Below are 234,742 nucleotides of genomic sequence, written 5' to 3'. Positions count from 1 at the left end.
ACAGAACCTTCAGCGTTATTTGGTAGGGCCGAATGCGGCTCTACGAATGGTGAGGCCAGAACAAGTACAGGCAATAGTAGATTGGGTGGCTGACAGTGCCTCCAGTTCCTTCACATTGTCTCCCACCCAGTCTCCTGCTGAAAGATCAGAGTTGGCACCTGCAGCCCATGTCCATCAGTCTTTCACCTCACCCCCTCGCAAATCAGCCAAGCAGTCTGAGCCCCAAGTCATGCAGCAGTCTCTTCTGCTTTTTGATGACTCTGCTAGCAGGGTTTCCCAGCGCCATCCACATAGCCCTGCCCTAGAAGTGGAGACTGCTGGTATCCAGGGAAACAGGGGAGGGGGTACCACCTTTAACTCACCCTTGGCCCCTTTACCCAACCTTGACCCATAACAAAAGACACCGACAACTGTATAATTTTATTTCTGGGTGGTGATCGGCCACAGCTTCTTTATTAAAGCGGCAAACCTTAATAAGCCATAATATCGGAGCGGTATGCCAAAGGCTGGACTCCCAGCAGGCAAGTTAAACCGTAATCATCAGAGCGGTCTGCCAACCGCTGGACTCCCAGCGGGCAGTTACGCCATCTGCTACCACCATATCTCCGCTGTACTCAAATGCCGCCAGCTGTGACTTCATAAACTCGACCAGAATTCACAGCCCTCAAAAGCCATAACTATCGGAGCGATATCCAAAACCGCTGGACTCCCAGTGGGGGCTCTTAAGAATAGAAAAAACAAAACAGAATAACCAAGTATCCATTACTGATCATAACGTGCACCTCGACCCGCCTCCCAAGAAAAACCGCAAAGGGAAGGAGGGCCAATCTGCTTCCACTTGCAAGAGGAAGTGACCAGAACAGAGAGGAGGTATATGTGACCTTCAGGATTTCCTGCACCGCCCCCATCCTGTCTAAGGAGGATCCCCAGTGAATTAACCCTTAATGACCCTAATCTGCAACCTACTTAACCATTACTGAGACGGGGACAGCTCCCTAAACACCCCTAAGGGGAAAAGGGGGGAGGGGGGAGGACCATCAGTCCCTGAGCACCCTCCCTATACAGTCGGGCGCTTGCCACCGATGCCCAACCACTTATGTTTCAGGATGAGTACATGGGAGGACCACCGCAGCACGTCTTGGATGATGACGAAACACAGGTGCCAACTGCTCTGGTTTTCTGCAGTGTGCAGACCGACAAGGAGGGCAGGGGCAAAGGCTGGGTGGAAGATGATGTGGAGGATGATGAGGTCCTCTACCCCACATGGAATCAAGGTCATGCTAGTAACCTGTCTAGTTCGGAGGAAGAGGCACAGAGGAGGTGGTCGCACAGAGCCACCAGCACAGCAGAAGAGGGAGCAGGGTGCAAAAGCGGAGCGGCCGTCCCATAGACAGTACGCCTGCTACTGCCCACCGCACCAAGGGACCGAGCACACCAAAGCCAGCTCCAAGGAGTTCCCTCGCGTGGCAGTTCTTCGGACAATGTGCTGACGACAAGACACGAGTGGTTTGCACGCTGTGCAATCAGAGCCTGAAGCGAGGCATAAACGTTCTAAACCTGAGCACAACCTGCATGACCAGGCATCTAAGTGCAAAGCAAGAGCTTCAGTGGAAAAGACACCTCAAAAACCAAGAAAGGTCTCTGGCTCCTCCTGCTTCCTCTTCTGCTGCAGTCTCGGTCTCTTCATCCCCCTCTGGAGTGACAGTGGCACCTGCCACCCCGCAAACAGTGGATGTGCCAGCAACACCACCACCTGGGTCACCAAGCATCTCCACAATGTCCCATGGAAGCGTTCAGCTGTGTATCTCCCAAACACTGGAGCGAAAGAGGAAGTACCCCCCTACCCACCCGCGATCCCTGGCCCTGAATGCCAGCATTTAAAAATTACTGGCCTTTGAAATGCTGGCATTCTGTCTGGTGGAGACAGAGAGTTTTAAAAGCCTTATGGGGGTGGCGGTCCCACTGTATGTCGTGCCGAGCCGCCACTACTTTTCCAGGCAAGCCATCCCTTCCCTGCACAACAAAGTGGGGGACAAAATGAGGTGTGCACTGCGCAATGCTATCTGTGGAAAGGTCCACCTAATTACGGATACGTGGACCAGTAAGCACGGTCAGGGACATTATATCTCCCTAACAGCACACTGGGTAAATGCAGTTGCGGCTGGGCCTGAGGCGGATAGCAGTTTGGCGCATGTCCTTCCACCACCGAGGATTGCAGGGCGCATCTCTTTGCCTCCTGTTGCTTCCTCCTCCTACTCCGCTTATTCATCCTCTACCACCTTCTCATCCGGTCAGCGTAACACCTTCACCACCAACTTCAGCACAGCCAGGGGTAAACGACAGCAGGCAGTTTTAAAACGTATCTGTTTGGGGGACAAACCCCACACCACGCAGGAGCTGTGGACGGGCATGGAACAACAGACCGATGAGTGGTTGGTGCCAGTCAGCCTCAAGCTCGACCTGGTGGTGTGCGATAATAGGCGAAATCTCGTAGCAGCTCTGGGCCTAGCCGGTTTGACGCACATCCCTTAACGGGCACATGTGCTGAATTTGGTGGTGCAGAAATTCCTTAAAAATTACCCCGATATGCCAGAGTCTGTGAGCGCTTTCGGCGTTCTCACCCTGCTGCTGCTCGCCTCTCAGCACTGCAGCGTAACTTCGGCCTTCCCGCTCACCGCCTCATATGTGACGTGCCCACAAGGTGGAACTTCACCTTGCACATGCTGGCCAGACTGTGCGAGCAGCAACAGGCGATAGTGGAGTTTCAGCTGCAGCACACACGGGTCAGTCGCACTGCTGATCAGACCCACTTCACCACCAATGACTGGACCTCCATGCGAGACCTGGTTGCCCTATTGCGCTGTTTTGAGTACTCCACCAACATGGCCAGTGCCGATGACGCCATTCTCAGCCTTACTATCCCACCTCTATGCCTCCTTGAAAAAACACTTCAGGCGATGATGGAAGAGTATGTGGCACAGGAGGAGGAGGAGGAGGAAGAGGGATCATTTTCAAGGGTTTCAGGCCAGTCATTCACAAGTGGCTCCGAGGGTGGATTCCTGCACCAACATACGCCAGGTACACAATTGTCCAGCCAGGGCACAGTTCTGGAGGATGAGGAGGTGGAGGATGAGGAGGAAAAGATGGAGGAGGAGGAACCGTGTTCACAGCAGGGTGGCACACAAACCAGCTCATGGCCATCACTGTTGCATGGCTGGGGAGATAGAGAGGACACAGACGATACACCTTCCACAGAGGACAGCTTGTTGTTGCCTCTGGGCAGCCTGGCACACATGAGCGATTACATGCTGCAGTGTCTCCGCAACGAACGCCGAGTTGGCCACATTCTAACTTGTGCTGATTACTGGGTGGCCACGCTGCTGGATCCCCGTTACAAGAACTATGTACCATCCTTAATTCCGTTACTGGAGCGTGTTCATAAGATGCGCAAGTACAAACGGTACGCTGGTAGACGCGCTGCTGGTGGCATTCCCACCTGACAGCGGGGGCACAGTGGAAGCACAAGGCGAAGGCAGAGGAGGAGGAAGAGGTCGCCAACGCAGCTGGGGCACCGCCAGCACCTCAGAAGGCAGGGTTAGCATGGCCGGAATGTGGAAAAGCTTTGGCAGCTCGCCACAACAACCAGCACCACCAGCTGATATGGAACGTCTTAGCAGGAGGCAGCATTTCAGCAACATGGTGGAGCAGTATGTGTGCACACACCTACACCTACTGAATGATGGGTCTGCCCCCTTCAACTTCTGGGTCTCCAAATTGGGCACATGGCCTGAGCTTGCCCTTTACGCCTTGGAGGTGCTGGCCTGCCCTGCAGCCAGTGTATTGTCTGAATGTGTGTTTAGCACGGCAGGGGGCGTTATCACAGACAATCGCAGCCACCTGTCCACAGCCAATGTGGACAAGCTCATGTTCATTAAAATGAACCAGGCATGGATCCCACAGGACTTGTCCATACCTTGTGCAGAATAGACATGTATACCGGCCTTACCCAGCCATTGTTATACTCTAGCGCACTTTCTCATTGTTGTATTTTTGATATTTCCCACTGTTTTGGGGTGTACCCTAATTTAAACAAAAAAATAAAATAAAACTAAAAACCAGTGTTTGCTACCTCCTCCTCCTCCACTGCCGCTTCCACCTACAATGCTACGTCCACCGCCTCCTCAACCTCCTACTCCATATGGACCTCCACCTCCTAGGTCAAGATTATAATTTTTTATTTTTAAGTATTTTATGTTATTTTAAGTCATTTCACTAATTTGTCTGTTACATTGTCGGGTGAAATTCCCTAATTTTTGGCTGTGATATACATAGTGGACAGGGAAATACATTTCACTAATTAGTCTGTTACAATATCGGGTGATATTCCCCAATTTTTGGCTGTGATATACCCCTGCTCTACATAGTGGACATGGAAATACATTTCACTAATTTGTCTGTTACATTGTCGGGTGAAATTCTCAAATTTTTGGCTGTGATATACCCCTGCTCTACATAGTGAACAGGGAAATACATTTCACTAATTCGTCTGTTACAATATTGGGTGATATTCCCCAATTTTTGGCTGTGATATACCCCTGCTCTACATAGTGGACATGGAAATACATTTCACTAATTTGTCTGTTACATTGTCGGGTGAAATTCTCAACAACAACAAAAAAGATAAAGTGAAGTCTCAAAGGAAGCAGATGTTGCTGGGTGATTCAATCATAAGAAGTGTGGAGCTTAAAGAAAATGGTTTTGTGAGATGTCTCCCTGGGGCTACTGCTAGAAGAGATAGAAGACGTATTATTAATTTTGTTAAGCAAGCAAAGCAGGAAGGGGACGTGGATGTTCTTGTCCATCTAGGGACAAATGACCTGGCTTGCAATGAAGTGTCAGAGATGAAAAAATCTTTTATCACACTTGGTAATGACGTACAGGATTTTGCATCCACCATTTCATTTTCTGAAGTTCTGCCTGTGCATAATGTTCGGAAGGATAGGCAGAGGCGCATAAAGGAGTTCAACATATGGCTTGGTAAATGGTGTCAAGAGCAAGGATTTGGCTTTGTTTCTCATGATAGCTCTACTTGGAATAGAAAGGAACTGTACAAAAAAGATGGTTTGCATCTTTCTCTCAAAGGAACAAATGTACTTAGTGAACAACTCCAAGAATTTGCGGAAGAGTATTTAAACTAGGAAGGGGGGGGCAAAAGAGTGAAAATAAAAGAGTCCAATTGCACCCCGAAACAATGCCAGAACAGGTCAGAAGCACAGAGGTTAAGAAATGATAAGCTCAGAGTCCTGTCTACAAATGCTCGCAGTTTAGGTAAAAAAATCAATGAACTTGGGTCAATAATGGCATCTGAGAATGTAGATTTAGTGGCTGTTACGGAGACATGGTTTAATGAAAGAAATGACTGGGACATAACCATACCAGGGTACTCTTTATACAGAAGAGACAGAGAAGGCAAGAAAGGAGGAGGAGTGGCCCTGTATGTGAAAGATAGCATTAAATCTAACCTAATACAAGTTGGTGAGGCCAACATAGAGTCAGTTTGTGTTACGTTGCAGTTTGCTAACCATGCAGTAACTCGTGTAGGTGTGATATATAGACCACCTGGTCAAGTTAAAGAACTAGATGATCTACTAGTTGAAGAAATAGCTAAAATGACAATGAAAGGAGAAGTTATCATTATGGGAGATTTCAATCTTCCAGATATAAACTGGAAAACCAAAATAGCAAGTTCTACCAGGAGTACAGATATTCTAAATTCCCTACTGGGGTTATCTCTACAACAAGTGGTTGAGGAGCCAACCCGGAGGGAGGCCATTTTGGATTTGGTATTCACAAATGGGGATTCGGTATATGATGTCATTGTATGCGAAATCTTGGGATCTAGTGATCACCAGTCAGTGTGGTTTAATATAAGAACTGTGAAAGAGTCCCACCACACAAAAACAAAAGTTTTAGATTTTAGAAAAACAGACTTTTCAAAAATGAAATTAGTCATAAATGAGTCCTTATCAGACTGGAACGGATTACATGGAGTCCAGGAGAAATGGGACTACTTAAAAGGTGCATTATTGAAGGCAACAGAAAATTGCATTAGACTTGTCAGTAAAAGCAAAAAAAGGAAGAGACCACTGTGGTACTCAGCAGAAGTGGCCCAAATCATTAAAAATAAAAAGCTAGCATTTTGTAATTATAAAAAAACCCAGAGCAATGAAGATAAGGAAATCTACAAGATTAGGCAGAGAGAGGCCAAGCAAGTTATAAGAACTTCTAAAGCGCAGGCAGAAGAAAAACTAGCTCAGTCTATGAAAAAAGGGGATAAGACATTCTTCAGATATATAAATGAAAAAAGGAAATTAAAACAAGGAATAACTAAATTAAAAACAAAGGACGGAAGGTATGTAGAAGAGAATAAAGGGCTAGCCGACTGCCTTAATGAATACTTCTGTTCAGTTTTTACAAAAGAAAAAGGAGAAGGACCTCCACTAGAAAGGATGACTAATAAATCATTTGATGCATGTATCTTTACAGAGGAAGATGTTCTAAGTTTGCTGTCTAAGGTGAAGACAAATAAGTCACAGGGGCCTGATGAGATACACCCAAAATTATTAAAAGAGCTTAGTGGTGAGCTGGCAAAACCGCTAACAGATTTATTTAACCAATCATTAGTAACAGGAGTCGTCCCGGAAGATTGGAAATTGGCAAATGTCGTGCCCATTCACAAGAAAGGTAGTAGGGAGGAATCGAGCAACTATAGACCAGTGAGTCTGACATCAATAGTAGGCAAATTAATGGAAACCCTATTAAAGGATAGGATTGTGGAACATCTAAAATCCCATGGATTGCAAGATGAAAAACAACATGGGTTTACTTCAGGGAGATCATGTCAAACAAATCTTATAGATTTTTTTGACTGGGTGACTAAAATAATAGACGGTGGAGGTGCAGTAGACATCGCATATCTAGATTTTAGTAAGGCTTTTGACACTGTCCCACATAGAAGACTTATCAATAAACTGCAGTCATTGAGCATGGACTCCCATATTGTTGAGTGGATTAGGCAGTGGCTGAGTGACAGACAACAGAGGGTTGTAGTCAATGGAGAACATTCAAAACAAGGTCATGTTACCAGTGGGGTTCCACAGGGATCTGTACTGGGACCAATTTTGTTTAATATCTTCATAAGTGATATTGCAAAAGGCCTCGATGGGAAGGTGTGTCTTTTTGCTGATGACACAAAGATATGTAACAGGGTTGATGTTCCTGGAGGGAAACGCCAAATGGAAAAGGATTTAGGAAAACTAGAAGAATGGTCAGAACTCTGGCAACTGAAATTTAATGTGGATAAGTGCAAGATAATGCACCTGGGGCGTAAAAACCCAAGGGCAGAATATAGAATATTTGACACAGTCCTGACCTCAGTATCTGAGGAAAGGGATTTAGGAGTAATTATTTCAGAAGACTTAAAGGTGGGAAGACAATGTAATAGGGCAGCACGAAATGCCAGCAGAATGCTTGGATGTATAGGGAGAGGTATAAGCAGTAGAAAGAGTGAAGTGCTTATGCCGCTGTACAGAACACTGGTGAGACCTCACTTGGAGTATTGTGCGCAGTACTGGAGGCCATATCTCCAGAAGGATATAGATACTCTAGAGAGAGTTCAGAGAAGAGCTACTAAACTAGTACATGGATTGCAGGATAAAACTTACCAGGAAAGGTTAAAGGACCTTAACATGTATAGCTTGGAAGAAAGAAGAGACAGAGGGGATATGATAGAAACTTTTAAATACATAAAGGGAATCAACTCGGTAAAGGAAGAGAGCATATTTAAAAGAAGAAAAACTACCACAAGAGGACACAGTTTTAAATTAGAGGGGCAAAGGTTTAAAAGTAATATAAGGAAGTATTACTTTACTGAGAGAGTAGTGGATGCATGGAATAGCCTTCCTGCAGAAGTGGTAGCTGCAAATACAGTAAAGGGGTTTAAGCGTGCATGGGATAGGCATATGGCTATCCTTCATATAAGATAGGGCCAGGGGCTATCCATAGTATTCAGATATATTGGGCAGACTAGATGGGCCAAATGGTTCTTATCTGCCGACACATTCTATGTTTCTATGTTTCTATGTTTCTATGTGATATACCCCTGCTCTACATAGTAGACAGGGAAATACATTTCACTAATTCGTCTGTTACATTGTTGGGTAACAAATGCTAATCTTTTGCGCTAGAAAGTACATTTGTGGCCTACACTGCATTTAAGACAGTACGAATGGTGAGGCCAGAACAAGTACAGGTGATAGTAGATTGGGTGGCTGACAGTGCCTCCAGTTCCTTCACATTGTCTCCCACCCAGTCCCCTGCTGAAAGATCAGAGTTCACACCTACAGCCCATGGCCGTCTGTCTTTCAACTCACCCCCTTGCAAATCTGGCAAGTATTCTGAGCCCCAAGTCATGCAACAGTCTCTTATGCTTTTTCATGACTCTGCTGGCAGGGTTTCTGTGGGAAATCCACATAGCCCTGCCCCAGAAGTGGAAGAGATTGAGTGCACTGATGCCCAACCACTTATGTTTCAGGATGAAGAGATGGGAAGACCACCGCAGCACGTCTCTGATGATGACGAAACATAGGTGCCAACTGCTGCGGCTTTCTGCAGTCTGCAGACTGACAAGGAGTACAGGGGTGGTTAAGATTGGGTGGAAGATAATGTGAAGGATGATGAGGTACTAGACCCCACATGGAATCAAGGTCATGCGAGTGACCTGTCTAGTTTGGAGGAAGAGGTGGTGGTCACACAGAGGCACCAGCACAGCAAAAGAGGGAGCAGGGTGCAAAAGCGTCTGTTACATTCTTGGGTGACATTTATTTTTTTTTGCCATGAATGAACCCCTGCTCTGCATAGGTGACAGTGAACAAATTTTTGTAAAATCGTCTGTTCAATTGGTGGGTGACATAAACCCAGTTTTGCCGTGAATAAATCACTGCTCTGCATAGTTGACAGGGACCGAAATTTTTTAAAATCGTCTGTTCCATTGGTGGCTGACATTAACCCATTTTTGCCGATGAAAAACCCCTGCTCTGCATAGGTGACAGGGACTTACATCTTTTTAATTCATCTTTAATGGATGCACGCCCCCTGTCATGGATGGTGTTGCAGAAAACTAGAAGTCACAAATAAAGATCCAACTGACTTGATCCAAAAACTAAGGAACATATGGGTGAGCCCTACAAAAGCCCTAGAGCTCTCCCTGACTGCTCAGCCCATGCAAAGATCTTAATGATAGAAAGTTGCATGCCCCCGTACCTAGACTGAGTAACACCTGAAAACTCTATAATAGTGAGGGGACACGACCACCGGCTCCCTGCACTGAATACGGAGGGAGTCAGGGTCACCTAGAATCAAGCCAACAGGAAAACACAAATAAAGGAATAGACTTATCTGAGGAACCAGCAGTTGCAGCATCTAGCAGTGAGCACAATCCAGGAAGTGATATATACCGCAAAGTGAAGCAGTATGAGAGGGGATATAAAGGGAGGCGATCACTGTTAATAGATGACAGCTGGGAGAGGGAGGAGAGATAACAAAACGAAACCAAAACAAAATAACATCATGCAAGAGGTACTGAAGAACGTCTGTCAGAACTTCTCAGAGATCTGGCGGTGACAGTACCCCTCCCTCTACGAGTGGACTCCGGACACTCAGAGCCCACCTTCTCAGGATGGGACCTATGGAAAGATGAGTGGCCTTAATGTCCGCCACTGGGACCCACATCCTCTCCTCAGGACCATAACCCTCCCAATGAACGAGGTACTGGAGAGAACCGCGGATAATACGAGAATCCACAATCCTAGAGACCTGAAATTCAAGATTACCATCAACCAAAATCGGAGGAGGAGGCAAAGAGGAGGGTACAGTGGGTTGGACATAAGGTTTTAATAGGGACTTGTGAAAAACATTATGGATCTTCCAAGTCTGAGGAAGATCAAGACGGAAAGCAACGGGATTGATGACGGACAAGATCTTGTAAGGCCCAACAAACTTAGGACCCAACTTCCAGGAGGGAACCTTCAATTTGATATTCTTAGTAGACAACCACACCAGATCACCCACATTCAGGTCCGGACCAGGCACACGTCTCTTATTCGCCACACGCTTATATCTCTCACTCATGCTCTTTAGATTACCCTGAATCTTTTGCCAAATAAATGACAAAGACGAGGAAAATCTCTCCTCATCATGTAAACCAGAAGACCCCTCTCCAGAGAATGTCCCAAACTGCGGATGAAACCCATATGCACCAAAAAATGGTGACTTATCAGAGGACTCCTGGCGACGGTTATTTAAAGCAAACTCAGCAAGGGACAAAAAAGAACACCAATCCTCCTGATTCTCTGTCACAAAACAGCACAGATATGTCTCCAGATTCTGATTGACACGCTCGGTCTGGCCATTCGACTGCGGGTGAAAAGCAGAAGAGAACGACAACCGAACCCCTAAGCGAGAACAGAAAGCCTTCCAGAATCTGGAAACAAACTGCGTGCCTCTATCAGGGACTATGTCTGAAGGAATGCCATGCAATTTGACAATGTGGTCAACAAATGCTTGCGCCAGCGTTTTAGCATTGGGTAACCCAGGAAAAGGAATGAAATGTGCCGAGGAACGAGGCAGGTCCGTAATGAAGTCCATGGACAAATGTGTCCAAGGACGGGAAGGAATGGGTTACGGGAGGAGAGGACCCGATGGCCGTGAATGAGGGACCTTGGCACGAGCGCAGGTCTCGCAGGCTGCCACAAAACCCTCAACCGTCTTACGAAGAGCCAGCCACCAGAATCTCCGAGCAATGAGATCCACTGTGGCTCTACCCCCCGGGTGCCCAGCAAGGACAGTATCATGGTGCTCCTTAAAAACCTAGTGTTGTAAAGCGAGAGGCACAAACAACCTCCCAGGAGGACAAAGATCGGGAGCCTCTGCCTGGGCTGCCTGAACCTCTGCCTCCAATTCAGGATAAAGAGCAGAGACGACCACCCCTTCAGCCAAAATGGTACCTGGGTCTTCAAAGTTCCGCCCTCCCGGAAAACAACGTGACAGGGCATCAGACTTCACATTCTTAACCCCAGGGCGGAACGTGACAACAAAATTAAACCTTGAAAAAAACAAAGACCATCTGGCCTGTCTCGGGTTCAGACGCTTGGCTGACTCCAAGTAGGCCAGATTCTTATGGTCGGTAAACACGGTAATAGGGTGTCTGGCTCCCTCTAGCCAATGGCGCCATTCCTCAAAAGCTAACTTGATGGCCAACAACTGCCTTTCTCCCACATCGTAATTTCTCTCTGCCGAGGAGAGTTTCTTTGAGAAATAGGCACACGGTCGCCATTTGGCAGGAGAGGGACCCTGAGACAAGACCGCACCCACACCCACCTCAGAAGCGTCCACCTCAACAATGAAGGGCAGAGAGACATCAGTTTGTACCAAGATGGGAGCGGAAGCAAAACTCTCTTTGATACTAGAAAAGGCCATACGCGCATCTACCGACCAGGAGGAAAAATCTACCCCCTTTTTAGTCATGTCAGTGAGTGGCTTAACAACAGAGGAATAATTCAAAATGAACTTCCTGTAATAATTGCCAAAACCCAAGAAACGCATCAGCGCCTTCTGATTCTCAGGAAGCTCCCAATCAAGCACAGCGCGGACCTTCTCAGGGTCCATGCGAAAACCAGAAGCGGAGAGAAGAAAACCCAGACATTGAATTTCTGGAACCGCAAACACACATTTTTCCAGTTTAGCGTATAATTTATTCTCCCGCAGAATGAGCAAGACCTGACGTAGGTGGTCCCTATGAGTTTTGAAATCAGGAGAAAAAATCAAAATGTCCTCTAGATACACTAGTACGAATTTCCCCATTAAATGATAAAAAATGCTGTTCACAAAATGTTGGAAGACGGCTGGAGCATTCATCAAACCAAAAGGCATAACCAAATTCTCGAAATGGCCCTCAGGGGTATTGAAAGCCGTCTTCCATTCGCCCCCTTCCCTGACCCTGACCAGGTTGTATGCCCCTCTCAAATCCAACTTAGAAAAAACTTTAGCCCCAACAATCTGGTTAAACAGGTCCGGGATCAGAGGAAGCGCATAAGGGTCACGAATTGTGATACTGTTCAGCTCCCTGAAATCCAGACATGGTCTTAAAGAACCATCTTTTTTCTTAACAAAAAAAAAAAAAACAGCGGCAACAGGTGACTTCGAGGGTCGGATGTGTCCCTTTCTCAGGCTCTCAGAGATATAAGTACGCATAGCGACCCTTTCAGGTTGGGAGAGATTGTATAAACGAGATTTAGGCAGCTTGGCACCTGGGATGAGATTAATAGGGCAATCGTACTCCCGGTGAGGGGGCAGCTCCTGGACACCACTCTCTGAAAACACATCCAAAAATTCAGAGAGAAAAGATGGTACAGTCTTAGTAGAAACCTCTGAAAGAGACGCCGAGAGGCAATTCTCTCTACAAAAGTCACTCCAACCATTTATTTTCTTTGCTTGCCAATCAATGGTGGGGTTATGTTTAGTGAGCATGGGTAGCACCAACACTAGAGGAGTAGGTAATCCGCTTAGGACGAAACATGACACATCCTAAACATGAGCATCACCCACAGTCAAACGGATATTGTGAACTATGCCCTTTAACGATTTTTGAGAAAGTGGAGCGGAATCGATAGCAAAAACAGGCATATCCTTTCCCAAAGTGCATACCTGGAAACCATGTGTTATAGCAAATTGATTATCAATGAGATTGACAGCTGCTCCACTATCTACAAAAATCGCACAAACAATGTTCTTGCTCTCCAGCGCCACCCTGGCAGGTAGGACAAAACGGGAACTACAAGCAAACGGAAAACCTTCAATTTCCGCATCAACCTTGCCAATAGTAACAGATTTTTAGAGGAGTTTTTTCTTTTTGTTTCTTTATTATTCTCAAAAAACTCCCTGAATCTCCTAGAGGGGCAAACATTTGCCAAATGATTTATACCTCCACAACAGAAATAAACCCTCCTCTGAGAGCTGAATCCTTTATTTTTAGAGGCAAGCAAACCCAGCTGCATGGGCTCCGGCTCAGAGGGGATTGAGAGAGACTGAGGCCCCTGCGCAGTGAATGAGACTGGCCCACTGTCCTTGGACTGAATATGACAGGAGAGAGTGATCTCTCCTCTCTCTGTAAGACGCCTGTCAATACGAACAGCCCGAGACATGGCAGACTCCAAGGAGGCAGGTCTCTCATGAAAGGCAAATGCATCTTTCAATCCCTCCGAAAGACCATGGCAAAATTGACTTCGGAGTGCAGCATCATTCCAAACAGAATCAGCTGCCCATCTCCGAAATTCTGAACAGTATATCTCTGCAGACAGTATAGATTCAGCCAGAGCAATACGATCCGGATCATCATATATCTGACCCAGGGCTACAAAAAATTCATCCACCGATCGGAGGGGCCGTGCCCCCACCGGTAGCGAAAAAGCCCAAGACTGAGCAGCGAGATGATGATCCCCACCCTCTGCTCCTCATCACCAGAGGAATGGGGAAGTAGGCGAAAATGGAGTTTGCAAGCCTCTCTAAAAACGAACAAAATTCTCACTACCCCCGCAGGAACGTATCCGGAAGCGAGATCTTAGGCTTAGAACAAACTCCATGAACGCAAGCAGAATCGGTCACCTGAAACTGAGAGACAGTTTTACGGAGATCTGCTACCTCCAGTGAAAGACCTTGTACGCGGTCAATCAAGGCTGAAACCGGATCCATGCTTTAAAACGGTGATGGCGGTTTATAATGTCACGGATGGTGTTGCAGAAAACTAGAAGTCACAAATAAAGATCCAACTGACTTGATCCCAAACTAAGGAACATATGGGTAAGCCCTACAAATGCCCTAGAGCTCTCCCTGACTGCTCAGCCCATGCAAAGATCTTAATGATAGAAAGTTGCATGCCCCCGTACCTAGACTGAGTAACACCTGAAAACCCTATAATAGTGAGGGGACACGACCACCGGCTCCCTGCACTGAATACGGAGGGAGTCAGGGTCACCTAGAATCAAGCCAACAGGAAAACACAAATAAAGGAATAGACTTATCTGAGGAACCAGCAGTTGCAGCATCTAGCAGTGAGCACAATCCAGGACAATCCAGGAAGTGGTATAAACCGCAAAGTGAAGCAGTATGGGAGGGGATATAAAGGGAGGCGATCACTGCTAATAGATGACAGCTGGGAGAGGGAGGAGAGATGACAAAACGAAACCAAAACAAAAGAACATCATGCAAGAGGTACTGAAGAACGTCTGTCAGAACTTCTCAGAGATCTGGCGGTGACACCCCCTCCTTTCATTCGATCCTTCCGCTTTAACAACTTGTCCCACATTTCCGATCGATCACATTTCAGCCATTGACTTCCCTTGGATGTGGTATCCCTTTCTCACGCTCCCTCTCCGGCGTGGAACCCTGATTCCCCGCTACCCGTGATCACCATGGTAGACGCAGAAAAGAGCATCGAAAGTTGATAGGGAAGATATTCAATTGGATCAAGGCCGTCACGGCGACGTGAGACAAGGTTGAGTAGTATGTGTGCACACGCCTACACGTACTGACTGATTGGGCACATGGCCTGAGCTTGCCCTTTATGCCTTGGAGGTGCTGGCCTGCCCTGCAGCCAGTGTATTGTATGAACGTTTTTTTAGCACGGCAGGAGGGGGTTATCACAGACAAGCACAGCCGCCTGTCCACACCCAATGTGGACAAGCTCACTTTCATTAAAATGAACCAGGCAGGGTCCCACAGGACTTGTCCATACCTTGTGCAGAATAGACATGTATACCGGCCTCATCCAGCCATTGTTGTACTTCAGCGCACTTTCTCTTTGTTTTATTTTTTTCTATTTCCCAATGTTTTGGGGTCTACCAAAATTTGAACAAAAAAAAAAAAATAATAATAAAAAAATTAAAAAAAAGTGTTGGCTACCTCCTCCTCCTCCACCGCTGCTTCTACCTACACCGTCACATAAATTGCCTCCTCAACCTCCTACTCCATATGGTCCTCCTCCTCCTAGATCAAGATTATTATTTTTTATTTTTACGTTTTTTATGTTATTTGAAGTCATTTTCCTATCCACATTTGTTTCCAGAACCACTTGCCATGCTCTTAACCACATTTTGCAGCCCTCTAGCCCTTTCCATGACTTTTTTAGAGCCATTTTAGTGCTCCAAAGTTCGGGTCCCCATTGACTTCAATGGGGTTCGGGGTCAAGTTCGGGTCCCCGAACTCGAACTTTTTTGTGAAGTTCGGCTGAACCCGTCGAACCAGAACATTCAGGTGTCCGCTCACCTCTACTAGCAAGCCTTTTTTTCCGTTAATACCCCCCAAAAAAGGCTGCAATTTTGTCACTTCACCTCACAACGGCTAACAAGCATTTTTTTCCACTAATACACCCCAAAAAAGGCTGTAATTTTTCCACTTCACTGCAAAACGGCTAAGACTTTTTTTCCCCACTAGTACACTCCAAAAAAGGCTTCAATTTTGTTACTTCACGTCACAACGGCAAATAAGACCTTTTTTCCCACTAATACACCACAAAAAAGGCTTTAGAACATATAACTGCACCACTGAACAGCTAATATGACTTTTTCTTTCTATAAATACACCCCAAAAAAGGCAGTAATTTTGTCACTTCACCGCACAACGGCTAATAAGCCCTTTTTTTCCCTCTAATACACCCAAAAAAAAGGCTTCAGAACATATAACTGCATCTCTGAATGGCTAATAACATTTTTTCCCCACTAATACACCCCAAAAAAGGCTGTCATTTTGTCACTTCACCACACAACAGCAAATAAACCCTTTCTTTTTTCCCCACTAATACACCGCAAAAAAGGCTTTAGAACCTATAACTGCACTGCTGAACGGCTAATAAGACTATTTTTTTTTCCACTAATACACCCCAAAAAAGGCTTTAAAACATATAACTGCACTGCTGAACGGCTAATAAGACTATTTTTTTTCCACTAATACACCCCAAAAAAGGCTTTAAAACATATAACTGCGCCGCTGAACGACTAATAAGACTATTTTTTTCCACTAATACACCCCAAAAAAGGCTTTAAAACATATAACTGCGCCGCTGAACGACTAATAAGACTATTTTTTTCCACTAATACACCCCAAAAAAGGCAGTAATTTTGTCATTTCACCGCACAACAGCTAACAAGCCTTTTTTCCACTAATAAACCACAAAAAAGGATTTAGAAAATATAACTGCACCCCTGAACAGCTAATAAGTAGAGTTGAGCGAACACCTAGATGTTCGGGTTCGGGGAGTTCGGCCGAACTTTAAAAAAAAGTTGGGGTTCGGGACCCGAACTTGATCCGAACTTGGACCCGAACCCTATTGAAGTCAATGGGGACCCGAACTTCACTTTATTATTTTCCGTTATAACATGGTTATAACGGAAAATAATAGTATTAGCTTTTTCAGATCTGAGTTTTCGCGATCGTGAAAACTCAGATCCGACAGTATATTCTAACACAGAGGCGTTGGGGACGCTTCAAGTTAGACTATACTAAGAACTGTGTACATAACGGCCCCCTGCTGCCTGGCAGCAGCCGATCTCTTACAGGGGGCTGTGAAAGGCACAATTAACCCCTCAGGTGCCGCTTTTTTTTCCACTAATACACCCCAAAAAAAGCTGTGATTTTGTCACTTCACCACACAACGGTTAAAGGGAATCTGTCACTAGCATATTAGCAATTTTTTTTTTTTATGAATCCATATGTAATAAAGTACCTTATTTCCATATGTCTTGTTCTTTTTATTCTGTGTCTTGTCATTTCTTCAAAAAAATGCTTTTTATAATATTCAAATGAAGCTGTAAGGAGCCCAGAGGGGCGTTATTCTTTGTCCACAGTGCCCAGGAACGCCCCTCTGAAGTGCCGTGCCCGCCTAAATTTGAAAACTAAGAACTCCTCCAAGATCGCCTAAATCACCTCCCAGAGGCGAGGCTAAGTGCTCCCCCCCAGTGCCGCGCTCTGCGGCAAACACCCCCGATCCTCCTCTCGCCCGCAGCCGAAATCCCACACAGGCGCAGTGCCGGCGATTGCCTGCACCTGCGCGATGATAAGATGACTGAGGGCAACAGCTTCAACAGCGTCACTGGGCATGCGCCGATCCCAGCTGGCTGAGGAAATGGTGAACACGTCACTGGGGATCGGCGCATGCCCAGTGACGCTGTTGAAGCTGTTGCCCTCAGTCGTCTTATCATCGCGCAGGCGCAGGCAATCGCCGGCACTGCGCCTGCGTGGGATTTCGGCTGCGGGCGAGAGGAGGATTGGGGGTGTTTGCCGCAGACCGCGGCGCTGGGGGGGAGCACTTAGCCTCGCCTCTGGGAGGCGATTTAGGCGATCTTGGAGGAGTTCTTAGTTTTCAAATTTAGGCGGGCACGGCACTTCAGAGGGGCATTCCTGGGCACCGTGGACAAAGAATAACGCCCCTCTGAACTCCTTACAGCTTCATTTGAATATCATAAAAAGCGTTTTTTTGAAGAAATGACAAGACACAGAATAAAAAGAACAAGACATATGGAAATAAGGTACTTTATTACACATGGATTCATAAAAAAATTTTTTGCTAATATGCTAGTGACAGATTCCCTTTAACAGGCCTTTTTTTTCCACTAAAACACCACAGAAAAGGCTTTAGAACATATAACTGCACTGCTGAACGGCTAATAATACTTTTTTTCCCATTAATACACTACAAAAAAGGCTTTAAAACATATAACTGTACCGCTGAACGGCTAATAAGCCCTTTTTTTCCACTAATACTCCCCAAAAAAGGCTGTAATTTTGTCACTTTACCACACAACCGCTAACAAGCCTTTTCTTTCCACTAATACACCACAAAAAAGGCTTTAGAAAATATAACTGCACCGCTGAATGGCTAATAAGACATTTTTTCCACTAATACACCCAAAAAAAATGCTGTAATTTTGTCAATTTACTGCAAAACGGCTAATAAGACTTTTTTTTCTTTCACTAATACACCCCTAAAAAGGCTTCAGAACATATACCTGCACCGCTGAACGGCTAATAAGACTTTTTTTCCACTAATTCACCCCAAAAAAAGGTGTAATTTTGTCACTTCACCGGACCAAGGCTAATATGCCCTTTTTTTTCCCACTAATACATCCCAAAAAAGGCTTTAGAACATATAACTGCACCGCTGAACGGCTAATAACACTTTTTTTCCACTAATACTCCCCCAAAAAGGCTGTAATTTTGTCACTTCACCGTACAACAGCAAATAAGCCTATTTCCCACTAATACACCCCAAAAAAGCTGTGATTTTGTCACTTCACACAACGGTTAACAAGCCTTTTTTTTCCCCACTAATACTCCACAAAAAAGGCTTTAGAACATATAACTGCACTGCTGAACGGCAAATAAGCCATTTTTTCCACTAACACCCCAAAAAAAGCTTCAGAACATATAACTGCACTGCTGAACGGCTAATAATACTTTTTTTTTCTGGTAATACACCCCAAAAAAGGATGTAATTTTGTCAATTCACTGCAGAACGTCAAATAAGCCCTTTTTTTCCATTAATACACCACAAAAAAGGCTTTAAAAAACATAACTGTACCGCTGAACGGCTAATAAGCCCTTTTTATCACTAATACTCCCCAAAAAAGGCTGTAATTTTGTCACTTCACCGAACAACAGCAAATAAGCCCTTTTTTCCCCCACTAATACACCCAAAAAAAAGCTGTAATGTTGTCACTTTACCACTAAACGGCTAACAAGCCTTTTTTTTCTACTAATACACCACAAAAAAAGGCTTTAGAACATATAACTGCACCGCTGAATGGCTAATAAGACATTTTTTCTACTAATACACCCAAAAAAATGCTGTAATTTTGTCAATTTACTGCAAAACGGCTAATAAGACTTTTTTTTCTTTCACTAATACACCCCAAAAAAGGCTTCAGAACATATACCTGCACCGCTGAACGGCTAATAAGACTTTTTTTCCACTAATTCACCCCAAAAAAAGGTGTCATTTTGTCACTTCACCGGACCAAGGCTAATAAGCCCTTTTCTTTCCACTAATACATCCCAAAAAGGCTTTAGAACATATAACTGCACCGCTGAAAGGCTAATAACACTTTTTTTTCCACTAATACTCCCCCAAAAAGGCTGTAATTTTGTCACTTCACCGTACAACAGCAAATAAGCCCATTTCCCACTAATACACTCCAAAAAAAGCTGTGATTTTGTCACTTCACCACACAACGGTTAACAAGCCTTTTTTTTCCCCACTAATACTCCACAAAAAAGGCTTTAGAACATATAACTGCACTGCTGAACGGCAAATAAGCCATTTTTTCCACTAACACCCCAAAAAAGGCTTCAGAACATATAACTGCACCGCTGAACGGCTAATAATACTTTTTTTTTCTGGTAATACACCCCAAAAAAGGATGTAATTTTGTCAATTCACTGCAGAACGTCAAATAAGCCCTTTTTTTTCCATTAATACACCACAAAAAAGGCTTTAAAACACATAACTGTACCGCTGAACGGCTAATAAGCCCTTTTTATCACTAATACTCCCCAAAAAAGGCTGTAATTTTGTCACTTCACCGAACAACAGCAAATAAGCCCTTTTTCCCCCCACTAATACACCCAAAAAAAAGCTGTAATGTTGTCACTTTACCACACAACGGCTAACAAGCCTTTTTTTTCCACTAATACACCACAAAAAAAGGCTTTAGAACATATAACTGCACCGCTGAATACCTAATAAGACTTTTTTTCCACTAATACACCCAAAAAAATGCTGTAATTTTGTCAATTTACTGCATGACGGCTAACAAGCCTTTTTTTTTTCTCACTAATACACCCCAAAAAAGGCTTCAGAACATATAACTGCACCGCTGAACGGCTAATAAGACTTTTTTTCCACTAATGCACCCCAAAAAAGGCTGTAATTTTGTCACTTCACCGGACCAAGGCTAATAAGCCCTTTTTCCACTAATACACCCCAAAAAAAGCTGTGATTTTGTCACTTCACCACACGACGGTTAACAAGCCTTTTTTTCCCACTAATACTCCACAAAAAAGGCTTTAGAACATATAACTGCACTGCTGAACGGCAAATAAGCCATTTTTTCCACTAACACACCAAAAAAGGCTTCAGAACATATAACTGCACCGCTGAACGGCTAATAATACTTTTTTTTTCCGGTAATACACCCCAAAAAAGGATGTAATTTTGTCAATTCACTGCAGAACGTCAAATAAGCCCTTTTTTCCCATTAATACACCACAAAAAAGGCTTTAAAACACATAACTGTACCGCTGAACGGCTAATAAGCCCTTTTTTTCACTAATACTCCCCAAAAAAGGCTGTAATTTTGTCACTTCACCGAACAACAGCAAATAAGCCCTTTTTTCCCCCACTAATACACTCCAAAAAAAGCTGTAATTTTGTCACTTTACCACACAACGGATAACAAGCCTTTTTTTCCCCACTAATACACCACAAAAAAAGGCTAGAACATATAACTGCACCGCTGAATAGCTAATAATACTTTTTTTTTCTGGTAATACACCCCAAAAAAGGATATAATTTTGTCAATTCACTGCACGACGGCTAACAAGCCTTTTTTTTTTCCCACTAATACACCCCAAAAAAGGCTTCAGAACATATACCTGCACCGCTGAACGGCTAATAAGACTTTTTATCACTAATACTCCCCAAAAAAGGCTTCAGAACATATAACTGCACCGCTGAAAGGCTAATAACACTTTTCTTTCCCCTAATACTCCCCTAAAAAGGCTGTAATCTTGTCACTTCACCGTACAACAGCAAATAAGCCCATTTTCCACTAATACACCCCAAAAAAAGCTGTGATTTTGTCACTTCATCACACAACGGTTAACAAGCCTTTTTTGTCCCACTAATACTCCACAAAAAAGGCTTTAGAACATATAACTGCACTGCTGAACGGCAAATAAGCCATTTTTTCCACTAACACCCCAAAAAAGGCTTCAGAACATATAACTGCACCGCTGAACGGCTAATAATACTTTTTTTTTCTGGTAATACACCCCAAAAAAGGATGTAATTTTGTCAATTCACTGCAGAACGTCAAATAAGCCCTTTTTTCCCATTAATACACCACAAAAAAGGCTTTAAAACACATAACTGTACCGCTGAACGGCTAATAAGCCCTTTTTTTCACTAATACTCCCCAAAAAAGGCTGTAATTTTGTCACTTCACCGAACAACAGCAAATAAGCCCTTTTTTCCCCCACTAATACACCCCAAAAAAAGCTGTAATTTTGTCACTTTACCACACAACGGATAACAAGCCTTTTTTTCCCACTAATACACCACAAAAAAAGGCTTTAGAACATATAACTGCACCGCTGAATAGCTAATAAGACTTTTTTTCCACTAGTACACCCAAAAAAATGCAGTCATTTTGTCAATTTACTGCATGACGGCTAACAAGCCTTATTTTTTCACTAATACACCCCAAAAAAGGCTTCAGAACATATACCTGCACCGCTGAACAGCTAATAAGACTTTTTTTCCACTAATACACCCCAAAAAAGGCTGTAATTTTGTCACTTCACTGCAGAACGTCAAATAAGCCCTTAATACACCACAAAAAAGGCTTTAAAACATATAACTGCACCACTGAATGGCTAATAAGCCCTTTTTCCCACTAATACATCCCAAAAAATGCTTTAGAACTGCACAGCACAGCGGCTAATAAGACGTACAAATATTTCATAGTAATACACCCTGTTAATGGCTGTATCACACAGCACTTGTACCCAATAACAAGTAAGGTTTGCTGGAATTACAGAGCTATGATCTATTGCAAATATAAAAGCAGCAGTATAATGGCAATTTGGATCCCCAGTCAGGGCAGCAAGGTGTAATAGAATTGCTTCTATTACCCAGGCTGTACACTTCCCTATTGGACCCTGTTCTCCTTTTATAGTGTGGAATAATTCCTCCCTTTCCTTTCACTTTTAATGATCTTTCCCTGAACTTCTATTCAGCCAAAATAAAGTTTTAAAGTATTTTCTACCACTTTCTGGAACGGTTTGCTGGAATTACAGAGCTGTATAATGGCAATTTGGATCCCCAGTCAGTGCAGCAAGGTGTAATCGGATTGTTATTATTACCCAGTCTGTAACCTTCCCTACTGAACCCTGTTCAACATATATGCTGTGGAATGATTCCTCCCTTCCTTTCCCTACACCTTGAATAATCTTTCCCTGAACTTGTAAATCATTTTTTTTAACACAATTAACTTTTTTCTAGCACTGTCCCTAGCACCTGCTGATGTCTTTCCCTGCACTAATCACACTTGAAAATGGCTGAATCCAAGATGGCTGAGGCTATTTATAGGGCTGTGACATCACAGGGGCTGGCTGACGGCTGATTGGCTGCATGCATGGCATTGTGGGTGATCCCTTGTTCCCAGAGTTCTTTGCTCCATGTCCTAACATGTGCAGCAGCCATTTTAATGTGCTTCGCTACCACAAATGTGATTCGTTAACACGAAGCGTGAGGAAATTCGGATTCGGTGCAAATTGAATTTTTGTTGAAGTTCGGATCGAATTCCACTTCATCAACTTCGATTCGCTCATCTCTAGTCACAATCAAGCTTTTATTCTAGTGTCAGGGACAGTGAAGAGAAAAACTAGAAAGAAGGATAATTGTGTAGAATAGGGAAGGGCAGGGAAAGCTTTCAGCCAGGGAGCGAGGAGCTGAGGCTGGGTGTGCCTGGCACAGGCAGGGCCTTCTAGCTGTAGTTACTGCCTTATTATACAGCTGCAGAACCTCAAAAGCAGCTACCTACAAGAATTTATTTTTTTTCTCATTTGACCACAAAGACAGAAACTATGGGTTTTTTTTCCAAACCTGAAGTTTCTCTCGGCTTATTGCCAGCTTATTCCCAGTACAATTAGCTTTATGCTGCAGTGCTGACTGCGGAACAAATAGTGTACATTTTTTCAGTGCATCATATCCATCCATTCTAAATGTGTTGCTTTGTAGCAGAAGCATTTTACGCCATCTGCTGCTGTTAAGCTATTGTTATATTTTATCTCTGAGTTAAAACACTTTTAAGTTCATTTTCCGACAAATCAAGGGCTGAGGGGGCGGAAGGGAGGAGATTAACTGCATTCCAAGTGTATAGCACATGTTTTACAATCCAGAAGGTACTGTTTTAAATCTATAAATGAAAATATCTCAAATAATAGGCCAAAATCTGTGACAGGGCATCTCCAGACAGTTCAAGCATTGGTGTGGGGTACAAAAATAGCAATATAAGTGTACTGTGTTAAATCTCTGAGTGAAAACACCTTAATCAGTAGTCCAGAATCTGTAAAAGTGCATCTTCAGACAATTTAGGTGTTGGTTTGGAAAGGAATAATCTCATAGTAGCTTGACAATTTGTGTTTTAAACTAGAGAAAGCTTTTCTTCTGAATGCATATTTGAACACATATAAGACACTAGGCCCAAATCTGTTACTGGTGCCAATACTGCATTGTTCCCAAAGTAAATTGTCAAAAGCAGTGTCTTCAGTGGGTTTGTAGAAAGGGAAGGATATTTAAAGAGTAACTAAACCTTTACATAAAGTTTTAATATGTTGTCCCTAATGTCCTAATTGAACTATCTCTAATATACTTTATTAATCAATTTTCTATTTTGACTACACTTTTCCCTGCCTAAAGCGCACCATTCCCTTTGCTTAAAACTCTGTTTTCTGTACACTGCCGACAGATCAGCGGTACATGGAGTACGGAGTACATTTTATCAATGGGGTCGCAGCAGTGCTGTGAGTATCATGCTCCCTGGACGATTACTAACTCTTGGCATAGCACATGGGTACTCTGTCCCTATGGAGAGCCAGGTACATCACCGGATCTCCGAAAAATGCCTTTGCCTTGCACAATTCAGACCAGGGCAAAGGAGAGCATTGGAGCATGAAAAAGGAGAGCATTGGAGCATGAAAATTCATTAAAAAAAAATCCTAAAATATTCTAAAAGACTATAGGATGTTATACACCAATTTTCAGGGCAATTGGAGCAACTTTGGTTGTGGTACATGTACAGTCAAGTCCATAAATATTGGGACATCGACACACTTCTATCTTTTTTAGCTCTATACACCACCACAATGGATTTGAAATTAAACGAATAAGATGTGCTTTAACTGCAGACTGCCAGCTTTAATTTGAGGGTATTTACATCCAAATCAGGTCAATGGTGTAGGAATTACAACAGTTTGCATATGTGCCTCCCACTTGTTAAGGGGCCAAAAGTAATGGGACAGAATAATAATCATAAATCAAACTTTCACTTTTTAATACTTGGTTGCAAATCCTTTGCAGTCAATTACAGCCTGAAGTCTGGAACGCATAGACATCACCATATGCTGGGTTTCATCCCTGGTGATGCTCTGCCAGGCCTCTTGTCACGAGGGTATCGAGAACCACGCATATTTAAGATAGGGCTGTTTTCCTTATGGTAGCTTTCTGGGTTTGCTTTGCAAACCCTTTTGGCTCACTCAGGGATCCGTAGCTCCTTCTCCTCAGCTGTTCCTTGTCCAGCACTCCCAAACCTCCTTATATTCCTCTCTCACACTTCTCTGGTTGCCAAAGATAGAACTTCCTGCCTGGACATCTATTCTGACCTTCTGGAGCTGTGTTGCTGCGTTCTCTGGTAGTTGGTCCAGAACGCTACCCTCCGGATCCCTGTTGGACCTTTGTGGTCTATTGTGATCGCCCACCTGGGTATATGTGTTTGTCTGTTTTGTCTGTCCTCTCCCTGGTGTTTCCCTCTTAGTGATAGTGGTGCGGACTAGCGATCCCACCGGCCTGTTCACTCTCTAGGGCTCATTTTAGGGAAAGCCAGGGTTTAGGCACGTGATCGCCGCACGGGTGAGGAACCCGTCTAGGGACGTCAGGGCAGTCAGGTGCCAGCCGCAAGGTGAGTTAGGGGTCACCACCTTTCCCTCTCCCTTGGGCAGGGCTTTCCCTTTTATCCTCCCTGTGCGTGACGTCGGTCATTACACCTCTACTGCAATTGTCTTCAGTTCCTGCTTGTTCTTGGGGCATTTTCCCTTCAGTTTTGTCTTCAGCAAGTGAAATGCATGCTCAATCAAATTCAGGTCAGGTGATTGACTTGGCCATTGCATAACATTCCACTTCTTTCCCTTAAAAAACTCTTTGGTTGCTTTTGCAGTATGCTTTGGGTCATTGTCCATCTGCACTGTGAAGCACCGTCCAATGAGTTCTGAAGCATTTGGCTGAATATGAGCAGATAATATTGCCCGAAACACTTCAGAATTCATCCTGCTGCTTTTGTCAGTAGTCACATCATCAATAAATACAAGCAAACCAGTTCCATTGGCAGCCATACATGCCCACGCCATGACACTACCTCCACCATGCTTCACTGATGAGGTGGTATGCTTAGGATCATGAGCAGTTCCTTTCCTTCTCCATACTCTTCTCTTCCCATCACTCTGGTATAAGTTGATCTTGGTCTCATCTGTCCATAGGATGTTTTTCCAGAACTATGAAGGCTTTTTTAGATGTCGTTTGGCAAACTCTAATCTGGCCTTCCTGTTTTTGAGGCTCACCAATGGTTTACATCTTGTGGTGAACCCTCTGTATTCACTTTGGTGAAGTCTTCTCTTGATTGTTGACTTTGACTCACATACACCTACCTCCTGGCGAGTGTTCTTGATCTGGCCAACTGTTGTGAAGGGTGTTTTCTTAACCTGGGAAAGAATTCTTCAGTCATCCACCACAGTTGTTTTCCATGGTCTACCGGGTCTTTTGGTGTTGCTGAGCTCACTGGTGTGTTCCTTCTTTTTAAGAATGTTCCAAACAGTTGTTTTGCCCACGCCTAATGTTTTTGCTATCTCTCTAATCGGTTTGTTTTGCTTTTTCAGCCTATTGATGGCTTGCTTCACTAACAGTGACAGCTCTTTGGATCTCATCTTGAGAGTTGACAGCAACAGATTCCAAATGCAAATAGCACACTTGAAATGAACTCTGGACCTTTTATCTGCCCATTGTAATTGGGATAATGAGGGAATAACACACAGCTGGCACTGGAACAGCTGAGAAGCCAATTGTCCCATTACTTTTGGTCCCTTAACAAGTGGGAGGCACATATGCAAACTGTTGTAATTCCTACACCGTTCACCTGATTTGGATGTAAATACCCTAAAATTAAAGCTGACAGTCTGCAGATAAAGCACATCTTGTTCGTTTCATTTCAAATCCATTGTGGTGGTGTATAGAGCCAAAAATGTTAGAATCGTGTCGATGTACCAATATTTATGGACCTGACTGTATAACCGAACCAATTGGAACCGAAACAAATATTGAAAGGTTTGCTCATCTCTAATCAATATTTCCTGTGATCAACCTATCAATGTGATCCATTTCTGAATTGAGTTTTTTTCCTGGATTATACAGGAAATAATTCTTATTACTATTTTATATTACTGATCAGTGGGCACCCAGAATAGTCATCATTACTGTCGGAGCAGTCACCTAAAGGTCACTTACAGTAGATTTTTTCTCATCTGAAACAATTTGTGACCAATGACAGAACACCAAGCACTTCACTTGTGTGGTTATTGGAGAGCTCAGAGCCACAATCACAACGTGCAGCTTGAGCTGTGAATGAGACTCTGAGCACCTACACAGCAGCAATCTTCCATTGTGATAGCAGCCTAGTTTCCATAGGAACTGAGGGAGGGAGATTGCAGTTCCAGGCTCCATGAGCTCATTCTCTGTCTGCCTCCCTAGAAGAAGGAGGGAGGGGCGGATGCCTACCCATCCAGCCGTCCTCAGCATCATCACAGCTGCTGATGTGTGGCTTATACAGCAGCAGGAGCAAAATGGATTCAGCATTGAGACAGCTCAGCTTTTCTCTCTGCCAGCCCTCAACATGGTGAGTCCCATCATTACATATTTTCTTAGGGTGTAAGGCTGCGTTGTCATTGTCATCATTAGGAACCAGCGTAGTGGCCATGTACAAGAAAGATTGAATTTAAGGATGCAGAATTATACTGACAGCTTGATGCATCAGAGCATTTTCCATATAAGATTGATGCTTGCAGCCATGTATTATTTACTATCCACATTAGCACTGGTATAGCATTTGAAGGGTAACGGTGGCAGCAATGGTAGTAATCGGGTTGGGCCTCACCTTCATCTCCATCTGGAAGACACAATATCCCCGGGGAGATGATATTAATATATTATTCCGACATGTCCAACAATTTTTTATCTAGCCTGTATTATATTCTGTGCTGTCCTGCCAAATGGATACGCCTGATCTAATTCTACTTTATAATAAAAATATCACAGCATTCAAGCGATTATATTTTAGAAGCATGACTGGTATTTAATATGGTAGAAGGAAATCCTAGGTATGGTGGGATGCTGAGGCAGTGTAATGGTATTGCTTGCTACAATGTCATCCATTTGTTAATGGGCAACCATCATACATACATGAAATGCTACATGACTGTTATGAGATGCCATCATTATATATTTTATATTTACTGTAAATCAGATACATGTATAGTAGTGTTGTAGTAATAACCTAGCTAAAATATAATCTGCACTGGTAAAAATATTCAATGTTTGGTTTGTGGTTGTAGGTTTGTATATCACGTGCCTGTTTTTTACTGTAGCCTATTGATTTTTGCTGATAATATTGGCACTGTGCAGTGAATGTCGAGGAGAGCACACAAAGCCTTTATACTATTGGAAGAGCATATACAGCCCTTGTGTATTGGGTTGAGTTTTCCAGGCCTCGGTTCCTACTTCTAGCCTACTGCCTCATGCGGCAATAAATCTGGCATTTAGTGTTCTTTATGATATGTAATCATTGGCTCTTCTGTTCATTCTTTTTATTTAGTAGCCTGAGATACAATAAGAAATGCTAGATTTCTACATTATATATTTTCCATGAACTGGAGGCCTCTACACAATGTGTGTTTGTTCACCAGCTTTAATTATAATCCTATTGTAAGGGTATTTGCCCATGCTTACTGCATACCTTTCCAGAACATGCAGTTTGGTACCAGGTCACACGGACATCCGATCACATTGTGTATTGTGACTGACCTAAATAGGAATCACATTGGCTGAAGTACGGTAAATGAAGGATATTTTATGTATATGATGTGAGTCTTTAGTAGGCCAAATATATGACAAATTTCCACTTTTTGGGAGAGAGTCACAAGTTGCAATCAGCGATTCTGGAAATAAGTAGGTATCACATTGCCATCAGCTCTGATACCCTATCTTCATCTTTAGTGGTGGCTCATGTTATTTCCATGGAGATGAGTGGCTGGCAACGATGGAGTGAAACGATCCTATTAGATCCAAGTTTCTCCTAAAGGCAGTCCACAAGTGGCAGTCTACCTGCCCCAATAGAGAGTAGGTTGTTGGGATCTGCTCACAAAAATCTATACACAGCTTTCACCAGAAACAGAACAGAGGGTAGGAAATATGTGACTTGTGGTCCTTAAGCTGTTCAGATTGTATGTTAAAATAATTGCTGAGGAAAAGTGGAGAATTTTCTATAGCAGCCAATCCTAAGGAGGCAAAAAAGTACTGCTTCATAAACGGTGGCAGGCCTCACTTTGTTATGAGGTGGCCTCACTCCCTTCCCTCCAGTTCTTGATTGTCTGACAGGCATCCCAAATACAGTAGGGCAGACTAATTGCCCCTGCACAGACCACTTCACCCAGGAAGACATTCTCAGGACGAGATTGGCACAGGAACAGGAAGTTACCCAGTTAACTTCCTTCTTGTGACAAAAGCAAAGGGAGAAAAAAATCATGTGCTAATGGAGTGGGACAGTGACTGTGACTTTGGTAAGATAGCTGGAGGCTACTACAGCTGTTACTGGGGACTTGTCACTGTTACTGCAGGCACTGGGACCAGCACTGGTAACCTACGCGTATGTCCCGTTTTGTCATGCATATTAACAGTGAGTGATGCCAAGGTACCACCATAGTTTGGCTGTAAAGGATATTGAGAAAATGTTTGAGAGGACCTGTAACAGAAGATTTCTACTGAATCAAGATCCTGACTATTATCCAGAGCAGAGTGCTACTATCAGCAACATTTAACAAATCAGAGGCAGAAACACAACTATATACGGTTCAGGGAATGCAGCTGTACCTAGGCCCAGGAGACAGATGGGGGAACCATAAGGTACTTCTTCCCCATATAAGGAGACCAGTACTGTACATAAAGCATTATAGATGGGGTCTTGTTAATGATTTTGCATTTAGGCCCAGGAGCACAAGCTACGCTTCTGATCAGAGGGGTCCGAGAAGCACTCCTCCGGCAATCAGCAAATTACTGAAAGAAAATTTGATTAGAAACTATGAACAACCCTGACACTTTTCTTCTGCCCATTTTCTGTAAGGCAATATTGTACAGCCTTTGTCATGACCAGGAAATTTGGCTGCTGTGATCTTTTAATAGGGCTTGTTTGCGAGAAAAAAAATCTCAGCAGACCTGCTCTGCTTTAAATTACGCTTTGTCGTTTCTCGGCCCATCCTGCTTGAATGTCCATCAGTTCAAAAATGGCTGCACACATTATTCATTGGAATAGCACTGTGGAATGGTTTTTGGGCACAAACTTCCAACTTTTTGTAATTTTATGCAATTTCTAGGCATTTTTAAAAACTTGATAGGAAAGCGGGCATGGCTATTAAGGTAAAAAAAAAAATGGAGCAATCTCATTCCAGTAGTGGGGTGGTGTAAAAACTGGGGAAACGTCTGTAGGTAAAAGTGTTATTCTTAGGGTACTTTCACACTAGCGTTTTTCTTTTCTGGCATTGAGTTCCATCCTAGGGGCTCAATACCGGAAAAAAACGGATTAGTTTTATTCTAATACATTCTGAATGGAGAGCAATCCGTTCAGGATGCATCAGGATGTCTTCAGTTCAGTCACTGTACGGTTTTTGGACGGAGAAAATACCCCAGCATGCTGCGGTATTTTCTCCATCCAAAATTCCAGAACACTTGCTGTCATAATTTTACATTGAAATGCATTAATGCCGGATCCGGCACTAAGTGTTCCAGAAAAATGGATCCGGTTTTGCAGACTGCGCATGCGTAGATCTTTAAAAATGTGAAAAAGATAAATACCGGATCTGTTTTTCCAGATGACAACCGGAGAGACGGATCCGGTATTGCAATATATTTGTGAGACAGATCCGGATCCATCTACAAATGGTATCCGTTTGCATACAGATTGCCGGATCTGTTGCAGGCAGTTCTGGCGACGGAGCTGTTCTATTGAGATGAATCGGACAGCAGTGCGGTAATTAGACCTGCTCGCCACTACAGTTGTGACAGTGATCAGGCAAATAGTGAAGAGAAGGCAGCACTCTTACGAGCGTTGCGGTCTCTTCAAACAGCTGATCGGCAGGGGTGCCTGGAGTTGGATCCCCGCCGATCTGATATAGATGAGCTATCCTGAGGGTAAGGGCTCATTCACACTAAAGTATGTTTTCCGTTGCGGACCGCAGTTTGTGGTCTGCAATGCACAGAGAACGTTCGTGAGGCCCCCGGGATGGATCCAGACTCATTCAACTTGAAGGGTCCGCATATCTCCGTTCCGCAAAAAGAGAGGACATGTTCTATCTTTGTGCGTAACGGAAGTACGGAACGGAACCCCACAGAAGCACTCCGTATTGCTTCTGTGGGTTTCCGTTCCGTGCTTCCGCTCCAACCGCTCCGCATCTCCGGATTTGTGGACCCATTCAAGTGAATGGGTCCGCATCTGTGATGTGGAAGGCACACGGAACGGTGTCCGTTTATTGCGGACCCGCATATACGGTCCGCAATACGGAAACGGAACCCATACGTTCGTGTGAACAAGCCCTAAGTCATCAATATGAAAAAAAGGACAACCCCTTTAAGTGTCTCAGATGACACTTTTTGTGCTTTGCTCAACAACAGGTGTGGCTTAGTTGAAAAGATGTGCCAAAATTGTGCTGCAAAAGAGTGGTGCAAAGTTAAACAAAGGTTTATAACTGGAGATGAGCGAATTTCTCAAAAATTCGATTCGGCCGGTTCGACAAATTTTTCCAAAAAATTGGGTTCGATCGTAATTTATTTGTGGCTAATCGCGTTAAAAACGGCTATTTCCTGGCTGCAGAGAGCCTTTATTGTGTAGAACACTGTAAGATTGTGTTGACGTCTCAGATTATTTTGCTCTTCCTCTGATCCGTCAGAACAATAGCCCCCCAAAAACTGATCCTGTCTGTTAAGCATTCGCCTTCACTTGGTCAGTAATCCATCAGTATTGCTAATGCCCAAAAAAACAGGAGTGGATCCAAAACAGCTTGGGACTCTCCACCTCGGCTCGGCACAAGCCATCAGTTCTTTGAAAGGTGCAGAGTCTACCACTTGGAAAGGGAGGGACTGCAGCACCAGCAACTTGGACAGGAGCATATTCAGCTTCTGCGCCGTTGGATGAGTGCACGCATACTGTTGTCTCTAGGTAATCGCTTCGGTGATCGATTGCTGACTAAATGACTGATGAGGAATAAGAGGAGCAGAAGCATCAGGACCAGCAGATGATGGGAAGGACAGACAGCTCCCTTCGGGTGAGGTGGTGGAGCCTTGACTGCCTGAAACCAGGTGCGTGCCACTGGGTGATGCAGTGCTGGGCTGGACCACCACATCGGAGCCACAGTTCTCCCAGGCCACTTTATGGTGATGCTGCATATGTTTATGCAGGGCTGTGGTGCCAACATTGGCACCCTAGCCACGCTTCACCTTCTGCCCACAGATTCTACATATGGCCATGTTCACCTCCTCCGGCGGCTTAAAAAAAACTGCCACACCGCTGAGTAGGTGATTTTACCCCCAACACTCTGCACTGACTGACTGCTACCACCGCTGCTTCTGTGAACCCACGCACCACTATTTTCTGGGCAGGTAGGCTCCTGCGACGCAGGTGGTCTACTCCGGGAACATTTGGCTACCCACCTCCCACTGCTGCCACCCTGCTGACTCCCGGTCACGCTAGCTACTTGCTGGCTCCACCGCTGCCTCACGGGCTAGCTGCAAACCCTCTTCTCCCGATGATGATGAAGCCCGTAATTCACCCGGCTCCCAAGTGCGTTCAGCTACATCATCATCATCATTGAGTACTGCCTGCACATCACTGATGTCCTCCTCAATGGTCTCTGGGTCAGTAGCCCTACTGCTCGCAACACCAGCTCCCATGCCACTCTCTGCATCACTACTTGCCTGCCTAGCGGAGGAAGTGTCTCCTCCACATCTTGGCTGGCCAGTAGTGTCACAGACATTCCTGTGGCAGGTACCAGGAGATCAGAGAGACTGGCAACACGTGGGTTAAATTGATAAGTTCCTTGTGGATATTATTGTGTCTGTGTTTTGGTGAATGCCACACCCCTTGCTTCAGGTGTTGCTTGTTGGTAATTTACCTTCCCCATAAGTAGCCGCTTCTCACTCTTGGAGGTGCGGTTTATAGATTTTCTTTCTGTCTTCTTACTTGCTGGTCGGTTGTACTCTGTGGTGCTTCTGGGGTTGCCAGTTTTCTACTTTAAGCTAAGTCTTGTCTTTTCTTGTTGTATTGTGTTTGTTTTATTCCATGTTGTTTGTATCTGGGCTTGAGACAGAGACTTCCATTCGTCCATCTGAGGAGGAATGTGTTTTCTCTGGTCCTTACCTTATTCCAGGGCCTTATAGGGAAATAAGGGCCTAGGTATCCTGCATATGAATATTCCTACCTTCAAGGTCTATTCATATTGATAAGTAGTTAGGGCCCAGATTAGGGGTGTTTAGCAGGTGACCTGTTCCTCCCTAGTTTCCAGGCCCAGTTACTGTTCCCCTTCCCTCCTGTGTTCAGTGTGGAGTTTTCCCCCCACATTGATCGTGACAAGTAGCTGCTGACTGTCCTCTAGTAGCTAGTCCTTGCTGTATAGTAGGGCTGAGCCCAGAGCATATACTACTTCTCTGGCTGAGGGAACAGAAAAGGACAGAGGCAGGTTGAGGACAGGTGAGGGCACAGGGCCTGCTCCCAAAGTGGATGGCCGAGTCAACAATTCAAGAACCGCTGGGTTGCTGGTCAAGACACGACCGCTAGATGACACCTGGAGCTCAGACCACTCACTGCGACTCCTGCTGCCAAGCCCCCTTACTCTGCTGAATGGCAATTTTTTCTTTTTCCACTAATAGACGACAAAAAGAGCTTTAGAAGATATAACTGCACTGCTGAATGGCAAATATACATTTCTTTTTTCCACTTATACACTCCACAAAAAGCTTTAGAACATATAACTGCACCTCTGAACGGCAAATATATTTTTCTTTTGACACTAATACATGACAAAAAGGGCTTTAGAACATATAACTGCACTGCTGAACGGCAAATATATTTTTCTTTTGCCACTAATACACGACAAAAAGAGCTTTAGAACGTATAACTACACCGCTGAACGGCAAATAGGCCCTTATGTTTTTGCACTTATACACTCCACAAAAGGCTTTAGAACATATAACTGCACCGCTGAACTGCAAATATATATTTCTTTGTTCCACTAATACACTCCACAAAAGGCTTTAGAACATATAACTGCACCGCTGAGCGGCAAGTATATTTTTCTTTTGCCACTAATACACGACAAAAAGGGCTTTAGAACATATAACTGCACCTCTGAACGGCAAATATATTTTTCTTTTGCCACTAATTCACAACGAAAAGGTCTTTAGAACAGGCATGCTCAACCTGCGGCCCTCCAGCTGTTGCAAAACTACAACTCCCATGATTCCCTGACAGCCTACAGCTATCATCCTACAGAAGGGCATCGTGGGATTTGTAGTTTTACAACAGCTGGAGGGCCGCAGGTTGAGCATCCCTGCTTTAGAACATATAACTACATCCGCTGAACGGCAAATAGGCCTTTATGTTTTTGCACTTATACACTCCACAAAAGGCTTTAGAACATATAACTGCACCGCTGAATGGCAAATATATTTTTCTTTTTTCCACTTATACACTCCACAAAAGGCTTGAGAACATATAACTGCACCGCTGAACGGCAAGTATATTTTTCTTTTGCCACTAATACATGACAAAAAGGGCTATAGAACATATAACTGCACCGCTAAATGGAAAATAGCCCCTCATTTTTTTCCACTTATACACTGCACAAAAGACTTTAGAACATATAACTGCACCGCTGAACTGCAATGCTGACAGGCAATGTCATCCTCATCTCAACAAGTCAACACCAAAAAGCTTCTGTTCAGGAAAACAAGTAGTTACAGTAGGCCAAAACCTTTGTTTTAATTTAGTTCAAAGATGCACAGACAATTGGATATGGATATACCCCATAATTGAAAAAAGTGTTTCACTCTCTTTTCCTTGCATAGGGAATATTCTGTCTAGTCCATCCGAAACACGAAGGACAGCTCTTCTAAAAGGAGATGGATTATGGGGGGAGAGGAGAAGATCCAATTATGTAAATGGTTTTTCTGGCTGCCACTGAAATATAAAAAATAATTTTTTTACCTTAGTGTACAACTAAATAGAAGTGTTTGCAGGCAAAAGAACAAACGGGACCCATAATGGGGTACCTGGACATTCTGTTAGTGGGTGGTAGTGAAGTTTCTCACCTGAGTCCAAAAATGTTGTATTGATGCAAGGACCACAAACAATGAAAAAGAATTGCATGAAGTAAATTATATTTTGGGCAAGAATTGTCAGGGGATCTATAGAGTCCTGTTAAAGGTCAATCAGCTCTGCAGTATAATCCAGTAATATTTCTATGGTTTGCATATAGACCTTTTAGCAATGATTATGGTTCAAATGCCCAAACCATCTACATACAGGGAGTGCAGAATTATTAGGCAAGTTGTATTTTTGAGGATTAATTTTATTATTGAACAACAACCATGTTCTCAATGAACCCAAAAAACTCATTAATATCAAAGCTGAATATTTTTGGAAGTAGTTTTTAGTTTGTTTTTAGTTTTAGCTATTTTAGGGGGATATCTGTGTGTGCAGGTGACTATTACTGTGCATAATTATTAGGCAACGTAACAAAAAACAAATATATACCCATTTCAATTATTTATTTTTACCAGTGAAACCAATATAACATCTCAACATTCACAAATATACATTTCTGACATTCAAAAACAAAACAAAAACAAATCAGTGACCAATATAGCCACCTTTCTTTGCAAGGACACTCAAAAGCCTGCCATCCATGGATTCTGTCAGTGTTTTGATCTGTTCACCATCAACATTGCGTGCAGCAGCAACCACAGCCTCCCAGACACTGTTCAGAGAGGTGTACTGTTTTCCCTCCTTGTAAATCTCACATTTGATGATGGACCACAGGTTCTCAATGGGGTTCAGATCAGGTGAACAAGGAGGCCATGTCATTAGATTTTCTTCTTTTATACCCTTTCTTGCCAGCCACGCTGTGGAGTACTTGGACGCGTGTTATGGAGCATTGTCCTGCATGAAAATCATGTTTTTCTTGAAGGATGCAGACTTCTTCCTGTACCACTGCTTGAAGAAGGTGTCTTCCAGAAACTGGCAGTAGGACTGGGAGTTGAGCTTGACTCCATCCTCAACCCGAAAAGGCCCCACAAGCTCATCTTTGATGATACCAGCCCAAACCAGTACTCCACCTCCACCTTGCTGGCGTATGAGTCGGACTGGAGCTCTCTGCCCTTTACCAATCCAGCCACGGGCCCATCCATCTGGCCCATCAAGACTCACTCTCATTTCATCAGTCCAGAAAACCTTAGAAAAATCAGTCTTGAGATATTTCTTGGCCCAGTCTTGACGTTTCAGCTTGTGTGTCTTGTTCAGTGGTGGTCGTCTTTCAGCCTTTCTTACCTTGGCCATGTCTCTGAGTATTGCACACCTTGTGCTTTTGGGCACTCCAGTGATGTTGCAGCTCTGAAATATGGCCAAACTGGTGGCAAGTGGCATCTTGGCAGCTGCACGCTTGACTTTTCTCAGTTCATGGGCAGTTATTTTGCGCCTTGGTTTTTCCACACGCTTCTTGCGACCCTGTTGACTATTTTGAATGAAACGCTTGATTGTTCGATGATCACGCTTCAGTAGCTTTGCAATTTTAAGAGTGCTGCATCCCTCTGCAAGATATCTCACTATTTTTGACTTTTCTGAGCCTGTCAAGTCCTTCTTTTGACCCATTTTGCCAAAGGAAAGGATAATAATTATGCACACCTAATATAGGGTGTTGATGTCATTAGACCACACCCCTTCTCATTACAGAGATGCACATCACCTAATATGCTTAATTGGTAGTAGGCTTTCGAGCCTATACAGCTTGGAGTAAGACAACATGCATAAAGAGGATGATGTGGTCAAAATACTCATTTGCCTAATAATTCTGCACTCCCTGTATCTTTAGTCATATAATGTATTTTATTCACAAAACTGATCGCACAGTCTCAATATATTTGCTTTTTATTTTAGAATAAACTACCAAACCTATGAATTGTGTTAATCACTTCTTGAGTAAAATCAAGTTATTATTTCATAATTTATACATTCGTAAGTTCCCTGCTACTGCCCTATGAGTGCTATAAGCACTTGTATTCCATAAATGAAAAATGTGATAACTCCTATATTCTGGGAGTGGCACCTCAACCACTCCAGCTTGTAAAGGGAGAGAGTTTGAACTTTAAAAGGCTTGAAGTCTAATATATACAGCTCCAAAGCTATGTTAACACTTCTCCTGGTGTATACACCAAACATACCCATTGGTGTCCAGACCGTCCTTTTTGCATATGTGTGGGTAGTGTGTATAAATAACTATTTGCTTTTGAATGCAAGGACATTCCATAAAAATGTATATCACACAGTATACTTTTTTATTTTTTACAATGAGAGGCCATATAATCGGTGTATAGATTGGGAGATTGTCTACTGCATATGCCAAACATGCACTGTAAGCACAATGTGAACACAGCCTAAGCTTCATCTACTATGTGAAAGCCCAATACAATTCATATAATTCCTAGAGACAAATATTACTACACATTCTTTAATATTGTATTATGTTTAACTTTGATAGCATTGCATTTGCTTTGAGTACAGGCCTACAGTAATCTGCATGCTTCCTCTGAATTTTCCTAGCTGAATACTCATTAAATCATTATGACCTTCATGGTGCATTGATCTCTCTGTCTCAATAGTTCTAATATGTAAAATGAATCCCCTACTTCTCCTGGCACGCATTACAGCGGATATGCCTTTCATCTGTTCCATATATCCCTTCTTACAGATAAGCCTAGACTCCCTGCAGATATCCTAAGCTTTTTTGATTGTCTGGTCAGAGCTAATAAACCATTACATGATAAATGCTGCTGTGTCGCAGCCTGTGGTATACGTAGCCCCTGGCAGGTAGAAGGATATTCCCGTTCTTAAACTAAATCAACAGTGTAATGCAAAATGATAAGAAAAATCTATATCCAAAATTACTTTTTTAACACTTGTGCATAGTAGGGGATACTTACATCCTCCAACTGCTCCAAATTACAGTGTACATTAGGCCCAAGTTCAGGATGGATCAACTCTCATTCCCTCAAGGGCTATGTGTACAGGACACCTTCTCTCCACAGCCTCTGTAATATTAGTAGATTAGAAATGTGTGGGTCACACAGCCCTATGGAAAGAGGGCATCGGCAAAGAACACCATGGTGGCTGAATACCAGTGAGGAAAAGAGTGTAGTTTTTTTTGTGGGTGGATTTTTGGTACTGTATCTAGCCCCCTCACTAAGCCCTAATAGTTCAACTCAATAAAAAACACAACCATAGTCTCAAGAAGCCTTATTTTGGACTGGTCGCAAGCTTTTGCATTGCTGATGTAGTTGTATAGGGGGCAGAAGTTGCAGATTGGTTCCTTAGGAGCCCTAAATATCCATCTATTACAAATCAGATCAACATTAGTAATAATTGTAACATAGTAACATAGTTTATAAGGCTGAAAAAAGGCATTTGTCCATCCAGTTCGGCCTGTCATCCTGCAAGTTGATCCAGAGGAAGGCAATAAACCCCTGTGAGGTAGGAGACAATTTTCTTCACTTTAGGGGAGAATAACTCCCTGGATCAACGACCCCTCTCTAGTAGCTATAGCCTGTAATATTATTACGCTCCAGAAATACATCCAGGCCCCTCTTGAATTCCTTTATTGTACTCACCATCACTACCTCCTCAGGCAGAGAGTTCCATAGTCTCACTGCTCTTACCGTAAAGAATCCTTTTCTATGTTTGTGTACAAACCTTCTTTCCTCCAGACGCAGAGGATGTCCCCTCATCACAGTCACATTCCTTGGGATAAATAGATGATGGGAGAGATCTCTATACTGCTCCCTGATATATTTATACATAGTAATTAGATCTCCCCTCAGTCGTCTTTTTTCTAAAGTGAATAACCCTAATGTTGATAATCTTTCAGGGTACTGTAGTTGCCCCATTCCAGTTATTACTTTAGTTGCCCTCCTCTGTACCCTCTCCAGCTCTGCTATGTCTGCCTTGTTCACAGGAGCCCAGAACTGTACACAGTACTCCATGTGTGGTCTGACTAGTGATTTGTAAAGTGGTACGACAATGTTCTTATCACGGGCATCTATGCCCCTTCTGATGCAACCCATTATCTTATTGGCCTTGGCAGCAGCTGCCTGACACTGGTTTTTACAGTTAAGATTGCTGTCTGCTAAAATTCCTAGGTCCTTTTCCATGTCAGTGTTATTCAGTGTTTTGTATAATTGAAGAACATTTTAGAGTAAGTTTTACTCTTTTTGGCAATGAATCTCTCTGTCTCTAGTTTGGCTGCTTTTATTTGTCTTTTACATATTCAATTTTTTTTTTTATGGCCGGTGTATTGATGTCACCACGTCACATCGCAATATTTTGCGCGCTGTCTTCAATCAAGATGACTGCGGTGGCCTCTACGCAATCAAATGGATACTTTTTTTTTTTTTTTTTTACTGGATTAATCCCTGAAAGCCCTCAATGTTATTCTCAGATGCCGTGATCAGCGATCAACGCGGCATCTGAGGGGTTCAATATCGGGCGGCGGCTCGATCGTCGTTCCCCATCATTGCACCCGATACATGCAAAGAAATGCGCTTCGTGTATAAGTAATTTGTCACAAAGTGAATTTCTTTGTGAAGCAGCTGAATCGAATTTTTCATAACTTCGCTCATCTCCATTGATATGCATCAGGTCTTCTATAGGTATGTTGTACCATGGCTCTGGATGTATGGAGTTGTGAGAACCAGCTCAGGAAGGATTTCTACAGAATGGTGCTGATAGTGAATAGTATTAAAGAAAGGAGAACCTCTACTTGCTTTATTGGAAATGAAATTAATTCTAATAGAGTCATTTCCTCTGTCTTCCAATGTTGCTTTTTTCTCTGCGTGACATCCCATCTTCTCCACCACCTGCAGGCTTTCTACCACGTTTGAGAAATAAGGTCACTGCTATGTGATCTTTTTTGACCCCAAGGCACATCTTATGTGGGACGCTGGATGCAAGTGCACTGCTCCAGGAAGATTTCTAATTGTTACTATTGTAATTGAAGCTGGAAAGTGGAAAGCTGATATCTCTGGAGAGTTTTGGGAGCATTGCTAGCTCTGTTTTTATGAAACTGTCTTACAGGAAATATTACAGAGTGCATTGTCATGGTCTTCCCCATTCCTTGTTTGTATGTTTGATGATACTAGATAATTTAGATTCCTGAGGAACCTAGAAAGTCACATGTAGGTCAGGGATACGTCTACAGCCTACTGTATCACTGTGACTTGAAGTATTTGGTACCACTGTACATATACAAAAAAGAAATCCAGCTGCTATGCTTTGATCTCTTCCCTGCATATATTAAAACAATAATTTCTCAGTAATATGGCCACATATGAACATGGGACCAACACAGATGTCTTCAGCTGCCAAGTGCACATGGAACAGGTCAGCCGGTGTCATAGGTACAAGTCTGCTGACAGATGCCCTTTAAACAAGTGCCATTCACCATTGCTGTATTGTCTATCAGCTCTCTTTATGGGCTCTCTGTATAAATGTACCCTCAGCCAGTAGCAATTTATAAGTCATTTATTTGCATTTTCAATTTTCATTATTTTCTAACTACAATCAGTAATTTCTCTATGTGACTGGGTACATTTCATACATTGGACAGTATACAAACGACATTGTTCTCTGCCTTTCAACTGAATTAATTATTGAAAACCATTATTTGCACTCATAAGGCTCCTCTCTATTAAAATTCATTGCCCAAAGCAGTCTATGTAAGAGTATTACTGAAAATTAATTATTTGGGAATAGGATCTGTGTTGCATTCCAGTGCATGCTCCCAGTCATGTTCTTTGGACTTATCTGTCTAGTGTTGTAATTAATGCTAATATGAATTTTCAGGTCAGTGATACGGCAAAGCACTGAATAGGCAATTTCTTTTCTTATTGGTTAGTTTTCCATTGGGACTGCTTTTAAATAGGCAATTGTAGATAGAATAACATAATATGGGGATAGTGTGCCTATATTTATATAATGGATATCACCATCTATCAAATATCATGTCTTGAGGATATGCCTAAAATGTCTATATGTGGGGTAACCCAAAAGGTTTATTTTGGGGGAACAATTTTTTTGTAAAATTGGCCATGGATGGGTTAAAAATATAAAATAATACTTACACACTGATTCCATACCACTTCCATTTTAACAGTGGTCTGGTCCCCACTGCCCTCCACTTCATAGTTCTGGTGAAACTCTCAGGAAATGGTTGAAAATGCCAATCACTGACTGAGGTGGGTCTCCACTGCAGCCAGTGATTGGTTGAGTGGGCATTTCCAACTATTTCCAGTGTGGCATGCTGGGACCAGGATATGGAGAACTGATTGGACCGAAAAACATCCCCAGGGGGTCAATGAAAAAAAATGTTGTTCCCCTGGACAACTCCTTTAGGACCCCTGTCGACTTTACATATAAGCTGCATTTTCCTAGAAAGCCAGCTGCATCAATGTCACATGTTGTACCCCAACCATTGAGATTAGTGTCATTATTTCAGTAATGGGCATACATGTGTCTGGAGGCGACACTAGAGCAAATCTGGTCCAGTTTACTGCATATTCATGGTGTATAGTGCTGATAGGAATATCAGTGTATGGTATATGATGGAATTTCTACTGCAAATATTCTCACTTTGCTCTCCCTACTCAGAATGCTAGGGAGTGTAACAATGAATTTACTGTATCAGTTCCTAACAATAGCAGAGCGGGAGCTGCACGCTACTATATCCCTAGGCAGTAAAATGCAGATTGTCCTTTAAAATTTCATCTCAGTTTAATGAACTAGGCACATTCTGAACTTATCACATCTTCTCAGTACTTCCCTGGTGGAGTCTAAGCTATGGAAATCCTCAGCCATTTGACAGTAACTTGGGCATAGCAGAAGTGATTAAGTGTTGTGAGGGAAGCCATGGGGCTTTATTCACAGATCATAGACATCCTTTTTGAAAAGTCTTTCTTCTTTAGTTCTATTTTTGGGCAATAGGTATGGCCAAAAGCTGCTATGTAGCCATGTTTAAGCACTTGGCTGAATGTAAGATTATTTGCATGCTATTTTTTCTTCTTGCATAGTGTAGATCACTAAGGACAGTGTTACAATAATGAAAACATGGATTTCTGCTAAATTGACTGACTCTAGGGTAGAAATTGCCTACCAGATGATCATTTGGTGGACCCAGTTTCTGACCATGTAACAGGAACCATCCTAGCCAAGATTGCTTTCTGCTAGAGTTTATCACTTTCTTGGCAGTTCCACAAGTCCATGTTATGATGTGATTAAGTGGTGAATCAGTGTTTTATTTCCCCGGCTTACAGTGGTCCATCTACACCCTGTAATCTGGTATTACTTTGGTCCTGCCTACTGATTATTGAATGCAATCTGCACTTGCTTTGGATGAGGTGGATGAGTATCAATGTGTGTTCAAGGGCACCTAGTGATTATGAGAGAACACACGACCCAGTTGCTATATTCAAAGCCCAATGAATTAGCGGTAACAATATTGAAAAACCAAATTCACATAAGAAATTCACTGCAATTAAAGGGGTTGTCTGGGATCAAACTCATTTTTTTAAAAGTAGCTTACTCACCATTAGTAGCCAAGTTTATGTTCCCAATATGTTTTTAGGTAGCTTTGACACTGCTGCATTGCTCCTACAGTCCCCAACAGACTGTTTACATATCTGTTTATGTATGACATCACTTCCTGCTGCAAAGCATTGTGTGTCCCAGTGCAGCTCAGCCGCAGGTGGTTTCTACAGTGTAAGATCACCTCCCTGCATCCACCCCCTCATACATATTCAGCCTCTTGCACATTATTCACTCCTCCATAGATCCGCCCCCCTCTTACATATTCAGCCTCCTGCACATTATTCACTCCTCCATAGATCCACCCCCCTCATACATATTCAGCCTCTTGCACATTATTCACTCCTCCATAGATCCGCCCTCTTACATATTCAGCCTCCTGCACATTATTCACTCCTCCATAGATCCACCCCCCTCATACATATTCAGCCTCTTGCACATTATTCATTCCTCCATAGATCCGCCCCCCTCTTACATATTCAGCCTCCTGCACATTATTCACTCCTCCATAGATCCGCCACCCTCTTACATATTCATCCTCCTGCACATTATTCACTCCTCCATAGATCCGCCCCCTCGTACATATTCAGCCTCCTGCACATTATTCACTCCTCCATAGATCCGCCCTCATACATATTCAGCCTCCTGCACATTATTCACTCCTCCCCCATAGATCCGCCCCCTCATACATATTCATCCTTCTGCACATTATTCACTCCTCCATAGATCCGCCCCCTCATACATATTCATCCTCCAGCCTCATATTCCTCCCCCATAAACTCCTCCTTGCAAATGGTAACCAGGACGCTGTTGCGAAAGTCCAGATGGAAGAGAGAGGGAGCTCCCTCCCTCTCAACCCTGTGGATGCTGCGGGCGGCTGCTGACCGCGGCATCTACGGGGTTAAACACCAACTGGGTCGTTGGAGACGAGTGTTAGCTGTAAATTACAGCTAACACACTCTCTCTGCAGATGTCAGCGGCTCCAGGGCAGCAGGAGCGGAGGAACATCGGATCGAGGACAATGGGGGTCCATACATGAGGGGGGATTTATTTGATGACCGGCACTGGGGCACATATGAGGGGGCTTTTTATTTTATAAAGGGAACTGGGGGCACTTACTCGCTTTCAGGCAGCGATCTCCACTCTGTGAGAGCCAGGGGACCCGTGCAATACTTAGACTTGGCCGCCGTAAAAAAGCGGTGGCCCAGTCTAAGACCCCATAGTAACCGCCGTAAAAAGGCGTATGGGTGGTCACTAAGGGGTTAAAGAATTAGTGTATATTTCACTTCTTTTTCTCTGTGGGAAATATTTTACAAGACCACAAAACAAATGTGCTGAAACAAGATGACGGAGTACAGGTTATCATTTACAGTTGCATACAATGTGGTGGGAAGCAGGAAAAAAAATTCAATTGGGTGGAATTGTAAAAAAAAAACACCATTCCGCTACAGCTTTAGTATTTTTTTTATATATATATATATATATATATATATATATACACACAATTTCCTATGTGTTAAAACTAACCTGTTACTTTTATTCTCTGGGTCATTATGATTACAACTATATCCCATTTGTATAGTTTTCTTGCGTTTGTAAAAACTTTGGAAAAAAACTAATTTTTCTTTTGCATTGCCATATTCTAACCCCCATAACTTTTTTTATTTTTATCTATACGGAGCTGTATGAGGGCTCATTTTTTGCGGGACGATCATTAGCATTGGAGTCTATTAGAATTACACTGTTTTCCTGTGGAGTCCGGCTGCAGGCAGGCTTTCCATAGGAACTAGTGTATGGCAGCCCAGTCACTAACTATTCAGATGCTGTGGTCACATGTGACCACAGCATCTGAGGGGTTAAATGTATGAGATTGATGTTCTCGTTGATCGCATACATTAGTCCAGGGTTTAAAATGTTTTAATGACTGACCGCCGACGTACATTTGCATTGGGTGGCCAGAAAGAGGTTAAAGGTGTTCAGTTGGTTAATGGTGGCTTGAGACAGGGGCATAGCTAAGAGAGGATTGGCATTTGTCCTGGGAGCTGGATGGGTCCCAAACAAGCAAGTCTGGCTATGGCTGATGGAAAGACTAGTAATGACTCTGCCTGAAGGGCATATATGGGGGATGAATGCCTAGGAGTCCAAAATGACCCCAAATGTAAAGGGAGCTATCCTGTTTACATGTAATATTGGTGAATTAGTAGTTGCGGAATACCCTGAATTACAGTATCTAAAAAGGCTCAGAATGTGTTACCAGGAAATTCTGTTAATCCAAGCACATTGCCTTATAGGTCTAGGTCAGCTGAATGTAATGATGCCTTTCACTTAGCAATCCGCTACTTTATTTTGGAGAAAAAGTACTTTTAATCCGTATGCAAATGAGCATTTAAGTGTAATGGGGCAGGCCCAAGCCACTCTGTGCACCTTTGCTCCTCCTGCTTCCTCTGCCAGCTAGTACCTGCATAGTCATCTCGCTTGGCCCTGGTCCATTTACATATAAATGTATTTCTTCACCAGAATGTAGCATTGGATCGCTAAATGTCAGGTATCATCATTACATTCGCTGATCTAGACCGACAAGGCAGCCTATCTGGTTTATCTGTGAATTTCCTGGTGAAGACTTCCTTTAAAGTCGTTGCCTGGTTTACAAAACCCAACCTTAAACGCATAAATATTCAAAGGGTTTTTCCGAGACTTTACTACTGATGACCTATCCTCTGACATCTGTGTCATCAGTATCTGATCAGTGGGGGTCTGACACCCAGGACCCCCATAATCAGATGTTTGAGGAGGCAGTGGCACTCGCAGTAGCAGCCTCCACTCTGTTTTTCTTTAGGCCATTGATGACACATGCATTGGTCACATGACCTAGGCGCATCTCAGCCCCATTGAAGTGAATGGGGCTAAGCATGATACCAAGCACGGCTGCTATACAATGTATGGCATTGTGCTTGGTAAGCATGGAGAAGGCCGTGGTGCTCACAAGAGTGCCAGTGCCTTCTCAAACAGCTGATCGCCAGGGGTCCTGAGTGTCAGACCCCCACCAATCAGATACTAATGACCTATCCAGAGGAGTATAAAATTCTTGGAAAACCATTTTAAATATTAGATACATACAAATTATTAATAGGGATTAGGAACTGTTATTCTGTCTCCAGACTCTAATGTTCTTTCTTTATACACCAAAGAGCTAATGCAAAGCCACCTCTGGATATCCATCATATGCTTATGTCAGCAATTCTAGTTTCAATTTAACAAAGTGGTGTGATTCCCGGCATTCCTGCCCTGACTCTTCTGGGATTCCATCTAAATGCTTGCTTGTCATATGTGGCTTTTACTTGTAGAATCACATATCCTTACTGACTCTGATGCTTTGTACTTGCATTGGTGCCTCATTTATTCACTTAACATTGACCGTAGTTACACAAGTCTGTGTCCTCTCATAACCCTGCATCCTGCTCAATTATGGCCTTACTATTTCAGCATTATTTAAAGGGCATCTGTCAGCATGATCAACCCTATTAAACCAGACATATTGCCTTGTAGGATTCATCATGCCGATTAAATTGATACCTTTTTTTTAAAATCTTTATCTATTTTCAAATTTGTTATTTTGAGCACCTAGCCGCTGGCTGTATGGCTCAGTTGTTGATGTTATATTCTATATTTGTATACAATAATATTAGCATTAGATTTTTTTATCTGCTCTATCCAAGATGAATTTGTTCTTGCACGTATGAATGCAAAAATGTGATTATATAAGGTATATATGTGTATAAATGACACCTGTATCCCTAATAAATATGAGGTGCCCTGTGGCGGACTTGTACCAGCCAGAAATCATTAAAGGGGCCCTAAAAATTTGCTGAAACCACAAAGGTTCAGCAGTGTTTCTCAGACAACTGTGCACCTTCGGGTTCATCAGCCTGCTTGGTTTTTCCAATATACTGCCAATGGATCCATACTCTGTACGCTGGAGAAGCCAAGCAAAGCTAGTGAAACCAAAAGGGTATGACCACATGATCAGCTTTCCTGATGCAGTTTTGGAAGCCAAAATCAGGAGTGGATCATAAAAAGGAGAAAAAGTATAAAGGATAGGTGCAACTTCTCTTTTAAATTCACAACTGGTTTTGGCTACCAAAACTGCATCAGGAAACCTAAAGGTGTTGCTGTACCCTAAAGATGCTGAGCACTCTGGGAAGCGCTGCAGCACCTTTGTGGTTTCAGCAAATGTTTAGGTCCTGTGAGACAGTGACAGATCTCACACAGGTTAGAGGCAAGGAAGGGGTGGATAGTGCGGTCCACACCCGTATTCCACCACAGGTGAGACCAGCTGGAGGTACTCAGGCTGGCAAAAAGCACCTCCCAGGGTGTCAGTAAAAGGGGGGAGTGTGTTACCTGTGGACAGAGGCCTGGAGGCTCTGGGAGTGTGGTCTCAGCCGGGCAAGGCTGAGGGGCCACGAGGCTGGGTGGTTGCCTGGAGTTGGGGGACGCAGCGACGCCTGGGAGGGACCCAGGGCCATAGTCAGGCGGACTACTGAGCCTTAATCCCCCACAAGAGACATTGGATTTGAGACAGTGGGTGTACTGTGCTCTGTACAGCCAGGAGGCTGTGGGACATTGGCTGGGAAAGCCGCATCGGTTCACAGGGTGTGAACTGTACCTAATAGGTGAGTCAGGGACGTTGATGTATTAGTTAGAGCCTGGACGGGCGAGTGTTTATTGTTTTGTTGTTCTGCTTTTGCTGGTGTGCCACAATAAATGCACTGTTTGGACCTTAAACCTGGTGTTCTGAAGCCGTATCTGTGAGGATGATCCCCTGAAAGAAAGCTACCCCTCACAGTCCCTTTTAAATGATATTCCACAGCACACAAGAATCAGCATTACTTATACATATGACGACTGTGTGCCATCATTTACTGATATGAGCTAATAGACATACAGGCCTCATAGTTTGAATTACACAGGGCAGACATGCAGTAGAATATACCTTTTTTCAGAAGGGTCTAATTTCTAGAATTTGGGTATGTTATTTGTGAAAACAGAGTTCATGCATCATGTATACACATGGCACTGGAATATAAGGTACAATAGATACTGCCTCTCTATACAGGAATAGCAATCAAGGAATATACAGACTCGCACAAGGGTCATAGTGCCCTCTTCTAGCACAAAAACCGCACCCTCCTATATTAGGTCTCAAGTTTATTTGTGGCAGGAGTTCCCTTGTTCTCTCTATTTTCTCTCCTGAGTTTAGTACCCTAGTTTATATGTTAACAGGGGTGGCCATAAACTCTACAGGGAAATTTCCCGATGGGCGGATGCCCATGGGGCCGCCTGAGCCCTCCTCATGGCCGCCAGCCAGCTAAGTAATGATCTGTCACTCCCATAGTTAATTAATGCCGGGGGGGGCAAGTAGTTATGTACCTGGCCAGCAATCACAGGTGCCCTCCTGATTCCTGAATTCAGCTGTATTGCTACTACACCAGTTTATTGTGTTGCACTTAGGTACTTGGCTCCGCTGGGACGGTATTTTGTGCTACAATATGGTATTTTTGGCCCTGCCTTTTGTTAATTTGGACCCCACTATTATTTTTTTTCCAAGGCCACTTAAAGTTCCCAGTCCGCCCCTGTATTTTAACATGTGAAAATAAATTAGGCACGGATTAATACTACATGGAAATCTCAGCCTTCAATGACCTAAACACAGTCATATTCATATAGAACCAGTTGAGCAGAATGAAGCCTTCACGAACAGTCAGACTTATAAGGAAGAATCTCTAGGAAGAACGACAATACCCTTCACATGAAAGCTTTTATTGGAAAATGTACCGCGGAGAGCACTGCAGCATTATCTCAATATTCTTTCTCCGTCTCATGTCTAGCATGCCATGCATTATAGAGTCAATGATAAAAATAAACTTGCCTCAGGTCGTTACGCCATGTTATATAGATTGATCCATAGAAAGTGCTTTTGCAAGCTTCCTTTTTCATCAGAAAAAAATTAGTGCACACACAAACAGCAACACATTTGTCCATGGCTTGTGTCTGGTATTGTCCTTCAGTGCCATTGGAATGAATAGGGTTGCCATGCCACAGACAAGCTATGGACAAGTGTGGCAATATTTTAACAACCCCTTTTAATAATCAAATTCAACCTATCTAAAGCTGTCTCTAGGGGGACCTTACTTCATGGTGTTATACACCAACTGGCCTTTACATTCAAAGGGTTGTCTCATCTGGGACATTTATGGCATATCAATGACAAAGCATCCCTGTGGCGATGCATGGCTTGCTCTCTGTTCATTTCAGGGCCCCGTTTTGGACATAGGAGTGGTTCAAAGAGATGGGACACAGACCTGTCAGACAATTATGACACATCCTATTAATATACCAGAAATCAGTGATGGACGAACATTGGCCGGGATGGTTCGCGAACGCGAACGCGTGTTCGCGCTTAAATGTTAGCGAACTATGTGTTCACGGCGGGCCCCATAGACTTGAATGGCAGGCGAACCTGAAAAACCTTCAAGTCATATTTGCAGCCACCAAATAATTACTAGAAGTGCACAAATAGTCCCACAACATGTACAGTGACATAACAGATGTATTATGCGAATTTGCGATCTCCATTCATAATTTTTTTCATTGCGAAATATCGGCAATGTAATTTCCGCGTATGCGCATGCGTGAAATAGGCGTGACCTACTACAGCAACTGGTTTCCACCGACCCGAAGTTGGATGCGATCAGAAAAGATGGCTGGCAGCAATTTTTGCGACGTTGAGGAAGAACTCCTGATCACTGTAAGTAATTTGACATTAAAGCAGTGTATTTGATTACATTTCACATGCATGTCAGAACAATCGCTTTATATGCAGATAGAGTGTTTAAAAAAATGCGCCATTGTGAAAATCCCTAATGATGCGATTTTTTTTCCGCTGTACGCACAACTTCACATTTTATAAGGTCTCATTAGATATTAGTGATTGGTGCAATTATTGTTGTAACATCACAGTACTATTGTCTGTAGCATGTATGTATGGACAGCAGAGAAATATCTCTCACATGCACATTGCACATCCATTTTCCTGCTGCACACTATATACACACACACACTCACACAGTCTATAGATTATAGTTTGTGTCCTGTTGGTCAGGACTCAGGAGAAGCTCAGACCGCCAGTATTTACTGGTTCATTTAGAGTTACCCAGGGTGCACCACAGGGAGGCGAACCAGCAGTACACCCCATACCGTACCGCCACTTCACTAGACAGGTACATCTCTGCTCATGCTAATGAAATGTATTAGTGCCGGATCCGGCATTAAAATTGCCACATTGACGGATCCGTACTTCCGCATGCGCAGACCTTTATAAATGTGCAAATAATAAATACCAGATCCGTTTTTCTGGATAACACTGGAGAGACGGATCCGGTATTGCAATGCATTTATGAGTTGGATCCGTCTACAAATGGGATCCGTTTGCATACAGATTGCCGGATCCGGCAGGCAGTTATGGCGACGGAACTGCCTGCCGGAATCCAGCAACGCAAGTGTGAAAGTACCCTTAGCCATTTACATCATACATCTCTACCTCGCCATGAGTATATATATATATATATATATATATATATATATATACAGTGCTGCCCATAATTATTCGTACCCCTGGCAAATTTTGACTTAAAGTTACTTTTATTCAACCAGCAAGTAATTTTTTGACGGGAAATGACATAGGTGTCTCCCAAAAGATAATAAGACGATGTACAAGAGGCATTATTGTGGAAAAAAAACATTTCTCAGCTTTTATTTACATTTGAGCAAAAAGTGTCCAGTCCAAAATTATTCGTACCCTTCTCAATAATCAATAGAAAAGCCTTTATTGGCTATTACAGCGATCAAACGCTTCCTATAATTGCAGACCAGCTTTTTGCATGTCTCCACAGTGATTTTTGCCCATTCATCTTTAGCAATGAGCTCCAAATCTTTCAGGTTGCAGGGTCTTCTTGCCATCACCCTGATCTTTAGCTCCCTCCACAGATTCTCAATTGGATTCAAGTCTGGACTCTGGCTGGGCCACTCCAAAACGTTAATGTTGTTGTCTGCTAACCATTTCTTCACCACTTTTGCTGTGTGTTTTGGGTCATTGTCATGCTGAAATGTCCACTGGTGCCCAAGGCCAAGTTTCTCTGCAGACTGCCTGATGTTGTCGTTGAGAATCCTCATGTATTGCTTTTTTTTCATGGTGCCATTTACTGTGATTAGGTTCCCTGGTCCATTGGCTGAAAAACACCCCCAAAGCATTAGGTTCCCACCACCACGTTTGACAGTCGGGATGGTGTTCTTTGGGTTGAAGGCTTCTGCTTTTTTACGCCAAATGAATGAAACCAATTCAAGTCTTCTTCTTTGTCCAGATGAGCTTTTGCAAAGGCCAAGCGAGCTTTTGTGTGCCTTATCTGGAGAAGTGGAACCCAGCAGTGTGCATTGTCCGTTGGATTGTCTGCCTTGAGACATTGCCACCAGCAGAGCTCAGATTCACCAGGATGGCCTTGGTGGTGATCCTTGGATTCTTTTTCACCTCTCTAACTATCCTCCTGGCCAGCACAGGTGTCACTTTTGGCTTCCGACCACGTCCTCTGAGATTTTCCACAGTGCGGAACATCTTGTATTTTTTGCTCAAATGTAAATAAAAGCTGAGAAATGTTTTTTTTTCCACAATAATGCCTCTTGTACATCGTCTTATTATCTTTTGGGAGACACCTATGTCATTTCCCATCAAAAAATTACTTGCTGGTTGAATAAAAGTAACTTTAAGTCAAAATTTGCCTGGGGTATGAATAATTATGGTCAGCACTGTATATATACATATTTATACACACAGCGAGTTAGAGATTTATGATGTAACCGGATGATTTCATACATACCCCACTTAATTTGCATGGGATTATAGATTATATATAACTTAACCCTAATAAACCAATAATAAAATAAGAAACATGGACACAGAATATAAATGGAAAAATTAGGCCACGGCCAACGTTATTAAAGAATAGTTAAACAAATGAATAAATTCCATAAGACATATTAACCACTGAATAGACCAGCTATAAGCTTTGAAAAAATACCATAAAAACATCTAGTCTGCTCGCCACCTATCGCCGCCCCTCCTTCTAATAAAGTGACGGTGACAAAAAAATCAACTGGGAGGGTGGGCGGGCAGCAGATCTTCAAAATGCGGCTTGGCAAACAGCATAACGCTGGCAGCCACTGCAATTATATACCCACCATAACACCACCCAATAACCCCTTGTCCTAATTGTTGCTGGGGTCCCCTAAACTTCAATAACCCAGCAACAGTACACTATAGGACACCTTCCTAACCAATCCCCTGCTACCTTACCTAGTAACAGGCCATTTTTAGCCATCTTTACCACTTGTTTTGGTAGGTAATTTATCGCAAAAACCAGCCTAAGCGCCCATTGGGATAATCCTAATCTCTTGCAGATCCCTCCATATTGTAATTTCTGGATATTTAAAGTTGTTATGATTTCTGAGTTATTTGTATAAATTCTGAACATTGTGTGATTACAGATGTTCCCATTCCCTTAGTCCGCCGCAGGCCTTCCAGCGAGGATTTGGAGGTGGTGGAGGTCTCCGCGGAGGAGGAGGAGAGGGGAGAGGAGGCCAGACCCTCCCATCATGTGGATGCGCCACCCCCACCAGAGCTTGGCGAAGTGGTGGAGATGGAGGTGGAAACTGGGGGACCCTCCAGCACCGCCCCAGCTTAGGATGAGGAGGAGGAGGTCACCAGCCCCCGCCAGGAGGGCAATGTACATAAACATTAAACGGGCCAACAATGAGGGGACAACATAAAAAATACTACACACAATATACTAATTTGCTCTTAATCTGAATTGCAAGTAATTTTTATATATTTTTTTTATTCTAACAGTGATTAAGAAAATAAATGTGAAACAAAAAAACCTGCATCAGGAGCACCAAAAAGCAATCAAGGAGCTACGGGAGAAGCAGGACCTGAAAATTAAGGAGCTGCAGTGCAAGATGCGGGCGCAGCACATGACATTTGTGCACAAGGTGCAAAAGTTGGATAAGCAGCACCGCACTGGGATGCAGGAGGTGCTAGACCTGCTGGACCAACTTAAAAAATTGCCATAAAAGCATGTTATTTTTGTACAATTGTTAATAAATAGTTTTTTCATTTATAACGTGTGCTTTCGTTTTTTAAATATTGTTATGTTTTGGTGTAATTTTGAATGATAAGGTTACAGTAAGGCCCCTTTAGTCCAGGGCAAACTCATCAGGATCAGGACAGACAGCAGCATCAGCAGGTAAAGGTAACGGTTGAGTATAAGTCCTACACCTAACTCCACAAAACTCAGCAGGAACAGACAGCAGCAGGTTCTTAGCAGGAATGTGTTCCCAGGAATGGTCCACTACCAGACCGGGGCAACACCTAAAATAAACTTAAACACCTCTGACAGCAGCAGGTAAATGGTAGAGCTGTAGTATAAGGCCGACACATGACAGCAGGTAAATGGAGGTACATTAGGCGGTCACAGGATAAAAATTTAACTGTCGGCCAGTACAGGCCCCCAAAATTAGCCAATAGGCATACACCTGACAGCAAAGAACTTTGGATTCTGTGGCTGGAGGGACATTAGGCGGTCAGAGGATCAAAAAATTTAACTGTCGGCCAGTACAGGCCCCAAAAATTAGCCAACAGGCATTCACCTGACAGCAAACAACTTTGTAGGATTCTGTGGCTGGAGGTGCATTAGGTACATTAGGCAGTCACAGTTGTCCAGTACAGGCCCCAAAAATTAGCTAATAGGCATTTACCTGACAGCAAAGAACTTAGGATTCTGTGGCTGGAGGGACATTAGGCGGTCACAGGATAAAAATGGAACTGTCGGTCAGTACAGGCCACAAAAATTAGGCATTCATCTGACATAAAAGACCTTTTATGCTGCTGTATAAACATAAGGCAAGGACCATTCTTTGTTCTGTGTGATGGAGAATATGTGTGGGCTGCCATGAGGAAATTACACGTGGTCATCACAGGTGTTGAATTCCTACGATATCCATGCCTTTATTAATTTTTATAAATTTGAGGTAGTCCACACTGTCGTGAGCTAGGCGAGTGCGCTTATCAGTCACGATCCCTCTTGCTGCGCTGAATGTCCTTTTGGACAGGACACTCGACGAGGGGCAAGCCAAGAGTTCTATGGCAAATTGTGCCAGCTCTGGCCACAGGTCAAGCCTGCACACCAAGTAGTCAAGGGGTTCCTCACTTCTCAGAGCGTCCACATCAGTCTTTTTTTGAAAGGCTTCCACATCAGTCTTTAACCCAATGTAGTCGGACACCTGTCGGTCTAAGCGTTCCCTGAGGGTGGACAGGAGGGCGGCTGTAGATGGGTTTGCTGCAAGAATGATATGTGAAGTGACCAACACATCTTCAAACTGCACTCTTTATGCAGGCACGGTAGGATTGGTACCCGCACTTGTTTCGCTGTGGGTGGAAATTCCTCTACCATTGACCGCAACAGCAGAATGCAGCATCTCTCACAGCAAGGCCTAGAAATGCTGCATTCTGACAGCCCTCTGTGATGCTGGTAACATGTCTGCCATTTTGTACTGGGAGTCTAAGTACGTTGTCACCCAGTACAGGTCCTTGACCTTTATACTTTTTATACGGGGGTCCCTCTTCAAACACTGGAGCATGAAGGCCTCCATTTGCACTAAATTGGAAGCGGTGGAGTGCCCTTGTTCCTGCTCATCGTCCAGGAGAATGTCGTCTTCGGTCTCCATCCTCCAACGACGGAAAACACCAGGGATCCCCGAAAAGTTGAAATTCTGATCTTCTTGCTCCTCCTCCTCCCCCCAGCCACCATCCTCCTCTGATTCCTCTTCAGACTCCTGCTGACTTGTCTCAGATGGATTAGCCTGCACTGGGAATTCATTCAGCATTGCGACTTCCTCATCTTTCAGCTCCTGCTCCTTGACGGCTTGATTAATGACACGACGCAATGCGCGCTCCAAAAAGAAGGCGTAAGATACAATGTCACTGATAGCGCCCTGGCTGTGACTGACCAGTTTCGTGATCTCATCAAATGGCCGCAGAAGTCTGCATGCGTTGCAAATGAGCAGCCACTGGCGCGTGAAAAGAAACCAAGCTCCCCAGAAACTGTCCTGCCGCAAAGTTCGTACAGGTAGTCGTTAACTGCACTTTTCTGCTGGAGCAGCCTATCAAGCATATACAAGGTGGAGTTCCAGCGCGTCGGGCAGTCACAAATCAGCAGTCACAAATTAAGCAGGGTTAGCCACTGATCGGCCTGTGACCACAGAGCTGAAATAAAAGCAGGACCGGTGTGGCTCTTGGCTTCCAGGCACAACAGCCGCAGCACAGCATGGCAGCGTCTCACCTGGCACGTCGAATAGGTTCTGGGGAGTTTGGGGGGTGCAGCGGAAGAGGTGGTAGCAGTGGAAAAGCAGGAGTCAGCCGAGGAGGAGACGAAGGATGAAGGAGGAGAAGAAGAGGCCGGCCTGCATGCAATCCATGGCAGTAACACCAAATCCACATGGGTGCCACAGTTTACATGCTTGATGGCCATCAGAAGGTTCACCCAGTGGGCAGTAAAAGTTATGTACCTTCCCTGCCCGTGTTTGCTAGACCATGTGTCTGTGGTCAGATGTATCTTGGCACCAACACTGTGTGCCAGAGATATATTAACATGCCGCTGAACGCGGCCATATAGCTCTGGGATGCCCTTCTGGGAGAAATATTTCCTTCTGGAGACCTTCCATTGCGGTGTGCCAATGGCCACAAATTTTCTAAAGGCATCCGAGTCCACCAATTTATATGACAGTAGTTGGAGGGCTAGAAGCCAGCGGTCAGCCGCTGGGCAAGAGGATCATCCGCCGTCATCATTTTTTTATGCTGAAACATTTGTGCCATGGAAGCCTGCCTTGTGCCAGATGAACGCGACGACGGCACAGTGGAAGGTAAAGTGGAGGATAAATGGGAGGAGAGAGGAGAAGAGACAGGACGTGGAGTGCTGGTAGTGTGACTTTCTGGTTTCTGACGGCGTAGCTTCCACTGGGCTCGGTGATAGGAGACCAGGTGCCTTCTTAACACGGTCATCCCTAGGTGAGTGTTGGGCTTACTGTCCCTTCTGCGTTCACAGCACAGGCTGCAGATGGCAACACTATTGTCAGCAGCTGACATGTTAAAAAAAAAGCCAACACTGCGGAGCCATGTGCCAGCATCCTGGGAGCACAAGATGCCTTCTCCTCTCTATCTGCTGCTCCGTCTCTCCCTCTGAACTCCCCTCCTCTTCCTCTCTTGTGGGCACCCACGTGACGTCCATCATCATGTCATCATTGTCACCTTCAGCACCACTGACATTAGAGATCACGGAGTAGGCAGCAACAGCGGGGACCACCCTTCTTGGGCTGATCTGGGTGCTGTCGTCAGACCGCTGGGTGGCGAGCGTTGCTACCTCCTCTTCCTCATCCAATGCCAAGAATGGCTGTGCATCGGTAAGGTCTTGGAATGGATGGGAAAATAATTCCTCTGACTCGAGTGGAGGGGCTATGGTGGCTATGGTGGTTGTGGTGGTGGTGGTGTCTTTGGGGGTGTACACAGCAGAGAGTGAGGAGGGTGCAGATACAGAGGATGAAGAGGGTGCAGAAGGGGAAGGCTAAGTGAGCCACTCAATCAACTCTGGTGCGCCCTTTGAAGTTATCGCAGGCGCCCTCTCCAACTTCCCACTTAGGGTCCGGCCTGGTGCACCAGCCCGACTCCTACCATCCCTGTGGAACGGTCTGCTTCTTCCTCTGCCTGTCATTTTCTAAATGACCCTCTGCCTAAGTCCGTAAAGAAGAGCAGTATTTGTGGAAGAAGGTATATCACAGCCCTTAATCAGTATTTGGCGGAAACAGGTATATGGCACCCCTCAATCAGTATTTGGCAAAAACAGGTATATAGCACCCCTCAATCAATATTTGGCGGAAACAGGTATATGGCACCCCTCAATCAGTATTTTGTGGAAGTAGGTGTATTGCACCCCTCAATCAGTATTTGGCGGAAACAGGTATATGGCAACCCTCAATCAGTATTTTGCAGAAGCAGGTGTATTGCACCACTCAATCAGTATTTGATGGAAGAAGGTATATAGCAATAGCACCCCTCAATGAGTATTTGGTGGAAGAAGGTACATGGCACCCCTCAATCAGTATTTGGCAGAAACAGGTATATATCACCCCTCAATCAGTATTTTGTGGAAGTAGGTGTATTGCACCCCTCAATCAGTATTTGGTGGAAGAAGGTATATCGCAATAGCACCCATCAATCAGTATTTAGTGGAAGAAGGTATATGACACCCCTCAATTAGTATTTGGCAGAAAATAGTGCATTGCCCACATCAATCAGTATTTGGTGGAAGAAGGTATATAGCAATAGCACCCCTCAATTCAAATTAGTATTTGGCGGAAATAGGTATATAGTACCCCTCAATAAGTATTTGGTAGAAACAGGTATATGGCACCGCTCAATCAGTATTTGGCGGAAGCAGGTATAAAGCACCCCTCAATCAGTATTTGGCGGAAACAGGTATATAGCACCCCTCAATCAGTATTTGGAAGAAACAGGTATAAAGCACCCCTCAATCAGTATTTGGCAGAAACAGGTATATGGCACCCCTCAATCAGTATTTTCTGGAAGCAGGTGTATCGCAGCCCTCAATCAGTATTTGGTGGAAGAAGATATATAGCAATAGCACCCGTCAATCAGTATTTTCTGGAAGAAGGTATATAGCACCCCTCAATCAGTATTTGGCGGAAACTGGTATATAGCACCCCTTAATCAGTATTTGGCGGAAACAGGTATATAGCACCCCTCAATCAGGATTTTGTGGAAGAAGGTATATGGCACCCCTCAATCAGTATTTGGCGGAAACAGGTATATAGCACCCCTCAATAAGGATTTTGTGGAAGAAGGTATATCGCACCCCTCAATCAGTTTTTTGGGGGGCAACAGGTATATCACACGCGTTGCAATTAGTTACTCCAATAGCGTTTGCCCCTCTGTATAGCTGCAGTATCGCAGCAGAACCGCACACAACTGCTACACAATACAAATACACTATAATATAATTTCTATGTTAGAAAGTATATTATAAGTACAAACCGGATTCCAAAAAAGTTGGGACACTAAACAAATTGTGAATAAAAACTGAATGCAGTGATGTGGAGATGGCAAATGTCAATATTTTATTTGTAATAGAACGTAGATGACAGATCAAATGTTTAATCCAAGTAAATGTATCATTTTAAAGGAAAAATACGTTGATTCCAATTTTCATGGTGTCAACAAATCCCCAAAAAGTTGGGACAAGTAGCAATAAGAGGCTGAAAAAAGTAAATTTGAGCATAACGAAGAGCTGGAAGACCAATTAACACTAATTAGGTCAATTGGCAACATGATTGGGTATAAAAAGAGCTTCTCAGAGTGGCAGTATCTCTCAGAAGCCAAGATGGGTAGAGGATCACCAATTCCCACAATGTTGCGCAGAAAGATAGTGGAGCAATATCAGAAAGGTGTTACCCAGAGAAAAATTGCAAAGACTTTGCATTTATCATCATCAACTGTGCATAACATCATCCGAAGATTCAGAGAATCTGGAACAATCTCTGTGCATAAGGGTCAAGGCCGTAAAACCATACTGGATGCCCGTGATCTCCGGGCCCTTAAACGACACTGCACCACAAACAGGAATGCTACTGTAAAGGAAATCACAGTATGGGCTCAGGAATACTTCCAGAAACCATTGTCAGTGAACACAAGCCACCTTGCCATCCGCCGTTGCCAGCTGAAACTCTACAGTGCAAAGAAGAATCATTTCTAAGCAAGATCCACAAGCTCAGGCGTTTTCACTGGGCCAGGGATCATTTAAAATGGAGTGTGGCAAAATGGAAGACTGTTCTCTGGTCAGACGAGTCACGATTCGAAGTTCTTTTTGGAAATCTGGGACGCCATGTCATCCGGACCAAAGAGGACAAGGACGGCGTGGCCGAGCCAGCATGGAGTGAGGAAGCAGGATTGCAGTGCTCCTACAAAATCCTGTGAAATATCCTTTATACACCTGGCATAATCGGGTTTTTTTGAGCGCATTCACTATATGTTGGACCCCTTCATACTTGGGGACACTCTGCCCGGAGCTGGATTGCTGAGTTTTGGCTGTGGTGCTGTGGATGCCGACGGATTGAGGGAGAGGAGCAGAGGGACGCAAACTGAGGAGAGTGTGGAGTGAGGCCGGGACACGATCCGCCACAAGGTACACAGTGCAGGTACGGCTTGCTGAAAGTTGCTAACAACTTACCTTGGACTGCTGCCGATACCTGCTGGAATCTTGAGCCGAAGACCGAGGCGGGAAGAAGCCGCGCGGTGAAAGTTGCTAACAACTTACCTTGGACTGCTGCCGATACCTGCTGGAATCTTGAGCCGAAGACCGAGGCGGGAAGAAGCCGCGCGGTGGGCGCCATCTTGCCGTTAAGTGTATGTGCAGCGGCGCTCCTCTCTGCCCCAGCAAACGGAGTGGATCGGCGAAACGCTCTGTATCTCCCTACTTCCACTATTATCCTGAAGTCCTGCAGTGGTAATCCTCTTAGGAGCCCTTATATATGAAAGCTGCAGAGTTCACCACAGGTTACATGAAAGTTTAGTGGTGGTGCTGGTGTACTTATCCCCCTCCCCCTGAGGAATGTAAAGATACCCCAGCAGATCTTTAAAGTGTCTGTGGACTATTTCTATGGGCCGCAAAACTTCTTCTGTGGCTCCATCATCTGTTAAACGATTCATGGATGCCATGAGTCAAACTGAACAGGAAAGTGAGGGGTCTCCTGTCCCTGGTGCCTCTGCTGAAGCCTCTCAAATTATGAAAGCTATAGCTGCCTGTCAAGCTGCTCTTACATCAAAGATAGACCATCTACAGTCTGACCTTAGCTGTTTGCGACACTATTTTGACAAAATACGAGAAAGAACATCTGCAGTGGAGCAAAGAGTGAGTGAGGTGGAAGATGCGTCCAGAGCAGCTGGAAATAACACCAGGCAGCTGCTGCAACAGGTACAGATGCTGCAAGCCAGGGCGGAGGACGCTGAGAACCGCAATAGACGTAACAACGTCCGTATCCTGGGCTTACCGGAGCGAGCAGAAGGGTCTACCCCAGAAATTTTTGCGGAACAGCTCATAAAAGAAGTGTTACATCCCATCTCACTTTCCAGTTGCTTTGTTATAGAAAGGGCACATCGGATTCCAACCAGGCCCTTACCGCCGGGATCCCCTGCTAGACCTTTCATCATGAAGATCCTGAACTACAGGGACAGAGACGCTATTTTGCTAGCTGCTCGGCAGAAGGGGAATGTCAGCTATGAGAATGTCCGTTTGTCCTTTTACCCGGACTTTACTGCAGAGGTCCAGAAGAAAAGGAAGCAGTTTACTGAGGTCCGAGCGCGGCTGAGGGACAAAAATGTGAAATATGCCATGATCTACCCTTCTCGCTTGAGGGTGCAGGATGGTGAAACAGTCCGTTTTTTTAGTACTCCTGAAGAGGCTACTGAATGGATTGAGAGAAATCTAAATGCAAGGCCTCACCGCTGATGGTTTATACTATAGTGTTGGCAGCTGAAGCATATAATACTTGATTAAATGTTAAATTGTTTTGCTGACAAGATGGTTGGGGGAGGGGGGGAGTATCTGGTTTAAATGCACCATTATTACTCCTGTTAGATTCCCTGTTCTTTGACTTTGTCTATTGATCAGATGTTTAACCCCATATTGGTATGCTGGGTGGCAACACCCTGTATGACTATGCACTGTTGTGGGTAGACGTATATACTTGCTTCCTATCACCAAAGTACCTATATGGTATATATGTTCTAATGAGTTAGGGTAGGTTATCGTACCCAGGAGTTACTAGTTTGGGGTGTCAGGCTCAACCATGTTAGGAAGGTTTGGGCAGGGTGGGTTAGGGAGGTTGGGAATGGGTGGGTTGGAGAGAGTTTCTCTGTTGAGGGGTTCTTTGATGTGGATTGTGTGTGTGCGTGAATGTGCCTTCATTGGTCGGAAACTATGGAGATGTTATCTTTGGAAGAATAAATGGCGGTAATCAAGCTACTTTCGTGGAATGTTCGGGGTCTGAATGATAAGATTAAACGGTCTTTAGTGTTCAATTATCTGAAGAGGTATAACCCTGACATAATGTTATTGCAAGAAACGCACCTGCAGGGCCAGAAAGTACTAGCTTTGCGGCGCCCATGGATAGGCCCCACATATCATGCGGTTTACTCAAACCACGCTAGAGGCGTGTCTATTTTAATTGCTAAAAGTCTTCCATTTCAAATACTGTCTGTACAGCTGGACCCTTATGGTAGGTATGTGATTTTACATGCTTGTGTCAGAGGCCTGCAGTACCTATTTGTGGGACTATATATTCCTCCGCCATTCCGCAGAGAAGTCCTAGACTTAATTACAGCTAAAATAGCAGGATTTCCAGCAATACCTTATATTATTATGGGTGACTATAATGCCACTTTATATCCTATACGGGACAGAAGGGTTCCCCAGGCCTCACACAACAATGTCCTATCACATTGGGCTAATACTTATGATTTAGTAGAGACGTGGCGCTATTTCCACCCCACAGATGCACAATTCTCTTGCTATTCAGCTTCTACTGGCTCACTCTCTCGTATAGATCTGGCCTTTGTCAGCAGAGACTTATCCCCCTATATCAAGTCTAGTGATTATCTACCGAGAGGAGTTTCAGACCATGCCCCCCTCCTTCTGATACTGTCACAGCCGCTGGCTTCGACTGATAAGCAGTGGCGGTTAAACCCTATGTGGCTCGAGGTATTACCTGTGGTGAGCGAGAGTCTAGATGCAATGGGGAACTACTGGGCAGAAAATGAAGGGTCTACGAATCCTCTGGTAGAATGGGATGCTTTCAAATCAGTAATGAGAGGGGCATTGATTGCTGCTATTGCAACTCATAGAAAGGAACTGAATATCAAACGGATAAAACTAGAGACGGAACTAGCTGATAAGGAGAGGTTATATATACTAGATCCGTGCCCTGAGAAGCAGACTTTGTGGCTTGAGGCGCAGCGTAGGTTTACTTTGCATTTAACTGAATATACTGAGAAGAAACTTTTAAATCAGAGGCAAACTATTTTTTCAGATGGTGATAAGTGTGGCAGGGCCTTGGCGTACTTGACTAGATCTGAGACACAGCAAACGGTGGTGGCGGGAGTTCTGAATGACCAAGGGATCTTATTGAGGGAGCCTAGAGATGTCTGCCGACAGTTTGCCTCCTATTATGAGACATTGTATGCCCCCAAGATCACGTGTACTTCGGAGGAAATTGTCAATTTCTTAGCAGGTATTAATATTCCTTCTTTGGACAGAGATGACAGGGGAGCCCTGGCGGCAGACATATCTGACCTGGAGATTGAAACGGCCATTAGTTCCTTAGCAACCAAGAAAACCCCGGGACCCGATGGATTTCCTGCTGAATGGTATAAGCGATTTTCTAAAGACCTGGTTAGTAGATTTGGGAAGCTGTTGAGGTATGCACTGGAAAGTGGTTCGTTGCCACCATCCTTTCTGGAGGCAACGATAGTAGTGATTCACAAGTCGGGGAAACCATCTGACCAGTGTAGCTCTTATCGACCTATCTCACTTCTGAATCTTGACGTCAAAATCTTTGCGAAGGTACTGGCGTTAAGATTGCGGGGGGTAATTCTCTCCTTGGTTGGGGTAGATCAATCGGGTTTTATGCCAGGGAAAACCACAGATATTAATTTAAGGCGATTGTTCACTAATCTTCAGGTCAAACATGATAACAGAGGTATGAGGGCTCTTGCGTCCTTAGACAATGAAAAAGCATTTGATTCAGTAGAATGGGAATTTATGTGGGCAGTGCTGACTCAAATGGGCTTTCCGGAGAAATTTTTGTGCTGGTTACAAATGCTTTATAGATCCCCTTCGGCGAGAGTCAGGGTGAATGGGTACACATCGGACTCCTTCCCCTTGGGTAGAGGCACTAGACAGGGCTGCCCTCTCTCCCCCCTGTTATTTGCATTAATTATGGAACCTTTGTCGATACTCATATCCTCTAATTCAGGTATAGAAGGCTGGGAAATAGCTGGAATATCAGAAAAGCTTTCGTTATATGCTGATGACATGCTGGTTTACCTAGCAGATTCAGGGAAATCCTTGGATACCCTTTTAGGTGTTGTTGATCAATTTGGGGGTTTCTCGGGTCTCCGTGTGAACTGGGCTAAGTCTAGTCTATGTCTGGTTGATGATGTTGACCCAGCTCGCATTTCGGTGAACAATAAGCTTCAGATTGTGGAGCAATTTACATATTTGGGGATTATTGTTCATAAAGAAGTGGCAAAATTTTGTGATTTGAATGTTGCTCCTACAATGCAATCCATTACTCGAAAGCTAGAGGCTTGGGAAAACCTTCCTTTAACTCTGGTTGGGCGTATCAATGTGGTAAAAATTATTCTTCTCCCAAAATTGCTATACTTATATAGGGCTGCCCCAGTGTTACTCCCCAAGAGACATTTTGCTACTTTGGATAGAATAATCGCTCCCTTTCTATGGAATAAGTCTTCTCCCAGAATAGCGAGATCCACCCTCCATGCGTCTTACCTGCGGGGGGGTCTTGCCTTGCCAAACCTGTACATGTACTATGTAGCGGTGCAGCTGAGCTATGTGGCGTGGTGGGTACGGGCTGACTCAGGTAACCCGGCGGTAGTGTTGGAGGCAGCTTTATTGGGGTCCTATGAGGCACTTACGAACTTGGCGTATAGGAGGGGGCTAGGTCTACAATACACTACACCCAATCAATGGCTGCTGCAGTACAGATGTGGGTCAAATGGGGTCAGAAATGTAACCCTGATTAGAATGATATTACTTGGTCGCCATATTTGCCTTTGTGGAGAAACAGAGTGCTTCCGGAGCTGTTCTCATTACTGGAGTTTGAATTTTGGCCTCAGAGGGGGGTGCGCTACCTTACCCAACTATATGATAAGGGCCTATTTAGAACCTTTAATAGTTTGAAACAGGAGTTTAATTTGCCCCAGCGTTGTTTGTATAGATATCTTCAACTCAGGCATGCCTGTCAGGCTCAGTTTGGTAGAGAACCTTTAAAGCTGGAGTGTGGTACAGTTGAGGCAGCGATTAGGAGGGTTCCGTTAGTCAAACAGTGTCGACCCTGTATGCGTCGTTGATGGCGTTGCAGGACTCCCCCCTAGACAGGGCATTTGTTAGGTGGAAAAGGGACATTGAAGGTTTGGAAGATGTTCATGTTAAAGAATCTAGCTGTACATGGAGATCTACAGTGGTAAGTGCTAGGGATCAGTTGATTCAAGTTAAATGGCTTCATAGGATTTATTATACTCCTGTGAGACTATTTAAAATGGGTAAATTGCCGAACCCTCATTGTACAAGATGTGGACATGAAAACGGTTGTCTTATACACATGGTTTGGCAGTGTCCGATTATTCATGGCTTCTGGGAAAAGATCCATAAATATTTTAATGACAAACTAGGCTTTCCTAACGTCTGTACTGAACTCACTAGTCTGTTGGGAGTAGCCAACGAGATTTTTCCCACCAAATTTGGCAGGAAGCTGTATAGAATACTCTTATATTATGCTAGTAAAACTATCCTTCTCAACTGGAAACCTCCTAAGAATCCTACTGTGCAACAATGGGTACATCTAGTTAATGCTGATCTTGAATTATACAAGTTTGTGTATGAGAGAAGAGGGACCCCTGATCGCTTCATGAAGATATGGGACCCCTGGATTGGAGCCCAGACTCTAGTACCATAGATGACTGAAAGACTGTTCTGACCAATGAAGGCGTGTGTGAATGTGTGTGTGTGTGTGTGTGTGCAGTACTTTTAATCTTCCTTAGGATTGATATGTTGGGTACTGTTCATCCTGAAAGTGATATCTTTTTCTTCTGTCCCAAACTTGGGTCATGAGGAACTGTTATGATTGATCCCATGTATTTGTTTTGTACTGGACTCAATTGATGATTGTCTGTATTTGATGTGTTTGTTATGTTTTTTGCTAAATTAATAAATAAAAAGATACTATTAAAAAAAAAAGAGGACAAGGACAACCCAAGTTGTTATCAACGCTCAGGTCAGAAGCCTGCATCTCTGATGGTATGGGGTTGCATGAGTGCGTGTGGCATGGGCAGCTTGCATGTCTGGAAAGGCACAATCAATGCAGAAAAATATATTCAGGTTCTAGAACAACATATGCTCCCATCCAGACGTCATCTCTTTCAGGGAAGACCCTGCATTTTTCAACAAGATAATGCCAGACCACATTCTGCATCAATCAAAACATCATGGCTACGTAGGAGAAGGATCCGGGTACTGAAATGGCCAGTCTGCAGTCCAGATCTTTCACCTATAGAGAACATTTGGCGCATCATAAAGTGGAAGGTGCAACAAAGAAGGCCCAAGACGATTGAACAGTTAGAGGCCTGTATTAGACAAGAATGGGAGAGCATTCCTATTTCTAAACTTGAGAAACTGGTCTCCTCGGTCCCCAGACGTCTGTTGAGTGTTGTAAGAAGAAGGGGAGATGCCACACAGTGGTGAAAATGGCCTTTTCCCAACTTTTTGGGGATTTGTTGACACCATGAAATTCTGATTCAACATATTTTTCCCTTAAAATGGTACATTTTCTCAGTTTAAACTTTTGTTCCGTGATTTATGTTCTATTCTGAATAAAATATTAGAAGTTGGCACCTCCACATCATTGCATTTAGTTTTTATTCACGATTTGTATAGTGTCCCAACTTTTTTGGAATCCGGTTTGTATATCACACCCCTCAGTATGTCACACCTATCGATAGCACACCTATACCAGTCCTTAAAAGGGCTTTTGTGGCCTTATTAGCTAGTGTTTGGTGTCCCTAAATGTCCCTGCTGCAAAATGCAACCTCTCCCTACACTACGCAAAACACATAACGTAAAATCGCGGCCAGATCAGGTTCTGTTATAGGGTTGGGGGGGTGTCCATGTCCTGAAACGTCTCAATTGGCTGTCCTGTCCCACCTGATGGATGTGTCATGGATCAAAGTTCGGCGCTATGCAAAAAAATAAGGCTCGTGCGAATATCGCTATATGTTCGCATGTTTGGCGAATCGCGAACATGCAAAGTTGGCGGCAAAATGACCGGGTGAACCGCAAGGCCATCTCTACCAGAAATATATCAGATTTGATTACGCCTTTAAGGCTGGGTTTACACATTCAGGTTTTTTGGTGTCATTTTTTAAGCCAAAACTAGTAGTGGATCAGAAAGGACGAGTAGCTATAAAGGATAGATATTTTTTTAAATCCAGGTTTTGGCATAAAAAAATCCTACAGAAAAGCTGAACGTGTAAAAAGGAGATGCATAGCTTGCGATCCCTGGTCCACATTCGGTCCTCGTAACCATTTTTTGGAGCTCCTAACCATCCGATCATATACATGCCTGTCTGTGACTAGTGGGTGTTTCACCTGTACTTGCAATGAAATCAGTGGTAAAATATGTTACGGTTCAGCTGCACTATGTATGGGTTTCCTTAGGATATATTCACACAACGGATTGTGAAAATCCATTTACAAAATTCAATGTGGAATCTGTGCACATTTTTATTGTGTTTATTTTTTTTGTGTGTGCGGTTTTCTTGTGGTTTTTGATGAGATTCAGGGTAGATTCCACGTAAGACATGCTACTTCAGATAATGCATTGCTTGCTGAGCATGGGGCTACATGGACATAGAGCAATCAGGGTGCCCATGCTGACCCCGGCCAACCTTCAAATGCACTTAGAATGGAGACTTTTGGAACTATCTGATGGAGCGATGGAAGGAGGTGGCCTGGTCTGATGTAACATAGTTCTTTTATATCACATGGACAGAATGGAAGCACTCATTAGTATTTGCCGGCCAGCAGGCTTGTTTAAGGTGTGCCCAGGAACACCCAGCACACCCCATACGCACGCCTATGCCCTCCAGCAGTGGTAGGGGTATGAATGGCAATGGTATTCTCTAACAGTATCGCTCTACACACTTTTAAAAATTGCCAGGAATCTTTTGAGGAACATGAGAAAGAGTTCAGGTGTTGACTTTGCCTCCAAATTACCCAGATCTTCCAGATCTTAATCTGACCGAAAATCTGTGAGATGTGCTAAAAAAGCAAGTCTGATAAATATAGGCCCCACCTCAGAACTTAAAGGGCTTCTGTCACCCCATTAAACTCATATATTTTTTTTGGGGTACTTATAATCCCTATCCTGCGATATTGCTATACATTATGTTATTAATAATTTTCGTTCAGTAGATTTGGCAAAAAACTTACTTTTATGATATGCTAATTACCTGTCTACCAGCAAGTAGGGCGTCTACTTGCTGGTAGCAGCCACAGAAAACCGCCCCCTCCTCTTGTTGATTGACAGGGCCAGCAGCGATCTCCTCCTCCGGCCGGCCCTGTCAGCATTTAAAAAATCGCGCGCCTGTGTTGATTCGGCGCAGGCGCTCTGAGATAAGGAGGCTCGCCTTCTCAGCACTCCCTCAGTGCGCCTGTGCCGATGACGTCTTCTCTTTCGGTGACATCATCGGCGCAGGCGCACTGAGAGAGTGCTGAGGAGGCGAGCTTCCTTATCTCAGAGCGCCTGCGCCGAATCAACACAGGCGCGCGATTTTTGAAATGCTGACAGGGTCGGCCGGAGGAGGAGATCGCGGCTGGCCCTGTCAATCAACAAGAGGAGGGGGCGGTTTTCTGCGGCTGCTACCAGCAAGTAGACGCCCTACTTGCTGGTAGACAGGTAATTAGCATATCATAAAAGTAAGTTTTTTGCCAAATCTACTGAACGAAAATTATTAATAACATAATGTATAGCAATATCGCAGTATAGGGATTATAAGTACACAAAAAAAAAATGAGTTTAGTGGGGTGACAGAAGCCCTTTAAAAGACTTAAAAACACTGCTGCTAATATCTTGGTGCCATATACTCATACTTGATAACTTTTATTTGTAGGCCTCTGAGAGATGATTAATTATAGCGCTCAAAGGGCATGGACACACTCTTTTTATGATGCCATGCCCCTTTCTCAGTCCGGTTCCCCATTTTGTGATGCGTCAGACGCCATCAGAACAGTCTATGAGCTGTGTGGGAGATTTTACAACTCATGTGAATCCTGGAGGTTTCCCATTTTTCCCTTTTCTGGGATCCTCCATGAGAGTTGGCAAGTATGTATATACCACAGCGCAAGTCCAGCAATATGATACAATTGATGTTATAGAGTTACTTGAAACCCTTAAAATCATTTACTTTATTTGATCTGTTTTAAAATGGGATATAGTCCCGATTATTGATAATTCAGATTGGCCAATAATACAGTGATACTTCCAAAGACCAGACATACAAGTATCAAGGGATCTACCAGGAACAGGCAGGGGGAGGGGAAGGGGGACCTATCCGGACCTTCACTAACCCTGTCTAACCCTCAGCCCAGGGATGACTCTGTATGGTAGGGACTCCCTGTCCTGGTTGTCCCTATATTAAACAAATAACAATACCTTTACCCAATAATAACCTTATTGTATTTCTAGTGTCCCTGCTAGATGATATCCATGACAGGGGCCATCTAGTAAATATAAGTGACACCTCAATGCGTTTCTCCCTATAATACGGGTTCCTCAGGAGGTAATTCTTATGAGTCACTATTGTATAAATGTCAATTTGATAGAAAAATTAATATAAAAAATTATATTAAATGCAGCGGTGGCAATCATGAATCTTATACACGTCTTCCAGAAGTTACACAAAAAATACACACTTCCATGCAATGTCAGATGAGAGACACTGTGATAACCCGTCAAGTAACAGTTCCACAGTATCACAATCACTACCCACAATATGGTTTCCTGTGGAATTGTGGTGATGCCAGGGAAGGATCCGCGGTCAGTGGAGGACGTCACGCAATGAATATCCACTCTTCCACTTGCCAATGATGTTAAATGCAGCAGTGGTAATCATGCGTCTTAAACACGTCTTCCAGAAGATACGCCAAAGATACGCACTTCCATGCAATATCGGATGAGAAACACTGTAATAGCCTGTGAACAAAAACCAGACAATGACCTAGAAGTTCACATGCAGCAAGATAGTAATAGCACCTCCCTATAGGCCCCACAACATCACGTATCCGTCAGGTAGCGGTTCCCCAGTATTGCAATCACTAGCCACAATATGATTTCCTGTAGAGTTGTGATGATGCCAGTGAGGAATCTGCGGTCATAAGATATACCACGTATGATACAAAGATTCACTGGACATATAAACATAGGCATCGCATGGAAAAATAAATCAATTACTTACAATGGAAGATGTCATGTCATGTACAGTACAGACCAAAAGTTTGGACACACCTTCTCATTCAAAGAGTTTTCTTTATTTTCATGACTATGAAGGCATCAAAACTATGAATTAACACATGTGGAATTATATACATAACAAACAAGTGTGAAACAACTGAAAATATATCATATTCTAGGTTCTTCAAAGTAGCCACCTTTTGCTTTGATTACTGCTTTGCACACTCTTGGCATTCTCTTGATGAGCTTCAAGAGGTAGTCCCCTGAAATGGTTTTCACTTCACAGGTGTGCCCTGTCAGGTTTAATAAGTGGGATTTCTTGCCTTATAAATGGGGTTGGGACCATCAGTTGCGTTGAGGAGAAGTCAGGTGGATAAACAGCTGATAGTCCTACTGAATAGACTGTTAGAATTTGTATTATGGTAAGAAAAAAGCAGCTAAGTAAAGAAAAACTAGTGGCCATCATTACTTTAAGAAATGAAGGTCAGTCAGTCAGCCGAAAAATTGGGAAAACTTTGAAAGTAAGGGCTATTTGACCATGAAGGAGAGTGATGGGATGCTGCGCCAGATGACCTGGCCTCCACAGTCACCGGACCTGAACCCAATCAAGATGGTTTGAGGTGAGCTGGACCGCAGAGTGAAGGCAAAAGGGCCAACAAGTGCTAAGCATCTCTGGGAACTCCTTCAAGAGTGTGCAAAGCAGTAATCCAAGCAAAAGGTGGCTACTTTGAAGAACCTAGAATATGACATATTTTCAGTTGTTTCACACTTGTTTGTTATGTATATAATTCCACATGTGTTAATTCATAGTTTTGATGCCTTCATAGTCATGAAAATAAAGAAAACTCTTTAAATGAGAAGGTGTGTCCATACTTTTGGTCTGTAATGTATGTCCACTCTGCCACTGTCACAATGGACTGACTGGTCTGATACCTGCTATCAATTTAAGCAGGATGCCCAATTCCCGCCATCAGAGGAAGTTCCACCCCCCCAGCTGAACATAGAAGATGATACGCTCCTCAAGAGGTGACGTCACCGCCCTGCTATAGGCACATGGTGCATGCCGTTTATGACACGCAAGAACTTCCTATCTATGGACCGCAAGGCCTGCGTCATCAGTATGTCGGCCGTACGCTGGAATCATGTGACCCGTCATGTGACCCTATGTATGTTATGGAATGGCACAGTGGGGTTTGTAATAAAGAAATTTGGCTATTCAGAATTAGCTGAAAATAGTCAGGACTAGGACAGGTTCATCTAATCTGTGTGTTTATTTCTTGAAGTTGCACTTTGGAAAACATTAGACAGTTTTTGTCCTGCCATATATATTGACCTATCATCAGGATAGGTCATCAATATCTGATCAGTGGGGGTCCGACACCCGGCACCCCCACCAATCAGCTGTTTGAAGAGAGGGTGGCGCTCCATGTGAGCGCCACTTCCTGATCATTATACTGTGTCGCCTCCTGTGGAGCGGCAGCGTAGTGAACTTGTCATCACACTGTACTTCTGAGATGATGTGCGGTGTAATGAAGAGGAAGCGGCACTAGCATGGAGCGCTACCTCCTCTTCAAACAGCTGATCAGATATTGATGACCTATCCTGATAGGTCATCAATATACTGTATATGACAGGACAACCCCTTTAAATGAGGTCTGTTATCAGCTGTTTTAAACTTCCATGACTCCGTTGTGCTGACTTTTTTAATTTAAAATATGCCCTACATCAAGGTCTTCCCAGTCCCTGTCTCTGAAGTTTGATTGATAGGACTAGGCATTAGCTACATCATCCTGCCTGGCCCTGTCTTCTTTCACAAGCACCATGTGATTAGATGTTGGTGCATGCACAGTAGACTTATTTTCATCCAGGTCCTGTCAATCAAACTTCAGAGGGAGTGGCTGGGAGTTAATGGAGAGGATCTTGTTTGTCTATACTCACCTCTGTTCCCCCCACCTGCGCCCACTAACTGGCCTTAGAACATAGTGGAGAGAAGGCTGTGGTTGGTACTGACAGTTGGACTCCTACTAATCCAATATACAGTGGTCCCTCAAGTTACAATATTAAAGGGGTTGTCCGGGTTCAGAGCTAAACCCGGAAAAACCCATAATTTCGCCTAGGCAGCCCCCCTGATGTTAGCATCGGAGCATTTCATGCTCCGATGCTCTCCCTTGCACTACGCTGGATTGCGCAGGGCAAGGGCTCTTTTATTTACAATAACACACTGCCGGGCGGAGGCTTCCGCCCAGCAGTGTGTTTGGTGATGTCACCGGCTCTGATGGGTGGGCTTTAGCGCTGCCCTAGCCATTTTACAGACTAGGGCAGCGCTAAAGCCCGCCCATCAGTGCCAGTGACGTCACCGGGCTCACTGCTGGGTGGAAGCTTCCACCTGGCAGCCCTAAGGAGAACCCTGTTCGTCACCGGAACTCCAGAAAATGCCTTTGCCCTGCGCAATTCAGCACAGGGCAAAGGAGAGCATCAGAGCATGAACTACTCCGATGCTCAAGTCAGGAGGGCTGCCTGGGTGAAAATGGGGATATGTCTGTGTTCAGCTCTGAACCCGGACAACCCCTTTAATTAGTTCTGGGACGACCATTGTAGGTGGAAATGATTGTTACTTGAGTCTACAACTCTATGGAAAACTAGTAATTGGTTTCAGAGCGCAAAAATGTCATCCCAGAATAAGAAAAAGTGAGGTTTTAATAAAAATAAGCAAATAACCAGGCCAGATAAAGCAAGTCCTTACATTAAACATACAGGAATAGATGCTGGAAGCTGTAAATCACTTTCTGTGGTGAGGGCAGGAGTGTCTTTGGGGTCTTGCATAGTACATACTATAGATGTACCAGAAAAATATAATGAAGGCGTCCTCACCTGGTGTCCGAAGGAGCAGCTCATCCTGGCACAGACAGGGGCAGTACAGGACATTTAGTACCGCAGAGGAGCTACTAAAAAAAGGTGTTTTACCAGTGAAATGGTCGTTGATTAGTTGGATCTGAGTGTGAGGCATTGTATGTTGAGTCTGGTTTCAATTTACGATGGCCCAGAAAAGACCATTGTATGTTGAAAATATTGTATCCTGACACCATTGTATATTGAGGGATCACTGTATCTTAAGGATAGGCCATCCATTATAAAAAAAAACCTGCATAGCCCCTATAAGTTACTGCAATATGTTAGTATTAGTGTAGAGTTTTTTAATTGTAGGAGTCATCAATTAATATCTCTAGTTTCCCTGTAAAAGACTTTAAAGTCCCAAAGATACAGTCTGTCTTTAATTCTGTTGTATGCGTATGTTTTCAGTGATCAATTCTGTACATTGCATGGATGTCTATGGAGCAGTAAACACCAACTAATAGTATACAAATATTAGGTTATAGTCATTGATGATGGGGTATGTCTTTGAACGATACAACCAGTAAGAACAAGATTCTTCACATACCAGTCACTTATTGAGATTATATGTTATGCACCAAAGATCCTCTACACCTCAATTCCCTTGACTCATCCATCACTTCCAGAAAAAAATATTCCATTATGTGAAAAATTTCTAAACCAGACTCTGTATGCCCTATGTGAACTGTGGGCCACGATACCATATGATGAAGTACACACATACAAGAGATAGATCTTATCCTGCAAGACATATCACCCTGGATGCCATCATTGGCATCCGGGTTACACCAGGAATGTTACATTCGTCACAACCAACCTCAAGGAAACTGACATTGTTTGAAGTGTTTAGAGATGATTATGTTATGTCATGTAAAAGAAATATTCTAGGTATAAATGTGCTAGTTTAATAAAAATAAATATCCACAGAACAAATGGAAATATATATACTGTACATACATTTATGTTTATGTCACCATTATGGTGGTGGTAGGGGGGGGGGGGGCATGTATCTATTTTAGCAGCAAGGAATGCTTTACACTGCCTTTTTACATGAAATGCTGTATTTTGTAACTATTATAAAAGTTATACTATAGTGTTACAGTCTTACATTTGCACGCTGCCAGTGCTCAGAGCTGCATTGAAATACATTGTCAGGACTGCTGTACAAGCGCACGTGACTCCTCTCCGCTATGTTAGAGTCTTTATCTGAAGTTCTATGCATGTATTACTGCAGCTAATAGTTCAAAATCAGGGTGACAGATTCCCTTAAATCAGTGCTCACACCATGCCTCTCTCATGCTAACTCTTATGAAACTATCGGCCCAAATAGACAAATTTACATAGTAGGAGCCAAGTGTTATAGAGGCCCCAAATGTGACGCTTAAGAGGAATTAGGAATTAGGATTTCCTAATTATTGAGGACCTGTCACCTCTCCTGACATATCTGTTTTATTAACTACTTGCGTCACCCATGTAATAACAATTCTAGAGCATCTATACTTATGGCTCGATGTTCTGCCATTCCTTTTTTTTTTCTACTAGGATTTTATGAATGAATTGCTATCAGTCTGCATTAAAGCTATAGATGGGCATTACCAGTTGGGGGGGAGGTCCATGCATAGTCTGACACTGGCAGCACTGATTGGACAGAGTCAGACACGCCATCTACTGGTAACACACCTTTATAGCAGACTGCTGGCTATTTATTTGTAAACTAAAGCTAAACTAAAACTTCTAGCCGGAATAATAAAGGAATGACACATAGAGTGATAAGAATAGATGCTCCAGAATTATTATTACATGGGGGATTAAAGAAGTTACTAAAACTGATATGTCAGCAGAGGGGACAGGTCCTCTTTAAGTATTAAAAGGGCATAGGAAGCATGTTTCTATCTACAGGGTGGAACAAAAGATTATTTGATATTTAGGAACTATAAACCACTATATATAATTATAAAACATATGTATGTCAATATTGGAAACTCATGTATTGCCTTTATCGATGCCCTCATGTAATCTTCCATCCTAAGTGACAATGACAGATTTATCTAAGAATAACTACACCAGATGAATAGTTTACATTTGTTCTTCTTCATATCCTCACTAGACATTTTTCACATATTAGTTTGACTTCTTCAACAAGGATGAGTGATTCTTGGAAGCAGCACTAATCTCACTTGAAATTTTTTCTCTTCAAGTTGACCAGTCATTCTTAAGTACCTTCTTTAATGTCATTGATTAGTTATTTAAAAATTCCATTAGACATTGTGGGTGTATGACTACTGGATTATAGGGTGGGAAAAAGGAGTGACAGGAATTTATATCATACACTGTAGGGCTCATATTTTCTAGAGCAGTGTTTCTCAAGCACCACTTACCTAAATGAATTTAGTTTAGTTCTAGTTCCCACAAGAACTGTTCATTAAAAGCACAAAGTGTGGACTTTATGAGTACCTCCAGAGGTCATGTAGTGCAACCATTGGTACATGTATGACAGGTTTGAGACCCTAGGTCCTTGGGCATTTCTGGTCCTGTGAATCTATGTACTGTATATTTATAATATATACTTAAAAGGTTATGATGCATTGTTTGTGGCAGTTTGGAAATCGTGGATATATTTTACTGCCGTTATCTCCAATTAGCATAATTTCAAATGTGTAACTGCAGTGTCCCACTACTATGGTGGTGATACACTGCGAACGGGTTAAAAATTTGCTTTTATGTAAAGTATGCATTTCATGATTTTTGGTGCACAAGTAGTTAATAGGCCTTAGTTACTATGAATAGGTATGGCTATGCATTTCTCCCCATAGGGAGGAGATAGATCAGAGATTGTTTTGATGGTGATGAGAGCAGATGTAGATGCAACGTAACACAGCCCTGGATAAGACCAGCCAAAAAGAAGCAAAGAGAAAAAAGAAGATATGTTTCAAAGGCATTTCAGTGCTAAGTGAAAGGTGCGTATAGAAGCTCTGTGGAGATAAGCTGTCTGAAAGGAGTTTACAGGTTCTACAGCAAACTTGTTCACAAGCTAGGCGACCTGTACAAAAGGTGCAGAACATAACATTGGAGTCCACCCCGTAGTTCCCTTGTGTAAAGTGTTGAACCCCTATTTCTGGATACTTGAGCTAAAGTCAGCTACGGAAGTGCAGTGTGAGGAGAATTGCTTTAAGGAGACATCTTGGCCTATTAATTATGTTTTCAGCCATGTAACCTGTAAGAACTGTGGAAATTGCAAAGTAGTGTGAGACTTCCAGTCCTCAGAACACAGCAAAAAAAAGGGGGATATGATGATATACGTTCCATAGTAAATCATATAATCTCAGCCTGATAGAATGTTGAAAACAAAAAGATAATAATGAAGTTTTAATTTAAATTCCTTGTAAAAGAGGGTTCAGATATATCAAAAAGTAAAAAAAATCAGGCAAACAGGAGATCTCCATGTAGAGAGGGATTTGTGTAGGTCGGGGCACAGAGAGGTTAACATTGCAATCGGCATAATGCCTTTGTGATAGAATTAATGGATTTTATTTTGACACACAATGTGTTTCTGTTTGACCACCAAGTGTTCCACCAGCTCAGGAAAGTTGCGATGGGCAGTCCCTGTGCCCCGACCTACGCAAATCTCTACCTGGGCTAGTGGGAAAAGGAGGTCGTTTTCAGTGAAACAATGGATCATTACACATTATCAGTATTAATGTGGATCAGATATATTGATGATGTGTTCCTGCTATGGAAAGGAACTAAGGAGAAGTGTATCCGCTTTGTGGCTGAGCTTAATGTCAACCAGCTAGGTCTGTTTTTTACTAGTGATGAGCGGCAGGGGTCATATTCGAATTCGCGATATTTCGCAAATATTTCGTAGAATATTTGTCGAATATTCGCAAATTCGAAAATTTGTTATATTCTACGATTTTTTTCGCTCAAAAAATCGGCAAGGTAATGATCGTGTAATATGCGAATTTTAGACAAAGAATATTATAGCACTATATTAGCTGAATTGCTCTATATCCGTTTTTTTTCGAATATTCGCTATATTGCTATAACTTCGTTTTTTTGAATATTCGTAATATTCTAAAACAAGAATATATAGCAATATAGCGAATATTCGAAAAAAACGAATATAGAGCAATTTAGCTAATATAGTGCTATATTCTTTGTCTAATAGTTGTAATTTTTTTCTCATCTGAAGTCCAGATTGGAAAAAAAATTACAACTATTAAAAAGAATATTATAGCACTATATTAGCTAAATTGCTCTATATTAATTTTTTTTTTTTAGAATATTCGCTATATTGCTATAACTTAGTTTTTTCGAATATTCATAATATTCTAAAACAAGAATATATAGCAATATAGCGAATATTCGAAAAAAACGAATATAGAGCAATTTAGCTAATATAGTGCTATAATCTTCTTTGTCTAATAGTTGTAATTTTTTTCTCATCTGAAGTTCAGATTGGAAAAAAATTACAACTATAAAAAAAAAGATTATAGCACTATATTAGTTAAATTGCTCTATATTCTTTTTTTCGAATATTCGCTATATTGCTAAAACAAGAATATATAGCAATATAGCAAATATTCGAAAAAAAAAGAATATAGAGCAAAATTCGCAAACAACACTACTCCTAAAGTCAAGTATATTGCTGCCTTCTTATTGGCCCACAAGCTAGAAGCAGGGAGGGATCATGTGTACTGATAAAAAAAAAAAATATTGAATATTAAAAAAAAAAAAAAAAAAAAATAGAATATTCGAAATTACAAATATATATCACTATATTCAAAATATTTGAGAATTTTCGAAGTACCTATATTCCCGATAAAAATTCAAAATTCGAATATTCGTGATCAACACTATTTTTTACGTCAGACATCAATGAACAGGAATTTACGTTTATGAATCTTACCATCTCAGTAGGGACAGATAGAAAAATCATTACGAATCTGTTCAGAAAGCAGATGTCTACGAACAGCCTGTTACGCTGGGATAGTGGACCTCCACTAGCCCTCAAGAAAGAGACAATATCTGAGGGCTAGGAGGAATTGCTCAGAACTCTGTGATTTTAAGGATGCTGCATGTGATCTTAGGACCCGATTTTCAAATCGGGGATACCCACAACATACGCTAAAATAGTCGTTTCACAATTCCATGAGCATTGGCGGTGAACAACTCCAGGGCACAGGATAATAATGCCCCTCGGATTATAGCCACTTACGATAAAGCACACAAGCAGGTACGTGACATCCTACAGTGGAATTGGCCCATTTTGCAGTCTGATCCAGACATTGGAGAACTGGTATCAGAAGGTCCCTCCATCACGTATCGACGGAGTTCCGATCTACGTGACCATCTGGTCCATAGTTTGTACACACATCCCACGTCAAATACATGGCTCAAAAATACATTGACAGGCACTTTTCTATGTGGCTCTTGTGTCATTTGTAACAACATAATGAAAGGTGCATTATTCACCAGTCAGGTGACTAAGGAGAGATATTCTATTCGCTCTGCCATCAGATGCACATCAGTAGGAGTCGTTTATCTACTTACCTGTCAATGTGGGTTACAATATGTAGGCAAGACCAAACGTGAGCTGAGAAGGCGGATTGGTGAACACCTATCTAATATCAGAAATAACTGTGAGACATCTGTGGCGCGTCATGTATGCGACCATCATGACGGAAATCCAGGGGTACTCAGGGTTCAGGGTATAGAACACATCAAAAAATCTATTCGGGGGACATTGATGTGTCACTACTCCGCAAAGAGACCCAGTGGATTTTTTAATTGTGCATCGTCCAACCCAAGGGACTTAATGAGGCGATCTTCTCTGCATGTTTCATTTAACTCATATTAGGTCATCTGTCATTTAGGTTGTACTAGACAGGACCTTCAGATATTGGTTCTCTATGTCATTTATTGTAACATATCCGTTACTACCTATCACATTGGGGCTGTATGTTAGCCCAGTCTGCATTGTTATGGGGCTTTTATATAGTTTTTGTTCTTGGGGCAATTCATGATGCCCATTGAGATATTTATACCTTCCTGGTATTCTGCATACGGTCACAGTCAGACCGAATACTTGATCTTTACAAACCGCAACTTCGATTCCCCCTTATCTTCGGGGCGCTTTCTCCTTTGAACTTGTAATGCCCTATCTGAGTGAGACAGGTGTGGTAGGCGTGCTGATAGACGAACCTCCACCTCGGATTGGCTCCTCACTCTTGCGCACACCTCCGGAGGGAGGGGCGTTTCCTATATCAATTCGGCGTGTCTTCAGCCACGTACGGCCATCACAGAGCCGATGCCTGCATGCAACAGTGCAGCATAATGTTATAACTGGCAATTGTGTCTAAACTCTGACCGCTCCTGATGAAACGTGGGGTGTGTTACCCATGTAGAAACGTGTTGAGCGCATGTACTATGCAGGGCAGGTGCTAGCATTCAGTGACACCATTTCACTGGTGTATATAAATCAGACTCATCAGACTAGTGCTTTCTTCTACCTATTGTCAAGTACACATGCGTATTGGGTGCGAATTCATGATAGGAACTAGCCTGTGACAGTGAGTCCCTGTCCTCAATGGGTATTAATGATAGCCTTAGTTTGCAGGCATTTCACTGAGCACATTCTATGCTAGCGAACTGTAGGCTGCTTGTCAGGATGTCCCATATGTAGATGGTAATTAACTCAAATCCCTCTCTACATTGAGGTCTCCTGTTTGCCTGATTTTTAAACTTTTTGATATATCTGAACCCTCTTTTACAATGAATTTAAGACTGCCAGTCCATGCATGCTAAGAACTGTTATATTCTGTAATCATGTAATGTTTTTAGTTTGAAACCAGAGTTCAGGTTGGTACATTTCTACTGACTACCCAATACTGACTCCGAATCCATAGCCCTAGCTTTATTTCTCTGAAGTCTGGCTTTAGTGGATAGACCAGAGAAACAGGGGAAAGGGTACTGGATGGTGATGGAGAAAAAAGATGGTGATAGACACAAAAGTGCTCTACTAGTTGTCACTGAAAAAGCAGTTTATCTTGAATGTTGTAATACAGCATTATCACTGATAATGATACAAATGCGACATAGGAAAGAGATCCTTCCTCTTAGGCCTCATGCACATGACCGTATGTATTTTGCGGTCCACAAAAAATGGATCCGCAAAAAATACGGATGACGTCCGGGTGCATTCCGTATTTTTGCCGGCCCCTAATAGAACAGTCCTATCCTTGTCCATAATGCAGACAATAATAGGACATGTTCTATTTTTTTGCAGAACGGAAATACGGACATACGGAAACGGAATGCACATGAAGTACTTTCCAAAAAAAAACAGAACGGACACGGAAAGAAAATACGTTCCTGTGCATGAGGCCTTATATAGCACAAATGGGGGGCAGACAGCAAAGGCTCCTTTCCCACATCACTCATTCACACACCACCTGCATTGCAGGCCAGTAGGTCCTAGTGCTTACTGGTCCCACACTGCCATTACATGTACCTCCCAACTTTAAAAAAATAGAAAAAGGTAAACTCCTGCATCATACGTAATACAACACAAATCCTTGTCAATGCCTGCTCAGTCTGCAGTTCCAGGAAAAACTGTGAAGGGGATGCAACATGAAAACAGCTTTTTGGCCCCTTTATGTTTAGGACTGAAGGTCTACAGAACTTTTTGCTTTTGGACTGCATATATACCAATATATTCTAAGTATTGCTCGGAAGAGAAGAGGATGTCTGGTTCACAAAAAAAAGATTAGAAATTTATGAAATCCCCATCAAAATGGTTTGGAAACAGCATTAAGAGGATAGCTGGATGCGATATGGACTCCTATTATCTACGACATACAGTAGACAACCACACAAAGGCTATATGCCAAAATCCATGTATGTGCAAGCCATCAATCTATCCATGAGACAGATAACAGGCTTAGTCAGCATACCTTACAATGGCAGCCTTGTGCACTATGAGACATTCCAAACCAGCTCTCATCTGACTGAGGGCCAGTAAACCTCAAAGTTACTTCAGATCTGTTGGATGGCTTGGGTGGACCTGCGCACCTAGATCAATATCATTAGGGAGACAATGTTTTCTGATTGTCCTAACATAATATTCAATAACCTTTCTATACATAAAAACTCATTAGCATAAACATGGGCATATGGGAAAGACATTCAAATGAGCAGAATCTGCCTTGTTTTTCAGCTGAAAAACCATTTGCAAGGAAAATTTGTGATCTACACTACTCATAAAAAACGCCATCTATTGGTTTCATAGTTTTATAACAAGAGTGTGTAGCCTTTTGCATGGAAAAATTGCGATAAAAATTTGTGATTAGAATATTCGCTATCTACGCTACTCATGAACAGCGCCATCTATTGGATTCATAGTCTTGTCATAAGACTATGAAACCAATAGATGGCACTGTTCATGAGTCATTACAAGCAGGGTAATAGTCCTCAGATACACCCTAGCAAGCTTATATTACCGCAGATAAAGTGCTAGAAGATGTGTGAATGATAGCAGCAATCCGATATACACCTCAGTTTTAGCGCAGGCTATTATAGGCTGAGTGATACACGGTGTGGACTCTGTTGAGTAGTGTACCCCACTTACTTGCGCCCTAACAAGATGAACAGTGCCATCTATTGTTTTCATAGTCTTATGACAAGAGAAATAGTCTTGTCATAAGACTATGAAACCAATAGATGGCGCTGTTCATGACTCATGAACAGTGCCATCTATTAATTTCATAGTCTTATGACAAGAGTAATAGTCTTGTCATAAGACTATGAAACCAATAGATGGCATTGTTCATGAGTAGGTTAGATGGCACATTTTCCATGCAAATGGTTTTTCAGCTGAAAAACAAGGCAGATTCTCCTAATTTGCATGTCTTTCCCATATTCCCATGTTTATGCAAATTAGTTTTTACATGACAAAACTGTATAGAAAGGTTATTGAAAATTATGTTAAGACAATCAGAAAACTTTTTGTCTCCCTAATGATATTGATCTAGGTGCGCAGGTCCATTCAAGCCATCCAACAGATCTGAAGTAACTTTGAGGCTTACTGGCTCTCAGTCAGATGAGAGCTGGTTTGGAATGTCTCATAGTACACAAGGCTGCCATTGTAAGGTATGCTGACTAAGCCTGTCATCTGTCTCATGGATAGATTGATGGATTGCATATACCTGTCTTTTAGCATATAGCCTTTGTGTGGTTGTCTATTGTATGTCATAGATAATAGGAGTCCAAGACGCATCCAGCCATCCTTTTAATGCTGTTTCCAAACCATTTTGATGGGGTTTCCATCAATTCCTAACCTTTTTTTGTGAACCAGACACCCTCTCTTCTTCAGAGCAGGAGGTGCCTGTTTTGATGCTCGGGTCTCCTTCTGACTTCCATTGTATTAAATTGTACTTAAGCACCCGCAGTATTCGGCCGAGCACTCGGATGTGCCGAGCATAGCGATGCTCGAGCCGAACAGCAGTTCACCCGAGCATGCTCGCTCAGCACTACAGCCTATTTGATGTGCAATAGAAATGTATTGCAGAGAAATAATTGCATATACGTCTTCACAGTGATTAATAATGTAGCTGAATATACTATTCAATACCTTAAGGCCTCATGCACACAACATGTATTCTTTTTGCGTTCCGCAAATTTTTATGTGAACCCATTAACTTCAATGTGTACTCGGACCGCACTTTGAGGAGCAGAATAGGACATGTTCTGTAATTTGTGGAACGGACATACGGATGCAGACAGCACACTTTTGTGAAATACAGACATTAGACAAAGCAGCAACAAAGATTATGACAAAATTGCAACAAAACAGTGACAGTGCATTGAAAAATGTGCAAAAATGTGACGGAGATGGGCTTATTATATCCAGTTATATACATGTTCAGGCTCATTAGATATACAGCTAAACTATAGGAATCTATACAGAGGACATCAGACAGGGGACATGTGTCTCTAGTCAATAGTGCTCCTCTCACCTGCCAGGCCACAGCGCATGCGTCTGATGCCACTGTATAGCTCCAGCACTTGCAGCAGTGCTGTCACTGGATCCTGTAGTCTCTGTGACCTGCATGATGCTCTCTGTGACAATGGGACAACATATGAAATCTTGAACCGTCCTTTTTGATCTGGCTTGGGAAGTATGTAGGGAAGTATCACATGAATCACATCAGTGACACCCAGACCCCAAGAGGTTCCACTAATAATAACTTAGATCAGATTTTCCATTCTATTATTATATACTCATCTACTATCAGTATAAATTAGCCTGCTTATATCGGTTGTCTGGGCTTTTACTATTAACGACCTCAGTATAGGTCATCAATATCACATCGGCGTATGAGGAGACGGCACGTGCAGTGCACACGTACCATCTCCCTTTTCTCTTCCTCTGCTGCTGTCTATGGCAAAGAGCATAGACAGCAGCGGTGAACAGTAAGAGAGAAGGGAGACGGCGCATGCCCACTGCGTGTGTTATCTCCTCATATAGCTGATCAGGGGGAGTGCCAGGTCTCAGACCCCCACCAATCTGATATTGATGACCTATCCTGAGGATAGGTCATCAATAGTAAAATCCGAGACAACCCCTTTAACAAGGAGGATCACCCTTTAGAAAACTATTCTCTATATCATTTTGAATGGTTGTCTTCAAAAGGTTTTACTATGCAAAGGATAAGGGAATTGAAAATCCATCACAGAAAATCCTGTCTACATCAAAATGGTGATCTTTTCAAGAGATGTTAAAGTACATTTTTAGTTTTATTTGTTCACATTATCAGGCTCCTTAGTCTAAAAGGATAACATTATCTGGGTAGAAGAAATCCTAATTATATGTGTCTAGGTAGATTATGGACCTCCTTGGATCTCTGCAGCCCATGTAGTGGGCCACTGATTTTGGTTATTGTATTATGTTTGTGTATTATACCCTGTAGTGGTTATAGGTTTGGGTGTTTCATAGGCTTATACTAGACAAATTTGTGGCTTCATTATGACATTGATATGTGCAATAACATGCTTGTAATGTATTGTATATATTTTCTATTGATCAGTACTGTTTTGGAAATACCAGTAAGAATTCATCACCTATAGATTAACATAAACTATTTCACTACCACGACCTTTAAGTGACAGATAAATGTGATATTTGGAAGTCCAGCATTGAGTGGGGATGCAGGATCTACATGTGTATGTAAATGGTGGTGCATTATTGAAGAAATCTATTATTATGTGGCATGTCGATACTCATTTCCTTTGTACCTCGGATGACAGCTGTGTTAGTTTTGCGCCCAGCTATGACTGCCTCATTTAAATTCTGCACTGCAGTTCTACTAAGAAGAAGCTGCACAAAGGAGGACTGGCAAGATGCTGCAGTGTGCGCAGCCCAAGCTCTCTCTCTATGCACAGACGTTCTGATACATCCATTCAGGATCATTTTTTTTTCTTTTCACCTTGGACAGTTTCCATTTCAAGCCTATGGACTGCTTAAATGTAGAGAAATAGCACATGGGAAGGCTCAAAATCCTGGAAGTCAATTACCAGTTAATATGCTGTTTGACATGCCTGCAAAATATATAATGTAATGACATTGTACGATTAGGATATGGTGCAGTTGTTTCACGGTTTTATTGAGCTTCACCTGTGCTAGCTGGGGAATCATGGTAATTAATGGTACAACCATGTGCGCTTTGTGCCACGAGGCACAAGTCCTCACAGCAAATACCACAGCACATCAGCACCATTTTATACCCCAATTCTAAGATGAGTGGCACTATTATCTATTTTGGCGAAAGCGTCTGTTACTGATAGGTTTTATAGGCAGATCCTTCTCTTTGGCTGATTAACTGACATGAAGTGTGTATTAAACAGTACTTGCACCCCAGCTGGTACAGCATATAAAAATACAGCTTTTGTAGATCTTCGTGGTGGAAAGATGAAGGCATTTCATGTCAATAAATGAAAAGTGGACGGGAATGTAATCTTTTCTGTTCAAAAAGAGGTTCAGCAGCAGCTGAGGTGTATGTTATAAGGATTAATCTCTCTTTACTGCAAAATAAGAATATAATCAGTGACCTTGCAGCTTTTTTGAACTTTATGAATGTACCCCATCTGTGTGACCTTGTGTTCTGTGACAATGCTTATATAATGTACAATAGAAGGGCAAACCCTTGCCATTGTTAAAGAGGCTCTGTCACCAGGATCAACCCTATTAAACCAAGCATACTGCATGGTAGGGCTCATAATGCTGATTAAAACTATACCTTTCTTTTGTCTGTATGCTAAACAGCAGCAGAGATATCTGTGTTTTTATTCATATGCAAATTAGATGTTCAAGCCCAGAAGGTGGGGTTGAATGCTTTGAGCACTGCATTATAACACCCGCTGTGCGCTGCACACTTCCCTCTCCCCTTGATTGCCAGGGCGTGACATCAGAATACTGAAGGCAGAGCTGTGCCCTAGAGTTGTCTCCTAGAACCTACATATCATATACACTGCTTACTATAGCATTACTACACTGAGATCTGCTCAGAAAGCTAATATACACATTACTGTTTTATTCACATGCACAATATTTGATTATACAGACACCAATAATTTGTGTTATCCTATAAGCTTAGAACAGAAACATGCATCTCTATGGGGTAATGCTATAGCTTGGTTTTGCATGTAGAAATCCCAGGTTTGAATCTTCAGAGAGACTTCAAAGTTTGTTTCATACACATTTAAAGGGGTTATTCTATGATTGCAAAAAATGAAAATCAAACATCATATATAACATGACAATCTCTTTCTAGCAAAGGTAAAATCAGCCTTGTACCTCACATGGATCCAGAGATCTCACCATTCATTGCTCTACTAGAATTATATCAACCTGGCAGGTCAGGAGGCGTTTCTGTTCTGCTGCAGCTAAGGGGGCATGTCCATGCTCTCCCTATCACAGCTCAGGAGGCGTGTCTGTTCTGCCGAAGCTCTCTCCCAATAACAGCTCAGGAGGCAGTAGAAGGATGGAACTGAGCATGAGCGGCCTTCTCAGTGAGCCAGACAAATAAATAACAAAAAGGTGGCGCTATACAGATGAATTTCAGTGAATAACTCAGTAGCTATAATAAATGTTTAATTACATGCAATTACAAAAGTATTCAGAACCAGGTGGTGGTTTGAAAACTGTAGAATATTTTTTTTTTTGTAGGACAACCCCTTTAACCCATAATAAAAGTCTATATCTTTATCATATTGAGAAAAATGTGTTAGGCTTAAAAAGCTAATAAATATTGCTGGTTTCTTTATGATAATATATTGTGTCTATGAATAAACCAGTAATATGTTTTAGGTTTCTAAGCAAAAAAAAAACCACTATTCTCAATATAGTAAGGCCTTTTATTGGTAATATATGATTATATATTAATTATTATAGTATAGCCTTTATTATGGGTTAAATGATAGGCTTACATAAGTATCTCCTGGGACTTGAACTTAGTATTTCTACATGCATGGCAGACCACTTACTACTAAGCGTTAGGATTGCCACATAAAGAAACAAATATTACTGATGTCTTTATAATCATATATTCTGCCTGTGAATAAAGCAGAAATATGTATATTAGCTTTCTAAGCATATCTCAGTGTGCTGAAGCTTTAGTACATAGGGTATATAATATGTAGGTGCTAGGAGACAGTTGTATGACTCAACTGTGCCCCAGCATCCTGATATTTAGCACTTTCATCTCCAATACCCATGAACCACCCTGGCATCTGTATAACAAACTCATACTGCCGACTCCTTTCTCCAGCGAAAGGGAGTTGTTCCTGCCCCAAGGTGGTGCTGCCATCTCTTACTTCATAGTGATGTGTCTCAAATTAGAAGGGACTCAGGTACAAGGAGTTTACCGAGGGAAATAGGCTATAATTACTAACCAGTTCAGCAATGATGTACAGACCTGAAGAATTATTTATTGGGGTATTTTTCATGTAAAGTTTTTTGTGTACATATTAGCTTATCTCTTTTTACCTATATAAATAAGTTTATATGTAGAGATGAGAGAATCGAAGTTGGCAAAGTGGAATTCGATCCGAATTTCAGGAAAAATTTGATTCGCACCGAATCCAAATTTCCTAACGCTCCATGGTAACGAATTGCATTTTTCCCTAAAATGGCTGCTCTACATGTTAGGACATGGAGCAAAGAATTCTGGGAACGAGGGATTACCCACAATGCCATGCATGCAGCCAATCAGCAGCCAGCCAGCCCTGTGATGTCACAGCCCTATAAATAGCCTCAGCCATCTTGGATTCTGCCATTTTCCAGTGAAATTAGTGCAGGGAGAGATGTCAGAAGGCGCTGGGGAAAGTGCTAGGAAAGACTTGAAAACTTTTATTTTGCTCAATAGAAGTCAGGGAAAGAGCATTAGAAGTGTAAGGAAAGGATAGGGAAGAATTATTCCACAGTATTGAAGTAGAAGAACAAGGTTCAATAGGGGAGTGTACAGCCTGGGTAATAGGAACAATCCTATTACACCTTGCTGCACTGACTGGGGATCCAAATTGGCATTAGACTGCTGCTTTCAGGTTTGCAATAGATGATACCGCTGTAATTCCAGCAAACCGTTCTCTTTATTGGGGTGCAAGTGCTGTGTTCAGCGGTGCAGTTATATGTTCTAAAGCCTTTTGTGGCATGTATAAGTGGGAAAATAAAGGGCTTATTAGCCGTTGTGTGGTGAAGTGAGAAAATTACAGCCCTTTTTGGCGTGTAGTAGTGGCATAAAAAATAATATTATTTGCCGTTCAGCGGTGCAGTTATATGTTCTAAAGCTTTTTTGGTGTGTATTAGTAGCAAAAAAAAGTGTTTTTTGCCATTGTGTGGTAAAGTGACAAAATTACTGCCTTTTTTGGAGTGTATTAATTTCCTTTTTATTTACTTATTTGATCTAACAGTATGTCAGACAGAGAAGTGACAGGCCCTGCACAGGGAAGGAGCAGAGGCCAAAATGTTTCTGGCGCAGGCACAGGTCGCAGCAGAGTAAGGGGGGTCACTTCGAGAGGCCTGAGCTCCTGGTGTCATCTAGCAGTCGTATCTTGACCAGCAACCCAGCCGTTCTTGAATAGTTGACTCGGTCATCCACTTCGTCCCAAGTGACATCAGACACCCCCAGCCAAGAGTCGGTGGGTTTGTCAGACACAACCCTTAGTTGGCATGGCCCTGTGCCCTAACCTGTCCACAACCTGCCTCTGTCCTTTTCTGTTCCCTCAGCCAGACAAGTATTATATGCTCTGGGCTCAGCTCCACTATACAGTGAGGACGAGCTACTAGAGGACAGTCAGCGGCTACTGCCCAGCCAAGATCTGGAGGAGACATCCGCTGCTTCCTCCGGTAGGCGGGCAAGTAGTGATGAGGAGAGTGGCGTGGGAGCTCGTGTTGCGAGCAGTCAGGCTCCTGGCTCAGAGACTGTTGAGGACAGGACATCAGTGACGTGCAGACAGTACTCGATGATGATGTAGCCGATCGCAATTGGGAGCCGAGTGATGAAGGGGCTTCATCATCATCGGGAGAAGAGGCTGGGACCTTGCGCGAGAGGTAGTGGCAGAGCCAGCAAGTCGGTAGCGTGGCCGGGAGTCAGCAGGGTGGCAGCAGTGGGAGGTCGGGAGCCAAACGTGCCCAGGGTAGGTCTACCTGCTCTGAAAGTAGTAGTACAGGGGTTCACGGAGGCAGCGGAGGTAGCAGTCAGTCAGTGCAGAGTGTTGGGGATAAAATCACCTACTCTGCGATATGGCAGTTTTTTGTTAAGCCGTCGGAGGAGGTGAACATGGCCATTTGCCGAATCTGTGGGCAGAAGCTGAAGTGTGGCCAGGATAACAATGTTGGCACCACGGCCCGGCATCAACATATGCAGCATCACCATAAAGTGGCTTGGGAGAACCATGGCTCCAATGTGGTGGTCCAGCCTGCTTCAGCAACCACTGCATCACCCAGTGGCACGCACCCGATTTCAGGCAGTCAATGCTCCACCACCTCAGCCAAAGGGAGCTGTCTGTCCTTACTATCATCTACTGGTCCTGATGCTCCTGCTCCTTATCCTCCTACTCCTCATCAGTCATTCCTTCAGCAATTCATTACCAAAGCGATTGCCAAGAGACAACAGTATGTGTGCACTCATCCAACGGCGCAGAAGCTGTATGTGCTCCTAGCCAAGTTGCTGGTGCTGCAGTCCCTTCTTTTCCAAGTGGTGGACTCTGCACCTTTCAGAGAACTGATGGTTTGAGCCGAGCAGAGGTAGAGAGTCCCAAGCCGTCATTTCTTTGCCAAAAAGGCAGTACCATCCCTGCACAAATATGTAGAACAGAAGATGGGCCAGTCCTTGAGCCTGGCGGTGTCTGTCAAAGTGCACTGCAGCGCCGAAGTGTGGAGCTGTAACTACGGTCAAGGACAATATATGTCCTTTACAGCCCACTGGATAAATGTGGTTCCTGCCCAGACAAACCAGCAACTTGGCCAGGTGACGCCGCTTCCGCCTCCACGTTCTCACGCCGTTGGTCCTGCGACAATGTCTGCCTCTGCCGCCTCATCCACCACCGTGTCCTCAGCCTCCACTGCAGGGACAATTCACAGTGCTCCTCCAGCATACCACATGTGCAGGGCATGGCTGGTGTCACACTGTTCTACACCTCATTTGCCTGGGCAAACGGAGTCACACAGGGGAGGAACTTCTCCGTATCCTTCATCAAGAAATCAAATCCTGGCTTTCTCCACGACAACTCAAAATTGGAACCAAAATGCTGTGAAAACAAAACTTTATTTTATTTTTTCTACGCCATTAATTTTTTTTTACCCATTTCCCACTACATTGTATGCAACTGTAAATGGTGCAGTTAAAAAGTATATCTTATCCCGCAAAAAACAAGCTGTCATACAGCTATGTGAATGGAAAAATAAAAAAGTTATGGCTCTGGGAGGGCTGGGAGTAAAAAAAACTAATGGAAAATCAGAAAATGGCCCTGTCCTGAAGGGGATAAACTGTCCCAAGAACAGACATGTCCACTTTTGATGCAGCGTCCTTTCATGGCTTAGCTCCATTCAATGCAGCGTATATATAGCAGCAAAAGCCACAGCAGTTTCTATCATGGTATACAGGGTGTGAATAGGCCTAGGAATATGGCATATTGAAGTAAGGAAAACTACAACTCTCAGCAGGTCCTGAAGGTCTGCATCTGACAGGGCATGCTGGGAGTTGTAATTTCCAGAGAGGGGAACAGTCAAAACATGAGCATTTTTTTTTATCAGTAAATACTTTTTTTCCCATTACTTTAGTGACTTGGGGACTGACCTGGCTGGACACACTTTTGTAGCTTTATTTGAAAAAGAGCCTCCTGCTTCTGTTCTCCTGCCCTGTCATCACATTTTCCCAGACTGAACTACCGCACTCTGCTCAGCCTCTGGAACATGGGTGGGGCAGCAGGAGAGCTCTCTCTCTCACTGTGCAGTGACAGCTGGATGACGGATGCACATAGTGAGAGCAGAGGTCAGGAGACAGGGCTCACAGTTGAGTAAGATTGGCTCTGCAGTACTGTGCCAGCTATACAAGAGGATAAGCAGCTGGATGACAGGCATGATCATCTGGCTGCTTGCTACATACACACTGTGCAGTGGCATACATAGAGAAGTAAGGGCCCCATAGCAAGGATCAAACCAGGCCCCCCACAAAGGACAGAAAGGTTTCTGCCTAAACCCCTTTCAGTGACCCTTGGGCCATTTTTTCCGCTGCCTCATTTGCTAAAAGTTGTTTCTTTAGAGGATAGAATCCTGACCAATTTTTCACCTCCAGTAGAAGAGGAGAGGATCCCAACTGGGCCCCCTCTTGCACGGGGCCCCTTAGCAGTCGCATGGTCTGCCCAGGGCCGCTGATAGGCCAGTACAGCTGGCCCAGTTGTACCGGGCCCGGCTGGCAGGGGGGCCCGGGCAGCCTCGACATAACCAATTAATGTTTTAAAAAAAAAAAAAAAAAAAAAAACCTCCACAGCCCTGACCGCTAGTTTAAATCGCCGCTCAGTACCTGCCTGCTTGCTCCGTTTGCATGCGGCAGCAGGTAGGGACTATTTCCTCTGTTTCGGGCGCGGAAGAGTATCTCTTCTCTTCTCTCTCCCGCGCCCGCTCCTCTGCTCTGCTCAGTCTGCTCTGCAGAATCAAGTCCCGGCCAGCTTGTCGGCTGTTTTTTTTCTCATGGGGGTCATGTGCGGCGTGGGGCTGGCCTGTCTGGGATCGTCTAGAAGTCCCGCCTCCGCACATGACCGCTATATGCCCAATCACAGCGCGACGGGAAATACGGACCATGGTGGCGGCCTGGCGGGAGACAATCAGAGTGTGAGCCGCAAGAGCTGCGGTCTTCCCCTCCGCCTGTCTCTCTGCTCTGTGTCCCTCGGCGGCAGAGGGGCAGGGCAACTCGGTTCTAAGAGATGGGAGCATGGATGATGGAGGTGCAGTCTTACACCATGGAGCGGGCTGCAGGTGGATGGCGCAGGCGGGGAGTCGGGACAGAGGTAAGGAGGACGGGTTTGAACCGAGCTGTGGGGAGGGGGTGTGTGAGTAGTGCAGGAAGTAGGACGCTTACTGTAGGAGTCAGGGGGGTCAGCGTCTCTGTCAGGTGGGGGTCAGCGTCTGTGTCAGGTGGGGGTCAGCGTCTGTGTTATTTTGGATAATAAAACTTATAACTGGCTGGAGAAAAATAAATATCAATTGTAGACAAATCTGCATGTTGTTTCAAGGCGGCGTCTGGGGAGGGGCCAAGGGCGGGGCCAGGGGTGTGGCTGAAGGAGGGATCAGGGGGTGGAGCTGAAGGGGGCCCCGTCATGTATGCTGTACGGGGCCCCATGATTTCTATCAGCGGCCCTGGACCGTCTGCCACTATGGTAGTTACGCCCTTGACACTGTGCCTATGGTAATTGCTGCACTGTTTATTACAACAGTGCTTGTCAGTAGGCAGCTGGTGTTGCCGCTGACTAGTATAAGCAGACAGGCAAGGAGCCCACCGGGGATTTCACCGATTCCTGATGGGCCAGTCTGAGCCTGGTGCTCTGCATAGCTCCAGCATAATGCTATATGATTTTTTTTTATATATAGTAATATATGGGATATTACCTTTGCCCCATGTCACCATGATAAGCCTGAAGGCGTATTAACCTTAAAAAAAATCTGGCTCTGATTTTTGGTGTGTCATGAAAAAGAAACAAATAGGAAGATGGCCACTCTGCCAAAGATATACTTTCCTGATGCTATTACATTGTGGATGAGAAATCTGTCCACGGTAATATTTTTTGACCTCTGTTAGCTCAATAGATCTCATGAATGGGCGATAAAACCTAAATGTTTTGCTGGGAAAGACAAATCTCCCCACTGAAATTGATTTAGTTGCTGAGTGATAATACATTTTGGGAGGAAATGTACATAGATTTTAAAGGGGTTGCCTCACTTCAGCAAATGGCCCTTTATCATGTAGACAAAGTTAAGGCACTTACTAATGTATTGTAATTGTCCATGTTGCCTCCTTTTCTGGCTTGATGGATTTTTCCTTCACATTTTACACTGCTCATATCCAGGGGTTACAGCCACCTCTGCAGCATAGTTACGAGGTGGCCGGGATGGGTGCTGCTGTGCATGTGTGTCTATGTGCACTCCTACGCTCCTGGCCACCAGAGAGGCCGTTGATTTTTCCTATAGCGTGGAAGCACAGCGACCGATGCTGGATTGTAGGGAGGTCATAACCCCTTTAAACGAGCAGTGTAAAATTTAATGGAAAAATGAAACTAGCCAGCAAAGAAAGCAATATGGACAATTTGAAATCAAAATAGCTGATTTGGCGCTTTTTTGCCACTTCACTTCCCCAAAAAATAGAATAATAAGTAATCAAATGTCATACACACTTCACAATGGTATCAATGAAAAGAACAGAAGAGCCCTCCGTAGATATAACTTAAAACAGTTTTTTTTTTTTCTGTATTAATTTAAAACACAATAAAAACTAGATGGTGCCGTTTCTGAAGAAACCACAGGATGTTGGTTTGAAAACGCTAGAGATATAAGCAAAGTCTGTTTAACCTGGTTTATTAAAATTTGAACCCAAGTCACCCAATGACTGACTGTGCCAAATTTGAGGACCCTGCCATTAACAGTCTAAGAGTGGCAGCAATTTAAATTTTCCCATATAAATTGAATGGCTGAAATGTGATTGGCCTCTGGCTTTTAAACTGTGAGAATGGCAGTATTTGAAAGTTTTATATTGAAGTCAATAGGTGAAATCTGATTGGCTGTTTTAGGCTCCACCCACTTTCCCTAAATTTCAACCACATTCACCCAGTGAGTAATTGTGCTAAGTTTGGGACACTTGGCATTTAAACTGTGATATTAGTAGCAGTTTATATTTTGTTTATTAGGTTCAATGGCTGAAATCTGATTGGCTGTTGTTGCCCCGGCCCTTTTTTTTCCTAATTGTGAACCACAGTCACCCAGTGACTAACACTTTAAGGTTTGGGAATTATGGCATTTAACGTGTAAAAATGGCAGCAGTTTCAATAAGTGAAATTTTAATGGTTGTTGGTGGCTACGCCCACTTTTTCTAAGCTTGAAGTGGAAACACCCAATGACCACATTTGTGATATTTGAGGTCCATGACATCAATAATGTGAGAATGTCAACGTTTTTAATTTTTCACATTTAAATCAATCAAATAAACCTGATTGGTTGATTTTGGTCCCACCCACTTTTCAGAATTTAAATCCCAGTCCTCCAGTGACCATCTGTGCCTCCTTGTACTCCTAATTGTACTCCTAAAACTGTGGGAGGAGTAGCGTATAGAAAATAGCTGAATTTTCATTGCTAGCTCTGCCCACTTTGGGGTGTCCCCTCAACATTTACCCTTTTATTCGGGTTGACACCAACAATATGTGGTCCGAGTTTGGGGAGTGTAGCTTCAAAACTGTGCGAGTGTGAGTGATTTGAAAATTTTTCCTGTCAAAGTCATGGGCAAAAAAGGGGTCTTCGGTGGTCCACCGCAGGGGCCCGGAGGGTGGGATCGCTTATTAAAGCACAAGCAACTTACCTCACTATAGGTCGAAGAAGTGTGGAAAGTTTGGCGTTTGCAACCCCAAAACTGTAGGAGGAGTAGCGTATAGAAAAAGGGGGGGCGGAGAAGAATAATTAAACGGAATATTAAGCTGAAACAATCGAATAACAATATGTTACAGAAGAACAGTATGTTACAGGCCTTTACAAGCCAACATAACAATCGAAGAACAGTATGTTACAGGTCTTTACAAGCCAACAAAACAATCGAAGAACAGTATGTTACAGGCCTTTACAAGCCAACAAAACAATCGAAGAACAGTATGTTACAGGCCTTTACAAGCCAACATAACAATCGAAGAACAGTATGTTATAGGCCTTTACAAGCCAAAAAAACAATCAAAGAACAGTATGTTACAGGCCTTTACAAGCCAACAAAACAATCGAAGAACAGTATGTTACAGGCCTTTACAAGCCAACATAACAATCGAAGAACAGTATGTTACAGGCCTTTACAAGCCAACAAAACAAACGAAGAACAGTATGTTACAGGCCTTTACAAGCCAACAAAACAATCGAAGAACAGTATGTTACAGGCCTTTACAAGTCAACATAACAATCGAAGAACAGTATGTTATAGGCCTTTACAAGCCAACAAAACAATCAAAGAACAGTATGTTACAGGCCTTTACAAGCCAACAAAACAATAGAAGAACAGTATGTTACAGGCCTTTACAAGCCAACATAACAATCGAAGAACAGTATGTTACAGGCCTTTACAAGCCAACAAAACAATCGAAGAACAGTATGTTACAGGCCTTTACAAGCCAACAAAATAATCGAAGAACAGTATGTTACAGGCCTTTACAAGCCAACATAACAATCGAAGAACAATATGTTACAGGCCTTAACAAGCCAACAAAACAATCGAAGAACAGTATGTTACAGGCCTTTACAAGCCAACAAAACAATCGAAGAACAGGATGTTACAGGCCTTTACAAGCCTACATAATCGAATAACAGTATGTTACAGGCCTTTACGAGCCAACATAACAATCGAAGAACAGTATGTTACAGTCCTTTACAAGCCAACATAACAATCGAAGAACAATATGTTACAGGCCTTTACGAGCCAACATAACAATCGAAGAACAGTATGTTACAGGCCTTTACAAGCCAACATAACAATCGAAGAACAATATGTTACAGGCCTTTACAAGCCAACATAACAATCGAAGAACAGTATGCTACAGGCCTTTACAAGCCAACATAACAATCGAATAACAGTATGTTACAGGCCTTTGCAAGCCAACATAACAATCAAATAACAGTATGTTACAGGTCTTTACAAGCCAACAAAACAATCGAAGAACATTATGTTACAGGCCTTTACAAGCCAACATAATCGAATAACAGTATGTTACAGGCCTTTACGAGCCAACATAATAATCGAAGAACAGTATGTTACAGGCCTTTAGAAGCCAACATAACAATCGAAGAACAATATGCTACAGGCCTTTACAAGCCAACATAACAATCAAAGAACAGTATGCTACATGCCTTTACAAGCCAACATAACAATCGAATAACAGTATGTTACAGGCCTTTACGAGCCAACATAACAATCGAAGAACAGTATGTTACAGGACTTTACAAGCCAACATAACAATCAAAGAACAATATGTTACAGGCCTTTACAAGCCAACATAATCGAAGAACAGTATGCTACAGGCCTTTACAAGCCAACATAACAATCGAAGAACAATATGTTACAGGCCTTTATAAGCCAACATAGCAATCGAAGAACAGTATGTTACAGGCCTTTACAAGCCAACAAAACAATCGAATAACAGTATGTTACAGGCCTTTACAAGCCAACATAACAATCGAAGAACAGTATGCTACAGGCCTTTACAAGCCAACATAACAATCGAATAACAGTATGTTACAGGCCTTTACGAGCCAACATAACAATCGAAGAACAGTATGTTACAGGCCTTTACAAGCCAACATAACAATCGAAGAACAGTATGTTACAGGTCTTTACAAGCCAACAAAACAATCGAAGAACAGTATGTTACAGGCCTTTACAAGCCAACATAATCGAATAACAGTATGTTACAGGCCTTTACGAGCCAACATAATAATCGAAGAACAGTATGTTACAGGCCTTTAGAAGCCAACATAACAATCGAAGAACAATATGCTACAGGCCTTTACAAGCCAACATAACAATCAAAGAACAGTATGCTACAGGCCTTTACAAGCCAATATAACAATCGAATAACAGTATGTTACAGGCCTTTACGATCCAACATAACAATCGAAGAACAGTATGTTACAGGACTTTACAAGCCAACATAACAATTCGAAGAACAATATGTTACAGGCCTTTACAAGCCAACATAATCAAAGAACAGTATGCTACAGGCCTTTACAAGCCAACATAACAATCGAAGAACAATATGTTACAGGCCTTTACAAGCCAACATAAGAATCGAAGAACAGTATGTTACATGCCTTTTACAAGCCAACATAACAATCGAAGAACAATATGTTACAGGCCTTTATAAGCCAACATAACAATCGAAGAACAGTATGTTACAGGCCTTTACAAGCCAACAAAACAATCGAAGAACAGTATGTTACAGGCCTTTACAAGCCAACAAAACAATTGAAGAACAGTATGTTACAGGCCTTTACAAGCCAACATAACTATATAAATGAAGGTAACAGGTCAGTTTTACCGCGTAGGGAGCGCCATAGCATCAGCTTCTCACTGCTTCGTTTTCATTATAAATAGTGCCATTACAAAATACAACTTTTCCTGAAAAAGAAATGTAAACTAAAAAAGAAAATGATTTTTAGCCCAAAATAAGTACAACACAGTATTGTAAAAATAAATTCTCCATAGACTGATATTTTAAAGATAATTTTTTCATTTCCCCCTCGTATCCTTGAAGAAAAGTTCCGAAGCTGCCTCCCTTAATGTGAGATTCCACAAAACTGTGCGGCGTGGCATATAATGCTGCAGCATCTGTATATGGCATCCCGCTATCTCCCAGTCTGTGCAATGCATGGAACACCCAGCGCCTGCACAGGAAGGGTGTCCACGCTTTGGCTGTGTAATATAATGTCATGAATAATAACAATTTTAAAAAAATATCCTTGAAAACCTAAGCATTCTTCCTCTTATCCAATAACTGATATATACAGTCCTGATCAAAAGTTTAAGACCACTTGAAAAATGGCAAAAAAAATCATATTTAGCATGGCTGGATCTTAACAAGGTTCCAAGTAGAGCTTCAACATGCAACAAGAAGAAATGGGAGTGAGACAAAAAAATTTTTGAGCATTCAATTTAATGAAAACAACAAATAAACTGAAACAGGCTGTTTTTCAGCTGATCAAAAGTTTAGGACCACACCTCCAAAAAAAAACTAAACGCCCCCAAAACAGAAATCCAACTTCCAAACATGAACTTAGTAATGAGTAGCTCCGCCGTTATTGTTGATCACTTCAAAAATTTGTTTCGGCATGCTTGATGCAATCGTTTCTATGAGGTGAGTAGGAACATTTCTCCAAGTGGTGAAGACGGCTGCACGAAGGCCATCTACTGTCTGGAACTGTTGTCCATTTTTGTAAACGTCCCTTGCTATCCATCCCCAAAGGTTCTCAATTTAGATCAGGGGAACATGCAGGATGGGCCAAAAGAGTGATGTTATTCTCCTGGAAGAAGTCCCTTGTCCTGCGAGCATTGTGTACTGTAGCGTTGTCCTGTTGAAAAACCCAGTTGTTACCACACAGACGGGGGCCCTCAGTCATGAGGAATTCTCTCTGCAACATCTGGACATAGCCAGCGTCCGTTTGACGCCCCTGCACTTCCTGAAGCTCCATTGTTCCACTGAAGAAAAAAGCACCCCAGACCATTATGGCACCCCCTCCACTGTGGCGCGTAGAAAACATCTCAGGTGGGATCTGCTTGTCATGCCAATAACGTTGGAAACCATCAGGACCATCAAGGTTAAATTTTTTCTCATCAGAGAATAAAACTTTCTTCCACCTTTGAATGTCCCATGTTTGGTGCTCTCTTGCAAAGTCCAAACGAGCAGTTCTGTGGCGTTCAAGGAGACGAGGTTTTTGAAGACGTTTTTTATTTTTGAAGACCTTCAGTCTGATGGTTATGGGGCTGCCGTCAGCACTAGTAAGGGCCTTAATTTGGGTCGAGGATCGTTCAGTGTCTTGACGGACAGCCAATTGGATCCTCCGGCTCAGTGCTAGTGAAATTTTTTTGGGTCTTCCACTTAACTTTTTTGTTCCATAACCCTCAGGATCATTTAAGAAATTCCAAATGACTGTCTTACTGCGTCCCACCTCAGCAGAGATGGCGCGCTGTGAGAGACCCTGCTTATGTAGTTCAACAACCCGACCACGTTCAAAAAGGGAGAGTTTTTTTTGCCTTTGCCATCACAACGTGCGACTACCTGACAGAAAATGACAATGAATCCACATCTTTGCACAGATTTGGCCTTTTAAAGGCATCTGGTCCTAAACTTTTGATCAGCTGAAAAACAGCCTGTTTCAGTTTATTTGTTGTTTTCATTAAATTGAATGCTCAAAAAATGTTTTGTCTCACTCCCATTTCTTCTTGTTGCATGTTGAAGATCTACTTGGAACCTTGTTAAGATCCAACAATGTAAAATATGATTTTTTGCCTTTTGTCAAGTGGTCTTAAACTTTTGATCAGGACTGTATATATCAGTTATTGGATAAGAGGAAGAATGCTTAGGTTTTCAAGGATATTTTTTTATAGTACACAGCCAAAGCGTGGACACCCTTCCTGTGCAGGCCCTGGGTGTTCCATGCATTGCACAGACTGGGAGATAGCGGGATGCCATATACAGATGCTGCAGCATTATATGCCACGCCGCACAGTTTTGTGGAATCAAAATGAAGGGAGGAGGCTTCGGAACTTTTCTTCAAGGATACGAGGGGGAAATGAAAAAATTATCTTTAAAATATCAGTCTATGGAGAATTTATTTTTACATTACTGTATTGTACTTATTTTGGGCTAAAAATCATTTTCTTTTTTAGTTTACATTTCTTTTTCAGGAAAAGTTGTATTTTGTAATGGCACTATTTATAATGAAAACGAAGCAGTTGCTATGGCGCTCCCTACGCGGTAAAACTGACCTGTTACCTTCATTTATATTGTTATGTTGGCTTGTAAAGGCCTGTAACATACTGTTCTTCAATTGTTTTGTTGGCTTGTAAAGGCCTGTAACATACTGTATATATTTATTTTATTTCAGATTTTATCAGATCTGATTGATCTTTTCAAGCTCATCACAGCAGTGGAACATGATGGCGGCCATATATAGTGTCTAATAGGTTCATATTTGGGAGCATGATTGGAATAGTTTTTAATAAATTCAAGATTATGATAATTGTACTGTGGATAAGTCGTGGTTGGAAGGTTTTTACTTATGGTCTAAAGATGAGGGGCAATGGGGTGAACCTTGGTGCTGACCGTACTTTACACCTTGGTGCCATAATTAGTGTGCAGCGATGATCATTGCAGTGATACAACCACATAAACCCCCCCCCTCTTTCCCCTTTTCAATATAGTCACAGTAGTGAGTGTTCCCTAATAGCTTCTCTTTTGGGAACGCATCACTTTATTTCTTCCTACATATACGGCTTGATATCCTTTCTTTAGTAGATTCACTATTTGGTATCTTTATACCAGACAATCTTCTCATGCCCCATAGGTGTTTTTCAAATCCCCCTCCATGTCTGTCCCCGGCGGTGCCCTTTCACCTTTAGGTGGCTGTGGTTCGCTAGATCTGGGACGCCGTTCGGTTACCGGGTTACAGCTCACGTGATGCGGTCATGTGATTCTGTGACTTTGGTGACGCGGGTGCTGTTTCTGGCGCGTCACGTGCACCAATGGTGTAGGCCAGTTACCTGTTCACGCCTTGCGATCTGCGTCACTGGTCATGTGTAGTCAGGTGACGGGTCGCGTGACTTAGTGTGTACTGGTGTCCTGGTTACCGGACATGCGCATTGGCAGACATGGGACGCTGGGGTTGGCGCCATCTGATTACATTGCTGTGTAAGTAGTTTTTCTATAGTCTATGCGGCCGATTGGCTACTCACTATTGATTGATTTCACACACAGGTGATCACTCTGATCAATTTATGCACTGTAGCAATTTATTTGAATACACAATGAAATATGCGATTTTTAACTATTTGCAATTATGGCCTTATAAGTTGCATAGAAGGCCTCTTGATCAATGGTTTGATTATGTATTTTATATTATATGTTTTTCTACTTGATTGCATAATTATCACTAATTGGCTCACAAGGTATTGTGGGTATAAATGTGGATGTTTTGGCACTATTTTGTATGCTTAATAAAGACTACAATTAGCAGTTGAAACGTTGCAGAGGGACAATAAAGCGGGTCTTTCACCTTCAATATACTGGAGTGCTGCCTCTTTTTTAGAGAACTATATACAGTACAGACCAAAAGTTTGGACACACCTTCTCATTCAAAGAGTTTTTTTTATTTTCATGACTATGAAAATTGTAGATTCACACTGAAGGCATCAAAACTATGAATTAACACATGTGGAATTATATACATAACAAACCAGTGTGAAACAACTGAAAATATGTCATATTCTAGGTTCTTCAAAGTAGCCACCTTTTGCTTTGATTACTGCTTTGCACACTCTTGGCATTCTCTTGATGAGCTTCAAGAGGTAATCCCCTGAAATGGTTTTCACTTCACAGGTGTGCCCTTTCAGGTTTAATAAGTGGTATTTCTTGCCTTATAAATGGGGTTGGGACCATCAGTTGCGTTGAGGAGAAGTCAGGTGGATACACAGCTGATAGTCCTACTGAATAGACTGTTAGAATTAGTATTATGGCAAGAAAAAAGCAGCTAAGTAAAGAAAAACGAGTGGCCATCATTACTTTAAGAAATGAAGGTCAGTCAGTCAGCCGAAAAATTGGGAAAACTTTAAAAGTAAGGGCTATTTGACCATGAAGGAGAGTGATGGGGTGCTGCGCCAGATGACCTGGCCTCCACAGTCACCGGACCTGAACCCAATCGAGATGGTTTGGGGTGAGCTGGACCGCAGAGTGAAGGCAAAAGGGCCAACAAGTGCTAAGCATCTCTGGGAACTCCTTCAAGACTGTTGGAAGACCATTTCAGGGGACTACCTCTTGAAGCTCATCAAGAGAATGCCAAGAGTGTGCAAAGCAGTAATCAAAGCAAAAGGTGGCTACTTTGAAGAACCTAGAATATGACATATTTTCAGTTGTTTCACACTTGCTTGTTATGTATATAATTCCACATGTGTTAATTCATAGTTTTGATGCCTTCATAGTCATGAAAATAAAGAAAACTCTTTGAATGAGAAGGTGCGTCCAAACTTTTGGTCTGTACTGTATATACAGTATATATAAAAAATAAAACAATCAGACTCCATCTTATTGATGCAAGGAGCCATCACAGGACAAAACCTATTTAAAACAGGATACCACTTAAGTAAGATGCTTTTGAGAAAGCTGGCACATAGCCACATCTCTGCTGGAGCTACCAAAAATACACTAACATTAGTAATAAACTATGAGCCTCAAAACCATCAAAAGGAAACTCTCTCTCTTTTTGTTTTCCATAGCAAGCTATAAGAGTTCAGCTAACAATTTATGAAATTGCTCTGATTAAATGAAAGCTGAACCCTGAGTAAAAGCCAGAATATAACAAAATAACAATAAGAGGACTTTAAATGGAGAATTTTTGGCCTGCTTCAAAAAGGTGGCTGCAGAGTTCCCAGCTTTGTTACTTTTCATGGTAAAGCTTCTGAATACACATGAAAGGTAGAATTATTTCAGGCGATCGAATAAAGAATTTTTGATTCCCAGAAACCACACAACTCAGAAGGCAGCCATTACTTGTCACAATAAATCAATATGGTTGCCTACCATTGAGGAAGGTGGAAGTAAATGGCCTCTATTTCAGTATCATACCATTGGATTGTGAATACTGAATTCTTTGGTAAAGAAAGAAATATGGCGAAAAAGATTGTCGCTAATAATAGAGTAGGATAATTCTCAAGTGTCATAAATTCCATTGTATTCTAATAAATATGCACAAGGCAAACTTAACCGGTAAGTGTGCTTACAGTATTATAGCTTATGCAGGACAACGGAAGAGGACAGGCCTTTGCCAAGAAAGAAAAGCATATGGCCAGAAGAGACGAGAAGAAGGGAGGGAGGGTTCATGTACAGTGTGAAGTTTATGTCCATGGAGCAGATGCTGAAACAGCTCTACAGCATGCTGAAGGAATAGCTGGGAGCATCTGCACCATCACCATCAGTAAATGATACGGCAGAAATCTAGAAGATGTCATATTCATAGACACTACATGCGCTCCTTTCACTTAATCCCTAGGCCTGGAGATAGCACAATGTCATATATTGCTTCTTGCAATTTGTGGATTTACATATACAGTACAGACCAAAAGTTTGGACACACCTTCTCATTCAAAGAGTTTTCTTTATTTTCATGACTATGAAGGCATCAAAACTATGAATTAACACATGTGGAATTATATACATAACAAACAAGTGTGAAACAACTGAAAATATGTCATATTCTAGGTTCTTCAAAGTAGCCACCTTTTGCTTTGATTACTGCTTTGCACACTCTTGGCATTCTCTTGATGAGCTTCAAGAGGTAGTCCCCTGAAATGGTCTTCCAACAGTCTTGAAGGAGTTCCCAGAGATGCTTAGCACTTGTTGGCCTTTTTGCCTTCACTCTGCGGTCTAGCTCACCCCAAACCATCTCGATTGGGTTCAGATCCGGTGACTGTGGAGGCCAGGTCATCTGGCGCAGCACCCCATCACTCTCCTTCACGGTCAAATAGCCCTTACTTTCAAAGTTTTCCCAATTTTTCGGCTGACTGACTGACCTTCATTTCTTAAAGTAATGATGGCCACTCGTTTTTCTTTACTTAGCTGCTTTTTTCTTGCCATAATACCAATTCTAACAGTCTATTCAGTAGGACTATCAGCTGTGTATCCACCAGACTTCTCCTCAACGCAACTGATGGTCCCAACCCCATTTATAAGGCAAGAAATCCCACTTATTAAACCTGACAGGGCATACCTGTGAAGTGAAAACCATTTCAGGGGACTACCTCTTGAAGCTCATCAAGAGAATGCCAAGAGTGTGCAAAGCAGTAATCAAAGCAAAAGGTGGCTACTTTGAAGAACCTAGAATATGACATATTTTCAGTTGTTTCACACTTGTTTGTTATGTATATAATTCCACATGTGTTAATTCATAGTTTTGATGCCTTCGTAGTCATGAAAATAAAGAAAACTCTTTGAATGAGAAGGTGTGTCCAAACTTTTGGTCTGTACTGTATATATATATATATATATATATATATATACAGTTGCAAGAAAAAGTATCTGGAATGATATGGATTTCTGCACAAATTGGTCATAAAATGTGATCTGATCTTCATCTAATTCACAATAATAGACCATCACAGTCTGCTTAAACTAATAAAACACAAAGAATTAAATGTTACTATGTTTTTATTGAACACACAATGTAAACATTCACAGTGCAGGTGGAAAAAGTATGTGAACCCTTGTATTTAATAACTGGTTGAACCTCCTTTGGCAGCAATAACTTCAACCAAACGTTTCATGTAGTTGCAGATCAGACGTGCACAACGGTCAGGAGTAATTCTTGACCATTCCTCTTTACAGAACTGTTTCAGTTCAGCAATATTCTGTGTGAATTGCTTTCTTGATGTTATGCCACAGCATCTCAATCGGATTGAGGTCAGGACTCTGACTGGGCCACTCCAGAAAGCATATTTTCTTCTGTTTAAGCCATTCTGTTGTTGATTTACTTCTATGCTTTGGGTCGTTGTTCTGTTGCAACACCCATCTTATGTTGAGCTTCAGCTGGTGAACAGATGACCTTAAGTTCTCCTGCAGAATGTCTTGATAAACTTGGGAATAAATTTTTCCTTCGATGATAGCAATCCGTCCAGGCCCTGACGCAGCAAGGCAGCCCCAAACCATGATGCCCCCACCACCATACTTCACAGTTGGGATGAGGTTTTGATGTTGGTGTGCTGTGCCTCTTTTTCTCCACACATAGTGTTGTGTGTTTCTTCCAAACAACTCAACTTTGGTTTCATCTGTCCACAGAATATTTTGCCAGTACTGCTGTGGAACATCCAGGTGCTCTTGTGCAAACTGTAAACGTGCAGCAATGTTTTTTTTGGACAGCAGTGGCTTCCTCTGTGGTATCCTCTCATGAAATCCATTCTTGTTTAGTGTTTTACATATCGTAGATTCGCTAACAGGGATGTTAGCATATGCCAGAGACTTTTGTAAGTCTTTAGCTGACACTCTAGGATTCTTCTTCACTTCATTGAGCAGTCTGCGCTGTGCTCTTGCAGTCATCTTTACAGGATGGCCACTCCTAGGGAGAGTAGCAGCAGTGCTGAACTTTCTCCATTTATAGACAATTTGTCTTACCGTGGACTGATGAACAGCAAGGCTTTTGGAGATACTTTTATAACCCTTTCCAGCTTAATGCACGTCAACAATTCTTAATCGTAGGTCTTCTGACAGCTCTTTTGTGCAGGGCATCATTCACATCAGGCAATGCTTCTTGTGAAAAGCAAACCCAGAACTGGTGTGTGTTTTTTATAGGGCAGGGCAGCTGTAACCAATACCTCCAATCTCATCTCATTGATTGGACTCCAGTTGGCTGACACCTTACTCCAATTAGCTCTTAGAGATGTCATTAGTCTAGGGGTTCACATACTTTTTCCACCTGCACTGTGAATGTTTAAATGGTGTGTTCAATAAAAACATGGTAACATTTAATTATTTATGTGTTATTACTTTAAGCAGACTGTGATTGTCTATTGTTGTGACTTAGATGAAGATCAGATCACATTTTATGACCAATTTGTGCAGAAATCCATATCATTCCAAAGGGTTCACATACTTTTTCTTGCAACTGTATATAGGTTTATGTTATACTAGATACCTTGTAATGGTGACGCTTTTCTTTTTCTATTGGAAGGCATGGTATCTGAACTTTTCATTCAGAAAACATATTTACTATTCATGTTATATTTTTCTTCTCAACAGATATGGACCGGAGAACTGGAGACAATGGATGTAGATGGTTGAAGTCAAAGGTGAGATTTTACAACTTTTTTACCTTGTCCTGTGTAGATCTTTGCTTCCATACAAAATTGACATGTGATCTATAAAGCTGCCATAAGGTTAAATGTGGATGTAGTGTTGTATTGTTCTTCTTTAATTTATTTGTATTATCCAAAAATGTGTCTTCTTTTCTTCAGTGACAGTAATTCTAAATGATTTCGCTTCCTACACATTTCAAAACTGACATGCTCATAGCAACAAATCTGTTTTCTCTTTCACTAAATGATTGGCAACTATGAAATACAGAGCCTGTTTCCTATGCTGTTTTAACAGATGTGTTGTAAAGATATTAACTCCATGAGATGAGGGGACCTGACAGCAAAAATGGAAATTAGGCATTTCCTCCAGGGTGTGTTCATAGCACCATACCTCCTTATCCTGGCACAACAGGGTCTGATGCATATTCAACCTAGTTTTTGACCTGGTGTTCATGTTAGACTAAGGGCTCATGTACGCGACCGTATGCCCTCTGAGACATACGGTCCGTGAGCAGGCCATATGTCCCGGAGCGGCATACATCGTGCACACGGGAGCGCACAGCATCATAGGTTACTATGATGCTGTGTGCATCGGGCCGCCCATGGGACTATTGTCCCGCACTCATATGATATTATATAAGTGGAAAAACGGTATTGCAGAGGCTATACTGACTTGCGTAACACGGTTAGGTGCTCTCTCCAAATATGGCAGTACCAGTTGCCAAAATAATTGATATAGTAAAAAGTTTCACAGGATGGAGGGCACTCAAATGACTGGGTATATATATAGGACTTCAATAATATATGAGGTATATCTCACTTTTTTATTGATTGTAAAATTATGCCTTTCTACAAATGATGAATGTAGTGGCAACTTTCAGTAGTAGTATAGCATACAGAGGCAATAAAATTTCATCACACAATAAAAGTTGTTAAACTAGTATCAGGAACACTATGATTCCTCTTATGAAGTAAAAATATATATAAAAGGTAGAAAGTAGTCCTTGTATAACTAACGAATGCCTACCTATGCAGATGATCAGTCTGCATATAGGTCTTATATTGTGGTGAAATAGGTCCGCTTATCTCCACTTGTGTCCTGGAAATATAGTTACTTAAAAAAAGGCTGGAACAGTCTTACCCCAAGTGGATGTACTCCGGGCAGCTGCTGCAAAAAAAGTGTCCTTACTGAGGTCGTCCGATCCTCTGCGGCATGTAGCAGTGGTGCGCACGTGTCCTTCGGCGTCTTCTTGTGTTCCGGCTTCCTGGATCGCTGCGTCACTCTCTGCTGTACAGGATGTGACGTTCCTATGACCGGAAGTGTCGGTCTGTTGTTCCGGACTGCTTACCAATTTGTTAGCAAGCTGTATGGTAATATTCACCTTTAGTTGATAAAAGGACTTTTTTAGTACATAATCCAAGTACTATTCTGGGTAAAACCAAACGCGTTTCGGTGCACTCTTGCACCTTCATCAGTGGTGAATAGTACTGTTCATTTCCTTCCTTTTATAGAGGAGGGATCATTGAGATATCCAGGATAAATCCAAAATATGAAATGGAATTCGGATAAAAAATGACATATATAATATAAAATACAACGAATCTCATTCTGTATAGATAAATAACTTAGAGACTGTTAATAACATATAAATTTATAACCATAGTATTGTACTATCATGAGTAATGGGGGTATATTATTATCAATACTTGACATCAATGCTAAAATTTATAAAAATTTTATAAAAAATTTATAAAAAATTTCTAAAAAATTCCCATAAATACTCCTATAGATAAATCAACATTCCTGTGACATGATAAAATGATAAAATTTAATTTAATTTGATAAGGAGCATAAAATGAGAAGCATAAAATCGACAGAAAATATTGTTATTCCTCTTTTTACTAATCTGGATCTAGTTGTGTTCATCTTGATTATATTAAATGTAGATAAATACGTATGTATGTAGATGGGGGGGAAGTCCTATATATATACCCAGTCATTTGAGTGCCCTCCATCCTGTGAAACTTTTTATGATATTATATAGTAACCTATGATGCTGTGCGCTCCCGTGCACACGATGTATGCCGCTCCAGGACATATGGCCCGCTCACTGACCGTATGTCTCAGAGGGCATACGGTTGTGTGCATGAGCCCTAAACCTGAGGCCCTCCCTGTCTAAAATATCCAGAGTTATTTTCTCACATCTTGAACATTTAGTGTTTTTCATATTTTCTTCAATGATCTGATTCTAATGTATTTTTCTTTTTAAAGGGCTTCCACAAGAGAAGACTATTTTTCTTCCTGGAAACCTAACAAGCCAGCAGCTCTGGCATCCACTGGGGATGGCTTACTGAGAGAAGTCAAGCCAAAGACACCTACAGTAATACTCAGCCATGTCGAAAAAGGGGCGTAACAAGGGCGAAAAGCCCGAAGCCCTGATCCTTGCTCTACAAGCTGCAAATGAAGACCTCAGGACTAAATTAACAGATATTCAAATTGAGCTTCATCAGGAAAAGTCAAAGGTACGAAAGCAAAAGAGGGAGATGACTTCCTTGATTCAGAAATCCTTTAAATTAGTTCTGAAGTGTTAGGATGAAAGAGGATCTGTCAGCTCTCCTGATTTCTGTGTAAATAATTGGATTCTCATTCCTCTTGTTGTAGGGGTGTGTCCCTACAGTGCCTGACACTGGCAGCACTGATTGGACATTGTCAGACTGTGTAGGGACATGCCCTTCAGGCTGTAACACCTGCTGGTCGATTTATTGATACATTTCTAAGAGAAATAACAGAGGAACATCACAACACAGTGTTCTAGGAGAAGATGCGCCAGTATAATTATTTCTTCAAGAATGCATGTTTTTACTAAAACAGCTACAGGTATGTCATGAGAGCTGACAGACACCTTTAATATAATTAAGCTACTCTTATGTAAATGTAATAGAACCTACAGGTTCTATATAGTGTGCAAGCACGACCACCACTGATGGATTGCAGGGTGGTCGTAACCATGGAATCATGGAAACAAGCAGTGTATAATGTGATGGAAAAATGAATCTAGCCAGCGAAGGAAGCAATATGGACAATCACAATACATTAGTAAGTGCCTTCTCTACATGATAAATACCATTTGCTGAATTGACACAATCCCTTTAACTTTGGGTGTTTTTGACTGCTTTCTCATATCCACATAAATTCTAATCAGAATATTGATATTTGAAGTTTGTTTATTGTCTGATTGTTCATGTAAATGAATGATTCCTGGGTTAGCAGGGTGTCTACACTAAAACTATACTTTTTGCTGTCTGTAATGTTTAGGTGGCAAGACTTGAGAGGGAAAAGAACCAGGAAAGCAAGAGAATAAAGGAGCAAGAGCAACACAGACACACAGCTACTGTTTCAGAGCTCAAGGCAAAGCTGCATGAGGACAAGATGAAGGAGCTTCAAGCTGTAAGGGAGAACTTAATCAAACAGCATGAGCAGGAGATGTCTCGGATGGTTAAACTAAAAGAGTCAGAGATCCTGCGGCTCAAGTCTGCTGTAAATGCTCTACGAGATGGCAGCAGTGACAAAGTAAGGACAGCTCTTACAACAGAGGCGCGTGAGGAGGCCAGGAAAGTGTTTGACTCTGAGCGCCTTAAGCTCTTACAGGAGATCACAGAACTGAAGTCTGCTAAGAAACAGGTGGATGAGGCCCTCAATAACATAATCCAAGCTGACAAAATAAAAGCTGGAGATCTAAGGAGTGAGCACCAGTCCCACCAGGAAACTATTGCAAAATTTAAATGGGAAAGTGAGAGGGACATCCGTAGACTGGTAAGAAGTTGTGGGAATGTATAAGCATGAGTTGATATTAAAAAGGTTGTGTTGTCTAAATGGGCCAGTCAGATTACAGCTTCTGAAGCATGTCAAATATAAGAAGCAAGACCTAATTGGCTGATGTGGACAAATGTTTCCTTTACACAAGCTCTCACCTGAAGTGGGATGATTTATCATGTGGGAAATATTTAAGTCAGTGTTTTTGTACCCAATGTATCAAATGTTGCACAAAGTTTGATAAATTTGGTGAGTCTTTAAGTCAAACACTTCTGTCTTGGGTTGTCACTCCACTTTCTAGGCCACCCCTTTTCTGGAGTGAGATTCCAACATTTTATTTGATGTTTAAAAAGTTGCAGTCGATAAATGTGGCCTAAGTCAGCTTGACAGGCTAGCAGAGTCCACTCCCCTGCCTACTTTTAAAAACTGGAGTGAACATTGTAAAATGAAACTTTTTTTTTTTTTGCAAATACGCCCAAAAAGTCTCAAAGCCCTATTTTGCAACTTTTTGAAGACAGAAATCAGAGGTGCAGAACTTATTTTAATTCTTCCCAATGTGTTCTTTACAGCAGATATATAAAAGTGACAGAAAAAGAAAAACTGTCATTGTTGCCCACAGCATCCAATCACAGCAAAGCTTTTATTTTTCAAGAGCATTATTATAAATGAAAACAGTGCTGTGATTGGTCGCTATGAAAAATAATGGCCAGTTTTTCTTTTAGACAGTTTCATAAATCTATCCCATATTTTCAGATGTATTTATAGATTTGTACAATTTAATCTGTGTTGAAAAAACCCATACATTTTCTTCAGTAGTCAAGCATCACCCAAATATGGCGTTTTAAAATTGAAATTGATATATATTTAAGATGTGCAGTGACCCCCAGGGGGAGAGCTAGAAGAAGGGGAGTGGTTGTTGTGTCACTAATAGGAGTCTTTAACAGTGCCTGTCCTCACTCCAACGCACCCTGGGGTCTTGGAATGAGTGGTTGGCACACCCTTTCTTCCCTTTGGGCATACCCTGGGCTTTCAGGGGCTTCTGCCTGATGTTATGTGGGGTGTCCTTGATGTTAAATAGAACATAGAGAAAGGCCAATGGATGGATGGTGGAGTCAAAAATCAGGCCCTTTTGCTTGCAATTAATAAATTATCTCTCTACTGAATTGATAATGGGATTAGTAGTTCATACAGTAGCAATAGGCACAGTTCTGGAGTATGTTAGAGAGTAAGCTTCTCCTAATAGTTGTTTTTAGACAGTAGCAATGATGGTAGTAATCTTCTCTGAGACACACTCAAAGTTCACTTAGCAATCTTCCTAAATAACCACAGGCATGCTATTCAGTTCTCATTTATTCTTTCTGCAGTTTCCAGTTGCAGGACTACAGTTCTTTAGAAAGGGCTCAAAGTGGTATAAAAAATAAAAGGCATACTCACCCTCAACGATTCCCTACAGCTTCTGTTCATAAGCTTACCAGGTCCCCCACTGGTGTCCATTTTCTGGTCTACTCTATAAAACACACAAAATGCCTGGATATTCTTACTCAACCAACCACTGGTCTCAGTGGAGACCATCAGCTGGTGTTTGAGCAGGCATCTCCAGGCATTTCCTGTGTGTTAAGAAAACCCGGAGGTAAGTTTTTAGTGTAAGGGTAACCTAACTGTTCAAAGTATAATTAGGTGACTTGCTTATGCAAAAAGAGTTGGGCAAATGCATTTTTTGTGTAAGCAAATTAACTCTTTAGATACAACCCCTTCGCTGTGACTGCTGGCGGCTTCAGATGGTTTTTGGAGGTGACAGGTTCCCTTTAAAGCGCACTATTAAATAGTTGATGATGTGCAAACCTAGTTATCAGCATGGTTCTCTTTATTTTACCTAGGTGTAAATGCACACACTTTCTTTTAGTATTTCTTTCTTCTTCCCCATGAACCCCCTAAATATACTGTGGACATGAGAGACTGCATAAAATAAAATTATCCTTGTTCATTTCAAAATCAGTTGTTCATTGTGTCTGAGAACAAATGTAACAACCTTCCTTCGGTGCACATTACATGGATGAATCCCAATCGGGGGCATTTACCCCTTTAAATGACTCAGTCAATAGCAACTACAGCATCTAAAGAATTTGACAGAAGGATGGCCAGCAAGAAGAAGGGGTGCTTTTGGGTTTTAATGGCAGTCAGAAGGCTAACAAAGGCCTCAAAGTCTACCATGGTTGAACGCCTATATTAGGTCATGCCAGATGCATGACCTAATAGACTGGCTGTCAGTTTTAAACTGACAGACAATGATGCTTTGGATTGCCAGGAGTTACATTAATCAAAACCAGCTGGATAAATAAAAATAACTTGTCCTTGTTGTCCATAACAACCGATCAAAGCTCAGCTTTCATTTTTCCAAAGCAGTTGCACTAGATTAGTTACTGAACAAGGACAGTTTTGATACAGGAGACCCTAAATACATTTCAAACCATTATAGAAGTGATCAATCACATTTTCTAGTACCTTACTGTAACAAAAAAATTCTGATTCATTTTAATAAACTGTAGTAAATAAAAAAATAATAATTAAAATATATATTATTATAGCATTTCCCCAACATGTCCTTTTCCCAAGCAGTCCCTGGAAGCTCACATAGTAGTCATACCCAAGCCAAACAAAGATGGTACTAAATGTAGTAATTATAGGCCGATATCTTTGATAAATTGTGATATTAAGATCAATTCAAAAATGCTGTTAAACATATTAAGTAAAATCCTACCTGAAATTATTAATAGAGAGATCAAGTAGGATTTGTCTCTGGTAGGGAAGCAAGGGACAATTCCATTCGCACTATTACCCTAATTTCAGCACTGTATACTCCACAGCACTAGTTCGAACAAATGGTATTTTGGCCCCTTCCGTTGAAATACATAATGGTACGCGCCAGGGCTGCCCCCTTTCCCCTCTTCTATATGTCTTAACAATGGAACATCTGGCAGAGGCAATAAGGAACAACCCAGATATTAAAGGCATAGAGAGCCCAAAAATTCAGCATAAGCTTGCGCTCTATGCTGACGACCTACTTCTGTACGTGACTTCCCCTCACATCTCTATACCGTCTATGCTCCAGGAATTTGGTAGATTTAGCCACCTTAGTAACTTTAAGGTGACCATTACTAAAACCGAACTATTAAATATCTCCCTCTCCCAAGAGGAGGTATCATCTATCCTAAATAATTTCTATTTCAAATGGAAAGACCAAAGCTTGACATACCTAGGCATTCAAATTCCCACACAATTGCACCTATTATTCCCCCTGAACTACTTGCCACTGCAGAGGAGAACTCTTGAAGATCTACAGGCGTATAAACTCAAACATCTCTCTTGGTTGGTCGCATGAACACTGTCAAAATGGATATCCTGCCGAGGTTTCTATACCTCTTCCAAACAATACCTATTCAGGCTCCAAAAAAGTATTTCTTAGAACTACAAAAAGCTCTCAATAGGTTTATTTGGCATGCTAGTAAACCTAGATTGAATAAAAAGGTCCTAATTAAGCATAAATCCCTGGGTGGATTTGGTCTCCGGATATTCACATCTATTATGATGCGGTGGTACTCACCAGACTTATAGATTGGATGCACAAAGGCTCAAAGAAACTGTGGGTCACCTTGGAGCAGTCTTTGTCACCTCTTTCCCTCCAAGCCGTACCCTGGATCAATATGGCAGTTAGACCTCCTAGTGAAGATTGGCCATACCTTGTAAGACATGCCGTTGCTGTTTGGGAGGACTGGATTGCCAAATCCCAGATTACTTTTAGACCACGGCCCATGACCCCACTGCACAGGAATCCAGCATTTACTTTAGGTTTGTTTCCCTCATCCGTCCTCATTAAAACTGTACACAACCGTTTACTGAGTCCTGACTTCAGGGAAGCTGTACTCATTTGAAACTTTATGCCAGAACGCTGCCTTTAACATGATGTCATGGTTGGGATACGCCCAGATAAATTCCTTTTTTAGAACTACATTCTCCAAGGAGGTGTTGGGCCCGCTGACGGATTTTGACAAAGTTTGCCTACAATCAAGGGAAAATAGAGGTATAATGTCTCGACTGCGTGTTGCTTTAGGTACATAGCTTAACATCAAGTATAAACCGAATCCCAATGAAAGATGCGCTGGTTTAATGAACTGATGCAATCTTTACTGAGATATAATGAACAGGAATGCGTACAATAGTGTTCATATAATATGAGATGATATGTGGTAAAACTGTGAAACAAACATAAAAAGAAAGATATAAGCATGGCTAATCAAGCAACATACATTATACATAGCTAATACAAAAGATAGGGCCTAACTAACATGTGCTTGCTTACTACACTGAAACACACATTATCTATCTGCAATGTCTAACATCTCTCTACACAAGCTGACTAGCAAAACCCCATTACTCACAGGCTTTGGTGTTCATCAGGTTTGCAATCTGTAATAGCTTTAAGATGTCCTGTGGATCTGGTCACTACAGTAACTAGAGCTGGAATGAACAGGATATGTCCCAGCAAGCCCTAGTGGTACAGAGAAGACCCGCCCCTAGGCTTCAAGAAAATGGAGGGTCTTAAAGAAACAGACACTGCTGAGTGCCAAGCATGTAATATACATTGCAAAGGCAGCACACTCCCCACCTGGCGTACCTTTTGTTATGCCACTAACCTTTGGACAGAAGTAAAACTACCTCAGAAATTGGCCTAGCATACACCTTGGGAATGCCCTGTCTAACAATTCTAACTTCAACCTTTCTAACTCTAGCATCACTACTAGGATCAGTCCCCACAATGAGTCCAATAGGCCATTCGTTCCTGTGGGCCTGAGTGTCTTTTAATAAGACAATGTCTCCAACTTGTAAGTTGGGTTTGTCATCTTGCCATTTCTTGCGTGGCTGGAGTGTCACCAGGTATTCCTGTCTCCACCTCTTCCAGAAAATGTCCGCAAGGCTTTGAACTTGTCTCCATTGCTTGGTATACAAGTCCTTGAGGTCAAAGTCTCCTGTGGGAGTTGTCACTGGTTCCATCTTCTGGGTCAGCAGCATTGCGGGTGTCAAGACTGACGGCATCTCCGGATCTGTAGACACTGGAACCAAAGGTCTGGCGTTCATAATGGCCACGACTTCAGCCATTAGTGTAGTCAAAGCTTCATGAGTGAGGCGAGTAGACCCAACCTTCAGGAGCATGGCATCCAGAATACGACGAGCTACTCCAATCATCCTCTCCCAGGCTCCTCCCATATGCGATGCGTGTGGAGGATTAAAAGTCCAAGTGCATCCTTGATGTGCAACTTGCTCGTGATAGTGTCTTACCAGAAGAAGAGCGATGTGATGATTCTTAGGTATGATGAAGGGATGTCTCTCTTGGATAGTCATATCCGCTGCCGACAAACGACCTCCAATTCTTAGTACTCCGTCTTCGTCGAGGATAGAGTTCAACTCCTTGAGCGAACTGTGTCGAGAAATCTCTTCCTTTTTCAGAAGGCTTTGAATTTCTTCTTTGAAGACTTCCTGCTGGACGCATTTGATGATCGCGACTTTGGCTTGTTCAAGATGGTCGTTGCTACGCTGATCAGTATTAGTAGCTCTGCAGGAATATCTGGCTAGACAGATAAGTTTTCCGATTGCACGGGTCAGCGACTTCCAACTGGAAAACCTTTCAAATCTATGGGTGCCCAGACTGTCTCTGGTAACTAAAGTCTTGCAAACTGCAACTTGAGGTCCTACCTCTTTGTCTTGATCTGGTTCTATGAGCTGAAAGGTCTCTACCTGAGTAGTCTCTTTGGTTTCTAGCTTACCAAGAAACGATGGACCTACGAACCAGTTAGTTTGCTTGAGTACAGCGGCTGACACCAATCTTGTCCCATGATCCGCTGGGTTCTTGTCCGTGCTGATGTGATGCCACTGATCTGGACTTGTAGACTTTCTGATACGTGTCACTCTGTTGGTCACGTATGTGTAAAATCTTTTTGAAGCGTTGTGAATATATCCTAACACAATCTTGCTGTCCGTATAAAAGTTCACTGCATGGATCTCAATGTCCAGTTCAGTCGTAATCATGTCTGCCATCTCTACCACTAAGACAGCAGCACAAAGTTCTAGACGTGGGACAGTGTGAGCAGGTCTGGGAGCTAGTTTAGATTTTCCCATGATGAACCCAACATGGCTTTGTCCCTCAGTGTCTATTACCCTAAGGTAAGTTACAGCTGCGATAGCCATAGTGGAAGCATCAGAGAATACGCATAATTCTCTCCTCTTTGTAGCAGACAAGGAAACAAATACGTACGGTCTTGGAATGTTGAGTTGTTCAAGCTCTAACAATGAGTCTTTCCACAACTTCCACTGCATTTGCTTCTCTTCAGGAAGAAGTACGACCCAGTCAATTTGTTCCTGCTCAGTAGTGATCTGTCTCAAAAGAGCTTTGCCTTGCATGATGATGGGTGCTACGAATCCCAGGGGGTCATAAAGACTGTTAACTGTAGTTAGGACACCTCTTTTTGTGAATGGTTTCTCTTCTCTGGAGACCCTGAAGGTGAAACTGTCAGTCTTTAGGTCCCAACTAAGCCCAAGACTTCTTTGCAAGGGTGGTGATTCTGTTCCTAGATCTAAGTCTTTGAGGTCTTTAGCACGGTCTTCCATTGGAAATGCTTCCATGACTCTGTAGCTGTTGGAAGCTACCTTGTTCAATCTTATGTTGGATTCTGCCAACATTTCTTTTGTACTTTTCAGGACGTTAATAGCTTCTTCGTTGCTGGAGAAAGAAGCAAGTCCATCGTCCACGTAGAAGTTCTTCATGACGAACTGTTTGGCTTCTTGACCATGTCTTTCACCTTGCTGTGCTGCTCGTTTCAGGTTGTAGATAGCTACAGCTGGGGAAGGGCTGTTTCCAAACACATGTACCTTCATCCTGTACTTTGTGATGTCTTTGTTAAAGTCATTGTCTGCATACCACAGGAACCTTAAGTAGTCTCTGTGATCTTCTCGAACGAAGAAACAGTAGAACATCTGTTGTACATCTGCTGTTACTGCTACAAGTTCTTTTCTGAACCTGATGAGTACTCCAAGGAGTGTGTTGTTCAGGTCAGGTCCGCTGAGAAGGACGTCATTTAGTGAGATGCCTTCGTGCTTCGCACTAGAGTCAAATACTACACGTATCTGACCTTGTTTCTGAGGATGATACACCCCAAATATTGGTAAGTACCAGTGTTCTTGGTTTTCTTGTAGTGGTGATGCCCTTTCTGCCTGCTCGTTGTCAAAAATCTTTTGCATGAAGGCTTGGAAGTGTTTCTTCATATTTGGCTTTCTTTGTAGAGTGCGCTGCAACAAACTGAAGCGTTTCTCTGCTTGTACCCTGTTGTCAGGAAGGCGATGGCGTGGTGACCGGAAGGGTAGAGGGGCTACCCAGCTGCCTGACTTTTCTCTGTAGACTTCTCTGTCCATGATCTCGAGGAAGAGGGTATCTTCTACTGAGGGTGCTGGCTTGTCGTCGTCTCGTGTTCTTTCAAACACCTTACAACCCAGTTCATCTGTATTTCCAGTTGAGGCTAAGTCTTCCATGCACCTCTGGATACGCCGATGATGTGTTGGGTTATCTAATCTCTCTTTAATGTGTAGACTGTTGGTACATGGGCAAAGACAAGATGTACGACCATTCTGCAACAGATGTGTTCTGTAGACATTTACCTTTGCTGGTTTGTGCAGTCCGTCTAGACATACTTCTCCAATGATGACCCATCCGAGATCAAGGCGTTGTGCAAATGGTGCATTGTGTGGCCCATTGTACTGTTCTCTGACTTTGTGCACTCTGAGAATATCTCTCCCAAGTAGAAGGGTGATTGCAGCATCTGGATCTAGTGCTGGTATTTGGTCTGCTATTCGCACCAGATGAGGGTGATGACGAGCAACTTCAGGTGTGGGAATCTCTGACCTGTCGTCTGGTATCTCATCACATTCTATGAGGGTAGGTAGAGTCACCTTTGTCTTTCCATCTAATGACTCGATGATGTAGTTATTTGCTCTTCTCCCTATTGTCTCTACAACTCCAGAACAAGTCTTCAAGGTGTATGGAGTTGGACTTCCTTTGTCACCGAAGAGGTCAAAGAATTCAGTTTTTGCCAGAGATCTGTTACTCTGTTCATCAATGACTGTGTACATCTTGATTGCTTTTTCTCTGAAACCTGCTGGATACACCTTGACTAAGCATATCTTGGAGCACGATCTTGAGCCCTGCTCTGTACAGATCTCAGTGCACTTTGAGGTTACTGCTGGCATTGTACTCTCGCCTTGCTCCCCAGCATGATCTTCTTGAGTTGCCGGAACTTCTTGTTTCCATGGTGGTGGTCCCGGGTGCAGTGTTGACAAGTGTTTGTCACTGTTACACTCTGCGCATTGTATTGTTTTTGTACAGTCTTTTGCAAGATGCTGAATTGAAGCGCAGCATCTGAAACAAATGCGATTGTCTTTAAGATAAGCTTTGCGCTCTTCTAATGTCTTACTTCTGAAACTGCGACATTTTCTTAGTGGATGAGGCTTGTTGTGGATAGGACATATTTTATCTGGCTCCTCAACTTTCTTCCTTGTGTTGTCTTCCTGATTGGCTGCAGATTCAGGCGGAACTTCTGTCTTCCTTACAGAAACTGTTGCTCTGCGTTCTTTGTAAAGCCCTGGAGGTTTCTGCTCTACCTTTGGGAAGCTTGCTGTTCTCTTGTTCAGGAAAGCAAAGCTTGGGTCATTGCGTATTTCAGCTTGGTCTTCTATGAATTCAGCGAAGAAGGCAAACGGTGGAAATGCAACTCGATGATCTTTCTTGTATCTTGAAGATTGAGCTACCCACCTTTCTTGCAAGTTGTAAGGAAGTTTCTCAATTATGGGCTCAACTCCACGTGCTGTATCCAGATATGAGAGACCTGGCAGATATCCACTAGACTTAGCGGCTTCTATTTCTAAGAGTAGGTCTCCCAAACCTCTCAGCTTTTGATAATCCTTATTTGTTATTCTTGGATAGTTTTCTATCCTTTTCAGAAGAGCATCCTCGATCACTTCAGGTGATCCATAGCATTGTTCTAGTCTCCGCCACACCATTGCAAGTCCTGCTGCTGCGTCATGAACATGTACTGATCTGATCCTTTGGGCTTGCTCAGTGGACTCTGGTCCTAGCCATCTGACAAGCTGGTCAAGCATTCCTTTCTCTGTCAGATTTAAGTCTTGGGTACCGCTCAGGAAAGATGACCTCCAGGCCCAGTAGTTTTCTGGACGGTCATCGAATTTCATGAGACCAGCGCCCACTATCTCACGGTGCATCAGGAATTTTGCCACTTCTATAGCACTTGTTGCGTCTGGCGAATACTTCTCAGATGTAAACTCAGGGTATGACTGCGGCTGGTAAGGCTGATGAGGCGCTTGACTGAATCCACTTTGTTTAGGTGGTTGTTCTCGTCTGTTGTAAGTCTTTCTGCTATAATCCAGACTTGTATTTGCTTGAGGAGGGAGTACGCGAGCATCCGTTTGCACTCTTGGAGGGTTGCAGATTGGTCTCTGAGCATGCGACCACTTGACTTCCCACACTGAGATTCTGATTTAGTCTTGCAATGTTGCGTAGTATCAAAGTTGCTTATTGCTGGTGGAGTCAATGTAGACCTAGGTGCGTCATTGGACTGCTGGTCGGTGTACATGGTTGCTTGTGACTGTACGTACTCACGGGTGCTTTGGATTGCGCTGTGGGATGACATCTGGTTTTCTATGCCATCGAACTGAGCTTCAGCAGCCCTTGTGAAAACTTCTGCCTCGGCTAAGGCTGCTGCCGCGTTTTTCTGCTGTTTGAGTAAGTGTAAAGATGCTTCCACTTCCGCTTTCTTTTTAAGTGCTTCAGATTCACTTTTTGCTTGCTCTCTCATCAATTCAGCTTCCTGCTCCGCATAAGAAGCCATGGCGCAAGCTGCCTTTGCTTTTGCTCTTGCCTTAGTCGCTTTGTCGCTAGCCGATGACCGACTGGTGATGCTTGAACGTCTAGAACTAGTACGCTTAGATCTTGCTGAATCGGCGCTAGCTGAAGTCAGATTTGTTTGACTGGATGCTCTAGACAGTGTTGTGCATCTAGACTTGATTCTTGGCAAGCTGTGTGTGTCATCCTCCTTATAGGGGCCTTGAGGGTTAACTGTCAGAGTGTTGTTCTCTGTGTTCTGCATCTTGATTTAGCTGGCAGCGTGGATAATGATGATGACTGGACACAGGCAGTATCAGTGTTGTAGTGAGTGAGAGAAATTACTTTCACTTTAGTTTCACTCCACGTGGCTGAAAGGAGTTATTAGTCCTTTTACTGCGGAGGACGATTCAAAGCTGTTTAACTGCTTCTGACAACGTTTTAAAGCCTTTTTACTATAATGTCTCGACTGCGTGTTGCTTTAGGTACACAGCTTAACATCAAGTATAAACCGAATCCCAATGAAAGATGCGCTGGTTTAATGAACTGATGCAATCTTTACTGAGATATAATGAACAGGAATGCGTACAATAGTGTTCATATAATATGAGATGATATGTGGTAAAACTGTGAAACAAACATAAAAAGAAAGATATAAGCATGGCTAATCAAGCAACATACATTATACATAGCTAATACAAAAGATAGGGCCTAACTAACATGTGCTTGCTTACTACACTGAAACACACATTATCTATCTGCAATATCTAACATCTCTCTACACAAGCTGACTAGCAAAACCCCATTACTCACAGGCTTTGGTGTTCATCAGGTTTGCAATCTGTAATAGCTTTAAGATGTCCTGTGGATCTGGTCACTACAGTAACTAGAGCTGGAATGAACAGGATATGTCCCAGCAAGCCCTAGTGGTACAGAGAAGACCCGCCCCTAGGCTTCAAGAAAATGGAGGGTCTTAAAGAAACAGACACTGCTGAGTGCCAAGCATGTAATATACATTGCAAAGGCAGCACAAGAGGTATCTTGTCCACATTATATGGAGTCCATATGGGCCTCCATAGTGGGGAGAGGGCCCAATTTTTTGATAAATGGGAATCTGACTTATAGGTCCGATTCACTGAGGAGGAGGTGAGGAAGATGTGTACGTTCTCCCATGGAATATCACTGGCGGCGCAGGTTAAAGAGAAGAATTTCAAAATTCTCTCTAGATGGTACTACTCTTCTACCACACTACATCATATGTTTCCCTCCATTTCAGAGAGGTGCTGGAGATGCGAGAGAGATAGGGTTTCCCTATTACATATATGGTGGAGTTGCCCGACAATTCACTCGTTCTGGGAGTAAATCTTGCAGATATACGCTAAGTACTCTGGCAAGATGATTCCTAACACTTCCCAACTAACCCTGCTGTCTCTTATTCCTGGCTCCCTTGCCCAAGTCAAGAAAGGAGTTCTGAGGCATTTCCTGTAAGCTGCGCGGATGATAATCCCCAGGCATTGGAAGTCCAGTTCCCCACCTACAGTACATGAATGGACAAAGGAATATATATTGCGAATGGAAGAGTTGATAGCAGATCAGCAAGAAAGGTCTGAGATATTTATAAATAGATGTAACCCTTTACTTACCTTCCTCGACTCTCCAGATTTTGGGAACATGCTATGATCTTTTTAACTTCATAGGTTTGACCTATATTCTGGTTCTCTTTGAACATAACTTTATGGCCTGGTTCCTGCTTAATCCCCCCCTTCTCTTTACTTGCCTATGTTATTTAAGAGTGTAAAATTTGCGTTTCTTCAGAAATAACAATGAGAAGAAATAGAGTACAGAAGACAGATTTTAATCATTCTCACATCTTTTATTGCTTACAGTAGGCTGTACTAATAGAGATAGTATCAGCGTATATATGTTCCCTCTGAAAAAATAAAAGCAAAAGTAAAACTATATATATATATATATATATATATATATTAGGGCTGCACGATATATCGAAAAAATAATCGAATCTCGATAATCGCCAAATGCGATATGGCGATTTGGCCGACCCGAATATGCTGCGATAATAATATGAAGGGGCCCCGCGCAAATAACTGGCTTTGTGTGTAAAGCATTTTACTACTGTCTGAAACAAGCTCTCTCCTATTGATAAAATGGCCAGCCTCTGTACTCACTTTCACTATGAATGCACTGCAGCGAGCGGCAGCGAGCGGGCCGGCCGGTGCGTGACTGACGTCACTTAGTCATGCTCCTGCTTCCAGAATTAAGTGGGAGGAGCGTGACTAAGTGACGTCAGTCACACGCCGGCCGGCACGCTCGCTGCAGTGCATTCATAGTGAAAGTGAGTACAGAGGCTGGCCATTTTATCAATAGGAGAGAGATTGTTTCAGACAGTAGTAAAATACTTTACACACAAAGCCAGTTATGTGCGCAGTTTAGGACACATGAGGGGACACATAGGGCCATGAGGGGGACCAGCATAAGATGCTATATGTGTGTCTTATGCTGGCCCCCCTCATGGCCCTATGTGTCATAGCACACATCCCCTATAACAGCGTCATCCACAGGTCCCCCATAAGTGTCCTTCACAGATCCCCCATAACAGTGTCCTCCACAGATCCCCCATAACAGTGTCCTCCACAGATCCCCCATAACAGTGTCCTCCACAGATCCCCCATAACAGTGTCCTCCACAGATCCCCCATAACAGTGTCATCCACAGATCCCCCATAACAGTGTCCTCCACAGATCCCCCATAACAGTGTCATCCACAGATCCCCCATAACAGTGTCCTCAACAGATCCCCCATAACAGTGTCCTCCACAGATCCCCCATAACAGTGTCCTCCACAGATCCCCCATAACAGTGTCATCCACAGATCCCCCACATAACAGCGTCATCCACAGATCCCCCACATAACAGCGTCATCCACAGATCCCCCACATAACAGCATCATCCACAGATCCCCCACAACAGTGCCATCCACAGATCCCCATAACAGTGCATCATCCACAGATCCCCCATAACAGTGCATCATCCACAGATCCCCCATAACAGTGCATCATCCACAGATCCCCCATAACTATGTCATACCCAGCCGCGTCAGCGGCTCATATGGGAAAATCCAAGCAAATAGACCTCTAGCACAATTCCCTTAAAATATTGCATCGCATATCGTTATCCCAATTTTTAGGGCCCTAATCGCAATTGCACAAAATTCCCATATCGTGCAGCCCTAATATATATATATATATATATATATATATCCCAAAATAGAACAAAAAAAACCCTATGACCCATCCCACAAAAATATGGCCATATCAAAAGAAAAATTTAAGTATCAGAATGTGGTGATATAAAAATTATTTATTTCAATAAAACATGTTTTTATTTAAAAAAAAATAATAATAATTGTATAACTTTGTTATGGGGGTAACAGTACTTAACCATGGAGTAAAGATAACATTAAATAAAACTGCATGTTTTTTTTTTTTTTATGAAAAAAGTAATGGAAGAATTACTGTTATTTTACACCCACCCTACTAAACAAAAATAAAACTTAAAGGGGTTCTCCATGAATTAGGAAAATTTTACTTAAATATTACTTTATTATAAATATATTCTCAAATACAATTCATTAGTTAGAATGGCTCGTTTTGTCTGTTGAGCAATCATCAGGGGAAATAAAATAGCCACCTTCCTATTTGTTTTGCTAATTTTGTCTAAGAAAGATTTTTTTTTGTTGCAACTCCTTTTGTATTTTCAGTTGTTCATGCCAAGGTTTGTTTTCTGTTGTTTTTTTTGTGCTATATATGTATTAAAAAATATAATAGAAAGATAATTTACAAAAAAATAGACCAGGTCTTGATGAGTTTATATCCCAATTATCAACTAAAACACAAATACATTCTATTGTGTGCTCTTGATTATTAAACCAATGAAATGCTGTGTATATTGTGTAAGAATTTGTGATGAAGATAATATAAATGTTTTTTTTTAATATATTATTCTTCAGATGGATGAAATTAAAGCAAAGGACAGGATAATATTCTCCCTAGAAAAAGAATTGGAGACACAAATTAGCTCTCTCCAGAAACTGCAGTTGCAGAAAGAAGCTTTGGATGAGCAATTATTTCTGGTGAAAGAAGCGGAGTGTAATTATATAGGAAGCCCCAAACGTGAAATCCCAGGAAGGGCAGGAGATGGATCCGAGCACTGTGGAAGTCCGGTGAGACAGATGACAAATTGAACATAAAATAAAAACAGTGGGCACCGCTAGAGATCACTAAGGAATGAACATTAATGTGCACAACATAGATATCCTAAACTATGCAAAAGCATACATGTAGAAATAGGCAGCACCTCTAAATCCCAGTACAGTAATCTTTTATTGAGTACAAACGTTTTAAGGAGATATAAACAGACAAACATTTGTAAAAACATCTAAACAAACACATAAATGATCATACTTACTTGTCCCATCCCCCCAAGGAAGCTTCAGCTATGGATATACTGTATGTGTAGGATTAAATCTACTCCCATGATACATCACAAAGGTCACTTTTGGGGCGTCTGCCTATGTCTACTATGTCTGTATTTCTCCTATATATTTTTTATTGTTTCTGCATTATTTTTGTAAAAAGCCTGTAAGTTGTGACCTTACTACTTTCACTCTTTACTCGTATATGATTGACCCATTGCCTATTTCAGGTATTATGGTATTAGTTTAGGTATTATTTGTGCACAGTTTCACTTTGGTATGTTTGTTCTTCACATTTATACTACCGGTATATTATTTTATTTTTTTACAGGGAGACATTGTCCTAGTGGCTACAAAATATGTATATTCATGTGGGGGTCCTGGATCTTATTGGGGTCGGGACCAGTATATATTTCCATTTATATACAGTTTTTAGGTTTTTATGAATGTTTGTCTGCTGTTTATATCTCTTTGTAACTTTTGCTCTCAATAAGTATTATTATTAATTATTATATTGTGATTCGAACCACAACTGCAATTGTCGGCTAGCACATGAACATCCTATTTGTTTCAAGCATGTACAAATGTGGCCCGACAACTAAAGGTATGGCCCAGCAATTATCAGTGAGCTGCATGCACATCCCACAGGCAGGGTGCATTGTGTATGGGCTTTGTTTATTTTTATAGTTTTGTTAGGCTGCTTTCTCAAAGTCAGTGTTTGATCAGTGATTTTCTTCAGTGATTGTGAGCCAAAACCAGGAATGGAGCCTCCAAAGAGAAAATAAAAAAATACACCTGGTTTTGGCTGTGTGAAAGCATCCTTTCATTGTACCAGCTGATTATACTCCAGAACCCCCTGAACCCAGCTGGAACCTATATTGTTCTATGTGTCCCTAAGGAATCCTGCTTGGATCTGCTTTGCAAAAACACAAAAGGGGTAATTTATTAAGACCGGCATTTTAGACGCAGGTCTTAATAACCCCTTGCTCTGGCGGTGGGTCCACCGAAGTTATGTACAGACGAAGGTCTCTACATTACTTCGGGTATCCACCGCTGGTCTAATTGTAAGCCAACTCCCTTGATGCCTTAAATTTAGACCATTTTCTACACCTAAAATTTGTGTAGAAAATGATAAATGAGACGGCCCGTCCCCTTCTCAGCCCCCTTTTTTAGACCTGTCATGAGCGGGGAAAAGTTGCAGATTGCGGCACAAAACCTGCAGAAAACTGGCATATATCAGGTCATAAATGACCCCCAAAGTATTCAAATGTCTGTACCTAAGCCTGAACCAGACAATTTATATGTACCTATGGCTGCCAGTAGTCGGGACAGCGGAAGCGTTACATGTAAAGAAGCCTTCACAGTAGAGCTCTTCTGTCCCACTGAATACTGTCACAAACCGCATGATCCGACCTGTCTTAGCATACCCTATGTTTTCTGGACACTTGTATCATGCGGTCTGTTATCCACTGACCAAATATAAGATGATCATTATCAAAAAGGTGAAAAAACAGAAGTGGATAATATGGAAACATGATAGATTATAAATACTATTTATCAGGGTTGCTCAACCTGCGGCCCTCCAGCTGTTTCAAAACTATAACTCCCAGCATGCCCTAATAGCTGTAGGCTGTCCAGGCATGAATGGAGTTGTAGTTTTGCAACAGCTGGTGGACCACAGGTTGGGCATCCCTGCTATATATAATGCAAACTGGACCTAAGGTAAATGGTTTTATACCATTTATGAGGAGCAAATCCATTATAAAGTAGTGCACTCAGGGATATCTGCCCTGCTAGGAGGTTTGAGAAGCAGACAGTCCCTGTATTCTGGCAATGACCCAGCAGGCACACATTGTTTCAATACAGTTCTATTTATTGGATTGAGACTACTTGGCATGCTTTTATTGAACACCTTTAAATAGAAAAGCAATTGTTAATTATGAAAGGCATTACAAGACTTACATTATATTTAATGACACTGGTGAAATCATCAAATAGTGTAAAGTGAACAGATTGAATAAGTATGATTGTATATGCATACTGGGAAAATAAAGAAAAATGAGTATCTCATACAATGAAATGATCTATTTGTAGGACTTGCGAAGGAATCAAAAAAGAATGGCTGAGTTAAATGCTACAATCCGTAAACTGGAGGACAGAAATACTTTGCTTGTGGATGAGAGAAATGAACTGGTAATGTATCTCCCCATGTTATTGTTTAATTACTGGTGAATAACATGCCTTGATAGATTAGATGGGGGCAGTGGCGTACATAGAGAAGTAAGGGCCCCATACCAAGGATCAAATCAGGCCCCCACATAGGACAGAAGTGTTTCTACCTTGGGCCATTTTTCTAAAAGTTGTTCCTTTAGAGGGTAGTTTTCACCTCCAGTAGAAGAGGAGATAATCCCAACTAAGACTGGGCCCCCTCTTGTCCTGGGCCCCATAGCAGTCACATGGTCTTCTGCTATGGTAGTTACGCCCCTGGATGGGGGGACTAGAGAGTCCAGCTAGTGAAGCTGTTACGCTGCCACTGTCTCGCTCCTCCTGGCGGGCTTGGGTGCCTTGTTACTCACCCTCTTGGTGCTTCTGTTTTCCTGGTGGTCCAGACCCATTTGCCCTCCTCTGGAGGCCCTGCCACCATAGTCCCACATGTCTCTTCCTCATGCAGGCCACAGCCAGCACTTGTCACCACTTCTTCTTCTGCCTGCCCATAGGATGCGCACACACCCGCTACCCAGCTCTTAAAGATCCAGTGTGCATGCACCTAATCTTCAGCAGACAGTGACTGGCCACCTTGTGGTACATGAGGTGTGCTGTTCCATTTGTCTGCCTGTGTTCTCACCTCTGCCTTTTTTTCTGATTCTGACCCTCCGCTGTTGACCTGACCTGTGCATGATTACTGTATTGGCCTTTAGTGTGCCGACCCTGACCTCGACCTGTTACTGACTACGAGTTTAGCCTGATTCCTCCGTGCCTCACACTGGTTTCTCTGATCCCTGTGAGTCAGATGTCTTCCGTCCTACCGCTACAGACTACATTCTCACATACATGTAGTAGTTGACAGTGTATAGTATTTCATCTCAGGGGCATAACAACAGAAGGGGAGAAGCTGTAGTTATGATTGGGCCCTGATGTCCGATTAACCCCAAACAGGATTTTGCAACATAAGGGGACACTAGTACTCAAAATGACATGTAATGGTTCAAGGGCCTTGTTTCAGATTCTGCTTTGGGGTCAGAGCATATGTCTCATGTTTTATTTTTATGTTAGATGGGGTAATGTCTTCATCCGATGGATGTACATGTAGTAATGGGATATGTTATTTTCAGTTACGGAGAGTCCGAGAAGCAGAAAAACAATGCAAACCTCTCCTAGAAAAGAACAAGTGCCTCACTAAAAGAAACGATGAATTAATGCAATCCTTGCAACGTATGGAAGAGAAGCTGAAAACCCTTTCTAAGGAGAATGCAGAGATGGTATGTATTAAGTTATTGTTTTATACTGTTAGGCCATATTCATATAGCAAAATTTCTAGTATGGGAAAAAAAAACATCAGATCCATGAATTGGCTGCAGATTTTACCCTTTGCACAAGACCTGTCCATATGCCATATTAGACTTTTTTAATACTGTTTAAAAAGATACACTTTCGTCTTTAGCGAGAGAAAATCATATCCCACCCACCATTGAAGAAGCTGAGATCCTTAAATGACCTTGATAAAGCTGAGGAGGAGCAAGAGATAGAATTCCTGAAGTTACAAGTGGTAGAACAACAGAACATCATTGATGATTTAACAAGGGTAAGTAGAACTGAATTGTAAAGTTCTGACAATTGTAATGTTCTAAAGCAGGGTAGGTGACATAGACGCAACAGTCCCAATGCAGTAATGTAGAGATTTATTTCAACTCCACAGGGTTCAGCAAGATAACAGAAATAAACAAACCAAAAACACATTCGCCTGGTTCGGCTAAACAGAAGTAACAGCAAAACGCATTCACCTGGCTCAGCTGGTATAATGACTGAGGCCCCTGCCTCACTCTCCCAGGGTAGGGTAACACTCGGCTCTGTTACCAGCCTGTAGACTGCTGGTGTCTCTCAGCTGGGTTGTTTGCAGAGAGATACTGCTGGTTCCCTCAGACTTTTATGCACCTTTAATGAGGGACTCTTTCCTCAGCTGAACGGGCTGAGTCTTTCCCACTCTCTGTAATGGAGTGGGAGTAGGAGTGGTGAATCCCACCACCACCTAGTCCCCACTCCAACCAAGCCAGCCCTGATTTTACCATTTACCAACAGTTCAGCAACTAGGCTGCTGAACAAAACAATATTATCCAGCTTTTAATATCTCGTCCAGCTTAACTTTCTGGGCGAGATATACACTCCCTCCAATAAAATTCCTGCTGTCTGCCTACATACCCCCCCCCCTCTTCTCCAGACCGGAGGTCTGGGCCCTTTGAGCCACCATGCAATGGATTCTTGACAGTGCGTCTGCATTGCCCTGTGACTTCCCTGATCTATGTTCTAGGGAAAAACTAAAATTCTTTAGAGCGAGAAACCATCTTGTAACCCTGGCATTCTTGTCCTTATTAAGCTTCATCCAAACCAGTGGGGCATGGTCTGACATTAGTTTAAATTTCCTACCTAGCTAAGCATTCGCGCTCTACAATTGCATAGTTATTCTCCGCCAGTGTCAACTTCCTGCTTAAATATAATATCGAGTGTTCTTCACCGTTTACCGTTTGGGATAGTACTGCTCCCAATCCTGTGTCAGAGGCGTCCGTCTGTACCAAGAACTCCTTGGTAAAGTCCGTTGCCACCAACAACGGTCGTTCACACAGAGCCGATTTCAGACTGTAAAACGCTTTCTCAGCTTCTGGGGACCAAGACACCATTACAGACTTTGTTCCTTTTGTCAAGTCCGTCAACGGTGCTGATATTGCCGAAAAATCTGGTACAAACCTCCGGTAGTACCCAGTGATCCCTATGAAGGCCGCCACTTGGTTAGTTACTGGCCTCGGCCAATTCTGTATCGCCTCCACTTTCTCCACTTGGGGCTTAATTATACCCCTGCCTATAACATATCCTAGGTCTTCCAGTCCCACTGCACACTTTTCTGCATTTATTGTAAGACCTGCGTCACTTATAGCATCTAGAACTGCTTGTACTTTACGGAGGTGACTTCCCCAATCTGCACTAAACACAACCACATCGTCTAGGTAAGCTGCTGCGTAACGACTATGGGGTCTCAAAATCAAATCCATTAACCTCTGGAATGTTGCCGGTGCCTCATTTAACCCAAACAGCATGTTCTTGTACTGGAACAAACCTTCTGGGGTGGAAAAGGCTGTTTTTTCCTTGGCTCTATCTGTTAAGGGAATTTGCCAATACCCTTTGGTCAGATCCAGAGTCGTCATATATCTGGCCCTGCCTAGTTTATCGATTTGATGCATGGGATATGCATCAAATTCTGAGATTTCATTTAGCTTCCTAAAGTCATGCAAAGTTGCCACGTCCCATTTGGTTTGGGAATCAACACTATCGGGCTGGACCACCCACTTTGTGACTCTTCTATTACCCCCAATTCTACCATGCATTTCACTTTGACCGAGACTGCTTCCCGACAGGCTTCTGGTATTCTATAGGGTTTTATGTTTACTTTTTTTCCTGGCTCAGTGACAATATCATGTTTTAATAGGTGGGTCCTCCCGGGCAGGTCCGAGAACTTTGTTTTATTCTTCTGCAGGAACTGTTTTACCTTCTTGCTGTTGGGTCTCGGAGAGGGTTTCTCCTATTTCAATTGTGGGAGCTGGATGTGGTGACATACTACTCTTGGGGCTGGCAGCGACCAAGGCCTCCCTGTCATTCCAATGTTTTATTAAGTTTACATGATACACTTGGTATTGTTTACATCTTCCTGTTTGATGTTCCTTATAATTTACTTTTCTGACCTTCCCTACTACCTCATAAGGACCTTGCCACTTTGCCAAGAATTTACTTTCGACTGTTGGTACCAAGACTAACACCCTGTCGCCCGGATTGAACTGTCTGATTTTCGCTGCCCTGTTATATACTCTACGTTGCGCCTCTTGCGCCTTTTGCAGGTGCTCTCTAACAATGGGCAAAACCTTTTCGATTCGAATCTGCATTTGCGCCAGGTGTTCAATAACACTTTTATAGTGGGTGGCCTCAGCTTCCTAGGTTTCTTTTGCCACGTCTAACAATCCCCTTGGGTGTCGACCATAAACCAGCTCAAAAGGTGAGAAACCTGTAAAAGCCTGCGGCACCTCCCGTATGGAGAACATCAGGTATAGGAGGAGACAGTCCCAGTCATGACTGTCTTGTTCCACTAGCTTTTTTAGCATATGCTTTAGGGTCTTATTAAATCTCTCGACTAACCCATCCGTTTGAAGATGATATACCGAGGTACGTATGTGCGTCACTTTCAACAACCGGCACAGCTCCTTCATTACCTTGGACATAAATGGGGTGCCTTGGTCGGTCAGAATTTATTTTGGTATTCCCATCCTAGAGAACATAAAGAACAACTCACGTGCAATACTCTTAGAAGCAGTTTTTCTCAAGGGAACCGCTTCCGGATATCGTGTGGCATAATCTACAACCACTAGGATGTATTGGTGTCCCCGGCCCGACTTTACAATAGGCCCTATTAAATCCATCCCTAACATCTCGAAGGGTATCTTGATGATAGGGAGGGGTATCAGGGGACTGCGAAAATGCTTCACAGGTTATCTGGCATATCGGGCAGGACTTACAGTACTCCGCGACTTCCCGGTAGACCCCCATCCAAAAAGACCTCCAGAGAACCCTTTCTTGGGTCTTCTCGGCTCCCAGGTGTCTCCCTAGGACATGGCTATGTGCCATCTCAAGTACTTTGCGTCTATAGGGCTGAGGGACCAGCAACTGCTCAACGATTTCCAGGTCTTTTTTGACCACTCTATACAGGAGACTATTATTCATAGCAAAGTGAGGAAATTGCTGATCAGCCCCTGGACTTTGGGGAACACCATTAATAACCACTACATTTTCCTTGCCATGTTTAAGGGTTTCGCGGTACCAAAGTTATCACGGGTTACCTCCAACTCTGGTATTTCTCGGGGGGTTGGGGTCAACGTCATCTTCCCCTGCTAAGACCTGTAGTGGAGACGTCTCGTCCTCTCCTTTGGGATTGGTCCTAACGTTATAGTCCAGTGGAGGATCCTGCTCTCTTTCTGCTATGGCCCCATTTTTCCATAATGCCCAAAACAGAGGTAAATCCCGCCCCACAATTACACTATGCATAAGAGTTTTTACCACCCCAACTTCATATTCTACTGTTCCCTGTGGCGTCTCTATTTTTGCGAGGGCCACAGGATACATTCACAAATCGCTCCAGGACACAGGTTCCGGGTACAAGGCTGGCATGCACTAAGGTCACTAAACCACCTGAGTCTAGCAAAGATGTGCCGGGCAGCCGTTCACAACAAGTTTGCATACTTGTGGCTCAGTCTCTAGGCCCATGGTAGCCAGACACGACGGGGCTGCAAACAGGGATTGGCGTCGGCTGTAGTTACAGTCCATAGGCTCCGTGGACAGTGGACACTGGGACATGACGTGACCAAAATCACGGCACCTCCAACACTGAACCTGCCCCGATCTCCTAGCCATGGAGTCTCTCCTGGGACCTGGGGTTTCTTTGTCATCCCCTTTTACCAAAGGACGTCGTTTGCCAATTGGAGCCCTACAGTTCCCAGATGATCCAGAGTTGGTGGGCCCCTCATGGAGGTTTCCCTCTGTGGCAACAAACCTCTCCACTAGTTCCACTAGTTGGTCCACCCCTTGGGGATCTCCCTGGCCAACCCACCACTGCAGCTTACTGGGGAGGGCCCGGGAAAAAAGGTCAATGACCACCCTCTCAACAATCTGTGCAGACATCTGGTTCCAGCCATTTTTTTACCAGATGAAAAAGGTCAAACATTTGGGATCCAGGTGGCCGGTCTGACTGGTATGCCCAAGCCCTGACTCTTCTAGCCCGTACTGCTGCTGTAACCCCCAACCGAGCAAGAATTTCTACTCGCAATTTTGCATAATCTCGGACATCTTGTTCACTGAGGTCATGATAGGCTTTCTGGGGTTCCCCGACCAGATAGTGTGCCAGTACCAAAACCCAGTCTTCCTTGGAGAGTTTCTCCTTTTGGGCTGCCCTCTCAAAGATGGTAAGATAAATCTACACATCGTCCCCGGGAGTCATTTTTTGAAGAGAGCATTGCACGGCCTCCCTGGCACCCCAGCTCGCAGGCCCTTCCCCCCGTGGGACTCAGAACGTGCCAAGACCACCTCTTTTAACAACGCCATTTGTCTCAGCATTAGACGTGTGGTTTGTTCCTGGGACTGGCGCTGCTGCTCCAAGGCTTGTTCTTGGGCCTGCACCAGAATTTTTACCACTTCCTCCATAGGGTGGGTTTGTGACTGCATGGTCGATAGGCACTTCACCCAGGACATCAACAGTACACCATATAACTCCTACCAGAATCTTCGTGAACCCGCCGGTCCACAGGCAGTGCTCCTTGGAGTAGCTGCAGAGTTTTCGGTGAGGAAAATCTTTAGCGTCTATACGTGTCACGCCGTAACTATTAGCAACGGCTCTGCATTGCCCGCATCCTCCACCACTTGCAATGTTCTGAAGCGGAGTAGGTGACACAGACGCAACAGTCCCAATGCAGTAATGTAGAGATTTATTTCAACTCCACAGGGTTCAGTAGGATAACAGAAATAAACAAACTAAAAACACATTTGCCTGGTTCGGCTAAACAGAAGTAACAGCAAAACGCATTCACCTGGCTCAGCTGGTATAATGACTGAGGCCCCTGCCCCACTCTCCCAGGGTATGGTAACACTTGGCTGTGTTACCAGCCTGTAGACTGCTGGTGTCTCTCAGCTGGGTTGTTTGCAGAGAGACACTGCTGGTTCCCTCCAACTTTTATGCACCTTTAATGAGGGACTCTTTCCTCAACTGAACGGGCTGAGTCTTCCCCACTCTCTGTAATGGAGTGGGAGTGGTGAATCCCACCACACTCCCTCCAATACAATTCCTGCTGTCTGCCTACACAATGTAGTGACAGACAATAACACAGAGAGATTTTTTTTTTGTCTTTGGTTATAAAACACCAACACATACTGCAAAGTAATACATAAAAAGTAATTACTCACTGCCTGTGAGGCTCAAATTTTTTCCCTTATAGGACGCACTTTTTTCCCCCAGAGTGGGGGGGGGGGGAATGTCAGTGCGTCTTATAGGGTGAATACTAATGAGCACTTCCATTATGGTTTTGTTGCAACTGTTTATTTAATGTCAACTGAACATTTGCTACATCTTTATGCATACAGATGTGTCCTTACTAACCTTTCAAGATGCCCCAAAATGAATGTCACAAGATGATCAGCTTTGAAGAATAAGTGCTGTCTAATGTTAGTAACACAAAATTATTTTTTTAAAACTGGTCAATTGCAACAGAAAAATCAGGATTTCTCGAATCTAATGAAAGGTAAGAAAGGACACATGAGATGAATGTTGGCCCAAGCTACAGATTTTAGTGGAATCAGCTGACCATCTATTGTGAATAAGGCTAGTTTCACACTAGCGTTAAAGTTTTCCGGTATTGAGTTCAGTCATAGGAGCTCAATACCGGAAAAAAGCGCTTCAGTTTTGTCCCTATTCATTGTCAATGAACTGAGGGGAACGGAATGCTCCAAAATGCCTCCTGTTCCCAGACCGGAGAGAAAATCGCAGCATGCTGTGATTTTCTTTCCGTCCTGGGATGTGGAGCAAAAAAGTTTTCTCTGGCACAATCTGCCACAATAGAAAACAGATCCGTCCTCCATTGACTTTCAATAGAGTTCAAAACGGATCCGTTTGGCAATGTTAAATAAATGTTAAAGATAATACAACCGGATCCGTTCAAACGGATGCAGACGGTTGTATTATCTGTAATGGAAGCATTTTTGCTGGACCCTGCCGGATCCAGCAAAAACGCTAGTGTGAAAGTACAAGTATCCTGTATACTTCAACATGTCTTATCCTTTTGTTTTCAAAGAAGATGATGCTGTGTCACGAGGGTGTCAAGAGCCACGTCTGACTCCGTTATACCCGGGGTCAGGAAGTCGCAGCGGGTGGCTGCGCGCTCTATGTCTAAAGATAGCGCTATTACTTAATGGTAGCTTTCTGGGTTTGCCTTGCAATCCTTTTTGTCTCACTCAGGGATCCGTAGCTTTTTCTCCTCAGCTGTTTCTTGTCCTGCACTCCCAACCTCCTTATATTCCCCTCTCCCACTTCTCTGGTTGCCAGATATAGAGCTTCCTGCCTGGACTTCTATACTGACCCACTGGAGCTGTGTCGCTGTTATTCCTGGTTGTCGTACCAGAGCATTACCCTCCGGATCCCTGTTGGTTGTTTGTTGTCGCCCACCTGGGATTATATGTTTTGTTAGTATTGTCTGTCTTCTCCCTAGTGTTTCCCTTTAGTGTTAGTGGTGCGGACTAGTGTTCCCACTGCCCTATTCACTACGTAGGGCTCATCTTAAGGAAAGCCAGGGTTTAGGCATGTGATCGGCGTACGGGTGAGAAACCCGTCTAGGGACGTCAGGGCAGTCAGGTGCCAGCCTCAAGGTGAGTTAGGGGTTACCATCTTTCCCTCTCCCTTGGACAGGGCCTTCCTTTTCCCTCCCTTTGCGTCACGTATGTGATCGGCACGCCGGTCGTGATATTATATCTGGCCCTTATTTTGTTTAAAAATAAAAAATATAAATATTTTTTTTTTTCTTCTCTCTTCTGCCTATTTAGAATCCAGCATGGATCCTATTGCCGCTTTGACAAAGCAACTTCAAGGCCTGTCTTTGGAGGTGGCAGGATTGAAGGCGTCGGTCCTCCAGCAACAGCAGCAATTGCAGCAGACCGCAAGTCCTGCAGTTGCTATGGGTAACCAGGTTGCTCCGGAACCCAAGGTTGTTCTTCCTGACAGATTTTCTGGGGGAAGGGACAAATTTGTGATGTTCTGTGAGGCCTGTAAGTTATATTTTAGGCTGCGCCCCTACTCCTCTGGTAATGAAGAACAGCGGGTAGGGATTGTTATTTCCCTGCTTCAAAGGGACCCGCAATCCTGGGCGTTTTCTTTACCCACTGATTCTCTGGCTCTCCAGTCTGTGGAGGAATTTTTTGGGGCTTTGGGTCTCATATATGATGACCCTGACCGAGTCGCCCTGGCTGAGTCGAAATTACAGAGACTCCTACAGGGAGAGCGGCCAGCAAAGGAGTATTGCTCAGAGTTCCGTAGGAGGGCTACAGATACCTAGTGGAACGATCCGGCTCTCAGGAGTCAGTTTTGCTCTGGGTTATCCGAAAGGGCTAAGGATGCGCTTGCGCTGTATGAGACCCCCTTTTCCCTTGATGCTGTTATGTCCCTTTCTATCAGAATAGATAGACATCTTAGGGACAGATTGAAAGATCCTGAGCAATTAGTAACCCCTCCCAAGCAGCAGCTAGTCTGTACGGACCTAGACGAGCCTATGCAGCTAGGAGGAACTACTCGTCAGGTCCGTCCTCCTGAGGCTCGCCGTAGGCATGGGGTTTGTTTTTTCTGTGGGGGGAGTGGTCATTTCATTAATGTCTGTCCTTCCATACTCAAAAACAAAAGACCGTCGGAAAACTACTAACCTCAGGCTGTGTGGAGGATGTCAGCCGGGGGGTATACGTTTCCTCCATACGAACATCTCAATTTGTGTTGCCAGCGGTTGTTGTTGGTGTTAAGACAGAGACTATTTCTTTCTTCCTAGACAGTGGAGCAGGAGTAAATTTGATAGATGCCCAGTTTGCCCAGACTATGGGTTTGTCTTTCTGTACGCTACAGAGACCTATTCCCATTTTTGCTATCGACTCTGCTCCTCTGTCTCAGAGAAACCTTACTCATATTGTCCATAACTTACACCTTCGGGTAGGGGACCACCATAACGAGTGTCTATCATGTTATGTTCTGGAGGGTCTTCCCACTCCTGTGGTATTGGGTCTTCCCTGGTTGGTAGCGCACAATCCAGTGGTGGATTGGCAGGCCAGGGAGATATTGGAGTGGAGTGAGCATTGCAGAGAAAATTGCTTAAATAGCAATTACTTAGTCGCGTCCATAGCTACTCTACCTACTTTTGTTTCAGACTTTGAGGACGTTTTCTCTAAAAAGGGGGGTCAGAAGTTACCACCTCACCGTCCTTATGATTGCCCGGTTAACCTGATTCCCGGTGCGAAATTACCCAAGACCGGGTTATATAATCTTTCGGGTCCCGAGAGACAAGCCATGAAAGATTATATCTCCGAGAGCTTGGCTAAGGAACACATCAGACCCTCTTCATCACCCGTGGCTGCAGGGTTTTTCTTTGTTAAAAAGAAAGATGGGGGCCTGCGTCCTTGCCTAGATTTCCGCAAACTAAACCGGATAACCATCCGAGACCCATACCCTCTTCCTCTCATTCCTGACCTGTTTAATCAGATTGCGGGTGCTAAGTGGTTCTCCAAACTTGATCTTAGGGGGGCCTACAATCTGATTCGTATCAAGGAAGGAGATGAGTGGAAGACCGCCTTTAACACCCCGGAGGGGCATTATGAAAATCTAGTCATGCCTTTCGGTCTGACCAATGCTCCCGCTGTCTTCCAACATTTCGTTAATGACATTTTTAGTCATCTTATCGGCAGGTTTGTGGTGATATACCTAGATGATATTTTAATTTACTCGTCTGATCTGAAGACACACGAGGTACATGTCAGACAGGTACTGCAGGTCCTACGGACAAATAAATTATATGCGAAAATTGAGAAGTGTGTTTTCGCCGTTCAGGAAATACAATTCCTGGGATATTTATTATCTGCTTCAGGTTTCCGTATGGATCCTAGGAAAGTCCAGGCAATTCTAGATTGGGATCTTCCTGAGAACCTTAAAGCACTGCAACGGTTTTTGGGTTTCGCAAATTTCTATAGAAAATTCATTAAAAACTATTCTGTTATTGTCAAACCCCTTACTGACATGACTAGGAAGGGGACAGATTTTTCTATATGGTCTGACGCCGCCAAAATGGCATTTTCCTCTCTAAAAGAGAGGTTTACCTCGGCACCATTACTAATCCAACCTGATGTCTCCCAGCCTTTTATTGTTGAAGTAGATGCGTCAGAGGTGGGAGTGGGGGCTGTACTGTCTCAGGGTCCGTCTCCTGGCAAATGGCGTCCTTGTGCTTTCTTTTCTAAAAAACTATCTGCAGCAGAGAAGAACTATGATATTGGCAATAGGGAACTGTTAGCTATTAAACTAGCGTTTGAAGAATGGCGTCACTTTTTAGAGGGGGCAATCCACCCCGTCACTGTGATTACGGACCACAAAAATCTTCTGTACCTCGAATCAGCTAAGCGTCTCACCCCTAGACAAGCTAGGTGGTCTCTATTTTTTACCAGGTTTAACTTTTTCATCACCTTTCGTCCTGGGGCAAAAATACCAAGGCAGACGCATTATCTCGTAGTTTCCCTGGAGGTGGTAATGTGGGTGATCCGGTACCCATTCTACAAAGAGGAGTGGTTGTCTCCGCTGTACACTCTGTTCTGGAGGGGAAGGTGTTAGAGGCCCAGGGGGACGCCCTGGTCTCTTGTCCCTCAGAGAAATTGTTTGTACCGTTAAACCTGCGTCTCAAATTATTAAAGGAACATCATAATTCGGCACTTGCTGGGCACCCGGGTAGTAAAGCAACCTTGGAGCTATTGTCTTGTCGTTTTTGGTGGCCAAGGTTGCGTCAGGATGTAATGGATTTTGTGTCTACTTGTTCTACTTGTGCACGTGCGAAAGTCTCTCATACACGTCCTGCAGGGTCTTTATTGCCACTTGTCATTCCCAATAGGCCATGGACACATCTGTCAATGGATTTCATCACTGACTTACCTTTGTCTGCGGGTAAAACAGTTATCTTGGTAGTAGTGGACAGGTTTAGCAAAATGGTACACTTCATTGCGTTACTCGCACTACCTAATGCTAAGACTCTTGCTCAGGTATTCATCAGTGAAATCGTGAAGCTTCACGGGGTCCCTTCCGATGTTGTTTCGGATCGGGGAACCCAGTTTATTTCTAAGTTTTGGAAAGCTTTTTGTTCCCGTTTGGGGGTACACTTGTCCTTTTCCTCAGCTTTCCATCCTCAGTCGAATGGACAGACTGAGCGTACCAACTTAAACCTTGAGACATACCTAAGGTGTTTTGTGTCTGAAAACCAAGAGGTGTGGTCATCATATTTACCGTTAGCCGAGTTTGCTATAAATAATCGCCGTCAGGAATCCACTGGCAAGTCACCATTTCTTGGTGCATATGGTTTTCACCCCCAATTCTGTACTTTCAAAGAGGGGGGGGTTTTCTGGGGTTCCTGAAGAGGAACGGTTTTCGTCATCTCTTTCCTCTGTATGGCAGAAAGTGAAAGCTAACTTGAAAAATATGGGAGGTAAATATAAATGCATGGCTGATAAGAAACGGTCGCCAGGTCCGGACCTAGGAGTGAATGACTGTGTGGTTATCTACTAGGAATATTAAGTTAAAGGTTCCCTCTTGGAAACTGGGTCCTAGGTTCATTGGTCCTTACAAAATAGTAGCCATCATTAACCCCGTGACTTTTCGCCTGGAGCTGCCTCAAACTTTTAAAATCCATAACGTCTTCCATAAGTCGTTACTCAAAAAGTATGTTCCACCTCTAGAACCGCTGCCACCCCCTCTTGTTATTGTTGATGGTAATCTAGAGTTTCAAATATCCAAAATTGTTGATTCTTGTCGGGTCCGCCGCTCTCTTCAATATCTGGTGCATTGGAGGGGTTACGGTCCCGAGGAAAGAATGTGGGTTCCAGCGTCAGGTAAACGCCGACAGGTTAGTTCAGGCTTTTCATGCCTCTCATCCTGAGAGACCTGGTCCTGAGTGTCCGGAGGCCCCTCGTGGAAAAGGGGGTACTGTCACGAGGGTTTCAAGAGCCACGCCTGACTCCGTTATACCCGGGGTCAGGAAGTCGCAGTGGGTGGCTGCGCGCTCATTGTGTAAAGATAGCGCTATTACTTAATGGTAGCTTTCTGGGTTTGCCTTGCAATCCTTTTTGTCTCACTCAGGGATCCGTAGCTTTTTCTCCTCAGCTGTTTCTTGTCCGGCACTCCCAACCTCCTTATATTCCCCTCTCCCACTTCTCTGGTTGCCAGATATAGAGCTTCCTGCCTGGACTTCTATACTGACCCACTGGAGCTGAGTTGCTGTTATCCCTGGTTGTCGTACCAGAGCATTACCCTCCGGATCCCTGTTGGTTGTTTGTTGTCGCCCACCTGGGACTATATGTTTTGTCAGTATTGTCTGTCTTCTCCCTAGTGTTTCCCTTTAGTGTTAGTGGTGCAGACTAGTGTTCCCACCGCCCTATTGTCACCGCCAGGTCTCTGAGAAGCTCTGGCAGACGTTCTTCTGTACCTCTTGCATGATGTTCTTTGTTTTGGTTTCACTTTGTCATCCCTTTTCCTTCTCCCAGCTGTCATCTATTTACACTGATTGCCTCCCTTTATATCCCCTCCTCAGATAAGTCTTTTCCTTTATTTGTGTTTCCGTGCTGGCTTGATTCTAGGTGACCCTGACTCCCTCCATATTAAGTGCAAGGAGCCGGTGGTCGTGTCCCCTCATTATTATAGGGTTTTCAGGTGTCACACAGTCTAGGTACGAGGGCATGCAACTTTCTATCATAAAGATCTTTGCATGGGCAGAGCAGTCAGGGAGAGCTCTAGGGATTTTATAGGGCTCATCCATATGTTCCTTAGTTTGGGATCAAGTCAGTCGGATGTTTATTTATAACTTCCAGTTTTCTGCAACACCATCCATGACACCTATTCACTACGTAGGGCTCATCTTAGGGAAAGCCAGGGTTTAGGCACGTGATCGGCGTACGGGTGAGAAACCCATCTAGGGACGTCAGGGCAGTCAGGTGCCAGTCTCAAGGTGAGTTAGGGGGTCACCATCTTTCCCTCTCCCTTGGACAGGGCCTTCCTTTTCCCTCCCTTTGCGTCACATATGTGATCTGCACGCCGGTCGTGATATGCTGGCAGGGGTGTCTGGCAGTGGTTTATTCACCACTGAGAACACATGCATGCTCAACCGAGCATACATGTGTATATGGGGAGGTCACAGTTTACAGTGTATGGTGTATGGCCACCTTTACAGTAGGGCCAATTTAATAGAAAACAATTAAATGTCAAAACCTTAGTAAAAGGGGATCTGTGTATACTGTTCTGCTTTATCTGCTTGGATCATGTTACTCTCAAAGGGACTCCAGGAGAATATATATGCATATTATAAAAAGTACCCATATAAATAGAAAATATTAGCGCACCAACCGCCATATGACATACTATAGTTACTTGACTAAATAGAAAACAAAAGGAGGCAGATTTATGATAGCCTGGTGGCGTATGCCTTGTCATAAATTAGGCGCAACATCCAGCAGTCCGTACGCCTGAAATCTATGCCCCATCCTCGCCAAGTCCCCATCCCAGCCTCACCATACCCTCAGGAAAGTGGCGAGGCTAGCTGAGAAACGGCACTTGCGTAAACATTTTTTTGCAAGAACCGTTAAGAAAAATTATATCTTTATGATAAATCTGCACCGTGGCCTCTATTTTAGTCTCATGTAGTATAAATATTCTCAGTTCCTTTCCTATAAAGCTTCCCAATACTTCTTTGCCCTCTACCATTGGAGGAAAGCTCGGGACATAACCATATACAATAGATAGACGGCTGTGCCCACCGAAATCTAAATTGGCTGACATTCGTCTAATCTGTATGGCAACCTCAAAATCTTGCATATTAGTATTTGGCTCAAGAGGTCAGATCCAATCCTATATGGTTTTCTATGTAAAAAGGTTAAGACTGGTCTGTTTTGTAATACATTTTAGTAAGGCACCTACTATCTGAATGTATTGTAGTTATTTTTATCTTATTTTTAGATTTTATGTAACATTTTAACATGACTCACATATCAGCATTACCAATTCTAAAACTCTTGTTTTTCCAGGATAGAGAAAAACTTATTAGACGGAAAAAACATAAAAGAAGTTCTAAGCCTATAAAGGTAAGGACTGTGCCATTCTCTATTGAAATATATAGGGAAATATAACAAACATAACTGCTAGTGCAAACTGGCCTGCCACTGGACTTCATCACTTTTCTCTCATCATCCATCTTGAACCTCACTGATGATAGTCAACCTCAGTGGATGAGATACTCTTTATATTCAATATATTAAACAGAGCACTGAATACGGAGGAGAGTACAGCTGAGAGGAAAGTATAGGCTTCATTTTTAGGCTCCTTTTCCTGGGCCTCCAAAAACAGTCCATCTGCAGTGTTCTGATGGCGGCACTGAATGTGGAAAAACCATGGACGTTAAAGAGATTGCCCCATTAGGAGAGCCCCTATCTGTAAGCCCTATTAGAATATATGAATATCATAAAGATGGTTTCGTTAATTTAAACTACTAGCTGGAGCATACAGCTACTGTAAAAAGTGGCTCTTACTCTGGAGGATGCAACACAATCGTGTTTTACATGGTCATCCATTCATCTGCGGCTACCCAAAGATCTCCCTCTACAATATCTACTGATTGCCATGCGTTTCAACAGTTGGAACCGCAGCTTGGTACAGTATGTGCTTGAAGGGAATCTTACTTTCCATACTTATTACAGAGACACTTGGTGGACACTGTATTTGGATATGATGATGACTCCATGGATTCTGAAACATCATCAGTAGCTTCCTATCGAACAGACAGGACGCCAGCCACACCGGATGATGATTTAGATGAAGTAAGTAACATTGCATAGTAAAGATATAAAGATAAAAAGATATAAAGAAAAAGATTTTATTATTAGAGGGTTGACATTTACATAAATGCTTTCTTTGCAGTCCCCCCCAACTCAACCAAGTCTAAACCTAACTGTGTCTTTCCTGAACACAATTCCCCAGTGACCATTCTGGCATCCAGTATAATCCATGTACTGGTTTTTATATAGATAAATATATACTTTAATTTCCAGCTCATGCCATTACTTTACATACATGTAATAGCAGACAATGTAAATATTTATAAGCCATTTTAACAATCATGAACTGCCTCTTAGTTTTCTTCACTTTCAAATGTCAATAAAATGTCCCTTGTGTCTCTTCATAGAGTTTAGCAGCAGAAGAGTCTGAGCTAAGGTTTCGTCAGTTGACTAAGGAATACCAGGCATTGCAAAGGGCCTACGCTTTGCTCCAAGAACATACAGGCAGTATGATAGATGCAGAGAAAGAGACACAGGTAAATAAGCATGCAGCGCCATTTTTACCAGTCTATCACATTTTATCTAAATATAGCTTAATTGTTGTGTGATGTAAAGTAAAGGAACTGCTAAATACTTTGTTTCAATATCTCATAATTTTCAAGATCTCAGCTGTTCATGAGATAGGAGACTGAACAAACACCTACAGTCATAGCTGTGCTAACAAGGCACAGTATGCTCTAATTGTATCCAGTCAAAGCAATTGTCTAAGACAAATGTCCACACTCGAGTCACATTATTATGATCACCAACTAATATCCAGAGTAACCATCATGTGCAGCACTGACAGCAGTTAGGTGGGCTGGGAGTGACTCTATATGATCCTGGTAGGTTATTACAGGTATCTGGAGCCATGCTGACTGCACTGCATCCCACAACTGCTGGAGGGTGCGTGGGGGAGGATCCATAGAGCAAGCATAACAATGGAGGTGGTCCCACATATACAGGGAGTGCAGAATTATTAGGCAAATTAGTATTTTGACCACATCATCCTCTTTATGCATGTTGTCTTACTCCAAGCTGTATAGGCTCGAAAGCCTACTACCAATTAAGCATATTAGGTGATGTGCATCTCTGTAATGAGGAGGGGTGTGGTCTAATGACATCAACACCCTATATTAGGTGTGCATAATTATTAGGCAACTTCCTTTCCTTTGGCAAAATGGGTCAAAAGAAGGACTTGACAGGCTCAGAAAAGTCAAAAATAGTGAGATATCTTGCAGAGGGATGCAGCACTCTTAAAATTGCAAAGCTTCTGAAGCGTGATCATCGAACAATCAAGCGTTTCATTCAAAATAGTCAACAGGGTCGCAAGAAGCGTGTGGAAAAACCAAGGCGCAAAATAACTGCCCATGAACTGAGAAAAGTCAAGCGTGCAGCTGCCAAGATGCCACTTGCCACCAGTTTGGCCATATTTCAGAGCTGCAACATCACTGGAGTGCCCAAAAGCACAAGGTGTGCAATACTCAGAGACATGGCCAAGGTAAGAAAGGCTGAAAGACGACCACCACTGAACAAGACACACAAGCTGAAACGTCAAGACTGGGCCAAGAAATATCTCAAGACTGATTTTTCTAAGGTTTTATGGACTGATGAAATGAGAGTGAGTCTTGATGGGCCAGATGGATGGGCCCGTGGCTGGATTGGTAAAGGGCAGAGAGCTCCAGTCCGACTCAGACGCCAGCAAGGTGGAGGTGGAGTACTGGTTTGGGCTGGTATCATCAAAGATGAGCTTGTGGGGCCTTTTCGGGTTGAGGATGGAGTCAAGCTCAACTCCCAGTCCTACTGCCAGTTTCTGGAAGACACCTTCTTCAAGCAGTGGTACAGGAAGAAGTCTGCATCCTTCAAGAAAAACATGATTTTCATGAAGGACAATGCTCCATCACACGCGTCCAAGTACTCCACAGCGTGGCTGGCAAGAAAGGGTATAAAAGAAGAAAATCTAATGACATGGCCTCCTTGTTCACCTGATCTGAACCCCATTGAGAACCTGTGGTCCATCATCAAATGTGAGATTTACAAGGAGGGAAAACAGTACACCTCTCTGAACAGTGTCTGGAAGGTTGTGGTTGCTGCTGCACGCAATGTTGATGGTGAACAGATCAAAACACTGACAGAATCCATGGATGGCAGGCTTTTGAGTGTAATTGCAAAGAAAGGTGGCTATATTGGTCACTGATTTGTTTTTGTTTTGTTTTAGAATGTCAGAAATGTATATTTGTGAATGTTGGAGATGTTATATTGGTTTCACTGGTAAAAATAAATAATTGAAATGGGTATATATTTGTTTTTTGTTAAGTTGCCTAATAATTATGCACAGTAATAGTCACCTGCACACACAGATATCCCCCTAAAATAGCTAAAACTAAAAACAAACTAAAAACTACTTCCAAAAATATTCAGCTTTGATATTAATGAGTTTTTTGGGTTCATTGAGAACATGGTTGTTGTTCAATAATAAAATGAATCCTCAAAAATACAACTTGCCTAATAATTCTGCACTCCCTGTACTCAACTGGGTTCAAGTCTGGGGAATTAGAGGACCAAGGTAGTACTTGGAAGACTTGGTCATGCTCTTCCAACCAATGTTGAACATTTCTAGCCATGTGACATGTCTCTTTTTCTTGCTGGAAGATCCCATACGCCCCAGGAAAGATAATCAGCATGTATGAGTGTAAATGATCTGCAAGGATGGATTCATACCCAAATTGGTTGTGATTGCCTTCCACATGGATTATTGGGCCCACGGAATAGTCAAATACATTGAAATTTGCACTCCTTGTAAAGGGGTTGGCCACTCTCCAAGTATTTGCTACTACTGTGTGGGAGGTAGGGAAAAAGTGAATATCCTAATATATGTCATTAAGCAGATCTGCCTATATTTTCTATTATCTGAAGCCACGCCCCTGAGCCCTTTCTGCCCTGCAGCCGAATCCGTCCATGGCTGCACGCAACATGGAGGAGCTTGAGAGAAAGCTCGTCCATGCCTGTAGTGTAACTGTGCATGTGCTGCTTTTCCTCATCTGCCTAAGAGCAGCGCATGCCCATTCTTCCCCTGCCACTCGTATGCTCCCTGCTCCGACTCTTGTTCTAACTGTACAGCATAGTCAGAGTTCGGAGCAGGGAGCCTAGTAGGAGCGGATCCCCTGGCCATAACTTACAGAGCCTCTGTAAAGTAAATGTTAACCCCTTAGTGCTCTTTGACGTGTATACTCGTCATGGAGCACTGCTACTTGGCGCTCCATGACGAGTATACACGTCATGGCATTAAACTGTCACCATGTCTGCAGACATGGTGACAGCACTAAGACCCTGGCTGTTACACACAGCCAGGGATCTCAGCTAACCGGCCCGAGACCAATAAGGGTGGCCCCAGGCTAGCGATCGCTCTGATTGGCTAGTCTGTACAGACTAGCCAATCAGGCAATCCTAATGCCGGCTGAAAGGTTCTGATCCCCACAAAACGTGACTGTGGGGATCAGAACCTTCTAATGTGTACATATAATACCCCCCCTGTAGGCTCCAGCCTTCATTGTGCCCCCCTAATTTCAGGATTGCCGAGTGCGCGATCCCCCGCCCCCCTCTTCCTTCCCCCATTTTCCGGATGGCTGAGCGGTTGGCAGAGTGTCAGCATACTGGCACCGATGTTAGCCGGTTTAACCCCTTCCATGCCGTGGTCCATAGGGACCACTATATGGAAAGGGTTAACAGGGAGGGAACTCCATCCCTCTCCCATCGGGCCGCTGCTGTGCCATTGCAGTGACCCGATGCTTGACTGGTTCACAGAGGGAGGAGGCTCCCTCTATCCCCCATCGGGCCGCTGCACTGCTGTGGCAGCATCCTGATGGTTACCATGGCAACCGGGTGCCTTCACAGGCTTCCGGCTTGCCATGGTGCCTGATCAGGCTCCTGCTGAAGGCAGAAGCCTGATCAGGCTTAGGGTACTTTCACACACTAGCGCTATTCTTTTCCGGTATTGATTTCCGTCACAGGGGCTCAATGCTGGAAAAAAACGGTTCAGTTTTATCCTAATGTATTCTGAATGGAAAGCATTCTGTTCAGTGGGTGTATAGGGAGAGGGATTACCAGTAGAAAGCGGGAGGTGCTCATGCCGCTCTACAGAGCACTAGTGAGACCTCCTTTGGATATTGATACTTTGGAGAGAGTTCAGAGAAGAGCTACTAAAACATATTTATAACATCCGGAGAAAATATGAAGATCATCCCCTCTCAAGACATTACAAAGAGAAACATGGGGGAAATAGCAATGGTACCACATTTAGTGGAATAGAGATAGTTAATAAAAACAAAAGAGGGGGGGACTTCATCAAAAAAATGTCCCAAGCAGAGACCCACTGGATTTTCACTCTGAACACATTAGTACCATCAGGATTGAACTCAGAAATCAAACTGTTTGCCTTTGAATGAATGAATGCTAGAGCACAGAAGATATGAGGGGGTTAAATGAAGGAGGAGAAATAGACCTATATAAGCAGCATTAGGAGACCGAATTAGTATCCCTGACGAAGAATAACATTTTATTCGAAACGCGTTGTGGTAACTTTAGTCCTCCTAACCATCTGTAGCTCAAATCGTGACGTCACACAGTGCTCCGTGTGAGCGCGAGCGAGCAAACTTTTGAATTAGAGCTGTGCCGCTGGCTGGGGCAAGCTCAGTTAAAGTAATAGGGTCTAGCCTCCCAAATCCCCTTCATGTTGATGTGAGAGCAAGAAGCATGAACATACAATCGAATAAGCAAGAACACAGAAACAGGTAATTACCAATCTGGAGTTGTATAGCTATTGTATATTGTGTTTTTAGGGCACTGACAGATAGTGAAGGTGGACAGGGAGTGCATCGCGCAGTACCATAGTACAAAATATACATGTTTAATATCACCGCGTCCGTAACGACCTGATCTATGAAAGGGTCATGTTACTTTCCCTGCATCGTGAAGGCCATAAAGAAAAACTATGATGGAATTGAAATTTTGCCTACCTCACTCCCCCAAAAAAGGTCATAAAAGTGATCAAAAAAGTTGTATGCACCCCAAAATGGTACCAATCAAACCGTCACCTCATCCCTCATAAAATGAGCCTCTACATGAGACGATCGCCCAAAAACGGAAAAAAATATGGCTTTTAGAAAATGGAAACACAAAAACAGGCTTTTTTCTAAAATGCTTTTATTGTGTTAAAGTGAAATAAATAAAAAAAGTATACATATTAGGTATTGCCGTGTCCGTAACAACCAGTTCTATAAAAAATATCACATAATCTAACCCCCCAGGTGAACACCATAAAAAAAAAAAACTGTACCAAAAAAGCAATTTTTTATCACCTTACATCACAAAAAGTGTAATACCAAGCGATCAAAAAGTCATATGCACCCCAAAATAGTACCAATCAAACCGTCACCTCATCCCGCAAAAAATAACACCCTACCTAAGACAATCGCCCAAAGAGTAAAAAAAATGGAGACACAAAAACATGATTTTTTTTTTAATGCTTTATTATGTAAAAGTGAAACAAACAAACAAAGTAGACAAATTTAATATCATTTTTGGTAACCTTGCCTAACAAAAAACATAATATAGAGTGATTGAAAATCATATGTAACCCAGATTAGTATCAATAAAACTGACACCTTATCCCGTAGTTTCCAAAATGGGGTCACTTTTTGGGAGCTTCTAATGTAGGGTGCATCAGGGGCGCTTCAAATGGGACATGGTGTCTAAAAACCATTATGCTGACTTGTCTGCGATGAGATGACACCTGAGGTGCTGTTGCTACTATGCTATCACAGTTGGCCAGGGATGTCATGTGACCACTCCTCTGAAGATGCTTGCTCTGATGCATGCTGGGATTTTTACTTTCACTTTGCAGCTGCTCTGCCCACACAGCCTCTCATCAATGTGAGCATACTATGCTGAATGCAGTAGAAAAATTATATATACACAGTATATCTGTCATTATACTAATACTTCTTGGCTTTAGTTATTATCCGGGGCCTTTTATTTATTTTTTATGTGTATGGTGGCCAACCCCTTTAACCACCTCAGCCCCCAGTGCTTAAACACCCTGAAAGACCAGGCCACTTTTTACACTTCTGACCTACACTACTTTCACCGTTTATTGCTCGGTCATGCAACTTACCACCCAAATGAAAAATGAATTTTACCTCCTTTTCTTCTCACTAATAGAGCTTTCATTTGGTGGTATTTCATTGCTGCTGACATTTTTACTTTTTTTGTTATTAATCGAAATTTAACGATTTTTTTGCAAAAAAATGACATTTTTCACTTTCAGTTGTAAAATTTTGCAAAAAAAACGACATCCATATATAAAATTTGCTCTAAATTTATTGTTCTACATGTCTTTGATAAAAAAAAAATGTTTGGGTAAAAAAAAAATGGTTTGGGTAAAAGTTATAGCGTTTACAAACTATGGTACAAAAATGTGAATTTCCGCTTTTTGAAGCAGCTCTGACTTTCTGAGCACCTGTCATGTTTCCTGAGGTTCTACAATGCCCAGACAGTACAAACACCCCACAAATGACCCCATTTCGGAAAGTACACACCCTAAGGTATTCGCTGATGGGCATAGTGAGTTCATAGAACTTTTTATTTTTTGTCACAAGTTACCGGAAAATGATGATTTTTTTTTTTTTTTTCTTACAAAGTCTCATATTCCACTAACTTGTGACAAAAAATAAAAAGTTCTATGAACTCACTATGCCCATCACGAAATACCTTGGGGTCTCTTCTTTCCAAAATGGGGTCACTTGTGGGGTAGTTATACTGCCCTGGCATTCTAGGGGCCCAAATGTGTGGTAAGGAGTTTGAAATCAAATTCTGTAAAAAATGACCAGTGAAATCCGAAAGGTGCTCTTTGGAATATGGGCCCCTTTGCCCACCTAGGCTGCAAAAAAGTGTCACACATCTGGTATCTCTGTATTCAGGAGAAGTTGAGGAATGTGTTTTGGGGTGTCATTTTACATATACCCATGCTGGGTGAGATAAATATCTTGGTCAAATGCCAACTTTGTATAAAAAAATGGGAAAAGTTGTCTTTTGCCAAGATATTTCTCTCACCCAGCATGGGTATATGTAAAATGACACCCCAAAACACATTCCCCAACTTCTCCTGAGTACGGAGATACCAGATGTGTGACACTTTTTTGCAGCCTAGGTGGGCAAAGGGGCCCATATTCCAAAGAGCACCTTTCGGATTTCACTGGTCATTTTTTACAGAATTTGATTTCAAACTCCTTACCACACATTTGGGCCCCTAGAATGCCAGGGCAGTATAACTACCCCACAAGTGACCCCATTTTGGAAAGAAGACACCCCAAGGTATTCGCTGATGGGCATAGTGAGTTCATGGAAGTTTTTATTTTTTGTCACAAGTTAGTGGAATATGAGACTTTGTAAGAAAAAAAAATCAAAAAAAAAAATCATCATTTTCCACTAACTTGTGACAAAAAATAAAAAATTCTAGGAACTCGCCATGCCCCTCACGGAATACCTTGGGGTGTCTTCTTTCCAAAATGGGGTCACTTGTGGGGTAGTTATACTGCCCTGGCATTTTCCAGGGGCCCTAATGTGTGGTAAGTAGGTAAATGACCTGTGAAATCCGAAAGGTGCTCTTTGGAATGTGGGCCCCTTTGCCCACCTAGGCTGCAAAAAAGTGCCACAAATGTGGCATCTCCATACTCGGGAGAAGTTGGGGAATGTGTTTTGGGGTGTCATTTTACATATACCCATGCTGGGTGAGAGAAATATCTTGGTCAAATGCCAACTTTGTAAAAAAAATGGGAAAAGTTGTCTTTTGCCAAGATATTTCTCTCACCCAGCATGGGTATATGTAAAATGACACCCCAAAACACATTCCCCAACTTCTCCTGAGTACGGCGATACCAGATGTGTGACACTTTTTTGCAGCCTAGGTGGGCAAAGGGGCCCATATTCCAAAGAGCACCTTTCGGATTTCACTGGTCATTTTTTACAGAATTTGATTTCAAACTCCTTACCACACATTTGGGCCCCTAGAATGCCAGGGCAGTATAACTACCCCACAAGTGACCCCATTTTGGAAAGAAGACACCCCAAGGTATTCGCTGATGGGCATAGTGAGTTCATGGAAGTTTTTATTTTTTGTCACAAGTTAGTGGAATATGAGACTTTGTAAGAAAAAAATAAATAAAAAAAAAATCATCATTTTCCACTAACTTGTGACAAAAAATAAAAAATTCTAGGAACTCGCCATTCCCCTCACGGAATACCTTGGGGTGTCTTCTTTCCAAAATGGGGTCACTTGTGGGGTAGTTATACTGCCCTGGCATTTTCCAGGGACCCTAATGTGTGGTAAGTAGGTAAATGACCTGTGAAATCCGAAAGGTGCTCTTTGGAATGTGGGCCCCTTTGCCCACCTAGGCTGCAAAAAAGTGCCACACATGTGGTATCTCCGTACTCGGGAGAAGTTGGGGAATGTGTTTTGGGGTGTAATTTTACATATACCCATGCTGGGTGAGATAAATATCTTGGTCAAATGCCAACTTTGTATAAAAAAATGGGAAAAGTTGTCTTTTGCCAAAATATTTCTCTCACCCAGCATGGGTATATGTAAAATGACACCCCAAAACACATTCCCCAACTTCTCCTGAGTACAGCGATACCAGATGTGTGACACTTTTTTGCAGCCTAAATGCGCAAAGGGGCCCACATTCCTTTTATGAGGGCATTTTTAGACATTTGGATCCCAGACTTCTTCTCACGCTTTAGGGCCCCTAGAATGCCAGGGCAGTATAAATACCCCACAAGTGACCCCATTTTGGAAAGAAGACACCCCAAGGTATTCAATGAGGGGCATGGCGAGTTCATAGAAATTATTTTTTTTTGGCACAAGTTAGCGGAAATTGATTTTATTTATTTTTTTCTCACAAAGTCTCCCTTTCCGCTAACTTGGGACAAAAATTTCAATCTTTCATGGACTCAATATGCCCCTCACGGAATACCTAGGGGTGTCTTCTTTCCGAAATGGGGTCACATGTGGGGTATTTATACTGCCCTGGCATTCTAGGGGCCCTAAAGCGTGAGAAGAAGTCTGGAATATAAATCTCTAAAAAATTTTACGCATTTGGATTCCGTGAGGGTTCATGTGAGATTTAATTTTTTGACACAAGTTAGTGGAATATGAGACTTTGTAAGAAAAAAAAAAAAAATTCCGCTAACTTGGGCCAAAAAAATGTCTGAATGGAGCCTTACAGAGGGGTGATCAATGACAGGGGGGGTGAACAATGACAGGGGGGTGATCAATGACAGGGGGGTGATCAATGACAGGGGGGTGATCAGGGAGTCTATATGGGGTGATCACCACAGTCATTGATCACGCCCCTGTAAGGCTCCATTCAGACGTCCGTGTGCGTTTTGCGGATCCGATCCATCTATCAGTGGATCCGTAAAAATCATGCGGACATCTGAATGGAGCTTTACAGGGGGGTGATCAATGACAGGGGGGTAATCAATGACAGGGGGGTGATCAGGGAGTCTATATGGGGTGATCACCACAGTCATTGATCATGCCCCTGTAAGGCTCCATTCAGACGTCCGTGTGCTTTTTGCGGATCTGATCCATCTATCAGTGGATCCGTAAAAATCATGCGGACGTCTGAATGGAGCTTTACAGGTGTGTGATCAATGACAGGGGGGTAATCAATGACAGGGGGGTGATCACCACAGTCATTGATCATGCCCCTGTAAGGCTCCATTCAGACGTCCGTGTGCGTTTTGCGGATCCGATCCATCTATCAGTGGATCCGTAAAAATCATGCGGACGTCTGAATGGAGCTTTACAGGGGGTTGATCAATGACAGGGGTGTAATCAATGACAGGGGGGTGATCAGGGAGTCTATATGGGGTGATCACCACAGTCATTGATCATGCCCCTGTAAGGTTCCATTCAGACGTCCGTGTGCGTTTTGCGGATCCGATCCATCTATCAGTGGATCCGTAAAAATCATGCGGACATCTGAATGGAGCTTTACAGGGGGGTGATCAATGACAGGGGGGTAATCAATGACAGGGGGGTGATCAGGGAGTCTATATGGGGTGATCACCACAGTCATTGATCATGCCCCTGTAAGGCTCCATTCAGACGTCCGTGTGCGTTTTGCGGATCCGATCCATCTATCAGTGGATCCGTAAAAATCATGCGGACGTCTGAATGGAGCTTTACAGGGGTGTGATCAATGACAGGGGTGTAATCAATGACAGGGGGGTGATCAGGGAGTCTATATGGGGTGATCAGGGGTGATCAAGGGTGAATAAGGGGTTAATAAGTGACGGGGGGGGGGGTGTAGTGTAGTGTGGTGCTTGGTGCAACATATTACTGAGCTACCTGTGTCCTCTGGTGGCCAATCCAAACAAAGGGGACCACCAGAGGACCAGGTAGCAGGTATATTAGACGCTGTTATCATAACAGCGTCTAATATACCTGTTAGGGGTTAAAAAAATCACATCTCCAGCCTGCCAGCTGGCAGGCTGGAGATCCACTTTCTTACCTTCCGTTCCTGTGAGCGCGCGCGCCTGTGTGCGCGCGTTCACAGGAAATCTCGGCCATCGCGAGAGGACGCGCCGGCGCGTCCACTCGGAATGAATCAACCACCTCCAGGACGCGTCTGTGCGTACAGCGGTCCGGAGGTGGTTAAGTAGCAGTGGTGTCAGTGGCAGGTTGCAGCCAATCAAAGAAATGGAGGTTCCACGGCACTCAAAATAGTGTTTAGAGAAAAGCTTTATTAATGCACATTGATTCAATTAGGTCCAGACAAAAGTAAAATCTGCAGATGTATTTGCTGTACATGGAATCCTCTAGACCACTAGTCCCTAGTGACAAGAAATTCCAACTAAGTACCCCCAAGAAAGTAAGTGGTTATAAAAGTTAACAAAATAAGGCTCATACCTCTGTCAGAAGCTCTATTTGGAACAGTTGCTTCACATTTGATGGGAAGAACAGGGGAGCATTCAGAACCATTCTTCCTGTCAAAATGAAAAAACACCACACTTGGACCTCTTATGGAACTCATTATAGGTTTTGTCATGTTTTACACTTAAAAGAGGGGGGGGGGAAAGTGGCGCTTCACATAGAGCTTGCCATAGAGCTTTCACTACTCTAAATGTTTTGGCTCTGTTTATATTACAGTTGTGTTCCAAATTATTCAACCCCCAATGCTGTAAAGGGTTTTAGGGAATTTAGTGTACATTTGTAATTGTGTTCAGAATGAAATCTTACAAGGACTTTTGTAAAGAACCAAATGCAACTAAAATGACATTAATTGTTTTTGTAATACAGTATTAAATGTTTTTTTTGTGATTTCTTCATTGACACAATTATTCAACCCCTTAAAGACTACCACTCTTAAGAACAGAGGTTCATTCAAGTGTTTTCGATCAGGTATTGAAAACACCTGTGGATGTCAAGGAGCAGCAATCAAGCATAATAAGCACCAATTAGGCAGATTTAAAAGGACTGTGATACTCCGCTCCTTCTAGACATTTACTGGTGTGTTTACAAACATGGTGAAGTCAAGAGAATGGTCCAGGAAGACAAGAGAAGAGGTGATTTCTCTTCACAGGAAGGGCAATGGCTATAAGAAGATTGCAAAGATGTTAAACATACCAAGAGACACCATAGGAAGCATCATTTGCAAATTCAAGGCAAAGGGCACTGTTGAAACGCTACCTGGTCGTGGCAGAAAGAAGATGCTGACTTCGACTGCTGTGCGCTACCTGAAGCGCAAAGTGGAGAAAAGTCCCCGTGTGACTGCTGAGGAACTGAAAAAAGATTTGTCAGATGTGGGTACTGAAGTTTCAGCTCAGACAATAAGGCGCACACTGCGTAATGAAGGCCTCCATGCCAGAACTCCCAGGCGCACCCCCTTGCTGTCGACTGCAGTATGCCAAAAGTCATGTGGACAAACCACAAAAGTTTTGGGATAGTGTTCTGTGGACTGATGAAACAAAATTAGAACTGTTTGGGCCCATGGATCAACGCTATGTTTGGAGGAGGAAGAACAAGGCCTATGAAGAAAAGAACAGCTTGCCTACTGTGAAGCATGGTGGGGGTTCAATCATGCTTTGGGGCTGTTTTGCTTCTACAGGTACAGGGAAGCTTCAGCGTGTGCAAGGTACCATGAATTCTCTTCAGTACCAGGAGATATTGGATGAAAATGTGATGCAGTCCCTCACAAACCTGAGGCTTGGGAGACGTTGGACCTTTCAACAGGACAATGATCCCAAGCATACCTCCAAGTCCACTAGAGCATGGTTGCAGATTAAAGGCTGGAACATTTTGAAGTGGCCATCGCAGTCACCAGACTTAAATCCGATTGAGAACCTCTGGTGGGACTTAAAGAAAGCAGTTGCAGCGCGCAAGCCTAAGAATGTGACTGAACTGGAGGCTTTTGCCCATGAAGAATGGGCGAAGATACCCGTAGATCGCTGCAAGACACTTGTGTCAAGCTATGCTTCACGTTTAAAAGCTGTTATAACTGGAAAAGGATGTTGTACTAAGTACTAAGATTGAATGTCACTTGGGGGTTGAATAAAACTGATAATGATGTGAGCACAGAAAATACATTTGTGGTTATTTCATTATAAATGTTATGTTATATTTGTCTGACTTACAAGTGCCTCTTTGATTTAATTGTAAACAAGATGACTGAAATGATCAAAATCAATGTCAAACTGGCCACAACACTCAATTTCAGTGGGGGTTGAATAATTTTGAAAACAACTGTAAATGCAATTAAATTATAGGCAGACAAAACACCTTTTATCATGTTGTTTTCAAGTCCAAAATTATCTGCTGATTAATTTTATATAGGTCGGTATTCCTTTTTTGAGAATCTCCTGCATATGCATAGCGCTAATAACATGATTAGAGTTGAGCGAACACCTGGATGTTCGGGTTCGACGAGTTCGGCCGAACTTTCGAAAAATGTTCGGGTTCGGGATCCGAACTCGACCCGAACTTCATCCCGAACCCGAACCCCATAGAAGTCAATGGGGACCCGAACTTTTGGGCACTAAAAAGGCTGTAAAACACACCCGGAAAGGGCTAGAGGGCTGCAAAAGGCAGCAAAATGTAGTTAAATCCCCTGCAAACAAATGTAGATAGGGAAATGATGAGTTAACATAAAATAAATAAAAATTAAACAATATTAATTGGAGTGAGGTCCCATAGCACAGAATCAGGCTTCAAGTCACCCACCAATGGAGAAGGTCACTTACTATTATTTTGACCACAGCACCCAGACAAAGGAGAGAGGTCCCACAGCAGAGAACCAGGCATCATATCACCCACCACAGGAGTAGGCCACCATTTAGTTACTTTGACCCCTACACCCAGACGGAGGAGAGAGGTTACACAGCAGAGAATCAGGCATTTAGATCACCCACCACAGGAGTAGGCCACCATTGAATCAGACCCCGGCAACCATGTCAGATGGCACAAGCATAAGCTTTATATCAATCAGCACAGGAGAAGGCGACTTTGACAGACTTTGACCCCTACACCCGGACGGAGGAGAGAGGTTTCAAAGCAGAGAATCAGGCATTTAGATCACCCACCACAGGAGTAGGCCCCAATTTAATGGGACCCCGGCAACCATGTCAGATGGCACAACCATCAGCTTCATATCAATCAGCACAGGAGAAGGCGACTTTGAAAGACTTTGACCCCTACACCCAGACGGAGGAGAGAGGTTTCACAGCAGAGAATCAGGCATTTAGATCACCCACCACAGGAGTAGGCCCCCATTGAATCAGACCCTGGCAACCATGTCAGATGGCACAACCATCAGCTTTATATCAATCAGCACAGGAGAAGGCGACTTTGAAAGACTTTGACCCCTACACCCAGATGGAGGAGAGAGGTTTCACAGCAGAGAATCAGGCATCATATCAACCACCACAGGAGAAGCCACCATTTAGTTACTTTGACCCCTGCACCCAGGAAGAGGAGAGAGGCCCCACAGCACATATTCTGGCATCATATCAGCCACCACAGGAGAAGCCACCATTGAGTTACTTTGACCCCCGCACCCAGGAAGAGGAGAGAGGCACCACAGCACATATTCTGGCATCATATCAGCCACCACAGGAGAAGCCACCATTGAGTTACTTTGACCCCCGCACCCAGGAAGAGGAGAGAGGCACCACAGCACATATTCTGGCATCATATCAGCCACCACAGGAGAAGCCACCATTGAGTTACTTTGACCCCTGCACCCAGGAAGAGGAGAGAGGCCCCACAGCACATATTCTGGCATCATATCAGCCACCACAGGAGAAGCCACCATTTAGTTACTTTGACCCCTTCACCCAAACAGAGGAGAGAGGTTCCACATCAGAGAATCAGGCATCATATCAACCACCACAGGAGTAGGCCACAATTTAATGGGACCCCGGCAACCATGTCAGATGGCACAACCATCAGCTTCATATCAATCAGCACAGGAGAAGGCGACTTTGAAAGACTTTGACCCCTACACCCAGACGGAGGAGAGAGGTTTCACAGCAGAGAATCAGGCATTTAGATCACCCACCACAGGAGTAGGCCCCCATTGAATCAGACCCTGGCAACCATGTCAGATGGCACAACCATCAGCTTTATATCAATCAGCACAGGAGAAGCCACCATTGAGTTACTTTGACCCCTGCACCCAGGAAGAGGAGAGAGGCCCCACAGCACATATTCTGGCATCATATCAGCCACCACAGGAGAAGCCACCATTGAGTTACTTTGACCCCCGCACCCAGGAAGAGGAGAGAGGCACCACAGCACATATTCTGGCATCATATCAGCCACCACAGGAGAAGCCACCATTGAGTTACTTTGACCCCTGCACCCAGGAAGAGGAGAGAGGCCCCACAGCACATATTCTGGCATCATACTAACCACCACAGGAGAAGCCACCATTGAGTTACTTTGACCCCTGCACCCAGGAAGAGGAGAGAGGCCCCACAGCACATATTCTGGCATCATATCAGCCACCATTGAGTTACTTTGACCCCCGCACCCAGGAAGAGGAGAGAGGCACCACAGCACATATTCTGGCATCATATCAGCCACCACAGGAGAAGCCACCATTGAGTTACTTTGACCCCTGCACCCAGGAAGAGGAGAGAGGCCCCACAGCACATATTCTGGCATCATACTAACCACCACAGGAGAAGCCACCATTGAGTTACTTTGACCCCTGCACCCAGGAAGAGGAGAGAGGCCCCACAGCACATATTCTGGCATCATATCAGCCACCACAGGAGAAGCCACCATTGAGTTACTTTGACCCCCGCACCCAGGAAGAGGAGAGAGGCACCACAGCACATATTCTGGCATCATATCAGCCACCACAGGAGAAGCCACCATTGAGTTACTTTGACCCCCGCACCCAGGAAGAGGAGAGAGGCACCACAGCACATATTCAGGCATCATATCACACACCACAGGAGAAGGCCTCTTTCAGTGATTTAGGCCTTTGGACCCAGACAGAGGAGAGAGGCACCACAGCACATATTCTGGCATCATATCAGCCACCACAGGAGAAGCCACCATTGAGTTACTTTGACCCCTGCACCCAGGAAGAGGAGAGAGGCCCCACAGCACATATTCTGGCATCATATCAGCCACCACAGGAGAAGCCACCATTGAGTTACTTTGACCCCCGCACCCAGGAAGAGGAGAGAGGCACCACAGCACATATTCTGGCATCATATCAGCCACCACAGGAGAAGCCACCATTGAGTTACTTTGACCCCCGCACCCAGGAAGAGGAGAGAGGCACCACAGCACATATTCAGGCATCATATCACACACCACAGGAGAAGGCCTCTTTCAGTGATTTAGGCCTTTGGACCCAGACAGAGGAGAGAGGCACCACAGCACATATTCTGGCATCATATCAGCCACCACAGGAGAAGCCACCATTGAGTTACTTTGACCCCTGCACCCAGGAAGAGGAGAGAGGCCCCACAGCACATATTCTGGCATCATATCAGCCACCACAGGAGAAGCCACCATTGAGTTACTTTGACCCCCGCACCCAGGAAGAGGAGAGAGGCACCACAGCACATATTCAGGCATCATATCACACACCACAGGAGAAGGCCTCTTTCAGTGATTTAGGCCTTTGGACCCAGACAGAGGAGAGAGGCACCACAGCACATATTCTGGCATCATATCAGCCACCACAGGAGAAGCCACCATTGAGTTACTTTGACCCCTGCACCCAGGAAGAGGAGAGAGGCACCACAGCACATATTCTGGCATCATATCAGCCACCACAGGAGAAGCCACCATTGAGTTACTTTGACCCCTGCACCCAGGAAGAGGAGAGAGGCCCCACAGCACATATTCTGGCATCATATCAGCCACCACAGGAGAAGCCACCATTTAGTTACTTTGACCCCTGCACCCAGGAAGAGGAGAGAGGCACCACAGCACATATTCTGGCATCATATCAGCCACCACAGGAGAAGCCACCATTTAGTTACTTTGACCCCTTCACCCAAACAGAGGAGAGAGGTTCCACATCAGAGAATCAGGCATCATATCAACCACCACAGGAGTAGGCCACAATTTAGTTTATTTGACCCCTGTACCCAGGAAGAGGAGAGAGGCCCCACAGCACATATTCTGGCATCATATCACACACCACAGGAGAAGGCCTCTTTCAGTGATTTAGGCCTTTGGACCCAGACAGAGGAGAGAGGTCAGAGATTAGCTTCATATCCCCCAGCACAGCAGAAGACCGCTTTATTTGACTTAGGCCTCAGCACCCAGACAGAAGACAGAGGTAGCATGGCAGAGGTTATGGCTTCATGTCACCCGTTAGTTTAACCGGCCACTTTCATCTGGTTAGGCCCCGGCGCCCAGACAGAGAAGAGTTTCATTCAACTGTGGGTTTCATAAAATTTGTATCAAATAAAGAAGTGGCCCGTAGCACAACAAGACATGTTTTAGGCAGTTAATAAGGACTACTCTGCACAAGGGAGGGACAGGTCCTGTGGGATCCATGCCTGGTTCATCTTTATGAAGGTCAGCTTGTCCACGTTGGCTGTGGACAGGCGGCTGCGCTTGTCAGTAATGACGCCCCCTGCCGTGCTGAATACGCGTTCAGATAAAACGCTGGCCGCCGGGCAGGAAAGCACCTCCAAGGCATAACATGCTAACTCTGGCCACGTGGACAATTTCGAAACCCAGTAGTTGAATGGGGCCGAACCATCCGTCAGGATGTGGAGGGGTGTGCAGACATACTGTTCAACCATGTTAGTGAAATGCTGCCTCCTGCTAACACGTTCCGTATCAGGTGTCGGTGCAGATAGCTGTGGCGTGGAGACAAAACTTTTCCACATTTCTGCCATGCTAACCCTGCCCTCAGATGAGCTGGCCGTGACACAGCTGCGTTGGCGACCTCTTGCCACTCCTCTGCCTTCACCTTCCACCTGTTCCCCTGTGACATGTGGGAATGCTCTCAAGAGCGCCTCTATCAGCGTGCGCTTGTACTCGCGCATCTTACGGTCGCGCTCCAGTTCAGGAATTAAAGTGGGCACATTGTCTTTATACCGGGGATCCAGCAGGGTGGCCACCCAGTAGTCTGCACACGTTAAAACGTGGGCAACTCTGCTGTCGTTGCGCAGGCATTGGAGCATATATTCGCTCATGTGGGCCAGGCTACCCATGGGTAAGGACAAGCTGTCCTCTGTGGGAGGCGTATCGTCATCGTCCACCGTATCCCCCCAGCCACGCACCAGTGATGGGCCTGGGCTGCCACCCCGCTGTGAACTTGCGTCATCCTCGTCCCCCTCCACCTCCTCCTCCTCATCCTCCTCGTCCTCCAGTACAGTGCCTTGGCTGGCGACTTGTGAACCTGTCCTCTGCTGCTTAAACAAACCTCCCTCTGAGCCACTTCGAACAGACTGGCCCGAAAGTGTTAGAAACGAGCCCTCATCCTCCTCCTCCTCCTCCACCTGGGCCACCTCCTCTAACATCATTGCCCTAAGTGTTTTCTCAAGGAGACATAGAAGTGGTATTGTAACGCTGATAACAGTGTCATCGCCACTGGCCATGTTGGTGGAGTACTCGAAACAGCGCAGCAGGGCACACAGGTCTCGCATGGAGGCCCAATCATTGGTGGTGAAGTGGTGCTGTTCGGCAGTACGACTGACGCGAGCGTGCTGCAGCTGAAACTCCACTATGGCCTGCTGCTGCTCGCACAGTCTCTCCAGCATGTGCAAGGTGGAGTTCCACCGGGTGGGCACGTCGCATATGAGGCGGTGAGCGGGAAGGCCGAAGTTCCGCTGTAGCGCAGACAGGCGAGCAGCGGCAGGATGTGAACGGCGGAAGCGCGCACAGACGGCCCGCACTTTATGCAGCAGCTCTGACATGTTGGGGTAGTGGTGAATGAACCTCTGCACCACCAAGTTCAGCACATGCGCCAGGCAAGGGATGTGCGTCAAACCGGCTAGTCCCAGAGCTGCCACGAGATTTCGCCCATTATCGCATACCACCAGGCCTGGCTTGAGGCCCACCGGCAGAAACCACTCGTCGGTCTGTTGTTCAATACCCCGCCACAACTCCTTTGCGCTGTGGGGCCTGTCCCCCAAACATATGAGTTTCAGAATGGCCTGCTGACGTTTACCCCGGGCTGTGCTGAAGTTGGTGGTGAAGGTGTGTGGCTGACCGGATGAGCTGGTGGAAGCAGTGGAGGAGGAAGCCGAGTAGGAGGAGGAGGCTACAGGAGGCAGAGAATGATGCCCTGCGATCCTAGGGGGCGGAAGGACGTGCGCCAAGGAACTGTCCGCCGGGGGCCCAGCCGCCACTACATTCATCCAGTGTGCAGTTAGTGAGATATAGCGTCCCTGGCCGTGCTTACTGGTCCACGTATCTGTGGTTAGGTGGACCTTGCCAAAAATGGCGTTGCGCAGTGCACACTTGATTTTATCGGACACTTGCATGTGCAGGGAAGGCACGGCTGTCTTGGAAAAGTAGTGGCGGCTGGGAACCACATACTGCGGGACAGCCATGGCCATCAGCTGTTTGAAGCTGTCTGTGTCCACCAGCCGGAATGACAGCATTTCAAAGGCCAGCAGTTTAGAAATGCTGGCGTTCAGGCCAAGGGCTCGAGGGTGACTCGGGGGGAATTTGCGCTTCCTCTCTAAGGTTTGAGATATTGAGAGCTGAACGCTGCTGTGTGATATAGTGGAGACGCTAGTTGACGGTGGCGGTGGTGGTGGTGTCGGTGGCACATCCTCTGTTTGCTGCTCGGCAGGTGGCAACATTCCTCTCGAGGCGGAAGCCGAGGCAGCAGCGGTAGAGGGAGCAGGGGGAGCCTCAGCGAGTGCCTGGTTTTTAAGGTGTGTACCCCACTGCAGTTCATGCTTTGCATGTAGATGCCTGGTCATGCAGGTTGTGCTGAGGTTCAGAACGTTAATGCCTCGCCTCAGGCTCTGATGGCAGAGCGTGCAAGTCACTCGGGTCTTGTCGGTAGGACATTGTTTAAAGAAGTGCCATGCCAGGGAACTCTTTGAAGCTGCCTTTGTGGGGCTGGGTCCCTGTTGGCGATGTCCAGTAGCAGGCGAACTCTGGGGGCGGCGGCTCGTCTGCTTTGGCCCCCTGCTCCCTCTTTGGCTTCGCTGTTGTCTCGGTCTCACCACTACCTCTTCCTCTGAACTGTGAAAGTCATCGCCACGACCTTCAGTCCATGTGGGGTCTAAGACCTCATCGTCCTCTGCATCGTCTTCCACCCAGTCTCCCTCCCTGACCTCCTCCTGTTCAGTCTGCACACTGCAAAAAGACGCGGCAGTGGGCACCTGTGTTTCGTCATCATCAGAGAGTCGGTGACTCTGCTGTGGTGGTATTCCCATGTCCTCTTCATCTGGAGACATAAGTGGTTGTGCGTCAGTGCATGGTATGTCTTCCTCCACTGGGGAAGGGCTAGGTGGACGCCCCTGGGAAACCCTGGAAGCAGAGTCTTCAAACAGAAGAAGAGACTGCTGCATAACTTGTGGCTCAGACCGTTTCCCTGATATGCTTGGGGGTGATGTGACAGACTGATGGGCTTGGTTTTCAGGTGCCACCTGTGCGCTTTCCGCAGAAGACTGGGTGGAAGACCATGTGGTGAACGTGCTGGAAGCACTGTCGGCCACCCAATCGATTAATGACTGTACCTGCTCAGGCCTTACCATCCTAAGAGCGGCATTGGGCCCCACGAGATATTGCGGTACATTCTGCCGGCTAGTTGAGGGAGTTCGTTCCCTACTGTGTGCGCCTGGGGCCGAACGGCCACGTCCTCTACCAGCAACAGAGGCTCCACGGACACCACCACGACCGCGTCCTCGTCCCTTAATAGTATTTTTCTTCATTGTTGCGATTCAACTCGCACCACAATGAAATATATTATTTTTTATAAGCAAAATCCCCTCACTGGAATACTTTCAGTCTTTTGACTGTATGGATTACAGATGGAATGACTGTTATATGTGAGTACCGCTTTCTTTGACAGATTCTAGTATGGGTACATATATGTTTTCCCAACCCCAGCACATTAGTTTGCTAATTCCAGATGTATGAAACGCAGGCCTAACTGTATCTAGTATATTGAACGCCAGATAAACTAACTTGGCCTTTTTTAAATAAAAAAAATTCCCTCACTGGAATACTTTCAGTCTTTTGACTGTATGGATTACAGATGGAATGACTGTTATATGTGAGTACCGCTTTCTTTGACAGATTCTAGTATGGGTACATATATGTTTTCCCAACCCCAGCACATTAGTTTGCTAATTCCAGATGTATGAAACGCAGGCCTAACTGTATCTAGTATATTGAACGCCAGATAAACTAACTTGGCCTTTTTTAAATAAAATAAAAATTCCCTCACTGGAATACTTTCAGTCTTTTGACTGTATGGATTACAGATGGAATGACTGTTATATGTGAGTACCGCTTTCTTTGACAGATTCTAGTATGGGTACATATATGTTTTCCCAACCCCAGCACATTAGTTTGCTAATTCCAGATGTATGAAACGCAGGCCTAACTGTATCTAGTATATTGAACGCCAGATAAACTAACTTGGCCTTTTTTAAATAAAAAAAATTCCCTCACTGGAATACTTTCAGTCTTTTGACTGTATGGATTACAGATGGAATGACTGTTATATGTGAGTACCGCTTTCTTTGACAGATTCTAGTATGGGTACATATATGTTTTCCCAACCCCAGCACATTAGTTTGCTAATTCCAGATGTATGAAATGCAGGCCTAACTGTATCTAGTATATTGAACGCCAGATAAACTAACTTGGCCTTTTTTAAATAAATAAAAAATTCCCTCACTGGAATACTTTCAGTCTTTTGACTGTATGGATTACAGATGGAATGACTGTTATATGTGAGTACCGCTTTCTTTGACAGATTCTAGTATGGGTACATATATGTTTTCCCAACCCCAGCACATTAGTTTGCTAATTCCAGATGTATGAAACGCAGGCCTAACTGTATCTAGTATATTGAACGCCAGATAAACTAACTTGGCCTTTTTTAAATTAAAAAAAAATTCCCTCACTGGAATACTTTCAGTCTTTTGACTGTATGGATTACAGATGGAATGACTGTTATATGTGAGTACCGCTTTCTTTGACAGATTCTAGTATGGGTACATATATGTTTTCCCAACCCCAGCACATTAGTTTGCTAATTCCAGATGTATGAAACGCAGGCCTAACTGTATCTAGTATATTGAACGCCAGATAAACTAACTTGGCCTTTTTTAAATAAAAAAAATTCCCTCACTGGAATACTTTCAGTCTTTTGACTGTATGGATTACAGATGGAATGACTGTTATATGTGAGTACCGCTTTCTTTGACAGATTCTAGTATGGGTACATATATGTTTTCCCAACCCCAGCACATTAGTTTGCTAATTCCAGATGTATGAAACGCAGGCCTAACTGTATCTAGTATATTGAACGCCAGATAAACTAATTTGGCCTTTTTTAAATAAAAAAAATTCCCTCACTGGAATACTTTCAGTCTTTTGACTGTATGGATTACAGATGGAATGACTGTTATATGTGAGTACCGCTTTCTTTGACAGATTCTAGTATGGGTACATATATGTTTTCCCAACCCCAGCACATTAGTTTGCTAATTCCAGATGTATGAAACGCAGGCCTAACTGTATCTAGTATATTGAACGCCAGATAAACTAACTTGGCCTTTTTTAAATAAAAAAAATTCCCTCACTGGAATACTTTCAGTCTTTTGACTGTATGGATTACAGATGGAATGACTGTTATATGTGAGTACCGCTTTCTTTGACAGATTCTAGTATGGGTACATATATGTTTTCCCAACCCCAGCACATTAGTTTGCTAATTCCAGATGTATGAAACGCAGGCCTAACTGTATCTAGTATATTGAACGCCAGATAAACTAACTTGGCCTTTTTTAAATAAAAAAAAAATTCCCTCACTGGAATACTTTCAGTCTTTTGACTGTATGGATTACAGATGGAATGACTGTTATATGTGAGTACCGCTTTCTTTGACAGATTCTAGTATGGGTACATATATGTTTTCCCAACCCCAGCACATTAGTTTGCTAATTCCAGATGTATGAAACGCAGGCCTAACTGTATCTAGTATATTGAACGCCAGATAAACTAACTTGGCCTTTTTTAAATAAAAAAAAAATTCCCTCACTGGAATACTTTCAGTCTTTTGACTGTATGGATTACAGATGGAATGACTGTTATATGTGAGTACCGCTTTCTTTGACAGATTCTAGTATGGGTACATATATGTTTTCCCAACCCCAGCACATTAGTTTGCTAATTCCAGATGTATGAAACGCAGGCCTAACTGTATCTAGTATATTGAACGCCAGATAAACTAACTTGGCCTTTTTTAAATAAAAAAAATCCCCTCACTGGAATACTTTCAGTCTTTTGACTGTATGGATTACAGATGGAATGACTGTTATATGTGAGTACCGCTTTCTTTGACAGATTCTAGTATGGGTACATATATGTTTTCCCAACCCCAGCACATTAGTTTGCTAATTCCAGATGTATGAAACGCAGGCCTAACTGTATCTAGTATATTGAACGCCAGATAAACTAACTTGGCCTTTTTTAAATAAAAAAAATTCCCTCACTGGAATACTTTCAGTCTTTTGACTGTATGGATTACAGATGGAATGACTGTTATATGTGAGTACCGCTTTCTTTGACAGATTCTAGTATGGGTACATATATGTTTTCCCAACCCCAGCACATTGGTTTGCTAATTCCAGATGTATGAAACGCAGGCCTAACTGTATCTAGTATATTGAACGCCAGATAAACTAACTTGGCCTTTTTTAAATAAAAAAAAATTCCCTCACTGGAATACTTTCAGTCTTTTGACTGTATGGATTACAGATGGAATGACTGTTATATGTGAGTACCGCTTTCTTTGACAGATTCTAGTATGGGTACATATATGTTTTCCCAACCCCAGCACATTAGTTTGCTAATTCCAGATGTATGAAACGCAGGCCTAACTGTATCTAGTATATTGAACGCCAGATAAACTAACTTGGCCTTTTTTAAATAAAAAAAATTCCCTCACTGGAATACTTTCAGTCTTTTGACTGTATGGATTACAGATGGAATGACTGTTATATGTGAGTACCGCTTTCTTTGACAGATTCTAGTATGGGTACATATATGTTTTCCCAACCCCAGCACATTAGTTTGCTAATTCCAGATGTATGAAACGCAGGCCTAACTGTATCTAGTATAATGAACGCCAGATAAACTAACTTGGCCTTTTTTAAATAAAAAAAAAATTCCCTCACTGGAATACTTTATGGCTTTTCACTGTATGGATTACAGGTGGACTGGTATTAGTAGGGGTGACACAAGCACACCCAAGTCCCTGATGTAGGATTTATATGGCACAGACCACTATTACAAGTGATTAATGGACGTTGGGAGAGATTGTGCTGCAGCACTAGTCCCAAGATGGCCGCCGCCTATCAGCCCAGTAACATGTGCCACAAAATGGTCTGCACAACCTTTAAAAAAAATAGCCTTGGACTGTGCTGCTAAATCGCTATTGGTCTGAATCCCAGGTGTAGATGTCTGACTTGTTTGGAGCTTTGGAATGCACACTGTGGCAGCTTCTGCTGCAGCACTACAAGTCGCAAAATGGCGGCCGGCGGTCAGCCCAGGTACATGTGGATGGAAAAATCACTCTGGCCACTCTAAAAATAGCCAATCCCTATCAAAAAAGCAGCTCAGCTGCAGTTGTTCAGATGAATCACAGGTGGAGGAGAGAAATTTGCTTCCAGTTATTCAATTATCCCTGCCTATTCTCGCCCTAGCATCAGCTGCGTCTATCCCTGTTCTATTCACATCGGGAGTGAGCACGTCCCGACGTGCGCACAAGCTTATAAAGAGGCTGAGTCACATGCTGCACTTGGCCAATCACAGCCTTGCCAATAGTAGGCATGGCTGCGATGGCATCTTAGGGCAAGTAGTATGATGCATGTTGATTGGCTGCTTTGCAGCCTTTAAAAATGCGCCAAAATACATGCCGAACGACGAACCCGAACCCGAACTTTTACGAAAAAGTTCGGGTTCGGGTCCGTGTCACGAACACCCCAAAATTCGGTACGGACCCGAACTATGCTCGAACTGTTCGCTCAACACTAAACATGATGTCACCACCATTGGAAGAATTTTAGGTGCTTAAAGGGGTTGTCTGATTTTAGACGTTGGTTGCATATCTCTAGGATCAGCCGATGGGACTTATTTCGGCAGTACTATAGAAGTGAATGGAGCTTGCGCGGTGTGATCTCCATTAATTTCTATGGGACTTCAAAAAATAGCCAAGCACACTCACTATCCAATTTTTGGATCTCCCATAGAAATTTATGGAGAGCATGCCATGGAGATAGGTGAGAGTCTCAGAGGTGGGACCTGCACCTTTCTGACTTTGATGGCATATCAGAGCCATCAATGTCTGAGATGACACAAGCCCTTTATACATAATGTTTTACACTGTTCATTGTATAGTAATATGCAGTAAGTGCCTAAGGTCCCCTAGTGTTAGGCTACATGCACACGACAGTGAAAAATGGCCGTCCTTTTTTAGCAGCAGTGAAAGTCTATGGGGCTAGTTGCATGGCCGTTCTTTTAAAGGCTAGTGAATAGCGTCCGTCCAAAAATAGGACACGTCCTATTTTTGGCCGTTTTCACGGCTGGACAGACCCTATTGAAATCAATGGGACCTTTTTAACGGCCGATTGACAGGAGTGCACCCGTCTAACGGCTGTTAAAAACGGGTACACAGGCCATTTAGGGGTTAAAAAAATTAATAACTCACCTCATCCACTTGCTCGCGGTGCGGCAGTCTCTTCTCTCTTCATTGAGCAGGACCTGCCGAAGGACCTGCGATCTGCGTGGTGACGTAACCACGGGGGAGCGTGCAGTGACGTCATCGCGCACCCTCAGCAGGTCCCGATCTGTGAAGAGAGAAGAGGCTGCTGCAGCGTGAGCAAGTGGATAAGGTGAGGGTTTGTTGTTTTGTTTTGTTTGGCTGCGGGACACTATGGGGGCATTATATAAACCAAAAAAAGAAACACACTATGTGGGACATTATTTAAGATGGGGCCCTACATTGGGGGCATTATTAAAGCTAGGGGAGGTTAAAAAAATTATATTTACTGTGGGGGATATTTATTTAGCTGGGGGCCTTCATGGGGGCATTATTAAAGCTGGGAACACTATAAAAAATGTATATACACTGTGGGGGACATTTATTTAGCTGGAGGCCTACATGGGGGCATTATTAAAGCTGGGGACACTATAACAAAAATTATATACACTGTGGGGGACATTTATTTAGCTGGGGGCCTACATGGGGGCATTATTAAAGCTGGGGACACTATAAAAAAATTATATACACTGTGGGGGACATTTATTTAGCTGGGGGCTTACCATCCTGTGGGTGTTCCCAGGAGGGTGGGTCAAATTCATCTATTTTTAATGTCTGTTTTTAACGGACATAAAAAACTGATGCAAAACGGACATTAAATAGATGCACACACTGATGCAAAATGGCCATGAAAAACGGACAGTGTGTCCGTTTTTAACGGACTTTTTTTTTCACTGTCGTGTACATGTAGCCTTAGCCGCAGGAAATCGCAATATGCAAGGGTGGGCATGGCAGCCACTTTAAAGTAATCTCAAGATGGAACTTCATTTAACAAACACATTTACCAGGATTCTTTAATATGATTAATATGATATAGCAGACCCAAATGTCTAGACTCGAAATGACACGATATTCAAATACTTTTGGCAGATTCAAGAACAGATGCAAACAGACGCCGTACGCTATAAAGCCAAAATTGAAGATCTTGAAAAGGCATTGGCTGAAAAGGGACAGGTTGGTAGATGACATATAATCTCAAAATAGGATAACTATGAACCTTTTTTTTTGTTTATGAATTTTTTGTTGTTCATAGGATTCCCACTGGGTGGATGAAAAACAGCTTTTCAGAAAACGAAATCAGGAATTAATAGAAAAGGTAAAGTATGACTTGGGCAGGTCATGTACCCGAACATTAGCTTAGGAACAATGAAGCCTAATGAAATGTTTTGACCTGACAACACCATACAGTTATAATAAATATGTAGCTGTCCCTATATAGTGTAGAACAGCTGTGTGAACACCAGTAATGAACGGCAGGGGCAATATTAGAATTCGCGAATATTTGGGTGAATATTCGTCACATATTTGCGAATTCGAGAATTCGTGATCTCCAGTCATTATTTTCTTGATTGTGAAAATCGGCAATCGGAAAATTCGCAATAAAGATTTGCGATCAACACTACTTCTAAAGTCAGATATTGCAGCCTTCTCATTGGCCCACAAGCAAGAAGCAGTGAGGGATCATGGGCACTGATGAGAAAAAATCTAGAATATTTGTGATTACGAAGATATAGCACTATATTCTAGATATTTGCAAATTATCGAAGTGCCAATATTCGCGATAAAAATAGTCTCGGCTGGGGTGAGTTTGTGGCTCAGGAAAACAACGGGAGAGTACAGCTCTGAGGCCTACTTCAGAGGCATCGGTCTGTACCACAAACTCCCTCTTGAAGTCGGGCGTCACCAAAACCAGTGACCCGCACAGGACCGACTTCAACGCGGAAAAAGCCTCTTCCGCCTGGTCATTCCAGCGGACCATCATGGTCTTCCGTCCCTTCAAGAGCCCTATCAACCGAGCCGCTAAAGTGGCAAAATGGGGAACAAACCTCATGTAATAGCCTAATATTTCCAGGAACGACTTTACTTGCCTAGTGGTGACATGTTGAGGCCAATTCCAAATCGCCTCTATTTTATTCACTTGGGGTTTGATGACTCTTCGCCCAATGACATACCCCAGGTACTTAGTCTCCTCTAACCCTATTGCTCATTTCTTTGTTTTAGCGGTCAGTCCAGCCTTCCTAAGGGAGTCAACTACAGCCTGCACTTTGGGTAGATGACTTTCCCAGTCGGTACTGTGGATGGTGATATCATCCAGGTAAGCCGATGTGTACCGACGATGTGGATGAAGTACAATGTCCATGATTCGTTGGAAAGTGGCAGGGGCACCATGCAGACCAAAGGGTAACACTTTATACTGATACAGACCCTCAGGGGTGACAAAGGCAGTTTTCTCTTTGGCAGCCTCCGTTAAGGGCACCTGCCAATAGCCCTTTGTGAGGTCCAAAACAGAAAAATAATGGGCTTGTCCTAACCTTTTGATAAGCTCATCTACCCGGGGCATGGGATACGCATCAAACTTGGAGATTTCATTTAGTTTGCGAAAATCGTTACAGAACCGTAATGTCCCGTCCGGCTTGGGTATTAAGACTGGCCCATTCACTTTTGGACTCCTTAATGACGTCTAGTTTCAGCATTATCTGCACTTCCTCCGAGATGGCTTGTCGCCAAGCCTCGGGTACCCAGTATGGTTTTAACCAGACTTTTGCCTGAGGCTCAGTGACAATGTCATGCTGGATTATGGAAGTGCGTTAAGGGAGGTCCGAGAACACATCCGTGTTCCGACTAATGAACACCCTGGCTTCCTGAGCCTGTTTAGAGAAGAGGCTGTCAGCAATTTTTACTGTGGCAACTGCTTCTCTTGCATCGGACAGAGGGGCATGAACCTCTTCTCCTAGAAAACCTGGCCGCAGGCTGTCTTCAGTAGAGGACTCCCTATTTTTCCATGGTTTTAGTAAATTCACATGGTACACTTGCTCCGGCTTTCGCCGCCCCAGCTGGTGTACTTTGTAATTTACCTCTCCAACTTTCTCGAGTACCTCGTAGGGCCCCTGCCACCTAGCTAGGAACTTACTGTCTATGCTTGGTACCAAAACCAAAACCTGATCACCCGGGAGAAGAGTTCCGGACCCGAGCCTGACGATTACAGACCCTACTCTGGGCTTGCTGCGCTACCCCTCATATGCTCCCTGACCAGAGGCAACACTGTCTCCATCCGTCCTTGCATCTGGGTCACGTACTCAATAGAACTTTTGTGCGGTGTGGGTTGTTATTCCCATGCTTCTTTGGCTATGTCCAACAGACTGCGAGGATGTAGCAGTTCGAAGGGCGAGAACCCAGTAGAGGCCTGGGGCACCTTTCGCACTGCGAACATGAGATAGGGCAGAAGAAGGTCCCAGTCCCTCCCATCCTTAGACACCACTCTTTTTAACATGTTTTTTAATGTTTGATTAAATCTTTCTACCAGGCCATCCGTTTGCAGATGATACACGGACGTCCGTTGCTGTTTTATGTGGAGCAACTTACAGAGTTCCCTCATGACCTTGGACATAAAAGGGGTCCCTTGGTCGGTCAGAACCTCTTTTCCACTCGGAAAAACATCTTCATTAACTCCTTAGCTATGAGTTTGGCTGATGTATGTCACAGTGGCACTGCCTCCGGGTACCGAGTGGTGTAGTCGAGAACCACCAAGATGTGTTGGTGCCCTCTAGCAGACTTCGGTACTGGGCCTATGAGATCGATAGCGATTTGCTCGAACGGGCCTCGATAATCGGGAGAGGTATCAGGGGACTCCTGAAATGTGGCTGAGGGCTATTTATCTGGCAGGTTGGGCAAGATTTACAAAATTCTTCTGCCTCTCTAAACACACTGGGCCAGTAAAACCGCTGTTCAACATGCTCACCCCGTATTTGGCTTACCCAATACAGTATTTCCTGGTGAACGACAAAACGGGGAAACATAGACTTGGCCCCAGGTTTTTGTGGTTCACCATCAATTATTACAACATTCTCCCAGGCCCGGGATAAGGTTGGGTCCCGGTATTGTGTGGTTCCGAAATTTTCACCAGAGATATTGAGGTCTGCCAATTCAGGACCCGACGGCAAGTCCTCAACGTCTCCTACCATCAGACTCAGCGGGGTTTTCTCCCCCTCTTCCACCAAAGTGGCGATCACCCCTACCGCAGGCCCTTTGGCCTTGAGTTCCCAGGGTTCTGGCCTCCCGCCCGAGCCAAGCCACTCTGCTGGAGTTACCCCTGACTCAGGGGCATCAACAATTCTCATGGCTGGCCACAGGGCCGGGAAGCCCGGAAAGTCTCTCCCTATTATTAGTTCATAAGGTAAAGTGTTGGCAACGGCGACCTCGTGGGTCCACCTGCTGCCTCCCAGGGCGGTGGGATAGTCCTTTAAATCTCCATGTATACACACGACCCCGATTTTTCAGCTAGTATACTCGTCAGGCCGCACCAGGGTAGATTTTACCAGGGACACAAGACTCCCTGAGTCCAACAAAGCCACCACTGATGAGCAGGAGGTACCATATTCGATTTCGCAATATTTTGCGAATATTCGATTGAATATTCGTTTTATATTCGTCGAAATCGAATATTCGTCATTATTCTATTTATCGCGAATAATATGCGATTTAATTATTTGCGTATTGCGTTTTTGTTTTAACTGTATAAGGCATAAAGGCAACTTTCCTATTGGTTGGCTATGGCGCTATGTCTATTTGTATTATACGAATGTTCGCTATATTGCTATAACTTCATATTTTAGAATATTCGTAATATTCTAAAAAACAAAGTTATTGTGATTTCGTGATATTCGTTAAATTCTTTTCTATGTCGCTCGCTATTATGTGCTCGCGAACGAACGTATTGTATTCTAAATGATTCTAATTACTGATTTATAATTTTCCTCTTCATGTAAGATAGTTTATGTCATGCGATAAATCGGCAATTAAATATGCGAGTGAATCGCGTCGCATAAGGGCTGTATGCTATTGGGTTGCCTTGGTCGAATAGACGAAGATAGAGAATATAGCGCTATATTCGCTATATTCGACATTCAACAATTCTACTAAGCCAACAGTTACTTACGGTTGGCTTGGTAGAATTGTCGAATATAGCGAATATAGTGCTATATTCTCTATCTTCGTCTATTCGACCAAGCCAACCCAATAGCATACAGCCCTTATGCGACTGCAATTGTAACTGCCAATTTATCGCATGACAAACTATCTTACATGAAAAGGAAAATTATAAATCAGTAATGACTCATTACTGATTTATAATTTTCCTCTTTATGTAAGATAGTTTATGTTATGCAATAATTTGGCAATTAAATATACGCGTGAATCGTGTCGCATAAGGGCTTTAAGCTACTATATGCTATTGGGTTGGCTTGGTCGAATAGACGAAGATTGAGAATATAGCGCTATATTCGACAATTCTACCAAGCCAACCTATTAGTGATAGTAGTAATTTTTACTATCACAAAAACTGGCTCGGTGACACATACCTTCCATCAACGACTGACCCTTGCACCTTCCTACAATATATATATATATATATATATATATTTAACTATAGCTCTCCTATATTTGCTGCCACCTACTGGTGAACCAGGCACATTACATGAACAGTTACATAACATTAGAAATGCACAGTGTGGAGGACCTGGAAAAAATGCATAGCATGACATGAGGTTAGACCAATAAAGACAGTAGCAAGGTGCAAGGTGCAGAAGTGGTAACACCACTCTGGGGTGTTACACCACTCCCCTGTGCAGGGCCTGGGACTTCTCTGTCTGACATACTGCTAGATCAAATAAATAAATAAAAAGGAAATGAAAACACCCAAAAAAGTCTGCAATTTTCTCACTTCACCACACAACGGCTAATAAGCCCTTTTTTCCCCACTAATACACGCCAAAGAAGGCTTTAGAACACATAACTGCACCGCTGAACGGCAAATAGGTCCACTTATACACTCCATGAAAGGCTTTAGAACATATAACTGCACCGCTGAACGGAAAATCATCTTTTTTTTTTTGCCACTAATACACGCCAAAAAGGGCTTTAGAACATATAACTGCACCGCTGATTAGTAAATGGGCCCTTATTTTTTCCACTTATACACGCCACAAAAGGCTTTCGAACATATAACTGCACCGCTGAACAGCAAATAGGCCCTTACATTTTTCACTTATACGCTCCACGAAAGGCTTTAGAACATATAACTGCACCGCTGAACGGCAAATAATATTTTTTTTTTTGCCACTAATACATGCCAAAAAGGGCTGTAATTTTCTCACTTCACCACACAACAGCAAATACTTTTTTTTTTTGCCACTAATACGTGCTAAAAAGGGCTTTAGAACATATAACTGCACCGCTGAACGGCAAAAAGGCCCTTACTTTTTTCCACTTTTCACCACACAACGGCTAATAAGCCCTTTTTTCCCACTAATACACGCCAAAGAAGGCTTTAGAACACATAACTGCACCGCTGAACGGCAAATAGGTCCACTTATACACTCCACGAAAGGCTTTAGAACATATAACTGCACCGCTGAATGGCAAATCATATTTTTTTTTTGCCACTAATACACGCCAAAAAGGGCTTTAGAACATATAACTGCACCGCTGATTAGTAAATGGGCCCTTATTTTTTCCACTTATACACGCCACAAAAGGCTTTCGAACATATAACTGCACCGCTGAACAGCAAATAGGCCCTTACATTTTTCACTTATACGCTCCACGAAAGGCTTTAGAACATATAACTGCACCGCTGAACGGCAAATAATATATATTTTTTTGCCACTAATACACGCCAAAAAGGGCTGTAATTTTCTCACTTCACCACACAACAGCAAATACTTTTTTTTTTTTGCCACTAATACATGCCAAAAAGGGCTTTAGAACATATAACTGCACCGCTGAACGGCAAATAGGCCCTTACTTTTTTCCACTTATGCACTCCACAAAATGCTTTAGGACATAACTGCACTGCTGAAAGGCAAATAATATATATTTTTTGTGACACTAATACACGCCACAAAAGGATTTAGAACATATAACTGCACCGCTGAACGGCAAATAATATATATTTTCTTGCCACTAATACACGCCAAAAATGGCTTTAGAACATATAACTGCACCGCTGAACAGCAAATATTTTTTTTTGTCACTTATACACGCCAAAAAGGGCTGTAATTTTCTCACTTCGCCACACAACGGCTAATAAGCACTTTTTTCCCCACGAATACAAGCCAGAAAATGCTTTACAACATATAACTGCACCGCAAATAAGACGTATAAATATTTCCTTGTAATAACCCTTGTTAATGCCTGTATCAATCAGCACTTGCACCCTAATAAGAACGGTTTGCTGGAATTACAGAGCTGTATAATGGCAATTTGGATCCCCAGTCAGTGCAGCAAGGTGTAATAGGATTGTTACTATTACCCAGGCTGTAACCCTGTTCTGCTTCAATACTGTGGAATGATTCCTCTATATAGCAAAATAAAAGTTTTAAAGTCTTTTCTAGAACTGTCCTTAGCGCCTGCTGACATCTCTCCGTGCACTAAGCACTAAGTACAAAAAAGGCTGAATCCAAGATGGCTGAGGCTATTTATAGGGCTGTGACATCACAGGGCTGGCTGCTGATTGGCTGCATACATGGCATTGTGGGTTATCACTCGATCCCAGAGTTCCATGCTCCATGTCCAAACACGTACAGCATCCATTTTAGGAAAAAATGCGATTCGTTACCACGAAGCGTGAGGAAATTCGGATCAAATTTCGCAAATCAAATTTTTCCTGAAATTCGGATCAAATTCCATTTCGTCAACTTTGATTCGCTCATCTCTAAACATATATATATCACAAAGCTCAGTTTCTTTCCCTCCATCATATCCTGTTCTCAGGTTCACTTTTCATATGTACACTACTCACAAAAAGTTAGGGATATTTGGCTTTTGGGTGAAATTTATGGAAAACGTCAAAAGTTCACGCTACAGTGATATTATACAGTGAAAGTAGGGTATTTAAGTAGAAGCCTGGAATGGTGATTTCCTCATCTCAAACAATCTTTTAAAAGAAAAAGCCAACAACAGTGGTGGGTATACCCCACAGAAATGTCATTGACTCAATAACTTGTTATGTGGACTTGAGCATCAATTACAGCTTAGCGACGACGTCTCATCCTGTTCACAAGTCGACTTATTGTCTGCTGAGGCATGGCATCCCACTCTTCTTGAAGGGCCGCCCTCAGGTCATTAAAGTTCTGGGGCACAGAGTTCCGAGCCTCTATACGGCGACTCAGCTGATCCCATAGGTTTTCAATGGGATTCAGGTCTGGAGAAAGTGCAACCAACTCCATTTGAGGTACTCCAGTCTCCAGCAGCCGTTCCCTAAGGCCTCATGCACACAACCGTATTTTGCGGTCCGCAAAAACGAATGATGTCTATGTGCATTCCGTATTTTGCGGAACTGAACAGATGGCCCCTAATAGAACAGTACTATCCTTGTCCGTAATGCGGACAATAATAGGAAATTTTCTTTTTTTTTGCGGAACGGAAATGCGGACATACGAAAGCAAAATAAAAAAGTAACTTCCTTTGTTTTGCGGACCCATTGAAATGAACGGTTCCGTATACGGTCCGTAAAAAACACTGAACTGACACAGAAAGAAAATACGTTTGTGTGCATGAGGCCTAATGATGTGACCTCGACGAACTGGTGCATTGTTGTCCATGAAGATTAAATTAGGCCTGTGTTGTTCATGTAGAGGCACAATGACTGGATTAATGATGTTATTCAAGTAGTATGGGCTTGTCACTTCATCATCGGACAACCCCTTGAAGCATAATAAAGATGATTGTATTTCACTTTCAGATTGAGAAACTGGAATCTGAAAATAATCGTCTACAACAAGAACTGCAAGATGCTAGAGACCAGAATGAGTTGTTGGAATTCCGCAATTTGGAGTTAGAAGTATGACTGGTTCATGAGATAATCTTTTATTTCTCTAAATTTCTTTACATTTTGTGACTGTTTAAAAAATACTCAAAAATATAATAATCCCTATACATAATTACTATAGAAGGTTACTTGCAAGTTTTATCATATAGTGATCCTGCATCATGAAGTATTCAAGAGTACCTTCTTCTAAAGAAATAGAAAAAAGAAAAGAAAAAACAAATTTGACTATGCATAAAAAACAGTGGTGTAACTAGAAATGACAGCCCCACAGCAAATTTTTGAATGGCCCCCTCCCATGCAACCCCCACTCCAGTGGCTAGTCAAGATGGCTCTCACAGCCGATCCACCCATTTCCTACAGTGTCACTGTAATATCAACGTATAATACTGTTGAAGGGGCCCTGACAGTAACATTTTTTAGTCCTCATCCTAGGTGGGCCTCAAAGCAGCTGCTTCCCCTGCTTCCCCTATAGCTACGCCCCTGATAAACAAGTTAAGAAAAGGTAAAAATTTTAAGAAAAATGAGGGACATCTCATCTTTCATGTCCCACCTCCTATCAACTGATTCCAGGGGACCCAAAAATTCTGACAATTAACTGTTTTATTTTTGTTTTAAAAAATCTAGAACTTGAATTAATATACTTACTATAACCAGAATACCCCTTTAAGTTAATCTTGGTATGACAATTCTCGATGTTGTCAAAATACGTACAGATGGCGTAGAGTTAACACGTATTCTTGTTTTTATATCTGACCATGTAACCTGTATATTGATATGAGAGCTTTTTTTACATGAAAATTATTATTACTTCTGGTCAGTCATTCATAAGGCTCAGGAGTCTCATTCCAAAATCTTTGAGTTTTAATGATCAGCATAGAACTCTATGTTAATCAGGGGGTTGACTGTCACAGCGATAAGACAGATGATAAAATACCTAGGTAGATGGGGTGCACATTTGCATGGGTGGCAATGTTCCTTTCTGTAGGGAACTAACATGGAATTCAAACACGTCTCAGTACTCTACTAACATTATCAAACATGTTTCATAGTTGAACAGATCTCCAGTCTCACCATTGACAACCCCTTTAGGTGGGAGTCATCGGGGAAGGGGACGGGGGGCAGCTAGACTAGTGAAATGTAAGATTCTATGGAATACATGTATGGCTCTAGATTTCCAGAGTGACTACATTCTCATATACTGTAGAGGGTCCCAGGCAGTAGATGCCCTTTTATGAAGTCCATACGCCCTAGCTATACAGTTGTCTTACTGAGATACCGTATTTTTCGCCCTATAAGACGCACCGGCCCATAAGACGCACCTAGGTTTTTGAGGAGGAAAATAAGAAAAAAAAAATGTTACCAAAAGGTGTGCTTTTGGTGGGTTTTGAACTAATGGTGGTCTGTGCATGACACTACTATGGGGGATCTGTGGATGGCACTGTTATGGGGGGGATCTGTGGATGGCACTGTTATGGGGGGATCTGTGGATGGCACTGTTATGGGGGGGATCTGAGGGGGGCACTGTTATGGGGGGATCTGAGGGGGGCACTGTTATGGGGGTGATCTGTGGATGGCACTGTTATTGGGGGTGATCTGTGGATGGCACTGTTATTGGGGGTGATCTGTGGATGGCACTGTTATGGGGGGGTGATCTGTGGATGGCACTTTTATGGGGGGGTGATCTGTTGATGGCACTGTTATGGGGGGGTGATCTGTGGATGGCACTGTTATGGAGGGGGGTCTGTGGATGGCACTGTTATGGGGGGTGGATCTGTGGATGGCACTGCTATATATGTGTCACCCACAGATCCCCCACCCCATAACAGTGCCATCCACATATACGCCACCCCATAATAGTGGCATCCACAGATCACACCCCCCCATAACAGTGCCATCCACAGATCACCCCCCCATAACAGTGCCATCCACATATCCCCCACCCCATAATAGTGGCATCCACAGATGCCCTAATAACCTGTGGGAGGGGCCGGTGTCATGCAAATGTTGCGGGGCCGGTGTGGTCACTGTACTCCGGCCCCACCGCTCACTCACTGCTTTATTGCCTAAACATTTTATAATAATAGCTTTCATTGAAGTTCCGATCCCCAGCCCCATCTGTACTACTTACTAAATGTCCTGTAGCAGGAAGAGCAGGGCGGGCGGCCAGCCGTAACTCACTGACATCACGTGCCTGCGTCACCTACTTTATGACCGCACCGGCCCCGCCACATTTGCATGACACCGTCCCTCCTCCCTCCCCCGTCCAGCTGATACATCGCAGTCTGCGATGCTGCAGCATCGCAGACTGCGATGTAAAATGGCAGCATTCGCCCCATAAGACGCAGGGGCATTTTCCCCCACTTTTGGGGGGGGGGGGAGTGCGTCTTATGGGGCAAAAAATACGGTAACCTTTTAATTGAGTAGACACATTGATACAGCAAAGGGGTTTTCTGGGGGAGAATGTTTTGAATGGGAGCATTGCTCACCTCTTTGCTCCCTTGTTGCTGCTGTTCCAATGCTGCTCCACTCCACATCTGTTTGCTCTCCACTTCCTGTTCCCACCCGATGCACAGGAAATGACTGAAGATGCCCACATAGCAATGGGGATCGCTGACTACTTTTGCTTTGTATCTTATTTTTTTCCTTCCAGGAGCGAGAACGAAGGTCGCCTGCATTCAATTTACAGATTCATCCATTTTCTGATGGAGTCAGTGCCCTACAGATTTACTGCATGAAGGAAGGTGTTAAGGTATAGGACATTTATTGTGTATTAATTTTATATTTATCAAGGTAACTGAATGAGAGGCCAATGCTGCCACTTAACGGACAAAAAACTGTTTTTTCTGTCGACTAACGCTTCTTAAGATTTACATTACAATTTTCATTTTTTAAGGATGTCAACATACCGGATCTAATCAAACAGCTAGATATTCTGGGAGACAATGGGGTAAGTAGTACATTAGATATCCTTATACCCATGTGCAACTAAACATTATTCCACGCTGAACTTCCGTTTTATTTCCCTGTCAGAATCTAAGGAATGAAGAACAGGTTGCCATAATTCAAGCGAGCACCGTGCTGTCATTGGCTGAGAAGGTAATGTTTAAATATTTATCGGTTTCTGGTGGTCTCCCTAGGCTTGCATCAATTAGAGTTTAGAGATGCCTATGGGGTATATGGGAGTGCTCATACATAATGTACAACTGGCACTTAAGATTACACAACATACAGCATGGCTTGGATGGTATTTCATGTATGTCAGTGGAAAATGCTAAAGACCTCCTTGAAACCAATCTCATAAATTATAGCTTTGGTTACTAAGTGGCAAGAGCCATCAATGTGAAACAGTCCACAAAACTTTACTGTCATTGTGGTTTAATCATCTACAGACAACTAAGGTCAGTGAGTTATATTCTGAATTCATATCCACGAGAATACTCTTTCCATTTTGCATTGTTACACAGGTTTTATGGGTATTTTACATGCTTACCCCTCAATCCTTACTTCAGTGATTATTATTGTATATGGGTCATTCACGTTCTCAGGATATACCATCACTTTATGATCAGTGGGTTTTGTTTTTTTTCTGGAGAACTCCACTGATTCATAGAATGAAGGGGCTGCAGCACTGATCTAGCCCCTTCAGTGTTTTTTCTTCAACAGCAGCACTACCAGCACCATTTGCTGTGCAAGGAACTGCCGTTGGGCTCATTAGCTGGGTACCACTGTACAGGGAAAGACTGTGAGGGGGACAAAGCACAGAAACAGTGCTGCAGCCCATTAAAGATCAGGATTGGTTGGGATCACAGAGGTTGGACCTCCACCAGCCATAGCAATGTGCCATAGTATGATGAGATGGGAATAACCCTTTAAAATGAGTCCATTGACATTATATAGACATGGTAAGAATAGGCTATAATCAATTCTATATAGGTATTTATACATGGCTTGATTGCTACTACATACTTTTATACTGTAGAAGAAGTCTCTCTTGCATGGTACCAGTCTCTCCTGCACACCAAAGAAGCATCTATCACCTAAACATGGATTTATGAGAATAACTCAGAGCATGAATGCTCAATTTTTTGCATATGTGTCTTTTCTAAGTAAATCATAATAAATTATGTTAAGTAGGCCATTTAAAAATAAGATATATATCTCATGTCCATAAAATAATCAAATACTTTGAATAAGCATCATATACAAATATATAAGATTATAATTGCTACAAAAAATAGGTAAACAGGTAAAAGACTAAGTAAACAGAATAATATATAGCTGTAAAAGATCACAATAAAGTGGTCTTACAAAATTGCAGATCTTCCTCCGCCTTTTCTGATTGCACTAAAGGCATGTTCAGCAGTTCTGAAACACTTTGGACTTATTCACATGGCCACATTTTCAGCCTTTGTTAGATATGTTATATGCTCTATGACTATATGCTATAGCAGGGATCAGCAACCTTCGGCACTCCAGCTGTTCCGAAACTACAATTCCCAGCATGCTCCATTCACTTCTATGAGAGTTCTGAGAGAAGCACAGCAAGTATGCATGCTAGGAGTTGTAGTTTCACATCAGCTGGAGTGCCAGAGGTTGCCTACCCCTGTGTATAGTATAGTCTTATTTATGAGACTTAACCAATGGAAGTCTGCCACCTTGTGGTCATCTTGTATACTACTTCCAAGGACAGCTGAATGTCAGCTGACATCACCTGTTTTTTTCAAAGCCATACAATGACAGAAAATCATAAAGAATTATAGCAATTAAGCCAAGAAACATATTTTGGCTATATGTATATTATAAAACTATTTGATAATGATGGGTGCAGTTTCCTTTTTGTACCCACAGTGGATACAACAGATTGAAGGTGCTGAAGCCGCACTTCATCGGAAGATGATGGAGCTGGAGAGTGATATGGTAGGTAGATCTCAGATGAGAACTATGACTAATATTGGTTTTGCCAGTGCTTCACTCTCAACAACGATGGATTTCAACCTTCACCTTATCAACTTTACTTGCATGTATGGCAGGAAGCTGCATGTGAAATCATGATGTGAATCATATTGCTATGTGGATGATTTAAGACAAAAATGTAAAGTTTAATATACAAACCAGATAGTGAAATGCACAAGCCTAGGGCACTAAGGAATTCATACATACAATCATTGCAAAAAAATAAATAAAAATATCGCACCCAGATAAAGATGTCAGATGCTGCCAAACTGTGCACGCAGTTATGTCTATGGAGGCAGATATGTAAATGATTACAGGGGTGGTCTGATTAGACACTGGGTTTAGCCACAAGGGGGCGTAAAAGTGCTTCCCCCTTGATGAGAGATCACTGAGTGCTGGACATGTCTAGACAACACACTCCAAGACATTTTGCCCAGTTCACAGGCTTTGGTAGGGTCCACATCTTTGGACTTAGAGAGACCGGATGGTTCTTTTAACAAACTGCCCGCTGTTTAGGCCATTCTGACCTCGCCATTAGGAGGTGTTAGGAGCACTATTTAAAGGAGGACATACACATGGTGAACAGGCTCCGGATTGCCCAGACAGACCACTAGTACAAGGGGATTTCTTAATCCGCAGACAAACATGAGCAGTTCCGACAGTTTCCTTGTTCATCATCCAGACACAGGTGACACCTTCATTCCATATCCCTGTCTCTGCCCGGACCATTTCCAGGTGCTTAGCAAAAAGAAAATTTGGTGTCATGGCATCCATTACGTTTCCTGCGATTGGCAGCCAGCCACTATCACCTTTCTTTGCAGTGGTGTCAAATGAGTGACAAATCCAGGTTCAGTTTGGGATCCGATGATTGTCAGCTTCAACTATAGAGGCCTCATATTGAGCATTTCAATCCTGCCTTTGCTGTGGAGCGATACAAAGACCCTTCTGCTGGTGTGATGATCTGGGGAGTCATCGCATAGCACAGTCAGTCATCCCTAGTAGTTATATGAGGGGTAATATCAGCTCAGCTATATGTAGAGGACATCCTGTGACCACGTGTTGCCTCATGGCAGAGATTCCAACTGGTATTTTTAAGCAGGACAATGCTTGCTACACACGGCAAGGCTTTCCCAGGAATATCTCCGCCAGATTGCTATACTTCTTTGTCCTGCCAAGTCGCCAGATTTATCACCAATTGATCATTTTCTTAACCAGCAGAGACACCAGCTTCAGCAAACTATGAATGTGCACGACGTACAGAGTCAGATGCAACATCTGTGGGCAAATGTGCCTCAGAATACCAAACAGGACCTCTATGCCCAACCGTATCTCATCCTGTATCCAGGCTAGAGGTGGGCCCACAGGGTAGAGACTCCTTTCAATTGTGATGTTTTCCCTAATAAACTTATCCTTTAGCGCTAATATTGTAATCACTTACATTTATTATCATTACATTCACACATATAAAGTTTCATTCAATTTTAGAATGTGTGCCCCTCCGACCTCTTGGGTTTATTGCATTCATGGACTGGATATTTATTAGAGGACAATAAAACTTTTACGATCCTTATTTATAATGACTACAACAATTTACTGCTACAACAGTTTGCTTGTTTACTCCCCCACTCATACTGATCTGCTTTACATCACTTGTCTCATCTACCTAATTATTAGTGTTGAGCGCGAATATTCGAATTGCGAATATTGGCACTTCGAGAATTTGCGAATATTTAGAATAGAGTGATATATATTCCTAATTTTGAATATTCTAGACTTTTTTTCATCAGTAACCTCCCTTCTTGCTTGTGGGCCAATGAGAAGGCTGCAATGTCTTTGTCTGAGCTTAGCAACATCCCTAGCAACCAATAGGAAAGTTGCCTACCCCTTACTATATAAGAACCTACCCAGCAGCCATTTTCTACAGTTTTTTAAAGTTCTAAGAGAGCAGTGACCAGGATGCGGGTATACCGACGCCACTTTAATGCAGTGGGTCAGGATATGGGTATAATAGTCTACAGTTTGTTTGTGACGCCAATCGCAGCGTGCGCAGGGTACTGTCACAGGGCCCTCCAAGATGTTATAACTCACGCCCCAGGTTAGGAATGCCAGAGTGGTGTAATGTCTCTGTATGGTAGTAGTAATTGTGTCAACGGTGTCTCCTACCTGGGTACGGCTGGACTCCTGGCTCCTGGCTCACTTGCAATAAATTGAGGGTAGTGATAGTAGGAGTAATAGAGGAATTTGCAGCAGAAATTTAGATCCAGACTTTTGGTGAAGTTCAAACTTGTCTTTACTGATTGTAACTTTCATCCAAACAAGATACAGCTTTTGTCTTAGGTCCCAGCAGGTATTGGCAATGTGTGGCAGGAATATATCTTCTGCTCTCTCATGTACCTGGAGCTTGCAGGAAAAGACGTCTGCTTGTTAGCTCTATACTGTGGAATTTGACTTCTGCACTTTCTTTCTATCTTCTGCTGTATGGGGGACTGACTAGCTGAGGAGGAGAATATGGCTTCTCCTGGGGTCTCTGGTCTTTACTCACAGTTATCTTCTCAGAGTATGGTTTCTTCCTGGAACTGGAGTTGTCTACAACTTTCTGCTTTGTGTCATCCAGCTGAGCTGGAGGGCTCAGACTGGGAATTTGATCAAATCTCAGAACGAGACTTGATCCTTGCTGTCTTCCCTATGCAGGGAGAGATAGAACTGGTTCTAACTGTTTTTTTTTCTCCCTTGCTGCAGGATGTGGGAACCTCACTTCTCTTCAGCAGGGGGGCAGAACAGAACAGGATCGTTCCACTCTGAACGGCCATGACATTAAAACTATTTCTACCAATGATGCTGCCACCTGCTGGTGAACATGTAAATTACAACAATATATATTTAACAAGGTTTACAATGCACAGCTGTGAGGATATAATGTAAAATTACATCAGAGGCAAAGGTTAATGCTCTTAGGAGATTGTAGCGGGGTAAAAGAGTTTAGTAACACAACGCTGGGGTGTTAAAACAGCAGTGTCATTGCTGTGCTCTGTGCTTTCCACACTACATTAGATAGATAGTTAGTTAGCTTATATATATAATACAGATAGTTAGTGGGAGATAGTCAGTGCAGGTTAGATAGTGATATAGTGTAGCTGACCGGTTCTGCTGTCCATACATACAGTACATGCTACAGACATAGTGCTGTGATGTCACACCACCTTTTACTAAATATAACAACATACAGACTTTTGTAGATCTAGTGACTATAGAACTACAAATAATCAAGGGGAAGAAGTCACAAATTGGTAGTAATCTAACCAAAAGAGAAAAGAAGGCGTTACAGGAACTAACAGAGAATAAAAATCTGGAAATTAAACCGTCAGACAAAGGGGGTAACATAGTAATAATGGAGAAACCAGAGTACAAAAGAATTGTTATGGATCTTTTAAAAGATAAAAATATGTACAAAAAATTACAGATTAATCCTACAATTAAATTTGTACAGGAACTCAAGAGTATTTTACAACAAGCAAAAGAAAAAAATCTGATCACTAAAGATGAGTTCAAAGTAATGTACAAGCCGAACCCAGTGCTTGCAACATTCTATGCTATCCCTAAGATACATAAAAAACGACACCCAGTTCCAGGGAGACCCATAGTATCCGGAAATGAAAGTCTATGTGAAGGGATAAGTGGCTATGTCGATGAGGTGATATCCCCATTTGTCCCCAGTCTAACATCACATCTAAAGGACACGAAGGATGTATTGACTAAATTACTAAATATACATGTAGAAAAGGGAACATTTTTAGCGAGCTTAGACGTAGAGGCGTTATATACCAGCATACAGCATTCCAAAGGCCTAGACGCAGTAAAATACTATCTAGATACAAGGGGCACCCAGTATAAAGAGCATAATGAGTTTGTTTTGTCACTTCTAGGATTCCTACTCACTCACAATTATTTTATTTTTGACGGAGAATATTATTTGCAGATCACGGGTACCTCAATGGGTACGAAATGCGCACCAAATTTCGCAAATCTTTTTTTAGGGTGGTGGGAGGATAGAATAGTGTTCACTGAAGCACACAGTCAATTCACAAAATATATCACATATTGGGGTCATTATATTGACGACGTCATAATATTATGGGAAGGCACACAAGAAGAATTCTATGAATTTGTTAAAATTCTCAACATAAACACAATTGGATTAAAATTCACTGGAGAAATTGACAAAAACAGACTCAATTTTCTGGATGTAGCCCTCAGCCTTTCAGAAGATGGAACTATAATAACAGAAATCTATAGAAAGCCCACGTCAAGCAATAGCCTCCTCCACTGGTCAAGTTACCACCCAATACCTCTGAAAAGAGGAATACCAGTAGGCCAGTATTTTAGAGCAAGAAGAAATTGTTCAACAGAGGATGGTTTTGAACGCGAAAGCAAAATACTATACCAAAAATTTTTGGAACGAGGATACCCAAAAAAAGTGCTACATAAAGCATATCAGAAGGCAAAAGAAAAAGATAGAAATGACCTTTTACAGGACCGAAAAAAAGTAAGCACTGAAAAAATAGTGCGCTGTATAGGCACATATGATATTAAACATCAAGAAGTCAGTAATATCCTTAAAAAATACTGGAATATCCTGAGACTGGATGAAGATATTAAGAGTGTTATTACAAAATATCCTACAATAACATACAGAAGAGGATCAAATCTTAGAGAACAGCTTGTACATAGCCATTTCCAGTGGAACCCTCAACCAGTAGAAAAAACCACATGGCTAACCACTAAAGGGTCCTACCCTTGTGGAGATTGCCAATTCTGCAGTAAAATGCAAGTGTGTAAAAAATTTGTAAACCCGGTCCATCAAAAAAAGTATAAAATTGCTCATTACATAAATTGTAAAACAACAGGAGTGGTGTATGCGATACAATGCAGCTGCCCCAAAATCTATGTAGGCAAAACTATACAAGAACTCCGGAGGAGAATATCAAAACACTTCAGCGACATCAATTTAAAAACAGATACCACCTTATCCAGACATATACAAGCAGAACATAACGGCAAAAGTGACAGCTTGAAAATATGGGGAATAACAAAAATCAAACCAGGCCCCAGACAGGGCGATATAGACAAAAAATTACAGCAGGAAGAAACCCGCTGGATATACAGACTAAAAAGTCTGTCACCCCAAGGCCTAAATGAAGGTTTCACTTATGCATCATTCCTGTTAAAATACAATAATGAAAAGAAAAAGCAAAAAGCAGCAATCTAAAAGAAATAAATCTAATCTGACCTCCTTGAATATAATAACAGAGTAGTGGCGAAGAATAAAATAATTTCATCTGAAATCAAAATTAAAACAAGTCCATCCGAAATCAAAAATTAATCAGAAAGAAATACAAATTGAGTATATTACCTCTCAATGGATCCAGCAGTATGTTCTGACCTGTAAGAAAAATAAGAAAAGAAAAAATACTGTAAAAATCTGAGTAATATATAAGAAATTAATATAATTAATAGAATTTTGGTATTATTGTTCTGTGATACCAAAATGGAATACTGTAAATCTTCACTATTTGCAAAATAAAATATAATTAATAAAAAAAAAAAAAAAAGAACAAGGGAATAAACACTAGCTAGATTACCAACGACCAAAAACAAAATCGAGATATATGAGCCTAAGCACCTGAGAAAGCGCACATTTAATAATAACAGAGAGAAAACATGAGAGATATCAATCCAAAAAGAAAAAGAAAAAAATGTTTAAGTATAGAGACATGCGCAGTAGTCTAGAGTGAAAATCCCTCAGATCCAAAATAAATAAAAACAAAACTAGCGCAGGGATCTGAAAATAATAACAAGCGCCAAACCTGCTTTAAGAAGCAATAATAGAATTAAAATGAAGATCGTAAGTATCCTAGAATTCTGATAGGTCAGACACAGATTGGAACCAGTTAAAATCTCTAAGTGCAGTGACATGCGCGAGATTAGAGAATGATCGCGCGAATATTGACGTCAGGACCAAGTGAACTAAATAGTGAACTAGTCAAAATTTCTAAGTGCAGTGACATGCGCGAGATTAGAGAATGATCGTGCGATTATTGACGCCATTCAAGCCATTTGTAACAGGAATCGACTCAATAAGACATAAAGCTATTCGCTACCAATCGATTACGTCATTAGAGTAGGAGGTAATAAATACATCCGGTAACGCCAACCTCTGTGCAGACTGCCCGATCCCCTGAGGACGCCATGTATATTGCGAAACATGTCGGGGGGCAGTGATTAGTTTTTTAGACCACAGCAGACCCAGCATTAGTGTGCAAGCTACCGAGTAGCTATTAGGTAGCTTAGTAAGCGATTGCGCCGCCATCAGAAATTAAGTACAGCATCAGAACAAGAGCTAGGAGACATTTAGAAGGCAGCAAGTGTAGCAATGGAATAGCTACAATTACAGTTACAAATCAGAGTAACAATGTTACACCAATGTGTCAGAAAGCACAGACACTGAAAAGCTAGTAGGCAGTATAGGAAGCAACAGCGTCGCCACTGCAAGCACAGCAGGTGCACATAGAAGCAGTTAGCCAAAAGACAGATAGTCTAAAAACACGCCGCCACTGCAATACCAGCTATTACAAAAGGAACATTTACGCAAATTTAGCACACAAAGGGTCTACTGTAGAGAGTTTTAATTAAGTAGGTTAGATATAAGTGCTCACAATTTATTAAATAAATAAACAATAAAAGCTAAATTTTACTTTATATAAATAAAATACCAATAATAAAATATGCACATGTCAAGAGCAGGCAACTAGTAGTCTTAGACTAAATGTAAATACACGTGATGTCACAACAATACATAGTGCGCCAATCAGTAATATGTAGTCAGACCTGCTAAAATGTAAAGTTTCACGTATTGCGTCAAAATATTTGCATCATTAGTGCCAATTAGCGCAATCGCAAATATATTGGAGCACTCTAACTGCATATAAAGCCATTTTTAATGTTCTGCCATGCCAACCATTTTCTTCAGTCTCAGGAAACTTCTAGCAGCTTGAAAAATGTAGCAAAAGTGACCCACGACTGTATTTCGCGCGCATTACGCAAATATTGCATTGCCAATTTTTCGCAATCAAGAAATGAATCTCGAATTCGCTAATATATGTCGAATATTCGCCCAAATATTCGTGAAATATCGGAAATTCGAATATAGCCCCTGACGCTCATCACTACTCATTATTCCTATGTACTTTGGTGTATAAATATGTGAATCTTCAGATACTGTCTTAAAAGATGCCTGAGGAAGAGGCCTGAGTGGTCTTGAAAGTTTGCAATTGTGTCATCGACTTTTCAGTTAGCCATTAAAAAGTATCAACCATTGAGGAATCAATTTTTTTTTATCTTGAATGTAAGAATGACATTAAATTATATATTAACCCTCTCTTGTATCAGTATAAGGCTGCATTCACACGACAATGGTAGTCTATAGGGTTATTTACATTTAAAATAGAACCGTGGTGTGATTAGGTCCCTATAACGGATATTTCCGATATTCTTCAAACAGCATGTATTTATTTGGCCATATAGCAACTTGATTGAATATTCAGGAAGATGTATCTGCGCCCAAAAAATTTCATATATCAAAGTTCATCCGAATAAATTAAAAAGGTGCGAAAGTTAATCCTCCTATAGTAAAAATTCCTCCAGCAAATAGTTCATCCACAATAATCATAGGACCGCAATGTCTATTAGAGTTTGGAGATGGGTATATGTGCTCTCGATTTTTAAACCACAAGATTCATCTACCCGCAGTATTGGTAGAAGTATGGAGATGAATATATATGCTCCAGGATATTTCTGTAATCCAGGTATTTGATATCATATACCAATACAATTGGGTGAGAAAGGCAACAACATATCGTTTCTCCAGATAGGATAAGATGTAGCAGTATATATGAATATATATTGGTTGGTGCGAGTCCCTTATTTTACAGCTTTTATCCATAAAACAGCTTGGTATATATACTTAGTTCACTTAGGTGTTAGGGCTGGATAATGAATCCGTTACTCACGGTTAGTTGTCTCAGGTAATTTAGTCCCGGTAAGTGTACAGCCCGGCAGTATCGCAGGAAATGGGAGGTTTTCCTCTATGTTGTAAGTATATGTCGCGGTCTATGCTGTGAGCATTGCGCTGCTTGATGGCAAAATCTGGAGGCTCTCCTTTATGCTGTGACAGTGGGCAACACGCTGATGGTATTAGAGTCTGTGGCCTCGGCGTCCCACGTGCTTACAGAGATCACGGTGCCCGCGCCTCCCGGCATCTCCTCTCAATCTGGAGTGGTTGCAGGGTCCAGGTGCTAGTTTGTTTCACGTAGTATTAGAGCGCTCTTAAGGACATGGGGATCCGATGGTGGTTGGCTGGGGGTCCTCTCTTACCATACGCGTTGGTGGTATATAAAAAATATAACATGTTCTATTCAGTCCGTTTTCATTGACCGACAGCCTCCTTGCAGTTGAAGGGGATTGTTAGGCATCAGTAAAAAAAGGCATCAGTAAAAAAATGTCTATACTTACTATATACAAGTTTTTCAGTATATAATAATAATAATAATAATAATAATAATAATATGTATAATATTGTTGGTAATATTTTTGCACCATGAAAGAAGTACTAACTGTCAACCCACCAAGAATCAATATACTATTTAATTCCTTTAGGAGCAGTTCTGTAAACTGAAGGGGTATTTGGAAGAAGAACTGGATTACAGGAAGCAAGCACTAGACCAAGCATATGTGGTTTGTACTGAATAGTGTGACAACATACATGCAGTATATTATGTCAGTGTATGCAGTAAATGAAGGTTAAAGGGGTTGTCTGGTTTTCTGATTGGCAGGGGTCTGACTCTCAGCACCCCCAACGATCAGCTGTTTGAAAAGCCTGCAACACTTGTGCGAGCACTTCATCCTCCTCAATGCTTACCTACACGGCCACGCCATTTGAGTCCCAGTCACTTAAAGGGGTTCTCCGGGAATTAAGAAAATGAAAATACCGAAATATTACTTTATTATAAATATATTCTCAAATACCTTTAATGCCTCGTTTTGTCTGGGGAGCAATCATCAGGGGAAACAAAATGGCCCCTGTCCTATTAGTTCACACAAAACCTGTCCTGATCACACATGAGGACAAGTTCCTTTACAACAATGAGGTAAAGAGCTGCCTCATCCTCCTCCTCCTCTCTACTTGTCAGGTATTATGATCCTGAATACAGATGATAAGATTTTTAGCTGAATCTCTGGGGAATTAAGTTTAGTTCATGGGAGACATGAACTGGCTGTGATGTGTTGCTGTGGTAATGGAGACTGTAAACAAGTGCTGCTGCTCATTAGCCACACCTCACCCTCCTCTCATGTCTCCTCATCTTCTCCATTCCCACAGAGATTCACCTGTATTCAGGATCATGATTCCTGACAAGCAGAGCAGAGAGGATGATGAGGCAGCACTGTGGCTCATTGTGGGGAAGTAATTTCTCCAGCTGTGTGATTAGGGCAGGTTTTTTGTGTACTGATAGGACGGCGGCCATTTTATTTCTCCTAATCATTGCTACCTAGACAAAACGAGTCATTCTAAGTAATGAAAGGTATTTGTGAATATATTTATTATAAAATAATATTTAAGTATTTACATTTTTTTTATTTCTGGAGAACCCCTTTAAATGGAAAGAGAAAGGTGTAATTACACTGCACTGCCACTTTAACAACCTCTTTAACAGCAGTAAATGTTCAAGTATGTTGGAGATAATTAATGCCTAGCTGAACAGGAGTGATTCTGCCCTGTCATATGGGGGGAAAAAACATGAATGCCATGCATAGCCTTCAGGTGGCATGATAACATACATGAAGCCATACATTGTAATTCTACCCGCCACATCCTCTGTTTGAAAAAACGCCCCCTCCTCCACTTGATTGACAGGGCCAGCGAGCGCTCTCCTCCTCTCGCTGGCCCTGCCTGCAGTCTCAAATCCCGCGGTCGTCATCGGCGCAGGCGCACTGAGGAAGGAGCGGCCGTCCTTCTCTCAGAGCGCCTGCGCCGAATGACGACCGATACGGCGCAGGCGCGGGATTTGAGGCTGCAGGCAGGGCCAGCGAGAGGAGGAGAGAGCGCTCGCTGGCCCTGTCAATCAAGTGGAGGAGGGGGCGTTTTTTCAAACAGAGGATGCGGCGGCTACCAGCAAGTCCGCCCAACTTGCTGGTAGTGAAGAAATTTACATATAATAAAAGTAGGTTTTTTACTGTAATTACTGCACAGCCCGAGGTAAGAGGGGCATATATGGAATCTGCTTACATTAAAAAATATAATAAGTCAAAAACTGAAAATTGGGGGTTGGGGGTGACAGAAGCCCTTTAAGACAAATACACAGATTTATTGCTACCTTCATTTTGCATGAAATGGTTTGAATAGTTTGGTGTATCGGGAATGCTGTAAAATGTGCTAGGTTAAAGGCAAATTATGAAAAGTAATCCTCTTGTTCTCTTTTATCTAATTACCCACTGACTGAACAGCGAATACAAGATTTGGAGGCCACCTTGTACAACGCATTGCAGCAGGAATCGGTTATCAAATTTGGAGAGTTACTCAATGACAAGCAACAAGATGAACTGAGAATGGCTGTGGAAAAACTGAGGAGGCAGATGTTACGGAAAAGCAGGGAATTTGACTGTCAGATCCTGCAGGAGAGGATGGAGCTTCTCCAGCAAGCTCACCAGGTGAATATGGGCAGACATTGGGATACTTTATATAGATCTACCATATTTGTCCTTCTCCAAACAGTTCCCCACCAAGATTAACAGACAATATAGTCCTGTCTTTGAACTATATCCGAATAAACCCAAGTGTCAGTTGTGTCTGGAATCAGCATGGGACATTTAGGCCCCTTTCACACGGGCGAGTTTTCCGCGCGAGTGCAATGTGTGATGTGAACGCATAGCACCCGCACTGAATCCTGACCCATTCATTTCCATGGGTCTGTGTACATGACCGTTTTTTTTCACACATCAGTTCTGCACTGCGTGAAAAATGCAGCATGTTCTATATTCTGCGTTTTTCACGCAGTCCTCGCCCCATAGAAGTGAATGGGACTTCAGTGAAAAACGCATTGCATCCGCAAGCAAGTACGGATGCAATGCGTTTTTCACTGATGGTTGCTAAGAGATGTTGTTTGTAAACCTTCAGTTTTTTATCACGTGCGGGAAAAACGCATCAAAACGCATTGCACCTGCGCGATAAAAACTGAACAACTGAACGCAATCGCAGACAAAACTGACTGAACTTGCTTGCAAAATGGTGCGAGTTTCACTTAACGCACCCTGAACGCATTCGGATCTAATCCGTCACGCCCGTGTGAAAGAGGCCTTAGTGGGGGTTTTTTGAGTCCCACAACTTAGGCTTCTTTCACACAAGTGATACAGATTATATCAGGATCTGTTCAGCGACAAACTAATGGTTTTCCATGCATCAGCTTTGCCTGGGATTGGGTTCAGTGTTTCATTGTTTTCCGCGTGGATGCAATCAGCTTTTTATGCGTTTTTCACAACCGTGAAGAAAAACTTATGAAGATCACTCAAAATCTCCTACCAACCATGAGTGAAAAACGCATTGCATCTGTATTGCATCCGGATGCCTTCATTTTTTCACGCAAGCCCCATCCACTTTTATGGGGCCAGAGTTGCAAAAACACACAATATAGAATATAGTGCAATTTTTCCTGAAGTCAGAGATGATGTGTGAAATATGATTCTCATTTGCACATACCCATTGAAATGCATGGGTCAGGATTCAGTCCAAATGCTGTCCGTTTGAAACACACATCGCATCCAGACAGAAAACTCGCTCGTGTTAAAAAGACCTTAAGGTTTCACTCTTCTTTTGCTGCCATTAATATTACAGTTCCAGAAAACCCTTTTAATACTGATTTGGGCATATATTAAAATAATGAAAGCGACAATGTACATACAATGTTAGTCTCTCCCAGTTGCAGACATCTCCAGGAAATTTTCTTGTAGTAATTACAAGATTATTAAGAATAGCAGCTCATCTGATAAATCCACAAATGTAACTATTTTATTGTGATAATTGCTTGTTTTCAGAAGGAACTTAACTAACATTACTTAAGACAAAATCAGTTCAGCTGGAATCATACATGGCAGTTTTTGAAGCAGTTTTCTTTACCTAAATACAGGAGTGGATACCATATAAAGGAAAGACTGATCCTTCTGTAATTTTCACTTTTTACTTTGCACAATTCCTACTGCTGTCTTTAGTTTTTTTTAAATTGCCACGGAGAGTACACGTGTAAGTCTAGTCCATAGACTTCTTCACATATGCAATTTTTTGTTAAAAAAAATATGAATTTCATTAATTTTTCATGGTGTTTTGGTGGTGTTTTTGAAGTCCTATAGAAAAAAAGTATAGGAAAAACAGCAGAAAAAAAACAGAGCATGCTAAGTTTTAGAAAAACTGACCTTCATAGACATTCCACATTACATTTCAGAGCCACAGTACAGTCAGGTCCATAAATATTGGGACATCGACACAATTCTAACATTTTTGGCTCTATAAACCACCACAATGGATTTGAAATGAAATGAACAAGATGTACTTTAACTGCAGACTGTCAGCTTTAATTTGAGGGTATTTACATCCAAATCAGGTGTAGGAATTACAACAGAATGCATATGTGCCTCCCACTTGTTAAGGAACAAAAAGTAATGGGACATAATAATAATCATAAATCAAACTTTCACTTTTTTATACTTGGTTGCAAATCCTTTGCAGTCAATTACAGCCTGAAGTCTGGAACGCATAGACATCACCAGATGCTGGGTTTCATCCCTGGTGATGCTCTGCCAGGCCTCTACTGCAACTGTCTTCAGTTCCTGCTTGTTCTTGGGGCATTTTCCCTTTAATTCTGTCTTCAGCAAGTGAAATGCATGCTCAATCGGATTGAGGTCAGGTGATTGACTTGGCCATTGCATAATATTCCACTTCTTTCCCTTAAAAAACTCTTTCGTTGCTTTTGCCAGTATGCTTTGGGTCATTGTCCATCTGCACTGTGAAGTGCCGTCCAATGAGTTCTGAAGCATTTGGCTGAATATGAGCAGATAATATTGCCCGAAACACTTCAGAATTCATCCTGCTGCTTTTGTCAGCAGTCACATCATCAATAAATACAAGAGAACCAGTTCCATTGGCAGCCATACATGCCCACGCCATGACACTACCACCACCATGCTTCACTGATGAGGTGGTATGCTTAGGATCATGAGCAGTTCCTTTCCTTCTCCATACTCATCTCTTCCCATCACTCTGGTACAAGTTGATCTTGGTCTCATCTGTCCATAGGATGTTGTTCCAGAACTGTGAAGGCTTTTTTAGATGTCGTTTGGCAAACTCTAATCTGGCCTTCCTGTTTTTGAGGCTCACCAATGGTTTACATCTTGTGGTGAACCCTCTGTATTCACTCTGGTGAAGTCTTCTCTTGATTTTTTACTTTGACACACATACACCTACCTCCTGAAGAGTATTCTTGATCTGGCCAACTGTTGTGAAGGGTGTTTTCTTCACCAGGGAAAGAATTCTTCGGTCATCCACCACAGTTTTTTTCCGTGTTCTTCCGGGTCTTTTGGTGTTGCTGAGCTCACCGGTGCGTTCCTTCTTTTTAAAACTGTTCCAAACAGTTGTTTTGGCCACGCCTAATGTTTTTGCTATCTCTCTGATGGGTTTGTTTTGTTTTTTCAGCCTAATGATGGCTTGTTTCACTGATAGTGACAGCTCTTTGGATCTCATCTTGAGAGTTGACAGCAACAGATTCCAAATGCAAATAGCACACTTGAAATTAACTCTGGACCTTTTATCTGCTCATTGTAATTGGGATAATAAGGGAAAAACACACACCTGGCCATGGAACAGCTGAGAAGCCAATTGTCCCATTACTTTTGGTTCCTTAACAAGTGGGAGGCACATATGCAAACTGTTGTAATTCCTACACCGTTCACCTGATTTGGATGTAAATACACTCAAATTAAAGCTGACAGTCTGCAGTTAAAGCACATCTCGTTCGTTTTATTTCAAATCCATTGTGGTGGTGTATAGAGCCAAAAATGTTAGAATTGTGTTGATGTCCCAATATTTATGGACCTGACTGTATATAGCGGCCTTAGCCCTTAATAATGTACAGCAGTGGCATAACATACACACAATGTCTCAGAGGCATTGCCCTTTTTCTAAAGCATGAGAAATGTAGCAGGGCCTCTGAAATGCTGCATGTATGTTATGCTGATGCTACACAATAAATGGGTTCTCCTAGTTTTTTTGAAAATCCAGTCTTCTGACCTGTGGAGACAAGACAGTTCAGCTGTAATGTGCAACGGAGAAGTCAGAATTGACAGCACAATGGATGGGTAAGTACTGGGGAAACCATTTTCCCTTCATAGATCAGAAAAATACTTTTCTCAGATTTTTTGAAAAGCTTGGAGAATCCCTTTAAGGGCTAAGGTGGCTATATGCTGTGACTCTGAAGCCTCACATAGAACACAGGCACCAGAAGAAACTAAATTATTTTTGAAGGACATAAAGGGGTTCTTCACTTGGACTGAGGTATTGACGACCAGTACCCTCACCAATATCAGATTGGCAAAAGTGCTGAGAAATGTCATCCATACCTCAGTCCCAGAGAACCCCTTTAAAGAGGACTGACCACTAAAGTCAGGTCTGTGAACCATGTTAATTAAGATGCAGATGCCAGTTGTAACCGTCAGATTAAGTGAATGAACAGAGAAGAGAGCCTGAGATCAAGTGTTTTGGCATAGGTTTGGAAAGTTTTATGTAGATACACATAATTCTATAGATAATACAAATTGTATTATTTAAAAAAGCTAAATAAAACCACAAATACATGGTTACCCTACATATTTGGTCCATATGAAACCAGTAAGTGGATTTCAGGTCAAGTCTTCAAAGGGTCTGCATAATTTTCATAGCTCATCTGAATTCTGGCTTCCTCTTTGATTTCAGAGAATAAGAGACCTGGAAACAAAAACAGATATCCAGAAGAGACAAATTAAAGACTTAGAGGAAAAGGTTGGTTGTAAAAGTTTATATTTTTGAATCCTATAAAATTGTTTCTTTCCCTTAAAGAAACTTGTGGTTATGACTAAAGAGCTCATGGAGAACATAAAGTACAGAATGAGCAAGGCTGTACTGTATGTGGAACCTGCCAACAGTCGTCAACGTGGAATGCAAGTTAACGGTAAAACTTGCTTAATAATGAACCCTATTCTTATAGAAATGTTCACTACTGATTTATTAACCCCTTTCTGCGAAAGGATGTAACTATGTCCAGACTGCAAGTGACTTGGCCACATCCAGCGTAAAGTTGCATCAAGTGCAGTAGATGGTGTGAGCTCAGGAATTGAGCCCATGCCATCCCCAGTGGATGTTCAAAGTGATAAACAGCTGACACCTTGCTGCAACTGGCAGGATCTGCACTAACCCTGATCCTGTCAGTTCCACCCCTTAGATGCCACAGTCAATATCGACCAAAGCAACTAAGTGGTTGACAGAGGGAGAGGCACCCCCTGTACCCTATTAGTCTCAATGCAACACAATTGCAATAGTTGCTATAGTAACTAGAGGCCCAACAATAGCCTCTGGGTCATCTGTGGAAGACAAGGTATAATACACTGTAATACACAAGTATTGCAACTTATTATTTCAGCAGTCAGGACATTGGAGGGTCAAGTACCCTAATGGGACAAAAAAAAAAAAAAGTGCAAAAAGTTTTTTGAAAACATACATTTTTAAATTTCAAGTTAATAAACTATTTTTGCCATAATATCTGCAAACGAACATGTACTACACATCTGCAACAAACTGATTTATAAATTGTTCATGCAATGACGAGATAAACAACAGCACTCAGTAGAGAACTTATGTTCTGATTATTTATTTTATATGGCAACTTCACCAAATTGTGACGTTTCGGTCGTGGAACCTTTATCAAACACTGTGTGACAATAAAGAAATATTCCATAAGTACAAATACATATGACAACATCAAACAATTATATGTACATATCACCTAATATCGTCAGATTCTACTGAAACCTTACATACATGATAATATTCAAATAAAGGTGCAGAAAATAATGGTACAAAATGTTCATATATATCGCTCCTGCTCTATATATGCTTCGTTATCTTCAACTAATTATCAAAAAGAAAATTACAACAGTCAGGTAAGACTCCATATCTGTTAGATAGACATTCAGGACAAATATTTTCAATTTATGGAATAGATATTAGATATTGATGTATATGGGAATTTATAGTATACATTCTGCGATCCCTTGATAAAATAAAATAAATAACAGCCATTACAGCCTAGGGCGACATCAATTCCAAAGCAAAAATTAACGCATACGCTCCTCATGGGCCCACAGGTAGCTGCTACTCTTCCGCACACTCAGGGGGTTATATATATATGTCTATATGTGTAATGGAAGCAACAAGGGTATAAGGGGCATATCTCTAATATACGTCTTGTCTATAAAAAGTTATAAATTGTTCATGTTACTTATGCCATACAGTAAATGCTGGGGGGGAAAAAAAATGGAAAAAAAAAATGCAGAAATTGTTGATTTTGGTCACCTCACCTTCCAAAAAATGATGTAAAAAGTGATTAAAAGGTCATAAGTCCTCCAAACTGTACTGAAAAAAATAAGCTCTCACCCAGCTTCCTTGATAGGTGTGTCTTAGAATATGGAGACATAAGATACAAATGATTTTTAACAAAAAAGCTATTTTATGATGCAAAAGTATTAAGGAATAAAAACACTGTATAAACTTAGTATTGTGGTAAGCTTACCAACTCACAAAATAAAAAACCATCTTGCCATTTAAAAAGTACTTTAAACCCCATAAAAAAAAAAAAAAAACACAGACAGAATTGCTATTTTTCGGCCACCTTGTCTCCCAAAACATGGAATAAAAAGTAAATAAAAATGAAAAAAATTGAAATTACAGTTTGTACTTAAAGGAGTTGTGTCACTTCAGCAAATATCATTTATTATGTAGAAAGTTAATACAAGGCACTTACTAATTTATTGTTATTATCCATATTGCTTCCTTTGTTGGCAGTATTCATTTTTCCATCACATTATACACTGTTCATTCCATGGTTATGACCACCCTGTAATCCATCAGTGGTGGCCGTGCTTGCACACCATAGAGAAAAACACCAGCCTATGCATGCTCCCAAAGTCCCAGCCACCAGACAGGCCGCAACGTTTTCCTATAATGTGCAAGCACAGCCACCGCTGATGGATTGCAGGGTGGTCGTAACCATGCAAACAAGCAATGTATAACACGATGGAAAAATGAATCCAGTCAGCAAAGGAAGCAATATGGATAATAACAATACATTAGTAAGTGGCTTATATTAACTTTCTTTACATATTTAATGTCACTTGCTGAAGTGAGACAAACCCTTTAACGCTTCATCAATGGAAAAATAAAAACATTATGGAGGTCATTTACTATGCTGAAATACGCCTAAATTGTATTTCAGATAGTTGTGCCGATATCTGCGACTTTGCCCGGCTCAAGCCAGTTCTAAAATTGTGGGAGTGGGCGAAGAAGGCATAGAAAAAGGTCCAAATGTAACACCGCTCAGAAGCGGTCTTACATTTTGAACTGGCGCTGGATGCACCGAAGTTATGGAGAGGCTGGCGCCTCTTCATAGCTCCAGCAGATCCACCGCCAGTTTAGGACTTTATTAAGACTGGCATCTAAAACGCTGGTCTTAATAAATGTGCCCCCATGTCTCCCAGAATATGGCAGCACAAACATTTTTCTTTTAAAACATGATTTTGTGGTGTAAAAGTAATAAAACAAAAAAGATATAAATTTGGTATCATCAAAATCATACTGACCCAAAGACCGAACTACCCCAAAACAGCTGATCGGCGAGGGCGCTGGGTGTCAGACCCCACCAATCTGATATCGATGGCCTATCCTGAGCACAGGCCATCAGTATCAATCCTGGAATCCCCTTTAAAAGAGTTTTCCGAGATTTTAATACTGATGACCTATCCTCTGCCTTGAATGCAGGACCTTTTATTAACAGAAAATAGCTACGGTAATTGATTTGCTAAACCAAACTTTCCCTATAATTCATTATAATTTTATTGGTAGGTTTACTTCTGATAGATGTTAGAACAGCTTAGAATGACAAACTTTACTGATCATATTATGACACTGTAGTTTAGCTCCATCCAGAACTTGAAATATCACCAGAGAATGGAGTATACTCTCCCCACTAAACATTACTTCCCTAAACTCCTTAGATGCAGAGATCTAAGGGGTTGTCCTGACCTGTTCCCACCAGATTGTGACTAGAAACATGATCCAGCAGAATATTTCTTAATATAGTCCAAGTGTATCTGGAAGTTCCAGCACTCAAATTTAAAATACGTAGCAGTGTCCCCAGCTACCGTGTACTGTTTATATATTATTGGGGTCTTTTTATGTGGTAGAGACAGTGTCTACTGTAACCACTGCTTGCACGATGTCTACAACTGTAGCACAATATCTACCACTGTGCCAGGCAGATTCTGAGATCTGACCTATTCTCAGGCTTGTTTGCTCTTATATACCTACACTTTTAGCAGTATCTTATTTATGATATTATGTTTTTTTGTGTTAATGGAGGTTTCCAATGAAGAAGCTAAATCCAGTCCATAATTAAAAGCATTGTTTGTATTTTCACTTAAATTAAAAATGTTTTTTATCCGCAGATATTCCAGGAACAGTGTTACTATAGCACCACCTGCAGTATCTATTGAAAAGCCTTTCTATGTCCACCTCAGTAAATGTGCCAAGGTGGACAGACATGCTATGTCATGCTTCTCTCTCTGCAGAGGCATTCCTGGTGTGGTGAGCCGGCTGCTTTTGAAGCTGCAATGTTATCTCTTCTTCTCAATGCTGTCTTATCCTCTTATCACTTGCTCAGTATCACCTCTGAGAAGCAGAGGCAACATTGCAGCTACAGAAGCAGTTGCTTCACCACACCAGGAATCTCTCATACAACTGGAAGAGCAGAGAGGGAGACAAGACTGATCATGTGTGTCCACCTCGGCACATTTCTGTTGAACAGCCTTTCTGTGTTCACCACACAGAAAGGCTGCTCAACAGAAACAGTAGGTGGCGCAATACTGACATAATTCCTGGAATATCTGGTGATATAAGAATTTTTTTAAGTGTAATTACCAAAAATGTTTATAATTATGGGCTGGATTATACTATGAATGATATTCTTCATTGGACAAGTCCCCCTTTTTTTTGTTTTTAGAGATTTTAGATCTCAGTGCTGGACAACGTTAGCAAAGCGAACCTATTGATCTGCTGAAATGAATTAGTTAGCACATTGTGAATAATAGTGTGTTACATCATTCTTATGTGTTTAAAGTTATTCTTATTTTTATGTCACATTTTTGATAATTTTCTAAAAAATTCCTTTTCCTCTGCAGTTCCTTTTCCTATTCTTGTTCTTTTCTCTTGCCTTCATTCTTTGGCCTTGACATTAATATTACCTCTTGATCAGGTAAGAGCTATTCTTTGTCTTTCCTAACACTCATTCACTTTAAATTGCTAACATTGATGTAAGTAAAGTAGAATTAAACAAAGTTAATAAAAACTGTTAATCTTCCATTTTGGCATGGCTAGATTAGTATTCCCCAACCAGCGGCTTGGGAGACTCATGAGGCTCTTGGTTCCCTACATGCGTTTCTTAAGAACCAGGGGCATCCTAGCATCACTAGAGCTCAGTACCAGACATTCATTTGATTAGGACAAATCTGAAATTCCAAGCACAGCCACCACAAAAAGTATAGAAATGTGCAATACCGATTGATGTAAACATTGAAGAGGATGCAGACAACCACCGATCTAATATTAAAAACCTGGAAAAACTTTTCAAGCCCTTCTCCTCCAATGGTAAAGGGCATGCTGGTCTGCATAGGGAAGAATCAACAGGTATTCACCATGAAACCTTTCAATAGAGCACAGAGCAACCCATTTACAGAGGTCCTGAAGCCAACTCTGTATAATCCACATATTCTGACAACAGATGAATTATATGGGTATTAGCTCACATATATTATATTCGGTGGACATATAATATATTCTATTTGTATCATATAATATAATATATATCTTTCTCTGCCTTGGTTTCAGAGTTCTAGGAAATATGGATGAATCCTTGCAAAAAGATCATCGCTTCCATATTTGCAGAAAGGAGAACGTTGTTTACACTGGTACTGCAGTGACACAAGACCTTGGAATTGGAAGCAACTGTCCCTTATCTGGTATGTTTTGTTGCAGTGTGGCCAGTTGGAGGTCACAATATACATTCTACACTCAGTGGAAATGTAAGCGCTTATTCTTAAATAGAACATATGTCCTGAAGAGGATCAACAGGTCAATAGAAGAATGCGTCTTGGGCATAGAACCAAAGCTAATGAGAAACAATCTACTCCCTGCTGTGCAGGGGAACACTATTAATGTAACACCATATATCCAATGAAAGAATTAGGAACAAATAAGCTGCAAATGGACAAAGCTGGAGACGTATCCCCATCCCGTCCAGGTCATTTACAATAAAATATTCATTGATTACAGTCTGGTTTACTTAATACAGGGATGCTATTCGTCTCAACTCAGGAATAGTGACAACTAAAATGTAACTAAAGTCCGGTGGGTAAATAGGATTTACCAGTCTAACACTGAAGACTTGCTGGGCATCCACTGTTCTTCCAGCATGTTGAGCATAAGGAACAAAGGCGTGTACCTATCAGCACTGTATGGGCAATCTATATTAGGTTGTATTGAAGGCTTAGGCATAGTGATATAACTAGCAAAACAGATTAGTCAAACTGTATACCAATGGAAATGATCTTTACCAACTATGCATCTGTGATGATATACCTGTATTATCATGTAGTAGATACTGTACATACTGCCTTATGGTCCTGTATGAAAGAAGATATAACCTGACATTTGAGTAAAGCTGGTCATAAACATTAGTTCATTCTAGGGAACCGCACTGATAATCTAATGGGGACAGCTCATGTGTCCCTTGACTTCTGCTTTAAGGGTACACAAGGATTAGGCGAGTTGAATTTTAACATGTCTTTGTGTTCCAGGAGAAGCAGCTCCAGAGGTGTCCAGTAGCTACTTACCCACCATTTCCTTTTGCAATAAACATGCATTCTTTGCAAATCTAAGTGTGCATATTTATTTGTAAATTAGAAAAGAGAACTTTTAGCTACAGATGTGTCCTTCCTTACCTTTCCTCAACATATCAAAGATGTGTGGCATGAGATGATCAACCTTTTAAAAAAAAAATCAAGATGTCTCAATACAGTATTATGTCACGAGATGTCCATTCTATGTGTAACCATCTAGTGATTATGTTCTGAATTTCAATCTGTAAAGGTTTTTGCTAGCATGTAATAATATTATATTGAATGAGTTTCATGAGAAATTGGACTACTTAACCAAATTCTAGCAAAGGTAAGTGGACACATCTGTACTTTGACATACGACAACCCTAAAGTGTATGACCAGCTTAGCTTAAGTTTGACATGGCAATTTGCAGTGCCTTATGCCTAAAATCTCAGAGCCTGCTGTATACTCCATATACTGTGCTGGAGACACGCAATGTATACCTGTGAATGCATACATAGTTCTGATTGCAGGGAGGGCTAATGTGAGGAGCCTGTTCCTTTTGCTTTAGGAATAGGTGCTGTACATACGCAATTTAGAAAGCCAATGCTTAATACATATAGCAATACATGTTATCAATTGTAAATTGCCATTCATTTAAACCGCGCTCAGAAACTTTGACTATTCCTAGAGTTAAAAATCCTAAGAGACATCACTATTCTTTAAGAAATGCCATTTTCTTCACACTTCTGGAACGTAATACTGCTAAATATTTTATACTTTGTATAATAGGATTTATTATATGAAACAATGAACTCAAATGCAACCGAGAAACTAGGTTATATACAATTCATTTGGCGGGAAGATCCACAACAACCAGGATCATGCATCTTTCAGAGTAGTCAAACCTTGGATCCTCTTTTTAAATATTTTATAAAATAAAATGTGTACAGACAACCACCGTTTTTACAAATAACTATGTAAAACCAAAATCTACCAGAAAAGAGGATGGGGAAGCTCAGCCAGCCCAGTATTAGGGGTGACAGCCCCAAAAGACTGATACTGTTCATGCTCTGTGCAATACAAGAGATTTCCAATTCCCTACAATTGATTAGAATGCTGTTCTTGTGTCCTCTGTAAGGTCAGGAACACGATTTTAAAATGGACCTTTTGTGGAAATATGTTCATTCTTGTACAAGCTGTACATATATAGCATTCATGCACTTTTTTGTTCCACTCATGCCTCTTCCAATGAAAGTGAAGTCCACTTAAGAATCAAGGTGAATTAAGCATGCCGGTGTACTCACGGAGGAAGGGGTCTAGAAGATATAAACATGAAGTGTAGAATGCTAATGACTAGTTAACGGACCTCAGTGTCCATATTGCAAGCTTGTGATATGATATGCTACAGGAAAACTTCAGTGAAGCTGGACGTTTCATTTGTAAAGCACTGATATTACAGTTACGGGACAATAGTTGAATTTTCTAATGAATATACATCTTTATCATCCCTGGAAGCTCTCCAATACATAAAAGCATCCAGTTGATGCTCACAGAACTGGTACCACAGTGTCTCTACTGCCGGCGAGTCCACATATTGTATTTGTGAAAAAAAAAAAAGAATGTACAGAATTCTATAACTGGTGTATATAGTAGGATACGTTCTGTAGCCTATACAAGTGTACTTCCTGTTATTAAGGAGATGACTGCAATGGTTTGTCCTGCATATTAAACTGTACAGTTTTGTTTTATACCATAGACCTCTGACAGCATTTATGATTTATGTGCTTATTTGTACTAAACCTTCTTATTGCCAGAAAACTGTTGCATTGAATCAGATGATTTATGTTATCAGATTTTTACCTAAAGTATTATATGAATCTTTTACATGACCAAAAAGTGAGTCAAAATGGGCACAATTTTTTAAATAATTTTTTCCATGCAGACCCCCAGGATTGGCCTTAGCAATAGGCATCACCTACCCCTGCTCAAGGGATGCCACAGATAGCCTTGCTATGGGGCTTGTACCTTCAGGAATCATATTAGTGTGCAGCATATTTTGACATTGCTATGCTTTGCTGTTTTTATATACCTTTGGCTGTTTTTTGCACACTGTATGAAAATGCATCATATGGGGGGTGCCATTGGTAGGTACCACACAGGGAATTAGTCCTTGTAAAGCCAGCCCTGCAGCCCGCTAAGCATTCTGCCCACTCTTTCAGTCTCTAAGGTTAGTTACATACATTGTTCGATACCTCAAATGTCTGAAACCAACTCCTAAAGCGCCTAAAGTTAAGGAGTCTGTATGGTTTTATACATCTCAATAGGACTACATTTCAGATCTCTAGACACTCTACTGTATGTGCATCGTAGCAGTACTTCTTTTCATGTGATGGACAGAATCGGTGAGAAAAGAAATCAGACACAAGCAGCATACATTTATCAACGTACAGTATCTCACAAAAGTGAGTACACCACTCACATTTTTGGAAATACAGTCAGGTCCATAAATATTGGGACATCGTCATTTTTGGATCTATACACCACCACAATGGATTTGAAATTAAACGAACAAGATGTGCTTTAACTGCAGACTGTCAGCTTTAATTTGAGGGTATTTACATCCAAATCAGGTGAACGGTGTATGAATTACAACAGTTTGCATATGTGCCTCCCACTTGTTAAGGAACCAAAAGTGATGGGACAGTTGCCTTCTCAGCTGTTCCATTGCCAGGTGTGTGTTATTCCCTCATTATCCCAATTACAATGAGCAGATAAAAGGTCCAGAGTTCATTTCAAGTGTACTATTTGCATTTGGAATCTGTTGCTGTCAACTCTGAAGATGAGATCCAAAGAGCTGTCACTATTAGTGAAGCAAGCCATCATTAGACTGAAAAAACAAAACAAACCCATCAGAGAGATAGCAAAAACATTAGGTGTGGCCAAAACAACTGCTTGGAACATTCTTAAAAAGAAGGAACGCATGGGTGAGCTCAGCAACACCAAAAGACCCGGAAGACCACAGAAAACAACTGTGGTGGATGACCAAAGAATTATTTCCCTGGTGAATAGAACACCCTTCATAACAGTTGGCCATATCAAGAACACTCTCCAAGAGGTAGGTGTATGTGTGTCAAAGTCAGCAATCAAGAGAAGACTTCACCAGAGTGAATACAGAGGGTTCATCACAAGATGTAAACCATTGGTGAGCCTCAAAAACAGGAAGGCCAGATTAGAGTTTGCCAAACAACATCTAAAAAAGCCTTCACAGTTCTGGAACAACATCCTATGGACAGATGAGACCAAGATCAACTTGTACCAGAGCGATGGGAAGAGAAGAGTATGGAGAGGGAAAGGACCTGCTCATCATCGTAAGCATACCACCTCATCAGTGAAGCATGGTGGTGGTAGTGTCATGGCGTGGGCATGTATGGCTGCCAATGGAACTGGTTCTCTTGTATTTATTGATATGACTGCTGAGAAAAGCAGCAGGATGAATTCTGAAGTGTTTCGGGCAATATTATCTGCTCATATTCAGCCAAATGCTTCAGAACTCATTGGACGGCGCTTCACAGTGCAGATGGACAATGACCCAAAGCATACTGCAAAAGCAACCAAAGAGTTTTTTAAGGGAAAGAAGTGGAAAGTTATGCAATGGCCAAGTCAATCACCTGACCTGAATCCGGTTGAGCATGCATTTCACTTGCTAAAGACAAAACTGAAGGGAAAATGCCCCAAGAACAAGCAGGAACTGAAGACAGTTGCAGTAGAGGCCTGGCAGACCATCACCAGGGATGAAACCCAGCGTCTGGTGATGTCTATGCGTTCCAGACTTCAAGCTGTAATTGACTGCAAAGGATTTGCAACCAAGTATTAAAAAGTGAAAGTTTGATTTATGATTATTATTCTGCCCCATTACTTTTGGTCCCTTAACAAGTGGCAGGCACATATGCAAACTGTTGTAATTCCTTTACCGTTTACCTGATTTGGATGTAAATACCCTCAAATTACGGCTGACAGTCTTCAGTCAAAGCACATCTTGTTCGATACATTTCTAATTCATTGTGGTGTATAGAGCCAAAAATGTTAAAATTGTGTCGATGTCCCAATATTTATGGACCTGACTGTATTCTATTTTCATGGCACAACACTAAAGATATGACTCTTTGATACAATGTACAGTAGTCAGTGTACAGCTTTTATAGCAGTGTAAATTTGGTGTGCCTTAAAAATAACTTAACAGACATTAATATCTAAACCGCTGGCAACAAAAGTGAGTACACCCCTTAGTGAAAATGGCCAAATTGTGCCCAATTAGCCATTTTCCCTCCCCGGTGTCATATGATTCATTCGTGTTACAAGGTCTCAGGTGTGAATGGGTAGCAGGTGTGTTAAATCTGGTGTTATTACTCTCACACTCTCTCATACTGGTCACTGAAAGTTCAACATAGCACCTCATGGCAAGAACCTTTCTGAGGATCTGAAAAAAAGAATTGTAGCTCTACATAAAGATGGCCTAGGCTATAAGAAAATAATAATAGATATATAGGGGCACACTCAAATGGGGGCACTATATCCACCAAGTGGATGTAGTTTATTTAAAACATACACAAATAAAATTCTAAAAATAGCAACAATTATACAGATAAAATACTATAGAGTGGCAACAATGTACCGTATATGACATAGGCACCCTAACAAACAAGACCACTAAATATCCCTATGATGCAGATGTTACGTATATTGCCCAGTACAGAACTGCTTCACAAATAGTCCAACATAAGGTGAATATCAGCCTAATAGTGATTCGACCTGCCAATACACTATATGCAGGTAGCTGTAACAATGTAGAAGAACGTGTCACACTTCATCCACTGTCATAAATGGCTGGCCCGCTGTTTAGATTCCAACTCCAGGCATAATCCGGTGCGTACATATATTGTATTACAGTCACTTGTAACAACTCCACATTAGCCGCAACAACAGTGCTTAGTGAATGCACAACTATTGAGTAAACTCCTCACTGAGTGAGCGTTTCCACACTGTTATAAAGGCTCTTTATAAGGCCTCCTGCACACGACAGTATTTTTTCACGGTCCGCAAAATGGGGTTCCGTTGGTCCGTGATCCATGACCGTTTTTTCGTCCGTGGGTCTTCCTTGATTTTTGGAGGATCCACAGACATGAAAAATGAAAAAAAAATCTAAGTCAAGTTTGCCATTGAAATGATAGGAAAAAACGGACACGGATCACGGACACGGATCACGGACACGGATGACAATCTTGTGTGCATCCGTGATTTTTCACGGACCCATTGACTTGAATGGGTCCGTGAACCGTTGGCCTTGAAAAAAATAGGACAGGTCATATTTTTTTCACGGCCAGGAAACACGGATCACGGATGCGGCTGCAAAACGGTGCATTTTCCGATTTTTCCACAGACCCATTGAAAGTCAATGGGTCCGCGAAAAAAAACGGAAAACGGCACAACGGCCACGGGTGCACACAACGGTCGTGTGCAGGAGGCCTTAGGCCTCATGCACACGACCGTTTTTTTTTGCGGTCCGCAAAACGGATTTCCGTTGTTCCGTGATCCGTGACCGTTTTTTCTTCCGTGGGTCTTCCTTGATTTTTGGAGGATCCACGGACATGAAAAGTGAAAAAAAAAACTAAGTCAAGTTTGCATTGAAAATGATAGGAAAAACGGACACGGATCACGGACACGGATCACGGACGCGGATGACTATCTTGTGTGCATCCGTGATTTTTCACGGACCCATTGACTTGAATGGGTCCGTGAACCGTTGTCCGTCAAAAAAATAGGACAGGTCATATTTTTTTCACGGACTGGAAAAACGGATCACGGACGCGGAAGCCAAGCGGTGCATTTTCCGATTTTTCCACGGACCCATTGAAAGTCAATGGGTCCGCGAAAAAAAACGGAAAGCGGAACAACGGCCGCGGATGCACACAACGGTCGTGTGCATGAGGCCTTAGAGTGTGAAAACGCTCACTCAGTTGGCCACTGAGGAAGAGGTATAGCACCTCGAAACGCGTCTGGCGTAAAGAGTGAGCGTGGGTCTCATCTATCCAGCAGAGACAACATTATTACAGAAAGAAAGAATCGGGGACGTTCAGATCCGGTGAAAGCCGTCCCCTAGTGACGTCACTTAAGCTTCTTCGTTCTGCAGAGCAACCAGGTCACGTGGGACGCCACGTACGGGTTCAGCACACCACGTGGGACGCCGCTGGTGTGCGGCCGCCTGGAATCAGCGCTGCAACATCGCAGCGAAGAAGGATAAGACCCGACTCCCGTGAGGAGTTTACTCGATAGTTGTGCATTCACTATGCACTGTTGTTGCGGCTAATGTGGAGTTGTTACAAGTGACTGTAATACAATATAAGTACGCACCGGATTATGCCTGGAGTTGGAATCTAAACAGCGGGCCAGCCATTTATGACAGTGGATGAAGTGTGACACGTTCTTCTACATTGTTACAGCTACCTGCATATAGTGTATTGGCAGGTCGAATCACTATTAGGCTGATATTCACCTTATGCTGGACTATTTGTGAAGCAATTCTGTACTGGGCAATATACGTAACATCTGCATCATAGTGATATTTAGTGGTCTTGTTTGTTAGGGCGCCTATGTCATATACATTGTTGCCACTCTATAGTATTTTATCTGTATAATTGCTGCTATTTTTAGAATTTTATTTGTGTATGTTTTAAATAAACTACATCCACTTGGTGGATATAGTGCCCCCATTTGAGTGTGCCCCTATATATCTATTATTGTTTACGTCTTATTTGGGCCTGAGGGTGGGCCTTTTTAGGTGAGCACCTTATCCATCCAAGGTGAGAGGTTGAGCCGCTGGTGTTTTCTATTTGCTATAAGAAAATTGCCAACACCCTGAAACTGAGCTGCAGCATGGTGGCCAAGACCATACAGTGGTTTAACAAGACAGGTTCCACTCAGAACAGGCCTCACTATAGTCGACCAAGGAAGATGAGTGCACATACTCAGCGTCATATCCAGTGGTTGCCTTTTCAAAATAGACATATAAGTGCTGCCATCATTGCTGCAGAGGTTGAAGGGGTGGGGAAGTCAGCCTGTCAGTGATCAGACCATGCCCCGCATGCTGCAATAAATTGGTCTGCATGGCTGTCATCCCAAAAGAAAGCCTCTTCTAAAGATGATGCACAAGAAAGCCTGCAAACAGTTTGCTGAAGACAAGCAGACTAAGGACATGGATTACTGGAACCATGTCTTGTGGTCTGATGAGACCAAGATAAACTTATTTGGTTGAGATAGTGTCAAGCGTGTGTGGCGGCAAGCAGGTGAGGAGTAGAAAGACAAGTGTGTCTTGCCTACAGTAAAGCATGGTAGTGGGAGTGCCATTGTTTGGGGCTGCATGAGTGCTGCCGGCTGTGGGGAGCTACAGTTCATTGAGGGAACCATGTATGCCGTCTACTGTGACATACTGAAGCAGAGCACGATTCCCTCCTTTTGGATACTGGGCCGCAGGGCAGTATTCCAACATGATAACGACTGCCAAACACACCTCCAAGACGACCACTGCCTTGGTAAAGAATCTGAGGGTAAAGCTGCTGGACTGGCCAAGCATGTCTCCCAACCTATACCTTATTGAGAATCTGTGGGGCATCCTCAAATGGAAGGTGGAGGAGTACAAGGTCTCTAACATCCACCAGCTCCGTGATGTCGTCATGGAGGAGTGGAAGAGGATTCCAGTGGCAACCTGTCAAGCTGTAGTAAACTCTATGCCCCAAGAGAGAAAAGGTAGTGTTGGAAAATAATGGTGGCCACACAAAATATTGACACTTTGGGCGCAATTTGGCAGTTTTCACTTAGGGGTGTACTCACATTTGTTGCCAGCAGTTTAGACATTAATGGCTGTGTGTTATTTTGAGGGCACACCAAATGTACACTGTTATACAAGCTGTACGCTGACTACTTTACATTGCATCAAAGTGTCAGATATTAAGTGTTGTCCCATGAAAAGATAGAATGAAATATCTACAAAAATGTGAGGGGTGTACTCACTTTTGTGATATACTGTAGTTATACTGTACCTCTATCAACCCATAGAGGTCTATGGGAGAGATATGGCAGATCTGTATCAAACAGATCCATGTTATGGCATATGAATGAGCCTAAATTGCATGAGCCTCTCCAGAATCACCATCCTGTTAAAGCATTATTTTATAAACATGGGTTCTTGAATAAGTACAACTGGAAAATCCTATGGTAAGCACCACCATTTTCAACTGTAAAGTGTGCAGTAGAGTAAAAAAAAAGTGGAGGCAACTAGTCCTGCTCACATTCTAGGACAGCTTGCTTGTTGCCATTTTAAATCATTCCCATACAACCCATTTAAGGTACCCATACACTTTCACTCTCTATCCTAAATCCACAAACATACATTTTTGGTTTGGCCAAGCGTGTATGTGTTCTACAATGGGGAGAAAGAAGAAAGTTGCCGCCAGACACCTGTAATAGTGGCTTATATTTTGGTTGAAAAAATTCTGATTGCCTGATCCTTTTCTCCTCCGACTTCATCTGCCAGGGGAGAGTAGGGAGCTGCCCATTTACATTAGACTGTTCAGCATTGAGTGACAATAATGTCTTAACATGAGGGAAGCCTCAGGCTGATCACTGTGATTATAAAATAAATATTTGCATAAACCTTTTGCTGAAAACCTGTAGACTGACACATACTGCGCCTCAGAAATAAGTTTCTATCAGAAGACGTAAACCATCTTTCTTCTGTCTTCTTGAGCTGCAATATCACGCATAACCCGTGATCATTTGTGGTTTTATTTTTATAAGGAAGCAGCCATGTTTTTCTAATGTTGAACAACCCTTGAAGAGGGTTGTCCAGGATATGGTCTCTTTTTAATTAGCCACAGTAATATGTGGTACCTAATGAAATAATGATACTGGCTTGTTCCCTGCCATTCTCCAGAGTCCTGACTCTGGCCCTGGCTTGTTTACTTCTGGCTGGGGTACGGATGAGATGGATGAGTCACATCCACTGCTCCAACCAATGACTGCCCTAAGAGGTGGTGTATCCTGAAGCAGCATGCGAACCCCTTCAATAGGTGTCATATGCTATAATTAAAAGGGGGATCAAATCCTAGAAAAAACCTTTAAGAGTTATTTTATACCAAGTATATGAATACAACCCATCAACGTCTGATTCTCAAACCAGGAGCGCAATTGTATGCACTATGACAAGATACAGAAACAAGGAAGAACACAGCATATCTGCTAATTTTAAAGAAGAATGCACATTGTGATTAGAGATGGCCCGAACTATCCGACGGCGAACAGTTCCCGGCGAACATAGCTTGTTCGCGTTCGCCTCTGCCGGGCGAACACATGCGATGTTCGGTCCGCCCCCTATACATCATCATTGAGCAAACTTTGACCCTGTACCTCACAGTCAGCAGACACATTCCAGCCAATCAGCAGCATACCCTCCCTCCCAGACCCTCCCACCTCCTGCACAGCATCCATTTTAGATTCATTCTGAAGCTGCAGTCTTAGTGAGAGGAGGGAGACTGTAACTGCTGCTGATTTAATTGGGAAATCGATAGCTAGGCTAGTGAATTCAGTGTCCACTCCAGTCCTGAAAGACTCATCTGATCTCTGCTGTAAGGACAGCGTCCTGACAGCACCCCAAAAAGCCCTTTTTAGGGCTGCAACATTAGTCTGCTTTTTTTTTTTCCTTTATATACATATTGCAGTTGCCTGGCCTGCCTGTGTGTGAGGAGCTGCAGGCCCACAGACTGTAGTGTGCCCACTGCCAGTGCTCACCCCTGTCATTCCGTGTGGCACAGGACTTTGCTTAAAAAAAGGCACTTAATTTTTACACTTTAATCTAAGGTTAGTTGCCTGCCAGTGTGTGTCAGGCTGACTTCCACTGACTGTAGTGTGCCCACTGCCAGTGCCCACCACTCATACCGGCTGGCACAGGACTTTGCTTAAAAAAGGCATTTAATTTTTACACTTTAATGTAATTTCAGCTGCTTGCCTGCTGCTAGTGTGTGTCAGGCCGACTTCAACTGACTGTAGTGTGCCCACTGCCAGTGCCCACCCCTGTCATCCCGTGTGGCACAGGACTTTGCTTAAAAAAAAGGCACTTCATTTTTACACTTTATTTTAAGGTTAGTTGCCTGCCAGTGTGTGTCAGGCTGACTTCCACTGACTGTAGTGTGCCCACTGCCAGTGCCCACCCCTGTCATACCGAGTGGCACAGGACTTTGCTTAAAAAATAGGCACTTAATTTTTACACTTTAATGTAATTTCAGCTGCTTGCCTGCTGCTAGTGTGTGTCAGGCCGACTTCAACTGACTGTAGTGTGCCCACTGCCAGTGCCCACCCCTGTCATACCGAGTGGCACAGGACTTTGCTTAAAAAATAGGCACTTAATTTTTACACTTTAATCTAAGGTTAGTTGCCTGCCAGTGTGTGTCAGGCTGACTTCCACTGACTGTAGTGTGCCCACTGCCAGTGCCCACCACTCATACCGGCTGGCACAGGACTTTGCTTAAAAAAGGCATTTAATTTTTACACTTTAATGTAATTTCAGCTGCTTGCCTGCTGCTAGTGTGTGTCAGGCCGACTTCAACTGACTGTAGTGTGCCCACTGCCAGTGCCCACCCCTGTCATACCGAGTGGCACAGGACTTTGCTTAAAAAATAGGCACTTAATTTTTACACTTTAATCTAAGGTTAGTTGCCTGCCAGTGTGTGTCAGGCTGACTTCCACTGACTGTAGTGTGCCCACTGCCAGTGCCCACCACTCATACCGGCTGGCACAGGACTTTGCTTAAAAAAGGCATTTAATTTTTACACTTTAATGTAATTTCAGCTGCTTGCCTGCTGCTAGTGTGTGTCAGGCCGACTTCAACTGACTGTAGTGTGCCCACTGCCAGTGCCCACCCCTGTCATACCGAGTGGCACAGGACTTTGCTTAAAAAATAGGCACTTAATTTTTACACTTTAATCTAAGGTTAGTTGCCTGCCAGTGTGTGTCAGGCTGACTTCCACTGACTGTAGTGTGCCCACTGCCAGTGCCCACCACTCATACCGGCTGGCACAGGACTTTGCATAAAAAAGGCATTTAATTTTTACACTTTAGTGTAATTTCAGCTGCTTGCCTGCTGCTAGTGTGTGTCAGGCCGACTTCAACTGACTGTAGTGTGCCCACTGCCAGTGCCCACCCCTGTCATACCGAGTGGCACAGGACTTTGCTTAAAAAATAGGCACTTAATTTTTACACTTTAATCTAAGGTTAGTTGCCTGCCAGTGTGTGTCAGGCTGACTTCCACTGACTGTAGTGTGCCCACTGCCAGTGCCCACCACTCATACCGGCTGGCACAGGACTTTGCTTAAAAAAGGCATTTAATTTTTACACTTTAATGTAATTTCAGCTGCTTGCCTGCTGCTAGTGTGTGTCAGGCCGACTTCAACTGACTGTAGTGTGCCCACTGCCAGTGCCAACCACTGATACCGGGTGGCACAGTAGCTTGCCGATAAATAAGGCATTTAATTTTTAGACAGTAGTCTAAATTCAGTTGCTTGCCTGCTGCCAGTGTGTGTCAGGCCCGCTTCCACTGACTGTAGTGTGCCCACTGCCAGTGCCAACCACTGATACCGGGTGGCACAGTAGCTTGCCGATAAATAAGGCATTTAATTTTTAGACAGTAGTCTAAATTCAGTTGCTTGCCTGCTGCCAGTGTGTGTCAGGCCCGCTTCCACTGACTGTAGTGTGCCCACTGCCAGTGCCAACCACTGATACCGGGTGGCACAGTAGCTTGCCGATAAATAAGGCATTTAATTTTTAGACAGTAGTCTAAATTCAGTTGCTTGCCTGCTGCCAGTCAGTGTGTCAGGCCCTCTTCCACTGACTGTAGTGTGCCCACTGCCAGTGCCAACCACTCATACCGGGTGGCACAGTAGCTTGCCGATAAATAAGGCATTTAATTTTTACACTTTAGTGTAATTTCAGTTGCTTGCCTGCTGCCAGTGTGTGTCAGGCCCGCTTCTACTGACTGTAGTGTGCCCACTGCCAGTGCCAACCACTGATACCGGGTGGCACAGTAGCTTGCCGATAAATAAGGCATTTAATTTTTACACTTTAGTGTAATTTCAGTTGCTTGCCTGCTGCCAGTGTGTGTCAGGCCCGCTTCCACTGACTGTAGTGTGCCCACTGCCAGTGCCAACCACTGATACCGGGTGGCACAGTAGCTTGCCGATAAATAAGGCATTTAATTTTTAGATGTTTTAAAGCACGTTATTCCAAACAATTTAGGAATGTTAGTTGATTTATGCCCTTTATGGATTAAAACCCGACTCTGCGTCCACTACGTAATTTTCCATGGGAGTTTTGCCATAGATCCCCCTCCGGCATGCCACAGTCCAGGTGTTAGACCCCTTGAAACAACTTTCTCATCACTATTGTGGCCAGAAAGAGTCCCTGTGGGTTTTAAAATTCGCCTGTCTATTGAAGTCTATGGCGGTTCGCCCGGTTCGCCAGTTCGCGAACATTTGCGGAAGTTCGCGTTCGCTGTTCGCGAACTGAAAATTTTATGTTCGCGACATCACTAATTGTGATGACAGACTGGTGAGACTATTCCTTAATCACCTTTCTCACCATTCTTAACCATAGTTCCATGTATAGTCCTCAACAAGATAGAAGATCACCCTCAACGTGGGACACAAGTGAAACTTGTACATCTTCTCCATCAACAGGTTAAAGGGTTTCTGTCACCTGAAAAATGAGTATTAAGCTGGCTGACATTAGTGATGTGCTCATGTCAGCTGAACGTAACTATATTAGTGCCATCTCACTGCCTGAAGCCTTTATTGAGAAAAACTAACTTTTATAATATGCTAATTAGCCTCTAGGAGCAGGGGGGGGGCATTTCCCCTGCTCCTAGAGGCTCCGTTCTCCCACCTCTGGCCACGCCCTGCTACACTAGATTGACAGGGGCAGGCATCGTTGGTCTACTACCTCCGGCCCTGTCTGCAGTGTAAATCTCGCGCCGTTCAGTATTGAACGGCGCAGGCACAGTGAGGAAGTCAGCAGCCGCCGAGCATCCTTCCCTGACTGTGCCTGCGCCGAATACTGAACTGCACGAGATTTACACTGCAGACACAGCTGGTGGGAGGAGAGCAGCGATGCCTGCCCCTGTCATTAAAGAGAAGAAGGGCGTGAAAAGATGTGGGCAAACGGAGCCTCTAGGAGCAGGTGCAAAGCCCCCCCTCCCCCAACTCCTAGGAGCTAATTAGCATATTATAAAAGTTTGTTTTTCCCAATAAAGGCTTTAGGCAGTGAGATGGCACTAATATAGTTATGTTCAGCTGACATTAAGCCAGCTTAATACCCATTTTTCAGGTGACAGAAACCCTTTAACAATTCTGTGTTCAAAGCATAATTCTAAACTATAGGGTACATTTTTCCTACACATCTTCAACCCTACCAGCCATGTGCACCCTGCATCTTGGTGCAGACCCATTGAGTGCAATTGAAGTCAATGGGTCTGCACTGCAATACTGGATGTACACAACGGGTGCCCGTGTTTTTCAGATCCGCACTTTGCGGTCTGCAAAACAGGCACAGCCAACACATGTTTGTGTGAATGCACCCATAAGGGGTATATTAGTAACAAGTTAACTGTTAGAATGGTGGGTTAAAACCAATGAGACCCTCACTAATCACAAGAACAGCGTCCTGTGTCCTCCATATAAATGGAGTAGAGGCTGAGTATGCACACTTCTGCATTTATCTCTATGAATCTGCTGTATCTGGTAGTCCCATAGAGTCTGAATGGGCCAGAAGTGCACACCAGACCCCATTGATCTAAAAGCTATCTCCTATCTAGTGAACAGTGGATAACATGTTGTAACTGGAATACCCCTGATGACAAGGTAATAATGATGCTTTAAGCTGCTATAGATGGAAAACATGGATAGTATTGACAATTGCTAGGCCTGAAGCCTATAAAGCAGTAGAAAGGCGCAAGAGGTCACTATAACATCATCATAACCGCCTGTGCCAGGTGTCGCATGATCACGTCACAGAAAGGGATCCGGGACAGAAGGTTGTGTTAATGTCATCGCGAACTCCTGCGTTGGGATGTTGCAACTCAGGCCACAGCCGGGAAGACGGCAGAAGAGAACAGCACACAGGTGAGTAGAGATTATTTTGTCACACAATGCCTTTATTTGTGGAGAATAGTGCTTTTACAAAAAAATTGGAACAGCGATGGGGACGTCTGTCTCACGTACATATGCAGATCTGTTTCTAGCAATGTTCGAAGAAAAAAAAAATTGATATATTTACAGTGGACAATCAATACATGGGATATATTAAGTTATTCCTAAGATTCATAGATAACATATTTGTAGTTTATCAAGAATTTGCATACCATTTCAATAAAGATAACAGGATGAATATGAGATTCACTAGTAAGAACAATAGGACACAGAGACATATAGAAAATCCACCACCACAATTTCCTTATTTCCACCCCCCATGTGTTGAGTCCACAATACCTTATGGACAATTCATAAGACTACGAAGGACATATGCATGGACATTATACTACAGGGAGGAGAACATTATATATACCACCAATACAGGGGAGCATACTATGGGGGGAATATAAGGGGGGAGCATTATATATATTGAGGCATTATACTTTGGGGGACTACAGGGAGGGGGAGAGCATTATACAGGTGAAAAAATTTGAATATCGTGCAAAAGTCAATTTATTTCAATAATGCAAATTAAAAGGAATTGCATTAATGCAGCTTAAAATTAGAATTTTGTGAAAAGGTTTAATATTCTAGGCTCAAAGTGTCACACTCTAGTCAGCTAATTAATCCATACTCCCTGAACAAAGGGTACCTGAGATTGTGACTTTGGGGTTTCATAAGCTATAAGCCATAACCATCCAAATTATAACAAATAAATGCCTGAAATATCTCGCTTTGCATGTAATGAGTCTCTCATATGTAAGTTGCATTACTGAAATAAATGAACTTTGCACGATATTCTAATTTTTCGAGGAGAGCATTATATATACTATTAAGGCCACTATAGGGGGTCATTATATATACTACCACTACAGGGAGGCATTATACTATGGGGGCACTGCAGGAGAGGGAGAGCTTTATATATACTACCACTACAAGGGGACATTATACTATGGGAAGGGGGGCTGAGAGCATTATACATGCAGGCTGGTACCTCAGTAACGAAGCCAACTGGATTCCTGTTTTAAAATGTTTTTAAAGTCTTAGAATCGAAGAACCGATGTTATTCACCAAAATCTTGCGTGACTTCGGACTTAACGAATTTTGCCTCCACAAAGCAATTTTACAGGTCTCCGTGCAGCATTAAAACAACGTTTTTCAACAAATCGACTTCAGACCTTGGATCCAAAGCTTCATTCGCTCACCCCTAATTATAATACAGGGGGAGAGAGCAATATACATCCTGACACTACAGGGGGGCATTATACTACAGGGGCACTATGGGTTGAGAGTATTATACATACTATAAGGGTCCATTCACACGTCCGTTTTTTCTTTCCTGATCTGTTCCGTTTTTTCAGGAACAGATCAGGACCAGATCTGGACCCATTCATTTTCAATGGGTCCTGGAAAAAATCGGACAGCACAATGTGTGCTGTCCGTTTCCGTTGTTCCGTTCCGCATGTCCGTTTAAATATAAAACATGTCCTATTCTTGTCCTGAAAAATCGGATCCTGGTACAATACAAAGTCAATGGATCCGCAAAAAACGAATGACATACGGATGTCATTCCGTATGTCATCCGTTTTATACGGAATCCGTTCCTGGAAATTACATTTAAATTTTTATTTTATTTTTTTAAAGAAATCCAAACAACTTTATTTGCTTATTGAAATTTATACATGTTTCCGTTTTTTGCGGATCCGCAAAAAACGGATGACATACGGAAACATTTTCAGGAACAACGGATCCGCAAAAAACGGACAGAAAATCGGATTATAGAAAAATACTGACGTGTGAATGTAGTTCAGCAGCTCTCACCTGCCCCTCCTTCAGCCGTGAGCACGGATGACCCGAGTCAGGCAACCGGTAATAATATGCAAAAAAAGAGAAGAAGAAATCCAGCTCCACTTGGATAAAGGAAATAATTTATTTTGCTTGCGGTAAAATCTCATCCATCAGTTAAATAATAATAAATAAACAATAACTGATCGATGAGATTTTACCGCAAGCAAAATAAATTATTTGCTTTATCCAAGTGGAGCTGGATTTCTTCTTCCCTTTTTTTGCATATTATACATACTAGCACAGCAAGAGGGCATTAAACTAAAGGGGGCACTGTCAGTGGGGCATTATAATACAGACCGAACCACTAAATGGGCCATTATGATACAGGGGGAATTATCATACAGAATGCATCACAGGGCGGCATTATAATGCAGATCAGAGCGCTACAGGTGGCATTCTACTACAGGGAGCACTATGGGGGCATTATAATACAGGCACAACCACTACAGGGGAGCATTATAATAAAGAGGGCACTACTGAGGAGCATTTTAATACAGGCTAGAGCACTACAGGGGGAACGACGGGAGAGGCATTATAATAAAGGCCTAAGCACTACAGAGGGAATTATAATATGGGGTCATTATACATATGGGCACTACATGGGGTACATTATACGTATGGCACTACAGTGGGCATTATTTTACAAGTTGCACGAAAAAGGTCATTATAACTAGAGGGGCAGACTATCTGGGCTTTAAAAATACTGGGGCTACTATAGGGGACTTATAACTAAGGGGCTGGGGGCTGTAAAGGAGTACCACGTAGAGCAGCCTTGTGTTTTGGCACTATGGTGGTCTTAATTCTAATAGGGACCTTATGGGGTCATTATCAATATTGGGGTGCTGTGGAAGCATTATTAATATTGGGAACAATATGGAGGGCATTACTACTAATGGGGTTGCAATTGGGGGTACTGTAGGGGGCACTATTATTATTGAGGGCAGCCTGGGAGCATATTACTATGGTAGGGGACTATCTGTATGGCACTACTATTTCTGCAGTATAGTGTTTGTGGGCATTGGGGAGCACAGTAGGCACGGTATTGGGGGTAGCAACAGGCTGACAATGTTGGTGCACCAGAAAGAGGGAAGGGGGTGATGGAAAAGTGAGGAAACTAAGATGTCTGTGAGGCAAATTCGAGACGCGGCTGAAATATGTCATTATAGCAGTCTGCTTCCAATTGAGAATATGAGAAAATAGAACATCTACATCAGAGGAGACATTACTGGATGTAAGAGTGTTGTATTCTCCTGTATGTGTGATAGCACTTTATGTAATGTTCATACACATATGTCTTTAATAGAGTTGAGCGAACACCTGGATGTTCGGGTTCGACGAGTTCGGCCGAACTTTCGAAAAATGTTCGGGTTCGGGATCCGAACTCGACCCGAACTTCATCCCGAACCCGAACCCCATAGAAGTCAATGGGGACCCGAACTTTTGGGCACTAAAAAGGCTGTAAAACACACCCGGAAAGGGCTAGAGGGCTGCAAAAGGCAGCAAAATGTAGTTAAATCCCCTGCAAACAAATGTAGATAGGGAAATGATGAGTTAACATAAAATAAATAAAAATTAAACAATATTAATTGGAGTGAGGTCCCATAGCACAGAATCAGGCTTCAAGTCACCCACCAATGGAGAAGGTCACTTACTATTATTTTGACCACAGCACCCAGACAAAGGAGAGAGGTCCCACAGCAGAGAACCAGGCATCATATCACCCACCACAGGAGTAGGCCACCATTTAGTTACTTTGACCCCTACACCCAGACGGAGGAGAGAGGTTACACAGCAGAGAATCAGGCATTTAGATCACCCACCACAGGAGTAGGCCACCATTGAATCAGACCCCGGCAACCATGTCAGATGGCACAAGCATAAGCTTTATATCAATCAGCACAGGAGAAGGCGACTTTGACAGACTTTGACCCCTACACCCGGACGGAGGAGAGAGGTTTCAAAGCAGAGAATCAGGCATTTAGATCACCCACCACAGGAGTAGGCCCCAATTTAATGGGACCCCGGCAACCATGTCAGATGGCACAACCATCAGCTTCATATCAATCAGCACAGGAGAAGGCGACTTTGAAAGACTTTGACCCCTACACCCAGATGGAGGAGAGAGGTTTCACAGCAGAGAATCAGGCATTTAGATCACCCACCACAGGAGTAGGCCCCCATTGAATCAGACCCTGGCAACCATGTCAGATGGCACAACCATCAGCTTTATATCAATCAGCACAGGAGAAGGCGACTTTGAAAGACTTTGACCCCTACACCCAGATGGAGGAGAGAGGTTTCACAGCAGAGAATCAGGCATCATATCAACCACCACAGGAGAAGCCACCATTTAGTTACTTTGACCCCTGCACCCAGGAAGAGGAGAGAGGCACCACAGCACATATTCTGGCATCATATCAGCCACCACAGGAGAAGCCACCATTGAGTTACTTTGACCCCCGCACCCAGGAAGAGGAGAGAGGCACCACAGCACATATTCTGGCATCATATCAGCCACCACAGGAGAAGCCACCATTGAGTTACTTTGACCCCCGCACCCAGGAAGAGGAGAGAGGCACCACAGCACATATTCTGGCATCATATCAGCCACCACAGGAGAAGCCACCATTTAGTTACTTTGACCCCTTCACCCAAACAGAGGAGAGAGGTTCCACATCAGAGAATCAGGCATCATATCAACCACCACAGGAGTAGGCCACCATTTAGTTACTTTGACCCCTACACCCAGACGGAGGAGAGAGGTTACACAGCAGAGAATCAGGCATTTAGATCACCCACCACAGGAGTAGGCCACCATTGAATCAGACCCCGGCAACCATGTCAGATGGCACAAGCATAAGCTTTATATCAATCAGCACAGGAGAAGGCGACTTTGACAGACTTTGACCCCTACACCCGGACGGAGGAGAGAGGTTTCAAAGCAGAGAATCAGGCATTTAGATCACCCACCACAGGAGTAGGCCCCAATTTAATGGGACCCCGGCAACCATGTCAGATGGCACAACCATCAGCTTCATATCAATCAGCACAGGAGAAGGCGACTTTGAAAGACTTTGACCCCTACACCCAGACGGAGGAGAGAGGTTTCACAGCAGAGAATCAGGCATTTAGATCACCCACCACAGGAGTAGGCCCCCATTGAATCAGACCCTGGCAACCATGTCAGATGGCACAACCATCAGCTTTATATCAATCAGCACAGGAGAAGGCGACTTTGAAAGACTTTGACCCCTACACCCAGATGGAGGAGAGAGGTTTCACAGCAGAGAATCAGGCATCATATCAACCACCACAGGAGAAGCCACCATTTAGTTACTTTGACCCCTGCACCCAGGAAGAGGAGAGAGGCACCACAGCACATATTCTGGCATCATATCAGCCACCACAGGAGAAGCCACCATTGAGTTACTTTGACCCCCGCACCCAGGAAGAGGAGAGAGGCACCACAGCACATATTCTGGCATCATATCAGCCACCACAGGAGAAGCCACCATTGAGTTACTTTGACCCCCGCACCCAGGAAGAGGAGAGAGGCACCACAGCACATATTCTGGCATCATATCAGCCACCACAGGAGAAGCCACCATTGAGTTACTTTGACCCCCGCACCCAGGAAGAGGAGAGAGGCACCACAGCACATATTCTGGCATCATATCAGCCACCACAGGAGAAGCCACCATTTAGTTACTTTGACCCCTTCACCCAAACAGAGGAGAGAGGTTCCACATCATAGAATCAGGCATCATATCAACCACCACAGGAGTAGGCCACAATTTAGTTTATTTGACCCCTGCACCCAGGAAGAGGAGAGAGGCCCCACAGCACATATTCTGGCATCATATCACACACCACAGGAGAAGGCCTCTTTCAGTGATTTAGGCCTTTGGACCCAGACAGAGGAGAGAGGTCAGAGATTAGCTTCATATCCCCCAGCACAGCAGAAGACCGCTTTATTTGACTTAGGCCTCAGCACCCAGACAGAAGACAGAGGTAGCATGGCAGAGGTTATGGCTTCATGTCACCCGTTAGTTTAACCGGCCACTTTCATCTGGTTAGGCCCCGGCGCCCAGACAGAGAAGAGTTTCATTCAACTGTGGGTTTCATAAAATTTGTATCAAATAAAGAAGTGGCCCGTAGCACAACAAGACATGTTTTAGGCAGTTAATAAGGACTACTCTGCACAAGGGAGGGACAGGTCCTGTGGGATCCATGCCTGGTTCATCTTTATGAAGGTCAGCTTGTCCACGTTGGCTGTGGACAGGCGGCTGCGCTTGTCAGTAATGACGCCCCCTGCCGTGCTGAATACGCGTTCAGATAAAACGCTGGCCGCCGGGCAGGAAAGCACCTCCAAGGCATAACATGCTAACTCTGGCCACGTGGACAATTTCGAAACCCAGTAGTTGAATGGGGCCGAACCATCCGTCAGGATGTGGAGGGGTGTGCAGACATACTGTTCAACCATGTTAGTGAAATGCTGCCTCCTGCTAACACGTTCCGTATCAGGTGTCGGTGCAGATAGCTGTGGCGTGGAGACAAAACTTTTCCACATTTCTGCCATGCTAACCCTGCCCTCAGATGAGCTGGCCGTGACACAGCTGCGTTGGCGACCTCTTGCCACTCCTCTGCCTTCACCTTCCACCTGTTCCCCTGTGACATGTGGGAATGCTCTCAAGAGCGCCTCTATCAGCGTGCGCTTGTACTCGCGCATCTTACGGTCGCGCTCCAGTTCAGGAATTAAAGTGGGCACATTGTCTTTATACCGGGGATCCAGCAGGGTGGCCACCCAGTAGTCTGCACACGTTAAAACGTGGGCAACTCTGCTGTCGTTGCGCAGGCATTGGAGCATATATTCGCTCATGTGGGCCAGGCTACCCATGGGTAAGGACAAGCTGTCCTCTGTGGGAGGCGTATCGTCATCGTCCACCGTATCCCCCCAGCCACGCACCAGTGATGGGCCTGGGCTGCCACCCCGCTGTGAACTTGCGTCATCCTCGTCCCCCTCCACCTCCTCCTCCTCATCCTCCTCGTCCTCCAGTACAGTGCCTTGGCTGGCGACTTGTGAACCTGTCCTCTGCTGCTTAAACAAACCTCCCTCTGAGCCACTTCGAACAGACTGGCCCGAAAGTGTTAGAAACGAGCCCTCATCCTCCTCCTCCTCCTCCACCTGGGCCACCTCCTCTAACATCATTGCCCTAAGTGTTTTCTCAAGGAGACATAGAAGTGGTATTGTAACGCTGATAACAGTGTCATCGCCACTGGCCATGTTGGTGGAGTACTCGAAACAGCGCAGCAGGGCACACAGGTCTCGCATGGAGGCCCAATCATTGGTGGTGAAGTGGTGCTGTTCGGCAGTACGACTGACGCGAGCGTGCTGCAGCTGAAACTCCACTATGGCCTGCTGCTGCTCGCACAGTCTCTCCAGCATGTGCAAGGTGGAGTTCCACCGGGTGGGCACGTCGCATATGAGGCGGTGAGCGGGAAGGCCGAAGTTCCGCTGTAGCGCAGACAGGCGAGCAGCGGCAGGATGTGAACGGCGGAAGCGCGCACAGACGGCCCGCACTTTATGCAGCAGCTCTGACATGTTGGGGTAGTGGTGAATGAACCTCTGCACCACCAAGTTCAGCACATGCGCCAGGCAAGGGATGTGCGTCAAACCGGCTAGTCCCAGAGCTGCCACGAGATTTCGCCCATTATCGCATACCACCAGGCCTGGCTTGAGGCCCACCGGCAGAAACCACTCGTCGGTCTGTTGTTCAATACCCCGCCACAACTCCTTTGCGCTGTGGGGCCTGTCCCCCAAACATATGAGTTTCAGAATGGCCTGCTGACGTTTACCCCGGGCTGTGCTGAAGTTGGTGGTGAAGGTGTGTGGCTGACCGGATGAGCTGGTGGAAGCAGTGGAGGAGGAAGCCGAGTAGGAGGAGGAGGCTACAGGAGGCAGAGAATGATGCCCTGCGATCCTAGGGGGCGGAAGGACGTGCGCCAAGGAACTGTCCGCCGGGGGCCCAGCCGCCACTACATTCATCCAGTGTGCAGTTAATGAGATATAGCGTCCCTGGCCGTGCTTACTGGTCCACGTATCTGTGGTTAGGTGGACCTTGCCACAAATGGCGTTGCGCAGTGCACACTTGATTTTATCGGACACTTGCATGTGCAGGGAAGGCACGGCTGTCTTGGAGAAGTAGTGGCGGCTGGGAACCACATACTGCGGGACAGCCATGGCCATCAGCTGTTTGAAGCTGTCTGTGTCCACCAGCCGGAATGACAGCATTTCAAAGGCCAGCAGTTTAGAAATGCTGGCGTTCAGGCCAAGGGCTCGAGGGTGACTCGGGGGGAATTTGCGCTTCCTCTCTAAGGTTTGAGATATTGAGAGCTGAACGCTGCTGTGTGATATAGTGGAGACGCTAGTTGACGGTGGCGGTGGTGGTGGTGTCGGTGGCACATCCTCTGTTTGCTGCTCGGCAGGTGGCAACATTCCTCTCGAGGCGGAAGCCGAGGCAGCAGCGGTAGAGGGAGCAGGGGGAGCCTCAGCGAGTGCCTGGTTTTTAAGGTGTGTACCCCACTGCAGTTCATGCTTTGCATGTAGATGCCTGGTCATGCAGGTTGTGCTGAGGTTCAGAACGTTAATGCCTCGCCTCAGGCTCTGATGGCAGAGCGTGCAAGTCACTCGGGTCTTGTCGGTAGGACATTGTTTAAAGAAGTGCCATGCCAGGGAACTCTTTGAAGCTGCCTTTGTGGGGCTGGGTCCCTGTTGGCGATGTCCAGTAGCAGGCGAACTCTGGGGGCGGCGGCTCGTCTGCTTTGGCCCCCTGCTCCCTCTTTGGCTTCGCTGTTGTCTCGGTCTCACCACTACCTCTTCCTCTGAACTGTGAAAGTCATCGCCACGACCTTCAGTCCATGTGGGGTCTAAGACCTCATCGTCCTCTGCATCGTCTTCCACCCAGTCTCCCTCCCTGACCTCCTCCTGTTCAGTCTGCACACTGCAAAAAGACGCGGCAGTGGGCACCTGTGTTTCGTCATCATCAGAGAGTCGGTGACTCTGCTGTGGTGGTATTCCCATGTCCTCTTCATCTGGAGACATAAGTGGTTGTGCGTCAGTGCATGGTATGTCTTCCTCCACTGGGGAAGGGCTAGGTGGACGCCCCTGGGAAACCCTGGAAGCAGAGTCTTCAAACAGAAGAAGAGACTGCTGCATAACTTGTGGCTCAGACCGTTTCCCTGATATGCTTGGGGGTGATGTGACAGACTGATGGGCTTGGTTTTCAGGTGCCACCTGTGCGCTTTCCGCAGAAGACTGGGTGGAAGACCATGTGGTGAACGTGCTGGAAGCACTGTCGGCCACCCAATCGATTAATGCCTGTACCTGCTCAGGCCTTACCATCCTAAGAGCGGCATTGGGCCCCACGAGATATTGCGGTACATTCTGCCGGCTAGTTGAGGGAGTTCGTTCCCTACTGTGTGCGCCTGGGGCCGAACGGCCACGTCCTCTACCAGCAACAGAGGCTCCACGGACACCACCACGACCGCGTCCTCGTCCCTTAATAGTATTTTTCTTCATTGTTGCGATTCAACTCGCACCACAATGAAATATATTATTTTTTATAAGCAAAATCCCCTCACTGGAATACTTTCAGTCTTTTGACTGTATGGATTACAGATGGAATGACTGTTATATGTGAGTACCGCTTTCTTTGACAGATTCTAGTATGGGTACATATATGTTTTCCCAACCCCAGCACATTAGTTTGCTAATTCCAGATGTATGAAACGCAGGCCTAACTGTATCTAGTATATTGAACGCCAGATAAACTAACTTGGCCTTTTTTAAATAAAAAAAAAATTCCCTCACTGGAATACTTTCAGTCTTTTGACTGTATGGATTACAGATGGAATGACTGTTATATGTGAGTACCGCTTTCTTTGACAGATTCTAGTATGGGTACATATATGTTTTCCCAACCCCAGCACATTAGTTTGCTAATTCCAGATGTATGAAACGCAGGCCTAACTGTATCTAGTATATTGAACGCCAGATAAACTAACTTGGCCTTTTTTAAATAAAAAAAATCCCCTCACTGGAATACTTTCAGTCTTTTGACTGTATGGATTACAGATGGAATGACTGTTATATGTGAGTACCGCTTTCTTTGACAGATTCTAGTATGGGTACATATATGTTTTCCCAACCCCAGCACATTAGTTTGCTAATTCCAGATGTATGAAACGCAGGCCTAACTGTATCTAGTATATTGAACGCCAGATAAACTAACTTGGCCTTTTTTAAATAAATAAAAAATTCCCTCACTGGAATACTTTCAGTCTTTTGACTGTATGGATTACAGATAGAATGACTGTTATATGTGAGTACCGCTTTCTTTGACAGATTCTAGTATGGGTACATATATGTTTTCCCAACCCCAGCACATTAGTTTGCTAATTCCAGATGTATGAAACGCAGGCCTAACTGTATCTAGTATATTGAACGCCAGATAAACTAACTTGGCCTTTTTTAAATAAAAAAAATTCCCTCACTGGAATACTTTCAGTCTTTTGACTGTATGGATTACAGATGGAATGACTGTTATATGTGAGTACCGCTTTCTTTGACAGATTCTAGTATGGGTACATATATGTTTTCCCAACCCCAGCACATTAGTTTGCTAATTCCAGATGTATGAAACGCAGGCCTAACTGTATCTAGTATATTGAACGCCAGATAAACTAACTTGGCCTTTTTTAAATAAAAAAAAAATTCCCTCACTGGAATACTTTCAGTCTTTTGACTGTATGGATTACAGATAGAATGACTGTTATATGTGAGTACCGCTTTCTTTGACAGATTCTAGTATGGGTACATATATGTTTTCCCAACCCCAGCACATTAGTTTGCTAATTCCAGATGTATGAAACGCAGGCCTAACTGTATCTAGTATATTGAACGCCAGATAAACTAACTTGGCCTTTTTTAAATAAAAAAAATTCCCTCACTGGAATACTTTCAGTCTTTTGACTGTATGGATTACAGATGGAATGACTGTTATATGTGAGTACCGCTTTCTTTGACAGATTCTAGTATGGGTACATATATGTTTTCCCAACCCCAGCACATTAGTTTGCTAATTCCAGATGTATGAAACGCAGGCCTAACTGTATCTAGTATATTGAACGCCAGATAAACTAACTTGGCCTTTTTTAAATAAAAAAAATTCCCTCACTGGAATACTTTCAGTCTTTTGACTGTATGGATTACAGATGGAATGACTGTTATATGTGAGTACCGCTTTCTTTGACAGATTCTAGTATGGGTACATATATGTTTTCCCAACCCCAGCACATTAGTTTGCTAATTCCAGATGTATGAAACGCAGGCCTAACTGTATCTAGTATATTGAACGCCAGATAAACTAACTTGGCCTTTTTTAAATAAAAAAAATTCCCTCACTGGAATACTTTCAGTCTTTTGACTGTATGGATTACAGATGGAATGACTGTTATATGTGAGTACCGCTTTCTTTGACAGATTCTAGTATGGGTACATATATGTTTTCCCAACCCCAGCACATTAGTTTGCTAATTCCAGATGTATGAAACGCAGGCCTAACTGTATCTAGTATATTGAACGCCAGATAAACTAACTTGGCCTTTTTTAAATAAAAAAAAAATTCCCTCACTGGAATACTTTCAGTCTTTTGACTGTATGGAGAACAGATGGAATGACTGTTATATGTGAGTACCGCTTTCTTTGACAGATTCTAGTATGGGTACATATATGTTTTCCCAACCCCAGCACATTAGTTTGCTAATTCCAGATGTATGAAACGCAGGCCTAACTGTATCTAGTATATTGAACGCCAGATAAACTAACTTGGCCTTTTTTAAATAAAAAAAATCCCCTCACTGGAATACTTTCAGTCTTTTGACTGTATGGATTACAGATGGAATGACTGTTATATGTGAGTACCGCTTTCTTTGACAGATTCTAGTATGGGTACATATATGTTTTCCCAACCCCAGCACATTAGTTTGCTAATTCCAGATGTATGAAACGCAGGCCTAACTGTATCTAGTATATTGAACGCCAGATAAACTAACTTGGCCTTTTTTAAATAAAAAAAATCCCCTCACTGGAATACTTTCAGTCTTTTGACTGTATGGATTACAGATGGAATGACTGTTATATGTGAGTACCGCTTTCTTTGACAGATTCTAGTATGGGTACATATATGTTTTCCCAACCCCAGCACATTAGTTTGCTAATTCCAGATGTATGAAACGCAGGCCTAACTGTATCTAGTATATTGAACGCCAGATAAACTAACTTGGCCTTTTTTAAATAAAAAAAATTCCCTCACTGGAATACTTTCAGTCTTTTGACTGTATGGATTACAGATGGAATGACTGTTATATGTGAGTACCGCTTTCTTTGACAGATTCTAGTATGGGTACATATATGTTTTCCCAACCCCAGCACATTAGTTTGCTAATTCCAGATGTATGAAACGCAGGCCTAACTGTATCTAGTATATTGAACGCCAGATAAACTAACTTGGCCTTTTTTAAATAAAAAAAAAATTCCCTCACTGGAATACTTTCAGTCTTTTGACTGTATGGATTACAGATGGAATGACTGTTATATGTGAGTACCGCTTTCTTTGACAGATTCTAGTATGGGTACATATATGTTTTCCCAACCCCAGCACATTAGTTTGCTAATTCCAGATGTATGAAACGCAGGCCTAACTGTATCTAGTATATTGAACGCCAGATAAACTAACTTGGCCTTTTTTAAATAAAAAAAAAATTCCCTCACTGGAATACTTTCAGTCTTTTGACTGTATGGATTACAGATGGAATGACTGTTATATGTGAGTACCGCTTTCTTTGACAGATTCTAGTATGGGTACATATATGTTTTCCCAACCCCAGCACATTAGTTTGCTAATTCCAGATGTATGAAACGCAGGCCTAACTGTATCTAGTATATTGAACGCCAGATAAACTAACTTGGCCTTTTTTAAATAAAAAAAATCCCCTCACTGGAATACTTTCAGTCTTTTGACTGTATGGATTACAGATGGAATGACTGTTATATGTGAGTACCGCTTTCTTTGACAGATTCTAGTATGGGTACATATATGTTTTCCCAACCCCAGCACATTAGTTTGCTAATTCCAGATGTATGAAACGCAGGCCTAACTGTATCTAGTATATTGAACGCCAGATAAACTAACTTGGCCTTTTTTAAATAAAAAAAAAATTCCCTCACTGGAATACTTTCAGTCTTTTGACTGTATGGATTACAGATAGAATGACTGTTATATGTGAGTACCGCTTTCTTTGACAGATTCTAGTATGGGTACATATATGTTTTCCCAACCCCAGCACATTAGTTTGCTAATTCCAGATGTATGAAACGCAGGCCTAACTGTATCTAGTATATTGAACGCCAGATAAACTAACTTGGCCTTTTTAAATAAAAAAAATTCCCTCACTGGAATACTTTCAGTCTTTTGACTGTATGGATTACAGATGGAATGACTGTTATATGTGAGTACCGCTTTCTTTGACAGATTCTAGTATGGGTACATATATGTTTTCCCAACCCCAGCACATTAGTTTGCTAATTCCAGATGTATGAAACGCAGGCCTAACTGTATCTAGTATATTGAACGCCAGATAAACTAACTTGGCCTTTTTTAAATAAAAAAAATCCCCTCACTGGAATACTTTCAGTCTTTTGACTGTATGGATTACAGATGGAATGACTGTTATATGTGAGTACCGCTTTCTTTGACAGATTCTAGTATGGGTACATATATGTTTTCCCAACCCCAGCACATTAGTTTGCTAATTCCAGATGTATGAAACGCAGGCCTAACTGTATCTAGTATATTGAACGCCAGATAAACTAACTTGGCCTTTTTTAAATAAAAAAAATCCCCTCACTGGAATACTTTCAGTCTTTTGACTGTATGGATTACAGATGGAATGACTGTTATATGTGAGTACCGCTTTCTTTGACAGATTCTAGTATGGGTACATATATGTTTTCCCAACCCCAGCACATTAGTTTGCTAATTCCAGATGTATGAAACGCAGGCCTAACTGTATCTAGTATATTGAACGCCAGATAAACTAACTTGGCCTTTTTTAAATAAAAAAAATTCCCTCACTGGAATACTTTCAGTCTTTTGACTGTATGGATTACAGATGGAATGACTGTTATATGTGAGTACCGCTTTCTTTGACAGATTCTAGTATGGGTACATATATGTTTTCCCAACCCCAGCACATTAGTTTGCTAATTCCAGATGTATGAAACGCAGGCCTAACTGTATCTAGTATATTGAACGCCAGATAAACTAACTTGGCCTTTTTTAAATAAAAAAAAAATTCCCTCACTGGAATACTTTCAGTCTTTTGACTGTATGGATTACAGATGGAATGACTGTTATATGTGAGTACCGCTTTCTTTGACAGATTCTAGTATGGGTACATATATGTTTTCCCAACCCCAGCACATTAGTTTGCTAATTCCAGATGTATGAAACGCAGGCCTAACTGTATCTAGTATATTGAACGCCAGATAAACTAACTTGGCCTTTTTTAAATAAAAAAAAAATTCCCTCACTGGAATACTTTCAGTCTTTTGACTGTATGGATTACAGATGGAATGACTGTTATATGTGAGTACCGCTTTCTTTGACAGATTCTAGTATGGGTACATATATGTTTTCCCAACCCCAGCACATTAGTTTGCTAATTCCAGATGTATGAAACGCAGGCCTAACTGTATCTAGTATATTGAACGCCAGATAAACTAACTTGGCCTTTTTTAAATAAAAAAAATCCCCTCACTGGAATACTTTCAGTCTTTTGACTGTATGGATTACAGATGGAATGACTGTTATATGTGAGTACCGCTTTCTTTGACAGATTCTAGTATGGGTACATATATGTTTTCCCAACCCCAGCACATTAGTTTGCTAATTCCAGATGTATGAAACGCAGGCCTAACTGTATCTAGTATATTGAACGCCAGATAAACTAACTTGGCCTTTTTTAAATAAAATAAAAATTCCCTCACTGGAATACTTTCAGTCTTTTGACTGTATGGATTACAGATAGAATGACTGTTATATGTGAGTACCGCTTTCTTTGACAGATTCTAGTATGGGTACATATATGTTTTCCCAACCCCAGCACATTAGTTTGCTAATTCCAGATGTATGAAACGCAGGCCTAACTGTATCTAGTATATTGAACGCCAGATAAACTAACTTGGCCTTTTTTAAATAAAAAAAATTCCCTCACTGGAATACTTTCAGTCTTTTGACTGTATGGATTACAGATGGAATGACTGTTATATGTGAGTACCGCTTTCTTTGACAGATTCTAGTATGGGTACATATATGTTTTCCCAACCCCACACATTAGTTTGCTAATTCCAGATGTATGAAACGCAGGCCTAACTGTATCTAGTATATTGAACGCCAGATAAACTAACTTGGCCTTTTTTAAATAAAAAAAATTCCCTCACTGGAATACTTTCAGTCTTTTGACTGTATGGATTACAGATGGAATGACTGTTATATGTGAGTACCGCTTTCTTTGACAGATTCTAGTATGGGTACATATATGTTTTCCCAACCCCAGCACATTAGTTTGCTAATTCCAGATGTATGAAACGCAGGCCTAACTGTATCTAGTATATTGAACGCCAGATAAACTAACTTGGCCTTTTTTAAATAAAAAAAATTCCCTCACTGGAATACTTTCAGTCTTTTGACTGTATGGATTACAGATGGAATGACTGTTATATGTGAGTACCGCTTTCTTTGACAGATTCTAGTATGGGTACATATATGTTTTCCCAACCCCAGCACATTAGTTTGCTAATTCCAGATGTATGAAACGCAGGCCTAACTGTATCTAGTATATTGAACGCCAGATAAACTAACTTGGCCTTTTTTAAATAAAAAAAAAATTCCCTCACTGGAATACTTTCAGTCTTTTGACTGTATGGAGAACAGATGGAATGACTGTTATATGTGAGTACCGCTTTCTTTGACAGATTCTAGTATGGGTACATATATGTTTTCCCAACCCCAGCACATTAGTTTGCTAATTCCAGATGTATGAAACGCAGGCCTAACTGTATCTAGTATATTGAACGCCAGATAAACTAACTTGGCCTTTTTTAAATAAAAAAAATCCCCTCACTGGAATACTTTCAGTCTTTTGACTGTATGGATTACAGATGGAATGACTGTTATATGTGAGTACCGCTTTCTTTGACAGATTCTAGTATGGGTACATATATGTTTTCCCAACCCCAGCACATTAGTTTGCTAATTCCAGATGTATGAAACGCAGGCCTAACTGTATCTAGTATATTGAACGCCAGATAAACTAACTTGGCCTTTTTTAAATAAAAAAAATCCCCTCACTGGAATACTTTCAGTCTTTTGACTGTATGGATTACAGATGGAATGACTGTTATATGTGAGTACCGCTTTCTTTGACAGATTCTAGTATGGGTACATATATGTTTTCCCAACCCCAGCACATTAGTTTGCTAATTCCAGATGTATGAAACGCAGGCCTAACTGTATCTAGTATATTGAACGCCAGATAAACTAACTTGGCCTTTTTTAAATAAAAAAAATTCCCTCACTGGAATACTTTCAGTCTTTTGACTGTATGGATTACAGATGGAATGACTGTTATATGTGAGTACCGCTTTCTTTGACAGATTCTAGTATGGGTACATATATGTTTTCCCAACCCCAGCACATTAGTTTGCTAATTCCAGATGTATGAAACGCAGGCCTAACTGTATCTAGTATATTGAACGCCAGATAAACTAACTTGGCCTTTTTTAAATAAAAAAAAAATTCCCTCACTGGAATACTTTATGGCTTTTCACTGTATGGATTACAGGTGGACTGGTATTAGTAGGGGTGACACAAGCACACCCAAGTCCCTGATGTAGGATTTCTATGGCACAGACCACTATTACAAGTGATTAATGGACGTTGGGAGAGATTGTGCTGCAGCACTAGTCCCAAGATGGCCGCCGCCTATCAGCCCAGTAACATGTGCCACAAAATGGTCTGCACAACCTTTAAAAAAAATAGCCTTGGACTGTGCTGCTAAATCGCTATTGGTCTGAATCCCAGGTGTAGATGTCTGACTTGTTTGGAGCTTTGGAATGCACACTGTGGCAGCTTCTGCTGCAGCACTACAAGTCGCAAAATGGCGGCCGGCGGTCAGCCCAGGTACATGTGGATGGAAAAATCACTCTGGCCACTCTAAAAATAGCCAATCCCTATCAAAAAAGCAGCTCAGCTGCAGTTGTTCAGATGAATCACAGGTGGAGGAGAGAAATTTGCTTCCAGTTATTCAATTATCCCTGCCTAATCTCGCCCTAACGTCGCAGCAGCAACCTCTCCCTATGCTTCAATCAGCAGAGTGACGTGCAGCGCAACGTGACCCAAGCTTATATAGAGGCTGGGTCACATGCTGCACTGGCCAATCACAGCCATGCCAATAGTAGGCAAGGCTGTGATGGCCTCTTGGGGCAAGTAGTATGACGCTTGTTGATTGGCTGCTTTGCAGCCTTTCAAAATGCGCCAAAATACATGCCGAACGACGAACCCGAACCCGAACTTTTACGAAAAAGTTCGGGTTCGGGTCCGTGTCACGAACACCCCAAAATTCGGTACGGACCCGAACTATGCTCGAACTGTTCGCTCAACACTAGTCTTTAACAATAGGGCTAGGGAAGGGATTGGAATGAGAATTTGAACATGGGGGTGGTGGGCGCCATTTTAATTTTTGCCTCAGACAGCAGAAAGGCTAGAATCAGCCTTGAGGCCCCATATACATTAGTATTTTATTAGCAAAACCTGCCAAGAAAGGCAGGCTTGAAGAAACAAAAAGGGGAAAATAGGTCCAGAATACAAATAGAATCTCCACTTTATTAAATAGTGTGGGGTTTCACTCTGGTAGTTAGGGTAAGCGGATGCAGTACAGAGCCAAAAGACAAGTTCTTAACGCAAAACTTCAGTGTTTATTCACACTTGAGGCAAATACACAAAACAATGCGTTACTTTGCAGTCTTGGTGTTTACTTCACACACAATGGAAAGTACATCTTGGTGTTACTTCACACAAATTGGAAAGTTCATATAAGACAAGTCACCTTGATGTCAGTTCTGCTTCCAGCAGTTCATGGCAGGCTTTAGGGGGCCTGTTTCCTCGGCCCATGGATCTCAGCTCTCCAACCTGGCACCAAGCCTCAGATCCCAACACAGAGATCCTGCTGCTGAGCCCAGCTGCCTATTTCAGGACAGCCAGGGGCTGCCAAAAACCCAGACCGGCAATTAAAATCCAGTCCAGTATTTGACCCACCTGGCTGCAAATCAGCCCAGCAGCACACGCTGGGAGGAAAATACCTGTTTTCCCAGACAATTCCCCTCACTGTGTCACAAAAGTCATAAGACAAATACAAAATTAGATTTAAAAAAAACATGAAAAAAGCAGCATAGGGCATTAGGCCCCACCTATACCAAACACACTTGGCCGTGCACAATAGTTGCATGTAAAAATGCAATAATGAAAAATACTACTATTGACTAGATGATACCAGTTATAACATATCAAGTCCAAAAACCCATTCTGCCCCTTGCATAGCAACATCCTGTTATTGTAACGGGAATATCATTGATGGTTTTTATTATTATTATTATTATTATTATTATTATTATTATTATATTATGTGTGTCTACCATTATCTCTATTTATATGACCTGTTGATGGCATGGTATACAGTGCAGTAGAGTTTATTGATATGTTATAACTGGTATTATCCAGTCAATTGTACTATTATTGAGTTTTTACATGTAACTATTGTGCACGGCGAGGTATGTTTCTGTATAGGTTGGGCTCATTGCCTTATGCTGCTACTTTCATGTTTTTTTAAATCTGATTTTGGATTTGTTTTATGTCTGTTTAACAAAGTGGAGATTCTATTTGTATTTTGGACTAATTTTTTTTCTTTTCGGTTATAATAACTGTAAAGGTTGAGAATGGCAGGTTTTGCAGACAATTAGTGATGATCGAGCATGCTCGGCCGAACACCAGTTCGGCTCGAGCATCACAATGCTCGGCACATTCGGCCGAATACCGCGTGTGCTCGAGCATCATGCTCGAGTTTCCTCCCCCCATGTTTCTTGGCTGCTATGCAGCCAATAAACGTGCAGGTAAGCACTGCCCCTCACTGTAATGCCGTAGCCATGTTGGTTACTGGCATTACAGTGATTGGCTGGCCGGAACGCGTCATCGGGTGCTTTACACAAGGTTCGGCCAGTCTTAGTCAGGGAGAGCTGTGCTGTAGAGGGGACAGATAGTGTAGGGAATTGAATTAAATTTTTTGTTAGGCAGGGTTGGTGTTAGAGACCCAAAAGTCCTTTTTAGGACTTTTGTTGTATCTGGCAGCAATATATATTTTTAGCGCAACCTGCGCTAAATTGCGTGCAATTAGAGACCCAAAAGTCATTTAAGGACTATTGTTGTATCTGGCAGCAATATATATTATTATCGCAACTTGCGCTAAATAGCTTGCAATTGTTTGGCCGCAGCAGACAGTGACATTATCTGCGCTACATCTCCTGCGTAACGTGTGCGCAGCCTAAAATATCTGTGACATCCAGTGTACTTTTTCCGTAGACCGTGTCCGGCGCAGACAGTTACATTACCTGCGCTACATCTCCTGTATAACGTTTGCGAATCCTAAAAAT

General features: G+C 42.9%; 1 protein-coding gene across 1 annotated transcript; it reads left to right on the top strand.

Moving 5' to 3' along the window:
- The first annotated feature begins 26,996 nt into the window (after positions 1-26,996).
- Positions 26,997-200,354, top strand: JAKMIP2 (janus kinase and microtubule interacting protein 2). Its single transcript, XM_040406284.1, has 22 exons — positions 26,997-27,050; positions 103,980-104,029; positions 106,308-106,558; positions 107,352-107,849; positions 121,816-122,028; positions 124,375-124,473; positions 125,613-125,759; positions 125,942-126,082; positions 139,375-139,431; positions 140,044-140,163; positions 140,529-140,657; positions 166,593-166,676; positions 166,756-166,818; positions 174,463-174,561; positions 177,200-177,298; positions 177,443-177,496; positions 177,580-177,645; positions 179,398-179,466; positions 188,215-188,292; positions 190,060-190,263; positions 194,570-194,635; positions 199,790-200,354. Exons 3-22 carry the CDS (start codon positions 106,430-106,432, stop codon positions 199,808-199,810), a joined length of 2,436 nt encoding a protein of 811 aa, XP_040262218.1. The 5' UTR covers positions 26,997-27,050; positions 103,980-104,029; positions 106,308-106,429; the 3' UTR covers positions 199,811-200,354.
- The last annotated feature ends 34,388 nt before the right edge of the window (positions 200,355-234,742 follow it).

Source organism: Bufo bufo, chromosome 1 (genome assembly GCF_905171765.1).
Source record: "Bufo bufo chromosome 1, aBufBuf1.1, whole genome shotgun sequence".
NCBI lineage: Eukaryota > Metazoa > Chordata > Amphibia > Anura > Bufonidae > Bufo > Bufo bufo.
This window is presented reverse-complemented; position numbering and strand designations above follow the sequence as displayed.

Excerpts from the sequence above, each read along its gene's own strand:
- JAKMIP2 (XM_040406284.1), top strand. The coding sequence starts at position 106,430 with ATGTCGAAAAAGGGGCGTAACAAGGGCGAAAAGCCCGAAGCCCTGATC. Across the intron at positions 106,559-107,351 it reads TTCATCAGGAAAAGTCAAAG|GTGGCAAGACTTGAGAGGGA; the intron begins GTACGAAAGCAA and ends TGTAATGTTTAG. Across the intron at positions 194,636-199,789 it reads TTAAAGACTTAGAGGAAAAG|AGTTCTAGGAAATATGGATG; the intron begins GTTGGTTGTAAA and ends CCTTGGTTTCAG.